The sequence below is a fragment of the Dunckerocampus dactyliophorus genome, chromosome 13 (assembly GCF_027744805.1).
Source record: "Dunckerocampus dactyliophorus isolate RoL2022-P2 chromosome 13, RoL_Ddac_1.1, whole genome shotgun sequence".
Lineage (NCBI taxonomy): Eukaryota > Metazoa > Chordata > Actinopteri > Syngnathiformes > Syngnathidae > Dunckerocampus > Dunckerocampus dactyliophorus.
The window spans coordinates 28524649-28813006 of record NC_072831.1 but is presented as its reverse complement, the minus strand read 5'-3'; the positions used below and the strand labels follow the sequence as shown (position 1 = coordinate 28813006).

Below are 288358 nucleotides of genomic sequence, written 5' to 3'. Positions count from 1 at the left end.
ACTTTCATAAATAATAGGATATTTTCATGGATTTGGCTTCACGTTTATTGAATTTAGGCACCACAAACCCCCACCCATGCACATAAGAGTGAGCCGAACTTGAAACTTGGAAATGAAAACTGAACGTTTTACTGTAAAATGATCCATTTTTAGTCGTGGCAGTACACAGTTGTCGTGTCTAGATGTAGCCTTTTATTTTGTCACAACAGGTTATGCCAGCTCTTTTATTTGGAAAGGATGGCACGCTCGTGGCGTTGAGTCTCTTCATACTTGACGTATTTCAATGATGCTGATGCATTATTTCAGCTGCTATTTACTTCTTTTTTGTGTGTTTCCATCCGGAACCAGAAAGAATCTAACAAATGAGAGTTCCTTTTTGTTTTTTTTTTTTGTTTTTTTTGCATTGATTGTATATAATTGTAATGATTTATGTTGTTGATATCATTTGTATCATATCAATGCCTTGTACAGTGCTTTTTTTCTTTTTTTGCTTGTCATTTTTTGCTTTTGTTTTGAAATTATTTTGTATTTTATTTTTATAAACTGGTTATAAATAAAAAAAATACTCATTCGGCATGCATACAGATATTTGTTGGGATATTTTCTTTTTTTTATTCTGTATTTCATATATAATGAATTCTAATTCAATTAAATATGACAGTCACATTTTAAAAAACAAAAATTGTATTTAATTGTAAAAATAACTCTAATCTGAGCTATTTTACTTTCCTACACATTAAATATTACTTACAATAAGCAAATTGGTCTGAAAGTACAGAAGAAAATTAAATCTTTTTTATTAAAAAATAATTCATTGATTTTTAGATCTTGTCTATATTTAATTGTTAAATATCAAGTATAATGCGTGACAAGGTGTATTATTTAGACTTTTTATATTCTAAAAATAACTAAACTCAGCTGTATTTGTTAACCAAAATAATCTGAAGTATATGTCAAATTTGAGTACATGTTACAAGCAAATTGGTCCAACATAGAAGAAAATCTTGTTAGGCCAATTTTATTGTTTTGCTTTACCCGTGATTTCACATATTCTATGTTTTATATGGAAGGCCTTTCCACCAATAAAAAAAGAAAAGAAATATCTTTTGAGATAAAAAGTGGAAATATGATAAAAAGTCAAAATGATGGGATACAAACTGCACATGCGGCGTTTGGAGATGTACCCCAGGAATGAGACGGGAGGGGTGCGAAATTCACATTTCTCGGCGTTGACATGTAGTCGATTGTCAAGAAGACGCTGGAGCATCCGTCGTACATGATGAACATGTTCCTGCAAATTACGAGAGAATATCAATACATCGTCTAGATACACAAAACAAAACTGATTGAGGGCATAGTTGATCAGGTTTTGGAAAAATATTTTGCATGTGTGGTGAAAACATTTATTGGAACACTTTTAGCACCCTGCCGTATCAGAATTCCAAAAAGTTATATTTGATGCACCCCACTACATGGGAAGTGATTGCCCTTGAAACCTAATAACTGGTTGGACCCCCCCTTAGCAGCAACAACTGCAATCACGCATTTATGATACCTTCTAAGGACCGAAGGTCAGGACTTTGACTAGACCACTCCAAAGTCTTCTTTTTGTTTTTCTTCATCCATTCAGAGGTGGACTTGCTGGTGTGTTGTGGATCATTGTCCTGCTGCAGAACCCAAGTTGCTTTCAGCTTGAGGTCACCGACAGATGGCCGGACATTCTCCTTCAGGATTTTTTGGAAGACAGCAGAATTCATGGTTCCATTTATCACAGCAAGTCCATTTATCATAGCGAAACAGCCCCAGACCATCACACTACCACCACCATATTTTACTCTTGGTATGATGTTCTTTTTCTGAAATGCGGCATTACTTTTACGTCAGATGTAATGGGACACACAAGCTCCAAAAACGTTTGCCTCGTCAGACCACAGAGTATTTTCCCAAAGGTCTTGGGGATCATCAAGATGTTTTCTGGCAAGATTAAGATCTGCCTTAATGTTCTTTTTTCTCAGCAGTGGTTTTGGTCTTGGAATTCTGGTCTTTTTGCCCAGTGTCTTTCTTATGGTGGAGTCATGAACTCTGACCTTAACTGAGGCAAGTGTATATTTCAAGACAAAACAGCATCTCAGCTTTGTGATAAACTGTGGGTGAAAAAGCCTGTTGTTAGTTTCAACTCTGCTGTTTGCTCTTCGCTCCCTTTATTGTTTTTTTTTTTACATTTTCCAAATTTTTTTTACTTATTCTACATATTTTTTTTTCTTAATATTCTGACTTTATTCTCACAATATTGTGACTTTATTTCCATACTATTCTAACTTGCCCAACCTAATTTTCCAAAAAATGACACCTTTATTTTGTTTTGTGTGTTTCTCATAATACTGTACTTAAAAGTCATAACAAATTATGAATAACAAAAGTGGAGGAGGAGCAGTGTACGTGGACAAACATCTGAACGACAAAGTGGTAAAGAACATGTCATGTGCAGTTAATAACATTTTACAATGTATACCGATGGAAATCTGTCTAAGTCAAAATGTATCAGCATATAGAACACCTAAGTCAAGTATTGAAATGTTTCAGGACTGGATCAAGGCAACCTTCACAGACGTCAGCCAAAAAATTATCTTTGTACGTGGGGACTTCAATATTGATCTTTGGAATCCAAATAAGCAGAAGATAATAGATAACTTCATAGACACAATGTACATTCAGCATGAGTCTGGGGGGGGGGGCACTCCAGACGTCACAACAACGTCTTTATTATGTATGGTCTAAATGTAAGGGTAAGGAAAGCCACCCCACACATTTTTTGATTTGACTGTTAACATTTGTTGCACTAGTAAATATGTACTTGAACCTACACACACATAACAACAAATGGGATATAATAGCACTATTTCGCCACAAGGGGGAGTGTCTCGCCAAATGTGCATCACCTCAGCCTCGAAGAAGACCATCCGTTGCCAACTGCCAATAGACAACAACGGTGTCACTGCGCAATACGTATCCGGAACGCAATCGCTCCCGCGCATGCGCCAGTTTTAGCTAATTTTTACGACAGCGCTTCTGCGACGTCATGTGCTGTGGTAGTTATGCGGTTATTTTTTAAATGTATGAACATAAATGGTCAATAACCATACTTCATACATGTAATATGTTGGGAGGGTATTTTATAAGTGACTCTTGTGAAAATTATTCGTTAGCATGGAGATATTTCTATCGTTTTATGACATCCTACTACTAAAAACTTACGTGCAATGCACGTAGCGCAGACGTAAACGTAATATCTGGTTACGTGTAACATACAAAAATAAATACAATAAAACACAAAAAAATGCAGTCATATTGCAATTTAAACAACCATAAGTAGAATACAATTATGGATCAAAGTAGAGGATTCATCTTTTCATGTTTTTTCTAAACGGGGAAATAGCATCCATCCAAACATATCTTCCTTACACATGCCTAACATGTGACTGCCGCAAAATAGGCCGACCGGATGTAGACGCGTTCTGCACATTCGTAGAACCTGGGTTGAACCGATTGCGTTCCGGGTACTTGGTGCGCAGTGACAAAAATAAAGAAGAAAAAAAGAAGAATAAAGACCACGCCCACGTTAATGTGCCTGCAAGACGTCAACACTCACTGAGTGCGCATGTGTGGAGTCACTGGCCCCGCCCCCTTTGCCCTCAACGCATCAGCCGCGCAGTGACTGCTCAGAATGGCGGCTCTTTTGGAATCTTTGCTGGCGAGGAAAGTGCATGTCAGCAAGGTGGTGGACTGGCTGAAAAACGCCCAGGTAGGTGGGGAACACTTTAAAGGCGCTTTGCTGACACACTCGGCACGGGTCTGCTTTCGTCGAGTTAGTCGAAGGCGGTGATACAGCGCGTTAGGCATTGTAAACAAAACTTTTAGCTCCATGCCTAGCATGGTAGCCACTGACGCCATGCAAGCTTGACAGTTTGGGACACAGGCGATGTTAATTTTATGGCCTTAAAATGACCCCAGCTTTCCGATTCCAAATAATATTATTGATATGCAGTAATCATCTCAGAGGTTTATGCGGCGACACAGATGATAGCCAGTCAAAACGGCCATTCTCTCCTGATGTGTCGCTAAGATGATTAAATATGGCGGCTGTCATAAATATGAATGCAGTTAAAGTCAATGTGATGTTGTTATGTGGTCTTCTGGCCCTAAAATGATCATTCTTATCAGAAGTGAATGCCGTAAATTAACCAAAACTATCACTACGCACTCACTACTGTTCTTCTGATGTAACAGTATTTTAATTAGTGTGTGGCGATATGGTGAAATAACAACAAAAGTGCAGTTCGTTCATGAACTGTATGACAAAAAAGTAGCAGATCCTGCAACAGAGTAATACTGCAAACACACCACAATCACAACGCCTCACTAGCAAAAACAAATGCAAGAGAAAAATGCTTTGTTAAACATTTGTCTGTACAAATTGATTGTTCTATAATATTCTAAAATATTATGGCTGAGTGTTTAAAAGTCTTATATTGGGGCCAATGGGGGTGTATCTTTATTACAGGATGGTGACAGGCTAGCCTGCAGTGATCCCAAAGTAACGGCCCATAAGCAAGAATTCATCCCGTTTCTTTTAAACTTCCTACGAGAGCAGAGCAGCCAAGCCCTCACCCATGGCCCTGCCACGCCTGCCAAGACCCCCAATCGGCCGAGACCTGCCTCTCAGATGCAGGGCTTCTCAGAGAGGAGGTCCTGCAGGTCTGCTGGTGCCGGTTCTCGCAGCGGAAGCCGTGTTCAGCTGTTTTCCCCAGCGCCGTCAGTGTCCCCCGGGATGGAGTTGGACGATCAGTCGGGCTCCCAGTGCACAAGTGGTCTCGCTCATTTCAGCAGCCCGTCCTTTTCTAACACTTGGAGCCCAGCGTCCAGGACCTCGGGTTCAGAGAGGCGGCCCAGCCAGAAGATCAGTCTCGGGGACTACATGCTGTCTTCCCCCGAGCTGCAGAAGGGACGCCGGAGGAGCGGGGCTGGTGTGGCCACCGCAGGTCAGGGAAGACATGCAGGGGGGCGAGGAGCATATCACAGTGATGAAAGCGGGAGGAGGACAAGCAGAGGAGGCGGAACAAGCGAGCAGGTTTCACCTCCATCTGTAGGCCAGCTCAATTTCAACAATCTGGACGACTTTCCACCTGTTGGCATGTCACCCGTTACCCCCACGTGAGTTCTTTGTTTTAAATTTTTACCCAAAGCCATCTCTGGGTTAATCGTCTCTTCTCATATTTGTCATATCTTCTCGTAAAGAGGAGGCAAACCTTCCAGAAGAATCAACCCAACGCCAGTGAGCGCAGAGCGGTCACACTCCAAACCAAAAACCTGCTTCACCTCCACACCCTTCACCCGAGCTCCCAGTCCACCGCTGGGAGCAGCAGAGGGTCCTGACTGGTCCTCGACAAGCAGCCCTCTGACCCTGATGGAGGAGAGAGTGCTGCTCAAGAAAGAAAAGTAAGCAAATGTAAACACTGATGGTTTAGAGGAACAAGGAACAAGCCTAACAAAGTGGCCACAGCATTTGGTGCACCTGCAGATCATAGTGCTCAGATATGATTCTAAATAAGTTACACCACTAGAGCTCTGTATTATTTTACATTTTTATTTAGTCTTCAAATGTTTGTATATTATAAATACTATTATATTTGATATTATTGCTCATTTTTTTGTAATTGACAACAAATTAACAGAGGGATAGTGTTCTAATTAATTTGTTCGTACCCATTTGTATAAATACAAGAAAATGTGAAAAGCAGGGCCCTCCAAATTACTTTGATATTTTTTCCTTAAACATAAAAAATAATTTTCATCCTATATTGACTAAAAAGTAAAACGGTAATACATTCTTTTCATTGAACAGCACCATTATATTTATCGTAATCATTATATTGTTATATATAAATGTTTTGGTTATTTTTGTTATTTAAGGGTTTCCTCTACAATAATTCCTCTCCTTTGAGTGAATAAATTCCCCAGTTTTGTCTTGTATTGGGTGTCATTAGATGGTGTGTGTGTGTACCTGATGCCGTGTCCAGTGACATCATCGACATCATCATCATCATCATCCCTTATTTCCTGTTTCCAGGTCAAAGCGCGCCCAGCAGGCCTGCTCTCCTCTGCCCTACTCGGAGGAGCCGTGCACCCCAACCAAGTCGGGCGTGAGAGTCGGGTCCAAGTTGACACCGGACCAGCCGACGGCTTGTCCCGAGCTGTCCAAAGTTACCTCAGCATTGGATCTGGACCTCCTGGCCGAGCTGTACTGCACCTGCATTTCTGGTAAGTGGCCACAAGGCGTGTGTGAGACATGGAGTCTTATTTTTGCAGAACATTAATTGTTTTATTTTTGGTTTGTTTTGCAGAGAACTTGGTGCCAAATATTTTTCTGGAGCTTTTCTTTGTGATGCAGCTGCTAACGTCTCGTTTTCCTCTCACTCATGAGGGTGATGATGAGCAGGAGCGCGCATGTGCGCTCAACTCAGGTTAGCTCTTTTCCCCAAACACCATCATTCTCAATAGATTTAGAATAAAACAGATAAAAGAACCTGTTTATTGGACATCTTTTAGACGTGCTGGAGAGACATTACCTGAGACAAGTACACAACTGTGTCTACTTCGCAGTGAAGGTTCTGGAGAATCAGTATCAGTGAGTGTTCATGTCCATGCCAACGCACGCTTCCAGCAATCATCCTGTACTACTTATTGTTGTTTTTGTATGTGAGGTTGTTGGCTCATATGGACAAGTGCACCTTGCGTCTTCTGGCGGAGAACGAGAGGGTGGCGTCCTTCTGTCCGAATCTGAGGGATCGTTTGTCTCAGGCGCAGGACAGAAGTACAGCCAAGGTAACAAACAAGCACAGTCATGAACTGCTTTTTGTTAAAGATACGTATGTCGAGATTTCATTTTGCACGCTTGATGTCTTCCAGCTGTCTCCATCCGTCTCCACCTTCATCCACTCGGTTCCTTTCCAGCCTGCCACGGACAACCGCTCCAACTTCAGCAGCGACAAGGCCTTCCATACCTTTAAAAAGCAAAGGTATAAACTAGGGGTGCACAATAATTATCGGGCCGATATGAGGGAATTATAACGTCATACAGATAAATCGGATAACCTTAAAAATAGCTCAAATAAGCAATAATTTAAAAAAACGCTCCAATGAGGTGACATTACCTGTACTGTGCAGGTGAGCAAATGAAGTGGTCCTTCTTTCTCCTGCCCGTGGCGTTTGAAAAGTGCAAAAGTTTTGCCAGAGACCTCCGTGGCGTCACACCGGCTGCTTGGAGCATGTGTCCGAATATAGTGCACTTTGCTGGGGCACAGCACGTGACTCCCTCCACTCTACACTCTGGTTCTCCTGATAGTAGTGATGTGGTAATGTCATGATATTTGATTAGGACAAATCAACAGGTACAGTTGGTCAAATCCTAATTTGTTTGATTCCTTCTTACCTCCAGGTGTGCACAAACTACAGTTATATCTTAATTAAAAAGTAGATATAAAAAAGTTATCAATATCGGTCTGGAGACGCAAAAAGTAATTGGTATCGGTATTTTGCACTGTTGGATGTTCTAAGGTTCTAAGGAGGTTGGAGGTTCTAAGTAAAGCTTCAGAATGAAAAAAAAAATGGGAGTGAGATAAAAAAAAAAACAGAGTCAGAAATTGATTGCAAACAAGCGTTGAAATGATATCAGCTGATCAAAAGTGTAAGACCATAGCTAAAACCCTCTGCCCCCAAAAAACGAACCCCCCCTAAAATAGAAATAACATGTTGAAAAAAGGAGTCTGAATAGCTGCGGCATTCTTGTTAATCAGCTGAAAAATGTGTTTGGGCATGCTTGACGGCTAGTGGGAATGTTCTCCAGGTGGTGAAGATGGCTTCACGGAGGGCAACCACTGTCTGGAACTGATGTTCATTGTTGTTCACTTCCCTTGCCATCCATCCCCAAATGTTTTCAATTGGATTTAGATCAGAGGAACACACAGGATGGTCCAAAAGAGTGAGCTTATTCCTCTTATATATTCCTCACTTTTTGGAAGAAGTCCTTTGTCAGGCAGGCATTGTGAAGTGCTGCATTGTCCTGTTGAAAAAGCCCGTCATTGCCACACAGACGAAGGCCTTCAGTTATGAGGGATGCCCCCTGCAACATCTCCACATAGCCAGCTGCCGTTGGACGCCCCTACACAACCTGAAGCTCCATTCTTCCATTGAAGGATGATGATGGCGCCCCCTCCACTGTGCCGTGTGGAAAACATCTCAGGTTGTCATGCCAGTAATGTTGGAATCCATCAGGACCGTCAACGTTACATTATTTCTCATCAGAGAATAAAACTTTCTTCCACCTTTCAATGTCCCATGTTTGGTGCTCTCCTGCAAATTCCAAATGTTGAAGGAGACGAGGCCTTTGAAGACCTTTCTTCTTAAAATCCTTCATGGCAGATGGCATCTGATAGTTATTGGATTGCACTCGGCACTAATAACAACCTTCATATGGGTCGAGGATTGCCCTGTGTCTTGACGGACAGCAAATGGGATTTTTGGGTCTACCACTTTAGCTGCAGCTCGGTTCCCATCGTTCAAAAGAACCGGTTTGCTCGTGAACGACACAACACTACTTCTGAGGCAGTATAAGCAATTTCCGCTGGTATTGTAACCCTATACCGGTACTGGATGGGATCGGTCCCACATGTTTGAATTCACTTCAGCTTCACTGATTCATCACCAAATCACAACAAAACTAGATCACAAAATCATGACCAGTGGAACCCCTCTATGTCAACACACCTGCCTGATTCACGTCAACATAAGCGATTGTCGACTTAATCGAAACGGAAAGTAGCCGTTGCTCGCACATGTACTTGTGACAGAAGGAGAATGGAAAACAATAAAGGATTTTTATTTGCATTGTCTTCCTCCATTTGTGCATATTTTTTACTTAGACTCTTCTGTTTTTATTTATTGTATTCTCTTGTCTAACAGCGCTGCCGTGCTAATTTACGCTTGTCGATGTGAACGGGTTCCACTGTATACAGTGTCTCACAAAAGTTAGTACAGTAATCCCTCGCCACTTTGTGCTTTGAATTTAGCGGCTGCACTTTATTACGGTTTTTCAAAAACATTTAAATTAATAAATCACGGCTGTGGTTGAATATGACCTCTTGTTAGTAAAACAAATATGGATATTTAAGCAAATTGTAAGGATATTTGGCCTAAATTAAGCATATTGAAGCATAAAAATGACTAAATAAGGTAAAATACAAATACAGTATAAGGCATTCAGAAGAGCCATTCAAAGAGGCTGTGATGATACATGGTATTGTACACTGATCAGTAGGTGTCAGTAATGCTACTGTAATATTGGGCGAGGAACACAAGCATCAGACTTGATTGGCGGAACAACGGGCTTTTATTGCAGGTTTGCATGATATCACAACAGGCACAATAATCCCTAACAGTAGCTACTGTTGCGGCTGTAACCAATGCCAAGCTAAAACGCAACTCTGAACCCACAACATCACTTTTTGTCGGCCTTCCACTGAGCTCCCCTAGCACCGGAACACATTTATGGCAACGCACATGTCTTATTGTAAGTGTCTTATTTTCTGCTGTTATGTCTACTACAGGTGAAGGTAAAGGTGACTAAAGGGGTGTTATTTCATGTCTAAAGGGCTCTAGTAATGTTAAAAACCCGTATTTAGAAAACTGTAAACAGGTTTTCTATGCTCTACATAAGAAACACACCCCAAGTCTTACTATCCACTGAAAATGAGTCAACACACAGCCATTATTTTTAAATAGCTGGCAACACGAGTGAGTAGCAAGCTAATTGTGTCTTGGGATTCCAACATGTACATGTCCTTGTTCATTATTTTCCTTTTTCCTTACAGAGACATTTTCTATGAGGTGCTGCGAGAATGGGAGGACTTCCACACGGAACCAGGCTGGAGCTTTGATGCTGCTCTCGGGAGTCGGATTAGGCAAGTCTCATCTAGTTTCCACCAAGAAATGTGTACAAGTCCTATTAATTGTTGTTCTTTGCCGTCTTAGAGGAATGATGAGTCAACTGACCGCCGCAGGAAACCATTCGCATTTTGCCCGTCTTTTCCTGAAGCAGCTCGTTCAGGTGGGCTCGTACATTTGTGCCTATGGTGGACCCAGATCTGCCAACGTGTACACATTTTTTTGTCTTCTGCATGCATTTTGCTTGTACACTGCGCTGCTCTCCACATATGCGTTTTGTTCCGTTTGGCAGCTCGGATTAGTTTGTTTAGAGGCGTCAGCGTATGCTACGTCGACTCGGCCCTCCCTCTGCAAAACCCTCTCGCGTTGTGAGGCGTAGCGATGCAAAAACTTTGCATCCCGGCGACGTGTGATTGGTCTGCTTTTTTCCATTATTTTCTGTGTGTATATGACTTGTTCAGAGGGCGTACCGCCTACCCTTGCAAATGGCTTATCCAATTTTGGATTAACATTTGCAATAAAATAAACTGTTGCAACACAAGGATTGGTACCAACTCAAGGTTGGCAGGTCCGTGGACCCCTCGGAACGTTTTGGCACTCGGTTCAAGTTAAATTTGTTGGAAAATATGGTCCAAAAACACCCCCCCATACCTCTCCTTGCAGATGTGCAAAGGCCCTCGAGTTACCGGGTCCCCCGGCGATACCCCCGATGCCGACCTGCTGGGCATGCTAGGGGCTGACGGCCTGGGCCGCCTGAAGCGCCTGGAGGAGCGTCTCATTCAGCCTCACGGAGTCGTCGGCCCATGTCCGCCTCCATCTTTTCCAGGCCACCAGGAGTTCTTCCGGGAGTTCTTGCAAACAGCCAGTTGGTAAGTTGCATGGAAATTAATTATTAATTTGGCGAAACTTTTTTTTTGTTGCGTCTTTTACCAGCTGTCAGCTGAACCAGCACCTGCAGGACAGCTTGTGTCAGCAGGTCCTTCAGCTGGATGATGTCTCCATCCTCAGTCCTCCTGCTTCCGTCGGAGGAGAGCAAGAGCAGGAGGGCGATGGTGACCTGGAGCAGCAGGTATGCGTCAACTTGTCAGTACAGATATCCCAGAAAAGAGTCCGCCGTGCTGACACCACCTTGTCTCCTTAATCAGGACGAGAAGCAGCGCTTTACCTCGGTGCTTCTCCTCGCTCGTCTTCTGGCAAAGTTTTTGGGTTTCATTTCATTTCTGCCGTACCAAACGTCTGAGAAACCCAGTAGGGAGATCCAGGAGGCTGCTGTCGCTTTACGGAGCAAAGTAAGAAGGACGGAAGGACATTCTTTCTTTCTTTCTTTTTTTGGGAGAATGAACAGAATAAGAATTTAATTGCATAGTATAACTACCTGTTTTACTGGTCATATGACAATAAAACTCTTGAATCTTGAATTAAGACGCCTATTTGAATTCGTACATGCACAGAAGGTAGCGAACATTTTTGTTTTATGGGCTGGACGCAGAGTGTTCCTGTGCTGGACGTCTGTGCCTTGCTGAGGAGCAGCATGAGGAGGAAGCGCACCATCCTGACTGTACCCTGGCTGGTGGAGTTCCTCTCCATGCTGGACTTCACTGGTCCACTGCTGCTCAGCTATAGGGTGGTTTTGGGCACACTATGTCTCCTCTACAGGTACTTGTACACATTTAGTCCATTCACATACACATAAACTCACCAGGCGCTTCACTACGTACATCGGCACGAGCGGAATACATTTTAGCATCACATTACAGCATTTATTTTAGCGCAACTTTTTTGTGTGCATCAAGGAGAATGACACTGGGTCGGTGCGGAGACACCTTTTACCTGAACAAGCTGCTCCTCGTGTCTGTACTGGGATGGCTCTTCCAGGTAGGCCGGTCGTGGTCGGCTCTTATTGGTGCTTGGAAGTCGACACATGACTACTTTTTGTTGTTTTTTCACACTTGCACAGATCCCCGTGATCCCCGAGGAGGTTTTCTTCACTAGTGACTTCACTGAGGTGGCCGAACTGGTCGAGGGAGACGCCAGTAATGCTGCAGGTCTTGTAAGTGGAGACGACATAATAAGGTGTAACTCAAGCCACAGTCAATTCAGTTAACCACACTCCTTTAGTCGCCGGGTGTGAGCTCTACAAAAACTAATTGGCACCAGTTCAAAAAACATGGCATGAGCAGCTGCGGCTGTAGCCAACCTAGTGATGTTGTTGTTGTTTTTAATAAATACCACAAGATGGCAGTAGCTGCATTTGAGCTATCATGAGTGGACACCATTCTCTGGGATGACCTTTTTGCAGGCACACGCACCACACGATGTTCAGGGTTGTGGTTGTGTTTTAAAGAAATGACTTGTATAATAATGATAACTTCTATTATTATTATCATGATTATTTGACTATCGTAATGTTCTGCTTAAAAGAAAGTTGCACACTTCATGCAAGGTCATGGAAAGACAGTTGACGGGGGACTTTTTTAAAGGAAAAATCCACTTAAAAAAAAATCTTGCCCATCATCCACAACCCTTACGTGACACATGAACACATATGTCTTTCTCTTTCCTGTGCGTTCTAAAGATATAAAAACAGACAGCTCAGTACTGCACATGATGGGATCCACTTATGCTGCCTACAAAGATTGTTGTTAGAACACCTCCCAAAAACCTCCAACAAGGTTTTATATACATGCTGTGACCATGTAGTAACAGGTACATTCATGATAACATTTATTACTTACAGTATTTTGACCTATTTTGGTCATTCTAAGCATTACCGGAACTTCAAAATACTCTGCGCACTGATATCACATCGCAACATCGAAACAAACACTTAGCATTAACTTTTCCAAACTCAGAAATAGAAACACAGTGCAAATATGTAGCCTTACCTTTTTTGTAGTCCTCCGAGGCGTTGTGAGAGCGATGCTGACACACTGTGGCCGAGTCTGGTGAAGCTAGTCGCGAGCCAGCTAGTAGCTAGCCAGTGTGTTATGGCTAAGTGTCAGTACGGCAGTAACGTAGTTTGATTGACGTACAGTAACAATGTTAATAATAATAATAACAATGCCGCTGTAGATTGGTTAATGTGCATGTCACATTATATGTAAATGGAGCATTGTTGGCACTTTTTGGAGTATTTTTCAGAAAGCTTAATAGGCGGAATAAGTGTTTCCTATTACGTGAAGTAATGAGCTGTCTGTTTTCATCTGTTTTTATATCTTTAGTACACACAAAAGAGGAAGACGTGTTCATGTCTCACATAAAGATTGTGGATGATGAAACGACCGGGTTGTTTTTCCCAAGAAGAGATCACGCAGACACACTTTTCTGTCTTTTCAATCTTTTAGTGAAAAAAATACTGCCGTATTGAATACTGCTCACATCAGCAGGTAGTGTTGAAAATAGGAAGTGGCTAAGCTAAATGCTGTGCTTGAGACACGCCCACGCATGGGTGTGTACTCCTTCCTGAGTGGATCAGTATGTAATTTATGTGTTAGCATTTAACTGGTTTGAGCTTCAATCATACAGTGTAATTTGTACATATATGTTTATATATAAGATATATATATATATATATATATATATATATATATATATATATATATATATATATATATATAATGTGTATATATAAAATCTAACCGGTAAATTGTGAAACTAGTACACTAAATACTAATAATTAGTATTTCACATTCATAGTTTCAAAGTTTACAGGTAACCAAAGTAGTTGATATCATTCAATAATTCACAATTCAATGTTCAATTCAGTATGGCAATAAAGAGTTCAGATATTATGTCCAGTTAGCATTTGCTATCAAACATTACAGATATACAAGAAATGAAAATGATTATGCAAAAGACAATGCAGCCGTTGTCAAGGCAGCATATTAAAAAGGCTTCAGCAATGGGCACATTTTCCAATTCATCATGAAATAAAAGTGTAACAAACAGAATTTCTATAGTGGCGTTCAGGACGCGAAGCTAAGCCATCAAACAGTTCACTTTTTTCTACAAAACTATCCGCTACAAGTGAACAGATAGTGTTTTTGAAAGATATAGGCATCTTACCGCTGAGTTAGATTATTAGTAATCATAGTAATAAAGATGAAAGTGACATTATCCGTGTCTGGCTGCCGACATCTGTTCTCTGCTTTTTTTATGCTGCAGCGGTGGTACCAGAGCGAATCAAGAGGGGGCTTAATGTCATCAGACTGATGTCATGACATTTCCAAAGTAATGTTTATGAGATTGCCTCACACTACCCTCGCGATCGACCGGTAGCTTGCAATCGATGATTTACAATATGTTTTTATTCATGTTTATACATGTTTTTTTCAGGACTGCATCCCCTTGGTGGATCAGCAGCTTCTCTACACATGCTGTCCATTTCTTGGTGAGTGGACATCTGTTCATTTTTCATCTTCTGGCATCTCACGGTTTGTGTGAGCGCTTCCGGTTTTGCTCCCTAGGCGAGTTCCGTAAGCTCCTCGCCGCCTTTGTGTCGGGAAGCAGCGCCAAGAGCGGAGGCATCATTCGCAAGATCACCCCGACATCCGCTGAGCCCCGAGATGCCTCCGGCACCAAACGCTTGCAGCAGAAGCTGCAGGCTGACCTGGAGCAAGCGTTCTTTCACAACCAGCCGCCTTCCTTGAAACGCACGGTGGAGTTTGTCGCCGAGCGAGTCGGATCCAACGCCGTCAAGCATATGAAGTTGGTATCGCCGCGCAGCTTTATGTGTGTTTACGTGACTTTATGTGGGTTTTAGTTATACAGAGGTTCTTCACAGAGCGACATTAGTGAGTGAGTTGGTGGAGAGAGGGGAGAAGATGCTCAAAGATGGACTGGAGTCGCCCAAAGCCAACCCGTCCAAACTGAATGAGTCCATCTGTGCCCAGTTGTGTGAGGCAGGACTAGAGGCCCTGACCAGAGCTACCAGGTGCTACAAACCAGTTATGGTCGCATATGATGCTCTCTGTCTCTGTGTGGAGTTTGCATGTTCTCCCCGTGTGTGCGTGGGTTTTCTCTGGGTACTCCGGTTTCCTCCCACATTCCAAAAACATGCACGTTAGGTTAATCGGCGACTCTAAATTGTCCATAGGTATGAATGTGAGTGTGAATGCTTGTTTGTCTATACTGTATGTTCCCTGCCATTGGCGGGCGACCAGTCCAGGGTGTACCCCACCTCTCGCCTGAAGTCAGCTGGGATAGGCTCCAGAATAACCCCGCGAACCTAATGAGGATAAGCGGCATAGAAAATGGATGGATGGATGGATGGATGATGCTCTCTGTTTCTTCTTCATATTAAGCTCAAGTTGAAATAATCTGCAGGTTTTGCTGTGAGAAGAGTCCAGAAGCCATCAGGATTTTGCTCCCTGATGAGATCTCCCCTGCTGTAAGTCTTTTAAAAAAACATTCATATTCAGAAAGAGAAGAAAAACATGAAATATTGTATCATACATTGTTCGGCTTTTGCAGCAGTCTCTTATGTGCCTAGTAGAATGTGTGAAAAGTAGCGCGTTCTCATACTGGGCCAAACGTATCATGGCGGCGCCCACTTAACACCTTAAGCACGGTATGTTTGACCAGTGTGAACGCACCCAATTACGCCCAAACACACCCCGCTTCCCCTATTTTGGCACGACTCCATGCATATGCATGCGCGCAACCTAGTTCAAAGCACATTGTTAATGATCACAGACACTATTTATCAAATAAATAAACTACAAAGACCCCAGAATGATCCAAAAGTCAAACCCACAGCATGCTCGCGCACACAAAACTGCACTCGTGTGCTGTAATAAAATTGTCATTTAATTAATGTGCTATTCTCGCAAAAATTAATGACAGCGCTCTCTAAACTTTGTACAAAATTAGTCATCAGAACCATTTCAAATGAGAATAGAAATAGAAATAATAATAGCAGAACATGTCGTTTGATAAGTACAAATGCCCTGATGCAAGTAATTAATGACAATGTCAGCGTTGTGCATAAGAAATAATCAGAACGACACCCTATAAGACTGTAAATATTCCACAAAGTCATAGAATTTGCTGTAAAACTGAAGAATAGATTGTGTTGTTTAATTAGTGCCATCGCCCCTCTCGCAGGTAATTAATGACACTGGCAACCTTGTATGACATAATCAGAACGACTGCAAATAAGACTAGAAATAGCCCACAAAATAAACAACATTGCGGTGAAACAGCAGAATAGAACACGTCGTTTGATTATCGCGATTGCCCCATTGCAAGTGATTCTTGACAGCGGCTACCTTGTACAAAACAGATCATCAGAACGACTGCAGGTAAGACAGGAAATAGCCCACAAAGTCAACGAAAATCGCAGTAAAACAGCAGAATAGAACACATTGCTTGATTAGCGCGATCGCCCCCTTGCAAGTAATCAATAACAAAGGCAACCTTGTATGATATAATCAGAATGACTCCAAATAGGACTGGAAACAGTAGCGGGGGCCAGGAGTGGGAGGGGGATCACGGTATGAAGGCCATCGCGGTGCGAATGACCGAGTGTGAGCACGTGTTGTCCTGTTGATCGGGACGAGACATCACTGAGGGAGTGCTTGTTTCACTCCCCCTAACTGGTTAAATGCTGCCACAGGGGGATTTATTTATTCAACTGCAGTGGTTAATTGGGGCATGGTGTCTATTAGAGTGGAGAAACAGCTCCATAGCTACGAGGAAACTTACAACATAGCTTCTTACATTATTTTTTGTTGAAAACGTTTTGTCTTTAGGTCCTGGCCACATCTGAAAACATAACCAAGCACCTTGCCACAGAAAAAGCTTGCAGCTGGCTCTCGGCTAACATCACAGGTAGCTTTTCCTGATATTCAGTGTCTTATTGTGTACACATCTTCTATTTTTGTTGTGTCATCTCTCTTCAGCGCTAATCCGGCGAGAGTGGAAGTGCAGGTACGAGCGCATCATGAAGACTGCGGGGAGCTCCGTGCCGTCAGACTCGGCAGAGGCGGGGGCTGCCGTGGACGAGCTGGTCGCTCAAGGGCCATCCGTTACCCCTAAAAGAAAGCAAGGCGGCGCCAGGGTGACGTCCTGCTCCCCTTGTTGCACTCACAGTGCCTTACTGCCCTCTGACGTCCTCATCACCATCAAAGTATGATGACCCAAGCTCAGATTTGCGATTCTATTTGTGAAATCTCACCAAACTGTAAATCATCTTAAGGACTTGTTGAGCATCGCGGTGGGCCCCAGGACTGATGAGGAGCTGCCATGTGGCTCTCAGCTTCAAACACTTTTCCAGCAAGTGGGGGACACGCTGGACTGCAAAAAGGTACGACCACACTAGATTCATTGTGTCTGTGCTACTTTCATCATTGCACCTCCTTTTTTTCATATCTTTGTAGTTCTTAACTGCTGTGTCAGAGCAGATGCTGCTCAACTCCACCGTCCTTCTGGCTTCCAAGCTGGGTGAGGCTGACAGTGACACATTTAATGCCACCTTTACCTTTACTGTGAGGTCCAATGCGATCTGTCTGGATGTGCTGACTTGTGCCGGCCGTGCGCTCAAGTGTCTGCAGAGCTTCCCCTGGCACCTCCATCAGGACACGCTGAAGGGACCGAAGAGTTTAGCACGGGTCCCGCTTCAGGGTCCGAGCCTTCGATCAGAGCCTTGCTGGAGCAACTCGGCGACCTGTGGGAGAAAAACTGCTCTCCCCCCGCCCCCTTCCGTCTGCTGTTTTCGCCACTTGCCGTCACTGCAGTGCTGACGGCTGGTGACACCGAGGTACAATTATCAGAGGAGTTATGTGATGTCGTGGTCTTAGGCTGTGTCTAAAATCCAGTATTTCCATCAGTACACTTCAATAGTTACAGTAGACGCAGGCTATTGCTGGGGGTTACGTTTCTGGACCCCAAGCCAAAAAAACAAGAATAAGGCACCCATAACAAACACTAAAAATGATACTCTAAACTAGAGACGCAGAATTTTTTTTCTCAAGCTGATAGAGATAACTTGCTGCTTCTCCAGCCCAATCTCGATAACCGACCTTTATTATATCTTTTTTTTTCAATTTAGATTTAACTTTATTTTGTGCACACCTGGAGGTAAGAAGGACTCCCAACAAAGAAGGATTTGACCAACTGTACCTGTTGATCTGTCTTTATCAGAGGATGTACTGCATGAACGAGCACTTCTCTGGTTAGACTGAGGCCGTGTCCACACAGGGATGTTTGCGACTTTTTTTTTTTTTTGGCGGGTTGAAAAAAAATTGCGTCCACACTGTGCCATATTTGTATATTGTTGCATCCAGACGGAACAGATCACTGGCTGAAAACGATGTAATACACAAGGCGCACACACACCAAACTATAGAAGAAGAAAGAAGGCAAGTCCGTCGTCTTCCGGTTTCCAAGGCTCATCTAGACTTGCAATAAAGTGGGATTACTTCTACGAGTCATTTTGGGGAATAAGACAACAAACTATCAGGAAAATGTCGACTGGGGTGAGTCACGTCCGTCGAAATATTCTGATATGCTGGCTTGTCATCAAAGCTTACTTCTGGTCACGTGACAGCGACACGTCAAACTGTGGATCGGCCATAATTATACGTCACGGTTTGATGTGTGTTGTAACCGAAATATGCAAATGTGCATATTGGCACTCATTGTCATCAAAGCTTACCTTTACTCATTCCCACATAATATCAGTATTTGTGAGCAAATACGAAGGGAAAGAAAAACGCGAAAAATATAGTTAATAGTCGTCCCTCTTTGAATATTGCTTCCTCGATATTTTGCTGTTTTTCAGAAATTAATTGTGAGTGAAAAACTTCTCCCATCCAGTGTTGTACTGGTAAATTTTTGGCTTCTTTAGATTCCATCCATTAATTTTCAATGCCGCTTATCCAGCCTAGGGTCGCGGGTATGCTGGAGCCTATCCCAGCTGACTTCGGGCGAGAGGCGGGGTACATCCTGGACTGGTCGGCAGCCAATCGCAGGGCACATATAGACAAATAACCATTCACGCTCACATTCATACCTATGGACAATTTCGCTTCTTAAGATTAGAAGACATAAATTCAAGGCTGACTGATTAGCTCACTAGCTGGCTAGCTTGTAAGCTGGCTTGCTAGCAAGGTCTGTCTCGAGTCCCTGCAGCGCCATCAAACCATGGTTACCTTCTACTATTTTTTTAAAAAGCACATTTAATGCCTTTCATTACTGAATAGATTAAATAATGTACCTATTAATTCACTTAATTGTCAAAAATGTAAAAAAAAGATTAGATTTTAGCTCTGAGCCTCAGGTTATTATAGTTGCTTTAAAAAAAATCCCCACAAACAATGCACAAAATGTTTATTTGTTAAGAGCACTGTTAAAATGTCATGTCTTGATAGGATCGTTTTTTGTATTTTATATTATTTGAAAATACTCTACAAAAATAATCATGAATTTATGTTTTGTTTAATTTTATTTGTACTGAGCATTTTTTGTTGAAAGGCATGATTTTTCTTTTTCTTTCGTATTTATTAATTTAGAAAAATGTTTTTTCTGTAATTTTTTATTCACTTAGAAAAATGATTGTCTTGCATGTTTATCCCTTATTCCCAGCCAATTCAAACACATTTCTCTTGTCTCTTTAGTGGAACAACTACCTGTTTTTAGTGCAGAGGCTTGTTGCCAGAGGACTCTTATCTGAGGAGGACGTCCTATCTCATTGGACGAAACTCACCAAGCAGGTTCTTCCAGGCGTGAGTGTTCCTTATCTTCGTCAATACTCCAAATGTCTTCATCATTGACCTCTACTGCTTTTCTTCCTGGTGCTTTTCAGGGACTAATGGAGAAGTTCCAGTCTCAGACTGACAAACCTTTGCTGCCTTCAGCAGAGCTGCAAAGTCAAATGGACATGCTGCAGCTTTCTAAGCAGACGGTAGAGGGCGCTACATGACAAGCACGCCATATTTTATAGTTTGAGGGCCAAGAAAAGGGGCAAAAAACCCAGCTCAGGTAAGGCTTTGAGGGTATGCCATGGTTGAAGACAGTGCCTTAGACAGTTACCATAAAAACAGGGTTAATACGTGCTTTTTAACGTCGCACTTTCACACGCTGCCTTTTTAGCCGTTCAGTCATTGCTAGCATTTGCATGAATGCACGAATGCATTTGTGACTGTCTGTTCAGTTGAACAAGCACTGTGCTCCTTTTTGCTGCAAGAAAAAAAGCATATTTTTAAAGTTTGTCACAAAAATGTACATGAGAATGTTAATAAAGATAAAGTAGCTTATGTTGAATCATTTGTTGACATTTTTTCACACCCATGATTGATCTGTTTTAAGTCAATATTACCTTCCAAATAAATAAGGCTGGAGATGACCATAATGCATCCCTTAGGACATCGCATGTACGCTTTACAGATGAAAATGATTACAGTGCTTTACAGCTCAACGAAAAGGTATTGCTTGCAAACAAAGAAATGGTAAGACAAAATAAAAAAATAAATTTGTCATCAAAAATAAATACAAAATGTAAAACATTCACTTAAAGTAAATATACTCTAATTATGAGCATCTGGTGAGGTGTTCTGGGCATGCTCAGCAGGTAGAAGGTCCTGGGGCAGACCTAGGACAAGCTGGAGGGATTATGTCTCACAGCCGGTGGAACGGGAAGAGGTGGCTGGAGACCGGGAAGTCTGGACTTCCCTGCTGAAACGGCTTCCTCAACGACGATAAGCGGAAGATGGATGGATGGATGGTAAATAAAAATGAGCACCTATCTATCGAGCTCTCTCTCTCCCCCTCTCTCTCTCCCTCGACCTCTCCCTCTCCCACACCCCCTCCCACCCTCAAAACAGAAAAGAAAATGCAGTGGGGGGAGTCTCCACACAGCATCCTCCCGGCCCTCCCCTCGCTTTCTGAGCCCAGCAGGAAGTTTCACTGCTCGGTTGTGACTTTTGTTTGGAGCCGCTCGGCGGGAGGTGCAACCCTCAGCTAGCCGGGCGACATGGCTTGAACGGCGGACGCCCCTGGGCTCTCACGTTTCGGAAAGGTGGTGGAAGGTCATGGTAACGCCGGTTCTTTTGGAGTCCTTCAACGGGTTCTTTTATGAGATCCTTGCTCGAGGAGGAGAACGGGGATCAGCATGGCAAACGTCAAAGTGGCTGTTCGAGTTCGTCCACTTAATGCACGGTAAAATGTCAACTAGCTTATTACGCATCTTATTAACTCAGTTGCTCGGTGGTTAATTGGGGAAAAAAACAACAACACTCGTTATCTTTTAAATGGCCTAAAACCTTCGTTACTGACCTCTTGCCATTTTAGTACTTCCATAAAGTTCTTCACGTACCAAACTGTACTTTTTTGTTGTTTATCATGAAACACTAATGAATTATACTAAATCTTACTAGCATACATACAGAGTTTATTATTTTCAAGCCATTTTTACTGCGCTGAATGAGTATATGTGAAATTTGCCAGAAGCATTTTAGAATTGTACAAATATGTTGAGAACTACAAAGGAACTTTCTTCTGTAGCGTTTTTTTTTTTTTAAATTTCACAAACAAGACGGAACCACCTGTGAGTGCTTTCAGTTGGGGGGGTAGGCTGCATGTTGAGAAGAGTAATACCTGCCTTCATGCCGGTCAACAAAAACACCAGAAAAAGTTGCTAGATTTGCCACTAGTCACTTTTCAGGGTCCGAGTACTCGCTAAATATAAGTTGGCAACACTGATCCCTCCTGCTACATCTTCTTACTCTCTGGCAGACCAGGTGCGTATAAGGTGAGGCGTGTTAAAAAGCAGAGCTGTACGGAGTTGGAACAATAAGCTCCATTCACAGACAGTCCCATTATAATGTGTTTATTAGCCAAGGCCAGCAGGTAGCGTCAAATGTTCAAAAAATAAAAATAAAAAAATTAATGAATGAATGAACAGGAAAAACTAAAATATAGTTCCCTCCCCCAAAAAAAACTTTTAAAAACATTTTAAAATAGATTTTTACATGAATTATTACAAATGCATAATAGATTTAATGGGAAATGTAAAAGCTATAATAACGTGTGAATAGCGAAACATTGGCATCTCTAAAATGTCCATAGGTGTGAATGGTTGTTTGTCTTTACTGTATGTGCCCTGCGATTGGCTGGCGACCAGTCCAGGGTGGTCCCCGCCTCTCGCCCCAAGTCAGCTGGGATAGGCTCCAGCATACCTGCGACCCTAGGCAGGATAAGCAGCAAAGAAGATGGATGGATAAAAATAAATTAATAATTTTTAAACGTCGATACTTTTTTTCCACATTGCCAACAGGTAGCGTCATCATTTTGCGCTGGGCCGCCCCCAATACTGTAAATGAATGTATAGGATAACAAAGTATTGTATATTTTTTACTGTCTCTTTAAAATGTTTTGTTTATTAATTAAATCATAAAAATATGATATTTAATGGAAATATATAAGATATGACATATAAATAATAAATATTAATATAAATATAAAAATAAATTAATACTTTGTATATAATAGATATTTAATATTTAATAGTAGGTGTTTTCAGTGCCAGTACTTCAGTACTTGAGTGTCAATACTTTTTTCCACATTGCCAACAGGTAGCATCACATTTTTTTGTACGTCAATAAATAAATTAATGTACGGCAAAAGCTGAAAATGTTGTTGTTTTTTTTTAATCTAAAATGTTTTTCAAATAAATTATAAAAAATATTTCATGAAAAGTAAATAAGATATAATGACATGTAAATAATATATAGGAATAAAATAAATATAAATAAAATAACAAAATATATACGATATAATAAAAAATAAATTAAGAATTTGTATATATTAATTTATATTTTCACTGAAGTCTTTTCCAGTGCCAGTACTTCTTTCAGTGTCAATACTTTTTTTTCCATAATGCCAACAGGTAGCGCTAAATCTTTGTGTGTCAATAAATAAAATAAATAAATGTACAGGATGAAATGAAAATATTGTTGTTTTTTTTACTGTCTTGTGAAAATGTTTTTTAACTTAATAAAAAATATATTTTATATATATTTTATATTTATATGACATTTTATAATAAAATAAGAACAAAAAAATATATAATAAAATAAATTGATAATTTGTATATTGTATATATTTTTTAACTGGAGTCTTTTTCAGTGCCAGTACGTCTTGTCAATACTATTTTCCACAATGCCAGAAATGTATTTTCAATGCAAAAACTTTTTCCTGCTATTATCGGGCAACACAAATGCACTTCTATCATGCAAATGGCTGTCCTGAGTGTCCTCTCTTTTTTTATTGCTAAATTGGAGGATGTAGTACATGTCATTTGCTTGCATGTGTGTTGCCTTATAAGGTCTGCACCGACCCCTTGTTCGAATTTGTTAGATAGTTAGCAGACTTGTGTAACTGCAACAGGCTGTGCGTCCAACACAGAGACTGCTGGAGATCTCGGCTTTAAAATTGCCTTCAGTGCCGCTGGTGTTGCATCAGATGTTCTCGGCCCAGGGGCAGGAACCCCACACATGCGGAGTTGACCTCGATTTTGAAGTCAATGGTTGTGATTGCATTACTCACGAGCAGCGCACATGCTCCCCTGGAAGGAGTCCAGTCCGCCTGGTCTCGTGATGTCCATCTTCTCTTTTTATTTGGGTCTTTTACAGCCCTCTGACAATATCACTTGGCTGCCATGTAGCATCAATATGCTAACGCGTCTTCTCACCCTAATAGGGAAAGTACAGATGGAGGACGGCTGGCGGTTCAGGTGGATGACAAGTTTGTGAGGATCCAAAATGTCAAGGTCGGTATTTTTTAGTATTGACCTCAAATAGTGTCTGACAAAAAGCATTTTATCAGCGTAGATTAGAGTAGACACCGTACAGCTTGTGTAGCAGTATAGATTTACTATGCACTGAAAAAGAGCCATCATTGTCTAAATAGCTGCCAACACAAGTGAGTAGCAAGCATACTACAGTCAAGCAGGGTGCATGAGTGCTGCCTACATTGTCCCTTAAACATGCTTGCTGTGAGGGGTGTACTCACTTTTGTGTACTGCTACTACTTGTTCAGTGGCGTGAAGCATGCTTTGGTGCGGAATGAAGTTCTTAAAGATGGAGGCTTATTCTTAGCTGTTAGCGGTTTGTTTTCACTGACTTCTCACTCAGCATGTGGGAGTAATTACCATGTCAGCGACTTCGTCTTGCAAGATGATGCTTACTAACCTGCAGAGACGCTTGATTGGTTCATCTCATCTGCAGAAAAGTACCAATGGGAAAAGTGTAGCGTGCTGATGATAGGGAGGAGAGACTGTGTTGTGGCAGGGGTAAACCACATTAGGACCCAACATCAAGACTCTCTGTGGGTCTCCTGGGAAGAATTATTTCTGGAAAGTGGGACAACTTCTGGAGGGTCTGTGGAAGAGCAGAGAGACAACTTATCTCGACACAATGTAAAACAACACTTGAGCGTGACTTAGTGCGTGCACCCCTGCACTGCAAAAAACAAATATAAGCAAGAAGCAATATCTAAAACCCGGGTACAAAATACTTATTTTTGACGAAGAAGATAACATTTTCGTACCATGTTAGAACAAGATGCTAATTTTCAGCCATACTGTATGTACTAAAATCTGAGATTAGATTACTTGAAAGAGGCAAAATGTGCTTCCTGAAATGCTCATCTGTTTTGCCTCTTGTTAATGTGTTTCCTGAAATGCAAATATTTTTCCATGTTCGTTAATGTGTTTCTCGAAATGCTAATTCGTTTCGCCTTTTGCCAATGTGTTTCCCGAAATGCTAATTTGTTTCGAGTTTTGTTAACGTGTTTCTCAAAATGCTAATTTGGTTTGCCTTTTTGTTAATGTGTTTCCCGAAATGCTAATTTGGTTTGCCTTTCGTTGTGTTTTCTGTAATGTAAAAATGATCCTTCAAGTCAAAAACATGGCACGCTTGCTCACTTGATTGTGAGCAAGGCAAAAGAAAAGTCAATGAATTCATGAGATCGCTCCTCCTGCACGCTGATGAGTGATAGCCAGCGCGCGTTGGGGGCGGGGACGGCGAGGAGGACGTGTGGGCCATCATGCCAACAGCAGTCGCAGCGTGAGCCCCTGTGTGATGCAGCTTGTTCAGGAGCATTTTGAAAAAAAATGGTCATTTGGAAATGAGACGGCATGTTAGTATGATTCGAGATGAGAATTTTTTTTGTGCAGCCCTATTAAAGAATGACTTCCCATTGTATACTGCTCAGTTGCTGTGCTGTCTTTCCATAATGCTCCACTATTCCTTGGCAGTAAGCAGAAAGGTGTTAAGTGTACTGAGGCGGGGAGGCTGCTAATGAATGGAAACAGCATGCCAGCATTTCCACACAGCAGACGCCCTCACGCAAACAAAACCTATGCTTTCTGTTTTGTTGTTGTTGTTGCACAGTAAAATCCACGTCTTCTCCCTTTCCTGTGTCTCTCAATTTGCTTTGCTGCTGTTCTCCAGCTTGATGGACGAACAGACCACGCTGTTGACTCCAGGGAGAAACTTCTGGAGTTTTGTTTCGATTACTGCTACTGGTCGGTGCACCCCAAAGACCCCAACTATGCGTCTCAGGAAGAGGTAACGCCCGCACAACTCCTAGCATCAGCCATGGAAAAGAGTGCACACAAACACACCATGATAAGATGATATCTATGACCAAGAAGGCCTGGTGTTGACACTGTAATTGGATAATTACGCCTCTTTGTGATTGGAGGGTGTTGCTGCCACTTAAAGGAAGTGGCAACAGTACAGGAAATCTCTCTTGATGTGTATATTCAAGGTAAAAATAACCTTGCGTCCCCCCATTATTGTTGAATAGTGTAAGCAGTCTGACATCTCTTCAGCGCTGCCTCTAGTCAGAGCTGTCTTTGTTTGAAAAAGACGTCCTACACACAGTATGGTGGTCCTTCTCTCTGTGCTTCTGCAGAATCACAAGTGTTTTGTCTGCAACACGACATTCTTCTGTTGACCCATGGTGGGCGAAAGGACACCAGAGAATACGCAGATATTTTTTTTTTCAGTGCTATAATCCACACTATTGTGTCTATTTGCAAAAGATCTGCTTGATGACCACGTCAGATCATTTTTAAACTGGCATTTGACGCAAAAAAGTGTTGGAATGCAGACATCTGCAAAGGTTTGGATGTAAAAAAAAAAAAAAAAATGGATATGTTTGTTTGGTTCATACAGGCTAATGTAAGACAACTGGACTATTCCATAATTTACTCTACGGCAGGGGGAAATAGTTGAATTGTGACGTTCAACTTGAGAAAAATGAAAATTTGTGGCAATGCCGACCACTTTTTTGACGCAATAGTCCAAGTCATGGATGGTAGCAGGCCAATTCTCGGGGAAGAGATCCCGCCCCAATTGGAGGAGTTTAAGTACCTCGGAGTCTTATTCACGAGTGAGGGATGGATGTAATGTGAGATTGACAGGCAGATTGGCGCAATGATGCGGACTCTGCATCGGTACGTTGTGGTGAAGAGCAAGCTGAGCCGAAACGCAAAGCTTAATTTACCAGTGGATCTACGTTCCTACCCTCACCTATGGTCATGAGCTTTGGGTAGTGATCGAAAGGACAAGATGGCGGGTACAAGCGGCCGAAATGAGATTTCTCCGTTGGGTGGCTGGACTCTCCCTTAGAGATAAGGTGAGAAGCACTGTCATCCGGGAGAAACTCTGAGTAGAACCACTGCTCCTTTGCATTGAGGGGAGCCAGATGAGGAGGCTCGGGCATCTGGTTAGGATGCCTCCCGGACATGTCGACACTGGAGAGGTGTTGAGGGCATGTCTGACTGGTAAGAGGCCTAGGAAAAGACCCATGACAGGTTGGAGAGACTATGTCTCTCATCTGGCCTGGGAATGCCTTGGGATCCACCGGGAGGAGCTGGACAAAGTAGCCATGGAGGGGGAAGTCTGGGCTTCACTGCTTAGCCTGCTGCCCACACGACCTGACCTCAGATAAGCGGAAGAAGATGGATGGGATGGATAATAGAAGTGTAAAGGTGACTATAGGGTGTCATGTCTAGAGGGCTTTAATAATCTTATCGTATGTAATGTATTTTGAAAGTCATCAACAGGTTTTTTTATGCTGTAACAATGAAAATATTCAGTTTATTAATATTGGATCCACTGAGTGGAAATTTGCTTATAGCAGTCGGGTCTGGAACCAATTAACCGTGATAAACGAGGGACGACTGTATCTGACAACAGGAAGAACAATCCCTAACAAGGGCTCCTTTTGCGGCCTTAACCCACGCCAAATCACAGCAGCTGCAAACATGAGTTCCACTCTTTTGTATTATTTCCTTCATCTTCTTTGTGACACTTACAGTATGTACGTTACAAAATGGCAATGCGCAAACGGGCTGAAATTTACACCAGATTGTGTTTTATACACAATAGACCCAAAGAAAGTATTTAACAGTTTCCCTTGTTTATACAAAGTGTTTGCAGTATCCTTTTATATGCTTATAGCAGCAAATCACTGTTGCCGCACCGCTACGCCACCTTTGGAGTTGGTGTACGCACTTTTTGGAGACATGTCAAAAAGGCAACGCACATTTAAAATGGTGAAGCGAAATCATATGTTAGAAATAAACATGCAGTGGAAGCCAGTAAAGATTTAGCAATCTTTGCAAGAAAACATCACACTGTTATTGACTTAAAACATTTGTGGAAAGTGTTGTTATTCGGCAGGACACTGATGGATATCATTTGTCATTTATCATAAACACCAATACGCACGAATATGTCGTATCCTGACTAAAAGATAAATAACACGCACAACACAGCGCTTGAATACCTCATTATTTTATTTTATAATCATGATAACATTATGTGTTTGATTAATATTAATTATAACAAGCATCAAGTTGTCTATTAAAAAATTCCAGGGATTAAGTTTACAAAAGACAGAGCTAATATGTTCTTAGTGCTCAGTTTTTCGCTTTTCTTTGGACAATTTCTAAAGTTTTTTTTGTTGCGTACGTCATCAATAGAAACATTTATTTACCATGCACGGCCTTTATTTGTTTGGATTGTGTCAGGGCCGTGTGCGTAAACTTTCTCCGTCCTTTTCCACAAACGATGGGCTTTTCTTTTGTTGTGCTTTGAAATAACACACCACAGTAGCTCCTCATAAAATAATTAGAATATACCTAATAATAATAATAATAATAATAATAGCTTAATGTCATCATTAGGTTAAATATTTTTAAACTATCCGTCTGGAATTACAGCAATTCATTTTTGACATACTGTAACCTCCCCATTTTAAATTACATCGCTCATCTTCATCTTGTTCATAATTCCACTGCTGTGCCCTCCAAATATTACGATTTCACGGGCCTCCAGCTCTCCAACTAAGATTTCCACCTCAGTTTCGGTGACTTTCCACTTCTTCGGCTTCTCAGCAGCCACGATTCACAAGAACCAAGTGAAATGCAATCAAGGGTCATTAAATATGGACTCCACATTCATGGGCCACTTTACATTGACCATTTCTGGCCAGTTGAAGGCGTGGCGAGGGCGTGACGTGGGGTGGAGTTGCATACGCACATTTGGACAGCAGGTGAAGCACATATTGCGTGAATGTGGGCGTATGCCACTTTTTTTTAGGTCTGAACACTTTTGTCCATTCGCACATTTTGGGTTTCTGGCGGACGCAGACTTTTAGTCAGATTTTCAGGTTTATAAATGAGGGCCCAGGTGCCTTAGAATATTTTTAGGAACTTTATTTTGCCTGAGAAATGGCCGTTGAAGGTCCATATTTGCAACGGTGTTGTATATGTTCCAGTTACATTTCCAGTAACATTGTCAACACAATCCTGGCTTCATGTACGCATGCCCTTTTTGTCTATTTTCTCATAGTCTCAAAAATAGTCCCAAGCATGTTTTACTTGTGTGACACCCCCCAAAAAAGAAAGAAATCTCATTCTGGACTCCTTGCCTTCCCCATGGGATTAGATCATCTCAGCCTGAGTGAGTGAAAAACTGGATCTTAACTCCTGCTTTTCCAGTCCAACTGTATCCCACCACACCCAGCGACCCTTGCAGAGCAGAGCGTGGCCTTACAGCGCCTCCCCACTCGCGCTCTGGTTTACACTAGAAACATGTGGGCGTTGCCATAAAAAAAATAAAAATCTGGCATGTTAAACTGCATTTAGTGGTGCAGATGTGGTTTGCAAGGGCTCCCCGCATGTATCTTTGTGTCTATTGTAGAAGGAAGTTTAGTAGAAGAGCAAGGAGAGCTGCTTTCTGCTTTAAGAAAAAAAAAAGTACAACCTTTCATGAGAGCCATCTGAGGAGTTAATGCAAGGCAAGAATAAATGAATGTCTCGTTGTAGTAAGCACAATAAGGGGAAGCTAAAGAGTTTGGACAGCAAGAAAGGGAACAGTCAGTGAGACACATGGGAATGGGAATTCCATGGATAGAAGAGGCAGAGGGGTAATGGGGGTTGGCGTCTGCCAATGGCCATAGCATACAGTCTCACAGCTGCCTTGCAAAGTCAATTATCATTTTAATTATCCCCTGTTTTGCAAAAGTGACTGTTTAATGATGCTGTTACAGTAATGTGTCCCTAGAGTTTATGAGCACCAAACGTGATCTTGCTCACTTGTTTGCTGCACTTTTTAGAGAAGAGGCGCTCCAACGCTTTTTATGTCATCATGAAGGAAAAACTTCCTTCCTCATGTACTCGAGATGTATGCATCCACCATTCCACAAAGGACGGTTTTGTTAAACCAAAATGCAGGCATTGCTACACATGTTAAAACTAGAGAAGCACTCGGAGAGTGCAGACCTCCGCCAAGCGCCATAGTTCCCCCCATATTGTCATTCACACCAAAATAATTATCCTACATTTTTTGGATCAGCCTTTAATATTTTGTAGAACCTGATAGAAACTTGTCCTGCATTTTTTTCCCCAAGTACTCTGACCATTTTTTGTGGAGTTATACAGTATGCACAAATGAGGGCAGCACGGTGGCCTAGGGGTTAGCATGTTTGCTACACAGTCAGGAGATCGAGAAGGCCTGGGTTCAATCTTCGTTGGGCAACTCTGGGTGGAGTTTGCAAGTTCTCCCCATGTGTGCGTGGGTTTTCTCCGGGTGCTCTGGGTTCCTGCCACATTCCAAAGACATGCATGTTAGGTTCATTGGTAAATTGTCCATAGGTATGAATGTGGGAGTGAATGATTGTTTGTCTATATGTGCTCTGTGATTGGCTGGTGACTAGTCCAGGGTGTACCCCACCTCTCACCAGTCAGCTGGGATAGGCTCCATATACCTGCGACCCCAGTGAGGATAAGTGGCATAGAAGATGGATATGCAGAAATGATGAAAATGGTCCTTTAAAGAATCCTTTAAAAAATGTTGGACTTCATTTGTGCTGATAGACTTTAGTGGTGCGTGTTTTTCGAAAATTTTGTCAGAATTCCAAATTGTATGACCTCAGCAGTATTCGACATTTGGGGCTACCAGCTGTGTTTATTTAAAGGGATAGTTTGGATTTTTTGACATGAAGATGTCTGACGTACCCATCAGCAGTGTAGTGCATCAACAGTGACTTTTCCCCACTTCGTCCCGTGAGCCGAGTTCTGGTCGGTTTTTGCTGTGGAGGAAAGTAGCTCGGACTAGTTGCTGGGGTCTCTGAAATTAAGCATTTTGCTTCTCAGAATGTTATGCGTTCAAAAGAATAATACATTTGGCCAAAAAAAAGTCAGACCTCTCAATCGCTCAGCGTTATTTTCTGTCCATTCGTATCACTGTGTGCTGCCACTTTTCCATTCTTGTGTATGTATTCCAGTGTTTACATGCGCGAATGAAGACCGCTGCGACGCAAGAGAGTTAGCATCAATGGACTAGCGGCAGTGATACGGATACGATTAAGCTTCAGTCAGATTCAGACGTGGGAGCTGTAGGTGTGATCATCCAGTTGTTTTTTCAGCAAATAGGCTAACCGAGCATGATGTCCATCCATCCATTTTCTATGCTGCTTGTCCTCTTTAGGGTCACGGGCGTATGCTGGAGAATATCCCAGCTGACTTTGGGTGAGAGGCAGTCCCACTCCTCAACGTTACGTTGTTGTATGTGATACATACAATCTGATACTACAATACTACAACTGGGGACCTTTAAAATTATTTGCAAATGCGTCACTCCTGTTGGGGATTTGGCTCGAAGCACAATGCTGTTATGTTTTTTTTTTTTTGTGGCCTAAGAGAGCCCCCCTCCTCTACTTCAGTTTGATTCTCACAGTTTCTAGGTCTGTGTGTCAGCGGCCTCGCGGACGAGAGGAAGAATAGTTGCTCTGTTTATAGGAAGAATCTCCCACACACACACACACACACACACACACACACACGTGAGCTCTTCCTCCCACCCTCAACTCGGTCCGAGCCAAAATCCCAGTTGAGCCTGCTTCAAGTTGACCACAGACAGCACTCCAAATAAGCTGCACTGTGCTAACAATGACATGAGATATGTAGGCCTTGTTGACTCGGAGAAGACTCTTGTATTTTTGTAGTGGATGAACATACTAGATAGTAAACAAGTGCTTTGTCTAATAACGTGGCGGTTTCACTAAACAACGATAAACGACCGTTTTTACAGAACATACATTCGGTTTAGCATGTCTGCAGTTAGTGTGTTGTCGTCCTGATTATCATGTCGACAAAGTGTCCCCTTTCAGCGTATTCAGCTATTTGTTGTCCAACGAACGGAGGTTGTGACACATTTTGGTTTGCTCACATGGAACAGAAACCAAATCGATCAAACGTGCAAAGCAAATTTACAAACCCATCAACCAAATCAGACCAAAAATGGACAAGAAACCATTTGGAACAAACAAAGTATCCCATCACTCAATTCAGACCTTACACGGAAAAAAAATCCAATTGAATGAATAATAGAACCAACCAAGTTTACAAACCCTTCAACTGATTCAGACTGCTCTGTATATATAGAAAAGAAACTGAATTGTACCAGTAAACAAACTTTATAAACCCAACAACTGATTCAGAGCTTTTAGCGAAAACAAATCCAACTGAATGAAGGGGACTAGCTAATTGGCAAATTCTGGCTTTTTAACTCGTGTATTAGAATGTGTTTTATGAAATTGCACTGTCCCCTACAAACAAAGTAATCTGAATGATTAATGAAACCAACCACGTTCACAAACCTATCGAGTGATTGAGACCATATGGAGAAGAAACCGAATCGAACAAACAAACAGAGTTAACAAACCCATCAACTGAGTCAGACCTTACACGGAAACAAATCCAACTGAACGAATAAAGGAACCAACCAAGTTCACAAACCCATCAACTGATTCAGATCATACACGGAAATGAAACCGAATCGTACAAACCAAAACCAACCAAGTGATTTAGACCGGAGGAAGTGAAGTATACTTTTCAAGTTGTGGATAGTTTTATGCATATTACCATAATAGCAAATGAATGTGGATGTGTCGAATCCTCAAAATGACATCATGCTAATATTGCAGCTCATGTAGCAAAGCGTTTTTTAATGCATTGAAAGCCTTTTATCCCCATTGAGGGTAATCTACACTGCACTACGATATCCCATTTATATCTCTCAAGGCTCCCATCAGTCTGAAGCCTGGAGAAGTCATTTCCAGCTGCCACACAGCGTACCGTACCATGCTGCTTGTTGGCCTTCACTCAAATGGGAGGCGGAGTTGAGGTTTTTAATCTACTGGCTTTTTAAATCGACTTTCTGCTCAGTGATGGCTAAAAATGGAATTCCCCCCCTTTTTTCTCGTGCCTGACTGTCCTCTGCACTTCTTCATTCCCACACAGAAATGAAAAGCAGGCTGTACACTGTGCCCCCCCTCCTTCCTCCGGGCCCCCATGCTAATTTGACCTACAAATTCGGTCCAAGTGTGACAGACGAGAGCATTGTTGAAGTGGAGCCAAGCGGCTTCCTCCGTCCTCCGTGTCCTCCTTTACACATTTCTGCCTCTTTGAGTGCAAAATCTCACATACACACATTGAGGACATGCAACTCTGGCGACTCGTATCCCAACAAAAGCATTTTGATTTTCACTCTGTGGCCAGCTGTTGCGTTCAGGGAACCGAGGGAGGGTTTTTTTTCCGCCTGCAGCTGTCAGCTTGTTTGTGAGAAAGTGTGCGCCTCTCTTTTTGTGCACTTCTGTCTTCTTTAACAGTCTTGTTTCTTTACTTTGCACAGAGCTCAGAGGCAGCAGTTGCAAAGGGACTGAAAAATAACGGTCCTGCCGGTGGCGAAAGCAAATAAATGGTTCTTAATTGTGGCAAAATGTGGCCATTTTCCCGCACAGCAAATATTGGTAATTAAATTAGTCAGTTCCAGGATCAAACCGTTGCCATTATTAAACTTTTAATTGTACAGTCATCCCTCGTTTGTTGTGGCTAATTGGTTCCAGACCCAACAGTGATAAGTGAATTTCTTTGATCTAGGATTCACTATTAATACATGGAACATTTTTGTAGTTATGGCATAGAAAATCTGTTTACGATCTAAACACAGTTTCTAACATTATTAGAGGCCTGTGGACATGAAACACCCATATAGTCACCTTGACATTGGTATTACCCAATATAGTAGATGTAATCAGAGAAAATATGACACATTAGACGGAAATAAGATGACACAGACTCACACGTTTGCACTTCCTTGTCTTTTTTTAACTGGACAGCGTACTTCCTGTGGTGGCTATTGTCTCATCAGCATATTGTAATGGTGGCTTTAAATGGCTTTACACACGTATTACCCAATATAGTAGACATAATAAGAGTAAATAAGCCATTTAAGACGTAAATCGGGGGTGTCCAAACCTTTTCCACCTCGGGCCACATTCAGAAATATCAAAGGACACGGCAGACATTTTTTAAACCAACCCATATAGATATACTGGGGCGTTTTTTTTTTAAGAGAAAATAGCCTGCATCTCAGCTTTGTCTTTTCGGTAACATACACATAAGTATCATTAGTATGAACTTTTACTCCTTAATCCACAGGACACTTTTTGCTTGTTTTCCTTTTTATTTTTACAAATTATTCATATTTTCTCTAATACATTTATTCTTGTACTGCTATGTCTTCATTCTCTTAATATTTTCACTTTATTATCATAAAATTAGAAGTATTACCCAACTTAATTTTCCTAAAATTGCGACTGGATTTTTTTTTTGTTTGTGTCTTGTAATATTACAATTATAATATAATAATTCAAAAATTATTATTATAATTATAATAATATATACTTTTTATTCCAACCTTCAGTTTTGAATATTTCAACTTTATGGTATTTTTTTTAATCTTGATATTATGACTTTATTCTCCTAATACCTTGACTTTATTCTTGTAAGATTACTGCTGTTTTTTTTTATTTTATTTTTTTTATTTTTGCTGTTTTCTTTTTTAATTGTATTTTTAGAATGTGCCTGGGGCCAATAAAAAAACAGCCACCAGACCGTTACTTCTTTCGCAACATTAGCTCACTTGTTATTCTTCAGGATGATATTTGTTTCCAGTGCGTCCTGGAGCAGTGGTCACCAACCTTTTTGAGACCAAGATCCCTGGTCTCGGCCATGTATCTGCACAAAATCTAAACCCCCAAACAAGTGCTACAACAGTCTGCCCTTAATGAGTGGCATTGTAGCGGCTCAAAGTTTTTTTTCTACGTATATGGTTATATTTGTGCCTTAACTTTGAGGTAGCAGAGGCAGATTTTAAGCCCTATTAACATGCATTAATTACTGCTGTGTGTGCAGACACATCGCTGCAGCGCTCCGTCACTCCTGTCCTGACCTTTTTGCTAGTGCGAGGGGGGGCCTCGTCGGTGTATAAGGCGAGTCGATGTACTAGTGTACCTCCGGCCAGTTTTGGGAACTGGGCTCCTTGCTGGGGCTTGTGGGTTGTTGCCTGGATAGCGGTGAGGCGTATAGGGGCGTGTTCAGGGGACAAAATGTGTGCCTGTTGATCGCTCTCCGGGAGGTGAGGGCGCTGATGTGATAATATATTTTTTCAAAATGTTGTCAAGATCGACCGGCAAGGTCCCAAAGTTTGACTAGTAGCTCACAATTGACGGGTTGGTGACCCCTGTCCTGGAGAGATCAGCAACTTGGATGCCATCTTTGAACTTTGCAATGACTTCTTTCTTGAATTCAGTAGTGGTCTTCACCCTCTTTGGAATGTTGCTGTCACTCGCAACCTTCTTTGGACTTATAGCAGCTTATTTAGAGTCCATCGCACTCAATGAAAATTTGCATGGACAGGAGTCATCGCCAGGGGTCTGTTGTTTGGCCACTGGATTCCGGATGCCTTACGTGTATGTGCCTCACAGGCTGCCATAGCAAAGTGTGAACTAAGTATCGTGTGATCCAAGATGGCTGCGTAAACAAAACAAAAACAAATACAACAGTTTGTTACGCGCCATATTACACGCTAACCAGGCAGGCAAAATTTTAGCATAAATCTTGGATGTTAACCGAAAACCGCTCTTAACCGGGGAGGGCGTAAACCGAGGTACCACTGTATTTCCCAATTTTTTATAGATTCAAGGTTCTACTATATTGTACGCACATTAATAGATGTTCCATGGGCTTAAAAGTCATTACAAGTGGAACCCTTTTTTGGGGTCTGAAGTGTCCAGATTAGGGGTACAGCTCTTGGCCCTCAATTGGCTGGTCTTTAACTGGATATTGGTCCCCCCTAATATAGTCAAAGTCTGCACCACCGGTATAATACCACTTGGTATTACGGAAACATTTTCATAGACATTACATTACAAGGCTGTCAACTAGGAAAAGGGGGTAAAATTTTAAAAAGTGGTCCTGAACAAACCCAGCTGGGTTCCTGATTTTTCTTTAAAGAGGTCCGGTGCCTGAGAATGACAAGTTGTTTATCTAACTAGGTTATTCTTCCTAATTGACCCAAAGAACCCAACTTCCTGCCCAAGGCTGGTTGCTATATTCTGCTTTTCCTCCTCCATTGTTTCCTCCAGGACCAAAACAAACTTTTTGTTTTTGGAAAAACACATGTACAGCTGTACACTGGTGACAACTGCCTTCCGTGCTGAGGTTTAGTCTCTCCCGTAGAAAGACAAGCAAGCGGTCTACATGCTCTGACCCCGTCGTCACTTTCACTAATTGTCATCCTTGCTTTGATTTTTGAGGGCACAATACAAACTTTTGTCCAAAAAAGTTGTGCACATTTAATGTCGACCTGCAACACAAACACGTGTACTTGGTAAGGGAAGGAGGCCTTCTTCCTATCCTTTGTCCCGGGACCCTCAGGCCTGTCATAGTCCCCATGGAGGGATTTTAAGAGGGTCCGCTTTAACAATGTATTAACTCTTGGTGTTTGAGGGAGGAGAGTGTGTCTGGGTGGGGACACACTTCTTTGTTCTTGTGTTTAAGCTTCCTTTGAGGGTCAACCCTTGGTGGTCTGCACACTTTGACGTTTGAAAGGCTTTTTTTAAGAGTTGCGCAGCAAGATCACTCCTTAATCCAATCCTTTGCCTCCAATCAAATCAGTTTCTTGTTGGAGTCACAAAGAGTCCCGTTAGAAACCATTTTCTGGTACAGTCAGTTAAACTTTGATGGTTTTGATGGTCATGTAAGAAACTGCTTAAGGCAGGGGTGTCTAAAAGTTTTCCAGTGAGGACCGCATAGTGACAAATGAATGGATGCAAGGGCCACTGTGATATTTTGTGTATGCTAAGAAGTTGCATCTCGGCGTTGATATAGGTTTAAAAAAAGAAGTAGTATATTTAGTTTTGTTTTTTCATAAAACTACGACTTAAAAAGAAACAATTTTTTTCTGTAATATTTAAACTCTATGCCACTAAAAATTCTCTTAAAATTCTTGTTAGAATGACTTTTTTCTCTTTATTTTTACTTTTCTGACTTGATTCTCATAACATTAGTCATCCCTCATTTATAACAATTTATTGGTTCCAGACCCGACCGCAATAAATTAATTTCCGCGGTATAAGATCCAATGTTAATAAATTTAATACTTTTGTAGCTAGAGCATAGAAAACCTGTTTATGACGTTCTAAATACAGTTTTTAGCATTATTAGAGCCTTGTAAACATGAAATAACACGCCTATAGTCACCTTTACACTCCTTTTATTCATTGTTTACAACACATTGCGCAACTCTTATGCTGAAGGGACTTGAGACGGCCACCAGCTAACAAGCTAGCGAGCGAACCAGTTAGCCTTGAATTTATTTCTTCTAAACTTAAGAAGCCAAAAACTTACCACTTCCACATGGAATGGGAGGAGAACTTTTTTTCATTCTATCATGTCAGACATGCTATGGCTGACTTCATGACTTCATGCAGTGTTAGGTAATGTAATGTAAGGTAATGTCATTACTTCTGCCTAGTGGCCAGAATACTACGTATCACATGTATTTCAATATGTTTTGACTAATAATAGACCATAGTCTACCAAGAAACAACGATCAGCGTCACACCGTAGTCTGCTTTTCATTTCAATACATACTGTATGTAGATCAGTGTTAGAAAGCAAGTGATGGCGATGAAAATGCTTTCAAAAGTATGTTAAACCTTGAAGAACATTTAAAAAAAAAAAAAGCATCAACAGTAAGAAGCAGTAACGGCATTCTAAGCATCATGGGAAACATAGGTTTTTTTTGTGCCATAAATTAGCCACGTCATTGTTTAAGCCGCAGGTTGCATTCTGAATTGTTTTGATGCAAGCAGTTGTCATGCTCCTCCTCATTTGCTCAATTAAATGCCCAAATAAATTCCTCTAAAGTGCACTTTGGACTTGTATTCATGTGTATTAATGTTTAAAAAGATGGCAGTTGATTTTGACTTAAATAAAAGTGCGTTGGGACTTGCCCATCATCCACAATCCTTATGTGAGACGTGAACACATGTCTTTCTGTTTTCTGTGCGTTGTAAAGATATAAAAACAGCTAAGGAGAGGCAGGTAATTAATGCGCATAATGGGACACACCTTTTCTGCCTAGAAAGCCCGCTATTAAAACACCTCCAAGAAGGTACAGTACTTTGCCGTACTTTGGTCATTTTAAGCATTACCGAAACTTCCGTCATGGTTGCATTGATTTCACATAGCAACATAGAAAGGAACGCGCTACTCCTAGCGTTAACTTTTCCAAACTCAAAAACAGCAGCAGTGGCAGCAGCTCCACTATGTACTGTAGCGTTACCTTTCAGCAGTGGCCTGAACATTGTGAGTGAGCGTGTGTTGAAGCTAGTCGCTAGCCAGCTAGTAGCTAGCCGGTGTGGTGTGGTGTGGTGAGGTGTCACTACGCTGGGAAAGTAGTTCTTCAGTGTAACAATGTTGATAACGAGATGACGCAATGTCAGTAGACATTGCGTGTGAATGCTGGAAAGCTGAAGCACAACTGCAGTGCTTTGAAAAGGTATGAAAATCTAAATATAGAATGAATGTCGGAGCTGTTTGGAAGCTGAAGCTGGACAGAAGTGGTGTAGAAATATGCTAAAACGGAGGATGAAAGTATGAGTAGCTTGGAAGCTGAGGTCGACACTGGACTTGAATGGACGATCTCACGGTTAGCAACCAAGTGCTATACCAACTGAGCCATGCAACTTCTCTAGGCTTAGCAGAATTGGGTTTATTGCACATGAATGGGCATTTAAATAGCCCATTTAGTTTCAATGGGCAAATTTTCATCGAAAATGAAATTACACTAAATGTGGGAATATTTAGAAATGTCTAGTAGCAACCATGTTCGGAGTGAGCAAAACTGAAATAAGAAGAAGTAGGAAGAAGAAACGGAAGAATAAATAGATGGAAAATGGTGCTTTCAGCGTTCACACAATAATAATAGCAATGTCGCTGTCACTTGGTTAATAAGCTGGTCACATTATGTACATTTTACTCTCTTTACAAAACTAAAAACATCAAAATGTCATCCTTTTGAATTTTCAGGATGTGTATCTTGCTAGAAAAAGTTTGGACATCCCTTTTGTACACATTTCATTGAGTAGAAATGTCCAAACATAACTTTTGCTGCAGTCCAACATATCAGTAGTCGGCCGTTGCTGCCTTTTGTGTGTTCCTTCACAACTCAAATGCCGCATGAGAAAAAACATTTAACTTGTGTGTGTGAGAGTGTGTTGGCTGATTTATAAGGTCACTGAGTGAGACAAGAGCGTCGTGGCAGCGCTTTTACTGGTCGCACGTGGCTACCGCATGCACACGGTTGGCAAGGAAGAAAGCAGCTCTCAGGGAGCTATCAGTAAATGACATTTGTGGCGGCCCCTCTCGGTTGTGGCCAAAATGATTTTGAAATACAATGCTAGTATCCGTGTAATACAGATATCCTCAAAGTTTTTTAATCATTAGACAAACGCTCAATGACTTATGGACGATTTGTTGCTGAATTGCTGAACATCACCTTGACTTTGGTCGTTTTGCTTGATGCGTGTGTGTAGACATCGGGTATTTGGTTCACACGCTCCTAAAACCACCAGTGGACTCTCAGGGGGCTTTCTCAGGGTCTTTCACAAGCGCTTTACAGCAAGTCCAAACTAAACTCATCCCCGTTGTTTTGTAAACCCAGAGTATGAACGAGCTCCAGGTTCTGGACTCGTACTCGTGCATGGGCGGTATGTTGAAAGTATGCCTGTGTTTGATCTGTGGGGATTGTAGCAACTTTGAGAGCATTCCTCCCCATCTCCAATGTGTACTTACCCACCATGGCCAAACCCCAAGGCTTGGGGGCGGCCCTCGTCTGATCCCAGACTTGTGTTATGGTTGTGAGGTCTCAGGTCTGCTTCGAGATCAGGTTGCTCGTCCCCTCTACCCCTTATTCCAGGCATGTGTTACCTTTGGATGGAGTGTTTGCCAGTTTGTCCACATCAGGAAATGATTCTCACCTTTTTTTATCGTTTATCGAGGATTAAAAAACAAAAGATACGACAATCTTTTGGGGTGCAGACCTCCGCCAAGGTGTTTTTTTGTTTTTTTTTTGGCCTATCAGTTTAAAAAGTACCTGTCAAAAGAACAGTTTAAAAGTCCTTTCAGTATCCAATAGGAAAATAACAAAATAATACAAGGACTATATTGAATATTGACACCAGTGGATGTTGCATGTCTGTTTTTGTTCCGGCTTCACGGCATTCGCTTTAGGAACAACACACCGCAAAAGTCTGTAGTTGTGAACATTTAAGGTTTCTTTTGCCTTCACTAAAGATGTGACTGTTCCCAAAGACAAGATGTGGCAGCGAGATCAACCGCCACCACCTTCCTCTTTTCAAAAGAATAGAATGAAGTCAAAATATTAAGAGAAAAAGTGGTATTGTAATGAGAAAAAAACTTGTAATATCTACTGTACATGTGTTGCTTTACAAAATATCAAAGTGGCCAATTTGCATCCTTTCATTTTTCTTGATGTGGCCCTCGCTGGAAAAAGCTTTGGACACCCCTGCTTTAAAATACTTAAAAATAGCATAAATCAAATGATAACGAAGTAATAAATTCACCAATATGAAGTAAAATCCACAACAAATTGTTGTAATTATCACATCAAAGCCAGCCAGCAGCGATGCAGAATGTAAGTTGAAATGTTGATGTTCCCAGAAGTCCCTTTGTGAATGTACCTCGAGTGAGTGTGATTGGTGGATAATGAGGACATGTTGGGTTGCTGCCATGGAGAGTGACGGAGAAACGTGTGCGCGGTGTTGGAATGGAGCACTGCTGCTGGTGTGTTAAGGTTGGCATGAGAGTTTAAAAACGTTACTTGCACATTATCACCTTCAAGCACTTGTTGACAGGTTACTGTTGCTACTGTTTACATCTGCACCGGTGCCGTCATGATACCGACCTGCCTACAAATTGGTAACAGACCACCTGGTACGTCTTTACCTTTGAGGCACTTTGACACAATTAAAAGTAAGTCGGCTTGCTTTCATCTTCTTTGGCGAATCTGGCGTGTAAAAACATGAGTGAACACTAAGAGAGCGAAGTGAAAACAAAGAGGCCTTAATTGATTATTTGGAGTCGGATTCTCCCACATCACCCACTCCTTCACCTCACCGCTATGCTTTTCGTCCATGTTTATTTTAGTACCCCACACTTTGGAGCTCACAGTGCATGCTTGTTTACGCAGAATATTAGCTGACCTCGCTGCTCCTTTGCCACACTTTTGTTCCTCAGGTGTTCCAGGACTTGGGTGTGTCGGTGCTGGCCGGAGCTTCCGAGGGATACAACGTGTGTCTGTTTGCTTATGGCCAGACGGGATCGGGAAAGACTTACACCATGATGGGAACACCGGTGAGCAGAAAGGGGGCGGAGACATTTGTCTGTCATTTGTGAAATTTTAAAAGTGCTAACTCAAAAGTTATTGTTCAGGACTCCACTGGTTTGACTCCTCGCATCTGTCAGGTATGGAAATATGACACGAATACAGTGGTGTGAAAAAGTGTTTGCTCCTTTCCTGATTTCTTATTTTTTTGCATGTTTGTCACACTTAAATGTTTCAGATCAAAATATTAGTCAATGACACCAGAACTGAACACAACATGCAGTTTTTAAATGATAGTTTTTATTATTAAGGGAGATAAAAAATCCAAACCTACATGGCCCGCTGTGAAAAAGTGATTGCCCCCTCTGTTAAAACATACAACTTAACTGAAATGAAGTCTGGAAAAGGTTATCCACAAATGGCGAAAACATGGAACAGTGGTGAACCTTCCCAGGAGTGGACGGCCAACCAAAATGACTTCAAGAGCGCAGCGACGACTCATCGAAGAGGTCACAAAAGACCCCACAACAACATCCAAAGAACTGCAGGCCTCACTTGCCTCAGTTAAGGTCAGAGTTCATGACTCCACGATAAGAAAGACACTGGGCAGAGTTCCAAGACCAAAACACTGCTGAACAAAAAGAACATTAAAGGCTTGTCTCAATTTTGCCAGAAAACATCTTGATGATCCCCAAGACCTTTGGAAAATACTCTATGGTCTGACGAGACAAAAGTTGAACTTTTGGAAGGTTTGTGTCCCATTACATCTGACATAAAAGTAACGCCGCATTTCAGAAAAAGAACATCATACCAACAGTAAAATATGGTGGTGGTAGTGTGATGGTCTGGGGCTGTTTCGCTGCTTCAGGACCTGGAAGACATGCTGTGATAAATGGAACCATGAATTCTGCTGTCTACCAAAAAATCCTGAAGTAGAATGTCCGGGGAGTGGGCCAAAATTCCTCCACAGCGCTTTAAGAGACTCATTGCAAGTTGAGACTCGTTGAGACTCATTGCAAACGCTCAATTGCAGTTGTGCTGCGAAGCATGGCCCATCCATCCGTCCGTCCGTTCGTCCGTCCGTCTGTCTCAGTAGGGAAGTCCAGACTTCCCGGTCCCCGGCCAACTCTTCCAGTTCCACCAGGAGGACACCAAAGCGTTCCTCAGCCAGCTGTGAGACATAATCCCTCCAGCGTATCCTAGGTCTGCGTCGGGGCCTTCTCCCTGCTGGGCATGCCCGGAACGCCTCGCCAGGGCCTAACCAGACCCAACCAGTTGTTAGGTTTAGGGGGCAATCACTTTTTCACACAGGTCCATGTAGGTTTGGATTTTTTTTTCTCCCTTAATAGTAAAGTTTAATTTATAGACTGCATTTTGTGTTCATTTGTGTTGTCATAGACTAATATTGAAATTTGTTTGATGATCTGAAACATTTAAGTGTGACAAACATGCAAAAAACATAAGAAATTGGGAAGAGGGCAAACATTTTTTCACACCACTGTAATGTATATGGCATAGCAATCCTTATTGACACTAAATTCCATCTCCCTTGTCCTTCAAGGGCCTGTTCAGGTCTCAGGATACACTTCCCGACGGGCAGAACTCGAGCAGAGTAGAGATCAGGTAATACCTCCTGATGCGTTTTTGCCTCTTCTCATTTTACTGGTGATGAAATCCAAACAGCCTGCAAAGCTTCAGGCAATGAAATGCGCATTACAAACTTGTTTTTCTCGTTCTGGTTGAAGGTGTTTTTTACACCTTGTCAGTCAACAACCTACTCACTGATTAAAATGCAATTTATTTTCCCTCTGACCATGTTTTTTTTGTTGTTGCAAAAGCACGATTACCACGGGTCTTGGGTCTCCGCCGCTCTCAGCAGCCAAGTCAAATAAGCTCTGCTTCTTCCTCCTCCTTTTCGGACATAGAAATATGCAAACGTAACATGCAGTGTTCCGTCATGTAACTTGTGAAGCACGTTTGGAAAAAATCCAAAATACCAATAAATAAAATAAATGCGCAGCAGATGTGGCATCTGTAAAGCTGACATACACAGTTGAGTTGAAAGAAAAATGGCTGCTGTATGCATTGTGGAGCAGTACGGAAGAAAAGCTGCTATAAAAAATTGTTGAATATTGACAAAAAATTAGGTATTGGAAAAACCATATATATATATTCTACGTATTATATCTATATCTATATTATATTATATTCTACGTTAAATCTACGTTAAATAATTCAATATATACAGTATTTGTGAAATAGTTATTTTAATCCCCGAAGGCCATTTTAAAAATATATAATTTGATTATGTACAGTATTTTATGGTAATATTATTATTTTAATTAAATGGTGTTATTTATTAGTAAAAAATATAGCAATTTATTTTTTAAATAATATATATTTTTATTGAAAATATAAATAAATTAATTAAATTAAATCAAATATAATTAATGTAATTTATAATAATAATAATGATAGTAATAAATTATATATATATATATAATTTATAATTATATATATTACATTACAAATAATGACATTCACTTAAAATAATAATAAAAATAAATATTATTCCATACATCAATTTTCTGTACTGCTTGTCCTCTTAGGTAAGCTGGAGCCTACCCCAGCTGACTTGGAGAGGGAGGCGACCCCTGGACTGGTCATCAGCAATGATTATTATCCATCCATCCATTTTCTATACCGCTTCTCTTCATTAGGGTCGCGAGGGCATGCTGGAGCCTTATTATTAGTGTTATTATTATGTTTTTATTATTATTTTAATTAATTAATTTATTTATCATTTTATTATTTGAATTAACAAATGTATTATTATTTTTTTTAAATCCCATCTCTTATTATTGTTAATGAAAAATATCCCAGATGTTATTATTATAATTCATTAACAATATCCCGACCATTATTATTATTAAATAAAATATATACCAGGCGTTATTATTTATATTAAAACAATAAAAACAAACATTATTACATGCGTTTGCACAAATAAAGCCCCTCCCCCAAGCTTTACCCTTTGGTACTCTCTGCAGTTGAGTAAATAAATGGCCAAGGCCAATATATAATAAGGAAAATAACAGTATAATATAGACTTAGTCAAGGTGCTTTTTCAGTTGACTCCGTGCTGTTTAGTTTTGTGAAATATGTGCAAAGGAAGCAGGTTAACTGATGCTGTCTGGACTTTCTTTTGTGTCTCTCATCTGTAGCTTTTTGGAGATCTACAACGAGCGAGTCCGAGATCTGCTAGGAGGTGGTGAGCAGAAGAAGAGAGCCTCGCTGAGAGTCCGAGAGCATCCCGAGAAAGGTCCCTATGTGCAAGGTGATTAGTTATATTTATACATGCTCACTAAAAGAATGTAGTCCTGGCTCCTTTCTTTCTCCTTCTTCCCCACCCCCAGTCTGTTTAAAGGCCCACATCCACTCATTGTCTGCCCATGTGACCACAGGAAGTGAGGTGATTTCCTGGTGGCTCACAGTACAAGCACCATTACACACACACACACACACACACAAAGCGGCCATGTTCAGGAATCACAGCTATGGCTGCTTCAATGCAACACAAGCGATGACAGGATCTTTGTTCCCAAAGATTAACCTCGTGATTCATCACAAAGCATTGTTGTGGTGAAAAGTGTGAATCAACGAGTAATGAGACACTGATCCATTTCTATCCCGGATTTTCCATTCCTATTCTACCTTTGGTTCATGGATATACTAGGTACACCGATATCATCAACTAACTGTTTGTCTTTGATATCAGACCTGTCACAGCATGTGGTGTCAGACAGTAAGCAGGCCATGGACCTCCTGGAGGCAGGCATCGCCAACCGCATCACGGCGGCGACCCACAACCATGACGCCAGCAGCCGCTCCCACGCCATCTTCACCATCCAGTACACTCAGGTTCCTATTTTTTTGTTGATTTATTTTTTCTCTCAGGTTCCCCACCTTGTTTGTATACAGTATGTGCATGGCTCAGATCAAGGGTACCCAAGTGTTACATTTTGGGTAAAATGTCAAACTGGTGGATAGACCTTGGTAATGTTATAAACACAAACTTCAAACATTGCAAAACACACACCCAACATACCAGAGCTCGAGACATCTTCCATTTCCCATAGCAACCCTCCCAAGTTCACTCTTTCTTAAATGTAAAGTACATAACTCAGTGTCGACTTTATGCTGTTATCTCTGCATAGATTTGACTTTTGTTAGAAAAGTAACTTATATTTGAGAGAGTATCATAAAGTAAATAAAAACAAGTGACAAATCTAGATCTTGAGTTAAAGCTCTGAAAATATGGCAAAGAAAAATTTACCTTCAGTCCTTACCATGCCATTGTGGTATCACTACAAAGACTACAAAGCCCATCAGCCGTTCTTAAGACTGTAATGACATCAACTTTGACCTATCAACTCCACAATATAAGCTAATCATTGCAGCACTGTGGCAACATGAGCCAGGATTCAGTGAAATGCACTGAGTGAGTGGTTTTGAAATATCATGCTAAATACAAAATTACAATGCGATCTTTGACCTCCCATGAGGGACACGCCGATCGCTTCCGAGTTAAATACGGAGCAATTTATCAATGAACACGCTAGAATTTATTTGTTTCGGATAAATGTCAACAACATATAATATGACGGATAAAAGTAAGTCAAATCCGTCTAGTAATGATGAATAATTTTGCCCACTTCGCGTGTTTTTCGTGCACACGACACGAACGGCGACCTACGAGAGGTTAAAAAAACGGCTGTCAAAACAAGTTACACTGCTCGATAAACACAAAATTTGTAACTCCCCCGACAAAAAATATAATTTCAAACTGCATAAAGATCTTCTCCAATATATATAAAAATGAAAAAAATCTTACCTTAGACTTGACAATGGTTGTTAAACCGCCGATTGCTCGTAGAATTGAATGATGCAGCTTGATGCTGCCGAGGTCGTGACTGTACATTACGCTAACACAAAATGGCGAAACATTCCAATGAAACATTCCCCTGCTGAACGCGTATTTGGTGAATAACCGGCGGAAGGACACAAGTTTTGTTTGGCCCAAGAAGGCACTTTTTATTTTCTAATTCAATATTTACTAACAATACGCAATTTACGCTGTGAGCTCAAAGTGTACGTACATTTAGGTGTGTTAGACTTTTGTTCAAATAATCATATTCTACTCTTTTATACACAAAAAATCACTTTAGTTGCAGAGTTGAGTAATTATTCCATGAATATATACCATTGTAATCATCATGGGGTTTGTTTTTCCATGGAATTATGTTCTTCAAAATTTTCATCGGCAGGCGGACACAAAGGTCATGTACTTTTCACTAATGATTACACGACAGTTATTAGAATATTTGAATAAAACACATTAGAAACCAATTTCAGACATCATTCTTTAATTCTAAGTAGAAATCATGACAAAATTATCAGAGAAAATATTGTTAATTTCACAACAAAAGTAGACATGCTTTACATGTAACATTTCAGTGTCCAAATATAGACACTTCTTTACAACATAGCCGTGCTAGCGCAAAATAAAAACATGAACAGGCTTAATTTATGGTTTGGTAAGCTTCCTCACTCTATAAACGTCAGAGTGATAGGGATAGTACACATTGTTAGAACAACAGTTTCAAATACTACTCAAGTCAAGTTGAAGACAGCAAAGGGTACCCTTGATCTGAGCCATGCACATATACAGTAGAGCCTCTAAAGTCAAATGAGCTCACACAATATGGAATTTGACCAACATTTTAGCATAAAAACACGCTTGTAAATCAGACAAAACTCCTACATTTAGACCAGTGCTTCTGAAATAGTTGGGGTGTAGGAGTAGTGGGGAAAATGTTTAAAAATTTTTAAAAAATATCAATAAAATATATACAAATAATATAGAGATATGTATAATATACATATGTGTATATTATATATGTATGTGTGTGTGCGTGTGTGTATATATATATATATATATATATATATATATATATATATATATATATATATATATATATATATATATATATGAGATTAATCACCACTAGCAACTATGTCTGAAATATGCCCATTTTTACTGTATTTAATGAAGAGAAAGATAAGTGACAGGGCAGGATTATATATATTTGTATGTATTAACAGCTCCAAATGAATTGAATATGTCAATTAAGCTAAAAGATACCACACAAGTCTAAAAATCTATTTGTCTAACACTAGTCTCTTTAATAGTAGCAGAACATTTGAATCCCACTTTAAACCGTGTTATTATGAGCAATGAGGGGTTGCGTTCAAAGACATCACGTAATTTAAGGTACATTTAATTGTTTTCAGTGTATTTTCAGCATATTTAAATGTAGCAAATTGTACATCCGAAATAAGAGTTAAGAAGTGGGTGATGAGAATGTCCACTTCATGTTCATGGTGTTCGGAGTGTCCCTGAATGCATCTTGTGGTCTTGTAATGAGAATGTGGAAGTGTGGTTCCCAGGATGAATGGACTGGAGGCGTTTGTGACTAGAGATACGTACAGCATAGTGTGTTGGAATTGTACTGCTGTTGATGTGTTCAGGTTAGAATGAAGTCAGAAAAGAGCAGCAGACTCTATGTGACTGTGTGGGGACGCTCCACTGTGCTTCCGTCTGCCGTCATAACAGAGAGGCGTGCTTACTCCGTTGCACATGCCTTAATTACACAAAAAAATTTAACATGTTACTTTTGACAGCCCAACAACACTTAGGCTGGTGCCAGCAAGTCATACAGTGGTCTGTACAGATTAAAAAAACATATAAATATAAATAAAATAAAACATGTACAGTATAAATAAAATGAACCAAGTAAATTAAATTATAAATATGTTTTTATATTTACATCATATATAATAAATTATATATATATAATAATATATACTATATAAAAATAATATATACAAATAATATAATAAAAAAATATACATATAAATTAAATAAAACCAAAATAAAAGGAAATAAATAAATACAATTATAAATATATGATATATATCTATAGTCATATAAATAAGTCATATATAATACATAGTCATATTAATTAAGTCACATAAATAGTTATTCAAGAAACATTTCGGTACCTTGGGGCGGCCATGACAGAAAAGAATTGAGAACCACTGATTTAGACCCGTTTATTGCAGGAGCATTCTCAGAATCTCAAGATGATCAATATCATGATTCACAGGCGATACTTGAGAGTAACCGTCCCTCAGAAACTGTCAGCAAGATCAACCTGGTGGACCTGGCTGGAAGGTGAGCGAGTGCGTCACCTGCTGCCCCCTTGTGCCCTTGAATGAGTGAAAGTGTGATGTGATTGTTTTTTGTAGTGAGAGAGCAGATCCCAACTACTGCAGAGACAGACTAACAGAGGGCTCCAACATCAACAAGTCGCTCGTCACGCTGGGCATCGTCATTTCTGCACTCGGTTAGCGATATCGCTTTCTCATCCCGCATGCTCATTCTTCCTCGTGTGAACGTCCCCTCCGTCCGCCCTCACACAGCCCAGAACTCCCACATGTCCAGCAGCTGCCAGAGCATCAACAGCACGGCGTCCGAGGGTGACTGCAGCACGGTGGGCAGCCACAGCAGCTCCTTGTCTGGAGGAGGAGGGAGGAGACACTGCTTCATCCCCTACAGAGACTCCATCCTCACCTGGCTGCTGAAGGACAGCCTGGGGGGAAACTCCAAGACCATCATGATCGCAAGTATGTGTTGCCTTTGTGGCAAGGAAAGCATTAGAGAAGGCCGTATCCAGCCAATCAATGACAGTTCTCAAAAACAGCAGAGCACTCTTGTCATACAGAAGATCTTTGATGAGTGCTTTTCTCAGGACGTCCTTAAATAGAAGATCTTTGACTTTCTCCAGTAGGACTTTAAAACAGCAGAGCACTCCTGCGTTAAAGAGGATCTTTGGCTAGTGTTTTTGCAGAATTTCCTTAAAAACAGCAGATCACTCCTGTTGTTTAGAGGATCTTTGACTGGCATTTTTGCAGTAGGTCCTTAAAAACAGCAGAACACTCCTGTCTTAAAGAAAGACTAGCGTTTTTACCGAAGGTCTTTAAAAACAGCAGAGCACTCCTGTTATATCGACAATCTTTGGCAAGTGATTTTTTTTTTTTTAAGGAGGCCCTTAAAAACAACACAACACTTCTGTCGTATAGAGGATCTTTGACTTGCATTTTTGCAAGAGGTTCTTAAATATAGAGGATCAGTGAGTGACGAGTGCTTTTTTTTGTGCATGATGTCCGAAAAAACAGCAGAGCCTTCCTGTCCTGTAGACTACAGGATCTTTGACTTGAATTTTTGCAGTAGCTTCTTAAAAACAGCAAAGCACTCCTATCATATACAGGATTTTTGTATAGTGTTTTTTTTAGGAGGTCCTTAAGAATAGCGGAGGACAGCCATTTCTCATTGTGCCTTTTGCAGTCTATTTAGTTAGATCCTTGCATTGACGTCATACACAAAATAAGAAAAATGTGACAGTTTGGTAGAATTGTCCTGCATTCGAGTAAAATAAGTGATTCATGCCAAAAGAGATGATGAAAATCTGCATCGTAGCTTAGTGAATACCTTGTACGTGTGTGTTCCAGCCGTCTCGCCCTCTGCTAACTGCTACAACGAGACCCTCAGCACCCTGCGCTACGCCGCCCACGCCAGGAACATCGTCAACAAGCCTCGGGTGAACGAGGTCGGCGGCCGACAAGAGCATCAACGCAGCCGACGTGTTTAATGTTCTTTGTGTCAACGTGTGCTTTACATGTCCGTGCAGGATGCCAACGTGCGCCTCATCAGGGAGCTGAGGGAGGAGATCGACAGGCTGAAGAGTATGCTGCTCAGCTTCGAAATGGTACGACAAGCTTATAAGTCCGAAACGTCCAGCACACTTGGCCACGAATGCTCGACTTATTCTTTTTATTCCCTCGCGCGGGCAACACCAGCGAGACCCCAGTCCATCCCTGAGCGATGAGAGGGAGGGAACGCTGTCTGACATCGTGCTGCAGAACGAACTGAAGGTAAAACGCCGTCCCTAAGAGACATGGACCTCCAAATATTAGGGCTTTTTCGGTTCTTTTTGTCTTGAGAAATTTTGTTGTTGCTTTTTTCTGATTAAAACAAACAACTTACAACATTTAGAGATGCATGCTTTTCATTGGACAGCAATATTGACTACAAGCAACCATTTCATTGGATGAGTAGTGATCAATTAGTCAATGGATTGTTGAATTTGATGGCGGAAAAATGGAGTGCAGTAATTGGCTGCCACCAGCAGAGGTGCTGTTGTTTAAGTCTTGAGAAATATTTATCCTATTTTCTATATACCATTCAATCTTTACATGTTTCCAAAAAATCCAATTGAATTTTTTTTAAATGTTATTGCAATGTTTAGTTTTATTTAATATTTTATGTAAAAAAAAGTGTGCATAAACACATTTTGTCAAGTATTTTATGCCATTTAAAATTAAAATACATACAAGGATGAATTGCTTGCTTGTTTTTCATATAATTTATTTACAGTCTAAAAGCATGTATCTCCAAATATGAGTTGGTTTTTTTTTGCATTATTTTTTTTGTCAGTTAAAATATTTTTGTTCTTTTTCTGATTTAAAACAAACAACTCACAACATTTGAAGATGCACGCTTTTCATTGGACAGCAATAATTGGCAGTTTTGATGACAAGCAACACCATTTAATTTGATGAGTCTTGTTCAATTAGTCCATGCATTGATGGTTGAGAATTCTGTGGATTGTGTGGAATTGCTCATTTAATGGCAGAAAAATGGAGTGCAGTACCTGGCTGCAGCCAGCAGAGGTGCTGTTGATTCAGTCTCAACTAGTTTGTACAGTAGGTTCAAGAAATATCTATCCCATTTTTGGTTTTTTGTTATAAAACTTTTAATGTGTACATGTTTAAAAAAAAATAGTTCAATTGTATTTTTATTTTAATTCATGTTCAATTTTATTTTTAATTTGAATGATTTCACTACAGTGTTTGATTTTTATTTAATTAATATTTTATATAAAGAATAAATATAAAAAACATATATGTAATTAGAAGTCTAATATATAATAATCATAATAAATACAATTATACATATAATTATAAATCTATAAATAAACACACTTTGTTGTTTCTTTAGCATTTTATGCTATCTAAAATTAAAATAGTTCAACAAATATACGTAGTGATTCATTGATTGTTAATTTTTTTTGTAACCAATGTTGTGTGAAATGCCTCCCAGGTGGAGCAGCTGACCAAGGACTGGTCTGAGAGCTGGGGGGACAAGAAGGAGCTGCTGGAGCAGTACAGCGTCGATATCAACGGAGACCGAGCCGGCTTCCTTATCAACTCGCTCCAGCCTCACCTGGTGGCCCTCGACAGAGATGTCCTCAGCACCGGCGTCGTCTTCTACCACCTCACGGTGCGACTGGGAATGACTGGACTCATGGGCATCCATACTAGTAACATATATGATACCAGTGCTTGTATCTCTTTACAGCAGGGGTGTCCAAAACTCCACATACTCAAAGATTCAAAGATGCAACTTTGCCACTTTGATATTTTGTAAAGCAACACATGTAGATATGCTAACAAGTTAGATATATTTCAAGAAAAAAAATGCATCTCAGATTTGTCTTCGGTAAAAAAAATTATTACCAATATCAACTTTGTTCTTTGCTCTTTTTTTCTCCCATTTATGCTGTTGTTTTTTTTTTTTTGTTCTTTGCTCTTTTTTTCTCCCATTTATGCTGTTGTTTTTTTATTATTATTTCCAAACATTCTTCTTAAATAATCTTTCTACATTTTCTTTGCATAAAATTATGAATTTATTCCCATATAACATTTGCCCAACCTCATTTTTCAAAAATTACAACTTTATTTTTTATTGGTTTGTTTCTCATTATATTACAACATAAATCATAGTGTATTTTTTCTTTAATATTTCAGCTCCATGCTACTAAAATGACATTATTTTTTTGCGTAATATTACGAGTTTAGTCTCATAAAATCGAAACTTTTTTCTTATTAGTATACCAATTTTTTGTCTTAATATTTTTACTTTATTTTTGTAAAATTACAGCTGTTTTTTCCATTCCTGCTGTGTTTTTTATTTTTTTATTTTCCAAGTATTTCAACTTTTTTTTTCATCTTTTTCAATTTTCTTCTCATATTATAAATTTATTGTCATACTATTTTTTACTTTATTCCCATAAAATTATAACTTTTCCCCCAAATGAATTTTCGAAACTACAACTTTATTTTCTTTTGTTTGTCATAATATTATGACTTTAAAAAAAATATGTAATTTTTCTTTAATATTTCAACTCTATGGTACTAAAATGACATTATTTTTCTGCATAATATTCAGTGTTTATTCTCATAAAATTGCTTTTTTGGCTTAATATTTGGACTTTATTTTTGTAAAATTACAGCTGTTTTTTCCCATTCTTGATGTTTTTTTTTTTTTTTAAACATTTAAAGTATTATTCATTATATTCATTAAAAGTATTTCAACTTCCTTCGTAAATAATCTTTATACATTTTCTTCTCGTAATATTATGAATTTACTCTCATAATATTTTGGACTTTATTCCCGTAGTATTAACTTTTTTCCCCAACCTAATTTTTTGTTTTGTTTTTTCTCATAATATTACGGCATTTAAAAAATAATTTATTTTTTCTTTAATATTTCAACTCTATGCTACTCTATGCTACTTTTAATTTTTTTTTTTTTTTATTGATGAAAAATTGCAACTTTTTTTCTCCTTAGAATACGACTTTCTTCTCTTAATATTTTCACTTCATTCTCGTAAAATTACAGCTGTTTTTTCCATTCCTGCTGTTGTTGTTGGTTTTTTTAATTTTCCAAATATTTCAACTTCCTTCTTAAATAACCTTGTCATTTTTTTTCTTGTCTTGTATTGTTATGAATTTATTCTCATAATATTTTGTACTTTATTCCCATAATATTACAACTTTTCCCCAACCTAATTTTTGAAAAAGTACAACTTTATTTTGTTTTGTTTGTTTCCCATAATATAAACTTAAAAAAAAAATTAATATTTCAACTTAATGCTACAAAATTGACATAATTTATTCCTCATAATATTGTGAGTTTATTCTTGAAAAAAAAGTTACGTTATTCTTGTAAAATGCCAACTTTTTCTCGTTAGTTTATGACTTTTTTCTCAATACTTTGACTTTATTCTAGTAAAATCACTCCTAACTTTTCCTTTTTTTTCCCGTTTTCTTGTTAAATGATTTGTTTAGAATGTACCGCAGGCCGATTAAAAAAAAAAAACAAAAAAAAACAGAGGAGGGCCGCAATTGGACCAAAGGCAGCAATTTGGACACCCCTTGCACTACAGTAAATGTTTCTTTTCCATCTTTTCTTTGTACATGTGCTCTTCTTTTCCCACATGATGCTGACTCAATTCATCTCTTTTGTTGACTAGATTCTTCCTATTTTTCTCTTCTGCTAGAAATACTCTAGAGAACAAAAAGGTGCGTTTGTCATTGACCTGTCTTTCCTCTCTTCCTTCAAACTACTACTTATGAGAGGCTCTCCATTGTGAGGCTCGGACTTTGGGGCTTAAGCTTAACCTGATTCTGACAATGACAAGCACGCCCTCGAGGCCTGACACTTGCACTGTTTGCTGCATGTGAAAGAGCGGCAGCCACCTGGGAACACATGTGGTCCTGACACCGCCTTTAGATCACACGTCACGCGAAACGGTGAAGATCAGAAGGAGCGAAGTGCAACTTGTAGCGCCGAATCTTTTGTATCACAAGTAGAAATGCACTTATTGACTAGCAATATTTCAATTTGTCTTACAGGAAGGAGTTACCCGCATTGGGCCAATGGACCAGTTTGAAGAACCACAAATAGGTACAAAACTTAAATGACGGATTAATACAGTCGTCACTCGCCACTTGCGGCTTCACTCTATTATGGTTTTTCAAAAGTATATTAATAAATCAAGCTGTTTCATGGTTGACTATGGCTTATTGTTAGTCAAAACAATGGCATATTTAAGCAAACTGTATGTATTTTTTTGTCTAAATTAAGCATTTTCAAGCATAAAAATTGTTAAATGAAGTAAAATACAAATATAAAGCAGCGTTTACACTTGCACGCATTTTGCCGTGGCAGTGTGGGTCATTTATTTATAGCACACCTGAAAAGCGTGAAGACTAGTTTGCGCACTGTTTGCGTCCCGTTTACACATAAATTACCTACTGGGCATGCAATTTGTGACTGAAAGTGGTGTGCATTGGCACCAAATGACCACGCTTCCGCATGACTTATTTACACCTTGTCAAGTAGTGTTGACGTCTAGTGCACGACTATAGTACGCGTGACGCGCATTGTTCCCACATGGGTAACTCCTCGCATCCGTGAAGCAGTCGTGGCATTATTTGGTCCCACCACGCTACAGCAGGCATCACCCCAGCTTCATTAATTCCTCTATTTGCAAGGGACCTACAAGATATTGAACTCCAGAGAAGAAGCTCATGCAAAAAAGAAAGGTAAGTCTATATTTTCTTGTAGCTGCCAATAGAGAATATGCAAAGAGCAGGAAGGAGGCAATAACCTAGAAAAAAAGAGGCAGCTGACAGTGTGGGAGAGGGGATTGCTGACTGGAAGGCTCTTTATTTGACAGGACCCAATTATCAGCTATGAATAAACTCAGGACGAGCTTGTCGGCCCACTGGAAATTGATGAAGCATGCAAAAATGCGTACCACTGCGGGGACAAAATGCTTGCAAGTGTGAACGCTGCTGAAGGCATTCAGAAGACTCATTCAAAGACTGATATGTAGTATTCTACACTGGTCACAGGTGTTAGTAATGTTACATTGATGAGAAAATAGCCACTGCAGGAAGTGCTGTACTGAACAGGCAGTAAAAACAAAAAAAGAACAACAAGAAGGAACTCTCCCAATGGTAACGTGTGTCTATATTATGTCTTATTTATGTTTTAAGGGTCCTATTTTCTTTTATTATACGGTATAGGATTTTGAAATAAAGCTTTGCAATTTTGCTTGTAGTTTTGCAGGGCACAGCCAGCTGTGACGTCGAAAATGACGGCGGCGTGGTTACGCTCAGACCGCTGCCGGGTTGCGTCTGCCTGATTAACGACAGGGAAGTCACCGAGCCCTGCAGGCTGGCGCAAGGTCAGCCCTCCAATGTACCTAATGTACTTCTTTTTTCTTGTGCACTTCAGCATGTAGAAGCCCTTTTTTCTGTTGTTGTGCATGTTGTATTCTAATAAAGGTTAAAACAGACGGTCACACTTTACAATAAGGTACACAAAATTACAGTAGTTACTGAGGAACTAATGAGTAACTAATGACTAAGGCACATAAATTTAGACTAGTTACTAGGAACTAATGAACAACTAATGAGGAACTAATGAGTAGAGTAGTTACTGAGGAACTAATGAGTAGTGGTTAGGGTTAGAAAAAGGTTCGTTCCTCATTAACTACTGTAATTTTGTGTATCTTATTGTAAAGTTTTGCCAAACAGACTTGTGCACAACACCCAATGGATAAACACGTGACGCCCAAGCAGCACACCGTGTACTCTGTTTTCATCACCACACTACACCATAGTGTGTAAAAAACACGTTTCATCTCCCTGTCTCCAGGAATGGTCATCACCTTGGGAGGGGTTCAGAAATTTCGCTTCAACCACCCAGAGGAAGCGGCCGTCCTTCGGGAGCGCAGGCGGGTATGTGCGGCTCACACTGCCATGTCTAACGGTTTTCTGGTCAGTGAATGTTGCTTTATATGTATTTAGTAGGGCTGTCAATTGATTCAAATATTTTATTGCCATAGTTAACTCATAATTAATCACAATCACAGAGAGACGTTTTTATCTATAATAAGTAGGGATGTAAATCTCTTTGTGGTAAACGATTCCATACGCATCTACACACATGGTTAAAGATACAATTTAAAAAAACAGTAGATTTTATGATTTGATACAGTGTACAAACGATACGCTTCGGCGGTTACATTTGTCAATAAAGACATGAATTGTACATTATAAAATAAAGAAGGCAATTCTATAAAAGTGGCATTCTTAGTATCTTCAAATGTGTAAGAGCACGTCATATCCCCAAGCATGCTGTAAGGCAGGGGTCCCCAACCACCAGGTGTGTTTACAAATAGTGCGTTTACTTTGACAGCCCTAATATTTACTGAAAATATCTGTTCTCAGGGAAGTGAAGGTGGCATGACCTGCAGCTACATTGACCTCTGCCATCTAACCCCTGACCTAAGGTGATGACTGACTTCAGAGTGGTCACTAACTAATCACCGCATCAGTGAGTTTGATTGTGTGGCTCTTTTTATAGCAAAGAGGGTGACCAAGCAAAGCTCCTAGGGCAGCCGGCAGCATGTTTGTTCCCTGGCGAGGGGTCCTCTTCCAGGCAGCGCTTGGAGGAGCAGCAGCGCTACGTGGAGAGTTTGCGCCAGGAGATTTGTTCTGAGCAGAGGCGGGCTGAGAGGGAGCTGGAGAGGGAGCAGGCTCACATTCGGCAGCAGCACAGTGAGAGTAAGCAAAACATTTCTAGATTGTTAGCGCTAAAATGTCTCAAGCAAGTCCTGACTCTTTGTTGTGACTTTTAAGTCCACCAGTGGATACTGCAGGAGAAACATCATCTCTTGGACGTGGAGCAGAAAGTCACCCAGGAACTCGGAGTTCAAACAGACCCCCTTCTGGAGCAGCTGGCAAGAATTATGTCCGACTCGCAGACTTCGAATTGTCCATCCATGGTTGTCGGGGCCAGGAAGAAAGCCGTCCAGGAGGAGTTACTGAAGCATCACGCCCTGTGTCGCGCCGAGAGACGCCTCCACCGGAAAAAGCTGCAGTTCCAGCTGGAGCGAATCGCCCGGAAGCGCCATCTGTTGGAAGCAAAGCGGGAACTGCAGCGTCTGGAAAAGGCCTTGCCCCCTGGACCAGACAGCCCAGAGTGCCCCCCAGTGAAGCTCAAGGAATTTGTTTCTCGGAGATATTCCTTCTCAGCTGACCTTGTGTCCCGCCTCTACCCACAGTACACCCCAGTATTCAGGTAAGCACACCTTCTTTATAAACGTGACGAACTAAATGTTATGCATGACTTATACCTGTTTCGCTTCTCAACAGACATTTCCTCAAGAGGAATAAATCCACAGAGCTGACTTCAAACTCATCCCCTGAATGTGTAAGCAGCAGGAAGTGGGTTTCGGACGAGTGCCTCCCTCGGGAAAGGACCAAGAGTTGTTCTGGGGCTCTCCCCTCCGGCCTAAATCAAGGAAGAGGGAGATCTTCTGAAAACTTAGCACTGACAAGCAAGGAGGAGACACCTGATTACGTACGCAAAGCACTGTTACCGCAGAGAGACTTGTCTTTTAAGAGCAGATCAGACACAAACCCATCCGTTATGCCAAAGTTACCTCTGCGACTCCCTGTGCAGCCTCTTGGCAAAGAAAATGTAGCATCCAAAACAAACATACCAAGCTTTTCAAGCCGATCCCACTCAGGTGACAAAACACAAGGGCTCACTAGTTCTGTGACGCCCAGCTTAAAAGCAGCTATGTCCAAAATTTTTGGAAAACAACCCACAGATGAAGGGAGTCAGTTTCACGAGAGGCAGCTGAGAGATACAAGCCACGAAGATATTGGCATGATGAGCGGAAGTAGCATTAAGACCGCCGTTTCGTGCGAGGAGCTTGACCAGAAGAGTCCCATTGAGGGTAACGGGCAGCGGCGGTGGCACAGCACTGAGGCCCTCATGATTAAGACCAGCAAATGTGTGAAGAGACAGCAGGGATTTGTCAAATGTGAGGAAGGCGAATTTGAAGCAGAGGAAGGAGTTTCAGACTCTGAGAGTCTTTTCTCTCTTGATTCTTTATCCTCAGCCTATGCAACTGCTCTTGCAGAGCAGCTGAGATGCAGAGAGGCGGCTCACAGTGAGGCTGAGAGCGAAGACAGTGAAATGTCCAAAGACTCTCTGGCTGTGGAGAGCAGACGGGAGAAGTACTTTGCCGGGATGAACTTTTGCCAAAGAGTAGTTCCAACGTACTCGCTGGTGACTGATGCCCCTCACTCCTCCGTGGGACAGTATGGCAGCTGTCAAAAACCAAAGATCATCACTGCAGAGATGCACTGGAACCAGCAAGCCTCCCCTAACACAAGACCTGAAACCTCTGTAGTAGAACATTTGAGAGGCAGAGATGTTGTGCAAAAGTCGACTGAAGGTAACGAGTCTGAAAACCTGTTGCCGCTTACAGATGCTCAGTTTGTCAGTGCTACAGTGGACAGTCCCGGGATCTGCAAACATTCATCAGATTCATGCCGAGGGAAAGAAAACAGTGACAGCTCCAGCCCTGTCAGGGTGAGCCTCTCATATGCTCTATGCACATCTCAAAGTTGTAGCACAGAATCTTCCAGCGCTGGAGGTTTGAATCTGCTTGAAGCTTCAGGAGGAAGTTTGATGTCACAGAATGTGAAAAAACAGCCAGACACAAGTCAGTCTTTGGCGAAGTTGAAAGGTTATGTTGCGATGTCAAGTGACACTGACATGAGTACCTCAGATAAATTGCATCCCTCAACAAACCCTACTGAGCAAAGAAAAGTGTATGCGACCTTCACGGCATCCCCTGATGATGAAGAACCAGTCAATTTAGACGGTGTAGGACAGTCACTGCAGTCAGAGTTTGGGAATACCAATGAAGGCACCTTCACAAGGGCTGAATCATCGGATGAGAAAGAAACCAAAGAGGCTAAGGCAAGCTTTTCACTTCAGCGGGAATCATCTTCTAGGAAGAGGAGCAAGGAGCAGCAGGAAGGTTTCACGGGTGGCCTGAAAATCCCCAAAAGAAGCCCTCTACCAGTTAGCAACCAGGAAGCCACTTGGTCTGACACTAACAACAACAACAATAACACCAAAGTCCTTTGCAACCCTAGCACAGATGGTATTACATCACCGGTTGAGGAAGGGCAGGAAGTCTCAATAAAACAAGAGGGGGGGTCTCAAATCAACAATCCCAGAAGAAAACATGTTTGCCAGTCTGAGGCCATTTGCAGCGCCATTGACCTGAGAATCTCAGAAGTGGTGAAAGAACACTTAAAGCTGTTGTTGACTAGCAGTGACAGAAGCAACTGGAGTCAGAGCCTGGGAGCTGGAATCGCACAAAACCCGCAACAAGGAGTGGTCAGCAACATGCTGAGGCCGACTGAGGCCAATCAAAAGGCCGACCATGCTAGGAGATGTTCCGGTGCTACATCAACCAATCTTGATAAAGAATCAACTGGTCATGAAATCTCCGGCAGCCGCATCTTCCGAACAACAAAGAATGATGCAGAGACCAATGACGCAAGTCAACGAAACGAAATAAATCAGCTCTATACTGAGGTGACTTATTGTCCAAAAGGAGTAGGCTGCGCTGAGACTGTGTATTCCAGGGCCACAAAATTATTTTCTGATGACTTCCCTTTCACACCACACAGAGAAACCACTATAGGTATGGAACCGTATGTCAGAGAGCGGGATCAGCGCAGCGGTCCACACTCGAATAGTAATGCTGAGACTGTTGTGGTCAATATGAATTCCAACAACAAATGTGAAGAAGTCTCAGGGTGCAAGCTTGAAGACCGCAAAGGTGCTTGTGTTGCGAAAAGTGATAACAAGGCGTCGACCAACCGATCTGAAGAGCACGTCCCAGAGAGCTTTGCAGTGTTAGGAGATAAAAAGATTATCAAAACTTCAAGTAGTTGTGGATCTGAATGTCATTCACCAGGTATGCTTAAAAAGGGCAAGTCCAAAAGGTTCAGGAGGTCCAAGATACAACCTCATTCATCCTGTGAGTCTTCGAGTACATCATCAGATGAAAACCATGACCAAACCGCTACACAGCTAAATCTCCAACCTAAGAGGCATTTAAATGCAAATAATTCCCTGGTGAAATCTCAAATGGAGATAGTAAAGGGTGCTGCATTTGTCCGAAAAAGACTCTCATTACCTCCACAAGCAATGCCACGAAGAACGAATGTAGAAAAAGCAACAAATGACGCCCTCATGCATTTCGCATCGAGTGACATCAACCCATTCACCCGTCAGTGGCAAGATGGTGTGCAAAGCCAACAGTGCTGCAAGAACCCCGCCTTTGGGAGTGCCGCCGACCTATCCCGTAAATCCCCGCTTTTAACCAGCAGCGAAAAACGCATAACGAGGTGCTGTAGCGTTGATAATGGTTTAAACGGGCAGAACTCTCCCTTCATTTCCCATTTGAGCACCTATGCCACCAACAAGGGGCTCTCCAGTACATTGAGCAGCATTGAGGACTACAAAAACCAAACCAACAAAACCTTGCACTTGACGGCCTGTCCTCGAACATCTCAAATAACAGCCAACGCCACTTCGTCCAGTGACCATGTACTAAGTCGTTTTGCTACCAACTCCGCATCTGATCCAGAATCAAACCAAAGAATGGCCAAGGAGCAAGCCACTCAGACTGGGCTGGTCCTACCACTCACTCTGTCGGATCGAGCTCCACGAAGGAAGGGCCGTCACAAAAGAAGCCACACAGATGTACCGAAAACCAAAGTGGGAATGAACGAGTCCCCAACATGGACGAGTATGGAAAGCATGTCAGTCCACCTCTCTAAACTGATCCACAGCACTTCCGACCTGCTTGGGAACATCCAGGGTATGAGAACAGGTCGCATCAGTAGGTTGAATCCACAAAGAAGAGCAGACCTCTCAAATACCAGCCACAGTGGGACTGAAGACCATGCCAAAAGAGACTGCTCCACTCAAACGGTTGTGGATGTTGGGATACAGACAGAAATACCTTTGACACCAACAAACATGGAGAGTCAGCAGAGGTCCAAAAGTCATGAGTTAAACGTGACGTTGAGAGTGATAGGAGCTGAGGTGATGAAAACTGAGACTGATGATAAGAAGCTAACTGCGCCAGACCCTTGGCCACAAAGGTCTATCTTCCAATCTGGGAACACTTCACCGAAAACACCTGTTGGATGTCGGAACCTGGTAAGATCTGCTCCTTCTAGAGGTACAAAGAAATGCATGCGTGCCGAGACGCCAGTCCACCATATTGAAAACAGATGTAGACCCAACGGATCCCATGAAATCCCCAAGAACTCTAATTCGCATAAAGAAACTACCTTCACAGATCGGGCATCATCCCCAATTCTCACCGTGGTGGTATGCCAGCAGGTCAAGCAAAGAGAAAAGAATGGTCATAAGAATCAGGTCTCAGATGAGCTGTCGTCTGATTCAGTAGAGCCAAAACTCGACTGTGCCCTTTGCTCCGGAATATCAGAATCATTGGAGAAGGTCAGCGAAATGAATAGTGCAAGCCTTAAAGACTCTGAAGAATGCTCTCCAAGCCTTTGCTCATCACTGGAGAGGAGGAAAATTCATCATGAAGACGAAGGGAACTCCCATCCTCAAGTGAAATGGTACTCGGAGGGTCCTCACTGCATCACATCTGTGTTTTCTTTGCCGAACGACCTCTCTGTCAGCGCTCATGTCAGCCAGTGTAATAGCAAAGCCAGTAAAACCCGGCAAAGATCTGAAGTTTTGCCCTTTTTCGATGGCGCTAGTGCTCGTTCTCCAATCGGTGAAAGAACGGATGACGTGGCATCACTGACGCCGAGTGAGTCCAGCACCGACATTCTGCTGAATACCAAACCTGTCACGTGCGTCTCTGTCTGTCAGGAGAAAGTGCCGGAGGACCTTCCCATGCACAACAAGTTCAACAACTGGTCAGGCATCAGCCATCAGCGATCAAGGTGCTCTAGTTACACCTCTAACGCTGTAGCACAGGCTGACTTGCGGTGGAGGGAGATTGAGAGACTGCGGCAGGAAAGAGAGCAGGTGATGGCGTCTGTCAACCTCAGCACCAGCGGCACGCCTCTGACAGTGGAGCTCGCCGAGGCCAAGCTGCATTACAGCCTCGGAGAGACGGATACGCTGCTCAAGATGCTGTCAGCGCGGTCCACGGACGAGCCGGAACATGTGATGTTCACCCCCAGCAAACAACAACACCGCAGCAATCTCAGACATCGTTTAAGCGCTGAAGGGTTGTGGGAAAGGAAGGAAGATCGCCTTCTGGTGAACCGTCGAGCTCGCAGTCTGAGCCCCGGCAAACATCACCACTCGTCACCTCAAGAAGAAGTCCAGCAGAAGGACTGTCTGCAACAGCTGAAGCCAGAGGTCACCAGGTACGACACAAAACGAGGCCCAGCGAGAGGCGAGGGCCCATACCCGTCGGACATCGAGCAGCTGCTGCGCGATTACGGCCGTGCCCGAGAGGAAGCCATGACGGAGATTGCAAAGGCGCGGGAACGACTACGCGAGAGGACCGAGCAGGAGAAGAGGAGGCTTCAGCAGCAGGCTTTATCACCTGAGATGAAGGTACAGGATGTCTAACCTCTGCACTCTGATGCGGCATTTGCATGAGCGTGACACACGCATGTGTTGGCAGGAGGACCCCAGGCATCGGACCAGGATCAGCAACAGCACCTTGTGCACCGGATCAAGTCTCAGCTTGTCGTCTGGACCCACATCAGGCTACAGCAGCGGCAACACTCTGCAGCTGCAGCATGGCCACGCATTGGGTCCTTCTGGGCAGGTTAGAGGACATTTCATAGTGTCGTACCAGTCGAGTTTACTCATGACCGTTAAATTGTGTTTATGAATCTAAGCCACGTTTCCACCAAGCAGTTGGTTAAGTTCAGTTCACCACAGGTGCGTCGATCAGTAAGTCCTGATCTCATTGTTCATTTTATAATCCTTTTACTGATGTTTTAGGGAGACAATTTTTAACATCTGTCCAGGGACAACAGATGAAAAATAGCCTTTTTGGCAAATTCTGGTGCATTTTCAGCAATGCTATTTAATGTACCCTCTCACTGTTTGCGTTTCCTTTCTCTGTATTTTTCAATTAATTAGCAGACAGTATTTTAGCTCTGAACCACTCTGGCTGGTGTTCAAACTGAACCGGGTAGCATATTTTGGCCGAGGGTTGGGCGATATGGCCTGAAATCCATACTGCAACCTCTTGCAATAACGATATATATCACAATATGTTCTTTGGCATATTAATGATAATAGAACCATTTCACAACAGGTGACGGGTTAGGCTTCTTTGGCTGCTGATGGAGGCGGTACCGTATTGCGTCATTTCTGGGTGTCGGATGTGTGCACTCACAGTGTAGTTGCTCTGTATAGCTGTTGTATTATTCTCTCTCTCTCTCGACTCTTATTAATTAACTTGCTAATTTTCTGTTCATAGCTGGCTGCTCTCCGCTGTAACAGCTAGACTTCTGTTAAAGCGGGGGTGTCTAAAATGAGACCCGGTCGCATTCCTCGCAGCTGTTTTTTTATTGGTTCGCGCCACATTCTAAAAATATTATTTGACAAGAAAACTAAAAAAAAAAGGCAGCAGCAGCAAAAAAAATTAAAACTCTGCAGCAAACGTTAAAATATGAAGACAAAAAAGTTGTAACGTAACAAGAGTCGTAATTTTACGAGAACAATATCATAATATTATGAGGTAACACAATGTAATTTTAGTAGCATAAAGTTGAAATATTAAAGACAAAAGGAAGTTATTGTTTTAAAGCCGTAATATTACGAGAAACAAACAAAACAAAAAATAAAGTCGTCATTTTTTTGAAAAGGTGTTTGCGGAAAAAGTTATGTTATGAGAATAAAGTCCAAATATTCTGAGGATTAAGTCATAATTACGAGAAGAAAAATTTACAAGAAGAAAGTTGAAATAGTTGGAAATAAAAGAAAAGAATGTGTCCTTTCATGTGGCCCTCGCTGGAAATAGTTTGGACACCCCTGCATTATCGTTTCTATTGTATTTTGTTAATATCCATCCATCCATCTTCTATGCCGCTTATCCTCATTTGGGTTGCGGTGGTATGCTGGAGCCTATCCCAGCTGACTTGGCGAGAGGCTGGTCACCAGCCAATGGCAGGGCACATAGAGACAAACAACCATTCACACTCACAGTCATACCTATTCACAAGGGGCCAATTAACCTAACTTTTGTTTATATCGTGCAAGCCTAATGTGAACCCCTTGGAATGGAAATGCTGACCAAACTGAACCAAACCGTATTGTTCGGTGGAAACAAGGCTTCTAAGCTCTTTTGGCAGTTTATACAATATTGTTTTTTGCTGCATAACAACAAAAGTCTGATTTATCATGTTAATAGAGGACTCCAGCCTAGCACCTCAATGGATGTAAGAGTCCTACTTTAAACCATTTAGTTTGTGATTGTGATTTGTGGAGTAGTTGGGGCACTGACTATGAGACCCTCATGATTTTTCAACGCATTGGCAAGATCCTTGTTCTGTTTTAGTGCACCGGGTTCCTGGGGGAAGGTCCGAAGGTGGGTGCACGGCCTCCAACGTGTGATCCTCAGCGCTTCATGATACAGCGGACCTCCATTTCTGCTCAGGGTGAGTCAGCACTGCACTTTGACGAAATGTCGGTTGACACCCGTTGGACGGGCTGACTCACATTGACATAAGCGTTGTCGACATAAACCGAAACTAGCCATTGCTTGCGCATTTTGTGTGTGAACTTTGGTCAGCGACATAAGGAGAATATGTAATATGTCGATATAAACGGACCCATAAGATTTCATTTAAATGACCCCTTCGGCTCTCACATTTTATGTTGACAAAAGCGTTCGACCATGTTTGTCAATGTCGACTTCAGCGGCCACTGGACCAGGACTTAATGAGTTGGTTCACATACAGTAGTCCCTCGTTTATGGTGGTTAATTGCTTCTAGACCCGACCGTGATAAGTGAATTTCCATGAATATTTTTGTAGTTATGGCATAGGAAACCTGTTTACGATCTTATTTTTTAACATCATTAGAGCTTTCTAGACATGAAATAACACCCCTATAGTCACCTTTACATTCACATTACACAATATAGTAGATATAATCAGAGAAACAAGACATTTAAGACAGTTTACCTTGTAGAGGAGCAGAATGGATGGCGGACAGGAAGTGACATCGGGGGTTCCGGGTTGAGTTTTAGATTGTTGTGGGCTATGTTATTATTATGACGATGATTATGATTATTATTATGTTATTGTTGTGCCTGTTTTGAACCTGCACGAAAAAAGCCTGTTGTTCCAGTGATCAAGTCTATCACCGAACAATTACTGGCACCTTGTGGCCAATGTAGAATACCACATTCACAAGCTGAACTGCGGTCTTAATGGCTTGTATTTCTATTTTACTTCATTGAACTAAAATATGTAAAATATCGGGCATAAAATATGTATAATTTCCTTAAATATTCATATATATATGTGAACCATCTTAAGCTGGTTCCACACTATTTATCAGGTATACTGTATATCTTTGATGTTGTTTTTAGATGTCCACCTTGAGCTTCCAGCCTCCACGCTGGAGCCCCTGATGATGCCTCCATCTTGCACTCGACGACCGGCCGCCTCCTTTGGCTCCTCCTCCCCATCCACGGCCTATCAGGACATCACATCCAGCTTGCTTGGCCGTGCTCTGGCTGAGGTAACATGCGTAAAGTCATCGGTGGCGTGTGCACACAGTACCGAATACTTCCTAATTATTTATTAGAGGTATTTTTGTTGAATCCACAGGTGCGACTCGCGGCTTCGGGTGATTTGAGCAACCTTGCCAAGGGGAAGGCTTCCGCAGGCTGGAGGTGAGGGTCCTCCAATTTCAAATGTAGAGCTACAGAGGTGTCCTGCCAGTCTTGGCACTGACATTTACATGCTTGCTTCCTGCAGACACCAGGGAGAGGAGCGAGGCATCCAGGCCTACTACAGACCCTCCTCCAGGCCCTCAGTCCACGCATTCTTGGCTGCCGGTGAGCTGGACGCACCCCTGGAGCGGCTGTGGAATGTGGTCTGCCAGCCATCCAAGAGTCAGGCATACCACCCGTCTGTGCGCGCCGCATGGACTCGGCCACTAGATGACAGCACTCAACTGGGTGAGCGTCACTGTTACGTTTTTATGTTTTCATGTGAAAAAGTACTGAAAAGTACTCCTTCAAAGTCGCACAAAAGTCTGTAGTTCAGACGGCCGTCATTTGTGGCGTCAGTGTATCCCACGAGAGCTCGGTTTAGCGAGCATCTTTAGATGAAATTTACTTTTTTTTGCAGGCACTTATTCCAAAAAAAGGAGCAGTCTCAACAAGGGCCGTTACAAGGGTTTTTTTTTAATTTTCAGAGGTTAGCTTCATTTTACACTTGTGTTGCAGTTACAAATCACTTTTTGTCAAGTAAAGACAATGTTTTGTTGTTTTTACAATGTATTAACAGTGCTTAGCTTTTTTTGTTATGCTTGTGTGTGACAGCTACGGGCCACACGGTGGCCTAGTGGTTAGCATGTTGGCAACACAGTCAGGAGATCGGGAAGATCTGAGTTTGAATCTCCGTTGGGCATCTCGGTGTGGAGTTTGCATGTTCTGCCCGTGCGTGCGTGGGTTTTCTCCGGGTACTCCGGTTTCCTCCCACATTCCAAAGACATGCATGTTAGCTTCATTGGAGACTTTAAATTGTCCATAGGTATGAATATGAGTGTGAATGGTGCCTTGCGATTGGCTGGTGACCAGTCCAGGGTGTACCCTGCCTCTTGCTCGAAGGCAGCTGGGATAGGCTCCAGCATACCCCCCTGACCCTAATTAAGATAAGCGGCATAGAAAATTAATGGATGGGTGTGACAGTTACATATCATGTGTCAAGTTTTTACGTTTTAACAGTGGTTACGCTTGTGTGACAGTTACAAATCAATCTTTGTCAAGTTAAGACAGTGTTTTGTTGTTTTTTTATGTCTCACCAATAGTACTTAGCTTCTTTTTACACTTGTGTTACAAATCACCCTTTGTCAATTTAAGGCAGTCTTTTAATGTTTTTATGACATCTTAACAGTGGTTGGCTTCTTTTTACGCTTGTGTGAGAGTTAAGAGAGTTAAAATGTGAAATAAAATATTCCATGTTCAGCAGGGGTGTCTAAGGTGCGGCCTGGGGGCCATTTTCGGCCCATAGCATGTCTGCATATTGTAAAATTAAAATGAATTGATTATTAGTGAGATATATTACACTAATGTGTGTGTGTGTTTGCGTGTGTTCAGTCTACATTCTAACAGACCCGTCCAGCTACCACCTCAACCAGCCACGAGATTTCTGCTGCATCAGCACCGAGTGCAAACAGGTAACAGGTCCGCAAAGATGACGCAACGAGACGAAAGTTACCCAACAAGACGTTTGTCCCCACCTCAGGGCGACATGCACGTGCTGGCCGTGCAGTCCGTGTTTGACGAGTCCCTGCCGCGTCCCGGCGTGGAGGCCATCCGGGGCGAGATGATGCCCAGCTGCTGGCTGCTGCAGCCAATCAGACGCAGTGGCCGTGAGGTCACGCGGGCGGTCTGCCTCCTGCACGTACGTTTTCATTCGCACCCCCAGCAGTGTGTTACGCTAATTGTTAAACCAAACGGGGGGGGTCCTGTCCTGTCCTCCTCCAGGTTGACCTGGGAACGCCGTCGTTCCCGCCACAGCTCCTGAGCGCGGTTGCTAGGAGGCAAGCGGCCGTCATCGCCGCCCTCGTCGGCTTTGCGGACACGTGAAGAGACGTCAGCAGTGAGCACTTAAGACCATGGAGACACTTTTTTTATTTACTTGACTTTTTTTTTTTAACAAGGTGAAAGCAGCTTCTTCTTTTTTTTTTTTACATATGAAGGTTGACAACGATTGTATTCAACAATCTTAATGCTAGTTTACCAAAGGACTTGTTTGTAGCCAGGCAGAAAAGCTGTAAGATAACTTTATTATCATTATTAACGACAATAATGTCACTTTGTATCTGTCATTTGAGTAATAGTACAAATAGTTTTCATGACATGGACGTTAAAATACAGTGGAGCCTCTGGATCTGCTCTGGAAATAGAAATAATCTGTTCCAGGGTCAAACTGTCCCCATAGCAAAACCTTTATTAACTGTACATGTGGTGTTTTTAGTGCAAGGGTGTCTAAAGTGCGGCATGGCGGTCATAAGGGGCTAAAAAAAAACCAACAGCAAAAATTGGAAAAAATAGCAGCAATTTTACAAGAATAAAGTCAAAATATTATGTGAAAAAGTCGTAGTTTTATGAGAATGTCACAGTATAATGAGGAAAAATATAACATTGAAATATTAAAATATTAAAGAAAAAAGATGTTATTTTTTAAGTTATGAGGAACAAGCAACAATAAATATATCTAAGTGGCCCTTTCATTTTTCAGTATTTGGCCCTCGCTGGAAAACGTTGGCACGCCCCGTTGTAGTGACTTTTAAACATTCCTAACTGTCAGACCGCCTAAACGTAACCCTTACCTAAAAAGACATATTTTGCCCGAAATTCCAGGGTTCCACTGTATGTCACAGCAAAGCTAATTTGCTAATTTGACCGCACACAAACACAACTGTAAGTGTATTCCTACGGTTTGTAAGTAGCAAGAAGTAGCTGTGTAGTAGCGTAGCCGCAAGGACATGTTTGTCTGTATGATACTGAAAACAGAAAGTACCGTAAATCCCCACTGATGTTGTGCCTTAACCCTAAATACAACCTTTACATATCCTCACATACACCAAACCTCAATAATAAAAAGGAAAAACAAAACAACACAAAGCTGTTAAGGTGCTAAGATGCAATAAAGAATTAACTTCCACTTACTGTCAAAACTTTGGAGACACTTGCCTATGCTGTGTAATGAGAAGGCGTGTCTAAACTTTTGACTGGTAGTGTATATTGTGAAATATTAGTGACTACTGAAATGTTAGCAGCCCAGGCACTGCACAGCTCTACGCTATGATGATCATGTTTGCTAAGAAAATGCCTTCAACGACAAGCAACAGAAGAAAAACGCCTTCCAGTTCCAATTCCCGTGTTTTGTGCCTCACACACTTACTGTACTGTACTGCAAAGTGTCTTATTAGTATTTTTGTGCCTACTTTAGGTGTGATGTTTGCTGTCGCCCTCACAACCACTTGCACCAAGGCATTCAAAATGATTTTTAAAAATATTTTAACCTAACTATGCAAAAATGGGTCCACTCAACCTGACATGAAGTTCTCATTGGAAAGCCAAAGAAAATATAATGAAAAAAATCACTATTTTGTACCATTTTCATTATTGTTGTATAGCTATATATTTTTTTATTGTGTTGTGTTCAAGCCTTATTTATGTTTTTTTTTTCTTTTTACATATAAATACAATACAGGTGCATCTCAATAAATGGGTACGTGCATAAGTTATTTGGTTTCAGGGGTTCAATTCAGACTAAGAGACCAAAAGCAAGTTATTCCAATGCGTTTCCTCTCAAATTTCACAGATTCACTCCATCAGTTCACAAACATCCGTTATGTATTTAAAAAATCATCACTGTTTTGTGGTTGACGACAGCCAATTATTAGTTAAAATGGGTATATTTAAGCACATTTTACATATTTTTGGCCTAAATTTAGGATTTTCAATTTAAATGAAGTAAAATCCAAATATAGACGCATTCACTGTTAATATGTCGTGTTCTACTTTTAATATGTCGTATTCTACTTGTTCACTAGGTGTCAGTAATGTTACATTGATGAGATAATTGCCACCGCAGGAAGTGCTCCGTCACAAATCAGAACCTGTTTTTTTAGGAACCTTGAGGGTTGGTAGATTAATCCAGTCCAGATTAGAGAAGTCTAGGTACAGTGGTTTTCAAACTGGACTAGGTCTAATGTGATCTACATGCTGAAAAACAGAGAAATGTGTCTTTGTTACATTTTCACAAATAGAATAAATAATCCACAAATAAGAAACTGTATTATAATTAATGTTTAGCCTTTGTGGCATAATCTAACCCAAATTTGAGAAGTTTAGTCACAGTGGTTTTTGATCAGCACCCTGTCTAATGTGGTCAAGATGCTGAAAAAACAGTGAAATGCGCCTTTATTGCATTTTCACAAGTACAATAAAGGTTTCACAAATACAGCCAGGCAAAGGTAATGTCTTAGCTAAATGTTTTCACATCAAGTGTCACAAAAACAGACCATCAGTGGACAAATAGTTGCAGTGCATATTATTATTGGAGGCTGACAAATCGGAAGCTAACTTGAGCGTCGCGTGTTAATGTCACTCTCCCAATTCTAACACGTATGAGTCTATATTATGTCTTATTTCTGTCTTACATGTCTTTTTTTCTCTTATGTCTACTATATCAGGTCGTAGGAGTGTAAAAGTGATTTATAGGGGTGTTATTTCATGCCTAGAGGGCTCTAATAATGTTAAAAAATATATATATTTGCAAGGTGGTAAATAGGTTTTCTATGACCAACTACAAAAATATTCAATTTATAAATAAGGAATCCTATTTGTTGAAAAGGACTAATCACAGTCGACTGGAACCGATTACCATCAGAACTATTGAGAACTCCATCCTTGACATGCAGTAAGTCACTGTGTGTGCAGTGACTTTTTTTTGTTGAACTGCTGACATAAATGAACTTTTCAAAGGTATTCTATTTTATTGAGACGCACCTGCATGTACTCTTTAAACATCAAGCTTTGCTGTTTTCTACTAAGTTGTGGCCATGTTTGTGACTGATTAAAAAAATACATTTTGAAATTGTCTGTTTTTTTGTGTGTTGGTGTGAATTTCCTTTTTTTAAAGTTTTTTTTTGTTTTGTAAATGTTTGGTATTTGTGTATCTAATGAAGCCCCTGTGTTATGTGACATTATGTGATGTATTTTATAATGATGTGTATTGGTGCAGACTTTATGAAGTGTTCTTGTGTTGAAATGTCTTCGTTCCAGTGTGGGTGCTTCCCTGAAGGTGACATTCTCCCGAAGCCCAAGTGCTGCTGTCGGGTGGGTGGATGGGTGTCGACCACCAATACTAGAGGGGTGGAGTCCACGCATGCAGCACTTGACGTGCCGTTTTTGTACAGCCGCCAGCTTGCATCGGGAATGTACACCAACGTGTCCATGCACCCCCCTCATCCACTGAATGCGCCCTCTTTTTATTTTTAACCCCACAGGGCGGGTCGGTGGGCCGGCTGCCTGTCGGGAATGAGCGCGAAGTCCACATACACAGTCGCCCTCCCACCCACCCTCTCTCCGTGCAGGAGTGGGACCCCGCTGCGTCCATGGGACCTTAAAGTGACCGCTGGCTGGGACGAGAGACTCCACTTGGACGGACTGAATCCAAAAAAGTGAGTGGCAACTTAAAAATCGCATTTTGTTAATGGAAGTTCTTTAAGGGCAGGGTGAGCCATCTTAAAAAAAAAATTTAAAAAAGCATATTGATGTCATAACGCTTGACAGTCGTTGAGTTCACCTTTTGTGGGTGACTTTTAAGTGACGTTTTTTTTTTGGGCTGAGTGCGCCCGCGTACGCGCAATGACGCGCTTTGAAACGAGACAGTAAACGTCACAGAAGAGCCCTCTAGTGCAAGATGCTATCGCTGATTTAAAATAAAAAAATATGTCGTTTTAATCCATCCCAAGAGCGTCAAATGTGAGTATCGTGCGTCTATAACAGACACACAGGAGCATCTCAATTAATTATAGTCGCTTTGAAAAGTTAATTTCGGTACTGTAGTTCGACTCAAAAACATGCCGACATATTTACAGAATGTATTTATCTTCGTAATTTTGGTGATTAAAAATCACAAATATTGTGATGATTACTAAATTACAAAAAACAATTACGAAAGTAAAAAACACGAATTTGGATGACTAAAAACATGCACCAAAAAATAATTTGATGAAAGCCAATAACTGACCGAGCCTTTAATTGCGCTCCAATCCGAATTAACTCCTGAATTCCAGTAACTCTTCCACCATATTTGAATTTATTTGCCTGTACTTTTTTATGTGGTGGTCCTTGCAGAGAATGACCTCCTTGCAGCAACAACAAAAGCAGAGCTGAAAAGTTCCCTGCTATTCCCCTTAAAAGGACACACGTGTCCAACAGAGATATTTGGAAGGTAAACACACTCCAGGAATAGTTTGTACGCCGTTCCTCAAAGTGTCTCCTTGCAAGGTCGCTGAAAAACAAGCAACATGGTTTGGTATCTTCATGGAATCAATGCTGTGTCATTTTAAAGTCAGGAGAAGTGGAGAGAGTGCTGCTGCTTTGTGTTTATGTCTGGAATTGTAGGCCTCCCTCCTCCTCTTCAGTGCAGTTGTTGCAGCTTGAGTTGCATGCAGAATGCAGCTGGTCACACATGCTGGCCTCACCCGTCTCTCGTTTCATCCTCCGCATCACACCACAACGTTCAATACACACCGTGGAACCTTCAAGTCCAGGCCCGACGCAATCTTTATTCGGCTCGACGATCAACAACCTGTCTGTGTAGACCAAGTCTTCAAGTCCCGGTCCACCGGGGTCTTCTATTTACTAAAAAGTTCCCCGCTTAAGTCGACGCACATGGGCGGCCGCTTATGTTGACATAGAAAGCAACTGACAAAATGCACCCATTTTATTAGATTTTTTTTTAGGTTGATAGATACCAAATATCAAACAGAGGATCTTTGACTCTTGTTTTTGTAGTAGGTCCTTAAGAACAGCAGAGTATTGCTGTCATACAGAGGATCTTTGACTCGTGTTTTTGTAGTAGGTCCTTAAGAACAGCAGAGTATTGCTGTCATACAGAGGATCTTTGACTCGTGTTTTTGTAGTAGGTCCTTAAGAACAGCAGAGTATTCCTGTCATACAGAGGATCTTTGACTCGTGTTTTTGTCATCAGTTCTTAAAAATAGTACAGTGCGCTGGTCTTAGAGGATCTTTGGCTAGCATGTTTACAGTAGGTGCTTAAAAACAGCAGAGCGCTCTTGTCTTACAGAGGGTCTTTGACTGTTTTTAGCTGGTCCTTGCAGAGCAGAGCAGAGCTCTCCTATTATATTGAGGCTCTTTGACAGTAGAGTGCTCCTGTCATGTGGAGGATCTTAGACTGGTGTGTTTGTTAAAGGTTTTTAAAAACAGCAGAAGGCTCTAGACATATTGAGGATCTTTAACTGGCTTTTTTGTAGTAGATCTGTAAAACCAGCAGAGCGCTCCTGTCACAAAGTGGAGGATCTTGGACTCCTGTTCTTAGGTCCTTGAAAACAGCAGAGTGCTCCTGTCACATCGAGGATCTTATCTTCTGCCCGTCGTATTTATGACTTTGCAGATTCAGATTAGGACTCTTTGGCCTTGGTGGAGGTCTGCCCTGCAGTGGATAATGTATTGGTTGTGGAAGTTTGTCCACTCGTTCTGCTGTTATTGGTCGTCTTTGAGAACATTGACAGTTCCACAGTTAGTCCAGTCCAGGTTGTGTGTGTGTGTGTGTGTGTGTGAAGGTGATAAGGACATCCCCCGTGGTGGGTGGTGCTTCCATGGACCCCCCCTCCCCCTCTAGAGGGTTGATAAGGTCCCTCTGTGAACATGTGATAGCGAGCAGGAGGAGGGAAACCTGAAGGAAGTGTCATTCTACATCACTGAGGGCCTCTTCTCTACTACTCTATAGACCCCCCCCCAGACACACATTAAATAATAATGATAAATAATATGCTGGGACCCCCCAGAGAACTGCGCTAGTATCAGTACTTGTATTTACTCTATCCTGCTGTTTTGGGGTATTTCCACCTCCCACCACTGCTGTCAAAGTGTGGCATTCAATCCAGGATGTTGTCACTTGTTGCTGTATAGGTGGTCACCACGGCCAAACACCCCCCCCTCCCAAACACACACACACATATACATACGTGATAAGAGAGCTATGCCGTAGTCAGATAGAGCTATCGGCGCCGTTTGTCCTCAACCCACCATTCCACGCTAAGACAGAACACACGTGGGGGGTTCGGGGGGGTGGGGGCAGAGTGACAAAATGGAGGCACAGGACACGGTGTGGATGTACACCACTGTTGTCATGCTAACTCTTTTAAAGCAGCTTTGTTTATTGTCAATGTAAACGCACATCAACTTGCGCCGCTGACGTCACAGCGCCGGAAATTCAGACGTCATTTTTGTGCTTCACTTCAATGGAAATTGGGAATATTAATAAGTAAAATACTTTTGTTACAGTGTTTTTTTTTAAGTTGTAATATAATGAAACAAAAATAAAACAAAATAGTTGTCATTGGTTGGGGAAAAAGTTCTAGCATTATAGGAATAAAGTCATAGTATAATATCATGAAAAGACAATTTACACAGATTATTGAAGAAGAAAGTTGAAATATTTGGGAAAAAACAGGCAAAAATGAGGGAAACAAGAGTGAAGACTGAAGTTGATACTGAGAATAGGCTTTTTCACCTACATGACAAAGCTGAGGTGCAGTTTTTTCTTGAAATATAATTTCTTAGCATATTTTTACACAATATGAAAGTGTCTAAGTTCATCATTTCATTTACAGTGTCACTACGTGGCCCTCGCTGGAAAAACGTTTGGGCACCCCTGCCCTAACACCCTGGGGATTAAAGTTAAACTGAGTGATAACTTATTTTTCACGACAGTGTCTTATTTTCTGTGCTTCAATGCTAAAAAGCATTTCAGGCGCCACCTTTTGTTTATGAAATGTTAACCAAAATCCGCCCTGAGAATCCCTCATGACGTTTCTGCTTCCCCTCTCTTCCAGACCACAACCAGGACAGGAATCTTCTATTCATCTTAAGACGACCTGAGGACGCCTGCCAACGTCCCACCACCACCGCTGCGCCCCCCTGCCCCCGGAACCAGCGTGGCCAGCGCCATGACTTCCACCACAGACTTTGACAATGTGGAGATCACACAGCAGTACAGCCACAACAACACTCGCGTCGAGCTGCCCGACGAGGAGCTGGACAACGACAACAGCTCAGCCCGACTCTTTGAGCGCTCTCGGATCAAGGCCCTCGCAGGTGGGTGCACCGCCTTCATGGATGTGTGTGGAGGACTTGTGTGTGTGAACAGCTGAGTCGTGACACCACTATCCGGCTAGGATCGCTCGCGCATTTCTGGAATGATTTCTGCCCGTCTGACGGACGCAGACAGCTGCCGCTCGTGGCTCACACAGGCAGATCTTTGTGGAATTTTTTGCCTTAAGCCCGCAAACACCTGTGCTGCATGCAGGCTTTTAAAACAGTCCTGCTGATAAGGAAGAGCGGGGAATGGGGTGGTGGTCACCAGGTGGGGGACATGAACTCTTTGTTATGCACACTTCCTTTTAATGAGATCAAATGCAAGACTTCTGTCTTTGCAGAGATAATAATGCCCTGTTTTCTGCTATGAACTGAACTATGGCATATGTTTGTTATTTTTGTTTGAATTTTTAAGCTCGATGAAGAATCAATGATCGCCAAACCCTATGGAATCATACCTCACATTAGAGGCCCTAATGCAGGTAGTCCAAATCTGTCCATATGTCTTCAAATGATGACAAATGTAGGGATTGTGTGGAACCAATCAACCGCAATAACAAGGGATTACTGTATTTCCAACAAGGTCTCCAATTGGATACGGTCAAAAATCAACTTAGAACAAACCCCATGGAGTCATACCTCATATTCGAGGCCTTGATGAGGGCTTCCCAGATGTGTGATTATTTGACCAATATGACCTAATGTGATCATTTTTTTCACTGTCAAATGGTAATTGGACCTACTCGTTGTCTTGGATCAAAGAGAACCAAAGCAGAACAGCTCAACTTTAAGTGGGCCAAGTTACAAAATGAAAGCTGTCACCTTGCATCCTTCTTCCAGGCAACTGATCTTCTTCCCAGTGGCTCCTAAAGTGACGCAGTGTCTTTGTCAGGGTTGATATTTGGGGTATAAGCGCTGCTGTAATGTAATCAGCCTTTCAACATTGAAGGAGGCATGCAGGGAGAGAGGGATGATGATCTGCTTCATTTCCTTAAAAAGAACCTTAAAAAAAACTGTTTTCCAGGACATATCGCCTGGCCACTTGTTGCTAGGCAGAATTCAAAGGACTATCATACTCACCCCATTGGTCAATTAGAATATTAGCAAGGAAACAGCATCTGGCATTTGAAGCAGAAGGAATCGTTTAGAAATGTGCTGTAGACGGGTGAAGCCCTCGTGCCGCCTGAGAGTGGCGGCATCATCACAGAAGAAGAGGAAGAAGAGGAGGGGCTGGGGGTGGGCGGTTGCCAGGAGTAGGCACCAGACGGGAGGTGGAAAGGAGGACAGAGCGGCAGGAGACGGAGGAGAGAAGAGACGTGGAGTGCTGAGCTCACCTCTACAGCAGTGGTGGTTTTTAGGGGGTTGGTGGTTGAAGATGAGCAGCCCGTGCCTGCTTCGGGCCGCCCCCATCAGCCAACCCCGACTCAGGGAGGTCAGGATCGGCCTGAAGTCCGGTGGTAGGGAGAACACGTCCAGAATCCAGGATGCCACCAGTCGGGACTACCCAACGACGCACCACGAGACACCTCTGCGGGTCGGGGTGAGCGCCGCCCGGAGCAGGAGCACCCCGCCGGTGCACCGTACCCCCAAATATGACACCAAGAGGGCCCCGAGGGGCGGCAGCAAGCAGCAGGAGCATCACCTGGAAAAAAATGGCACCCTCCTCCTGCATGTGCCGCTCTCTCTACCGGGAATCTCCCCCATCTCATCACTGTCATCATCCACCTGCACCCCTGGCCGTCGGCGCCCTTCTCCGGGTTCCCGCGCCACAGTTCACCCATCCCCCTCCTCATCCTCTTCCTCCTCGTCCGCCCGGAGCATGAAACGGGCGCGCTGGCTGAGCACCAGCGCCTCCAACATCTACTTCAACTCCATCCTGGATGGACGCTTCAGGCAGCTGCAAGGTACACCAACGGGGGAAGGGGAGGGTCCTGGGGGCAGCCACATATCAAGCCCTCCCACCCTCCAGATTCAAACTGGCTTTTTCTCTTGCATGTATTAGGTAGTCATGTATTTATCTGGAGGACGTTGTGGCATTGCCCCAGTTGTTCACTGACTTGGCCTTCAATTATTCACAACCTCAACGCCTTACAAAAAAAAAAAAAGGGTCGGCGTGTTTTTTCCAAAGCCATTCATGGCAAGCAAATGTGCTTCTTTTCATGCTGCATTTATTCTTCCTGCCGGAGTTTTAATAACCCCTCACTGGCAAGTTTGCTGACACTGTGCATCTTCGTTAGCTTGCAGGATGCTACCCAGTGCCGCCAGTGACAGCAGTGCATTAGTGGGGGGGACAACACAGAGCAAACCCATGCTTTCGGGCGTCGGCTCTTTCTGTCTGTCAAAAGTTAGACATGACTTAATAACAGCGGTGGACTGGGACAAAATGTGGCCCTGGACTTTATGCTCAGACCATTTTCCAGGCAGTCAAGCCCCCATGAAGAAAATAAGCCTTTTTGGGAAAATTAGGTTGGGGAAAATCATGTCAAAATATTATGGGAATAAACTCATAATATTCTGAAAAGAAAATTTACAAATTTATATTTAAGAAGAAAGTTGAACTATTTGGAAAATTTAAAACAACAAAAAGGGAAAAAAAAGATCAAAGTTGATACTAACAAGTCTTTTTCAGACGCATCACAAAGCTCAGAGGCAGTTTTTTTTCTTAAAATATACGTGACTTCTGAGCATTGCTTTACAAAATATCAAAGTGGCAAAGTTGCATCCTTTCATTTTTCACTGTGGCCCTATTGTCTCATCAATGTAACAATACTGACACCTAGTGACCAGTGTACACTACTGCATATCAACCACACGTGTTTGAAAGTGTCTTCTGAATGCCTTCTTTTCATATCTTACTTAATTTGGCCGTTTTATGCTTAATTTAGGTGTGAAGTAGGTACAAATCTGCTTAAATATGCACATTTTTGGAGGAATACTGAACCATAGTCAACCAGCAAACAGCGCTGATGTTTTTTTGAAAATCCGTGATAGAGTGAAGCCTTCCTGTAAATTGCCTTCTCATAATTAGGAATTTATTTTCATACAACATTATAACGCAAAATGGCATTTGGACTCAATATTTCGACTTTATTCTTGTAAAAAATCACTGCTGATTTTTGTCATCTTTATTGTCGGGTGAAAACTGACTTTTTATTTTTATGGAATTTAAAAATAAAATCCTCAACAAATTGTGTGGAAAATGTGCGAAAAAAAAGTAGAGAAGTGCGTCCACTCGACACAAATGGAGCAGAAATTGTTCACTGATACACAAACGTAGCGATGTTAGCCTGCCGCTAGTTATCATATGAATCATACATTATTATATTGAATTCATTCCATGTAAGAGTCGTGCCATGTGCATGGAGGGCTAAAGCAGGGGTGTCCAAACTTTTTCCACCAAGGGCCACATACTGAAACATCCAAGACTGCGGGGGCCGCTTTTACATTTTTAAAGCAGCCCATGTAGATGTGCAGCGACGTTCTTTCATTCAGTGAAGACCGCTTGCATCTCAGCTTTGTGTTATCAGCGACTAAGCGTGTTGTAGGTATGAAATTGTTCTCCTTGTTCCCTTTTCCCTGTTTTTCCCAAATATCTGCACTTGCTGCTTGTACATTTTTTTCGCGTAGTATTATGACTTTATTCTCATAATATTTGGACTTTATTGTTGTAATATTCTGACTTTTTCCACACTTCATTTTCCAAAATTTCAACTTTTTCTTTGCTTTGTTTCTCACATTACCATTTTTTTCCTTTAATTTTTCAACTCCATACTGTTTTTTCTTTTAATATTAGAACTTCAATGTCTTAACAATTGTCTTATTCTTGCAAAATTACTGCTCTTTCATTTTTGCTGTTGTTTTTTTTTAGTTTTCTTCTTCAATTGTACTTTTGGAAGTGGCCGAGGGCCATTTAAAAAACAGCTGCGGGCCATATATGGTCCCCGGGTTGCAGTTTGGACACTCCCGGGCAAAAGGGTGACGTGTACATGTTTCAATTCAACATTTCCAGCCGATGAACCGGCAGCACTCGTGCGGCCCCTCACCAACGACCACCATCGCTACCAGCACCCTGCTTGACGGTATCAGATGCGTTATCTCACGACTCGTACGGGTGCTTCTACAACGGAGGTGGTCATAGGGAGGTGCTTGTCATGTGACGCAGGCGTGCAAGTCGTGTTTGGCGTTGAGTCCAGCATGAGCTAACACTGATAAAAAAAAAAAAATTAAGTAGGCAATGTGGCGGCATTCATACGCAAGAGTACATAAAAGAACAAGGAAAATCCATCACCATGAATAAATCATGGGCGCTTTTCGCTGGAGTCAAAGAGTGAATAAGTCAACGAAACAGACGAGTGTTTAGTCACTCTTGGACTGATAGCAGAAAAAAACCCAGCAGGGGGTCAAGCATCAGGAGATGATGCTGCAGTCCAGACAGTAAAAATACCAGCAAAAAATCATCAACTTACATTTTTATGATATCACGATAGCAATGAAAAACGTGTACCGTCCGCTAGCTAGCTAGCTGAGCTGTCGAGAACATAGCAACTGGAATTCAAACAAGCCAAATATGCAATAACAAACATTGGATCAATATCGCCATATTTTGGACCACCCTAAATTTAAATTGCTCAAGCAAGGCTTGTGTACAAAAAACTAATTTCCTCCTCCTCCGTTAGTCTCCTTTCCCTGCAATACTTTTACAACTTTTACTCTTTTTGACGACACAGCCCTTGTATTGGCTCATGCTGGTAAGCTAATGTTGTGTTTGCTAATGGAGAATTAGACGTCCAGTAGCTGACTGTGGCGTTTTTTTAAAGAGCAGACATGATGTAACGCGGTAATGAAATCACAGACAAAATTGAATCCTTGTTATTGATTTAAGAGGCTCGGCTGCAGGCGACTATCACGGTACAGATTGTACACGCGCACTTTAATGCTGCTGATGAGGCGCTTGTTTCAACTGACATGACTTTTTCATGACCTGCTTGCTGTTGTTAGGCAGAGACGAGCAAGAATCATCATTTATTTACTCCGCACGGCGTTGCTTTATTACACCACTTATGTCCACGCCCCTCGGACTGGCTCACTGGCGTCCTCATAAGTAAGGGGTGTCCAAAGTGCGGGCCGGGGTCCATTTGAAGCCCGCTGCATTTTTTTCACGGGTTTCACCCTGAATTCCTCAAGGCTGTGGATGTTGAGGGACTGTCTTGGCTGACACGTCTCTTCAACATTGCTTGTAAGTCGGGAACAGTACCTCTGGATTGGCAGACCAGGGTGGTGGTCCCCCTTTTCAAGAAGGGTGACAGGAGGTCGTGTTCCAAATATAGAGGCATCACACTCCTCAGCTTCCCTGGGAAAGTCTATTCCGGGGGGGGGGGGGGGGGGGGGGGGACCAGCTCTACACCCTTGCAGGGTACTGGAGGGCACTTGGGAGTTTTCCCAACCGGTCTACATGTGCTTTGTGGACTTGGCAAAGGCATTCGACCGTGTCCCTCGCGGTGTCCTGTGGGTGCTGCTCTGGGAGTACGGGATTGGTGGCGCTACTACGTGCCATTCGGTTCTTGTAGAACCAGAGCAGGAGCCTGGTTGGCATTGCCAGCAGTCAGTCCTGCTAAGCTGTACCGGGCCGTCGTGGTGAAGACTCAATTTACCGTTCGAACTACAGTATGTTCCCACCATCACCTGTGGTCATGAGCTTTGGGTCGTGGCTAAAAGAACGAGATGGCGGATACAAGCGGCTGAAATGAGTTTCCTCTGTAAGGTGGCTGGACTCACCCTAAGAGATGGGGGGAGGAGCACATCAGGAGGGGCTCAGAGTAGAGCCGCTGCTCCTTCACATGGAGAGGAGCCAGTTGAGGTGGCTCGGGCATCGCCACGCTGGGAGAAGGCCCCGGGGCAGACCGAGGACATGCTGGAGGGATCATGTCTCACAGGTGGCCAGGAAACGTCTTGGTGTCCTCCCGGTGGAAGTGGAAGAGGTGGCTGGAGACCAGGAAGTCTGGACTTCCCTACTGAGACTGCTTCCCCCACGACCCGGACCCGGATAAGCTGAAGAAGATGGATGGATTGTTGTCATTTTGGGAAAATTTGGTTGGGGAAAACGTTAATATTCAGGAGATAAAGTCATAATATTACAAAAATAAAATTTGCAAAGATTATTTAAGAAGAAAGTTGAAATATTTGGAAAATTAAAACACAACAGCAAAAATGGGAACATATGCTTTTCCACCTATATGACAAATGCAAATACTGTGAAACACAGTAAATGTAAGTTGTTAGCATATGCAAATACAGGGAAATACAGTACAGTCAAACCTGTCTTAGCGGCCACCTTTATAGAACGGCCACCTGCCTATAGCAGCCACTGAAAAATCCCCCGCAGCAAATTTACATGTTATAGACCCTGTGTATAGCAGTCACCTGTCCAACGCGGCCAGCGGCCACCCATTTTGTCTCCCTTGGTCAATATCTGACCGCATATAGCGGCCAAATTACCAACTCAAGTAGAAGCTTCATGCACGAAAAAGTTTTGTTTTCCAATCAATGAAGCCGTCGTGTGTAGACTTTAATTACTGAGTCCTAGCTCAGTCACAATCATTCACAAGATCCACACAAACTGTCAGTTGTTCCACATAAAAAAGCCGTCTTCTTTTGAGCTTGCTGTTTCCTGGTCAAACATGTAACTTTAAGAGCATTTGCATCAAAACATTACTGCAAAGTAGGCTGGGAACAGGACGTGCTCCCAGCGACGCTACAATAAAAAAAAACATACGCTAGCATGCATGCGACAGCGGGAGCAAAACTGAGTTAGGTTGTACTTAATTGAAGTATTTTAGAATGTACTCACGTTATTTTTCATCAATCCTCATCCACAAATCCATCAAAGTCCTCATCTTCTGTATTCGACACAAACAAAGCCGTCTTCTTTTCCGTTCGCTACTAGTCTGTTAACTTGTCAGTGTTATTCAGCTCCGAAGCAAAGAAGGAAACTTCTCCTGTTGCTTCTGCCAACTTTATTTATTGAACGCGGCCACCAGACAGCAGCTCAGAACACACACACATCTCTCAGCATCGTCTCTCCTTCCTGCTTGCCCACAAGGCAAAGGTTAAACAAGCCCCACTACATAGCTGTCCAGCCAATGCCTGTAAGAAATGACACCGTTTATTTCCTGGTGTGCACTGGTCAATACTGTAATGCCGCTTGTTGTGGGGAAGGAGAGACTCACGTCGCCGATGCACTTTAATGGCTTTATTAACAGCGGAGAACACTGCAGGACTTTACATCCACGCCAACATAAACACACTTCCCAACTCCCTCCAAACTCACAGCTAGCACTGAGCCTAGCTCTCCTGCTCGGGACGCCCACCGTCACTTCCCGTCACTTCCCGATGAACTAAAGCTGTAATGACACTCTGCCGTATAAAAAGTAAAATATTAAAAACAAGCGTAAGACATTACTAGCACAGCTTTGTTCTGTGGGTGGTGGATATATTCTATCAGTTATTATTAAGCCTCTAGCTTCCTTTTAGTAAGTAAAAACCTTGGCTATGATTGCACTACATTGTCATGTAGACCTACAAAGTACACTTGGAAGAACAAGAGGTGAATAAATGTATTGCAACTGATGTGAAACTGATGAGGGGTAGGATTAAATAAGCTTTGCTTCTTCCTACTCCTTTTTGGACATGCAGAATTGTGAATTGTTCAGGACTAATGCATGTTCAGGATTAAAAACCATGAACCATGATAATAACAAGCCTAGTAGTGCTGTACAACTTTTATCCGCAGTCCACAGTGCCATCTACTGGTCAACATTATTTATCTTATTTTTTCCTCCTTTTTTTTTTTTTTTTTTTTCCCCTCTACTGGTCAACATTCAAACTGGACGCCAACCTGTCTATAGAGGCCACCTGTCTATAACAGCCACTTTTGCAGACTCCCTCTAGTGGCCGCTATAGACAAGTTTGGCTGTACATGTAAGTTGTTAGCATATGCAAATACAGTGAAATACAGTGTATGTAAGTTGTTAGCATATCCACATGTGTCAAAGTTGCATCCTTTCATTTTTCACTATGTGGCCCTCGCTGGATAAACTTTCGACGCCCCCGTCAACTCAGTTCCACAATTTCACTCAATCAAGTGTCGTTTTGTTTCTTTCAGACGAGCGAGAGGCGGTCCAGATGAAGACGTTCACCAAATGGGTCAACTCCATCCTGTCTCGGGTCACTTGTCGCATCTCCAACCTCTACTTGGACCTGTGTGACGGACGCATGCTCATCAAACTGTTGGAGGTGCTGTCTGGAGAAGACCTGGTGAGCACCGCCAACAATGAAACACTTATACACTATATATGTATACATATGTATATATATGTGTGTGTGTGTGTGTGTGTGTGTGTGTATATATATATATATATATATATATATATATATATATATATATAGAAATATACACACACATTATATATGAGAAATATACACACACAGTGTATATGAGAAATATACACACACAGTGTATATGTATGTATATGTATCTATCTCATTTAGAATTTTATATTGTTAGAACGGGAAATAAATCATCATTTAGGAAAGTTGTAATCTCATGAGGCAAAAGTCCTAATATTACAAGAAAAAGTCTACTTAAAAAAAAAAAAAAAAAACAAGAAAAAAATCAGAAAAGGCCGAAAAAAAAGATGTTAGATTCTTACACAGAGAAAATAGTAAATCTTCATTTTAGGAGAGTAAAGTTGTAATTTCATGGGGCAAAAGTCGTGATGTTCCAGAACTTGCACATGAAAACACGAAAGGAAATACCGCAGGTCGAAAAAGTCCTAGCAAATCACCGTTTTAGGAGAGAACAGTTGTAATCTCAGGAGGAACAAGTTCTATTACCAAAAAAGGTTGTTGTTGTTTTTTTTAAAATTAGGAGAGAAAAAACATTCAGTAAAAGAAAAATTTAAATTTTACACGCGTAACAATCTCATGAGGCAAACATCGTCATATTGCCAGAAAAGGTTTTTAAGAATGATATGCCTTTTTTCTCATTTTACAATTTTATTTTATTAACTGACAACTGCACTTTTGCAACAATTGCATGTTTTTTCCTGACTTTTATTTTTGTAAAATTCTTTTTTCTTCAACTATTTTTGAGAAATATGACCTTTAATTATAGCTTAATTTTATCCTGTAAATTCTGAATGACTTCTGACTTAAAAAAAAAAATCATCTTAACATTACGACTTCTAAAATTCTGACCTTTTTTCCTTATTTTACAATTTTGATTTTTGTAAAACGACAACTTGATTCTCCTAAAACTGTGAATTTTTCTTGGCTGTTGTGAAGTACAAAGTTTTTCCTGACTTTATTTCTGTAAATGACGTATTACCTTTTAGTCAGAGCATTCCTTCTTTTTCTTCCATTTTATTCTCGTAAAATTCCAATTTCATTTTCTTACAATTAGGAATTTTTATTTTTCTTAATTGTTGTTATGGCTTTTTCTTTATTCTTATAAATTACGACTTTTGAAAGAAAAATCTATGAATTTATTCTCATAACATTCCCACTTTATTCTTTTAAAATAACAACTTTTTGTCTGAATTGATGCCTTTTTTAATTTCGAGATTACATTTTTTATTCTTGTAAAATTACAACTTGATTCTCCTACAATTAAGAATTCTTTTCTTGGCTTTATTGTTGTAAAGTGCAACGTTTTTCCTGACTTTATTTCTGTAAATGACTTTTTTTCTCATTCCTTTACTGCTTTATTTTCTTTATTTTATTTTCTTTATCGACCTTATTTCTCCTGAAAACTGCAACTTTTATCTTGGATTTTTTTTCTTGTAAAATGAAATCATTTTCCAACAATTGTGACTTTTTTTTTTTAAACTTTATTTTACAACTTTTTATTGACTGAAACATGACTTTTTGCCCCCCCCCCATAACAGTCTGACTTTATTTTCCTAAAATGACAACTTAATTCTGAAAGCTGTGCCTTTTTTTTCTTCATTTAGCCATTTTGTCTTCTAAAATGACAACTTCATTCTCCTGCAAATCGAAATGTATTCTTGACTTTATTGTTGTCGGATAGCACACTTATTTTGTAAAATTCGGAGTAAAATTCCTACACATTATAACTTTTGTAAGAAAAATACGATTTCATTTTTAAAAAACGTATGACTTTTATTTTTGCACGTCATTCCTGTAAATGGCGTCTTTTTTTTTAAAGAAAAATGTGACATTTTTCCCTCAAAATGACAACTTCCTTCTCCTACACTTACAATTTCTTTCTTCATTTTAATATTTTCTTTTTAGAATTGCAACCTTTTTTTTTTTTTGGAGAATGTGAGCTTTCCGCAGGTAACGTTGCAACTGTCCCACCTGCTATGCTAATGTTTTTGCCGCGTGGACGTGCTGGAACATTTTGTGTGTGTTTTGTGGTCAGCCCAAGCCCACCAAGGGCAGGATGCGTATCCACTGCCTGGAGAACGTGGACAAGGCCCTGCAGTTCCTCAAGGAGCAGCGGGTTCACTTGGAGAATATGGGCTCTCATGACATCGTGGACGGCAACCACCGCCTCATTTTGGGCCTCATCTGGACCATCATCCTCCGCTTCCAGGTTAGCTCTCATTCCCACTGGAATGTTTTTTTTTTTTTAACTTCTGCAACATCAGAACGCATCTTCACTCTTTGACTTTCTTGACGGGGGCGAGTATTTATTTTTAATTTGGCAGCTAGACTGTTATTTTTAGTTCAAACAATGTGGCTTTCTGCATTATTTACTCGTGAAACTGAGGAGGAAAAAAAACAGAAAGGAATTGACTTGTGAGTCTTGAGTTTTCCGGTGCTAAATTTAGTCGCCCCTGAGGACTGGTGGAGTGACTGCTCTAATTACTCACCTCCACCTTGTTCTTCTTTTGTGGCTCTACTGTACACACCATAATCCTGAAGTGCTTTATGTGATAAATACAAACATGAATTTTCTCCTCCTCCTCATCAGATCCAGGACATCATCATGGAGACGGGCCAGGCAGACAAGAAGCAGACCCGCTCGGCCAAAGATGCTCTTCTTCTGTGGTGTCAGATGAAAACTGCGGGGTCAATCTGCTTGTTTTCAACTTTCAGTGTCGCCTCAGCTTAGCATTCACATCGAAAGCTAATACCGGGGCTGCACAAAGTGTAGTCATTTTGCAAGAAATACTGTGAAGAAAAATAACATCATTTTGTTAGCATAAAGTTGAAATATAAAAAAAAACAACAACAAATGAAGGAAAGGCATTTGTACTTCTGTGAAGACACCTTCTTCACAGAAGTACAAATGACGTCTCAAGAAGCCTTTCCCTCGTTGGACAACTCCTGTACGACAGAGAGCCTACACAGACGAACAACAAATGAAGTTGTATTTTTTGGGGAAATACAGGAGCCAAGCTGTTTTGTTGTCTTGACTACAAATCTACCGAGCTAGCTAGCATAGAGACTGCAAACATTAGAAACTATCAGCCTTATCCCCCTTGTTGTTTCCAGTTTCCTCTATGCAAGGCTATGCTAGCTGGTTATAGAGTCATATTTATCATGTAGCTAACAGTCATAGAATAAAACCTAGCTTTCCTCTTGTTGATCATTTTCAGCGCTTAAAAATAAATTTTTCTTCCACATTTAGCTAGCTTAACTTTCTAGCTAATTAGCAAATGCCTATCAAGAAACAGCTTGGAGAGAAAGCTATGCAAGCAGGCTCTCTGAAAATGTTGTGCTTTCAGGTGGACGGTATCAGCTAGCATCAAAGCTAAACACATTTACTTGTCTTTGGTTTTTGTTTTTGCAGCTATCCCAATGTCAACATCACAGACTTCACCACCTGCTGGAAAGACGGCATGGCCTTCAACGCTCTCATACACAAACACCGGTAAGCTAACAAGCTAAATATTCAAACCAGAACCATGCTTATCCCTTTGTCTCACTCTCCCAGACCAGATCTGGTGGACTTTAACAATCTGAAGCGGTCTAATCCAACACACAACCTCCACAATGCCTTCAGCGTGGCAGAGAAACAACTAGGCGTGGCCCAACTTTTAGACCCAGAAGGTAACGTGGACTTAAAACAAAAATGAAACGTTCTGAGCACTGTAAGCCCGCACTGAACGTGCACTTGCTGTGTTTGGTAGATGTGTTCACAGAGAACCCAGACGAGAAGTCTATCATCACGTATGTGGTGGCCTTCTACCATTACTTCTCCAAGATGAAGCAGCTGGCCGTCGAGGGCAAGAGAGTTGGAAAAGTAAGCTGGGAAGATGATTCAGTTTCTCCCGAGCTTCTCTACTAATTCTGCATACATCAGGTCCTGGACCACGCCATCGAGACGGAGAAGATGATTGACAAGTACGAGACGTTAGCGTCGGACCTGCTGGCGTGGATCGAGCAGACTGTCGTTGTGCTCAGCAACCGCAAACTGGCCAACTCGCTGTCTGGGGTTCAGCAGCAGCTTCAGGCCTTCAACACCTACAGAACTGCAGAGAAGCCGCCCAAGTAAAACTTTGTTGTCACATTGGTGTCTTTTTGTTATGGAGATAGAAGCCGTGGATCGGTTTATTGCACATCTGCTGCTGTCCAACAGGTTTCAGGAGAAAGGGAATCTGGAGGTTCTGCTTTTCACCATCCAGAGTCGTATGAGGGCCAACAACCAGAGGGTCTACACACCCAAAGAGGGAGCGCTGGTTGCTGATATCAACAGGGTGAGGGGGCCTGAACACATTAGGAAGATTGAGGCTAACAACGACGCCTCTGGTTCTTTGGCTGATCCCTGCCCCCCCGTCCTCTGTGCAGGCATGGGAGCGACTGGAGCGGGCTGAGCATGAGCGAGAACAAGTCCTGAGGGATGAGTTGATTCGTCAAGAGAAGCTGGAGCAGATGGCGAGACGGTTCGATCGGAAGGCGGCCATGAGGGAGACGTGGCTCCTGGAGAACCAGCGATTAGTAGCTCAGGTATGTGAGAGAAGTCCATCCATTCATCTTCTTCCGCATATCCGGGGTCGGATCGCGGGGGCAGTAGTCTAAGCAGGGAAGCCCAGACTTTCCTCTCCCCAGCCACTTTGTCCAGCTCCTCCCGGCGGATCTCAAAGCGTTCCCATGCCAGTTGAGAGACAGTCTCTCCAACGTGTAATGGGTTTTTCACTGGTCGGACGTGCCCTAAACATCTCCCCAGGGAGGTGTCCGGGGGGGAATCCTGACGTGATGCCCGAGCTACCTCATCTGGCTCCTTTCAGTGTGGAAGAGCAGCAGTTCTACTCTTTAGTTTCTCCCGGATGACAGTGCTTCTCACCTTACCTGTAAGGGAGAGCCCAGCCACCCTACGGAGAAAAATAATTTCGCCCGCTTGCATCCTCAATCTTCTCCTTTCGGTCACTACCCATAGTTCATGACCATAGGTGAGGGTAGGAACACAGATCGACCGGTAAATTGAGAGCTTTGCCTTTTAGCTCAGCTCCCTCTTGACCACAGCGGACCCATGCAGACGCCGCACCAATCCGCAGCCATTCGTCTCACCTTGTTCCCTCCAGGATAACTTCGGCTACGACCTGCCAGCAGTGGAAGCGGCGAAGAACAAGCACGACGCCATCGAGACGGACATTGCCGCCTACGAGGAGCGCGTTCAGGCCCTGGTGGCCATCTCCAAGGAGCTGGAGGCTGAGCGCTACCACGACGCCAAGCGGATTGACGTGAGGAAAGACAAAGTCCTGCGCCTGTGGGACTACCTACAGGAGCTGATCAAGGCCCGTCGGGGCCGCCTGGACAAGAACCTGACGCTGCAGAGGCTCTTCCAGGAGATGCTCTACATCATCAGCTGGATGGACGACATGAAGGTAGCAAACAGACTACAGTGAATGTTCCCTGGTGACATTATCTAACCTCTTGGGTCCTCTAAGGCTCGTCTGATTTCGCCTGACTTGGGGAAGCACTTAGTGGAAGTGGAGGACTTGCTAGAGAAGCATGCTCTGGTGGAGAACGACATCGCCCTCCAGGCAGAAAGAGTCCAGAACGCCAGTGCTGCTGCCCTCAAGTTCGCTAACGGAGACAGTAAGAATGCCGAGCACTATGAAAGGCTTGCCAGCGTATAGATCAGAAAGGGAAGTCACTGTCCACCTGTGCTTCCCCCAGGTTACAAGCCATGCGATCCCCAGGTGATACGAGACAGGGTGGAGCACCTGGAGCACTGCTTCCAGGTGCTGCGTTCCCTGGCGGCTCAGCGCAGGGCCCAGCTTGAGCAGTCCCGCTGCTTCTGGAACTTCCTGGGGGAGGTGGCAGAGCTGGAGAGCTGGATCAAGGAGAAGGAGCACATTTTCTCCTCCCTGGACTATGGCAAGGACCTGACAAGCGTGCTGGTTCTCCAGAGCAAGCACAGCGCCTTCGAGGATGAGCTGGGAGCACGCCGTGCCAACCTCCAGCAGGCGTTGAGCGAGGGAGGGAGGATGATCCAGGACAAACACTTTGGCTCACCCAAAATCCAAGAACGCATGAACAGCATCAAGAGGCAGTGGCAGCAGCTGGAGGAGCTGGCAGCATTCCGGAAGCAGAACCTCCAGGACACCCAGAAGTTCTTCCAGTTTCAAGGGGACGCTGACGAGCTCAAGGCCTTGCTGCTGGACGCCAAGAGGCAGATGAGCAGCGACGATGTGGGCCATGACGAGTACACCACCCAGCGGCTCCTCAGGCAGCACAATGACCTGAGGAACAAAGCCATGAAGTATGGAGCCACCGTCGATGCTCTGTCCAAACAGGCCAACGCTTTACCAGAAGAGCTTCTGAACACTCCAGACATACAGAGACGCCTGAAAGACATCAAGGACCTCTTCATGGACCTCATGTCTCTGGCGGACGTCAGGCAGAAGAAGCTGGACGACACCATGGTGCTGTACACTATCTTCAGTGAGACCGATGCCTGCGAGCTCTGGATGGGCCAGAAGCAGACGTGGCTGGTGGACTTGGAGGTGCCTGACAAGCTGGATGACCTGGAAGTGGTCCAGAATAGGTACACAACTAATGTCATGGTGATGCCTTTTTGAGTTACGCTTTTTTAAAACACATTCCTTGCCTCCAGGTTGAGCATTCTGGCTCAAGATATGGCCAACGTTCAGTCCAGGGTGGACGACGTCAACAAGGCGGTGAAACAGTTGGAGGAGAGCAGACACTCTCGAACCAAGGAGGTCAAAGAATGTCAGACCAGACTGAATAAAAGGTGGGTTTTTTTAAGGGAAAGTGCTCCCAGGAAAAAGTCCACACCTGTGAGCATTTTGGCTAACCAACGTCTCAACATTCTTTCAGGTGGGACGCCTTCAAGGCCATGGTGGAGGACAAGAAGAAGAAGGTGGATTCTGCAGGAAGGCTACACAATTACGGGCTGGAATGTGACGAGACAGAAGCGTGGATCCGAGACAAGACGTGTGTCATCGAGTCCACGCAGGACTTGGGTAACGACCTGGCCGCTGTCATGACCATCCAGCGGAAGCTTTACGGCATGGAGCGCGACCTGGCCGCCATCGACTCCAAGCTCAACCTCCTGAGGGACGACGCAGACCGGCTGTCCAAGGATCACCCGGAGAATGCAGAGGACATCTTGGCCCGCAGAGCTGAGCTAGATGCTGCCTGGGACGCGCTTAAGAAGACCCTGAAGGACCGAGAGGATTCATTGGGCGAGGTCAGCAAGTTGCAGACCTTCCTCCAAGATCTGGACGACTTCCAGTCCTGGCTTTTTAAGACGCAGAAGGCGGTGGCCTCTGAGGAGATGCCCGCCTCGCTGCCGGAGGCCGAGGAGCAGCTGAGTCTTCACAACGCCATGCGGGACGACATCAACAGCCACGAGGAGGACTACCACCGCGTGAGGGACGCCGGTGCTCAGGTCACCCGCGGACAGGAGGACGACCCTCAGTACCAGCAGCTTGAGCAGACGTTGGCCGGCCTGGATCGCGGATGGTACGAGCTACAGAAGATGTGGGACAGCCGCAAGAACTTCCTGGACCAGGGCCTGGGCTTCCAGCAGTTCCTGAGGGACAGCAAGGCGGTGGAGGCCATCCTCAACAACCAGGTACTCTAGCAGACTCCTTTGTCACCAGAATAGCCAAGTGGTTTTGGGTTTTTGACTTTTGAGGGTCATGCTAGCTCCAAAATCACTCTTCAAAGAATGCGGCACAGTCACTTTTTACGTGGCGGCGTAAGACTGAGTTAGTCCTTGTGTCCTCTTGTCTCACCTTCTTTTGAGTCCCCCATATGGTCCTTGTTGTTTAGGAGTACACTCTGGCCCACGTGGACAAGCCTGACACCCTGGCCGGAGCAGAGAAGGCCCTGAAAAAGCACGAGAACTTTGTGAGCACCATGGAGGCCAACCAGGACAAGATCGATGGAGCCCTCCAGGCGGGGAAGAGGCTGGTGGACGGCAACTTATACTCCGGGAAAGTCCAGGACAAAATGGACTCCATCGGTGACAGGTTTGTGCTTTCTGGTGACTTGAGTACCAGCAACCCCGTTATTAGGTTCTCCTGCAAACGCTTCCAAGGTTTCCTTTTGGATAACATTGTGTTTATTCTTGGGGTTGCACTGTACCCACTTCCTAATATTGTGGACACTTTATTTAGCGACATGCTTGTAAAATGATGAATCTATGCTAAAATAAAACACTTAAAATACGATAAAAAATGGTTGAAATGAATAATATATGTACCCAATCAATAGCAATATACAGTTAATATATGTAACCAATCAATAGCAATATACAGTTAATATATGTACCCAATCAATAGGAATATACAGTTAATATATGTAACCAATCAATAGCAATATACAGTTAATATATGTACCCAATCAATAGGAATATACAGTTAATATATGTACCCAATCAATAGGAATATACAGTTAATATATGTACCCAATCAATAGGAATATACAGTTGATATATGTACCCAATCAATAGGAATATACAGTTGATATATGTACCCAATCAATAGGAATATACAGTTGATATATGTACCCAATCAATAGGAATATACAGTTAATATATGTACCCAATCAATAGGAATATATCGCATGTATGGATGAAGCCTCACATATTGAAGTATTTTATGTACTGCAGTATGTATGGAAATAATGGACAGACGAGGTTAGACAGGAATCTCCATGGACTATGATGTTTGCAGATGACATTGTGATCTGCAGTGAGAGCAGGGAACAGGTGGAGGAGAAGCTAGAGAGGTGGAGGTTTGTCCTTGAAAGGAGAGGAATGAAGGTTAGCTGCAGTAAGACAGAGTACATGTGTGTGAATGAGAGGGACCCAAGTGGAAGAGTGAGGTTGCAGGGAGACGAGCTCAAGAAGGTGGAGGATTTGAAGTACTTAGGGTCAACAGTCCAGAGCAATGGAGAGTGTGGAAAAGAGGTGAAGAAGCGTGTACAGGCATGATGGTACGGGTGGAGAAAGGTGTCAGGTGTGATGCGTGATAGAAGAGTTTCAGCTGAAATGAAAGGAAAGGTGTACAAAACTGTGGTGAGACCAGCAATGTTGTTTGGTCTAGAGACAGTGTCCATGAGGAAAAGACAGAAGAAAGAGCTGGAGGTAGCAGAGATGAAGATGCTGAGGTTCTCTCTGGGAGTGACCAGGAAGGATAGGATCAGGAATGAGTACATCAGAGGGACAGCACATGTTAGAGGTTTTGGAGATAAAGCCAGAGAGGCCAGACTGAGATGGTTTGGACATGTCCAGAGGAGAGATAGGGAATATATAGGTAGAAGGATGCTGAGTTTGGAACTGCCAGGCAGGAGGCCTAGAGGAAGACCAAAGAGAAGGTTCATGGATGTAGTGAAAGAGGACATGAAGGTAGTTGGTGTGAGAGAAGAGGATGCAGAAGACAGGGTTAGATGGAGGCAATTGATTCGCTGTGGTGACCCCTGAAGGGAAAAGCCCAAAGGAGAAGAGGAGGAGAATATGTATGGAAATAATGCTACTAATATGGAATTATTCATTTCCAAATAATAATGAGAAATATAGTACGTAGTCTATTAAATACAAATAAATATACATGATTTAATTCAATAAACTGTATTTTGTCTCAATAATGTTAAAATGTATATATTTTTAATTGCTGTATTAAACATAATTATGTAAACATAATATGTGGAAAAAACTAACATTTGTAATTATAAATACTACATATGATATAATATTATTAAAATGAACAAATCACAAGATAAAATAATGTATTTAGATGTCAAAAACAGCATGTTTACGGTGGTTGCTAATTTATTTCATTGATTGGCTCCATTTTTTTGGTGTAATTAACGCATACGCATCACAGCAAGACACGCCTCTCTGTTATGACGACAGACGGCAGCGCAGTGTGGCTCCCCACTGAGTGACGCTCTTTCGTAACTTTATTGTGACCCGAACACACAACAGCAGTGCAATTCCAACACCGTCTACAGAATGTACCTCCAACTCCAAACAAACACATCTCTAGTCCATTCGTCATTGCAACGACACTTCCTCATTGTCACTAGACAGACCGCGAGATGCGTTCACGGACACGCCGAACATCACAGCAATGTCTGTTAGGCGCGTATGTGAGAGAAAATCAATAAGTGGATACTCTTATCTTGATGCAGAAGTATAATTTGCTGCATTGAAGTGTGCTGGGAAAACCCAGACAATTCACTCAAAACATGTGAATTCAACTTAAATGACGTGGCGTCTTTGAACGCAACCCTCACTGCTCATAAGAAGGCAGTTACATTCTGACTCAAAGAAGAGAAAGCAGTGTTAGTTCTTCCATTTTCACACGTGTGCCATCTCTTAACTTGATTTAAACTTCAGTTCATGTGGGACAAATATACACTATATAATCCTGCCTTGTTGTTTATCTTCTTTCAATAAAATACAGTAAAAATGGGCATTTTTCAGACATAGTGCGACATGATGATTAATTATTTGAAAACCGCGATGAATCTGATTAGAAATGGTAATCATTTGACAGCGCTAATTTAAATACAGTCGCTATATTTTATATATAAATATTTTGTGATGAATTAGTATTATACATAATATATTTCAATACAGGCAACTTCTTTTGCTCTTATTGGTATGTTTTTTTTTGTTATCTTTTTTTTTGTCATTGACTTTCAGCTCAAAATCACTTCTTCTATTATTGTTGATTTGTACTGAGCAACCAGGACAGATGCCATTGTTTCCATTCATCAGTGCCTGCGTATTCTGCGCTAGTTTCCTCTGGGAGGTTTTCAGGTGCATGTTTTTTTTTCAGTCTGAATGTCAAGATCCTTTTGTGCCACTCACACACAGGATGCTTTTTGCCATTAACTCCCATAATGCACCTGAGCAGGCAGCGCTAATGGAGGTCTATTGATCTTAAAGTGATAGTGCACGCTCTTAATGGCGGTTTTAGGTGACTGTATCAGGTATTTCTGTGTGTAAAGTACATTCAGCAGCTTCTCTCTGCTGCTTGTTTTGCTTGAAAGTTTTTGTTTTCGTCCTCCAGGCAGAAGAAAAACCGAGCCAGGGCCCAGGAGGTGTCTGAGACGCTGCGAGATAACCGCGACCTGCAGCACTTCCTGCAGAACACTCAAGATGTGAGTTGCGCCTTTCATTGTTTGTTTGGTGCTTCACTGTCCGCACTTCTTCAACTTCCAATTTCCGTTCCAGCTTACTCTGTGGATCAACGAGAAGATGCTAACAGCTCAGGACACGTCGTACGACGAGGCCCGGAACCTGCACAGCAAGTGGCTCAAGCACCAGGCCTTCATGGCGGAGCTGGCCTCCAACAAGGGCTGGCTGGACAAAGTGGACCAGGTCACTCGAGTTAACCCTTCCTGTATGAGAGCCACAACAGTGTTTATTATCGTGCTTGCAGTTTGCTCTTGTGTGGTATTGCACCGCATCAGACCGAGAATTGTTCCGAATAATTGGAATTAATAATTGGAATTTATCTACGTGAGCTGGACTTTGTTTAAACGCGTCTACAGCCGTTTGTTGGTTAGTGAGTTAGCTAACAAGGCGACGCCAGGAAGTGCTTTCACAAAACTTTGTAGAGGGCCGACGTGCGGGCGAAAGAAGAAGTTGTTCAATTTCAGTGCAAATGTTGCACTTTTCCGCCTCCCACAGATTATTTAAACGAGCCATAGTGCGATTTTTAGGATTCATTATTGTGTTGGGAGTTTGCTGTGGTGCAGCCTACTGTTAGCTTACTTACCTGCGTGACAGGTGTGTTGGTGTATATGTCCTGATAGCCGTTTGCTAGCAGGATGACGCCAGACAACGCTTTCCACAAAAATTTTGTTGACGGGTTGGCGCATGGGCAAAGGAAGAAATTGTTAACTTTTTGGTTCCGATCCGGTCCGCTGTTGATACCCACTCACATTAGAAGCCGGCAGTTGACTCCCTCTTTGTTTATGTGCACATTACCGCCACCTACAGGCCACGAGTGGAACAGCATCACCTGCGCCATATCTCATTTGTGCAAGTGTACCTAATTTTGGGGCTATTTATCCTAAATGTGTCGAATTAAATCGGTTGTCCTACCGACAGGAGGGCCAGGAGCTGATGGAGTCCAAGCCCGAGTTCGAGCCCATCGTGAGGGAGCGTCTGGCTGCTCTCCACGCCCTGTGGGAGATGCTGGAGTCCACCACACAGGAGAAGGCGCGGCTGCTGTTTGACGCCAACCGCTCTGAGCTTTTCGACCAGAGCCTGGCTGACATGAAGAAGTGGCTGGGCGATCTGCAGCAGCAGCTGCAGAGCGGCGACGACGTCAGTGACGTCAAAGACCTGACCAACGCCAACATCCTCCTGAAGAAACACCAGGTGGGACCTCTCTCCTCACTGCAGGAGAGCTCCAAACGTGTCAGATTATGGGGGCATCTCTTGTGCATGGCCCCCTTTGGGTCGCCCGGATGATTTTTAAATTGGAAAAAATGATACCCGTATTCACGTGTCCCCCTGTGCCAGATGACGGAGAACCAGGTCCGAGACCGTGCACGGGAGCTGGAGGAGCTCCAGGAAGCGGTCAGGAAGCACGGTGGCGCCCGTGAGGACCAGCCCGAGCTGGAGGCGGAGCAGCAGTCCCTCCAGATGGAGTTCCAGCAGCTCATTGCGCCTCTGGCCCAGCGCAAGGGCAAGCTGGAGGCCGCCAAGGCCGTCCACCAGTTCTACAGGGACCTGGCTGATGAACTTGTGAGGCAAAGTTACCATGTGAAGCTTTTTTTCACAAGACAAAATGGTCCTAACGTGATGTTTATTTTTACAATCCCTGCCACTCAGCTGTGGATCGAAGAGAGAATGCCGCTGGCGCTGTCGCAAGATCACGGCAACGAGCTGCAAACGGTGCAGATGCTGCAGAAGAGGAACCAGGTGAGCACAGTCTGCATGTGCACACGGCATTACTGTAGGTGCACCTGCAGCGTAGTACGAGATCCACAATAAGAACGGATCACAAAGTCAGTAATGATGGTGAACTCTGATTGACACTTTCACTTTCCTGGGAACCATTTGTGGTTTGGCAGAAGAACGGTATGAATTTCCTAAAAAAATAATACAAAGAAAATAAGAAATACAAATAGAGATTTTTTGTTGTTGTTTTTATTCAAAATAAAAAAGATTTTCTACATCTTTTGGACCAAAAAAAAACATGACATGACAAAATGTTTTTTAAATTGGACAGCAACACTACAAGGCATAATAAATATATCGATTTGAAAAATATTGTCTTATCAATTAGAACATTAAACACGCTAAATACCATGAAAGAACGGCACAACAACATTGAAAAAATTGTAGAGAAAAATCCAAAATACATTTTGAAAAAGTTGTAAAAAGAAATAAAAGTGATTGTGATCGTGTCTAATGTATCAGGGAAATAATAAAATACCAAATTCAAATGTACTATTTTTATTTTTGTTGTCCTTATGAAAAATGATTTTCCACATCTTTTGAAAAAGTTTGGGGATATGTGCTGTTTTAATTGGACAGCATCTTAACAATATAACACATGAATATGTATCGAACAGTATAATATACTCTAAATAAATGTACTAAATATTGACATTATCTCAGTTAAAATACTAAAAAAAACTCAATAACGGCACAACATAATACAAAAATGAAAAACAAAATGAAATAAATGTCGTAAAAAGAAATACAATTGTGATATTCTCTAACCTTTTAGAAAAATAATTACAATAAAATAACAAATAGAAATGTTGATTTTTTTTTTTTGTCCTAAAGAGCTGTTATCATGAAGAAAAATTATTTTATACATGTTTTGGATTATCCCCCCCCCCCCCCCCCACACACACACACATATTTTAAATAGCTATATATACAGTATATTATATATATTTTTTTTAGAAATTGAGCAGGTTATCATCCCTGCTTTATCAAAATATTCTTTCCGTTGGCTGAGGTTCACCGAATGCAGGTGTACCTAATGAACTGACCGTCCATAAGTTGACAGTACGTTGAAGAAGGTGTGTCGTTATTCCATGCAGACGTTGCAGAGGGAGATCGAGGGCCACCAGCCTCGCGTCAACGACGTGCTGGAGCGAGGGCGGCGGATGGCGTCGGCCGCCGGCGAGGAGGGTGGAGCGGAGGCCGAGCGCATCACAGAGCAGCTGCGTGACCTGGAGGACGCGTGGGCGAGGCTGCGGGAAGAGATGGCCAAACGCAAGGACCGGCTGAACGGTTGCCGACTGGCGCAGCAGTACTACAACGACGCCGACGAGGCCGAGGCATGGATTGGAGAGCAGGAGCTCTACATGATCGCTGAAGAGAAGCCCAGGGTATTCTTCCAAGGCCGTCCGGTCACACGTCATGACATCACTTGCACCACAAGGGGGCATATCTCAATTTGACATGCAGTATATATCCCAACTTTAGATGTGTATTTATTGTATTGTATTGTATTGTACTTTATTTATCCCACAGCAGGGAAATTCCGTTGGCTGAGGTTCACCCTCACAAACTAAAGTAACCATACTGTTAGAATGCAGGTGTACCTAATGAACTGACCGTCCGTAAGTTGACAGTACGTTGAAGAAGGTGTGTTGTTATTCCACTTCAACATTGCTTTTATTTTGGTCCGTTTTTTTAATTTTACAAGATTGTGCTCAATTTGGAAAATTTTGATCAAAATCGGACTTTTATGAAGTGCTTTTGGAATTTGTCTGACTTTCGAGGCGTCTTTGTTCCTGCAAAGTTTGCTCAAACTGAAATCGGTGACTTGGTTTCAAACTGGGATTTTGTGCAACGTTTATTTTTCCAGAAACTTTTGGTGAAATTCCAAATAACACGACAGCAGTTGACGTTGTCATTAATTGGAGATGTATTTTTCCCCAAAATATCGGGTCAAAATGTGAATTTCACAAATCTGGTTCAACCACCAGGATTTTGAGCTCTTAGATGATTTTTTCCCCCCAAATTTTGGATAAATTCAGAATTATATGACTGTTTATGCTTTCATTTTTTTTTTAACTTTAGAAATGTGTTTTTGTTTTTTTGGTCTGACTTTTGAGATGTATTTTTTTGGTCAAACTCTGAATTCTATGAAGCGGTTTCACACTGGGGGATTAATCGGAAACTGTACGACTGCGGTTGGCGTTCAGATGTTTTTGTCCGACTTTAGAGGTGTATTTCTCCATGAGACTCGAACCGAAGGACGCTGGTTTTGTACGAGATGTATTTTTTCCCAAAATATCGGTCAAAGTCTGAACTTTGTTTGAACTATGAATTGCGTGACAGTAGTTTAATTGTGGGTTTTGTGTGACTTTAGGGGGTTTATTGTTCCAAATTGCGACAGTAGTTTCGGTTGAACGGTGGTTTTACCTTTTTTTTTCTACACCTTTCATTTTCGCACAAATCATTTTCTTGAAAATTTTATTTGAACTCTGAAATGTAGGGTTAGCAGGGTTGCTGTACATTTCGATATAAAAGACCAGATGGCGTACGTCGTGGTGGTCTACAGCTATGCATTCTCGTTGGTTGATTGCTCACACTTGACTTCCTGCTTCCTGTTGCTGCAGGACGAGCAGAGCGCCATGTTGGGTCTGAAGCGTCACACCATCCTCAAGCAGGCCGTGGACGATTACGCCGACTCCATCCGGAATCTGGCGGACCGGGCCCAGAAGATGTTCGCTGAGGACCATCCTGACGGGTCTGCGCTCCGAGAAGTTGACGTAAGAGTGTGGAGAAATGAAAGATGTCTTATTTTGGTAACTGCGCGTGCAGCGAGAAGATCATGAGGCGTCAGGGCCAGGTGGACAAGCAGTACGCGGGGCTGAGGGAGCTGGCCCAGGACCGCAGCAGGAAGCTGGAGCACACATACCAGCACTTCCTGCTCAGCCGCGAGGTGGACGACCTGGAGCAGTGGATCTCGGAGCGGGACGTGGTGGCGTCCTCTCAGGAGATGGGCCAGGACCTGGACCACGTCACGGTATGATGTTCCTTCTTCATTGTCACCCTGTCTGGAACAATTTTGGAAAAAAATCCTTTAAAACCCCCCAAAAATTGCAATAATAAACTTGTGTTTTTTGTTTTATTTATATATATATATATATATATATATATATATATATATATATATATATATATATATATATATATATATATATATATATATACTGTATATATATATATATATATATATATATATATATATATATATATAAAAGTGTGTATATATACTGCTCAAAAAAATTAAAGGAACACTTCAAAAACACATCAGATCTAAACTGGGGGGAAAATGATCTTGAATATCTTTCCTGATAAGTGGGTGATGTATTAGTAACAAAATGATGCCACATCATTTGATAGAAATGAAAATGATCACCCTATAGAGGGGGGAAATCAAAGACACCCCAAAAATGAAAGTGAAAAAATGATGCAGCAGACTGGTCCATTTTGCTAAAATGTCATTGTAGCAACTCAAAATGATTCTCAGTAGTTTGTGTGGCCCCCACGTGCTTGTACGCATGCCTGACAACGTGGGGGCATGCTCCTAATGAGACTACGGATGGTGTCCTGGGGGATCTCAGAGACAGGTAGTTACTCCAGGAGAGCTGGACAGGGCCGTAGAAGGTCCTTCAACCCTCAGCAGGATTGGTATCTGCTCCTTTGTGCAAAGAGGAACAGGATGAGCACTGCCAGAGCCCTACAAAATGACCTCCAGCAGGCCACTGGTGTGAATGTTTCTGACCAAACAATCAGAACCAGGCTCCATGAGGGTGGCCTGAGGGCCCGACGTCCTGTAGTGGGCCCTGTGCTCACTGCCCAGCACCGTAGAGCTCGATTGGCATTTGCCATAGACCACCAGAATTGGCAACTACACCACTGGTGCCCTGTGCTCTTCCCTGATGAGAGCAAGTTCAACCTGAGCACATGCGACAGACGTGAAAGGGTCTGGAGATGCCGTGGAGAACGTTATGCTGCCTGCAACATCATTCAGCATGACTGGTTTGGTGGTGGGTCAGTGATGGTCTGGGGAGGCATATCCCTGGAAGGACGCACAGACCTCTACAGGTTAGATAACGGCACCCTGACTGCTATTAGGTTCCGGGATGAAATCCTTGGACCCATTGTCAGAACCTACGCTGGTGCAGTGGGACCTGGGTTCCTCCTGGTCCACGACAATGCCCGACCTCATGTGGCTAGTGTATGCAGGTAGTTCCTGGAGGATGAAGGAATTGATACCATTGACTGGCCCCCACGTTCACCTGACCTAAACCCAATAGAACACCTCTGGGACATTATGTTTAGGTCCATCCGGCGCCGCCAGGTTGCTCCTCAGACTGTCCAGGAGCTCATTGTTCCAGATCAGAGCCCTGTTCCAGATCTGGGAGGAGATCCCCCAGGACACCATCCATAGTGTCATTAGGAGCATGCCCCCACGTTGTCAGGCATGCGTGCAAACAACTACTGAGAATCATTTTGAGTTGCTACAATGACATTTTAGCAAAATGGATATTTTTTTGAGCAGTATATATATATAATAATTTAAAATACATATATATTTTTAGTATAAATAAAAAAATCTATATAATTAAAAATAATTTAAAATATATATTTTTAGTATAAATAAAAATATATATAATTCGTAATCATTTAAAATACATATATTTTTAGTATAAATAAAAAATATAATTCATAATAATGTAAAATACATAATTTTTAAAATACAATTTTTTAAAAATAAAAAATACATATATATTTTTAGTGTAAATAAAAAAATATATAATTCATTCAACAATTCATGATAATAATTTGAAATGGTTTTTCCACTTGACAGTAATGGTAAAATAAATATATTGAAAAAATGTTACAAAAATTATTTTTAAAATGGGAGGAAAAAAAAGTTACAAATTTCTTTTATAGTCTTGAAGTGTTAAAAAAAATATTTTTAATATATTACATATTCCTATATTGTTGGCAATAGTGCATACCTACACTGAATCACAGTGCTGTTCCTAATATTTGGTAAAGCTACAGAAAAGTATTGATATGATTTGTTTTGATAGCCTTTGCAAGATGAAAATAAAGAATATTTTCTACAAAATTTTGTCAAGGGTTGACATATGGGCAAAAGAGAAACATGTCATTTTTGTGGTGTGGATCCGTATTTTTCCCATTTGATTATGAACCGTGCTGCAGCTGCTGAGGGATAAATTCCGAGAGTTTGCCCGGGAGACGGGCATGCTGGGTCAAGAGCGGGTGGACCTGGTCAACCAGACCATCGACGAGCTGATTGAGGCGGGCCACAGCGAGGCGGCCACCATGGCGGAGTGGAAGGACGGCATCAACGAGAGTTGGGCCGACCTCCTGGAGCTCATCGACACGCGCTCGCAGCTCCTCACGGCGTCCTACGAGCTGCTCAAGTAAAGACAGTAACAGCAGAAGACAAAGAGGATGAGAACAAAAGTCCAAAGTCTTATTTCTATGCTTGAAGGTACTTTGACGACGGCAAAGAGCTGGTGCTTCAGATCCACGACAAGCAGAAGGAGCTTCCTGATGACGTAGGAGAAGACTTCAGCAAAGCCGAGTCCTTCCACAGGATGCACGCCGCCTTCGAAAGAGACATCGGCGCTCTGGGCAAGCAGGTAGAGCAGCCATCCCGTTAAATGCCGCCCCCTAGCGGCCACAGGTACATGGTCCAACTTGGTCGTCCTTGTCCTCCCAAGGTTCAACAGTTCCAGGAGACAGCAGCCAGGCTCCGTGCTCAGTACGCAGGAGACCGAGTGGAGGCCATCCAGTCCACAGAGAGCGAGGTTCTGGAAGTCTGGAAAGGCCTCCTGGATGCCTGCGAAGGCCGCAGGGCGCGGCTGCTGGACACGGCCGAGAAGTTCCGCTTCTTCACCATGGTCAGAGACCTGATGGCTTGGATGGAGAGCATCATCCAGCAGATAGAGACCCAGGAGAAGCCCAGGTGAGAACATTTGATGGATTTATTATTAGGACACGGATCCAACTCACTGGAATAATGACACATAGCTAAATGTCATTTTATATTAGATCTTTTTATTTATTTTGGACTTACTGAATACCTTCTCTTGCAATAAAATGAAGCAAACACTAATCTAAAATCACAAAAACAATGGATTGAATAAATAATTAAAAGATAAGGATCAATCGTAGTTAGATTAGGCCGATTTTTAAATATAGTCTAGTATTTTATATTCACAAGCAGCTTACAAATGCTTCAAAATTACATACAACGTAAATAAATTAAAAATACGTATTCAATTAAATCATTAAAAAAAATAATTCCAGAAATACGGAAGAGAAATATGTCAAAAACTGTCAGATTTGATTATATTAATTTCATATTTACTTTTTTAAAATTTATTATCATCAAGTGATAATGTTTAACTGACATTTCTTAAAAATGAGAGCAAAATAAGTTTAAAAACAGTTCATTAGATTAAATAAGTCAAAACCTGAACATCTTATATTTTCTTTTTGAGTAAAACTGTCACATTTAATAATTGTGTCACACACACAACCGCAATGGAAGCAAGTGCTGTTACAGCTATGGGTTGCAGTACCACTGTTGACCACTAGAGGTAGACAAAGCTCACACGTCTCCAATCGCAGGGACGTGTCCTCTGTGGAGCTCCTGCAGAAATACCATCAGGGAATCCGCTCTGAGATCGAGGCCAGGGGGGCCAAATTCACCGACTGCACTGACTTAGGCACGGCCCTGCTGGCCCGCAAACACAGAGACTCTGCTGAGGTGAGCCTGGAATGACCGCTTTCATTACTGTACTTAAAAAAAAACAACCTGTGTGTGATGCGTTGCTGTTCAGATCAGGGAAAAGATGACCCAGCTGGTGGACAAGCGCAAGGAGATGATGTTCAAGTGGGACGACCGCTGGGACTGGCTAAGACTCTGTGAGTGGGCGTCTTTCCGTCACAAATGATGTTTGTAAAATCAGAATCTAACCTCTGACGTGCCCGTCGTCTGCGTTGCAGTGTTGGAGGTGTGTCAGTTTGCACGTGACGCCTCAGTGGCCGAGGCCTGGCTCATAGCGCAGGAGCCCTACGTGAGCAGCAAAGACCTGGGACACTCTGTGGATGACGTGGAGAAGCTGCTCAAGAGGCACGAGGCCTTCGAGAAGTCCACGGCCGCCTGGGAGGAGCGTTTCTCGGCACTCGAGCGCCTCACCACGGTACCGTGCTGCCACCTCGTGTAGCTTTGGTGACACTTCCCGGGGACGCACGCACATGGGAAGAAACTGTGATTTTACAGGAGACGTAGAGTCGTAGAGCCAAAGTAAAGTCGCAATATTAAGATTGAAAACCATATTTGTTTTTTAATTGAAGTGGGAATTTTACGAGAATTAAGATGCAACGTTAAGATTACGACAAAAAGTGTTATTTTGAGAATGAAGTCGTTATATAAGGAACCTTTAGTTGCACCAGGGCTCAGAATGGATCAATAAACTGAAGAAACAAGGGTGGTCTAGTTTTCCCATGACTGTAGGTCAGAAAAGAGGCAAGCATACGCTAATGGGTCCCCTTTAAGTCCATATGGAAGGACCAGGAAGCTTGCAAGAATTAAGTCACAATACTAGGGAAAACATTTTTTTTAAGATTTATTTTACCTGAAAAAGGCCTACCGCTATAGTTTTAAGAAAATTAAGATGCAATGAAAAAAATGTGGAATATCACAACAAAAAATTTGATTCAGGAATTTGGCCGTTGCAGAAGAAATCTGAATCTTGGAAGAATGAAGTCATAATATGAGAGAAAAAGTGTTTTTAAGTTGTAATACTTTTACAAAGAGGCATATTTTTGAGAAAAGAAGTCATAACCTCACAAGAATGTTAAAATAAAAAAATTAAAAAACTCAGAATTATCATGAAAGGATCATGGATGAACGTTTTTTAAGTCGATATGGAATCTTGCAAGAATGAAGTGCTAATATTAGGGATAAGGTTTTTTTAAGCTCTAATATTATTAAAAAGAGGCCTATATTTTGGGAAGATAAGTCGTAATTTTACAAGAATAACACGAGAATGCTGCGATTGGCTGGCGACCAGCCCAGGGTGTACCCCGCCTGTTGCCCGAAGTCCGCTGGGATAGGCTCCAGCATGCCCCTGCTACCCTCAAGAAGAGAAGCGGTATAGAAAATGGATGGATGGATGGATCATGAGAATGTCATACTTTTTTTTTTTTTGCAACATGTCATTGAATATTGCAATAAAGTAAAACTAAAGAAAATTGCAGAGGCTGAAATCTCACAGGAAATTTTCAAAAAATAACATTTTTAAGAAAAAAATCCAAATGTTCCAGTCGAAGTCTTAGGAGAAACAAGTCATTAGGACACAAGTGTTAACGGGACAACACCGTGGGAGGAGAATCAGGTTTTAGAAAGTGTGTGTTGTGTTGCAGTTGGAGTTGTTGGAGCTGAGAAAGCAGCAGCAGGAAATGGAGCAGTTTATTAAAGACGAGCGACGCCCGGACCAAGACCGCAGGTACAAGCTTGTCGGTGTGCTAGCTTGTTTTTCCTTGGGGGTGGAGGCACAGCAGCTTGAGAAAAACAAGGAATAAAAAGTACTCTGCGCTTCACGTGTGACACTGTCTTCCTTCCGTGCAGGAGCGAAGACACGGGCTTTGCAGGATCTTCGCAGCTTTTCACCGTGGAAGAAGAAACTCTGGTGAGTCCTAACGCCCTCTGGCCTTTGACCCTTGCTTACCTTGTGTCCTGTCAACATGTGAGTATCTCTCACGTCTCCAGTCCACGTTGCCGGGTGACGCCACGGCGCCCGTTGAGTCCAAGATGAAAGAGAGCGGCTCTCTGGAGCTGGAGGCGTCCGTGCCGGAAGCCCATCGCGCCGCCACCATGCCCGGGGAAACAACACAAGGTCAGGCGATTCTGCAGGAGGGAATGCTGGGACGCAAGCACGACTTGGTGGGCTCCGGGAAGAAGGCCTCCAATAGGTAGAGCTTAGCAGTTCCTGGAGAATTGTTATTTTTCTCAAGCTGCTGCGCGCATCTCCTCCCACGTGGACAAACACTGCACATAAAACGCTTTCCACTGAACGCGTTACTAGTGATGCGTTTTACGAGAACAAAGTCATCATTTTAAACAAATAAAAATGCAATGTTTGGAGAAATAAAAAAAGCTAAATCCGATGAGAAAGCCGGAATATCACAACAAACAAAATCAGCGTTCTTTTTTTCAAGAAAACTTATTTTTTTTGGAACTTCTGTCCTCGTCAACAAAATCTTTAAATCTTTCAGAAAAATGAGTCTAATGAGGCTCTGAAAGTTCAGCCACAGATCGTCCGATTTCTGTGAAAAAGCACGGTATTGGCATATGCCAATACTTACTTTAAACGCCGAGCTCGTTCGCCGATCAGCCCACGCCCACTTTCCCTTCACACAGCCAAAACAAGCAATGACCGCCATGTGGGACTTCCTGTCCTTGTGTGAGTGGTTTAAGTTTTGCACCCTGCAAAACACGCCTTAAAAAGCGTGCGTGCGGCGTTTGGGGGGCAGGCACTTGGCATGGTGTGTTGAGTTTTCGCAGCTCACGATGTGATCGTCGGTCGGGTGGCAGCTAATTAGCAAAACGCGGGACACGCATGATAGTCTGAACAGCGGTTGAATTATGGCCGGACGTTGTTAGCGGTGGAGGAAACGGGGTTTACCGACTGCCTGGGGTCCTGCTGGATGCTCTTGCATCCAAAGTCTCCTTACAGAAGGCGCCTGATCCTTAAGTTTGACCAGTGATTTTGAAAAAGTAAGTCAAATATTCCCCTTTCATATCATAAAGCCCAGAGGTCACCAACGTGGTACCAGCGAGCCCCCCCACGACCACGAGGCGCCTGCTTTTGATTCAGGTTTTCAGTCAACATGAGAACACTAGAAAGAAATGCATTGTGAAATACAAAATGGGAGTTGTGGATACCAGCATTTTGTTAATATTCTGGTAAAACCTTTGCTTTCTTTGGGTTGAACTAAGATATGAAATTACATGTTTTAATGTTTTTTAGTGAAAAATGTACACTTAATCTATGTGATCGCTAACGGTATCGGCCAATTTTACTGGTGGATGATCGGAGCATCCCTAATGACTGATGCATTTTCCGAGAAGAACGTCATACAAATAATCATTAAATTATGTTATCGTTAAAATAATGTAATTATGCATTCTCATTAAATTACAACTTTGTTATATTACTTTAAAAAAAAAGAACAAAAAGTTGAAAATTATGAAAAATTTGTCATGCTTGGACAAAAGTACCAAAATATCTATTTTTTTCCAAGATGAAAATCATTTTACGATGAAAAATAGTCTTTTTATTAGAAAAGTCTTAAGACAGTGAGGATGTTTTTCTTGAAAAAAAGAAAAAAATACTTACATTGTAGGAGAATAAATGTATTTTTACATGAAACTTAAACCCCCCCAAAGTTGCATTTTATAAGAAAAACCCCCACCCTTCTCCCCCAAAAAGTTAAAACTATGAGAATAAATGTTACAAGAAAAAAAGTCACAAAAAATGAAGTGAAATTGTATGAGAATAAATGTTATCATTTTCAAAGTAAAAAAAAAAGTGATACTATTACAAGGATGTTTTAATCAAATCTCCCCTGACTATGTTTTTGTTGTTGACGTAGCTAAAGTATTTTTTATTTTTGTCAGGCTGCAGCCGCTGGTGTGTATGATGATGATGATGATGATGATATGTCATTGACATGCGTTTAGGTCGTGGAACAACTTGTACTGCGTCCTGAAGCTCGGTCAGCTCTCGGTCTACAAGGACGGCAAAAGCGTTGGCCAGGGCGCCACTTTCCACGGCGAGGAGCCGCTGCTGCTGTCCAACGGCAGCTGGGAGCTGCTGACCAACTACAAGAAGAAGAAGCACGTGGCCAAACTACGGTGAGACAGACGTTTGGAGTATCGGCCGCCACCATTTCACGCACGTTCACGTCCATTTTTCTCTTTCGTCCGACAGCCTCGCCGACGGCAATGAATATTTGTTCCAGTGTAAAGACGAGGTACTGCACATTCAAGTCCTTTCTTTTTTTAAACAAAGAGAAGATTCCAAGTGTTCTGTTTGCGTTCCTTTCAGGAGGAGCTCCAGCGTTGGAGCCAGGCGATGGGGAGGGCCGTCCAGCCCCTGGCCGAGGAAGAGGCGGCAGCGAGCGGGTCCTACGAGGCCACCAAAGCCCTCAGTCTGCCCCCGCTGGCCTCCTCCCCCGCCAAGAAAGACAAGAAGTTCAGTCGCTTTGCCAAGAAGAAATAAAAGCACCATTTGGAGGGGTCGCTGGCACGCCGTATTTGTGTACAATAAATTTCAGCACGCAAATCTATGCAGGCTTTTTTTTGTAATATTTTGCCACACGTAACATGGCTTCTATTTAAGACAACACGTCGTCTTTGCTATTTTTCTTTAAAGCTCCTTTTACACAACCAAAGAATGGTGGCGTTTTTTTTAAACTGTGGCCGCATGTACAATTCGTGACCTTTTACATCTGACACACACACACACACACACACACACCTTGTCAACTGTAATCATACCGTGGTGCATTTGGAACACAAACTCACAAGGGGGATTTGAAATAAGAAGTTATTTAAAAATGCATTCAGGCTCAGTAGTATTCTAGTAGTACTTGTTCACATCAGCACCGGGGAATGTTAGAGCCACACTAGTAGGAACAAAAAATACAGTAAATACTATGAAAAGGATGTTACACAACGGGGGTGTACAAGTGCTGCCCAGGGGCTATTTTCACCCGGGAAAAGTTTAGTTTTTATTTCTCTATCCTTCAAAGATGACTACTTGTTACCAAAGCACTCCTCAAGTGTAAGTTGCCTTTTTTTTTTTTGTCATTTTTGCTCTGTCAGTTTATCCAACCTTCTGCACGCCACGCTCTCCCACTTCCTCTTCCTGGTATGTGTGTCTCCTTTCCCTCATGAGTCCTGCCGAGCTTTAAACATGCACTTCTGCCACCTTGTGGACGTTTTTATAACATTACAATTGCTTTCAAGCCTGATCCACCTGTGAGGAGTTGCATCAGCACCTCCTGATTGGGCATCCGGGTTTATAAAAAAACGTATAACTACGTTTTTGGTATTGAAAAAAAGTAGTCTGAATTTTTTTTAAATCAAAATGTCAAGTCATTTTAAAAGGAGTAATGTAATCGAATATTTCAAATATCACAAAAAAGGGTTTTATCTGAGAAAAAACATCTTTAAATATTTCTACAAGTTTCGAAGTTATAGGAATAAATAAGTGACGAGAAATCGGGTAAAAGTATTTTATTTTGAAAGGTAACTTTCTGACAATTGAGACAAAGTTTGTAATTTTGAGATTTTTGAAAAGTGTGGTACAAGAAATCAGAATATTGTCATTTAAATGAGTGTTATGAAAAATAGGTTCAAATATTTGATTTTTTTTATTTTGAGATTTTTGAAAAGTGACATGTCAGAATTTTTTGTAACAAAGAAATTTAACAAGTTTTAAGAATAAATGAGTTATGAGAAATAAAAAAAAAAGAGTGATTTTGTTTTAAAAAGGCATTTGATGAGAATTAAGTTGAGACAAAAAGTCCTACACTAACTTATTTTTGGAAAAAGGTATGAGAAGTCAATGTTTTTTTTGTAACCAAGAAAAGTTATGAGAATAAAAGATGAGGTATTATGAGAAATGGGTTACAATAGTGTTTCTTCAACCTATTATTTTTAATTTATGATGGATGGTGCTAATGTTCGCTATTTTACTCTGAAGGGGTGTAAAGAACATGATGTTGGTGAAGCACACGAGTACACTTTTCAAAATGCACACGTTTTGTTTTTATTCCTCAAGCTTTCATTTGCATCGCCTTCCAACTTGGTACTAATCTGCCTTTTGCACTTTTGTGTGAAAACAGGAAATAGCTAATATTATGACCTTTTTTCCCCTGGTGGGAGGGCAGGGGCGGAGGGCGGGCTTTTGGAAGGACACAAGCAACAAGTATTATTCAACATGGATGTACATTTGCAAGGTTCCTGTCATTGTTGATCAATTAAAGAACGAGCAATGATCATCCTGTCATAGCTTTATTGACTAACCATTCAACAAAAAGGCCAGCATGAAACAAAACACAAAGGAAAAGTCTTTTTGTGCAGCTGATTTGATGCATGTCAGCTTATTTACACGGAAATGCTAACACGCTAATGCTAATTGTATTTACAATCTCCATTCCCTTCCACGCAGCGTTAGCACAAGGGGGTGTGGGGGTGTTGGGCACTTCATGATTGAAGCACGCTTTTCAATGATATATTTAGAAAAAGGGAAAGTTTATTCACAGCTCTGCTTGAAAGAAAAGAATTAAATAGTAAATTATACACATGAATAATTACACACTTGGACACTTGTACTGCAAGTACATGTACTACAAGTACTACATGTACTGTAGTTGTTCACAACAATTTTTGGTATGGAGGAGCAGCAAACGGCAGTGTGACATTTTGACATTTTGACGTGAATGCTGCTTGTGCAAGTCGAAGGGCGTCCCAATTCATTAAAAAAACAAACACGCACAGAAAAGTTTGGAGACACTTTGTCATGCTAGTCAATGAGAAGGCGTGTCAATACCTTTGACTTGTCCCGTATCTTCTTTTCTACTCGTCTTGCAGCTCTGCTAGCGAGATCAATGCGTGTTCTTGCGTGGTGTGGCGCTGTGTGTGTGTGTGTGTGTGTGTGTGTGTGTGTGTGTACTAGCTGCTCCCTAGTTGATGAGCTTGGTGGCTCTCGTGTTGGCCTCGTCGATGCGCAGTTTGTTCATGTCCGCCTGGAAAGAAGCAAACCAACATGTTAGAAAGTAAACCCGCAACACCACACTTCGTCATGCTCGTCCCTAACAATGAAACTGTAGCGGCCTCTTTTTCACAAGGCGCAATACTATAACAAAAAGGTAGTTTTTTTCTATAAAAAAAGTTGTTAAAAAAAGCATTTTTAAAGAGGAAAAATGTTGCAATTTAAAAACAAAAAGCCATAATCTTAATTTGAGACGAGTTTTGTAAATTGCTAAAGATTACAAGTATTTGTTAAAAAAGTAGTACAGTAATCCCTTGCAATATCTTGTTCAAAAATGAATAAACGATCACAGTTCCTCGTTTTTTTTTGTCAATATTACAGACAAAAAAGTTTTTAAAAATGTAAAAATTTGTATATTTCCAGACATTACAAAAACATTTAAAAAAAAAAAAAAGGTAATACTACAGAAAAGTAAAAAAAATGAAAACGTTTTTTTCCTAAAAAAAAATTACAACTTTTAAAACTGAAAAAAAGTTGTAAAAAAAAAAGTTGTTTTTTTTTTAGCTAATATTATGAAAAAAAAAATATATTTTTTTAGGTAATATGAAAAAAGAAGTTGAGATACTACAAAAACAATGTTGATTTTTTTTAAGGTAATATTACCAAAAAGTAGAGGTTGAATTTTTGAGGTAATATCACAGAAAAAAGTTTTAAAAAGTTGTATTTTTTGAGGTAATATTATGGAAAGTTGTATTTTTTGAGGAAAAAGGCTGGTAGTATTCCAAGAAATGTAACGCTGCTACAATAAGAGGAAGTGACCTTGTCGGTGATGCGGTCGATCTGTTTGCTTTGCTTGTCGATCTCAGTGCCCATGTCCACCGCCATGGTCCTCAGGTTTCCGATGATGCCGCCGACGGCGTTCAGGTTGTCCTCCATCTCGTCCTCACGGGCGTCGTTGGTTATCCTGCGGCGGCCATGTTGTAGTTAGAGAGCGCGCCATACACGTGATTTTAACAATACAGTCGTTAAAAAAAACAAAAAATAACGAACCTCTTGATGTACGGGCCGGACGGCGGCGGGGCGTTGACATGACCCGCCTGGCCGTTACGCACAGCCGACGGCTGCCTCGACACCACCTTGGAACCGGGGTCAGCGTTGCTTTCGGCGTCGCCTCCTCCGATGCCCCACGTGCGCTTGTATCGAGAGTCGTTCTCGATAGATGTCACCCTGGAGAGAGCGGACCATCAGAACCAGCGAATGGGGTTGGGGGGAGGGCAGGTTCAAGCACAACAAGAGCATGAAAAAGGGCGAGTACGCGTTCCTACCTCATCTTTTGGTAGTCATCAAAGAATCCGCTCCTTCAACGCGACAGCATTGTGGGAACGTTCATTGTCATTACTTGCCCACACAACACACACTTCTGAAGCCACCACATATGCAGTAGGCACATAAAAGCATGCTCCAGGCAAGAACCCCATTGATTTTAAAGAACATCCATCACAAGATAGCCGCGCTAAATCTACAGTTACAAAAATAAATACACAGTACAGAGGGGTTTCCCCCAACAATATATTATGTGACGAATGACACGTCATCAAACAAGCAAGAAGCTAGGAATATAATGATATGAAAATTTCATATCAAAATTGTGACCAAAATGATCACGGTTATTATTTTCACGGTACTGTTGAATGTGCTCAAAATGAGTACTGATACACACACAACTTGGAAGTCTAACAAAAGTGTATATATTTAAAACAACAACAACAACACACAAACACAAATATACTTTCCTTGGCCAAGCCAAACATTACAAACCTCTTCTGAATGCTTGCTGCTTATAGGGCTGGAAAGAGCATGTGATTGCGCAATGCATTGTGGGCCGTGGCGCCATTTTTGAGAGCAAGAGCTTTTGTTTACATCAGACTTGGTGCTTTGAGAGAGAAATATACAACGTAACTAACGGCTGCTTCTTCCAGAAATGAGCAGTGTGACTGGTCCGTGAGTTCATCGACGTACGGTTCGTCAATCATAGTTTTATGGTCATTTTGTATATTGGAGCAAGAACCCTACTGTTTTGAAAGAACATCCAACACAATATAGCTGTGCCAGACCTACACAGTTACAAAAACAAATACAGTATAGAGGGGTTCCTCCCCCCACTATGTTATGTAACAAGTGACAAGTCAAACGTGTTTGAACCTTCTGTATATTGAAGCAAGAACCTTGTCTATGCCGTGGCAAAGATAAAAACAGTATAGAGTTTGACTTTGAACGATTCAGGTTCTGATTCCTTGTTTCGATTCCTGTTCCTGACATTTCTTGATTCCAGTGCTTTTTAGAGGCAGGGTCATAAAAGTCTGCCTGGTTGAAATGACGGCGCTAACCAGAGCTCTCTTTGGAAAAACTCCTAACCCGATATATTAAACAGTACAATATATATCCCGATATTTTTAAGCAAAGTGTGTTTAGACAAAATCAAAGCCAAAAACGCATGTTATTAAAAATAAATACTTAACATGAGGATGTTTGACATTTTAAGGCTTCATGCAAGATGCACAAGAAAAAAAATAAGTAGGCCGTTTCTTTTTGAAATAAATATAGAAAAGTCAAATATAATCTTTCTTTATAACAACCATTTAGCTATGCTCAAATCCTCAACTAATAGCAAAAGAACAAAATATGAAGGAGTGCCCGGTTTAAGAGGAAATTTTAAAATGTCAGCTACTCAAAAATACTTAGTATTATTACTGTAGTATTTTTGGGTAAACATTTTTAGAAGATACAAGCATGTCCTTATTTTGTGCCAGGAACACCAACCTGTCAAGTGCGTCAGGCTAACTTCCTTTTACATTTGTGGTAGAGCTCATCGTGCTAAATAATTGTGACTGCGGAGCTCGCTGGACATCGCAAGTCCATCGTTGTCAGCAGGTTTTTAACTGAGCTACCGCTTATTCCTTGCTGACTCATTCGTCCACCGCAGACGCCGTCGCTTCAACTGGAGCCGCTGGGCTTCTGCTCCGCTCCTCCTCCTGCATGCAGGGATGAGGGAGATACAGTGCAAACCCAGTCTATATCGATATCAACGATGTGGTTGGTTTTGATATCGTGCTTAAAGTAAATATCGATATTTTTAAAAATATCGATATGTCGCCGAGCCCTACTTCACACAGAGAAAAAAAAAAAGTGACACATCCACACACAAAATGGTGGCAGTAGCCAAAGCGTTGAGAGCGTACCTGTTGCACGGGCAGATGCAGAGTCCGCAGCACTTTGAGAGGTCCGATAGGTTCTTCTCAGCCAGCCTCATGTCCTGGTTGATCTGATCCATGCCGTCCTCAACGCGCTTCAGCTGCTCTGAAACACGCCGCAGCCGCGTCACAACACAAAGCGTCTTTTACGTTTCACGCGCGGGAAAATGAGAAGTAGCTGCACCTCCTTGCTGGTCCAGCATCACCATGGTCTTCACGCCCGTCTCTTTGCTCTGCAAACAGCAGGAATACACGTGTCACACATCCACACGCCCATTCAGGACGACACTATGGAAAGATATTTGTGTGTTTCACCTCCTCCGCCATCTGCAGCATCCTGCGTGTGCTTTCCAATGACTGTGGACAACAAAATGGAAGCCTTTAAGACACATTTGGATTTATTCATCTTCCAGGCATGACTGAATAAGACAGGAAGACAAACAAACAAACAAACAATCGTGCAGGAAGTGACCCAAATCATATTCATAAAATTGTGCACAAGTCATGCCCCGCCCACTTATCAAGCAAGGCAGGAGCATGCAAGGACCCGACATGGAATGTTGTCGGTCCAGGCGGGCTACGCCCTCCTGTTTCTATTTCTAGCCAGCTATCGACGACAACCACAATAATAAAAACACACTGATACGTTAATACCTTTCGGGCAGCGTCAATCAAAACTCACTATTATTATTTATTGCCAGTATCTTTTTATCATTATTAATATAATTGTGTCTTTTTGTAAAAGGCAGTGCATTTTTAAGAGATGAAAATGTGAGAAGGGAAAATGTAATATACTGTAAATAACCATACACAACAATAGATGCACGCACAAAGAAAGAAAAAGAAAACCCTCACTTTTGCTTAATACTCAGTTTAAGCTTCAACATTTTGGATTAAGTGAGAGTGTTGCAGTTGTTGTAGGGCTAGGCGATATATCAATATTTTGAAACTATATTTCTTTAGATGGCCTCCAGCATACCCCTGCGACCCTCATGAGGAGTAGCGGCATAGAAAATAGACGGATGGACGATATTTCTTTAAAGAATGACATCAAAAGCAAACATATCGCTCATATGGATATGGACTGGATTCGCTCTGTTGTCTTGTAACACGGAGGTCTGGCTCATCTTTGCTGTGTGTGTCAGCGCAAAATAATACTGTTCAAAGTCAAGCATTAAGTTGCTGCTGACATTTAAAATGTCTTCATAAACGGGGCACCTTATTACATATTTTGCTCTTTTGGTATTAGCTTAGGATTTCAGTATAGCTAAAGGTTTGTTATAAAGAAGACTGATGATTACATTTGACTTTTTCTATATTTATTTCAAAAAGAGAATGAACTATTTTATTTTAGCTATTTTATATTTTTCAGTAACATTTTTTTAATTTTAATGAAACAACTTCACACGCATATTTGATTTTGACTAAACTCGCTTTGTGGCAAAGACATCGGGATATATATGGTATATTGAGATTCAACATAAATATATCAGGATATGAGTTTTGGTCTGTATCACCCAGCCCTAAGTTGTTGTTATAGTTATTTTTAGAACTATATATGTAAAATGTATACTCAAACACCTGCCTAATCATTGTGCATTCATACCCTGGCTGAATTTTGACATTTAACAATTTGAACATTTATTTGATGAATGTGTATCTTTTTGCTAGAAATGACACCAGAAAGTGTCCAAGAGTTGGCTAGCTATATTTATTATTTTTCTATAAAAATGTTTTTTACATTATAGATTTAAATGTAAAACAATTATCAAAACATTGAAATAGATTTTAGCTATATTTTCAAATACAGCTCTATATGCATTGTTTTCTAATTTGTTATATATAAAAAATTATAGATTAAAGATATAGCTACATTTTTATATTCAAAAAGTGTACATATAAAAAACTGCATACATGTGTACAGTATATTAGTGATTTCTTTAACTTATTTTCTTTAAAAAATGTATATACAAACAAGTATTTTTTAAACTATTTTTTAACTACTTTTCTAAGACAGTATTTTAATCTTTATTTTGCTTTCCTGCCAGAAGAGACCTATTCTACAAATGTTTTTAAAAAAAATGTTTTCACTAAAATATTCATAAAATATTGCACAGACACATATTTGTTTATGAAATGATTCTGCAGTTACCCAAAGCGAGGCTGCAGAGACACCTTTGTGCCCTCCGCTGGGCAGGCGTGGCAGAGGGAAGGAAGGAAGAGAGAAAGAAATATTTGCAGATGACATCATAAACCAACCACACACACGTGCACGAAAAGAGAAGTGACGGCCATGATAACAAGTGGAGGTACTGGAGCTAATGGGCTTACAAGTAGATCAAGACAAAGCATTGGAGGTCATGTATCGGATATCACAAATATCTGACCACACAAATGATGACTTGTGTTGTTTCAAAGTGTACAGACATGGTTTATTATTGATCTGAGGTTCTTATCAGTGAAGGTTGTGTGCTAAATTCAGTTTTGTTTTAAAACAATCAGGGGTTTTGCAGAACTGCATGACATAGCATGACAACACAGACTGGTGGAAAGCGAATGGACTAATGTTCTGCAAGCTGACAAAATGAGCTCAACAGCGCATTGGAAGTGGTGCTTATTGCACTAATTAACATCCAGAGTCGGACTACTCTACCAAACAGATGCTAAGGAAACGCTTAACTTATTTTTACACTTGCATGACCCCTGAATATGATGTCTCTGGAACAAAAGATTCCACTGTACCATTATTTCCTATTCTTATGGGACATTTGGTGAGGAAATTACAACTTGGAAGTCAGCCGCCAGCACTGAACGCATTGTGTCGGCTTTTGGAAGTTAAATGAAACGTAATTACGGGTTAGTTATTGGGTTACTTAAGTAAGGAGTTTGGCTTCTCCAAACAATATGCATTCAAAAGAGTAATGCATTTGCATGACCTCACAAATCGCTTGGCTTTACTTTCTCTGACGTCATATTAATGCATGCCACCGGCTGTCCATTGCTGCGTATGTGATGAAAATGGCTGCGCCCCTCACATCTTCATCTGCTGTGGAACACATACGTAAACAAGATGGCTGCGACGTCGCGGCGGATGCATCTTCAGCGGGGTAAGCCACCGTTGATGGACTACACTGGTGATGGGTATTTCATACAACTTCATGTCAAAAAATCCAAACTATCCCTTGAACTATTCCAGCCTCTTGGAGCAAGTCAGGGGGGAATTCTCAAGTAATTTCTGTAGCCTCTTGGATCTTCCCTGGGAAGTTCTGTTAATAACTGAACATAGTGCAAAGTGATGTCTTCTCGTCAGCAGTTCCCTGTCCCACACTGTCCGTGCTTTCTTTTTTGTAGTTTATGCCTTCTTCCTGCTCTTTCCGCATTCGCTTTCTGCAGCTATGACATAATACACATACACCTGTATCTTTCTGCAATGACTGATTCTTCTCTGCAGTTGAACATCTTGTAGATGCCCTTGTAAATGGAGGAATTAATGAAGCGAGGGTGGTGCTGCCTGCTTCACGGATGCAGGAAGTGGTGGTGACAATGCATTCCCACGCAGGAACAACACGCGTCGCGAGTTCTAGGTTGTGTACTAGACGTAAACAGTACTTGAGTTAGGTGCACATAAGTCGTGCTGCTTTCAGAGACAAGGAGTGCTAAACAACAGTTCAATAAATAAATAGAAGTCGGTGTTGACACAAGAGAGACAACCCAGCCTAGCAGGATGTTGCTAATACTGAATTAATGCAGAATATTAATTATTAGTAACTGTAAACACTAGATAAAAAAAGAAGTGTTTTGAGACTCAGTAAAGTGTATGAAGTGGACTTTGGGCACCTCATCGGTCACTTGGTTGGCCCTGGCGGCGATCTGCTCCACAGTCATGTTGTCCATGTTGCTGCTGTCCTGTTTGGATGCTCCTCCCGTGGCACCGAGCTCGATATTCTGCGGCCTGAGAGGCAACAGCACAATTTTTCAAAAGTGGTTATTAGGTAGACTAATCACATACACCATCAAACAGAACAAACAGTGAGCAGAAGAAGGTTGAGTACAGTCATATGAGATAGAAACGCTATAGTAGGATGTAAACAGAAGAAAACAGGTCGTTTCCGCGAGGGCTTGTTCAAGATGATAACAAATGACAAGGACAAACACACAAAGTTTTGGCTAACAATGAGTGATGAGCAGGCGTGGATTGCAGTCATGAGACTGAAGCCTGGCAGGGGAAAGTACATGAACATTTTTACAAGACACACGTCAGCATGTATGCACAAAGAGTGCAAAGAGCTGCGTGGCAGTCAGAAGACTGAGCTTACACATGCTACTCTAGTTATGTTAAAGACGCCCGCCCCCAACCTGCATTAGGGCCAAACGTTTTGCACTTGAAGAAATACAATTTGAATACTTAAGTCTTGTTATTGAATTTGGAAAACCACATCTGCGTATTCAAATTAAAAATAAGTGCACAAAAAAATGTTCAGGTTAAATATAATTATGATTCACTCTGGTGATATTTTTTAATAAATTATTTTCATCTTTCACTTTCATATCGGAGATTCTCACATCTTATTTTTTTTACACTTTCAGATCTTTCATTTTCAGGTTCAATTCTTTTCTAATCACTTGCCGACAACAATTCAACTCAACACTTGTATGTAGGCTACCTGTCGATGAAATGGTTTCTAAATGTGTGAGTGTGCATGGTGTGTTGAATGAAGACATGAAAACAAGGCGAATACTAACATTACATACATCACACCTGCGGACTCCAATGTGTGTTGTGCACCCCACATGCGGAATTAGTGCAGCCAACGCACGTTGAGATATTTCACACTTCTTCATAGTCACCACAGCTATGTTCTCCATGTACAAACAAACAAACAAACAAAAACATTTGCGGAACTCCAAAAATCTAGAGGGCTCTAATAATGTTTAAAAAAAACCTATTTAGATGGTTGCAAACAAGTTTTCTATGCTCCAACTACAAAAATATTGCATTTATAAATTACTTTGTTAGAGGGGGGGGGGCTGGAACCAATTAATTGCCATAAACGAGGGTACACAATAGCCCTTCTTGGAGAGACACACTCATTACCATTAATACAGATGCACAAAACGCCGTGTTTGCAAGTAGGGCTTCCTAAAATCATTTTTAAACTGTCAAAATTCCAGCATCGAGGCTAACACACCTCTAATGCACTATTGTAGAACTCCTGAGACTTCTTTAAAAGTGTTGAAACATACAATAATATGGAACGTCTACTTCAAGCTTACTTTTACTATGAAATAGTAATGTTGATTTTTTTTCCCCCTTCATTTTATGGCTTTAAAGTAAAAAGTTTTGCATCCGGAGGACAAAATAGGCTGCAAGTCCCAACACGCTATCCTGTGAGGACGTTCATGCTCATGTAAGCATCACCGGTTCAATAGGTTTGTTTCTGAAAGCTTCAACTCAATGACGGGCAAGATATTTATAAGCACTGCAGCAGAGTTAATTGTAAAAACTAACAACAATCATCTCCAGTTTCCCAGTGCACACCTTGTGGGAACTGTGCTTACTGTAAAGTTCCTGCTGCTTCCTTTGCACTCAAATCTGCAGCGATGGCACTTTTGAGCGGAAAAGGCAAAAGGAAAGATGGTCAACTCGTTAGGAGATTTACCACTGTTGCTTTTAGATTGCCACCCTTCCCCCTCCATATAGACCTGTCACGATAACAAATTTTGCTGGACGATAACTGTCCTACAAATGATTGCTGATAAACAATATTATTATCAACAATATTTTCAGACTATTTTTTCATGAATGTAATGATAATATATGGCATAATACGAGTACGCAGTATCAAAAGCAATAAACTTTAATTCATCAAGAGTATTTCATGTTGTAATTGGAATGTCAAGAGCTTTTAAAGAAATTAATGAACATAATAAAAGACGAAGACAAAAACACCTTGATGAAAATAAGTGTCTCTTTTCAGCAAAAATGGCACTTAAATAAAAATCATATTAAATAAAAATCATAATCAATCACAAACATTCTAATTTTGAATCAGTGTTACTCTCGTTATTGTCTGAATATCGCAGAAAAAGAGAATTTAATTTTTTTTTTTTGATCGGCCCCCAGCACATTCTAAAATACAATTAAAGAATCATTAAAAAAAAGAAAAGCAAAAATGGAAAAAAGTAGTACTTTTTATAAAAAAATACTAAATATTAGGAGAATAAAGTCGTCATATTATGAGAAAATATTAAAGACTTAAATATGGTTTCTTTTTTTAAGCTGTTATATTACGAGAAACAAAAGAATAAGTTGCAATTTGATGAAAATGTGTTGGGTAAAAACTATAATATTACGATAATAAAGTCAGAATATTATGTGAATAAAGATATAATATTACGTGATAAAACATGAGAAGAAAGTTGAAATATGTTTAAAAAATGTTTTAAAGTAATGTAAAAAAAAAAGTTTATACTAATATGTTTTGTCTGCGATAAAACAAAGCTGCTGAGCCTGCATGCTGTTTTTTTCTTTAATATAAAAAAAACCGTCTCAGCATAGGGTTGGTTTAATTTTTTTTTTTTTTAAAGTGACGCCCGCATCCCTTGTATTACAGGAATTTGATGACTTTATTTGAAGAACTGCATTTTAATTTGCATATATTGGAGACAACTGGAGAATGTCAGGATAGGTACGCTGTGCTCATCTACTCGATTATGTCCATGTATTGCATTTTTTCCATCACATATCAGGTGAAAATGAACTCATGAGGTCTTTTTTTAAAAGAGTTCTGGTTTTTCTACCCAAACCGGTTTCTCCAGATCTTAGCGGTGGAGCACACAATGACGTCCTGGCTTCTTCCCTGCTGCGGGCATTCACACTGACTGATTCGGATTCAAGTCTACTTCCTACACTGCACTTATTGAATGTTCTAAAAAAAATATAAGGGGCTTTAAGCTCTATTGTGCACAAAATCAAACAACCACAAACAAATGGAGCCAAAAATATGCTTAGAACACCCCCCCCCCCATAAAAACAGGTTTGTTGTCTTTACAACACAGTAGCCAAATTAAGAACGTTGATAAAACAGAATCACTTCCGGTGTGTTCGAGGTAGGAAGTGATGAGCTCGCGAGAAACGAACAACTTTGAGGGTCACTTGACAAACAGGTGACGTTGGCGTGAAAGACAAAAAGTGATCAAATGAAAAGGAAAAGGCACAAAAATTAGGCCGGTTTATATGTAAAATCAACCCATGTACGTATCAAAAGCATAACAAATGACTTACATTGTGGGGAAAGCTGTCAACAACCGGCAGGGTCCAAGGAAGTCGCCTGACTAGCCAACAAGCTAGCTAGTCAAGTTAGCTAAGCTAGTTCCGCTTTTCCGGACACAACCACCTCACGCCACCACCCAAACAACAATGCCGACAGACGCGGCGAGGAAGATAAAGGCTGGGTTAAGTCACTCGGGGAAGGTCGGTACTTACCGTTAACCCTCCCTGCGGCGAGACTTGATCTCCTCCTTGAGTCAGGTATGCGAACTCGGTGGTGGACAACTTCTGGATTCCTTCACTTCTTCCTCGACAGTCGGACAGAATGGTGCTTTTAGGGACTGTCAGAAATTACGCTTTTCCCAAATTGTGCGAGTGTAAAAAATTAAATTAAGAATACAAACATTTTTGTAAAAGTAATAAGCATGAATATATAACAAATTATCTGTTTAAATGAGTCAAAACTGAATTTATTCATAAAATCGCAAATATACCAGGATCGCATGTGCTTTTGAACGCCGCACATGATTGGTAGGCGTGTTACTCCGGAAGTGAAGCGACGTTGCTGCTTTTCCCCACACGAGTGCAGCATTTCCCTCTTTTGTGTGTGTGTGTGTTTATTCACTTGTCTTGTATTTTATTGCTAGCCTGTGTGTAATCATAGCCTCTTGCATACTAATTCACTATCTTCTGCTTTAAACTATTAAAGGGCCGACCATGCATTCATTTGCTTGTTGCTCGTTGTCATTGGCAGGACACACATACCACATGTAGACAAACCATTCAGACGTTCAGTCTCAAATTAATAAAACGTGCAGGCCTTTTTTAAGGATGTGGGAGAAAGCTAGAGTACCCTGAACATGCAAACTCCACACATATGTGCTAACCATGAGGCGACCAGGGGGAAAAAAATCCATCACAATTTGCACTATTCTGTCCACCGGTGTGTTAAAAAGGTGCTCAACTCTGCCTTCCCATGTATCTTTTATAGAGTCTACACAACATGCATTATTCAGCGATAACACATGGCCCATCTGGACTCCTGAGTGTGTGTGTGTGTCACATAGTTAACTTTCCCTGACTTATCATTTCACGCCACATCCAACAGTGCTTGAAGAGCAAATAATTTTCTTGTGCTCTGTAAGGTATATATGTGTGTGTGTGTGTGTGTGTGTGTGTGTAATAGTGAGTGCAGATGGCACATTCAAGTCAAGATCAAGCTCTTTCATCATGCTCTTGCTCATTAATAGAGACGGGGAGCGATGCCCTAATTCCATAATTCCGGAAACCATGCCAGTGAGAGACAAAAAAGAAAGAAAGAAATAAAGTACGAGAGAAAAGAAGAAGAAGATGGGATTAGCCTATTGTCTGCAAATACGCGTTGGAAGCGAGGAAGCAAACAGAGGAGTACTAGGGAAAAAAAGAACAGAGGATGCATTGCCATCTGTATTTCCTGGCTTTACTTCCTGGCTTGCAGCCCAAATGCCGTCTTAAAGACCACAAAAAAAGTCACTCCTGCCAATTATTGTTCCACATTGCAAGCCAATTAGAAAAAAGAAGCAAAAATAAATGATGAATAAGACGAGCAAGCAGGATGCTTCACGGTAAAGCCCAGTGTGTTTAGCTTACGTGTGGCGAATGATGTCTTTCCAGAACATCTGTTCGCTTGTGGCCCACTTCAGGTTGTAACACTTTCACGAAAAAAAACAACAACGGCGAAGGGCCTTTAATAAAAGCCAGTACTAATAAAGCTTTTACAAAAATAATAACGTTCACGTTCAAGATGTATTAATTTAAGAGCGGCAGTTTAAAAGTTAATGTTTGATTATGTGTTGTGACTGAGTGCGCATCCCAACCTTTCTGGGGATTTGCTGCCCCCTTGTGTTTAGGAGTGGACTTGTTCAAAAGGAGACATCAAGGGAGTGTCACCCAGCCAATAAACTAAGAAAGGAAACGTAGTAACACTGACAAATATGCAGTATGACCAAAAGAAACCATTACATTATAATGCATATTATATTGCATATCAGGGGTGTCCAAACTTTTTCCAGCGAGTGTCACATGGTGAAAAATGAAAGAATGCAACTTTGCCACCCTGATATTTTGTAAAGCAACACATGTAGAAATGCTAAGAAGTTATTTATATTTCAGGAAAAAACTACATCGCAGCTTTGTGATAAAGATGAAAAATTTATTTTGTTTTGTTTCTCATGTTATTACAGCATAAAAGTAATTATTTAATTTTTGAACTCTATGCTACTAAAATGACATTATTTTTCCTCATAATATTATGAGTTTATACTTGGAGAATTGTGCCTTTTTTATCATTACAGTATAACTTTTTTCCTCATAATTATGACTTCATTCCCATAATATTTTGACTTTATTTATGTAACATTCTAACTTTTTCCTCAACCCAGTATTCCAAAATTTACAACTTAATTTGTTGTTTTGTTTTTCAATATATTACAACTTTTTAAAAAAGTTATTTTTGAATATTTCAACTCTATGCTACTAAAGTAAAAATTACGCCTTTTTCTCGTTAGATGACAACTTTTCGGTCTTAATATTTTGACTTAATTCTTGTAAAATTATTGCAGATTTTTCAATTTTTGCTGTGGTTCTCTTGCAAAGTTATATTTTTAGAATGTGCTGCGGGCTAATAAAAAACAGCCACGGGCCGCAAATGTCCCCCGGGCTGCTCTTTGGAAACCCCTTCTGTATATCAATAAGAAAGCCAAACAAATGCAAATACGTCTTACTACATACAGTCGTCCCTTGTTCCTAGCGGTTAATTGGTTCCAGACCAGACTGCGATAAATGAATTTCCGTGAAATAGGATTCAAGGTTAATAATAAATGGAATATTTTTGTAGTTAGAGCATAGAAAACCTGTTTATGACTTTCTACATACACACTTTGACATGATCAGAACCCTGTAGACATGAAATAACACTGCTCCTTCACATCGAGAGGAGCCAGTTGAGGTGGCTCCGGCATCTAGTCCGGATGCCACCCGGTCACCTCCCTGGTGAGGTGTTCCAGGCATGCCCAGCCGGGAAAAGGAGGACTTCTCCTAGGACACGCTGGAGGGATTATGTCTCGCAGCTGGCCTGGGAACGCCTTGGTATCCTCCCGGTGGAACTGGAGGAGGTGGCCGGGGACCTGGAAGTCTGGGCTTCCCAACTGAGACTGCTTCCCCCGCGACCACCAAAAAAACTAAGAGTCATAAAGTCTAAACTGAACACTTGTAAAAAACGACTAAAAGTTGAAGCAAATATTCTTTGACCCTTTGTGAACTATTCAGAATCATGTGGCGAGCCATTTTTACAGTGGTTAACTTCCTTTTACACTTGTGCAGCAATTAGTGTTGTCAATAAGTCAAATGTGTGAGGCGCATCTGCAACATAAATCGACTTTGTTGTTAAAACAAATTATTTTCATGTTTTGCGGCTTCAGATTAACAGTGGCTAACTTCTTTTTAGGTCTGATTTCCGACAACTTGAACCTGGAACAGGTTTCGGCACTTATTGCTTCAAAACCTGAACAGATCAAAAGGGTCCATCTGAGCGAACAAAGGGGGTGGGCAAACGTTTTGAACAACATACGTACTCACGGTGCAACGGAAGGAAACAGAACATCCCGAGCAAGTTACAGTAACACATCACATAAATCAACTGCTACTACGTGAGTGATAAACAACACCTAAGCGCTAAACGTAACTTGTGCCGCAAGGCATGCTGGGTAGTCCTCCTTGCTTACTTCCCTGGCGACCTCAACATATTTCGCAATCAAGCAAAAATGTGACATTCATTCATTTTCTATGCCGCTTGTCCTCACTAGGGTTGCGGGAGCCTACCCCAGCTGACCGCAGGCCGCAGCTTGGCCACCCCTGAGACGGAAGATCCTGTAGATGATACAAGGTAGCCATGGCAACCCAAGCCTGGAAGGTTGCGATTGGTCCACAAGTAGAAATGATGCCGTTGAAGTCAACGTAGCGCAGCAAAGAGTGAAGTGAAGTCAAATGAGCAGACATGCACCTCCAGCGTGATTTCAAGTACCTGATGCAAGCCAGAGGGTGCAGCATGCTTGTGAGCGTGTCTTCAGCCAGATGAGCTGTCACATCGCCGTGGGAGGAAGACACGAGGGTTGGACAGGCTTGATTTCATCGGAATAATTTCACGCTTTTTGACTGCCAGCGCTCTCTGTCCCAAAACGCTGACGTCACAGGTCGATGCAAAAATAAAGACATCACACTGAAAGAGGGGGGGGATCCATTCTAATCAACACGTGCACCCACACTGCAATAAATCCCACTGGATTCCATTTCCAAGTAGACAAAAAGACAATCTTTATTTGTGTGTTTCTCCTTTCTGTGTTTACTCTCAATCGGCCACAAAAAAACCCAAAAAAGAACAGCACAAACAAACAACCAAAAGAGTAGACAAAGTCGTACATGTTGGCGCGCAGGCTCGGAGGCATCCTACCTACACCACTAGCGATCATCATAAACCAAAGAAGAACGACGGGAATCAGTGGAATAGAAGAAGACACGGCTTTTTTTTGTTTGTTTTAATCTTCCACAGGCTACACCGCCCCCGCCCCCACCCATCACTGCATCCCACACGACAGTGATTTTTAAATGCTACAAAAATACGAGGAAACAGGGAAGGAGGTGCTTCCCCTTGTTTGTGTGTGTGTGTGTGTGTGTGTGTGTGTGTGTGTGTGTGTGTATGTGCATGCCATGTATTGCTGGGTGTTTTTCTTTACATGTCACAAGAATTTAGTAGTAAATTGTACAAAAGTAGAAGAAGCGAGTGTGGCCGCACCCGCGTGAAACTCCAGTTATTTTTTTCCCACAAAAATACAATATTTTGCTAACATTTCAAAGCAGTTAGGTCAGGGGTGTCCAAAGTGTGGCCCGTGGGCCATTTGCGGTTCGTGGCACATTTTTCTTATAATTTAACACGATACCTAAAAAAACCCCCAAACAGCACAAATGGAAAAAATAGCTGTAATTTTACAAAAATAAATTAAAATATTGCATGAAAAACATTTTAATCTAACAAGAAAAAATGTCACGAGGATAACGTTGTAATATTATGAGAAAAAATAACAACATTTTAGAAGCATGAAGTTGAAATATTAAAGAAGAAAAAAATCTTTAAAGTTGTAAAATTATGAGAAACAAAAAGTTGTAATAGTATGGAAATAAAGTCAAAATATTATGGAAATAAAGGCATAATATTACAGAAGAAGAAAGTTTCAATATTTGGAAAAAAAACAACGGGAAAAATGGGTAAAAAAAGGGCAAAGAGTGAAGTTGATATTAATAATAGACTTTTTCACCTATATGACAAAGCTGAGATGCATTTTTTTCTTGAAATATATCTAACTTGTTAGCATAGCTACATGCGTTGCTTTGCAAAATATGGATGTGGCAAAGTTGCATCCTTTCATTTTTTACCTCGCTGGAAAATGTTTGGACACCCCTGAGTTACTACTATTTGAATGACATTAATTCATTAAGTTTTACAAGGCAAAAGGCTAAAATGTACATTTTTCTACAAATTTAAGTCTCCTTTTTGTATGAATCCTACTAAAGTTTGGGGATAACAAGTCAATGTTTTTTTCCATAATTTAATCTGTATGAAAAAAAATATAATTTACAAGAAAACGCCCAAAATGTCACAGTTTACACTAATTTAAGCATACTTTTTGAATGGAATACTACTAAATACTTGTGAAAACAGGCCAGTTTTCATAATTTTCAGGAAGTCTATTCATTTAAAAATGTTACAATGACATTATAATTTTACAACAACCCAAAAATGTACACTTTTTTTTTTATTTCAGTAGCTATTATATGAAATCCTATTAAATTATTGTGAAAACAAGCCTTCATAAATTAATTAATTAGAAAAAACTACAGCTTTACCAAATTTTAAATGTTCTACTAATTTAAGTGTAGTTTTTAAATATGTTTTCATTCATAAATGTGTTAGAAAAAAACAATAATTTAATGTAAATTAAATATTTTGACTAATTTAAGTATACTTTTGGTCTTCTGAAAATGTGTCTGGTATGTCTGTCTCCACATGTAAAGTCATTAAAAAAGGTTTTACTAGTAACCCCCCAAAATGTCAATTTTTCCAGTAATTAAAGTGTACTTTTTGCATGAAATCCTACTAAATCCTTGTGAAAGCAAGTCCATTTTTAATCTTTTTTTTTTTATATAGATGAATAGATGTCATAAAAGCAATAGTTTTACTAGTAAACTCCAAAATGTTTTTTTTTTTTTTTTTAAGTACCGGTAATTCATTAGAAAAAAAAAAGATTTACGTTTTACTAGTAAACTCCAAAAAAACTCCAAAAAAAAAGATTTATAAAAAATGCCACATTTTGCATTGTACTGTTCTGTGTACTTTTCGTACTGAATTCTAAATTCTACTAACCTCTGGTGGAAACAGGCTAATGCTTGTTTTCATAAGTGAATCCATAAAAAAAGCACTATTTTTAAAAGTAATCCAAAAAAAGTAATATTTCTCTACTAACATACAGTAAGTGTAGTCTTTGTACGAGATCCTACTAAATCCTTGTGAAAACAGGCCGATGTCAGTTTATCTGCATGTGTGTGTCTTATGTGTTCACAGTGCTCGCTCACTTTGTTTGCTTCCCAGCAAAATTCCGTCAGTGACACGTTCTGTCTTCAGTCCAGTCCATTGATGTGTGTGTGTGTGTGTGTGTGTATGTTTGTGTGTGTGCATGTGTTTGTGGTGATACCACACACGCCACAGTCCATGCGCTTCCCTGTAGACTGGTTGAATGCCCCCAAAAGACCAGTTCCAGTCAGCGTTAACGTTCCTTGTGGTCCACTTCAGTCTCTGGGGGACATTTTCCTAGTCAAATCCACCCAGCGTGTCCAATGTGTCCACAATGTTCTTGAATAAGTGGGACTAGGAGAGAGCAGGAATCCTCCCTTCCGCTGTCTGAATAGTCTCCGGGAAGAGCGAGAGTGGCAGCAGGGTGGTTCTGGTTCTCCCCATGAAAAAATAGATCATCAATACAAACACGGCTGTTCTGAGGGTTTCACAGTGGTCATGCAACTTGGAGTGTCGCCACCTCGTCTTCTCCTCGCCTTTACCGTAGTTGAACCTCCATAAACCGCCCCCCGTCCCCAACCCCACATTACCCAGAAACCGCTCCCCAGAACCCCAGTCCGAGAGAAGTGACCACAGTTGTAACAAGGACACAAAGACAAAAGAGGTGGGTGACCAGTGGTACATTCATACAGGAGTAAAGTCATGGTTCCAGAAGTCACCCAACCCGTCGGGACTAATAAGACAAGTGCAGACGGCGCCTGTCCTGAGAGCAGGCGGTGATAAATGCTTTGTTTAGAAACACAAACGAGACAAGAACACATCCCACCTGAAAATATACACCTTGCCAGGCCCACCCGGAACCCACCCTGACCTCCAAGGGGGCTATAGTTAAAGTTGTCATCATGTGATCGTGTGGTCTGGGATTTGACTAGATTGTATTCAACATTTCAGGCTTTGAGAGTAGAAAATCACCCAGATTGGCCTCCGAATGCTCTGATCATATGATGACAAGTGTAATCATACCCTTGGATACATGTACCCCATCCCTGGCCAAGAGTCTATAGTCACGTCAAAAAAGGGGATCCTGATACCAGTGAAAGGACGTTTCCCAGAGTGCAACATATCCGGTCCACCCTGTAGACTTGGGGAGGCCAGGCTCGGGAAGGGTGTCCGTGGTTGGGCCATGGAGGGTGGGCCGGGCGGCTGGCAGTGGTGGTGGCTGGTGGTCGCGTTGTAAATAGTGGGGGAGTGGTAAGGAAGGGGGAAGGAGAGTCAAAAAGGGCTTCCCTGAGGGGGGTGGTGAAGTTAGAGGGACAGCCAGCCTGGCCCAGCCCAGCCCAGACCCAGCTCACCCCAGCCCAGCATCCCGGGGCAGTAACTCCAAGGAAGACAGTGGGGGGTCACAGCCAGGAGAAGAGTCCCAGCAGCAGCCAGGCCAGAGCGGCTACCAGGACCAGGGAATCCGGCCTCCAGCTCGAACATCCGTCGGTCAAGAAGGGCTCTGGGGAATCGTATCCTGAGCCATCTGGAACACAAGAGAGGAGAGGCGACAAAAAAATCTGATCTGACAACGAAAAAACACCAAGTGGTTGGTCAGCGGTCAACCTTGATCTGGCTTGTGTTTCTACCACAGGAAAGTGAAAGCCATGGTCGCTGAGTGACATAGTCCCCCCATAGTTATACCAAAATCAAGGATCCGTACGAGACAGCTTTTTGAAAACCCTACCCTTTGGAATGCCAAGCACAGTGGCAAGTACCGAAAGCCAGATTCCACCAAGTGATCAGTTAGGTTCACCGTAGTACATTTGGTAACAGTCAACCTTGATCGGCCTCGTGTTTCTCCCCCAGGATAGCGCTAGCCGGGATAGCTATACTGTGCTACACAGCAGCATAGTGTGCCTGTGAATATTCGCATTCACCCTGGTCATTGTGTTCTCAGGGCATTGAATCAATCACAACTGGACTGTTCAGGTTGTCTCTGAGTAGGCTTCATCACTTCATGCTCAATGACTAGGTAGCTCTAGTCAAACAGCTCTAGTCAAACTAGACAGGACAGCTCCAGTCTGAAAGGTTGGTGCAGAATCCAAAGTATTCATCCTCTAAAAGGTCGAGGCATGCCCAGACAAGAAAGGGTTCACTCTTTTGTGGTACAAAACGATAGTCGTCAGACACAATGAGTTGGGGCCACTGCCGGACAACGACAGTCGTCACGCCGTGCGCTGCACTCCGCAGGAGAAACACAAACTGGATCAGGCTTGAATCATTCCGCCGGGTGGAAACGTGGCCTGTGCACAACTTTTTGCCTCCATCAAGCGAGGAAAAGCTGGAGCGAGAAGATGACAGAGGCTGACGAAGGAAGGTGGGAGGATGCGACAGCAGCGCAGCTCTGCGGGGGGTTTAACCAACCTAATTACAGTTTAATCACAGAGATTCGCAGAATCTGGAGCAGCTGACACACACAGACACACACAGACACACACGCACACGCACACGCACACACACCATGACAGGATTTCACACATGAGAAGAGTTGTCAATGACGGACAGATTTCATTAATTGCACGCTCACATCATCTAAAAAGACAAACGGCAGTGTAAAAGAATGAAAAACATTGCAGGAAGTGTATCACGTGTGTATCGCCGATCCCCGGGATGCTTACGATGCCAGCCTGGAAAGCTGGCACCCGTCCATTTTTTCCACTGACAACTTCAAAGAGCGCGTCTATCAAGGGAGATGAGTTACTAGGCAGGTTTGATGCTGCGCGTCGGGCTCGCCTTCCAAATCTGCCTCACTCGCTCGACTTTCAAAACGAGAGTTGCGTAATGGCTTCCTGCAATTTGACCTACATTCACAGCATTCTTCTATCTGGGTGTTTGTATTTTTTTTATCCACCGAATACAATCAAAGACGACACCAGTTTTCTACAGTACATGATAATAATGATAATTAGCTTGCACTTTGGCCTATTCTTCTTCTTCTTCTTCTTCTTCTTCTTCTTCTTCTTATTGCATAATGCACAAGCGTAGTAGAAACATCCTTGTTTAGTGTGTGTGTGTGTGTGTGTGTGTATGTGTGGGTGGAGTGGTGGGGGTCCATACACTTTTTCCACCATGAAATTCAAGCACTTTTCCAGCACTGATTACATTAAATTGGAATTTACTCTCAATTACTTGTTTTTTAAACTTGTATAATGATCCACTGCAGTATTATAATCTATCTGTGGCGTTGTGGCGGGGGTGAGATGACACCATCATCTAATTTGCATAAATGTCCGTTAAAAAAACTCCAGCCAGAGTGGACATTTTCAAAAACTGCAACTGAGTGTTTGTGTGTGGACGGGTAAAACAGAGCTTTTTGGTTGGCGTAATAAAAAAATGTGCGACATTATCTCATATTTTTAAACTTTATTTAACAACAGAACCTGAAGTTGTTACTTATTGAGTAAGCAAGTTATTGCAAACAAGCAATAAAGTGAAATAGGCGGCTGATTAGCTGATCAAAAAGTTTAAGACCATAGCTTAAAAAACCCTGAAACCCCCCTAAAATAGAAATAAAATGAAGAAGAAAAGAACTTAATGAGGTGAAAAATGGGTTTGGGTATGCTTGATGCCAGTGTTTCCAGGAGGCTAGTGGGAATGTTGCTCCAGGTGGTGAAGATGGCTTCACGGAGGGCATCCACTGTCTGGAACTGATGTCCATTTTTGTAAACGTCCCTTGACATCCATCCCCAAATGTTCTTACTTGGATTTAGATACTGTAGGGGGAACACGCAGGATGGTCCAAAAGAGTGAGCTTATTCCATTTTCAGGCGAGCATTGTGAAGTGCAGCGTTGTCCTGTTGAAAAGCCAGTCATTACCACACAGACGAGGGCCTTCGGTCATGAGGGATGCCCACCCTGCAACATCTCCGCATAGCCAGCTGCCGTCTGATGCCCCTGCACAACCTGAAGCTTCATTGTTCCATTGAAGGATCATGATGGCGCCCACTCCACTGTGCCGTGTGGAAAACATCTCCGGTGGGAACTCCTTGTCATGCCAGTAACGTTGGAAGCTTTCAGGACTGTCAAGGTTCCAGTTTTTCTCATCAGAGAATAAAACCTTCTTCCACCTTTCAATGTCCCGTGTTCTCCTGCAAATTCCAAACGGCAATTTTGTGGCGTTGAAGGAGACGAGACCTTTGAAGATGTTCTTTCTTCTTAAAAGCCTTCTCTCGCAGATGGCGTCTGATAGTTATTGGACTGCACTCGGCACCGGTAACAACCTTGATTTGGGCTGAGGATGGTCCCATGTCTTGATGGACAGTCAATGGGATTTTTTGGGTCTACCAATTTACTTTTTTGTTCTGCAACCGTCAGAATCTTTGAAGTAGTTTCAAATGACTGTCTTGTTTCCTCCAACCTCAGCAGCAATGCGAGAGGCCCTGCTTATGCAACTCAACAATCCCACCGCGTTCAAAGAGAGAAAGCTCTTTTGCCTTTGCCATCAAGAGGTGTGAACACCTGACACTAAATCACATTCAGTCCACGTTTTTGCCAACATTTTGGCTTTTAAAGGCTGTGCTCTTCAACTTTTGATCAGCTGATGAACAGCCCATTTCACGTCAACGCTTGTTTGACCAAAAAACCCCAAATACGCACACACACTACTGGTAGCAGTGCAGCTAAGCGACATGCTACGGAATGAAGATCATAGACCGTTGGGAACAAATCAATACAATTTCATGGAACAAACTGTTTATTCAAAACACCGTTTGCTCAGAACATTTTTTGTCTCACTCCCATGTCTCCTTTTTTCATTTTGAAGATCTACTTAGACCCTCCTTAAAATCCAACAATGCAAAATGGTCTAAATGGTCTGAAAAATGGTCTTATATGTGTAACTGTAATTTTACTTGAGTTTATCTTACAAGGAAATGATGCTTGCCAGACATTTTGTGCAAGAACACAAGGTCTCAGTGTGATATATTCAAGTGGAAGGTGTATACACACGTACACACACACACACACACACACACACACACACACAAGCACACGCACACCTGCCTGTTCGTTCACACTTGTGCACACTGGGGTGCGAGGGCCATTCTATCAGACCTCTTATTCCTCTCTAATTTTACTCTGATAGCCAATCAGGACGTGTAATGTGCATGTGTGTGTGTGTGTGTGTGTGTGTGCGGGACTTACCGGGAGGTCTGACATACACCTTCAGCTTTAGACATGCCCGCCCCACATGGTTTGGATGAGGAGACGCTACAAAAAGATGAAAAGGAGTGATCACTAAAGAGATGAGCCAATTTGCTCGGCTGATGGCGCTTAGATATTTTGATGTATTTATTTTTTTATGCTCTTAAGATGGACTTATTATGGTACGCAGGGGTGTCCAAACGTTTGTCCAGCGAGGGCCACATAGTGAAAAAGGATGCAACTTTGCCACTTTGATATTTTGTAAAGCAACACATGTAGATATGCTAACAAGTTGTATATCATTCAAGAAAAACTGCATCTCAGCTTTGTCATGTAGGTGAAAAAGACTCGCTCTTTTTTTCAGCCATTTTTGCTGGCTTGAGGAAGGAACTCCAGCAATGTACTAAAATGAGTGAGTTCAAGAAACAGTACAAGAAGAGACTTGAACCACTGTGTACAAGTACATCCAATGCTTTGTCTAGCCAACACTACAATTACTACAAACTTTTCATTTTTGTGTGTGTCGGAAATGGGGTATGGAAGAACTGATTACATTTTGGGGGTGATTCGGATCACCGTCTGGATCCAGGAATTTTTTTAAGGCATTCTTTCACATTGTGAGATAAAAAACAAAAAATGGTCAGAGCACAAAAAATACATGATAAGTTTCCAACAGGTCCTACAAAATATCAAAATGTAGGATTATTATTTTGGAGTGAATCCCAATATGGGGGGTACTATGGCGCTTGGCAGAGGTCTGCACTCTCCGAGTGCTTGTCTAGTTATTATACTGTATGTTTATTATTATTGTTTATTATGACTGTCATATAATCTATTTACAGTGATTACAACCATGACTCCTACCACATTGTTATATTACCTCATTATTTTTCTACGCATTTAAAACTGGGATAGAGTATACAGTCAAACCTGTCTATAGCGGCCACCAAAGGGAAACGGCAAAAGTGGCCGCTATAGGCAGGTGGCGGTTATAGACAGGTTGGCGGCCATTTTGAATTTGTGTGCACATATTAACATGTCTATGATTAGAAGCTTGTTGTGTTTGCAGATACATACAGTATAATTATACTGTTACATGTTGACCAGTAGAAGGCACTGTGGGACAGCGGATAAAAGTAGTAAAGAACAACTAGGCTTGTTATTCTACACCACCCACAGAACAAAGCTGTGCTACTACAGTATATATACTACTACAGTGGATGTAAAGTCCTGCAGTGTTCTCCGCTGTTAATAAAGCCATTAAAGTGCATCGGCGACGTGAGTCTCTCCTTCCCCACAACAAGCGGCATTACAGTATTGACACACATTGTGCACATCGTCTCACACCAGGAAATAAACGGTGTCACTGTCTGCAACAAGCTCCAAAGAAGATGGCTTTTTTATGTGAAACAACTGACAGTTTGTGTGGATCTTGTGAATGATTGTGACTGAGCTAGGACTCAGTAATTAAAGTCTACACACGACGGCTTCATTGATTGGAAAACAAAACTTTTTCGTGCATGAAGCTTCTACTTGAGTCGGTAATTTGGCCGCTATATGCGGTCAGATATTGACCAAGGGAGACAAAATGGGTGGCCGCTGGCTGCATTAGACAGGTGACTGCTATACACAGGGTCTATAACATGTACATTTTCTGCGGGGGATTTTTCAGTGGCCGCTATAGGCAGGTGGCCGTTCTATAAAGGTGGCCGCTAAGACAGGTTTGACTGTATTTGGAATACAGGAAGTGAACAAATGTATTGCAATAGATGTGAAACGGATGGGGGGTAGGATTAAATAAGCTTTGATTCTTCCTTATTTCAATGTAACTTGTATGCATGTTGAAAATAATTAAACCATTACCATTACCAAACATTTTCCAAATATTTCAACTTTCTTCTCGTAATTATGACTTTATTCCCATAATATTTTGACTTTATTCCTGTAATAATATAACTTTTTCCTCAACCTAAATTTCCAAAAATTACAACTTTATTTTGTTTTGCTTGTTTCTCATGATATAATTTGATTTTTTTTAAGCCATAAGGCTTAAAAAAAAATCCAATATTCTCATTAGAATTGAACTTATTTGTCTCAATAGTTTGACTTGATTCTCTTAAAATTACAGCTGTTTTTTTTTTTTATTTCTGCAGTTAGGTTTTGTACATTTTCTTCTTGTAATATCATGACTTTATTTCCATAATATTATAACTCTTTCCCTAAACTAATTTTCCAAAATTACAACTTGATTTTGCTTGTTTTGTAATTATTTTTTTAAATATTTGTTTGTTTGTTTTTCACCCCCACACACACCCCTCTCAAAATTCGGCGATACATGCTTTTCACTGAATAGCAACAACCGCTATTTTAAAATAGTTCAAATTTAATATGAATATTTAATATTATGTATCCATCCATCCATCCATTTTCTATACCGCTTCTTCCTCATTAGGGTCGCGGGGGCATGCTGGAGCCTATCCCAGCTGACTTCGGGCGACAGGCGGGGTACACCCTGGACTGGTCGCCAGCCAATCGCAGGGCACATATAGACAAACAACCATTCACACTCACATTCATACCTATGGACAATTTAGAGTCGCCAATGAACCTCACCTGCATGTTTTTGGGAATGTGGGAGGAAGCCGGAGTACCCGGAGAAAACCCACGCGCACACGGGGAGAACATGCAAACTCCACACAGAAATGCCCAGGGGAGAATCGAACCCAGGTCTTCCCGATCTCCAAGCTGTTACTGTGTTGGCCAACGTGCTAACCACTAGACCACCGTGCGGCCCTTAATATTATGTATATGCGATAATATTATGTTGTGACATTATATTATAATATTATTAATTGATGAGAAAAGTAAAGATCACCATACTTAGGAGATCCGACAACTAATTGTAACATATATCAACAGAAAAAATTGCATAAAAATAATAAGAAAAATGTTAAAATACTCTCATGAGAACAATTTGTTTGTGAAAAGCTAACGCTTCTACTCTTGCAGCGCTGCACACAAGGAGCTGAAAACTTGTCAAAATGTGCACCCCCACTGTGTTGCATGTGCTATTACTTTTTGGACAAATACAACACATGGTGGCACTGTTATTAAACGACAAGGTTGTACTTGAAATTTCTCACACAGCTCTACAAAACACCCACCAAATTTGGTACACACCTTAAGGCAGGGGCGTCAAACTTGTTTTCACCGTGGGCCACATCGCAGTTATGGTTATCTTCAGTGGGCCGCTTGTATAATTCTATTTTATAATTTTGTTAATAATAAATAATAATGAATTACTACATTAATTTGTCATTAGTAATTAATAGAAAAATTGTCATTTCAATTTGGATTTGACAACAAAAAAATATAAGGTTTTCTGTCAATATTGACAACAAATACAATTAGCAAGAAAGACTGTCTTTTTGATTTAAAAAAATATTTTTAAAGTTGTTTTTCTTAGTAATATTAATTTGGTTTTTACTTTAATACATTTATTATTTATTATTTATTGTAAATGTAATTGTTTATTATATTATTGTAAAAATATGTTTTAAATATTACATTTTTTATATTAAAAACATTTGCAGTTATTTAAATATATTTATATTAAGTAAAAAAATATTAAATTACAGGATACAACTATTCAAATAAAACTTAACATATACAGTATTTTTACAATAATATAAATAATCTAATTTTACAACAGTATAAAAGTAAAATAATGAAAAATAAAGTTTAAAAAGGGAATACAAAATTAATATTAATAACACATTTGCAATACATATGTTTTGAAATGATAGTAAATAAGCCTGCAGGTCATTAACCGTAAGTCACTGAGCATTTGTCTCATGATGTTGAAACTTTGATGCGTTGTGTATTACATGTATGCTAGCACGTATGCTAGCATGTCTTTCAAAGCATTGTCACCACAACCTGTGGGGGGCGTCACAGAGACGTCCCCTAATTTTGCATGCAGCCAAAGTCATCAACAAAGTCACAAATGAGTTGTTTTTTTTCTTTACTGTTGCGCCATTTGACACATGGCTTCATGAACTTAGTTAGACAAGACGTGCTCCTAAGTCATCACTCAGCTATTTGTCTCCATGGAACATTTATGCAGCTGCTAATTGTTGACGATCGTGAAGATGAAAGGCGTCTTTGTACCCAGACGTCACTCAGCCACAATCGCGCCGCCGCAGTCTCTCTCCATCCCGTTCTCTTTCGTGAATGGGGAATCCGTGCAGATCCGAGGGGAACAGCACCGTCCGGCACCCCGCTGCTGCGACTCGATGCCCCCCCAAATGAGGAGGAATGTTCAAAAGTAACGGGTCATCACCACTTCAAAGGAGAAGTCAAATTGAATTTCCGCCATTAGTCCCACCTGACGATCATGCGAAATGTGTTGTCGCCAGCACTTTTAAGGGCAAAATTACATTAGAATTGGACGTTTTTTGGGGGGGAAAGTCAGTCGTCTTTTTGTTTCAAATGATGCTAAATTTAACTCTGCTCAGGCTGGAGATGGTGAAACAGTCGATGAATTAACTGCTAAAAACTGGGGGGGAATTGTTTGACAGCTGCTAAGACATTTCGCTTGATGGCGGCCATGTTCTTCAACCAATCTGGCTCTAATTTTACACACACATGCTTGTCAGTCCTCTAAAGGTGTGTACCAAATTTTGTGGTGATTCGACTAAACACCCTAAACTCACAGCGGGAGTTTTGTAGTGTGTGAGAAATTTCAACCTATGAGGGTTAAACTTCTGGTTTTAATGACAGCGCCACCATGTGGTGTAATTGTCAGGAAAATAATAGCACAGGTAACACAGGAGGCATGCGTGTATTGACACATTTTCATCGTTTTGTGTGTGTCTCTTCATGAGTAGAACAGTTACGAATTAGAAAGAGTCACAAAAGAATACACACATAATGTGAAAAAAGTAGGGATGGCGGCCATGTTCTTCAACCAATCTTACTCAAATTCCACACACACTTGCTTTTGAGTTCCCAAAAGATGTGTACCAAATTTTGTGGTGATTCGGCTAAACACTCTAAAATTACAGTGGGTGTTTTGTAGTGTGTGTGAGAAATTTAGACTGAATTTGACTCATGAGGGTCAAACTTTGGGGTTTAATAACCGTGCCACCATGTAGAGGATAAATAATAGCACAGGCAGCACAGCAGGGGTGCATGTTAAGACAAATTTTCAGCCTTTTGTGTGCAGCAGTTCAGGAGTAGAAAGGTTACCTGACACAAATGAATACATACATAATGTGAATGAGGTAGGAATGACAGCCATGTTCTTCAATTAATCTTGCTCAAATTTTACACTCGTGTGCTTGTCAGTCCCTTAAAGGTGTGCACCAAATTTCATGGTGATTCAACGAAACCCGCCTAAGTTACGGAGGGTGTTTTGTTGATTTGTGTGAGACATTAAAGTCAACTCCACTTCTCAGGGTTTAATAACAGTGTCATCGTCAGAAAAATAACAGCACAGGCAGCACAGCAGGGGTGCATGTTAAGACAAACGTTCAGCCTCTTGTGAGCAGCGGTTCAGGAGTAGAAGAGTTAGCTCATACAAACAAATACAGGCAAAATGAGGACACCCCATGGGTTTCTATTCTAAGACGTGTTGACCTTCTTCCTTGTGGACCTGACTGGACCATTATCCCCGGGGGCGGTGCACAGGAAATAAATGTGACCTCTCATCCTTTCATTCATGTTGCTGCCCTTCACCTCCGTGCTCCTTTCCCCCCGTCGTCTTAGCTAAAAAAAAAAAAAAGGTCCTGAGAAGACCGCTACCAAGCTCTTGGTCTTACCATTGGGAAAGTTATACATCCACCACCACCACACCCCAAGCTTGCTTTTATCCCTTTTCTTTGCACCCTCTGACAAATTCCACTTTTGTTATTGTCTTTCAAAAAAGAAAAGTCTTATCAGCTTTGGTTTCCCAGCACATCCACCATCGGACGTGCCCTGAAAGCCCATTGAAAAGCACTCAGCCTCATCAGAGGGCAGCTGGGAGAAGTTGGGCTGGGGGGAGGTCATGGGGGGCGGAGCTGACCTGTCAACATGTCAGGCACATGACACACACACACACACACGCAAACACACACACACACACACACACAAACACCTGGTCATGAATCACCATGAGAAATCAATGTGTTTCTACTTAGACACACGCATACACGTACACGAGTGCTGCTGTTGCACATCAATACAAACCTGTGTGTGTGTGCGTGTGTGCGTGTGTGTGCGTGTGTTCATCTGCATGTATAAGACACCAAAGTGCATGTCGGCCTGTCAAGATGATGGACATGGCCTTTCACGCACTCACAATCACTTGACAACTGACCCCCACCACCAGCACTCATGCACACACTCCTGCTGTCTTTTTGGAATACACTCCTTAGGGATCGGAGTAACACAATACCAAAGCAGGAGACTCCTGAAGGGGGGGCCCTGCCCATCCGTGACAAAAGAGTGTGTGTGTCGACTGGGAAAAGTGCAACAGGACATTGGGTGCTCGTTATCGTTATTGCATGTTTTGCCTAAACGACTCACTTTTCATTCATCTTCTATGTGGCGGGTATGCTGGAGCCTATCCCAGCTGACTTCGGGCAAGGAGCGGGGTGCACCCTGGACTGGTGGCCAGCCAATGGCAGGGCACATATAGACAAACAAGCATTCACACTCACATTCATACCTATGGACAATTAGAGTCTCCAATGAAGCTAACATGCATGTTTTTGGGATGTGGGGGGAAACCCACTCACGCACGGGGACAACATGCAAACCCCACACACCAACGGAGATTCGAGCCCCGATCTTTTCCAATGTCAATTTGTTGTTTTACAACATTATTCCAAAATGGAATAAATTCATTTTTTCCCAGAAAATTCTGCTCACAACACCCCATAATGACAACATGGAAAATGTTATTTTGAAATGTTTGCAAATTTGTAAAAAAGAAAAAAAAAGAAAAAAAAAAGAAATCACACGTGCATAAGCATTCACAGCCTTTCTCCGTACTTTGGTGATGCACCTTTGGCAGCAATCGCAGGATGTAAATTTACTGCTGCTTTATCGATTTTTGATGTTTTTTTTCCATTTTCTAAATATTTCAACTTTTTTCTTAAATAAACTTCGTAAATGTTCTTCTCGTAATATGATGACTTTATTCCCATAATATATTTCACCCTAACCTAATTTTCCCAAAAATACAACTTTCTTGTTTTGTTTGTTTGTCATAATATTACAACTTAAAAAATGGTTTAATATTTCAACTGAAATTATTATTATTATTATTATTATTATTATTATTATTATTATATTTTATTATTTTCCCTCATAATATTGCAAGTGTATTCCTGTAAAATTTTTTCTCGTTACAATCTGACCTTTTTTTCTAAATATTTCCTTTTGTTTTTTTTTTAAATGTTCCAACTGTTTTAACTTTCTTCTTGTACTTTTTCAGAATATTGTGACATTATTCCCACATTTTGATTTCACTTTTTTCCCAAGCTAATTTCCAAAAATCACAACTTTGTTTCTCATCATATTATGACTTAAAAAAAGTATTTTTTCTTTAATATTTCAACTTAATGCTATGAAAATTATGTTATTTTTCCTCATAGTATTATGATATTCTCATAAAATGACAACTTTTTTCTCTTAATATTTTGATTTCATTTTTGTAAAATTATAGTAGGGCTGTCAAATGATTAAAAATGTAGATTTATTACAGTTTTTATATGAATTAATCATGATTAATCACCATTAGCAGCTATGTCTGCAATGTGCCCATTTTCAAGGTATATTTACTGTACTGACAGGACAGGATTATATACATTTGTGTATAATGTGTATACAATGCGGGGTTGCGCTCAAAGACATCACGTAATTGAAGGTAAATGTATTTGTTTTTAGTGTATTTTCCAGCACACTGAAATGTAGCAAATTGTACATCCGAATTAAGAGTTAAGAAGTGACTGATAAGAATATGCACATCATTCCTGTTTATTTACACACACACACACGCATGAAAAAGCTGTTTTGGTGATGTTCAGAGCGTCCCTGAATGCATCTTGGGTTCTTGTAATGAGAATGAGTAAGTGTTGTGGAAAGAAATGATTCAAATGAAGTTATTTTTGACAGCCCTAAAAATTACAGCTGATTTGTCCATTTAAAACATTTTTTTTTTGTTTTCTTGTTTAATTCTATTTTTAGAATGTGCAAGGGGCCAATAAAGAAACAGCCGCGCGTCACACTTGGGGCACCCTGTATTCTAGTGTTTTTCAGATGACAAAAGCGGCCCCTTGGATTGAAGTCACTCTATGAACAAGTCATTTACACCCCATCACTTGACTGCGTGTGTTTCTATGGAAGCATATTCGTAATTGACAGTGCGAGTGACAGGGGGCACCTCATGGGGGGGCGGGACCCCCATCTGTGACACTAAGACATCTCTTGTTAACGTGCGGCGGAACATCAGCAGGGATAATATAAAAATGATTATATATTTTTTTTTTTAAAAAGCTATTTTTGCGGGATTCACTGTGAAAAGAAATGACGGAGAAAGAGAAAGATGGCTGCCGTGTTTCTGTCTTGTGGGTGCAGGGTTGCTCTCCATCAGCGTGCCTTGATTGCATATTTACATAATGTTTACAAATGCATGCGTAGTAAACACACACACACACACACACACACACACACACACACACACTGGAATGGGGTGAAAGGAGCGCTCGTCCCGGCGTTTTTCTGGTGTGCATCGGCAAAATACGCACATACCCCCAACAATAAAGGCGGGATGTCAAGTTTGGTTGACACACACTTCATGAGCATGAATGTCATACACATTTTAGGGCCTTAAAGAGTTATCACTTTAACAAACGACGTACAGGCCCAAATATGTAAATACTAGGGTTGTAACCATTCATTCACTACATGGATTTATATTCCCACGTTAAACGTCACAGTCTGCCTGTCTGTGACGTCGTGCTCTTCCGGGTATGTGGCGGTCATGGGAGCTGATTCACTTCTTCTTCTTTAGGTCAGTTCGTTCACTTTATTCAGTATTCATGTTGAACTCATCCGGCCTTATTTGACACTCCTTTTAAGTGACATTTACGGCCCAGTAGCAAGATTCAAGATTCAAGATTCAAGAGAGTTTTATTGTCATGTGCATGGTAAAACAGCAGTTATACCATGCAATGAAAATCTTATTCTGTTCATTCTCCCAAGAAAAGAAAGAAAACAAATGAAAGAATAAGAACATAAGAAACATAAACACATAAACATATATACCAATAAATTAAGCAACAACAACAGACGAGACATTAATACAAGTAAATAATACAAATAAATAAATAAATAAAGTGCTATGAGTGTGTGCGTGTGTTGCGTGCGGCGTGTGCGAGTGCTTCGTTGAGGAGCCTGATGGCCTGTGGGTAAAAACTGTTTGCCAGCCTTGTGGTCCTGGACTTCAAACTCCTGTAGCGTCTGCCTGACGGTAGGAGTGTGAATAGTGAGTGTTGTGGATGTGTGCTGTCCTTGATGAGGTTGTGTGTTCTTCGTAGGACTCTAGATTTATAAATGTCTTGCAGTGTGGGGAGGGCTGCCCCAACAATGTTCTGTGAGGTCTTGATCACCCGCTGGAGTGCCTTCCTATCACGTGTTGTACAGTTACCGTACCAAACAGTGATGGAGGCGGTAAGGACACTTTCGATAGTGCATCTGTAGAAGCAACTCAGGATTGTGGTGGACATGCCAAATTTCCTCAGTCTTCTCAGGAAGTACAGTCTCCTTTGGGACTTCTTCAGAATTTGTTGGGTGTTGTGAGACCAGGTGAGGTCCTCGCTGATGTGTGTGCCAAGGAACTTGAAGGTTTTCACCCTCTCCACCTCAGTCTCATCAATAAACAGGGGTCTATGCGGCTCCTTTTCCCTTGTTCTTGGGTCGATGATCATCTCTTTAGTCTTATCTGTATTGAGAAGGAGATTGTTATCACGACACCAAGCTATGAGGTCCGCCACCTCTCTTCTGTATGACGATTGTGGACTCTGACTGACTGGGGCCTGCCTGTTAGAAAGTTAAACACCCAGTTACAGAGGGAGGGTGACAGGCCAAGTGTGAGGAGCTTATTTGTGAGTTTGTGGGGGCTGACTGTATTAAAAGCAGAGCTATAGTCTATAAATAGCATTCTGACATATCTGTTCTGGCCCTGTAGGTGAGAAAGGGCTGTGTGGATGACAGTGTTGACTGCATCATCCGTGGACCGGTTCTGGCGATATGCAAACTGTAGAGGGTCCACAGTTGCCGGGATGCTCTTTTTGATGTGGGTCATGACTAATCTTTCAAAGCACTTCATAACAATAGGAGTGAGTGCTATAGGGCGATAGTCATTCAAGCAGGTCACGTTGCTCTTCTTGGGTACGGGCACTATGGTGGTGGACTTAAAGCAGGTCGGTACAGATGCTTGTGCAAGCGACAGGTTAAATATGTCAGCAAGCACATCAGCTAGCTCTGATGAGCAAACCCGAAGTGCACGTCCTGAGATGTTGTCTGGCCCTGCTGCTTTTCGTGGGTTTGTTTTGTTTAGAACCCTGCGCACATCAGCTGATGTCACCATGAGAGGTGAGTCCTGTGTGCTCCCCAGGTTCAGCCACCCTCTCTGCTCATCAGGAGTTTGGGTATCAAAGCGGGCATAGAACTCATTCAACTCATCAGGAAGTGTGGTTTGGCTGGACGTGGCTACGCTACTCTGCTGTCGATAGTCTGTGATGTGCTGGAGCCCCGCCCACATGCGCCGAGGGTCTGAGGTGGAATAGTAGCCCTCCAGCTTCTGTCTGTACTGCCTCTTGGCCTCCCGTATGGACCTCCTCAGGTCATATCTGGCCTTTTTGTAGTCATCAGCGGTGCCCATGACAAATGCAGTCGAACGAGCACGTAGCTTAGCCCTTACATCACAGTTCATCCACTGTTTTTGGTTAGGGTATTTTCTGTAATACTTGGTGGTGGTAACAGTCTCTATGCATGTGCTAATGTAGCCAGTAACAGCAGAAGCATATTCATCCAAATCAACAGTACAATCTTCCCTCCCCGCTGCAGTTTTAAACACATCCCAGTTTGTGCAGCCAAAGCAGTCCTGAAGTACTTGATCAGTTTCTTCATTCCATACTTTAACTGCTGTACGTACAGGGTACAGCAGTGACGCTTAGTGACGTCGTCATCCAGCGCGGCGTGTCCGGGTCAAAACACATATGCAGGAATGTTACGCTGATTGGGAGAGTCCGCTGGGACGTCCTTAAAGATGCCATTTTTTTCATACGATATCGGGTGTATTTTCATTCGTATACAGAAAAGTTTAGTCCAACTTTAAGCCTTTCAAACTCATGGATCGGAGCTTCAGGACAGGATAAGAAGTATTTAGGATATAAATTCACATTTATATCTATCTGCAGATGAAACGTCATTAAAATCTGGAATTACTGTGTACATGCAATTAGTAGCGTGGCGTGGAAACCAATAGAGCGTGCTGCTGCAGCATTTATGACACTTGACTTTCTTCCCTGGACTTTTTCATGATCAAGAAAATGTAAATGGCCACTCTGTTGACTTTAAAAACAAATGTCACAGCCTAAGTTCTGATATATTTTGTAGTACGGTTGTACTTGCCAAGGTCCGTGGGGCGATCACAGCTTTTGTTGTGACTCAATATTAAAGCAACAGGAACCGAAAGTACTATTTGCCGGTATGAAATTTGCTCTAACTTCTTTAATACTCCGGGTACAGTAGAGAAGTGAATGAGGTATCAAATTAAAGTTCAAGTCATGTTTTATCACAGATTTCATCACAGACTTGATTTTACATATTTCAAAATTTGGGAACATCCCTAACATGTGCACTGCAAAACAAGAGCATCCCTAGAAAAAAGTCACAAGGTTATGGAAAGAACATTTAGGAAGATTATTTAAGAAGAAAGTTGAAAAAAATAGCAAAAATGGGAAAAAAAGAGTGAAGTTGACACTAATAATAGGCTTTTTCACCTATATGACAAAGCTGAGATGCCGTTTTTTCTTGAAACATACTCTATAGAACCAGTTAGCATACTGTATCTATGTGTGTTGCTGTACAAAATATCAAAGTGGCAAAGTTGCATCCTTTGGTTTTCCAGTCTTCGTTCACCTGGCCTGTGCGAACTGATTGGCGGCGACTTACAGATGTAGTAGTACTCGTGTCCGGGCCTGAACTCGAAGCCCAGCGAGAATGGCGTGAAGAGCTGGAACTTCTCGGAGAAGCGCAGGGGCCCGTCGGCGCCGCTGGGGCGGTTGCACTCCCAGCGCTTGAAGCCCCGCAGGCGGTGCTGGCAGGAAGTGTAGCCCTCGTGGTTGACCATGAAGAGGATGTAGCGCTCCATGCGGCCGTGGTTGGGAGGCCCCTCGTAGTAGGGGCAGTAGATGTCCAGGTAGTCGTTGATGTTCACTGCCACCCGGTACTCCCCGTGCCAGAACCTGAAGATGGGACATTGACATGTCATTATCAGGTCGGCAGCCTATGCGAATGGTTTTTGGCTGGAAAATGAGATTGCCAGACAAAAGTAAACATATAAATATTTATGATGCGGACTGCATTTCAGGAAGCAGCGTCTACGTGGCTCAGTCATTCCGCCTTGCATTATTTTGCAAAAGTAATCATGTTTACTGTAATAGACAATTCGAGCTACGCTCTGCTAGCGTGCATGGCTCCCAAAACTTTATTGAAAAACAACAGTCAAGTTTTGTTCCATTATCAATCAAAATACATCAAACTTGTCAATTTTACAATGTTGAAAATCAACACCTAAGTGACGGGGGATACCACAAATCCATACGATACCAAGTAAGACAGAGCTTGGTATCACCGATACCAACAGCGATACTTTGCCAAAGCACCAATTTGTTAAATAAATAATACACTACTGATATCAGCTCTCAAATCAGCTGCCCGAGGCACGTTGTAAAAATAGAATTAAACAAGAACACTTAAAAAAAACAAAAACAGCAAAAGGAAAAGGCTTCTTGAGACGTCATCTGTACTTCTGTGTAGAAGGTGTCGGACGTTTCGCTCCTCATCCGAAGAGCTTCGTCAGCAAACTAATAAGTGCTGGTAGCTTAGGCCTTAAATACAGTAAGAGTGGGTGGAATTGGTGTGCCAACACCCTCCTCCTATTGGTTCGTTACACTAAGCCTGGGCGGAGCAGTGGTATAATCCTAACCTGTTATTCACACCTACGATAAAAGGGAAGTGTCGCTCCCTGAATTGGGTATGAACGACTCTGATACTGGCTTGTTAGCATCTATTGTTCTGGCTCGGCCCTGCCTTCACCTCATTTGCAAGACTAAGAGCTGTGGGTTTTGGTCTCAGTAACCTGCTGAACACAGGGTCCAAATTAAACCTCAAACCACCATTCCGATTCAATGATGGGTTCTGTTGTTTGACAAAAATAGCTTCCTTTACTCCTCTTTCAAACCATCTGTTTTCTTTGGCCAAAATCTTTACCTCGCTGTCCTGAAAAGAGTGATTGGTAGCTTTCAGGTGTAGATGTACTGCTGATTGAGGACCACTAGCATTGTCCCTGCGATGTTGATAAAGCCTTTTTTGGAGCATTTGCTTAGTTTCCCCAATGTAGTGCTCTTTGCATTCCTCATCTTTACAGTGGATGGAATAGACCACATTGCTCTGTTTCTGGTTTGGAGCCTTGTCTTTAGGATGGAAATTTTCCAAAAACAAAATCAAAATGTTAAGAGAAAAAAGTTGTAATCTAACGAGAAAAAGTAGAGTAACGTCATAATAGTATGAGGAAAAATGACATCATTTTAGCAGTATAAAGTTGAAATATTAAAGAAAAAACACATCTTTTTTTAAAAAAAAGTTGCAATATTAGGAGAAAACCCCCCCCAAATAAAATAAAGTTGTAATTTTTTGGAAAATTAGATTGAGGAAAAAGTTACAATATTATGGGAATAAAGTCAAAATATTATGACAAGAAAATTTACAAGAAGAAAGTTGAAATATGTGGAAAATAAAAAAAAACAGCAGCAAAAATGTAAAAAAACAGCTGTAAATTTACGAGAATAAAGTCAAAATATAAAGACCAAAAAAGACGTACAAATTAAATGGTGCCCCCTACTGGTAAAACATCACTTTCCATTTTCCATTACAGGAACGTTCCGCCCACTCTACAGGGTGACATGGCGCGAGTGGTCGCTGGTTCGATCCGCACTCCTCGTGTAATTCTTCAACGTATTTATACATTTCAGTCATCATTCTTCATTTTTACATTCCATCATTTGAAATTCCAGTTTTTCATTCGGGCCATGTAGGCTATCTATCAGGACGTGTTTAAAAATTCCCACATTTTCCATAATTCTATATTTTGCCATTGAAAATGAATGCTATTCCCCTATTGGTGGGAATTCATTTTTACATTTAACATTAACGTAACATTCTGCGTCTGTGGAATGGCTCAGGTGGTTGGGTGGTTGCTGGTTCCATCCTCTGTTGCAGTGTAGGGAAGACTGTGCTGCATTAAAGCCTGAGTCTATTGGAAATGCTGGATTAAACTTCCTAATAGACAAATACAATTTTTTCCGACACTTTTCTGGATAAATTGCCATCACGTTGCATCATTCTTCACTAGGAACCCAGTGGCCCCCTCAGCTCTCATTCACGGGGAACACCAGGTCAATAAGCATCTACTTTTTCAATAAATACGTAGCAGTTTGCAGCAAAAACACTCCTGAAGGCTTTTGATTAGAAGAAGAAAAGACCTTAAAAAGAAAATCAATGAGGATCCCTTGCGGCAAAAGTTTGCACGGCGGCTATTTCAGTTTTAATAAAGCCACGCTTCATTGGAGTTTATTAGCACATTGCATGGAAGTGGGCTAACGCACGTTACGAGCGGTCACTGAGGCTGACGTGATGAATAGAAGCGGGTCAAAGGGTTATCGGAGAGGAAATATAAGAGCGGCGTGTACGTGGAGGAGATGTTCCTGCTTGTGGGGAGAGCTGGTGAAGAAAGTGCAGGTAACATAATGCAAGACGCCTGTCATCCCCGTCCAACATCTTCTTCAGATGAACAAAAACATCAACATATGGCTGGACTTGTCTCCGTCAACATCGTAGAAAGCCTTCGTGAATGTGTCGGTGCCAGTGTTGATTTATGCCAACTCTGCTGTTCTTGCTGCCATTTAAAAAACAACAACAAAAAAAACCAAATCCCATGCCTGATCGCTGCTCCTGATAAGGATGTCAAACATGGAGACGGTGGTTTGGAACACAAACAAGGTCTGTTTCCTCATTTTTTAAAAATTGAGCGGCGTTAACTGGAAGTAGGCAATAACTACAAACGGAAAAGCCATTACAGATCTCCGCGTTCCGTAAATAAAGTCTGTTACCGAAGAAAATGACATATGGTAAATAAGTGCGCTAGTTGTTTCCGTAAAACGCAAAGAGGTGCGTTAATCGGAAGCACTAGAAACTGTAAACACATGGCAGTAGATCCCCATTTTTCACAAACAAGGTCTCTTTCCTGATTTTCTTAATGTAAAAAAATATTAAAATGACACATGGTAAATAAATGCAGTGATTTTTGTTGTAAAGGGCAGACGTGGACGCCCTCCGTGAAGCCATCTTCACCCCCTGGAGCCTCCTGGAAACACTGGCATCAAGCATGCCCAAACGCACTTTCAGCTGATTAACAAGAATGGTGCAGCTAGCTACTCATTACTCACTTCCTTTTTCAACATTTTCTTTCTATTTTACGGTTGTTGAGGTTTTTTTGAGCGACGTGCTTAAACTTTTGATCAGCTGCTTGAGGGAGTTACATGACTTGAGGAAGTGCAGTATTTTTACATTCATATGATAGTTAATGATGGTGAAATGTTTGTACAGTTAATAAAGGTTTTACAATGGTGACAGTTTGACCTTGAAAGAGATTATTTCTTCTATCAAGTACCGCTGTATTTTGCATGTGCCATTAAATACAAAATATGGGTGCCTAAGGTTTAAAAACATACAGTATGCATGCTAAAAGAAGGACATGCTAATGACACACACGCGCGAGAGCTAGCTAAAGTGCATTATTGTGTCACTTTCAGCCACAGGCAGCGCGTGCGATTAATTCCAAACGACACACCTAAGAAGTAGGAACCGCACGCTCACTTGAAAGCGTGCACACACCTGAGCGCTCGCACTTTGGCATATCGGGAATTCAAGTCAGAGAAAAGCGGGGCGGCGAGCGCCAAGCGGCTAATGCGTCTTGGCACGTTGACCGGGAGCCGCTTCACGGCAGCGTGCGGCACCTGAATCCACTCCATTGCGAGGCTAAGTGGCCGCGAGGCCCAATCGGAGGGGAAAAGTCACTCCGACAAATTGAAAGAAAGGAGAAGAACTAGAGATGATCGATGTTGGCTTTCTTGAGCAATGTCCAAAATATTCCAGCACTTCATTACCAATACTGTCGTGTGATGAACACATGATGCTTCTTTTACTGCAATGCTGCTGGATGCATTTCACAAGTAAACACTGTTTGTGCAAAACAAACACGTTGTCTCAACAAAATAGTCACTAAAAAAGTCATGACTGATAGTTAGAGCCGGCTGGCCCATTAGGCAATACAGTAATCCCTTGTTTATTGCTGTTAGTTGCTTCCAGACCCCATCGTCAGGTAGGATTCCTTCTTTATCAATGGAATATTTTCGTTTACCACCTTGTAAATGTTTTTTTAACAGTATTAGAGCCCTCTAGACATGAAATAACACCCCTATAGTCACCTTTATGCTTCTATTACCCAATATAGTGGAAATAATAACAGAAAATAAGACACATACAGTATAAGACATAAATAAGGCTCGTGTGTGTTGCTGTAAATGTGTTCCGAGGCGAGGACAGGAAGTGACGTCGGGGGTTAAGAGTCGAGTTTTAGCTTGGCATGGGTTAAGGGCAGCAACAGTAGCCCTTGTTAGGGATTATTGTGCCTGTTGTGAGATCATTCAAACCTGCAATAAAAGCCTAACTCTGAACCCCCGACGCCACTTCCTGTCTACATGCCCGGAGAGCATTTATAGAAACGCACACAAGCTTATTTATGTTTTAAATGTCTTATATATTTTCTCTTATTATGTCGACTATAGACCGCACGGTGGTCTAGTGGTTAGCATGTTGGCCACACAGTCACAGGCAGGAGATGGGGAAGACGTGGGTTCGAATCTCCGTTGGGCATCTCTGTGTGGAGTTTGCATGTTCTCCCCGTGCGTGCGTGGGTTTTCTCCGGGTACTCCGGTTTCCTCCCACATTCCAAAAACATGTTAGGTTAGTTGGCGACTCTAAGTTGTCCATAGGTATGAATGTGAGTGCGATTGGCTGGCAACCAGTCCAGGGTGTACCCCGCCCGAAGTCAGCTGGGATAGGCTGCAGGAAACCCCTGCGACCCTAATAAGGAGAAGCGGCATAGAAAATGGATGTCTACTATATTGGGCAATAGGAGTGTAGAGGTGACTATAGGGGTGTTATTTCATGTCCAGAGGGCTCTAATAATGTTAAAAAGTGTATTTAGAAGGTCAGGTTTTCTATGCTCTAACTACCAAAATTTATAAAGGGGGTGGCATGGCTCAGGTGGTAGAGTGGTTGTCACCCAACTTGAAGGTTGCGGGTTCAATCCTCAGACCTCCTGTGATCATGTCGAAGTGCCCTTGGGCAAGACACTGAACCCCCAGGTCAATGTGCTAACACTGTCGTCAGTAGGTCAATGTGCTAACACTGTCGTCAGTAGGTCAATGTGCAAACAGTGTTGTCAGTAGGTCAATGTGCTAACAGTATCAACAGTCGGTCAATGTGCTAACACTGTCGTCAGTAGGTCAATGTGCTAACAGTATCAACAGTAGGTCAATGTGCTAACACTGTCGTCAGTAGGTCAATGTGCAAACAGTGTCGTCAGTAGGTCAATGTGCTAACAGTATCAACAGTAGGTCAATGTGCTAACAGTGTCAACAGTAGGTCAATGTGCTAACAGTGTCGTCAGTAGGTCAATGTGCTAACACTGTCAACAGTAGGTCAATGTGCTAACACTGTCGTCAGTAGGTCAATGTGCTAACACTGTCAACAGTAGGTCAATGTGCTAACAGTGTCGTCAGTAGGTCAATGTGCTAACAGTGTCGTCAGTAGGTCAATGTGCTAACACTGTCAACAGTAGGTCAATGTGCTAACAGTGTCGTCAGTAGGTCAATGTGCTAACACTGTCGTCAGTAGGTCAATGTGCAAACAGTGTCGTCAGTAGGTCAATGTGCTAACACTGTCGTCAGTAGGTCAATGTGCTAACACTGTCGTCAGTAGGTCAATGTGCTAACACTGTCAACAGTAGGTCAATGTGCTAACAGTGTCGTCAGTAGGTCAATGTGCTAACACTGTCGTCAGTAGGTCAATGTGCTAGCACTGTCAACAGTAGGTCAATGTGCTAACAGTGTCGTCAGTAGGTCAATGTGCTAACACTGTCGTCAGTAGGTCAATGTGCAAACAGTGTCGTCAGTAGGTCAGTGTGCTAACAGTATCAACAGTAGGTCAATGTGCTAACAGTGTCAACAGTAGGTCAATGTGCTAACACTGTCGTCAGTAGGTCAATGTGCTAACACTGTCAACAGTAGGTCAATGTGCTAACACTGTCGTCAGTAGGTCAATGTGCTAACAGTGTCAAAGCGCTTTGAGCACCTCGGAGGTGGAAAAGCGCTACACAAGTGAAAGACCTTTTACAAAGAAGGAATCCTACTTTGTGACTTCACCTGTCACGGTCGGGTCTGGACCCAATAAACGAGGGATTACTGTTCTTATTTATTCGCTTATTAACGGGATTTAGATTTCATATTGTGTTTTATATTTGTTTGTAATTTGTTACCCATGTAAATTGGGCGACACATTAGCTTACAAATTAAAGGTGAACAACGCAAACAATTTGTTTCGTAAGCGTACGTAAATTGCCGATGAAGGGGGGTGCCATATAAAAACCCCTGCCTAGGGTGCCCTTTCGGGTAGGTCCGGCTCTGCCAATCGTCAAATGTCAAAACATGTCCTGCAAAAATCAATAGCAACAATACGATTTGGAAAGCAAAGCACAAACATGCGGATCAGAACAAAGTCAAGTACACACAATGAAACGCTGGACTTAGTATTTCGGAGCACAACATCAATATCGACAGAAACATCCAAACCGATATGATCCGATATCTCATTTTTATGATGATATCACAATAATAAAAACCACGCCAGCCTTTATCCCAGGGGTGTCCAAAGTGCAGCCCGGGGGCCATTTGAGGCCAGGGCTGTTTTTTTATTGGCCTGCCGCACATTTTAAAAATATAATTTAGCAAGAAAATAAAAAATAAAAAGAAAACAGTACAAACTGAAAACGTGGCAATAATCTTTGAAGAATAAATTCAAAATATTCAGAGAAAAAAAAGTTGTTATGTAATGAGAAAAAGTCACATTCTAACAAGAAAAAAAAATCAGAATTTTACAAGCACAAACTTGTAAAAAATTATGTCAATTTACTTTCACAGAGTTGAAATATTAAAAACATTTTTTTCCAGGTTGTAATATTATGCAAAAAACAACAGAGTTGTAATTTTTCAAAAAAAGTTGTAATATTATTATGGGAATACAGTCAAAATATTCTGGGAATAAAGTCATAACATTACGAAATGAAAATGTACATTGTAGCGATCAAATTTATCTTATTTATGATGTATTGTGTAAAACTAAGACATGAATAACATCAAATTAAAAGCACAAAATGAATGCTGACCCACCATCCACCAGTTCAAGTTCCAGCCAAGTGTTTCCAGAGAGATGATGACATGGCTGTTTGACGTGTGTGGTAAAAGGCAGTGTGCTAGCATGAATTCACTTGAGACAAATGTGCACATTAGCACTCAATAAGTCATCCAAACTTACCTTTATGCATTCCCACATAGTATCAGCATTTACACCAAATATGAGGTGAAAGAAAAATGGTAAAAATACAGTAGTAGTCTATCTGTGCAGCATGAGATCAAGTTAGCACACGCACAATGGACATGCGTCAAGTGAGACGGATGTAACAGAGAGAATCCGGCCACTTTTCAAAATAAAACATTAAAAAAAATGAAATAATGGACATTTTTTTTTTTTTCTGTGCGGCCCGGTGCCAAATGACCCACGGCCCGGTACCAGGCTGTGGCCCGGGGGTTGGGGACCACTGACCTATATGACAAAGCTGAGATATCGTTTTTTCTTGTAATATATAGAACTCCTTAGCATATTTTCACAAAATATCAAAGTAGCAAAGTTGCATCCTTTCATTTTTCACTGCGGCCCTCGCTGGAAAAGGTTTGGACACCCCTGCTGTCCCATCTGCTCTTCCTCCAGCTGGCCTCCATCATCTCTTCCCTCCTCACATTCCATGCAATGTGATTATCACCCTCTTACTCCATTGTCCTACTTCTCCTTCCACCCCCAGCATCAACGAATTCCCCCCCATTAAGTGTTTAATCGCACTTGATTGGCAGCAGGGAGGACTGAGCCCGGCTCCCCCCGGCCGGATCAATGCCTCCAAATGATCTGTTCGCGCGTCCCGTTAGGCCTCGGCAGAACTTGCCCCCCCCACACCCCCGGCCGCGTCCAGCGAGGCATGAAGGCGCTCATTTCACATCCAACTCACTTCCTGATTTGCCCTCCGGGAAAGCCACGACCGCCTTTTGAGAAGGATAATTTGTCCCAAAGCCGAATATCCAGCCAGCGATCAGACCCCAAATGTCTCCATTGCAGCCAATCAATGCCTGCCAAGGTGAAGGACTGAATTTATTTAAGGAGAGCCTTCACTGAAGTGCTTGTTACGTTGCAGATGTTGCTGTAGATGATGGCGGAGCATGCTTCAATTGGAATTGAAGTCAGGGAGTGATTCATAATAATGGCTAACAGATGCGGACGCATGCGCTCACGTTGCATTTAATGCAAGATGTTTGTCTCATTTTCTGTGACATCGCGTTTGCTCCCCTGAATTCATAAATGTTTATTTGCAAATTAATCCCATAATTCAATGACTTTTTTTTTGTTTTTTACCACAGTGCACAGAATCGGCAGGAACTTTGTCGCTTGCGTTCGTTTATTCCATCAATTGTGAGTGCACTACTTGGCTGAACCAGCAGAGGCACTATTGGCCCGATTTTACTCACACGAGGCCAAGGGCGTCCAGAGTGCGGTCCAAGGGTGTTATTTTATTGGCCCGCGGCACATTCTAAAAACATCATTCAAAAAGCAGACTGGAAAAAAAGCATCAGCAGCAAAAATGGAAAAACCAGCCGTGATTTACAACAATACAACAATAATGTCAAAATATTAAAAGAAAAAAGTAATAAAGTCATCATTTTACAAGAAGAATGTAATTTCTGAGGAAAAATAAGGTTATTTTAGTAGCATAACATTGAAATATAAAAAAAAAAAAGCCCTTTAAAAAAAAAAAAATCTGAATATTATGAGAAACAAACAAAAAAACAAAAAAAGTAGTAATTTTTAGTTGCGGAAAAAGTTATAATGTTGCTAGCATAAAGTCAAACTATTATGGGAATAAAGTCATGATAACAAGAGGACAATTTACACAAAAATAGTTAAAATGTTTGGAAAACGTTTTGGAAAAAAACAGCTGTAATTTGATCAGAATAAAGTCAAAATATTAAGAGAAAAAGTCGCATTCAAATGAGATATCAAAGTCTCAATTTTATGAGAATAAACTTGTAATATTATGAGGAAAAATAATGTTTTTTTAGTAGCATAGAGTTGAAATATTAAAGAAAAAATTTTTATATTTGTGTAAAGTAACATCAATTGTAAAATAAAATATGGGCCATTATTATATTTTAAAAATATATATATATACAGTTACAAATCCCACAGTCTTTGCATGTTTAATGCGAGCGGCAACATGTCCTACTTTGTTTCACGGTCCTTGAACGCACCATCTAACTTTCTCTCACGCTGCACATAGATAGACTATTATACTGCATTATTACCCTTTTTCTTTCACCTCATATTTGGTTCCAAATGCTGATACGATGTACGATGTTGTTCCTGTCTTAGTTTTACACGATACATAATAAATAAGATCAATTAGCTCGCTACAATGTACGTACCTTTCACTGATGTGTTGAAAATCTGGCTAGCTAGCACGCTGCTAATGCTAGCACTGCTAATGCTATTCACTGTACATTCATTCTCGTCTTCAGCCATGCTAAGTATTTATAGATGTGTGGACCGATACTAAAATATCCATACTTCCGATACCAGCTCTTCATGCACTGAAAACGATACTCAAATCCAAATATCTACACTTTTGATACTTTAGTCATTTAAGGTAAAGGTGATGTTTGTCTGAAAAGTTTTGAATGTTGAAACGATGACCGACGTAAATGGAGCCATGCGTGAATTGTGAATAAAGTGTTCATTCTTTAAGTAGTTCTTAATGGCTCGTCATTGATTTGAAAGGTTTTAATATTGGACTTATTTTCTTTGTTATTGTTTACGATACCATTACCACATATTTGACATGATTCTGTCCTGTTTTTTCTGTTGTTGTGTATTAGTTTGTCTATATTTGAATCACCCCGCTGCCTCAGCATACATCAGGGTTTAAAATGCATTCAAACATTATTCCAATGAATTATTCAATTATGAGTTTATTTAAATCATTCATTTATTTCAATGAATAATTTATTTAAATATCTTGTATTTTTTTATGCTACGATACACAACTTTTTAAAATTGATCAGACACATTAGGTGAATTTGCACAAAGTATCGGTATCGGATGTGTCACGTTCTGTGCCGGTCGATTTACTGCCACCTTTCTGCCATGTCTTGCAGTGCACCATTGATCCGGCGGAGGCGGAGCTACCTGTGCACACCTGCCTTCTATTACCGGCTTCTCCCATTTAAGCATGGCACCAGGACTTGTTCGGTGCCAGATCGTACCTTGTTGCTCCCTTCCTCGCCTTTAGTGTTTTCCCGGCTGGTCACCACTGGTAATTCTAGTCCTGTGAGTATTTTCCCTGCTGGGCTATTCCGGCGGTGGCGGTATCTTTCTTGTGCTAAGGCTATTTCTGCTTCGGGTTTTTCAAGCAGCATTTTCCGTTCTACGTTGTCTTTTTCCTGCTCACCTTTTTGCAGCAGTGTTTTTGTTATCCTTGTTGTGACATCGCCCGTGGTTTATTTTGGACTGTATTTTTATTCTTTTGTATTTTAGCCCTTATCCACTACGGTGGACGTCCTTTCTATTAAACTTTTGTTTTTTTCACCACCGAGTGTCGCTCTCTGCGTGGGAAGCCTAACTCCGGCCTTGCTGATCCTGACAGGATGGGTACCAGCTTTAATTTTACTCAGTATCGGATCGGAAACTAAATCAGTGGTATCGCACATCACTAATGCTGAGCTACGACGAATGCGGGACAATCGTTTTGCCGGCAACCCAAGCTCTCGTTTTGCAAGACTGTTGCTCGTCTTGCGATACCTGGTGCATGTCTCTACAATCAATTCATCTTAAGGATTTATGGCTGATTCTTATGGATCCAGGGGGCTGCTACCGATGCTCGCTTGTCAAACGGGATACCCGGTGGCATCTTTTTATCGCTCACAACCCTGCTGTGCACCAAACCTTAGCAGAACATGACAGAAAAGACTCAAAGTAATCCACCCGCAACTGTGCTCGTGAAAAGACGTGTTGATTAATGAATGCGATGGCTCAGTAATCAATGACGGCCGTCACCACAGAAGTAGAAACACGAGCGAGCTGGCTGAAGCACGAATGCTCCCGTGGGAAACACAGCGGTCGTCTGTAGAAACATTTCCTGCCCTTGCTATCTATGACAACATTGGGCTGCGACAAAGGCACCGGGTCTTCATTAGGCCATGGCTGTAGGCAACCTCCTGATGTCGTTTAACCTCCACGTGCTACGTATAGTTGCTCTTTAGCACTCACGTTGCCTGTGTTTTTGCCTATGTTATGATCCAGGTGGTTATTCACTTTTGTAGACCACACACCCACCGACGACAGGAGACTCAGCAGTTAACCCAATAGAACAATATCCCGATAGACCGATAGACCACTAGATCAATAGACCAATAGACCACTAGACCGATAGACTAATAGACCACTAAACCAATAGACCGATAGACCAATAGACCAATAGACCAATAGACCGATAGATCGATAGACCGATAGACCAATAGACCACTAGACCGATAGACCAATAGACCAATAGACCAATAGATCGATAGACCAATAGACCAATAGACCGCTAGACCGATAGACCGATAGACCAATAGACCGATAGACCAATAGACCACTAGACCGATAAACCAATAGATCGATAGACCGATAGACCAATAGACCGCTAGACCGATAGACCAATAGACCGATAGACCGATAGACCAATAGACCACTAGACCGATAGACTGATAGGCCGATAGACCGATAGACCAATAGACCAATAGACCACTAGACCGATAGACTGATAGACCGATAGACCGATAGACCACTAGACCACTAGATCGATAGACCGATAGACCGATAGACCACTAGACCAATAGACCAATAGACCACTAGACCGATAGACCAATAGACCAATAGACCGATAGACCAATAGACCACTAGACCACTAGACCGATAGACCGATAGACCAATAGGCCGATAGACCAATAGACCACTAGACCAATAGAACAATAGATCGATAAACCGATAGACCGCTAGACCGATAGACCGATAAACCAATAGACCAATAGACCACTAGACCGATAGACTGATAGACCGATAGACCGATAGACCACTAGACCGCTAGACCGATAGACCACTAGACCAATAGACCAATAGACCACTAGACCGATAGACCAATAGACCGATAGACCACTAGACCGATAGACTGATAGACCGATAGACCGATAGACCACTAGACCGCTAGACCGATAGACCACTAGACCAATAGACCAATAGACCACTAGACCGATAGACCAATAGACCGATAGACCGATAGACCACTAGACCACTAGACCGATAGACCGATAGACCAATAGACCACTAGACCGATAGACCGATAGACCGATAGACTGATAGACCAATAGACCACTAGACCGATAGACCGTTAGACCGATAGACCGATAGACTGATAGACCACTAGACCGATAGACCGATAGGCCGATAGACCACTAGACCAATAGACCACTAGACCGATAGACCGATAGACCGATAGACCACTAGACCACTAGACCGATAGACCGATAGACTGATAGACCGATAGACTGATAGACCAATAGACCACTAGACCGATAGACCAATAGACCGATAGACTGATAGACCAATAGACCACTAGACCGATAGACCGATAGACCGATAGACCGATAGACTGATAGACCACTAGACCACTAGACCGATAGACCGATAGACCGATAGACCACTAGACCAATAGACCAATAGACCACTAGACCGATAGACCGATAGACCAATAGACCGATAGACTGATAGACCAATAGACAACTAGACCGATAGACCGATAGACCGATAGACTGATAGACTGATAGACCAATAGACAATTCTCATAACTGGAGATTAACGGACACGTAAGGGGGAGGTGAAATTGTCTTAATTTTCTAAAGTGGTGCTTTGACCTTTAGTAGGTTGTGGAGAATCTCATCTCCGACAGGTTAAATGTTCTGTTGGGCGGTTTTTGGTCCACAATCAAACGCTTCAGCGTGACAATTGATCTGCAAATGCGCACACACACAAAGTCGCACCTACTGTAATCACTAGCGGGTGCATTGAGTGTAAAAGGAGGAGAGGAGGAAAAGCATCCTTATTTGTGCCGAAGGTGTGTATCTCTACATGCAATAGTTAGCGCGTGCGCGTGCATGCGCGTGTGTGTCATCATCATCATCATCATCATCATCATCATGGGCTCTCAGCATAGCATGGTGATCAAAGCCTAGCTTGGAGAAAAAATGGGTGTTTAACACACCTGCCTGCCTGCACCACATTCATACACACGCACACACACACACGCACACACATCAAAAAGATGCTGCCGTTCTCTTGCCGCGTCACCCCCCCCACCCGCACCCAGTTACTTGATCTCCCGTTGTCACTCATACTAATGCAGCAATCACGCTGTGGCCTGGAAAATTAAAAAAATAATACTGCGTGTGTGCGTGTGCGCGTGTGTGTGCGTGTGCGCGTGTGTGTGAGAGGTTAAAGTGAACGAGCAAAACAAGCGCTTAAATCATGATTTTTATTTTTGGATGTTCTGGGGGGGGGGGGGGGGGGTTGCGTGAAACCTTGAATTTTAACAACAAAAAAAAGCCTGGTGTTGATTTTGATGTAACCGTGACAACCAGGTCATGTGATGATGCGTGCCAACGACATCCAATGAAAGAATCCCATAAAAAATTCACAAATATCACCTTGACGAAGAGAAAGCCTTGTTTATAAACTTTCAGGAAATAATTCCAATGGTGGTTTAATTGATTTAATATTAGAAAACGGTCGCTGTTGCTTTTAAAATATATATTAAAAAAATATATTATATATATATGTAGAAAATATTTATGATAATATTTTTGTGTTACATCCATTGTTTCAACCTTTTTATTCACTATTTATTTTATATAATGATTACATATATTATACTAGTTATGTTATTATTTAGATTATTGTATATATATTCATATTCTCAGTCTCATTTTCATTCTTCTTTTTATTCTTATTTATTATTTTTTATTCTTATTTTTACTATCATTAGCGTCATACCTATTACTATTATTATTATCATTGTTGTTGTTGAATAATATATTATATTAACATAATATAATATAATATAATAATAATATAATATATATATATATATATATATATATATATATGCCCATGACAATGATAATGAGAATATTAATATAATATAATATAATACAATACAAAACAATACAATACAATACCATATCATAGCATATCATATCATATCATACATTTATGATCAACAATTACTAATTATAATATATATTATTATTATTATTATTGATTATTTCGAATATATTGTATATTTATAAATTGTATTCTAATAAATTATATGAATATTACTTGAACATAAAATCTATAAATATATTTCTTACTGAAATAATAATAATTGGATCATTCTTATTTCTAATAAATATAATATGAACATAATAAACGGAAGAATGATAATATTCATGTTAACATTAACATACAGTACTAATACTGTAGAGTATTCATATTAATAGTAAGAGTCAAAGCAATATGAATCAAACAATCCCATACCAATACCAACTACCCTGGTATCAATAATATCATATTTGGATGGAATGAAGATTGCCAACATTGGACCAATAGGAAGAAAGTTGCAGAGGAAACAAAACTTTTGAGTGAAAATATTAAAATGTCAGCACAGGAAGTTTAACTTTTTCGGCAAAACTCGTTGAAACTCTTGCAATGACAAGTGATTTTTTTGGAGGGGGAGTTGTTGGGGACATCTCATGTCTCTTTTCCGGCTGACAGCACAAGTTTGGGAATGTTGGACATTTGCGTTGTACCTGCAGGCGGCAGCGCGCGGGGGGAATATTTCTGCCAGAAGGGTTCCCGTTCTGACAGTAATGAGCACGGCTCGGCTCCCTGCCACCATGCATGTTGGCAGTGCCACCATGGCTACATTCAAACTGCACAGATTTGGGATTTTGGAAAAATGCAAATGCCGTTCTTGTTAGGTTTTTTTGTGGGGGTTGGGGGGGGCAGGCTGTTTTGACAATGTGTGTTAGTGTTACACGGCTTGCAGCTCCTTTCTCCAGCATCTTCATCCCTCACTCACATCAGCATCATTTACTCGCTCTTTCTTACGTTGCCTTCACCGCTTCCTCTTCTCATTTCTCCTCCTCCTCCTCCTCCTCCTCCTCAGCATCATCTTTGCTGTCTTAACTTCTGCTTGTAAAAAACCGAACACCTACACATTCACAAAATCATCCTCAGCTCCCTTCAGGGTTTTTTTTTCTTTTTCCTTGACGTGATGTTCTCCTTCCCTCGTAGCGTTGCCGATTAGCACACGTCGACGTCAGACGTGTCAGCTGCCTCCCACCCGAACGCGTGTACATGCAAATACGTACACGAAAGAGGCCGACAAACAGCAATGATTTGGGGATTTTTCGTCGTAGGAAAGTTGCACAGCTGTCACTTACAATGACGGCGCTCTCAGATAACGAGATAATGATAACGAGTCGCACTGTAAGGGGGACAAATGATGCTGTAACACAAAACTGCCAGCTTATGTCAACGACTGCCAAAACGTGAGAGCCAAAGGGGTCATTTGTATGAAAAATGGGTCTTTTGCTATCGACGTGTGTTGGAGTTTTGTAGTGCAGCAACTTAACTTGCATTAAAACATGAACACGGTCACTTCCTGTTCAGTGCAAAATAAGGCGCAGCAATATAAATCTGGATTCTACCACAACACAAAACAAAACGCACCCGCTTCATTTTAAAAAATAAAAAAAAGATTACAGAGTTCTAATTTTGTACACAGGCTAAAAACAATCCAAGGTTAAATACCGTCTACGCTGATGTCCAAACTGCAGTCCAGCCATTTGTGGCCCGTGGCTGTTTTTTATTTTGGCCCGCATGTTTAAAAAAATCTAATAATAAAAAAACCCAATACCAACAAAAGCAGCAAAGATGGAAAAATCAGCAGTAATTTTACAAGAATAAAGTCGTAACGGTATGAAGAAAAGTAATGTCATTTTGGGAGCAGAAAATATTGTTTTACTTAAACATCTGTAAATTAGCGAGAATAAAGTCAGAATATTAAGAGACAAAAGTTGTATTCTAACAAGAAAATAACTTATGAAAATAAAGTGGGAACATTAACATTTGAGGAAAAATAATGTTATTTTAGTAGCACTGAGTTGAAATATTAAAGAAAAAATTATTTTCTCTTCAATTTTCTTTTCGGAATATTATGACTTAATTCCCAAAATATTATACATTTTTCTCCAACCTAATTTTACAAACTTTTTTTTGTTTGTTTCTCATAATATTACAATGTTTTTTTTTTTTTTTTTTAATATTTCAACTCTATGCTACTAAACTGACATTATTTTTACTCATAATATTACGAGTTTATTCTCGTAAAATTGCAATGAATTTTCTCATCAAATACGACTTTCTCCTTGAACATTATCTTCTAGTAGTTATGACTTTATTCCCACAATATTTGGACTTTATTCTTCGAACATGACAACTTTTTCCCACAACCTAATGTTTCAAAAACTATAACTATGAGTTGTTTTCTTTTTCACAACATTACGCCTTAAAAAAAAACATCTTTCTTTAATATTTCAACTTTATGCTTCTAAAATGATGTTATTTTTCCTCATAATATAATAAAGTTATTCTCATAAAATTAGGACTTTTTTCTCATCATATTTTGACTTTATTCTTGTAAAGTCAATGCTGATTTTTCAATTTTTTTTTTAAGATTTCTTGTTAAATTACAGTTACATTACGCCTTTTGGCACAAAACACATCTGCGGGCCGCAATTGGCCCCCAGATTGTACTTTGTAAAGCGGCCTTGGTGGAGGTCTACAGTCTGCTGGGTGCCATCCGAGCTCTTAGCACCGTTTATTTCTCTGTTTGTGAGCAGGATGAGAAAAAAGCCGCTTAAACAAGTTGCACTAAACTTTGAGAGGATTGGTGCAGAGCAGGGATTTTGTTTTTCCACATTTTTTTCTTCATGTTCCGTTATGTTTTTCCCAGTGAATAATGCATGCGTCTTATGGTCTGTGCTCTGCTGAGTTATACGGGAGTCATGCATTTCCTCAAGAGCAAAGCAGCACAATGCCCACCGACCCCCCCGTGGTTCGGTGGCCGCCAGTCTATCTGTAACATGCCCCCCCCACCCAATCACACATCAGACACTCAACACATGCGACACCCTAGGGTGGAATTATCATAACAAACCACGTCAAAGACAATCTGGACACCCTACAAGGAGAGTTGTCACCAAGGGGGGGATATGGTGGCCAAAAGGCCCCCCAGCAGGTAAACACTTCAAGCCAAAGCAGACAGTACATGATACGTCTGTGGAAGTCTTCATCGTAGACAAATATTGGCGGGAGCAGATCGTTATCGACAAGATGGGCCCCGAGCGAGGCGAGAAGGAGCCAACTGATGGCGGCTTTCCAAGCACGCCGAGAGGAAATTGAGCGCCGGGGTGAAAGCGCACGTCAGCGCCCTGCAGATATGTCATGTTTCGATGAGTCGATGTTAAAGAGTAGTGCACAGCCACGTTCACACAGCTTCATCCTAAAACCTTCTTAACATTTTACATTCACAAAGTATGACTACAGTATTGTGACTGTCAATCACCAAAATGACAGGAGTGCTCTGCTGCTTTTATGGACCAAGAGAAAAAAAAACACTAGACAAAGATCCTCTATATGACAGGAGTGCTCTGCTGCTTTTATGGACCAAGAGAAAAAAAAAAACACTAGACAAAGATCCTCTATATGACAGGAGTGCTCTGCTGCTTTAATGGACCAAGAGAAAAAAATACACTGACAAAGATCCTCTATATGACAGGAGTGCTCTGCTGCTTTTATGGCCCAAGAGAAAAAAAAACACTAGATAAAGATCCTCTATATGACAGGAGTGCTCTGCTGTTGTTAAGGACCAACTGCAAAAACACTAGCCAAAGTCTTGAATCAAAGATCTTTTATATGACAGATGCCCTCTGCTGTTTTTAAGTCCCCTATATGACGCGAGCACTGTGCCGTTCTTAAGGCGAAGCTCCCCGATATGCCAGGAGCGTTTTGCTGTTTTTATGGCCCTACCACAAAAAACATGAGTCAAAGATCCTCTTGTGGCGTTTTAACGTACCAAGTGCAAAACACGAGTCAAAGATCCTCTATATGAAAGGAATGCTCTGAAATTTGTAAGGAACTACTACAAAAACACTAGTCAGAGATCCCATACATGCCATGAACGCTTTGCTGTTTTTAAGAACCTGCTACAAAAACACAAGTCAAAGATCCTGAAAAGACATGTCGTTTTTAAGTATCAACAGCAAAACACTAGTCAAAGATCCACTATATGACACAAGCGCTCTGTCATTTTTAAGGACCTACTACAAAAACACCAGTCATAGAGCCTCTATATGCCAGGAGCGCTCTGCTGTTTTTAAGGACTAAATGCAAGAACTCCAGTCAAAGATTCTCTAAATGACACGAGCGCTGTGCCGTTTTTAAGCACCAACGGCAAAACACGGGTCAAAGATCCCCTATATGCCAGGAGCACTCTGCTGTTTTTAAGAACCTGCTACAAAAACACAAGTCAAAAATCCTTTATATATGACGGGAGCACCGTGTCGCTTTTTTTACAGCAAAGCACTGGTCAAAGATCCTCTATATGACAGGAGCGCTCTGTTGCTTTTATGGACCTAGAGAAAAAAAAAACACTAGACAAAGATCCTCTATATGACAAGAGTGCTGTGCCGTTTTTAAGTACCAACTGCAAAACACGGGTCAAAGATCCTCTATATGCCAGGAGCAGAGCGCTGCTGTTTTTAAGGACCTCCTACTAAAACCACTGGACAAACATCTTCTGTAGGACAAAAGTGCTCTGTTTTTTCTGTTTTTTTAGGAGACGCAGCAGTAAAACACTCGTCAAAGATCCTCTATAAGACAAAAACACTTGAATGGCATATGTTGACCTCTGGGAACGGTCAACAGCATTTGACCCAAACTTGGCATCTTTGACTTTTTCACCCCCAAACTTTCCTTCCCGCCTCTGCTCCAAATCCCAATCAGTCGGAAGATTCTGAAGCGGGACTCTGCTGTAAACAAGCGTCTTGTGGCCAGCAGGTAAAAGCCAAGAAGAAACCCCAAGTGTTGTCACAGCATGTTTAACGGAAATGAGATTAGGAGAGTCACGCCTGAAGATGCGAGACGTGTTTTCAAGCCTCACATTTATTTTGTTTTCACTGGGAAAACTTGCAACATATCTAAAGAACCCTTTCACACAGACACATCAGAGCCGTGACCCGCGTCCTTCACACAGATAGATATGCAGAGATAGATACAGTGAGGGAAATTAAGGACGGCTTGCAGGATATCGCCATAACCGTGTGCACTTTCACACAGTCGGGTAATTAAATGTGTGATGACGGCAGTGCCGGCGCTAGTGTGGTGTGACAACACACCAAGATGGGAAAGTAGTAAGTGTTAAACTTTGCATCCCTGTCCCGTCTTTCTGCGACTCCCTTTCACACAGGCGCCATCCCGCCTCCATTAGGCCCCCATTCACACAGAACAGTGACGCGGGAATAAAGCAGGCCTTTTGCCGGTCACACGGAACCCAGCAAAGGAGGATATTACGTTAACGGTGTGCATTTTCACCCAGCAACACTTGATTTATTTATTTTATTTACATATGGAGACCGGGTAATCCATACAACGATAAAGTTTACACTATTCCCTTTCACACAAATGTTGTCCCAACTTGTCTCAATTTCGCTCACCGCATTCCAGGAATAAATCAAGGGGCTTACGCTACAGTGTTTCTTTCACACAGAACCCGGTGAAAGGGGCTATTTTGCCCTAACGAGGTGTGCTGTCAGACAGAAACACAGAATACGGCAACCAAGATAATTCATGCAGTTTTAAAATATTCCTTTCACACAGATGTTGTCCCGACTCTGTTACTACCACAGAAGCCGGACAATTTTGCTGACGGCGTTCTGGTAATAACTGAGCCTTTTACAGACAAAAGGGTGTGTTCAAGGGGCTTATGCTATGTTTTTCCATTCACACAGAACCCAGTGAAGGGGGATATTTTGCCGTAACTGCGTGCACTGTCACACAGCAGCCAGATAATTAGTTACATTTTACGCCGTGATTCCCTTTCACACAGATATTGTTCCAACTCTGTTCCATCTCTGATTCTACCTTAGACTTATGCTGAGTTTTTCCTTTCACACAGAACCCACCAATGAAGTGTCGCTGTGGCCGCTTGTCTGAATTTGAAGAGTGGGGCTCTCCTACTTTCTTTGCAATTTGCCAGTCGGCAGTGGAACTCCAAGAAAAAAAAAAGCTGTCACAGAAGCAGAAGTTATTTAAAAATAACACAAAAATAAGCACTTCCTGCTTCTGCTGTATAAAATGGGGCCACGGCAGAAGTTGTTGCTGTGGTTCTCTGAGTGCATTTCTATTTTTCTACACTTTCCCCATTTGTTATTAAAGCCTTGATGGAAGCAGGAGGTCTCACAGCGTCATGCTAACATCAATGTGACATGACAAGAGAGCTTTTGGGCCAGGTATTTATAGACTCCGCCCCCTCGCTCACACACACACACACACACACACACACACACAAAGATGATCAAGAACAACGTAAAAGTGAACGTGTGCACGTGGTCGCCCGCGAACAGAACAATGGCTTCTGAATTTTTCACCAGCACTAAAGCCAGCTTTTAAAAAGTTCCACTTTGGTGTCGTCACAGCCTCTCACGGCTATTAGCTTCCATTTGGGACGCGCCCGGCTATTTATAAACCCCCGCGTGCTGATTGGACGCCGTGGAAGTTGCGCTTGTCTTTTTATTGGATGAGAACACATGAAAGAGACGTGCACACGCTCACACACACAATTAACATCCATCCCTCTAGCTGCATCGTACAGTGGCGCCTCCGACAATACTTCCAGCATTGTCACACACACATACACGCACACACCTCCACTAATCCACTGTGTGTGTTTGCTCAGAGGCACGCCCCCCCAGCCCCCCAACCCCCACCCACATCATCATCTTCCAAAATGCCTTAAAATAAGACTTTTAAGACCCGAGAATCGTAACACTTCTTTTCTGGTTTGGCTTTAGGGTGTTTGTGCGTTCTTGTTTTTCTACTGTGCTGTGGCACCAACCTTGACATTGTGGGGGACATTTTGGCTAAGAGGAGCTCCTTGTGGAGACATTTTGGCTAGGATGCTAGGATGCTAGGATGCTAGGATGAACGCCTTGCACTATATTATACTGTGTGTGAATGTTCTTGTCTTTCTATCTTTGTGTGCCGCGAACATCTTTTGCTATGTGGGGACATTTTTACTTTGTGGGGACATTTTGCTGCCTAGGACGGGCTCCTTTTAAACTATTAGACTGTGTGTGTGTGTGTGTGTGTTTGTGTGTGTGTGTGTGTGTGTTGTTGTCTTTCTACCTTTGTGTGGCACCAACCCTGACATCCCGCCCTGATTGTGGGGACATATTTTGCTTTGTGGGGACATATTGCCTGGAATGAACTCTTTTAACCCTATTAGACTGTGTGTATGTGTGCATCTTCTTGTCTAACTTTCGTTGTGTGGCACCATCTTGGACACCCCACCTTTGCATTTTTGGTTATGGGGACATTTTGGCTGGTTCTCAAGTAAAATGCTACAATGAGCCCCTTTCGCCTATCATGTGTGTGCTTGTGTCTTTCTAACTTTATGTTGCACCACCTTGGACACCCCACTTTATTGTGGGGACATTTCTCATTTTTGATTATGGGAGATTTGGGTTGATCCAGGAATAAAATGCTAGAATGAGACCCTTTCAACTACAATGTGAATGTCAGTGTGTGTGTGTTCTTGTCTTTCTGTTCTTGCGTTACACTATCATGGACACCCCACCTTCATTGTGGGGTCTTTTCTATTTGGGCTGGTCCAAACAAGAAAAAAATGCTACGATGCGCTCCTTTCACCCTTTTAGACAGTGTGTGTGTGTGTGTGTGTGTGTGTGTCTGTGTATCTCTTTGTCTTTCTATTTTTGTGTGACACCACCTTTGACAACCCAGCTTTATTGTGGGGACTTTTTACATTTTTTGGTAATGGGGACATTTTGGCTGGTGCTCAAGCAAAATATTAGAATCAGCCCCTTTTACCTACAATGTGTGCGTGTTCTTGTCTTTCTGTTTCTGTCCTTCCACCTTTTTGTGGAGATATTTCTCTTTTTTTTTGTTATAGGGACATTTTGACTGGTCCACACAAGAAAAAAATGCTAGAAGGACAGTGTGTGTGTGTGTGTGTGTGTGTGTGTGTATATCTGCATGTCTTTCTATCGTTGTGTGACACCACCTTGGACACCACAGATTTGTTGTGGGGACATTTGTCATTTTAGGGGACATTTTTTGGTTTGACTACACTAGAAAAAGACTAAAATAAGCCCACTACAAAGCCCCCCACCAACAATGTTATATGTGTTTTTTTGTCATTCAATCTTGTGGCACCCCCTTCGACAACCCACCTTTGTTGTGGGGACATTGCTCATTTTTGGGAAAGTTTTTGGTTTGACTGGTCCACATAGGAAAAATTCTAAAACAAGCCCCTTACACCTACAATGTGTGTGTGTGTGTGTGTTTTCTTGTTATTGTATTTTTATGTGGCCCCACCCTGGACAATCCTCCTTATTTGTGGGGACATTTCTTTTTTATTTATATTTTGCGCATGGTTCACAAGTAAAAATATATAATAGACTGTTTCACCTAAAATTGATGTGTGTTCTTTGTGTGTCACTGTATCGTTTGTGTGGCACCACCTTGAACACCCCACCTTAATTGTGGGGACATTTCTTTTTTATTTGGGGACATTTTGGCTGGTCCACGCAAGAAAAAATGTTAGGATGATCCCCTTTCAACTACAATGTGTGTGTGTGTCTCCTTGTCTGCTATCTTTGTGTGACAGCATCTTGGGCACCCCACCTTTTTTGTGGCGGCAATTTTCATTTTTGGGGACTTTTTTGGGAAAAAATACTCGGATGAGCTCCACGCACCCTCTTGGACAGCACGTGTGTCTGAGTGTGTGTTCTTGCCTGCATATCCAACTTTTATTGTGGGGACATTTTTGCGTTAGGGGGATGAGCTCCTTGCACCTTGTTAGTGTGTGTGTGAGACAGTAAGTGTTGCACGTGTTACCAAGCCTTGTTTGCATGCATGTGCATGTGTGTACGTGCACAAGAGTGTGAGGATTCAGCGAAGGCTTTAGGGTTTAGAAGGATAGTGGCGAGGAAGTGTGTGTGTGTGTGTGTGTGTGTGTGTGTGTAAGCGAAACAGCAAAGCAAGCAGTGCTTAATTAATCAACATCAAAAGACGCCATTAAAAATGAATGAAACCCCAAGCAACAGTTTGGCTGGAGTGAATAATTCAGGCAGTTGCGCGCCCTGATGCCCACTAATCTATTACACACCATCATCTTGATTTCTTCCTCTATCGCTCTTTCCTCTCGTGCCCCCGTTTAGTCTCCGCACCAGGCCCGCAAACTTTGCAGCGTGACGCCCCCGCCGAGGGATTTTTAGGCAAACAACTCTCAGCACCGCTTCTCAGGCTCTCCTGGCTTTGAGCGGAACGCCATTAGTCTCAGCGCTGACCACAGTTACGGCGCCCTGCTTCCAAATTAAGGCGCCATGCCTTTTCCAATTAATTGCATTCAAGGAGGTGGTTTTCAATTTAATTGGAAAAAAAAGTGGCTGAGATGAGAAGATCTTGAACTTTACGTGTAAATCCACTCTGTCCTCCATCATTTGGACGACATTCTCGACCAGTTAAACTAATTTTAAAACTATTTACCAAGCAAAGTATCTCACACTAGTGAGCACACAAATGCTGCAGGCAGTCAGCGTCCAGCTTGTGCAGCCGTACAGATTTACTATCATCGGAATATATATCTGGCAACACAAGTGAGCAGCAAGAAAACTGTGTCTTGCCCATACAGTCAAGCATGGTTGGTTGTAGCGTCACAGCCTGGGGCGGCACGAGTGCTGCTGGTGTGCCGACTGTGGTTGGTTGAGGGGAGAACATGAAGTCCGACATGTATTGTGACCTTGCGATGCAGAGTATGATCGCCCCTACACCTAAACTAGGTCGCACGACGGTATATCTTCCCTCAACGAACCACAGCTCGCCAGTGGCCGCAGCACTCATGCAGCTCCAGACCCTCACGCTATACCACTCTAGTTACTCACTTGTGTTTCCAGATATTTAGCCAATAATGGCTGTGTTCATTTTCAATGGATAGTAAATATTTAGCATTATACAAGCTGCACACCGATTACTCTAAAATATACCCATGAAATACTGCTCTACTGCTCATTGAACCGCGGCTCGCTCTCTGTGTCGGCAGCACTCGTGCAACCCCCAGACCACGACACTACCACCGCCATGCTTGACTGCAGTTTGCTTGCTGCTCACATATGTTGCCAGCTATACAAGCTGTACACTGACTACTCTAAAGTATATTTATTCTTTTGTATTGTCCCTCGACAGGATACAATAAGTAAATATAATAGGGGTGTACATATTTGCATTTTGGACACATACACTCGCGAGTACACACACACACGTCACACAACATATCCCCGCCACACACTTGTTCACACAGACACACAACACTGTTTTATGTATACACAACACAAGTGCAGTTAGAAGTGCCCCCAATGAACCAACATCCAGGGACACGTTTGATAGGGAAAAAAATAACTTCCAAGGTCTGCATGTGGAAAAGTGGAAAACCATGTGCGAGTGTGTTTGTGTGCACAATGAAAGGAAAGGCTAGAGGCTCTATATGTGTGTGTGTGTGTGTGTGTGTGTGTGTGTGTGTGTGTGTGTGTGTTTGTTTCTTTCTTCTGCCGCCCGAGTGGAGGCCTATTTCTAGACGAGCTGGAGGGTCAAGGTTTGTCCACCGGTGGTGAAAAGCGGTGTTCCCTTTTAAAAGGAGCAAAGGGGAGGGGAGAAAAAAAAGCCTCATGATGAGAGAACAAGAACAGGTCGCCATCTTTACGCTTTTAAACCAGCATCGCTCTGCCATGCTGATGCGAACGGCTTATCTCGTATTGGCCATTTTATATGGAAAAAAAGAACAGACATTGTTCAAATTTCAGCTTTTTCCTGTCGGGAATGATGGAAAATTGAATGAATCCGTTCCAGGGTCAAGCTGTCGCCATCATAAGACCTTTAGTACGCCGTCGAACCTTGGTTTTTGTATGATTCGGTTTTTGGCAGAAATCTTAACCGGTAAATCTTAACTTATCTGGTAAAATGTTTTGCCTCGGTTTTCGTACACTCTTGTGGTTTACGTACAATATTGCACTATAATTATGCTCTTTAAAAATGGATTCATTGATGCGTTGCTGACTCAGCGTCTGTGCATTTTTTATTGAGTGTGACAAATAAATATAAATGAATAGAATAAATCAATAAATAGTCCTTTATAATTATTTTCTGCATGTAAAACTATAAGTATTCTCTATAAAAATGGATTAATTAATGATTTCCTATCTCACCGTCCATGCCTTTTTTTTTCTTGAGAGTGACGGATAAATATATTTTTAAAAAATAGTCCTTTATAATTATTTTGCATTGTTTTTTGCATGTAAAGCTATAATTCTTCTCTGTACAAATAGATTAACACTTTGCTGACTCACTGTCCATGCATTTTTATTAAGTGTGACTGCTCAATATAAATAAAAGAAAATATATATATATATATATATATATATATATACTGTATATATATGTATATATATCCAATAAATAGCCGTTTATTATTATTTTGCATTATTTTTTGCGTGTAAAACTATAATTATTCTTCATAAAATGGATTCATTAATGCGCTGCTGACCCACCGTCTGTACATGTTTTATTCAGCGTGACTGATAAATATAAAAGACTATAATAAATAAATAAATAGTCATTTATAATTATTTTGCATTGTTGTCTGCATGTAAATCTCTGATCATACTGTATAAAACAGATTCATTAGGTTTACATTATATCCAATGAGGAAAAAGACCGTTTTTTGTACATTTCGGTTTTTGCCGAACCCTTTGGACGAATGAATAATGAAAACTGAGGTACCACTGTACTGCACAGGCAATACTGGAAGTCACATTGGCTTATAATCATTCAATCATTCTTCACACAACCGTTTCCTCACATCATACAAGTGTAAAAATAAGCAAACCACCGGATAAAATGGATGAAGTTGTGCTTTTTAACATTTGTGACAAAGTGAGTTCACCGCCACACAACACAACGGCAAAAGAAAACAAAGTGACGACAAAAACGTTTTTATGCATCATATTAAATTTGCTGAATCTCGACTCTGCATTATATATAAAACACAAGCTGTCACGAGAAACAAAAACAGCAGCAAATGGGGTCTCTAAGGTCATAGATAAATATTTCTAGTTGATGTTATCAAATATTAAACTTTTATGTCATGTTTTTCCTTTCCAAGACTGAGGATATTGGACATAAATTATTTCCAGTCCTTCAAACGTGTGAATTATGAGATGTTTTAATATGAAAAAGCTCCATCCAAAGTCATCCTGACACCTCGGGATTAGCATTTGGGCGCTGACTCACAGGCGAACACAGGCCTTAAATGCATTAAAGATACAGTACCTGTTTGTCCACACAGGAAGTCCGCAGTCTGTCAAAAACGACTCACTCCGCTCAGCCGTTTTAGTCGGAGATCAAACTCAAACCTGTCATTATGCCGTCTGTGTGGAAAGTATCATGTGACAGGCTGACATGGCTCCCCGCTAAGCTCACACGTCTCTGACTTAGACATCATGAGGAGAACGCAAATCTCCGCTAAGGCCACCGAGGGATGTTGGCTACCCAGTAAATTCCAGCATTGGCTTTACTTCTACACTCTCTTTACTGCACAGCAAACCGAGCCTGAAATGTAAACAACGCACTAGCCGGTGAGCATGCCTCTAGCATGTTCACGTACAACTAGTTTTTCCACCTCTAGTGTCCCCTTTTATTCAGGTTGTGTCCCTAGAACCTGTTAATGAGCACCAAATGGGAGAAAAATCTCCACTTTTGAGAGAAGAGGCTCTCAAACGCTACTTTTTCAACTTCCCAAGTTAAAAACCTCCTTCGTCACCAACATAAAACCACCTCTGACCCCACCCCTAGCTAGATGAGCCCACCTTGTGCATATGCCAACCACTTCACAGAGGAAACAAACCAAAAAAGCAGGCTTTGCTACACATCTTAAAATAAAGCTTGGTGATGAGGTTTCAATAGCAGATGTGGCTGGGGGCATGGTGGTGAGGGGATAGTGGATAGGGTAAGGTTTGCAAAGGTGGACGCTTGGACGGCTGTGTGGCAGGGGAAGTGGCGGCCGGCGGTGCCAGACCTTGCGGCTGGTACAGCAGTGGATGCGGAGTGACGTGCAGAGGCGGACACAGCATGGGTTGCGGCGGTGGCGGATGGGCGAGGAGCGCCGGAGGTGGACGGTGTGGTGTGTGGCAGGGGAAGTGGCGGCCTGCGGTGCCAGACATTGCAGCTGACGCAGCAATGGATGCAGAGGGGGTGTATTGGGGCGGACGCAGCAGGGTGCGCGGATGTGGTGGGTGGTGTGGCGGCAATGCGGAAGGCCGTGCGCAGGTGGACCCGATGGAGTGGTGTGTGGTAGGGGAAGACATGGCGGCTTGCGCGGAAGTCGATGTGGAGGGGCGTGCAGAGGCGGACGTGCCGGAGGGCGTGCAGGTGGATGTGGAAGGGTGTGAAAAAGTGTACCCGGTGGCGTGGTGCGCGGCAGGGGAAGTGGTGCCAGACCTTGTGACTGGCGCAGCAGTGGACGGGGCAGGGGCGGACCAGACAACGGACACGGCGGCAGAGTGGGTGGAGGGGGCTGAAGCACTGCTACAAAGTCATCGTCTGCCACGAATATCTACCAAACACATGTTCAAACTCTTTGTCTTACGTTTAGACTGATGAAGGAGATCCATCACATCACCATGATTGAGGGATGTTTACGCTACGCTAGAGTGTCTAGTAGGCGGGGACAATGTGTGTGTGTTGTGTGTGTGTGTGTTGTGTGTGTGTGTGTGTGTGTGTGTGTGTGTGTGAGAGAGCGGCGGGCCTCTGTAGACTTGTTTTGGTCACGGTGCTTGAACACGCTGATTAATGCTCAGAGAGAGAAAGAGAGACAGCAGATGGAGAGAGAGACAATGAGAGGCAGGAAGAAGACGATGATGAGAGAAAAACGCTGGATGGAGACAAGAAAACATCAATTAGCCTGAAAGTACGGCCGACGATTGTTGCACTCCTGCCATGACGAAAGACGCGGCGCATGACGTGAAACGCCTAAAACCCTTTGTCCTTTTAGCAGAACAAAATAGGGAAAGAGGGTGAGAGTTTAGGGTGTGATTTGGTAAAGTATAATGTATGCAGAGGCGAGGGTGCTGGGAGGATTTGGGGAGGAATGCTGGTGCGGGGTGCGGGGGTGCGGGAATTTAGGCAGATCCATGGCAGGAAGCAAAGAAGAAAAAAAAAGATGAGAGAAGAGGATTTGGGTGCAGTTGGATTACTTCAAGATGTGGCGAGCCGGGAGAGGAGGCGGCACTTTGTTTCATTTTGCTTTTTGGGAGACGTCTTTTACTCGTGGTTCACAGGAAAATTGCTGGAATCCGTTACTGTAACGTTTGATACAATTTGCTCATTTCGTACCAACTATTAGTTCCTTAATGCAACGATAGCAACAATGGACAAAAGCTGTCGTCTTGGCGCTACTCACTATGGGGGTGGTTCCACTGGCAAAAGCAGGTACTGGCAGGTACTACCAAGTACTACCTCTTCAGGGGCGGTAGTCGCTCATTGGTCGAAGATTTTACAGCATTTGAGGAGACGCGGCTAGGAATGACAACAATAAACACACATGCTAACATTAGCTTAGCCTGTTTCTGCAGTATTATGGTCGACAGTCTCTTTCTCGCATAAATGCATCACGTCGGGGTACCTAAAACTTCGGACCACACTCAAATGCTTTACACGGGGGAGCGGAGCATGCCGGCTTCCCTTTGGTACTCTGTGCACCACTTTTGGACCTGGAGTAGCATCACAAGTATCTGTGAGGGTCCTTCATGCTGAGGCTTCACGGGGACACAGCGAATCAGAGGGGAGCCAACACAGAGACGAGAGGGACCGTGTTAGCTAGGCAGGGATAACATCTGGCATGCTGGGAGCGCAGACAAGCTGCAGAGTGATGATTATGTAAACACTCTCTCAAACAGTTCAACTACCTCATCCTAGCATTTTTAATGTGTGGATCAGGAAAAATGTCCCCACAAAAACATGTCCTCGCTACAGAGGTGGGATGTGAAGGGTTGTGCCGCACAAAGATAGAAAGACAACTGCAATGCAATGCCATGAAAACAAGCTCATCCTAGCATATTTCTTATTCGGACAGACCAAATTGTCCTCATAAGTTAGAATCTTCTCATGTGGACCAGTCAAATGTCCCCATGAAGACATGTCCCCACAATGTCCTTACTATAAAGCTGGGACAACACTTGTGACCCCCCAAAACACACATACAGTCTAATGGCGAGCTTATCTTCACATATTTCTTGTGTGAACTACAATGTCCTCACTACAAAGCTTGGACATCAGACATTGAGCCACACAAGGATACAAAGACAAAACACACACATGCACACACATTTGTCCCCACAAGGTGTCCACTATAAAGCTGGGACCTCAAATGTGACCTCAGCAACACACAGGCAGTCCCATGGAGGGATTATCCTGGCATATTTCTTGTGTGGACCATCTAAAATGTCCCCATAAAGATAACTGTCCCCACAGATGTCCCCCAAATGTTTTCACTATAAAGCTAGGATGTCAAACACTGGGCTGCACAAACATACAAAAACAAAATCACTCAGCTGCTCGTCACATTTTTCTTATGCGGACAACCCAAAATATCTCAATAAAGACAACTGTCCCCACAATGTCCACACTATAACGTTGGGAACTTAAATGTGACCTCAAGAACACACATAAACAGTCTAATGGCGCGCGGTTATCCCGGCATATTTTTTGAGTGGACCAGCCAAAATGTCCCTATTAAGACAACTGTCCCCACAACTTTCCCCAAAATGTCTTCGCTAGAAAAGTGGGACCAAAAATGTGACCTCAGGAACACATATCCACAGGCTAATAGCGAGTTTGTCTTAGCATATTTCTTGTGTGAACCAGCCAAAGCCAAATGTCCCCACAATGTCCTCACTATAAAGCTGGATGTCATTGGGCGGGACAAACATACAATGAAAAACCACTCAGGTCCTCCTCGCACTGGGACACCCCAAAACGTCCCCACAAAGTCAACTGTCCCCACAAGATCCTTACTATCCTGGCATATTTCTTGCGTGGATCAGCCAAAATGTCCCCACAAAGACAAGTGTCCTCACTGCCGCAATGTCCCCCAGAAAGACACAAATGTGTCCACTACGAAGCTGGATGTCAAAGGTGGTGCCGCGCGAAGACAGAAATACAAGAAACCGCGGCACCTTGCAAAACGCTGTGACAAGCACTCAAACGTGCGGAACTAATTATGAATATGCGTAAAAATGATTATGCATAATGACAATAACCCGCTTGCACCCGTAAAAGGAAAAGCTTGGAGAGCGCAGTGTGTTCTTCCAGACACTGTGCACATGCAGAATGTGTGTGTGTGTGTGTGTGTGTGTGTGTGTGTGTTAATCTGCATATCGGGGCAGCGGTGGGAATCTTGCACACCATGCTAAATCGATGCACTCCCGCTTGCATTAGTATGCGTGTGTGTGTGTGCGTGTGTGTGTGTGTGTGTGTGTGTGTGTGTGTGTGTGTGTGCGTGTGTGTGTGTGTGTGTGTGCGTGTGTGTGTGTGTGCGTGCGTGTGTGTGTGCGTGCGTGTGTGTGTGCGTGCGTGTGTGTGCAGTTTGGATACAAAAAGAGAGGGCATGGAGAGAGGTTACATAAGAAGAAAAAGGGACATTCTTAAGTGACCTTGGATCATCCTCTACCCCTCCCCCCTAACTAAGTTAGACAAATAGAGCGTAGCGTGTGTTGATATAGATTACACATAGAGTATGTTCATATAGATTAGGATCCTCAAAGAGAGCCAATTGGGATTATTTCCCTCCTCCTACTGTGTTCACGTTATTTCCATCTTTTTTCTATTTTCTTACCCCCCACCCCCTTGCCAATCTCCCCCGCTCCTCCCCTCCTAACCTCCTTTGTTCCTCTAGGACGGCTAAGTGTGGCCACCCCCCATGCAACACCCCCCACCCCGCCCCCTCCGAATCCAGTCCATCTCGGCCTTCATCTTGCATTCCCTTTCCGCATCCCTCCCTCACTCACCCACTCCGTCCGTTCTCATCTCTGATTCCGAGTGACCGCCGCACCCCCAGGCGGCTCCATCAGACTTCCATCGGACCACCACCTACCCCCAACCACCCCTCCCTCACCCCCACCCCATCTCCTTTCATGGCTCTCTCTGACAGAGCTTTCCCAGGGCAAGGCCTTATGTAAACAGCAAATGTGTTACATTGTGGAGCACATGCGCGAGGACGATTGTGTCGATGCTTTTGACGCTCGGCGCCTTCCACGTTTCTACAAGCCATTCATATAAAATGTTCAACTCATTCAGAACAACCGACTTTTGGCGCATTTCGAAAAGCCAGAGTTTTCCGTGACAAAATTCCCTTTGAAAATAATTGGACACCTTTCTCACAGAACTTGATCCAATGTTTAGATCGTGGCTATCTATCGTTCACCAAATTCCAGGTTATCCCAAAATTCCACAATGCCAACTGACATAAGTGGAGTTTTTCCAAATGACGCATTTCTCAACTGATTTGAACCATTCCAGCGTCAAAGTGTTCAGTTCGTTCATGACCTTCGGGACTTTCCGCCCACTAATTTTCCACATTCCAAAACATCTACATTTTCCACAACCAAACACAGTGGTACCTCGGTTAACATCCGCCCTGGTTAGTGCGTTTTTCAGTTAACAACCAAAATGTTTCCTAAAATTTTGCCCTGGCTTGCGTTTGGCCGCTTGTTTAGCGTCCAAAATACTTGGATCACGCGGCCAAGACAAAATCTTGAGATACTTGCACGTGATTGTGCAATGCATTGTGGCCCGCCGACGCCATTTTTGGTTGTTTATATCAGAGTTGTAGAGAGATACGTGACGTAGCAAACACCTCGACCGTACAAAAGAGAGAGGCGATGGACAAGGGTGCAAGACCTCCAAATTTTGGACCGTCATCTTTTCAGAGGTATGTACTGTACTGTAAATGTGTACATTATGAGTGTCTCTGTTTTCCACTGAGATGCATACTAGCCCGGTCCCCGGTCCCCGGTCCCCGGAACTAATGTTGTGTGTTATTTCAAAGCACAACAATAGAAAAGCCCACCTTTTGTGGAAAAGGAAAGCGTAAGTTGATGCAACGGCCCTGACTCTAGCCACACAAATAAAGGCCGTGCACGGTAAATAAATGTTGCTACTGTCTTATTTTTTTGATAAATTGTCCAAAGAAAAGTGAGAAAGGGAGCACTAAGGACAAATATAGATATATGCTGTTATCATGATTATACAAAAAAATAATGAGGTATTCAAGCGCTGCGTTGTGCGTGTTATTTATCTTTTAGTCGGGATACGACACACTCGTGTTTATTGGCGTTTATGATAAATGACAAATGATATCCGTCAGTGTCATGCCAAATAACTACACTTTCCACAGATGTTTTAAGTCGATAACAGTGTGATGTTTTCATGCAATGATGGATAAATCTTGGCTGGCTTCCGCTGCATGTTTATTTCTATGATTTCACTTCACCATTTTAAACGCGCGCCGCCTTTCTGCCATGTCTCCAAAAAGTGCGTACGCCAACTCCAAAGCGCACATTCTCACGTCGACTTGCGTTTTCATACTGGTGGTACTAGTGGTCGACTGATCAACGGCCGGGCCGATTATCAGGGCCGATATTTGGAGTTTTTTTGGAGTTCTCGCTCTCTCCTGGCACTTCTGTCTCCAGTCTGCTTACTATGTTCACATTTCTCAACCAATTCAAAGCATTCCAAAGTCAAAAAGTCCCGATCATTCAGGACATGGATGCCGTTCACTTTTCACATTGCAAAAGTTCCAGCTTTTTCCAAAATTCTACATTTTCTGTACAAAATATTCCCATTCAAATTCCCATTCAACTCCTTGGCAATTTTCAGGACATTGGGCCAACTCCCCACTTTTCCTGTAATTCCACATTTTTCGAAACACAATTTCCCCCAATTTTCCCTTGAACGGCAGACTTCTTACTCCTTCCACATTTCTGCCAACAGATTGTAACCGTTCCCAAGCAGAACCAGGACTCGTTCATTTGGGGCAACGTTTTTCCACATTCCAAAAAGTCACACATTTTCCATAATTCCACTTTTCCCATCCTGCCTTTCAGCCCAGCTTCAGCTCTTCAGCATTCGTGGAGAATGTCTCCATGAATTGCGTGGCCTTGTTATTAACATTATGATGACTAACATCACCAGAGGTCAAATCTGACAGAGAAAAATAAAGAAAAAAAGGTCAGGATCATCTGTAGCCTTACAGGAGAGCAAAGCTTCCTTTCTTCCTCTATTCCGTCCACTGAAGATGACACACTTCCTGCCGTTTGATTGGTCGACAAAGCGGCCCCTTTGATCGGCCCTCGCTCCCCCCGCCCCCGGGGGCCCGTCCCCGCCACGCTCTAGGACGACCTTCAGGAAAAGTTTACCAAACTTGTCTTTGATTTGGCTTTCCCCTGGTCTCCGACAGCCTCTCCATGATAATGACTGCGGCAGGAGGAAATCATAGGCCGGCCATTGCCCTTTTTATTGCAATTCGGTCTCAATCAGGAGCAATCAAAACCAAGGCGAGGTTGCGGCGGGGGGACAGGAATTGACGTCAGGGGCTCAGCGTTTTCAGAGTTTTAGCTCGGCCGCAACAGTAGTCGTGAAAGGGATTGTGGTGTCTTTTGTGAGATCAGTCAAAACTAAAATAAAAGCCTGTTGAGCCAACAATCAGGTCTGGTGCTTGTGTGTCTCACATTACAGAAACTAGCGACCAGTGTAGAATACTACATATCATCACAACATCTTTGAATGCGTCTTTTGAATGCCTGAAATTTGTGTTTACGTTCATTTATTCATTTTTTATGCTTGAAAATGCTACATTTAGGCAAAAATAAGCTTAAATATGCATTTTTTTTCACTCCTCAGTCACACACCGGTGATCTGCAGTCACAGCTGCTCTGGGGTAGACTGAAGGAAACGTGGCCACCAATTCGTGCCTACGGCCTCTCCGACCACCATTCTTTCACATTCGTACACGTACACGTACACACACACGTACACGTACACACACACGTACACGTACACATACACATACACGTACACATACACATCCACTAGTGTGGGAAGTGTCTTGTCCAGACACACAACCACAGTGACTCGGTGTTGGAAGCGAGGATGGAATCAGCAACATTCTGGTTTCTGGTTGACCTGCTCTACCTCCTGAGCCACTACCACCCTATTTTCTTTTTTGTATTGTTCTAAATGGACTCCAAAACTCTTACTTTGAAGTGCAAATGGAAGCTATGGTCGCTGCAATCAGAGAAAGAAAAAAACCTCAGCTGCTACCAATTTGTTGTTTTCCAGGAGTCGCCGTTACGAAGGAACACTTTCATCCGCCTGAACTTTGGGCTTCTGTGTTTTTTTTTCCCCACCGTGTTCCCAACACAAGCAGGCGAGTGAGCTCCCAGCGCTCATTAACCTCGGCGTTATTTACCCCGACTGCTTATTAGTTGGCTTTATGGATGCTAATAGGTGACTTCCTCTCCGCCGTGTTCAATGTCAAAATTCTCTGCGTCCCCTAACCTCTGGGAAATTGGAGCAGGCCGCCATGCATGCGTGTGTGTGTGTGTGTGTGTGTGTGTGTGTGTGTGTGTGTGTGTGTGCTTTTATGTGTTCCCGTGTGCATCAATTACCCATCTGTGAGCTATTTTGTGTGCATGCAGGTGTGCCTTCCTTGCCTCAATTATCTATTAGAGCGTGAGGCCGTGTGTGTGTGTGTGTGTGTGTGTGTGTGTGTGTGTGGATGCGAGTACCTGTGTGCATGAATAAACAAGTGTGGCTAACTGTTAGCATCTGTGTGTTGGTGCGCGAGAGTGACTGGCAGATATTCACGGATCATGGCGGACGTACAAGCACGGAGACAGACGCTGACGTCCCAGCCGGTACAGACAGACGTCACCCTGAATGGGGCGATACCCACATTTGAGTGAGATTGAGCTTGGTATCGACGATCCCAATACCAATAGCTTTACATCATCAGAGCAAGAAAATGCAATATTACTTGATTCATTACTTGATGAAATAGTTTGGCAAGTCAAATATTATATATATTTATACAAGATATGATATATATACATATATATATATATACAGTATATATATTTAAATGTATATGTATCTCCAGAGTGTACATTGTTTGTCACCCGAAGACTGCTTTGATCTCCGTGACCCCAGTGAGGCCAACCAGTAGATTCCAGATTCAAGATTCAAGATTGAAGAGTTTTATTGTCATATGCATAGTAAAACTGGTGGTTCTGCTATGCAATGAAATTCTTGTTCTGTTCATTCTCCCAGAAAAAGAAAGAAAGAAAATCACAAGAAAGAATAAGAACATAAGAAACATAAACACATAAACATAAATACCAATAAATTAAGCAACAACAACAGAAGAGACATTAATACAAATAAATAAATCAATAAATAAAGTGCTATGAGTGTGTGCGTGTGTTGCGTGCGGCGTGTGTGAGTGCTTCGTTGAGAAGCCTGATGGCCTGTGGGTACAAGCTGTTTGCCAGCCTTGTGGTCCTGGACTTCAAACTCCTGTAGCGTCTGCCTGACGGTAGGAGTGTGAATAATGAGTGTTGTGGATGTGTGCTGTCCTTGATGAGGTTGTACAGAAAATGGATGGATTTTAAATCATATAAAACACGGTGGCGAAATAAATAACACATTACCAGTACCGCTGATCAACTCAAACACCATCTTTGTTTATTTCACGCTGAAATAGATGCCATTAGTCCATTATTACTGATGGTTAGCTAAAATAAGACGTGACCACCAGAGGGAGCTATTCCATTGCTGGTTCGATTGTAGAGAAGTCCTTTAAGCTCCTTTAAGCTCCACCCACTCATCTGAATATGGAGTAGCATGTGGATCGGCTCAAACGGAGAAACAATTATTGATTTAAGAATAGCTTTGAAGTTTGATGAAAATATCGGAGCATGAAAAACAGGATCTCTTTTTGGGTAAAATAAGCACAGTCAAACCTTGGTTTTCATACGCCCGAGTTTTTGTATGATCCGGTTTTTGGTGATGGCAAAATCCGGATCGTCGATCTGGCTGTGACCTTCAGCGTTTACTGAGGAGGTTTGCAGCTCAGTGTGAAACTTCTGGGATGAGACTCAGAACATCCAAATCTGAGGCCATGGGACTCAGTCAGAAAAGGTTGGGAGACAGTCCGGATTGGGTGGGAGGTCCTGCCCCAGGTGGAGGAATTCAAGTATCTCGGGGTCTTGTTCAAGAGTGAGGGAAGGTCGGACTGTGAGATCGACAGGCGGCTCGGCGCAGCGTCTGCATTAATGCGGTCGTTGTACGGGACCATCGTGGTGAAGAGGGGCCTAAGCCGGAAGGCAGAGATGTCCATTTACCGGTCGATCTATGTTCCCACCCTCACCTATGGTCATGAGCTTTCGGTTGAGACCTAAAGAACAAGATTGCTGATACCAGCGGCCGAAATGGGTTTCCTCCGTAGGGTGGCTGGACTCACCCGAGCTCGCTCATCCGGGAGGAGCTTAGAGTAGAGTCACCGCTCTTCACATCAAGAGGAGCCAGTTGAGGCGGATCCTGAGGCGTTCCCAGGCCAGCTGAGGGACAGTCTCTCCAACGTGTCCTGGGTCTTCCTCCGAGGCATCCTACTGGTCGGATGTGCCCTGAACACCTCCCTCGGGAGGCGTCCGGGAAGCATCCCGACCAGATACCCGAGCCACCTCATCTGGACTCCTCTCAATGCGGAGGAGCAGCGGCAGTTTCTCCCGGATGACGGTGCTTCTCACCTTCTCTTTAAGGGAAAGCTCAGCCACCCTGCGGAGGAAACTGATTTCGGACGCTTCTACACTCGATCTTGTCCTTTCGGTCACTACCCAAAGCTCATGACCATAAGTGAGGGTAAGAACGTAGATCGACCAATAAACTGAGAGCTTTACTTGACTCAGCTCCCTCTTCACCACAACGGACCGATGCAGAGTCCACCAAGATCCCCACTTTGCCACCCGACTCACTCTGCATGTGACCCCTTTGGCCCCTACAGTTACGCTCTATAAAATGTATTTTTTGTTCATATTTTAGGGATTAATTGGATTTACATTGACCTTGGTGGTAGCGCAGTTTTCGTATTTAATTTGTTCCAAAAGTCTAAAACCGAAATGGCAAAACAACGAGGTGCCGCTGTCACTATGGTGTGACGAGAGAGGCAACAATTGATGCAATTTGGAACTAAGATTTGATTTGATTTTTTTAGAAACAAACGATAGTCAGTCAACAAACATGGCGACCTGTTCATATAAGACTTCAATCCAGGAGACAAGAACGTTTTCATGGGAACCAGGCTGTTCTTATTGTTTACTCTTGTACTTTCCAACCCGAGCCCCCGACTGACGACCCCAGGAGCCCCTTGACACTCCCGCTAGATGCAAGCGATACGCTCTTTCTTTCCCTAAATACTTCCAGCACCAGCCATGCTTCTCCACCTCTTGTCTCCATGCCAGCTCCTGTGAATGGAAGGGACGAGGCCAAAAGGGGAGCAGGGGGAGGCCGGGAGGAGGGGGGATGGGGGGTAAGAAAATGACACACACATACAAAGGATTGACAGCTGGAATATTCCCTCTCAGATATCCACCATCTCCTCATCTGCAGGCTTGTTTTCTTTCTCCACCAGGCAAAGTCAAGAAGGGCTGACCTACATTGGCTCCAAGATGAGAGGCGACAGGCCATTTGCAAGCGCCACAACAGGACGGATAGTTAAAAGGACACCGGTGACGAGGACGAAGAGGACGAGGACAAAGAGGAGGAGGAGGAGGAGACGCTGATGATGCAAAAACAACCGAAAGCGCAGAGAGGCTTGCAAACGTTTGGACGAGCCGCATTTGTCCAAAGGAGCAATGATGTCATGTCAGCAAGGAGGCAAAGATTGTTCACGAAAGTCACGAAAGAAGCATCTTTCAAGCGGTCTGACTGATATTTCTGACAACAAAAGTTGTATAGTTTCCAGAATTTCTTGGGGGATTTTGGAGGAAAAAAGAAACAATCATACAAGAATAAAAAAGTTATTTTTTTGGAGGAAAAAAAGTTGTGGATTTGGAACCTTCCAAGAATGAAGTTGTACATTTTAGAGAGAAAAAATCTACTCAATGGGTTCGTTTTTCAGAAGACAGTCGTAATTGCACATGAATAAAACATGTTTTTGAGAAGAAAGCTTGTATGTTTTAAAAGTCCTGTGAGAATAAAGAAAAAGTACTCTTCCGTCAATGGAGTCAGTATTCAGGGGAAAAATAATTCATTTTTCCCAGAGAAATCTTTTAAAAAACTTCTAATTGTAAAATCTAAAGTTATGTACATTTTTGAGACCAAAAAAAGTGTACATTTTTATTTTGAAGGTGCAAGAATGAAGTCATACATGGTTTAATAAAATGTGTAACAATTGAGGGGAAAAAAGTCATAACATTTTATATTCCTGAGAACTAACATTGCATGTGTTTGAGAATTTAGTTGGAAAAAAAACATGAAAATCAGATGAGAATGAAATTACATTTTTAGAATTAAAAAATTTAATTTTGGGGAAAAAAAACATCAAACTTTTTTTAGGAAAAAAAAATTGCACATTTCAGAGAAAAAAATATATATTTGGAGTGTAAGGTCCAAAAAGTATTATGGAACAGCGGTTCTCAACTGGTGGGTCGGGAGCCATAAGTTGGTTGCGGAGGCATTCTGGGCGGGTTTCAGACAGCAAGTCAAAATTGAGGTTAAAATATGGAACATACAACTGATGTCTGAATCGTTTTAGTACATTTGAGCAATATTTTGTTCATCTTCCTCCTTGGCATCCTGTATGTTCGCTGCAAAGTTACAATATATCACATTTTGGGGTCTTTTTGATATTTAATTTGACTTTATGCATTATTTGTATGCATGCACTTATCATGCTTCCTCATTTCCTTGATACAATGCCTCAATACAGTTTTCTAAAATGCACTTTACATTTCAACAGATGAGCTGATTTAAAAAAAAGACTTTTGCTTGGTTTGACATAAATTAAAATGTATTATATATATACAATATATAAATAAAAATGACTTAAATAAAATGTAAACTAATAAAAATTAAAAAAATAAAAATTACTTCAATAAAAGTGTAAAAAAAAACTATCAAATAAAAATGGCCTAAATAAAAGTGTAAAAATAAAAATAAATATATATAAACATGACTTAAATAAACATAAAATTTACAATGATGTGAATAAAAGTGGGTCACGACTTAATGACCTTTTGAAAAAGTGGGTCCCAGGTGGAGACCAATTTGGAACCCCTGTTCTAGAATGTCCTCTGTAGGATTTTTCCTGTTACAAGGTGTCAGCATGGGACTTTTTTTTCATTCATTTTTAGTATCTGGACTCTGTAGAGAGAAAACAATAATTTCTCCGTTTCAGTGCGTGGATTGTTTTTGGGCTTGCCTTCTTCTAGAAAAAGACTGTTCAAAAAACAAAGTAGGAAATGCAGAAAAAGTGTGTTTGATGTAGAGTTGTTCACCTGGGGATGTTGCCGAGGAAGCCATGTTTGGAAAGCCTGAGAGAGACACTCTTGTGTGTGTGTGTGTGTGTGTGTGTGTGTGTGTGTTTCTATTCTGGTACTTTCTTTGTGTGGCTGTGCACAAGAGATAAATAAAACATGTGAGACGTGAGAGAGCGATGCAGTGGACAGATAAGTGAAAAGTGATGGAGAAGAGATGATGTTGGATGATTGAGAAGGTGAAGAGGGACGGGGGGGGCGCAGGACTGAGGACGGGCCTGTGGGATCCACTAATCCAAAGAGCAGCTAATGCACACGTCCATGAAGACCCTCAGCTTCCTCTTCAAGCACAAAGCAGTGTGCTGTGTTTGTCCTCTGAGGATGCCCAACAAGCACTCCTCATTCTGTGAGGTCCTTTGTCTCCCCAATTTACTCACCATCACCCGCACCCCTCCCCCGATTAGAGGACCTTAATCCTTACGCCGTTCTTCCGCCGCATTAGTCAGCGTGTCTGCTGTTTATCATCCACTCTTCAACTCGTCCCGTTTATTCCCTCAACCCTTCTGACATTTTATCAACTAATCGCTGTTTTTGTGTTGTGTTGTACTTTATTAATCCCACAGCAGGGAAATTCACTTGTTACAGCTTTGTTTGTTTGTTTGTTGTTTGTTACAGTTTTGAGGACCTACTGCAAAAACACAAGTCAAAGATCCTCTATATGATCCTCGATCCTACAGTATATACATATACATATGAGGCACCTCTGTTTTTGAGGACGTACTTTAACAAATTCAAGTCAAAGACCCTCGATATAACAGGAGCGCTCTGGTGTTTTAAGAATGTACTGCAAATACGCTAGCCAAAGATCTTCTATATACCAGGAGAGCTCTGCTGTTTTAAGAATCTACTGCAAAAAAACTAGTCAAAGATCCTCTGTACCACAGCAGCAATCTGCTGTTTTTGAGGACCTACTGCAAAAACACTATTCAAGGTCATCTATAGCACAGGGGTGATCTGCTGTTTTTGAGGACCTACTGCAAAAATACTATTCAAGGTCATCTATAGCACAGGGGTGATCTGCTGTTTTTGAAGACCTACTTCAAAAACTGAAGTCAAAAATCCTCTATATGACAGAAGTGCTCTGCTGTTTTTGAGGACCTACTGCAAAAACACTATTCAAGGTCATCTATAGCACAGGGGTGATCTGCTGTTTTTAAGGACCTACTGCAAAAACACTATTCAAGGTCATCTATAGAACCGGGGTGAACTGCTGTTTTTGAAGACCTACTGCAAAAACTGAAGTCAAAAATCCTCTATATGACAGAAGGGCTCTGCTGTTTTTGAGGACCTACTGCAAAAACACTATTCAAAGATCCTCTATATCACGGGTCCCCAACCACCGGGCCGGGGCCCAGTACCGGTCCGTGGGCGGGACCGAATTGGGCCGAGGAGACCTTTCAGGCGCAATGATAGAAAAAATACACACAAAAAGAAATACATTTGTAAATAACTAAATCAAATTTTAAGTAAATGCATATCAATTTTGGAAATATGGGCAATTATTTTATATAATAAAGTTTGAAGTTTTTGCATGTTTATGTTTGTTTGTTGTGAGTGTCCCACTTTGTTTGACAGTCCTTGAACGCACCATTGTATGTGCGCTAGCCTTCTCCCTCTCTGCAGATTGTCAACTATACTGTATTTTTAATGGAGGGGGGGGTTCACTTCATATTTGCTCTCAAATGCTGATACTCTGTGGGAATGCATGAAGGTAAAGTTTGATGACGTTGACAAACTGCCTGTTAGCACACACGCCAAGCAGCGGCGCTATCATCTTCTCTCTGAAAAACAAAGTCCAAGCTTGTAGTGGTGGATGGTGGGTCTGTATTCACTTGTTCCTGTCTTAGTTTTGCACAATACATACACATCAGATCAATTACATCGCGATACGACCCCCACCACCACAACCTGGTCCGCGGAGATTTGTGGGAACACGAGCCGGGCCGTGGGTCCAAAAAGGTTGTCGACCACTACTCTATATCAAAGGAGTGATCTGCTGTTTTTTTTTTTTACTACAAAAAAAGTCAAAGATCCTCTATACGACAAGAGTGATCTGCTGTTTTTAAAGACATACTACAAAAAAGCAAGTCAAAGATCCTCTATATGACAGGAGTGCTCTGCTGTTTTTAAGGATGTACTACAAAAACATGCAAGTCAAAGATCCTCAATATGACGGGGGTGATCTGCTCTTTTTGAAGATATACGGCAAAAACGGCAGTCAAAGATCCACCGTACGACAGGAGCGCTCGGCTGCTTGCAAGGATCTTCTGCAAAAAAAATTTCAAGACAAAGATCCTCTACATACCAGTCATGCTCGGCTGTTTTGAGGACCTACACAAGTCAAAGATCCTCTCTTTGACTTCGGGTGTTGTGCAGTTTTTGAACTGAAGTCGGGGCGGCCAGTGGCGAGGCCCTACTGTACACTGACTACTCTACAGTAAAGTACATCCAAGTTATCGCTTGTATATTTTTGTCCAAGATATGCTAACATTAATACTCAATGACATGTGAGGCGTGAGATATCATCCCACTCATTCCCACGCCTGACAAGAAACTTCGCTTTCATTGTTCCCGCATTCTTTTCTCTCACTTTTCTGCCAGCGACAACTCCTGTTCTTTGTGTGAATCGTAAAATCGGTGCTTCCACGGACACTAAAAAGCGCATCCATGTACACGCAGGCCACCGAAGCCCCTGTGTGCTTCCACAAACGTGTTCTATAGGTGCCCAAATTCCTGCCTCATCTCCCCCGTCCCACCAACAAGCCCGGCCCTTTTCCTCCCGAGTCCTGCAAATCCTCCAATCCGGCGCTCCTTTCACCGTCGATGCGCGCCGATGAGGGCCAATCAGATTAGGCGTGGAGAGGAAATTGGAGAAGCTCTGGCAGGCGAGGCGTCGGACCTTCTTTACCTCTTTCATGTTCCTCACAACACAAACGCACACACACAACACAAACACACACACAGGCGACAAGAAAGAGTTGCCGTGGGAGACGGAGTCCCGAGTGAAAGAAGGATGCTGGCAAGGAACGACCCTGACCCATCTTTTGGCAACCGAGGGGCCCTCTCTCGCCCCCCCCCAGCCTTTATTGCCATGAAAGGAGCAGCAGGGCAAAGCATTCTGGGTGATCCCTGGACCCCTGCACGTGCCCCCATTGGGGGAGTGGGGGCGCATGTGACATCGCCGGTCTCTCCGCCCTCAAAGTCGCCGCTTCCAATCAGTATGCAAACGCCGCACTCAATCACCAGTTGGTGCGGCAGACGTGCGGTGAAAGACGGTAAACGTTGGCGACAGGCCCGCAAGTCGGGGGAGTTTGCCGACGCCCTCCCCGAGCCCCTGGATAGCGTCTCCGCCGGGGAGACGTCACTGAGACGCTGACACCTGTCCGGTCCAGTTAGCGGTCGACAGCGCCGTCGGACTGGAGGATTTGGAGGGCGGATCGATGGAGTGTCTTCAAGTGTAAAGCGACCAATCAATGAGTGTTTCCATGTGCGACTGATCATTTGTCTTCGTTAAGCTAATAACTCAAAACGTCTGTCGTTAATCAGCACAGCGCTTTCACTGGATTACGCGCCAACGTCGTCACGATTTATTGGCTTGTTAGCTTTCTTCGTTGCATGCGAACAATGGCAATTAAAGAGAGCGACGGAGACGGATCAACGTCTTAAAACTAGGGCCTGACCAATGTGGATTGTGTTGGGGCTGATGCCTATTCCGATGTTAGGCGACATTGGCCGAATTAATGTTTACATTTTACATTTACGATTATTCTCCAATCGCTATAATAGGTTGATTAAATTGGCCGGTCAATTAATCAGTCAGCCGATTAATCGGTTGGACCCTATCATTCATTTCTAAGAAAAAGAAAACCCTATTACCTGCATTTTATGAGAGACGCAGTGTTAACATCCGCATCAATTCGTTACTCGTGATTCTCTAGACCATAATCGACCGATTAAATCAAACAACCAATGAATTGGCCAGTTGATTAATCGGTCGGACCCTATCATTAATTTATAAGAAAAACACTGTATTACCTGCATTTCATTTTTTTAAAATACAGCAGGTGTTAATATTCGTTACAGATTATTCTGTAATGGCTATAATCAACCAATTAAATTGTCCGACCAATTAATTGGTCAGTCTATTAATCAGTCGGACCCTATAATTCATTTCTAAGAAAAACACCATATGACCTGCATTTTATTCGTGCAAAATAAGTGTTGATATCGGTGTAAATTAATTCCAGACGATTCTGCACTGGCTATAACTGGCCGATTAAAATGGACAACTAATTAACCAGTCCACCAATTAATCGGTTGTACTGTAGCATTCATTTAGAGGAAAAACACTGTACTACCTGCATTTTATGAAAGAAAAAAAGGTGTTACCATCTGCCTCAATTTGTTCGCGATTATTCTCTAATGGCTATAATTGCCAGATTAATTCGAGCAACCAATTAATCAATTAGCCAATTAATCAGTCAAATCCTATCATTCATTCCTAAGAAAAACGGCATATTACCTGCATTTTATTTGAGAAAAATAAGTCTTAACATCGGCGTCAATATGTTATCGATAATGCTCTAATGGCCACAATCGGCTGATTAAAACGGACAACCAATTAATTTGTTCACCGATTAATCGGTCGGACCCTCTCGTTCATTTCTGAGGAAACACTACATTACCTGCATGTCAGTAGTGAAAAATAAGCGTCAGTTGTTACCGATTATTCTCTAAATCGTCCGGGCCTTGGTGACAACAGTACTACAGGACTACTTGTTGCACTTGTGTGACAGTTAAGAATGTAAAAAAAAAATAAGGTACGTGCCTTCATTGTTCCTCATTTAAGACTGAGGTTCTGTTTTTTTTACCTGACTATTATGAGTGGTAAACTTATTTTTACACTTGTAAAAATTCAAAATTGTTCAAATATCTAAAAATACGGTACAGTTGATAATTATCGGAACAATTATACAATTTACACTATAATAGGATGAATCTGAGGTTCGGGTGTAAAAGGAACCAGATGCAAATTTAATTTGGGTTTTACATGAGAACTTGATTCTGTACATACAACACAAAAAACAGAGCATTAAAAAAAGTGCAACCATCACAAATTGAAAGTACTTAGTTTTCTAAAGAGGAAGCAGGAGCCTCAATAATTATTTTGCTTGGCTGCAGGCAAGTTTTTTTTTTTGAAAAATGCATTATTTTTGGACCTCAGCTGGAGCAGTTTTGTCTTTCAACCCCCTCGCCCCGGGAGACGCTGTTTTCCTTACAAGTCCGCATCATAATGGACATACACTTTCTAAATGTCCCTGCACTAGGGGATCATTTGGGGAAAAGTGATCCGCCATTAGCGCTTTGGACGCAGATGGCACTTCAGCAATGTTTGTCACGTCCACACGCAGAAAATGCTGGAATGAACTCCTTACACTCCATCGTGTTTGCTTGTTATTGTCTTTTTATCTTTGTGCGGCACAACCTTTGGCACCCCAGTTTATTGTGGGGACATTTTGCCTGGTCCACACACAATAACAGCTAGGATGAGCTCCTTTGCCCCTAATAAACTTTTTATATACACACCAGTCAAAGGTTTGTCTTTCTCACACAATAACATAAAGTGTCTCCAAAGTTTTGACTCGTAGTGTATGTGTGTGTGTCCTTCTATCTATCCTTTGACACCCACAGTTTGTCTGGTCCACACACAAACTAAGCCAAGATGAGCTCCTTTGCCCCCAATTAACATTGTTTTACTATGTACAAAATACCAGTCAAATGTTTGGAGACACAAAAAATGTCTTCAAACTCTTGCCAGTCAAAGGTTTGGAGATACTTACTGTCTCCGAACTTTTGACTGACAAAAGTTTTAAGACACTTTATCATGTTATTGTATGACAAAGTGTCTCCAAACTTTTGACTGACAAAAGTTTTAAGACAGTTTTTCTTGTTATTGTATGAGAAAGTGTCTCCAAACTTTTGACTGACAAAAGTTTTTAGACACTTTTTCATGTTATTGTATGAGAAAGTGTCTCCAAACTTTTGAATGACAAAAGTTTTAAGACAATCATATTGTGTGAGAATGTGTCTCTAAATTTTTTACTAACAAAAGTTTGAAGACACCTTCTCATACAATAATATCACAAAGTGTCTCCAAACTTTTGACTGGTCATCTGTGTGTGTGCACTCTTGTCTCTTCATCTTTACGTGGCACCACCTTTGGCATCCCGCGTTTGTTGTGGGGAAATTTGTCTTTTGTGGGCATTTTGGCTTGTCCACAAACACACAAAGAAAATTATGATGTACTTATGAATCTTACAAGATTTTAATTCGAATTGACAAATTTCTCTTGGATCGTAGAAGTGTATAAATAAGTTAACGACTCATAATAGTGAAGCAAAACCAATAAAAAAAACGTCTTAAATGATGACCAATGAAGACACACGTCTTAATTTCTAACATTCTGTCACTGTGAGTGAAACGTTAGCAACGCTAGCATAGCATGGTGAGCTACAGTGCTATCCTCGAAGGTCCAACATTTCACCCATTTGCTCAGATTTCACAACCTTTTGACTTTCCCTCATGATTATTAACTGTCCACAATGTATTTAGTGGTATTTTAGAGATTTTTACCTATCAGCGCCCGTGCTGATCCGCCGCTGATGCGATATCGACAACAACGGCGGACGTGCTCTTGACTCTGATGGATCATGCACGAGTGCAATTAGAAGTCATCGATTTCCATGCAGCGCAGGAATAATTGCCGCCGGCTGTGGAAGCGATGTTAAATTAAAGCGTAAAGTGAATAGAACGCTTCAAAGCTACTTTTTTTTAGGCCATGTTGGAGTCTCGCTGTCTTGACATTGAGGTTGAGGAGAACATGAGACGTCTCCCTTTCTGGAAGAAGTGTTTTACAGAAGTGTGGATATTCAATTTTTAAAAAGGAAGAGGAGGCTGCTGGGTTTGCCAAAACCTGACAGAATTGTGAAAAAAGTGGTGGAAAAGCAGGAGGGGAAGAAAAAGGGGAAGAGAAAGTGAAAAAACGGGGGTGAGAGCTTTTCCATCCCCGCTCTAAGACTCTCATTAGCAGTATTGATTTAAGGCTTTTCAGCTCTTTAGCAGTCAAACGCTGGTGGCACACACATGCTTTGCTGCATTGCTGCACACGGCATTCACACGCAAACACTCCAGGGTTTACCAGGGCCAAAGGAGCTCTCATTCCTGCCTTTCTATTGGCTGGACAGACAGAATGTCCTATACTGTAATAGGCTTTGTGTCACACAGATATTTTAAAAGGTATAATAGGGTAAAAGGAGCTCATCCTAGCATTTTTCTTGACTGGACAAGTCATGAAATGTCCGCATCAAACACAAAAGTCCCTACTTTAAAGGTGGGACATCCAAGGGGGGTGCCACACATACTGTATATAAAAAGACAAGAGGCCACACATTCTAAGAGGGCGAAAGGAGCTTGTGAAATATATACTTTGTCTTCTAAGATGTAGGGAGCTCATATGCTAGGATATGAAAAATGTCCCCACAAAATAGAAATGTCCCCACAGTCAAGGTGGGATGTCTAGGGTGGTCCCACAGAAATATCAACAAACATACTCACACATTCTAATAGGGTGACAAGGGGCTCATCTGAGCATTTTTCTTGAGTGGACACATCCCCACAAAATAGAAATGTCCCCACAGTCAAGGTGGGGTATCAAGGGGGGTGACACAATTTAAAAAAAAAAAAAAGAATACAAACATACACACACATTGTAATAGGGTGACAGTGGCCCGTCCGCACATTTTTCTTGAGTGGACAAGTCCCCACAAAAGACAAATATCCCCACGATAACAGTAGGATGTCACAGGGGGTGCCTCACAAATATATAAAGACAAGAATTCAAACATACAAACATGTTCTAATATGGTGAAATGACCTCATCTTATCATTTTTTCTTGAGTGGACCAGCCAAAAGGTCCCCACATCAAAAAAAAAAAACACAGTAAAAATGGGATGCCAAGGGTGGCGACATGCAATGATGGAAAAACAAGAATACAAACATACACACACATACCGATAGGCTGACAGGGGAGCAGTCATAAAATGTCCCCACAAAAGACTAATGTCCCCATCATGATGGAGCGATATCAAGGGGGGTGCCACACAAATGTGTAAAAACAACAATCCAAACATACAAACATTTTCTAATGGGGTGAAATGAGTTCATCTTAGCATAATTCTTGAGCGGACAAAACATAAAATGTCTCCATAAAAGGCAAATGTCCCACAATAAAGGTGGGATGTCAAGTGGGGTGCCACTCAAAGTCAGAAAGACCAGAACACACACACACACACACACACACACACACATTCTGGAAGGGTGGAAGGAGCTCCTCATAACATTTTTCTTGTGTGGACCAGCCGAAATGTCCCCATAATAAAGGTGGTGCCACACAAAGGTGGCAAAACAGGCACACACACACACACACACACACACACACACACACACACACACACGTTCATGTTGTTGGCCCTTGCGTAACGCTGACACCATAAATAGCGGTGGGTGCGTATGCATTTTTCATGGCTCATGCATGAGCGTAAGCTGTGGACGCGGGTCAGTTGGCCTCAGATCTTTTACATACGACGTAGTCACTCGTTACTGCGCGATGCAATATGAATGAGATGCTCTGTATGCTATACGCACGCTGTGCAGGGCGCAGCGTTTCCCACACGGCCGTGGCGCTGGCGGATTGTTAAATTCGCATAATTGGCGTAAATGTCACGTGTGCAAAAGGGGAGCAAAAAACGCAAAAAGCACAACGAATATGTTTAGAAATACAAATGAACTGTCTTCTGTTGCTTCCTTCTGTCGTTTTTTATTTTTTATTTTGAATGTCACACACAAGACGGAGCCGTCGGTGTGTGCTTGTAGCTGGGGGAGGGGCCCACGGCAGCACCCGCTGCTTGTCGAGAATAGCGAAACATAGATTTAATGTGTTTGTGAGCGAGGGCGAACAGGTAGCGCTAAATCTATTTGTGGCGGTCCAGATGTATCTGTGGCGGCAAATAGATGAACGTATGGGAATAACACAAGCACATGCATCACAAAAGAGGGAGCACAGGGAAAATGAATGTTTTGTGGATAAATATTCTTGGAAAATCACGTCAAAACTTCATTTGGGCTGTTTTTCACCGTTAAGGTTGGTGGTTTGCTTCTTTTTACACTTGGGAGTGACGGTTAAGAACGCTCAAAAATAGAATGCCACTCTCGTTCAGAATGACAAGTGTAAGTTGGGGTGTTTTATTTCATGTTGCTATCATCAACAGCGGTTGACTTCTTTTTACACTTGCATGACAGTCACGGCGACACTTTGACCCCGGAACGGATCGTTTCCATTTCCCATGCATGGATTGCGTCGGGAGTTTTGACTCGCGCTCCACACAGCAGCAGCTCGCGTAAAAGGTTATTGACGTACGAGCTGCAGCATTGCTTAGCTGCAACACCTCATTATATTCTCTCTCACACACGCACGCACGCACACGCACACACACACACACACACACACACACACTAGTTCTAAACAGCTCCATCTTCTAAAAAGAATTGGACACTGCCGATGACTGATTCCTCGGGCTGCCTGGCTGTGGTGTGTACGTGCGCCGCAACGGCGCAGCCATTGTGTATTGATTCCGTTTAAAGCGTGTCTAATGAGGCTCAAAGTGACAGCAAAGCACAGCAACACACACACACACACACACACACACACACACACACACACATTCCATTGAGCTTTTCCTTAAAAAGAAAATGTAAAAAACAAACGACCTCTTTTTAATTTTTTTTTTAATACCGGCATGCCCTGAAGCATTTTAACAGCTTTGGGGAAAAATCTGGGTCATTTGGGATATTTAACAAGAAGAAGAAGAAGAAGAAACACAGGGTACGCAATCAACTTTAAACACACAACCACCGTACCTCAAGAAAAGGATAAATTAGCTTCACGGCAGGATGGATGCTGACTACTCGTGACATTTCAAATGCAGCAATCGATCTAGAGTATATCTCATCTCTATTTCATATAAGGTAGGGGTGCCTGAACTTTGACTTTTTTTGGACACCCCTGTGGTATGGTATTTAATATGATTACAAAAATCTATTTATCTGACAAATACTACAAATAAAGACTTTCCCAGTAATGATTGCTATAGCGCTAATGGATGCCTGGTACTCTCTGCAGTTGAGGAAATCAACGTTCCCAAGCAACATATGAGAAAATCATAAAGAGTCTATTTCACAGCTACACTTGCACTCCTGGGGGGGTCCTGAGGTAGCTGACAGCTGTTCTGGGTGTTGGGAGATGGAGGTGGGGGGGTGGGGGTGCTTCTGTTCTTTCCTTCCGAACTCCGACTTGAAGGTCTACAGGAATGCAAGGATATCTCCCAGCGGAGCGAGGCATGGATTGTTCCTCTGTCACCCCCCCCAGACCCCACCCCACCACCAACCCAAGCCCTCCCCCCATCATCTCTGAGCACATCACTCCCCAAATCGACACTCCCCCCCCCCTCCAGTCTGGGAGGGTTTGATGGAGAGGCACCGACAGGAGAGCTGGATGTCGACTGACAAGATCAGGCGCAGGGGTTTTCGAGCTCGCTAACCTCGTTGCAGTGCGGATAAGCTTCAGTGCTTTGGAAAATATAAATAATAACAACAAAAATAAAAAATAGATAGAGTATATACAGAGAGAGGGTGCGTGCTCTAGTTTTGCTTGCCTTTTTTAATTCCTTGCTGAGACCATCCAGCAGTAGATGGTAAAAGTCAGGGGGTGTCCAAAGTGCGGCCCTGAGGCCATTTGTGGCCTGCTATTTTTTTTATTGGCCCACTGCAAATTCTGAAAATATAATTTAACAAGAAAATTAAAAAAATAAAAAATAAAAAAATTGTAAAATTAGAAGAATAAAGCCAAAATATTAAGACAAAAAAGTTGTAATCTAACAAGAAAAGCTTTAATATTTGAAGAAAATAACGCATTAATAATATCATCAGGAAAAGTAACGTCATTTTACTCAGGAAGTCATAATGTTACAAAAAAACAAAATAAAGTTGTAAATGTGGTAAATTAGGTTAGGGACCAAGTTAGAATATTATGGGAATAAAGTGCAAATATTGTGTATGTATGTATTGTATTTGTACTTTATTTATCCCACAGCGGGGAAATTCACTTGTTACTTGTTACTTTTGGGAATAAAGCCTGAATTAGGAGAAGAAATTGACAAGAAGAAAGTTGAAGTAGTTGAAAAATTGAAAAGAAAACAACCTGAAACAGCAGAAATGAAAACAGCTGTCTTTTTATGAAAAAAAAGTAAAAGTCACATTCCAACATGAAAAAAGTGGCAATTTTACAAGCTAAACTTGAAAAATAATATCATTCTAGAAGCACAGAGTTGAAATCTTGAAGAAAAAATATGTTGTTTTTAAAAGACAAAATATTATGAGACAAATCAAAACAAAATAAAGTGGTAATTTTTGAAAAAATTGGTTAAAGAAAAACTATGATATTGATTCCATGCTGAGACAACGCAGCAGTAGATGGTAAAAGTCAGGGGTGTCCAAAGTGCGGCCCCGAGGCCATTTGCGGCCTGTTGGTTTTTTCATTGGCCCACTGAAAATATAATTTAACAAGAAAACTAAAAAAAAAATGCAAACATTTTAAAATTTGTCGTAATTTTCCAAGAATAAAGTCACAATATTAACACAAAACAAGTTATAATTGAACAAGAAAAACTTTAATATTTTAAGAAAATAACACCTTAATATTATCAGAAAAAAATAACCTAATTTTAGTTGTATAAGATTGAAATATTAAAGAAAAAAGCCGTGAAGTCATAATGTTACAAAAAAACAAAATAAAGTGGTAACTTTTGGTAAATTAGGTGAGGGACCAAGTTAGAATATTATGGGAATAACGTGCAAATATTGTGGGAATAAAGCCTGAATTATGAGAAGAAATTGACAAGAAGAAAGTTGAAGTAGTTGGAAAATGTAAAACAACCTGGCACAGCAGAAATGAAAACAGCTGTCATTTTATGACAAAAAAGTAAAAAATTAGGAGCAAAAGTCATATTCCAACAAGAAAAAAGTGGCAATTTTATGGGGTTAAAAAAATATATATCATTTTAGAGGCATAGATTTTGAAATATTGAAGAAAAAATATTCCGAGACAAATCAAAACAAAATAAGTGGTAATTGGTGAAAATGAAACTGAAGAACAAATCCGATATTACGGGTATAAAGTCATAGTATCACAAGAAGAAAATGAATTAAGAAGATTCTTTAAGAAGAAAGCTGAACTGTTTGGGGGGGAAAGCGCAAAAACGTTTGGACACCCTCGCTAAACGTAATGACGCACCTTACAATTTAGCCTCAAATGATGATCTTAGTATTTATTATGAATATTGTGCATTTGCCTGTTGTGGCGTTCTTGTAGAGGGTGGAGCTAGAAACGCTGCTCCTTGCTGATTGGTTGACAGGACAGCCTGTAGCCAAGTAGGAATAGTTTGCAGTTATTTACATCCTTGATGCCGCTCGCTGAGAAACAGCTTGTGTCATCGGACATGGACCTTTCTGGAGCTCCGAGGACAGAGAGGGAGGGAAGGAACAACAACAACAACAACAACAACAACAAATTGTGTTTCTTTGAACTTCCAAAGAGGACAGCGTGCTCTATGTAATGCATTTCTATCACCAACACGGCTTTGATGCAAAACCCCCGCTGCTCGCTTGCTTCTTTAAAAAAAAACACCAGCAAACTACTCTTTGAAACTTTTCAAATTAAAACATCTCCCCCGTGCGTCCTCCTTTACTGCTTCCACCCGATCACATGATGAAGTCAGCTGACTCATGGTCTTCCAGCAGCATGTTGAGTAAGTGGATAAAGAGTACGCGGAGCTTCTTCCTCCTGACATGAACTCACTTGACTGCTCTTGATGTTCACTCAGCCATTAGAAGGAACAGAGATGACCCCCCCACCCCATCCTTTTGTCTCCTCGTGTTCTCCTCTCAGCTTGTGCCCTCCGCCTCTCAGAGACCAGCGCTGCTTTTAGTACTCACATTTTGGCATTTTTAAGTGTTTTTCTTTTTTTTAAAAAAAAAGCTGTACATGTCCTCTCTGTTAAACCGCTCCCTTTTAAACGGCGTTCAAACGTACGCAACACGTAAATAATGTGATCGCTCCTCCCGCCGGCTAGGAATGACAACAGCCGCCTTGCGTAACAGAAACAACAGGAAAATAATCCACAACGTCTAATAAACGTTTGCTTGCTCACACGACGAACGGAGCTTCCAGTTACTGATGACATCCACCACCTTGTTTGATAAGAAATAAACACAACCAATCAAAATGATCCACAAAAGTGTGCTCTGTCAGGGTGTATGTGCGTGTGCAACTTTAAAATACGCCATCTCATGAATGCGATTGCTCCTCCCGCCAGTTATTTATATCCACCGCCTCGCATGAGAGGAATAAGCAGAAGGAATAAAAATGATCCACAAAGTGTGGTCTGTCGCAGTACATGAGCGTGTGCAACTTAAAACATGTCATATCACGGATGCGATTGCTCCTCCCGCCAGTTACCTATGATATACACCACCTTGCATGAAAGAAACAAACAGAAGGACTCAAAATGATCCACGAAGTGTGCTCTGTCGTAATATATGCACGCACTGACAACTTAGGCACACATTATTGCGATCGCTCCTCCTAACAGTTATTGATGGTATCCGCCACAAAATGACTCAAAAGACGCGCATGATATGCTCGCTCATGCACGGAGGGTACACGAACGCATGCAACGCAGTCGTGTCATGTAATCAATGCAATTGCTCCTCTCACCAGTTCTTGCTGACATGCGGCACTTTGTACAATAGAAATGAAAGCACCAATTTCAAATTATCCACAAAATGTAAGCGCGCGGTGCGCCCTGTCGCCACACGTGCGCGCAGCCTTGACATGTCATGGAACTGATGAAACCGCTCCTCCCAGTAGTGATGATAACTGCCACCTTGTGCAACAGAAACAGAATGACTCGAAAGGAATTGGAAAATAAAGTCCAAATACAAGGAGCCACAAAGTCAAAGCACACGATATGCTGGCTCGTGCTTGAGCGCATGTGCACACCATACTCGTGTCTTGTAATTTATGCATTTTTTCCTCTCGCCAGTTATTAATGATTACTGCCACCTTCCACAATAGAAACGGAGCAACTCGAAATAACCCCCAGTCAAAGAAAGCCAACGATACATGCATGCACACAACGTAAGTGTGATATTGTTATCGCGACCGCTCCTCTCGCCAGTTATTAATGATAACCGCCACCTTGCACAACAGAAACGGAGCAACTCGAAAGAAGACACAGAGTCAAAGCCCAGGATATGCTCGCTCACGCACCAGGGCATGAATGCACGCAGAGCAAACGTGACGTCATGAATGCAATCACTCCTCTCGCCGGTTATGAATGATAACCGCCACCGTGCGCGTTGGAAACCGACAGACCACAACTAAGCCACAGAGTCAGGAATGTTGCAGGAACACAGCGCTGTGTTGTGAAGCGATGGCGCACGGTATTTTCTGTTGCATCGCGTTCGGCGGCTGCCGTGTGAATTCAAAGGTCAAACAGCCACTTGGAGTGAATTGTGTCGGACGTCGGAGGATCTCCGCTCTGTTAATTCACTTCCATGTCCTCCTCTTTTTGTTTTTGCACTTGATGGCCCTCCTTCGTCTCCTCTCCCTCCCTCTCCTCTCCAATCGTCTACCTTGTCCCCCCCCACACACACTGGGACTTACTAAGTGAATACTTGAGTGTCGAGGAGAGGAGAGAGGTGGGTCTCGCCCTCCCTGAACTCCATTCCCGTGAAACTGGGACTGAGAGAAGAAGAAGCAAAACAAAACAAAAACTCTGGCTGGCCTGCTTTTTTTTTTTTTACACTTTCATAAGCACGCACACACACGCGCACACACACACACGTACGCACACGGGATAAACACACGCCAGGCATTTGCCCACGCTTGGTCCGTTTAAGCCACGTCATCATCAGATGCATACGTGGAGCATTCCCACGCCTATACATGATTCATGGAAATGTAAACACACACACACACAAAGACGACCTGTTCTTTCCGCTTTGCTACTCTTGTGGTGAGCTTTCTGGCCTGACGACACACACACACACACACAGCAGAGGGGGGGCTATGAATTATACATCCTCTGTGTCTCTCTGCATTAGGCGAGGAGAAGAGGCGATGGGCGAGAAGGAGCTCCGAGGACAGAGAGGGAGGAAAGGAAAGGGAGGCGGCATCAGATAACACAATCCTGACACATCACATGTTAGTGCGACCAGGAGAAGGAGTGCCAGTCATGGCGGCGCGCTACATGTGTGTGTGTGTGTGTGTGTGTGTGTGTGTGTGTCCTCAGCTGGATGCTCAAATAGCTCCTAGCAACATCTTTGCTGCTGCTGGGATGCTCATTGGTTCACAGTTCAAAGAGTTCTCTCCTCCTTACCGCTGTGTGTGTGTGTGTGTGTGTGAGTGTGTGTGTGTGTGTGTGTGTGTGTGTGTGTGTGTGCATGTGCAGACACACACTAGATGTGATTTTTTTTCCCCAACCTTGATTCAGATTTGAGAGCGAGCGGAGAGCGGAGGGGGGAGAAAGTAAAAGAAAAGTAGCACAAAAAAAAGCTTTTGTTTATTCTGCAGCAGACAGGAGGACTTCCTGTCCGTCACTGCACATGAGGGGCACACGTCGGGAATCTGCAAGCATCTGCAGCTGCGGTGGAATCTCTAAGGTGGAAGGCAATCTACTTCACATCCCTTTTTTTTGGGGGGGGGGACATTTCCCCCCATGAGAAACAATGGGAATAGCCCTTTGCTAACTGTTTCCATCACATTTGAACATTCTTAAGGGTCACACAGGTGTAAAAAGAAGCCAAGCTCTGGAAACATGAAGGTGTAACGGGCTCATTGTGAAAGTGTAGTGTTAGCTTAGATTTTTTTAAAGTGGGGGGGGTGTATGGTGACGCTGGAGTTGAAGCGCATACACAAGTTAGCCACTGTATCACACAAGTAAAATAAATGCTTCTTTTTTTTTTAAGTACTCGTGCGAAACGCACTTTTTGACATTATTAAGAGTTACACAAGTGTAAGAAGAAGTGCTGTTTGCAATAAAACTAAAAACAAAACCACCCGCAAAGTGTTGAGAGAAATGGAAAAGGAGGGTTGTGGAAGGCAACTCTGTGACGTTCTCAAATGTCTTACAAGCGGAAAAAGAAGCTAAGCGCTGTTTAATAAAACTAAACACAAACAACTATTCGGGAAGTGTTTAAAGAAAGGGAGGACGGCTGAAGGCAAGACGAGCTCGTGCATCACACGTTTTCAAATGAGCAGTCACACAAGTGTAAGATAACTCTGGATAATAAAACTTCAATACATACCACAATCAAAACGTTTAAAGAAACGGAAAAGAGGCTGGTTGAAGGCACCTTTGTGACATTATTAATTGTCTTACAAGTGTAAAACTAAGCTAGGCGCTGTTTAATGAAAGTAAAATAGAACAAAACTACCCGCTAAGTGCTGAAAGTAATGGAAAGCGTCGTACTTGAACATTCTTAACGAGTGTAAAAGGGAAGCCAACCGCTTTTAATCAAACTAAAATTAAACCAAATTAATCGCAAAGTGTTTAACGGAATGGAAAATTACCTCATGCATGGCACTGTAACATTCTGAAGTGTCGGACAAGTGTAAAAAAAAAAAAGTTAACCTCTGCTTCATAAAACTAAAATAAGACAAAAGTACTCTCGAAGTGTTGAAGGGGATGGAAAGGCGACTTCACGCGTCGCACTTTGACGTTCTCAACTGTCACGCAAATGTAAAAAGAAGCTGAGTGCTGGATAATAAAGCAGAAATGTTAAAAGAAATGGAAAGGGATGGTTGTTGAACGCTCTTTTTGACACCCCAAACTGTCTTTCAAGTGTAAAAATAAGTTAAGCGATGTTTTTATAAGGCTAAAATAAAAAAAAACGACTTGCAAAGTGTTAAAAGGAATGGAAAGGCGACTTCAAGCATTGTACTTTGACATTCTTAAGTGTCACGCAAGTGTAAAAAGAAGCTACGTCTTGCGTAATGAAGCCAAAATAAAACTAAATGACCTGCGAAATGTTGTAAGAAATGGAAAAGGAGGGTTGCCGATGGCTCTTTGTGACGTGCTTAACTGTCCTTCAAGTGTCAAAAGAAACGAAAAGAAGACTACTCTCAAAGCGTTGAAGGGAACGGAAAGCCGGCTTCATGCATCAAACGTCAACATTCTCAACCGTCACACGTGCATAAAAGAGACGCTAAGTGCTGTAAAATAAAACTAAAAGAAAACAATAAGTGTTTCAAGAAATAGAAAAGGAGGGTTGCTGAACGCTCTCTGTGACACTCTCAGCTGTCTTTCAAGTGTGAAAAGAAGTTAACCGCTGTTTAATAAAGCTAAAATACGAAAAACAACTACTCTCAGTGTTAAAAGGAACAGAAAGGCGGCTTCACGCATGGCACTTTACATTCTTAACTGTCACACAAGTGTAAAAAGAAGTGAACCGTTGTACAATTCAACTAAAATAAAGCAAAACTACTTGCAAGATGTTGAGAGGAATGGAAAGGCGACAGTAAACCGAAAATGAAACAAGCATTAGGGTGAGTCAACTTCCTTAACAGTCGTCCAAGTGTAAAAAGAAGTTGGCCTCTTCAAAATAGTTGCGCGTGATCCTCCAATATACCTGGGAGGCGAGTCTCTTCACATCGAGGCTACATCACAGCCCGCTTTGCCGTGCAAATCATGTTCTGCTGTCATCATGGCGGCTTTCGCCAGATTTGTACGGGGCTGCCGGGACACAGCTTCCTGTTCTATGGTTATCATCTCAATTTTTCCTACACCTTTGCTGTCATTGGCACCCTTCTGTGGCGGCATCACAGAAAAACAACAACAGCCAAAGAAAAAGCCCAATCTCTTCGACGCGGACTGGGCTGAAGCCTCGCGAGATCTGCGGGCGTCTTCACAAATACGCTTGCCTTTTTAGAGCCGAGAGAGACTTCTATCAGTTTTGAGCATCTCTGGCTGACAAAATGTTGTCTCCTTTTGCATGAGTGTTTCATCAGGCGCTTTTGAAATTCACCACCGGCCGCCACAACAAAACAAAACCCTAACTTGGAGGACAAAGCAGGCGTTTAAAAAGAAACAACAACGCGTGCATAAACGACATCAGCGGCCATTCCTGCATTCCGACGTATGGCATCAAAGACGTTATTAGTATTATTTTCATGGGAAAGCACTGCAGGCGTCTTTGCAGCTCAGTAACCCGCCCACGCTCAATTTGAATAAACAACATCACGTCAATGCATGCTAATCCTTTCTGCTTACATCCAAACGTTTCTGTCATCAGCGGGGATGCGTTCACAGAAGAGAACTACACACGCACTCTAGACATTCATCTTGAAGAGCATTAAAGTCAATTAATCTGCCCACGTATTACAGGAATTACGGTAGTGCCACTGAAAAGGCCACAGATCAGCGCCTGAGTTGAGCTCGCTGTTCCAGAGAGGATCTTTGACGAGTGTTTTTGCAGCCGGAGAGGAAAATCGCCAGAGAATAAAAATGGAGTTTGAATTTTGGGGCTATAAAATAAGAAACCTTCTGAAGGCAGCTTAGCCAGCAGTGCGGCCGAGGGGGCGAGGCGGGCAGGCCCCGATCCCGTGACGGATTTGATCCGCGGCGCTTGGAATTGGATTATTCCACAACTTTTCCTGGTGTGAGATTCCGTCTCTCAGCGGGCAAATAATTTGGATGGATGCGGGGCGGTGCGCGCGCGAATACCGCCTTCCCTCATTAGCGGCCGCCAGTTGTCGGCTAAGTCGCTCCCCAGGTGCTTTATTAGGACTGTTTATGGTCATGTGACGAAGAGGATACAATGGCCGTGGCTGTGGTGTTTCCTTATTTAGGTTCTTTGATGGCCGTGTTGGGAGCACGAGTGCTGCATAACGCTGCACTTTCATGCCTTTTCGGAAGGTCATACGCCAGGGGTGTCCACACTTTGCCACTCTGATACTTTGTTGTAAAGCAACACATGCACATTTTGGTTTGTGTTAAACTGCATCTCAGCTTCGTCATGAACGTACTGCAGGTGAAAAAGCACATTATGAGTGTGAACTCTGGTAGTTGCTCTTTTTTCCCACATTTTTGCTGATGTTTTTGAAATTGATTTCAAAAATATCCATACTCTTTGTAAATTTTCTTCTTGTGAATCTTTGACTTTATTCTTGTAATTTTATGACTTTTTTCTTTATTTTGTTTGGTTTGTTTGTCATAATATTTCGACTTTAAGAAAAAATGGATTAATCTTTAATATTTCAGCTCTATACAACTAAAATGATTTGAATTTGTTAAAATAATGTTAAAATATATAATAAAAATAAAATAATTCTAAAAAAATGTTCCCCTCATAATACTACAACTTTATTTTGGTAAAATGGTGCCTTTTTTTCTCACGACAATACAACATTTTTCTTTTAATATTTTGACTTTATTCTCGTAAAAATTCTGCTGTTTTTTTCCATTTCTGCTGCTGTAGTTGTTTTTTTCCCAATTATTTCAACTTTCTTGTAAATTTTCTTCTCGTTCTCATGCCTTTATTCTTGTAATATATGATCTTTTTCCCCAACATAATTTTCCAAAATCACTTTATTTTGTTTGATTTGTTTCTCATAATATTTCAACTTTAAGAACATTTTTATGTTTTAAAGTTTATGTTTAATGTTTTTATGTTGTAATGTTACAAGTAATTGCTGTCATTTTCCAACTATTTCAACTTTCCTCTTGCAATGAAATGAGGCGGATGTAACAGAGAGAATCCGGCCACTTTTCAAAATAAAACATAAAAAAATGAAATAATGGAAGTTATTTTTTCTTTCTGTGCGGCCCGGTGCCAAATGATCCACGGCCCGGGGGTCGGGGACCACTGTTATAGGGTACGCTAACATTAGCACGGGTGCTTACCAGCCGCGTAGGTTGCGATATCACGACGTCACAACCACGCAGCGGAAAAGGAGGCCATCCGCCACATCCGTCTCGCAGTATTCGCAGCAATTTCACCAACTACAGCACGGCTACATTCCCGCGCACACGTAGCGCTCTTTGATCAGACCGGGTGTCAAACACGCTTGCTGCACATTCCACCTTGCTGATCAATAATTCACCTTCAAACCGTCAAACTTGGCAGTGACAGCACGAGGGAAACGAGGATGGAACGCGCGTGACGAGGCCGGCTGGAGGCGCTGCAGGGTGAGTTGGATCTTTTTTTTTTTTTTTTCATAATTCTGTGCGGCGAAGCTGTTGCAGAGACTCCCAACTACACCATCATCATCATCATCATCTCGTCTCCGTTGGTGGAATTAATGAGCTCTCTGGAGCCGCAGAGGAGATGAAAAAAGGCAAGAAGAGAATGAAGAACGTGAGATGATACGCTGAGACATTAGTCACATACTTGTATACTTTATGGACGCTACTGTACTCTTAAACAAGCACTTGAGTACGACGGTAGACGGCCACCACGTAGCCCAGCAGCCACCCTCACATTCTTGTCATGTATAACATACAGGATGCGGTATGCTGTATACCCTTCAGGCACAAAAAATAGTAAATGGTATCGACCGAGAATGTCATGCAAATGTAAAACATTCATTTATGATGTATTTATTTATTTATTTACTTTACATGATGGACTCCATTTCCACAGGAGACGGTGTCTTTGTTTATTTTACTTTTGGTTTTATTTTCATTTTGGCCCAACTTGTAATGTGCGGCGGCGCCACCTACGGCTCAGCAGCGTAACATTCTTTTTAAAGTGATTTGTTATTTGAAGTTAATCGTTTTACGATGAACGAGCAAACAAATTAAAGACATTGTAAGTCATTTTTAATGTTAAGTTAATCATTTTATCAAGAATGTGCAAAAAAATGTAAGACGATCATGAATAAAAACCATTAAAATATGAAATAAAAATATGAAAAAAATAAAAGGTTGAAATTGTTAAGTATTTTAAATTTTACAATAAAATAAAAAATAAATAAATAAAGAATAAAGTCAAAACTTCACAAAATTCACGAAGAGTATAGATATTTTTGAAATCAATTTCAAAAACATCAGCAAAAAATAAAATAAAATAAAATAATAATAATAATAATAATAATTATGGCCACTCAAATATTTTTGATGAAATGTTTGAATTACTAAGACAATAATGTCCAAAGACATTTAACTAAAAATTGCAAATATAAAAAAATAAAAAGCAATTTAAACTATAATAATAATAAAATAAATATGGGCACTAAAATATAATGTATGAAACATAAAATAAACACGTAATTATTTTTAAAAAGCACAATCACTAAGATGAACATGAATAAAAACAGTTCAAATATAACATTTTCTCCGGGTACTCCGGTTTCCTCCCACATTCCAAAAACATGCATGTTAGCTTCATTGGCGACTCTAAGTTGTCCGTAGGTATGAATGGGAGTGTGAATGCTTGTTTGTCTATAAAAAAACAAAACAAAAAAAACACACAATAAATATAATTTTAAAAATAGTTATGGCCACTAAAATGATATATGAAAGGTTTAAGTATATAAAAAATCATAATAAAATGTCATGATTAAAAACAACAGTGTAATTAGTGAGACGATAATGTATAAAAAAATAACATGTAAAATACAAATATGAAAAAATGTTTACTTATAAAATTAAAATAAAATCAATTGTATCTAAAAATGGTTAATTATAAAATCATTTTATAATAAAATTACACGGTATCATCCATCCATCCATTTTCTATACCGCGTCATCCTCATTAGGGTCGCGGGGGCATGCTGGAGCCTATCCCAGCTGACTTCGGGCGACAGGCGGGGTACACCCTGGACTGGGCGCACTGTATCATTATTTAAAAAATATTTATTGTAAACAATTTTATTCTCTGAGACGTATGATTTTTATGAAAAAATCAAGGCAAAATGTATACTTCAAAAAGACATCTAATTATTAAATGTAATAATAATCATCATCAAAGAAGGAAATAGCAATTAGGACACCAATTAGTAGTCAGACCTGAAGTCTCAAGCACCATGACATGAGATGTTTGGATGAGTCTGGTGTGGAAGAAGACCATCAACGCCACGGGAGTGACCAAGAACAGAGCTGGTGGTCCAGCAGTGGGCCTCCCACCCTCATAAATGACACGGCAACAATAACAAGAAGAAGAAGAAGAAGAAGAAGAAGAAGAAGAAGAAGAAGAAGACATGAGTATTCATTGACTGGAATCAAGCGTGCGCTGTGAGCGCGTCTGCTTGTTTGTGTTTGACCCATTTTACGTCAACAAAAGCAAGCGTAATGCTGTTGTCAGCAAACAAACACACGTGCACGCCCCCACGCGCAGGAACCACTCGCGCTCGCTCACAACTCGGAGAAGGTAGGAAGGGAGAAAGGAGGCGCGGCTGTTTGAAGCGCACTTGATCAAACAGAGCGTATGCAGCAGCAGCTCTCGCCAACGACACCTCCCGTCGATTCCATCCAGACCGGTTTGATCCAAACGGAGACTGAGGGCAACAGGGTACACTAACAAAAGCATGTGTGTATTTTCTGTAACTTATATGTGGAAGACGACCAGTTTTATCCAAACAAAGACTGAGGGCAGAAAGACATCGGCACACAGCAGCAAAGTGGAGACTGTGGAGCATAATACTGTAGAAGTAGGGTACGCTAACATTAGCGTGTGTGTTTATTTTTTTACCTTACCTATGTAAAGAGACCAGTTTTATCTAAAACGAGACTTAGGGCATAAGAAAATGGAGTGTTGCAGCAAAATGGAGACTGTGGAGCATACTTCTGCCACAGCAGGGTATGCTAAGATTAGCATATGTGTGTGTGTGTGTGTGTATATATATATATATTTTTTTTTTAAGCTCAGACCAGTTTTATCCGAACGGAGACTGAGGGCAGCAAGGGATAACTAATTTTCGGTGCATATGGTGCTGACTCCGCGGCGCAAGATGATGATAGCTTTGATCTCCAATGTAATATGACAATGAAGACGATGTGATTGCACATTTCAGATGTCCCCCCCCCTCCATGGAGGACTCCATTAAGATTCCCCCCACCTCACCTCCCCGTGGCGAGAGAAGATGTGAGGACGTTATTAGTTTTTTTGGCAGCGTGGAATGGAAATGGAAAATGAGCTTCTTTGCTGATGAGATTGCTCCAGTCTTTGAGACCACCCTTGCACCCCACCGTCCGAGCCCCCGGCCCCCACCCACCCGCCCATCCTAACACGCTCACACAGCCTTGAAGACGGAGCACACAAGAGAAGATGACGCTACATGCACGTTACTGTTTATGTTGCGTGGTAGCACAGTAGCAGTTTGTGTGCTGCACATGCTGGCATCAGCTGACGCCTAATCAAAGAAGTGGCAAATGGTCCTCGTCCTCGTTCTTTGGTCCCAGGTTCCCCCCTCTCATCACTGATTACTGAGTGGGCCCAGCAGGAAGCCTTTCTTCCCCGCTGGCTCTTTGTGTTGCAACATGTATGCCGTCTACTGTATCCACTCCATGGACGCTGTGGGCGGACCAGATAGAACAAGTAGAAGATAGGGATGGACTATTGTGTCAATACCACAGTATCTGATATCATTTACCCGGAATTTATTCACTATACACTGCCGTGCCTGATATCAGTTACCCGGAATTCATGCGTTATTATTTTATGAATATTGCAGTGTCTGATATCGTTGATCCTAAATCCATTATTTCACAAATACCACTGATATCATTTACCCTGATCAATTCAATATTATTTCATGAATACCGGAGTGTGTGATATCATTCATCCTGAATTCATTCAATATTATTCATGACTACTGATATCATTTATCCTGAATGAATTCAATATTGTTTTCATGACTACCGCAGAGTCTGATATCAATTCATTATTATTTCATAAATACCGCAGTGTGTGATATCATTTTACCGGAAGTCCTGCATTATTATTTCATGGCTATCGCAGTGTCTGATATCATTTATCCTGAACTCATTCATCATTATTTCATGAATACCGCAGTGTCTGATATCATTTGTCCTGAATTCATTCATTATTATTTAATAACTACCACAGTGTCGGATATCGCTTATCCTAAATCCATTATTTCACGATTGCCACTGATATCATTTACCCTGATCAATTCATTGTTATTTAATGAATACTGCAGTATCTACTAACATTGATCCTAAATCCATTATTTCACGATTACCACTGATATCATTTACCTTGAATTAATTCAATATTATTTCATGACTACCGCAATGTCTGATATCATTTATCCCCACTTCATTCATTATTATTTCATAAATACTGCAGTGTCTGATATCATTTACCCGGAATACCTGCATTATTATTTCATGGCTATCACAATGTCTGATATCATTTATCCTCAATGCATTCATTATTATTTCATGACTATCAGAGTGCTACGATTGGCTGGCGACCAGTCCAGGGTGTACGCCGCCTCTCGCCCAAAGTCAGCTGGGATAGGCTCCAGCATATCCCCGCGACCCTAATGAGGATAAGCAGCATCGAAAATGGATGGATGGATGTATGGACCGCCAGTGTCTGAAATAATGAAATAAATGAACAATTATTTATGAAAAATGGTCCGCATGGATACTTAGCATGAAGCTCCGCCCCCAGCGGTTGAGTCCAAACGTGATGAGACGCGTCACACAAACAAAGCGTTGCATGCATCAGCATCATGGCCATCTCTCTGCGCGTCACGCTGCTCCCTCATCAACATTTTAATCAGCGCCATTAAGCCGCTCTCTGTTTTCATGATGCTTATCGGCGTCGTCTCCGTAAACATCGCAGAGCGTCGTTGTGAGGCGGCGAGTGTTTCGCCGGAGAGAGAGAGGATTATTCAATGAGAGAATAAGAGTGGGAAACTTAACCTCCATACTCATCAAAGGGAATTGGTGATGCATCTGGGGAAATACGACACGGGGGAATACTGTTGAGGTACGAAGAGTGTTTGGCCCGACGCGAGCTTTAAACATCACACGCTTCTGTTTTTAAAAATGTCCCGCCCGCCCCGCAATAACACCTCATCTATTATTCACGTCATTTCCAGCTCTGTTTATATAACGCCAAAGCAAGACACCAGTCGTCTCAAGACACTTTTCAGGGTGAACACGAACGAGAACCAGCAGAACTTTACAAGAATAAAGTCAAAATATCAAAGGGGAAAAAAACAAGAACAAGTGGTAATTATACGAGAATAACATCGTAATATTATGAAGAAAAATTGTGGAGCACAGTAGGTCATTTTTATTGTCATTTGTACAGTGCTACCGTCACACTGCACGGCGCTGAAGTGGCCAGACTAGGAAAAGTGTGCTAAAGAAGTGAGGCGTAAGCTACAGCCTGACTGCACTGCGGTGTTCCGTATGTGGCCGCAGTTCTGCTTGGGTAAACTACTGACTGTTCTCGAGCAAACCTTTTTTTTGCAAACCTTTATGTGTAATGTTAGTTATATTTCGTGAGATTATTTGCTAGAAGAGAATCATATTTGAGTGATGGACAGTTGACCTTACCAACGTCTACCTGCTGTACATTCAGTTTGTTTCGTATACATTGAGGTCCATATTGTGTTGAGCTGTTTAAAAAAAAACAAAAAAGAATTTTTAATGAACAAAAATTTGCATGAAGCAAACATATTATCCCGTCTCATGTTGATAGCCATATTAAAAACTTTAAAATGATCTTTCAAAGGTGCACTTAAAAACTTATTTCTATCTGCGATTAACTATGAGTTAACTGTGGACAAAAATGCGATTAAATATTTCCCTAATTTTAATAGCATAAAGATGGAATATTACAGAAAAAAAGAATTTTAAAGTCAAATTATTGTGAGAAACAAACAACAACAAATAAAGTTGTAATTTTTGGGAAAGTCGTTTGCACAACAAGTAATACAAGTGGGCTTTCAGTGAATGCTACTACAGTAGTGACGTGCATGGTGACTGTCTCCGTGGTCCATATGCTCATCATGGCTGCACAAGCAGCGGCCTGGAGGCGCCTCAGCTTATCATAACCAGACTTGTGATGTGAAAAAGCCTGGCAGTCATGTTTAGCATTTCGTATGAGCTCAGGATTAAACCCGAGGTGAAGATTAATGTGAGGGCCAGGGGTGTGGGGGGGGCATAATTACACAAGCAGTGAAGCGGAAGGTTGCGTGCTGTACATATGGACACCTCAGGAGAGTGGAGCCGGCAGCGATAAGAACATACGTTGATCCCGCCTCATTATCCTCATTAGCATGATATCAATGAGTCATTCCGTAGCGGCCCTGTTCCGGTTCTGTAGCGGTTGCTGCGCCTCGGTGCGGAGTCACCTCCATCCTGCGCGACGTGGATGCAAAGGGCTCGCTCCACTCTTTTGTTTGGCTCCCGCCGTTTGAAAAACCCGCTGGGGATCTTTTGGATGCAGATGAGAAGCGGATGCTTATTATTATTACTGCTACACTCCGGCACATTCGGGGGGTGGGGGGGGTGGGGGGGATGTCTCGGTGGCTGTAGTGCTGGGAAATAACAATTTTCAGGGCTGGCTCGGTTGCCAAGTAGCATGCCAGCGCGTTCAAATGCTAATTAGATGTACGTAAATGTGAGGTTTGAGCTGGTTTTAGTTAGCATCTGTTAGTATTTGAACAATCCCGCGCCAACGTTTTCAGTCTTGCTCACTGGAAGGGGCAGAGACCACCGTACTGCTTATGTTGTCGCTGTCCATCTCACAGGAGCACATCCTTTCACATGTTCAAGGATGCCATCTTTATCCTTCATGACGGTCGAAGCGGCTAAGATCAAGCACGCGGCCGGCGCTGGTCGGCATTTCTCCGCTTTCTGAGCATTCCTGCGACGTCCGGTTTCACTTGCGTGGTGACGGCTTTCCTTTTCCTTGACGCTGTCAAATCAGAAGAGTCCGTCTGCGTCACGTTGGGGAGACACGATGAGTTTCAGGTTGAAAAGTTAACGAAAAAGAACAACTATTCAGACCAGGGTGTCCAAACTTTGTCCAGCGAGGCCCACACGGTGAAACAGGAATGCATTCAACTTTGCCACTTTGATATTTCGTAACGCAACAACTGTACACATGCTAACAAGTTTGATATATTTCATCTCAGCTTTGTCACATCGAGTTTTATCCCAAATATTTCAACTTTCTTCTTAAATCATTTTGGTATATTTTCTTTTTGTAATATTAAGACTTTATTCCTGTAATAATATAACTTTCTTTCCATAATATTCTTTTTTTTTTATTTTCCCCAACCTGATTTTCCAAAAATTACAACTTTGCTTTGTTTTGTTTCTCATAACAACACAACTTAAAAAAAAATAACTTAATGAAATGATTTTTCCTCATAATGCCATAATATTCCTGTAAAATTGCACCTTTTTTGTTCAGAATATGTTTTTCTTTTCATATTTTGACTTTATTCTCGTGAAATTACGGCAATTTCTTTCAATTTTTTTCCCCAACAATTTCAACTTTCTTCTTGTATCTTTTCTTCTTTTAATTGACTTCATTTCCATAATAGCATCACTTTTCCCCCCAACGTAATTCATTAAAAATTACAGCTTTATTTTGTTTAGTTACTCCCGTTACGAATAGAAAAAGCAACACTTTTTTTTCTTTAATATTTCAACTCCGTGGAAATAAAATGAATTTTTTTCCTCATAACATGATAAGTTTATTCTCGTAAAATTCTCATCATTTTTTTCTTTTTATGACTTCTTATGAGTTACTTCACTTAATATTTTGACTTTATTCTTTTTTTTTTTATTGTCCAACTATTGCAACTTCCTTCTGGTACGTTTTCTTTCTAATTGGAAGACTTTATTCCCATCATATTAGAACTTTTTTTTTTAACATGTTTCTCATCATAGCACAACTTTTTAAAAAAATGAATTTTTTCTTTAATATTTCAGCTCCATGTGACTAAAATGACATTTTTTTCCTCATAAAATTACCAATTTATTCTGGTGAAATTGAAACTTTTTTTCTGGTAAGACTTTTTCTTGATATTTTGACTTTTTTCTCATCAAATCAACTTTCTTCTTGTAATTTTTCTTCTCATAATATTTGGACTTTATTCTCATAATATCATAACTTCTTCTCCGACCTAATTCTCGAAAAATGACAACTTGATTTTGTTTTGTTTCTCATGGTGTTGCAACTTATAGAACCTCATTTCTCTCCTTTAACATCTCAACTCTGTGCAACTAAAATTGTTATTTTTCCTCAGTTTATTCTTGTAAAATTGCAACTTTTTTCTTGTCTTGTTGACCTTTTTCTCTTAACATTTGGACTTTTTCCCCTCATAAAATCAACTTTCTTCCAGTAAATTTTCTTCTCTTAATATTTTAACTTTATTCCCGTAAGATGACAATTTTCTCCCCAACGTAATTTCCCCAAAATTACAACTTCAGTTTCTTCCTCATCATGTTAAGACTTTGTAAAAATAACGTAATTTTTGTCTTTAATATTTCAACTTTGCGCTGCTAAAATGAGTTTTCCTCATAATCACATCGCATCATTGTAGACTTTTTCTCGTTGGATTACAACATTTTTGTCTTAATATTTGGACTTTATTCTTGCTGATTTTTCTGTTGGATTTTTTATTTTATTTTTGTATTTTTCTTGTTCACTTATTATTTTAGAAGGCGCCACAGGCCGCACTTTGGACGCCCCAGATTGAGTGAACAAAGGCCGTGTGTTGACTCATTTCCACCGCTGTACAAGCTGTACAAGGACTACTCTAAAGTATATATTTCTGTATTATTGTTCTCACGATTTGATAACTCATGCGTCTTCCGTCTCTTCTGCTTTAAATGCCTTTTCGTAATTTCCCAGGTTGGAGCTAAAAGAGCGCCAGGGGGCATCTCGATGATCCGGTTTTGGTCCTAATACCCAGCCTTTGGGGTGCCCATGGCGTGCTTTTCAGGCGCTTTCTCACAAATCGCCAAAACCCCTTCCCTTGACTTCTCTCCACCCAAATTTCCACTTGAGTCCGCTCCCTCCCCAGCACGACCCCCAAGTCCACGTCCTTCGGGGGAAGTGGATCCAGACAGCAGCGGGTGTGTTATCATGCATGTTGAAGACTGAGGAGCTGCGGTCCCGCTAGAGTACCAACAAGCAGACTGACTTCTTTCTTCATTCTTTCTTCACTGGGCAAACACAATCAGCACAACGGGGACTTGTAGAAGAAGAAGTATTAAAAAGAGGACGCCGAGGCACGTATGGGGCAGGAATGTCAATGCGTCTGTAATAGATGCTCGCATTCTGACTGGAATGCAGTCCGTGCCCGCTTTCCGCGGGGGATGGGATTGGCGAAAAACCCAGAGTAATCAACACGGCCATAAAAATGTCTATTTTTGCCTCCATTTTCGTACACTGTCTCCGTTTTCATACAGTATCGCACGTACCAAACTCCAGTAATCCCTTCTTTATTGTGGTTCATTGGTTCCAGACCCGCTTTTAGCACGACTAGAGCCCTCTAGACATGAAATAACACCCCTATAGTCACTCCCATTACCCAATATAGTGGACATAATCAGAGGAAATGAGACATAAATAACATTTGTGTTGCTATAAATGTGTTCCCTGGGGGAGCATAGTGAGTGGCGAACAGGAAGTGATGTCAGAGTTGAGTTTCAGCAGTAGCACGTGTTTTTATTCGAGCTTTTTATTCGGGATTATTCTGCCCGTTTTGAGATGATTCAAACCTGCAACAACCAGTCTGGTGCTTGTGTGTCTCACCGAACATTACGGACCACTGACACTTGGTGACTGCCTTATATTCCTATTTTCCTTCATTTAGACGTTTTTATGCTTGAAAATGCTTCATTTGGGAAAAACAAAAACAAACGTAACATTAGCTTAAATGTTTTTATTTTTATTTTTATAAACAATAGACCGTATTAAGCATGAAACAGTCTGATTTATTGATTATCATATTTTGGTCAAATCTGCGTGAAATCTGAACCGCAAAGTGGCGAGGGACGACTGTCCGGTTTCGTTCCGCAGAACGGAGCGCCCAAACAAAGCAACCCACGCATTGCTGACTCACCGTGCAATGCGAAATAACCTGCCACGGGGCCAAAGAAAGTTGCCAGTGGCAGCGCTTTGATGAAGAAGGTGAGAAACACCAGGAAGTCCTCATCAACAATCATTATTTTGCATTGTTTTATGTATGTAAAGTTATAATATATATATATTTAAATGGGTGACTGGAATGTATTAATTACAACAAGAACCAAACAAAACCACCCTTTATAAATTATTATTGACGTGCGGTGAATGACAAGTGTTTTCTGTGACACGAATAAATATAGCTAAGTATTCGTTTGGATCAGAAAGGGGGTCCTCGGCATTCAGGTTAGCGCGTGTCATTATTGACAGGAGGTGTCATGAGAATACAGCAGCACTGCAGCATCTTTCACCACCTGCCCCCCCCGCCCCCCTCCACATCAATAAGCACATTTAGGCGGGGGAGGTGTGTGTGTGTGTGTGTGTGTGTGTGTGTGTTGTTTAAATCAACGTTTCACATCACTCCTGTGGGCGCATTTCATGATGATGGTGCTTTTTGCCGCGTGCCTCACTCAGCAGGGGACACAATCTGATAAACGTAGTACTCAGTGTACAATTACTATCATAAATGTAGTACTCAGTGTACAATTACTATCATGAACGTAGCACTCAGTGTACAATTACTATCATAAACGTAGCACTCAGTGTACAATTACTATCATAAACGTAGCACTCAGTGTACAATTACTATCATAAATGTAGTACTCAGTGTACAATTACTATCATAAGTGTAGTACTCAGTGTACAATTACTATCATAAACGTAGCACTCAGTGTACAACAAGTGCAATGGAAGGTAGTCTGACTGCGTGGCAAGCTAGCAGAGGCTGGGCTATCTATTTGTAACACAATGTTTTTATTGGTTTATTTTAGGAAAAAAGTACATTTAACAGGGAATAAAGGCAAAATTTCATGAGGGGGAAAAAGGTGTTTTTTTATTTTAAAAAAATGTAAATTTGACTAAAAAAAAAAGTTGGTCACTTGAAAAAAAATTTGAATAAAAGTACATTTTACAAGATTTCAGAATTTCCCGAGGGGAAAAAAAAGGTCATTTTTTATTTTGAATATTTTTAATTATACAAAAAAAAATTAGGTACAGTTGCAATAACAAAACTGCGATAGGGAATATTTTAATGATGTTTTAAAAATATATATATATATATTTATATATTTTTGTATTTTTTTAAGTACATTTAACAGGAATAAAAGCAAAGGAATTTTTTTTTTTTTTACAAAAAATACGTCTGTGTAGGCTCTCAGTCGTACAGGAGTTGTCCATCGAGGAAAAGGCTTCTTGAGACGTCATCTGTACTTCTGTGTAGAAGGTGTCGGACGTTTCGCTCCTCATCCGAAGAGCTTCGTCAGCAAACTAATAAGTGCTGGTAGCTTAGGCCTTAAATACAGTAAGAGTGGGCGGAATTGGTGTGCCAACACCCTCCTCCTATTGGTTCGTTACACTAAGCCTGGGCGGAGCAGTGGTATAATCCTATCCTGTTATTCACACCTACGATAAAAGGGAAGTGTCGCTCCCTGAATTGGGTATGAACGACTCTGATACTGGCTTGTTAGCATCTATTGTTCTGGCTCGGCCCTGCGGCCCAAATGAGGTGAAGGCAGGGCCGAGCCAGAACAATAGATGCTAACAAGCCAGTATCAGAGTCGTTCATACCCAATTCAGGGAGCGACACTTCCCTTTTATCGGAGGTGTTAATAACAGGATAGGATTATACCACTACTCCGCCCAGGCTTAGTGTAACGAACCAATAGGAGGAGGGTGTTGGCACACCAATTCCGCCCACTCTTACTGTATTTAAGGCCTAAGCTACCAGCACTTATTAGTTTGCTGACGAAGCTCTTCGGATGAGGAGCGAAACGTCCGACACCTTCTACACAGAAGTACAGATGACGTCTCAAGAAGCCTTTTCCTCGATTTACAAAAAATAGTCTTGCAAAAACTTTCAATGAAAGTAAATTTTATGAAAAAAACTTGTCTTCATTTTTTTTTTTTACAAAAAAAGGTGTAGTCGTCTTGCAATAATTAAAATTGTGATGAGATCGTTTTAATGATGATTTTTAAAAATATTTTTCATTTATTTGATTTTCAAAACAAAGTACATTTGACGAGAATAAAGGCAGCATTTACTGAGAAAGAACGGTCTTGCAAAAAAGCTTTTTAAAAAGTAAATTTGAAGAGAATAAAGTCATAATTTCTTGATAGGGATTATTTAAATAATGATGTTTAAAATATTTTTTTAATTTAACTTAGGAAAAAAAAGAAATTTTACAGAAGTAAGGGCAGAATTTCCTACAAAAAAGACATTTTTTTATTTTGTTAAATGTACATTTTACAAAAAGTCAGTCAGACTTTTTTAAAAAATATTTTTTTTATTTGTAACATTTTTAATTTGACAAAAAAAGGTGTAATCTTGCAAGAATAAAACTACAATATGGATTATTTTAATGATGATTTTTTAAATATTTTTTATTTATTTAATTAATTTTTAAAACACAATTAACAGGAATAAAAGCAGAATTTCCTGAGGAAAAAATTTTTTTTACAAAAAAATAGTCCTTCAAAAACATTTTAATGAAAGTACATTTTATGAGAAAAAAGACATTTTTTTACATTTTTTATTTGACACAAGACACAATTTGTCGTCTTGCAATAATAAAATTGTGGCGGAATTATTTTAATGAGGATTTTGTAAATATTTTGTATTTATTTGATTTATGAAAACAAAGTAAATTTTACAAGAATAAACGCAGAATTTCAAAAGACATTTTTATTATAAAAAATTAAATTGAGCAAAAAATTGTCTTGCAAAAAAGCTTTTTAAAAAGTACAGAGAATAAAGTCAGAATTTCTTTGTGATAGGGATGATTTAAATTAGGATGTTTAAAATATTTTTTTATTTAATCTAGGGAAAAAAAGGACAGTTTACAGAAGTAAAGGCAGAATTTCATACAAAAAGAGACGTTGTTATTTTTTTAAATGTAAATTAAAATAAAATCAGTCAGACTTTCATGAAAAAAAAAATATATTTTTTATTTGTAACATTTTAATTTAACAAAAAAAAAGTCGTAATCGTGCAAGAATAAAACTACAGTATGGATTATTTCAATGATGAAAAGTCCTAATCGAATGAAGAACAAAATAAACTGGTGTTATTATGGAAGAAACATCATTTTTAGCAGCATTTCACCAACAGCAGACAGTATTACAAAGGTGGAATGCAGGTTCTTGCTGAGCTACATACAGTAAGTACGCCGTAGCTTGTTAGCATACACGTACATTAGCATACATGTTAGCTGTATCTACACGTGTTGCTTCACAAAACATCAAAGCGGCAAAGTTGCATCCTTTCATTTTTCACTATGTGGCCCTCGCTGGAAAAAGTTAGGACGCCCCTGCTCGTCTTCTGCGGGTAACGTAAATCTCTGACAGGAGTCGTCCGGACGAGCCGAATCAAAAAAAAGACACTCTGGTTTAGTTTGACGTCGGGTAGCAAACGGCTGGCTTGCATATTAGCTGATCAGCTGGCGGTGCAGGCGCTTATGAAACCTGCTGATGAACGAGTGTCATCGCGCTAAGTGAGTGAAAAAGCAACGTGAGGGAGGATGATGCAAAGATAGTGTGTGTGTGTGTGTGTGCTTATTGTGGGGGAACTCCTTTCCTCAAATGGCTGAGATTGTACGTGTACGTGTGTGTGTGCGTGTGTCTCCAAGGAGATGGAGGCCATCCCGTAGCACGAGGCAGGCAGTTCCTCAAAGACGGCCAGATGAAGCGGGAACAAAGACGGGAAGGGGGGAAAAAGTCTTTTGAAGGATAAACCGCGGGATTAGACGAGGTGCTCCTTCTGGACCACTGAGTCAATGCGTGTGTGTGTGTGTGTGATCTTGTCTTCCTATCTTTGTGGGGGCTCCCCATGTTTGTCATGGGGACATTTTGGCTAGTCTACACAAAAGACAAAAAGTCACACTTTACAATAAGGTACACAATAAGGTACACAATAAGTCACACTTTACAATAAGGTAAACAAAAATACAGTAGGTACTGGGGAACTAATGCAGAACTAATGAAGAACTAACAAGTAACTAATGACTAAGGCACATAAATTTAGAATAGTTACTGAGGAACTAATGAAGAACTAATGACTAAGGCACATAGAATTAGACTAGTTACTGAGGAACTAATGAAGAACTAAAGAGGAACAAGTGAGTAGAGTAGTTAGTGAGGAACTAATGAAGACCTAATGAGGAACTTATGACTAAGCCACATAAATGTATACTAGTTACTGAGGACCTAATGAAGAACTAATGAGGAACTAATGACTAAGGCACATAAATTTAGACTAGTTACTGAGGAACTAATGAAGAACTAATTAGGAACTAATGAGTAATGGTTAGGGTTAGGTAGGTCCGTTCCTCATTAAGTACTTCAATTTTGTGTACCTTATTGCAAAGTGTTACCAAAAAAAAATGCAAAGATACCCATTTGTCTTGTGGACTAAAGTACTTTCTTATTAGTTCACTTGAAAAAGTCACAAAACCTGTTTTAGCCTTGAAACCTATTTCAGCTTTCTTCCTGTAAATATTTTACTCTAATTTATTCACATAATATTTTGACTTTATTCTCGCAATGTTCTCATTTTTTCTGCAATCTAATTATTCATGAATCGCAACTTTATTTGTTGTTTTGTTTCTCATAATATCACAACTTTTCTTTAATATTTCAAATTTATGCCACTAAAATGACATCTTTTTTCTCAAAATATTACGACGTTATTCTTGGAAAATTACAACTTTTTTCTCTTAATATTTTGACTTTATTCTTTTAAAATTACTGCTCATTTTTCCATTTTTGGTGAGGTTTTTTTTAGTTTTCCAACTATTTAAACTTTCTAAATTTTCTTCTCGTCCCATAATAATTTTGCTTTATTCCCATAATATTATAACTTTTTCCCCAACCTAATTTTCCAATTTTGTTTCTCATATATAATATAAAAAATGTATAAGATAAAAATAGGATATTTTGTCTTTAATATTTCAACTCTGTGCTATTAAAATGACATTATTTCTCCTCATAATACAAGTTTGTTGTCAAGTTGCACGGCTGTGCACGTGACTCGGGCAGGGTGAGTATATTTTCACCGGGTTGTGTTTTACCGTTTTAATGTAAGGAGTTTTTCTCTTCAAATTCATGTTCTTGGGCAATTACTGCTGATTTGTCCATTTTTGTCGTTGTTCGTTTTCTTTTTTAGTTTTCTTGTTAAGTGATATTTTTAGAATGTGCCGCGGGCCAATAAAAAACAGTCGTGGGCTGCAAATGGGCCGCACTTTGGACACCCCTGCATTATGGGCTGCTGCTGGGTCCCGCAGACAAACGCGGCTCAAGCACACACTTGTCGTGGGGACGCGTCTCCCATTGGAGGGACATTTTGGCTGGTGCACATGAGAACAGAAATGTTCGGATGATCTTCTTTCAACCACCGCTAGCTTGTGTCCAAAAGAAGCTATTAGCTGCACAGGCTGAACAAAGCACCGTAACCTGCAAGCCTTTTATATGGGCCAGTGTGTGTGTGAGTGTGTGTGTGTGTGAGTGTGTGTGTGTGTGTGTGTGTGTGTGCGCACTAGCGGGAAAATGGAACCTGAATGATGGTTGCGTGACCTACATCTCTCTGCCGCTGCTGTGTCTAAGCGCCACATGTGTGTATTTTCCTGCTTTACAGTGCAACGCTGCCCCCCTCCACGTATGACATCACAACAGCAGCAACGTGCACGGACAAATAGTGCAAACGCCGCTACTCGCCGTGACCACAAGCTTTCTTTGAGTGCTTTGGATTGAATTAGCGGCAGCATTTTCTATTGTCAGAGCAGACCTTGAAATGGAGACGACCCCCGCCACCCCTCCAGTTCCCCCTCCCCCGTCCGCTATCCATTATACTGCCTGTAATGGACTGGAACAATTAGGAGCATGCATCATTCTAAACAGGGATATTTATTGTGTTTAAGCTAACAAATTAGGACACAATTGCATAAGATAACTCTTCTGCTCCTGAACCGCTGCACACAAAAGGATGAAAATTGGGCAAAACATGCACCCCCGCTGTAGTGCCTGTGCTATTATTTTCTGACAAATACACCACATGGTGGCGCTGTTATCCAACCCCATAAATTGGATTGACTTTAATTTCTTACGCGCTACAAAACACCCGCTTTAACTTTAAAGTCTTGTGTTGAATCACCACCAAACTTGGTAGACGCCTTTACGGGACGGACAAGCACATGTGGGTCAAATTTGAGCAAGATTGGTTGAGGAACATGGCCGCCATTCCTACTTTATTGACATTATGTGTGCACTTATTTCTGGAAGCAAACTCTTCTGCTCCTGACCCGCTGCACACAAGGGGGGGGGGAAATGTGTTAAAACATGACACCCCCATTTTTAAAAAAGATATTTTACAAAAAAAATGTCATGAAAACTGGGACGTACAAAAAACACCGCAATGTGTTGGCAAAAATGTTCCACGAAAACTGGGGCGGACAAAAACCGATGTGAATTTTTGGTGAAAAAAATCCGACAGAAACTGGGCCATAAAAAAAGATTCCAAATTTTGGCAATGTTTTAAATGACAACTGAGGCATACAAAAACTGAGACAAAATTTTGGAAAAAAAACTGGGGCAGACAAAAATCAAGGGAGAATTTTTGCTACAATTTTCAACAAAAAGTGGGGCACTGAAAAACCCAGGATACATTTTTGTACAAAATGTACAAAAAACAATGCAAAATTTTGGCACATTTTTAAAATGAAAACTGGGGCGTATGAAAACAACCGCAATATTTTGGCAAAAATTTACCACAAAAACTGGGATGGACAAAAACCGATGATAATTTGGACGAAAACAATCTGACAAAAACTGGAACATACAAAAATCAAGATAAAATTTTGCTAAACGAATCTGACAAAAACTGGGGCATACAAAAAACGATGCAAAATTTTGGCAAAAAAAACTCACAAAAACTGCGATATGCAAAAACCAAGATAAAGTTTTGCCAAACAAATTAAACAAAAACTGGGGCGTACCAAAAAAACGAGGGGAAATTCTGGCTAAAATTTTCAACAAAATCTGGGGCGTATGAAAACCGAGGCTAAATTTTGGTGAAAATTTCCCACGAAAACTGCAGCGTACCAAATTCGAGGTTTGACTGTACTTTCTTGCAACATGTGCACCCAGACAATATGGAACAATTGCATTTGTTCGCCGTTAGTGCTCCCCCTACTGTAGAAGTCTAGTATGTACTTTTACCACATTTCTTTCTAGCGCCACAATCCATTCTGGGAAAAAAATGGACAAAATGGCTTCAGCACGATCTCTCATATCTATGACTTTCTAAATAGCATTGTATGTCTAACGTATGGGCGTGGACGCCCCCAGTGTGGGACCGAACAAGGGGAACCAAGTTCACCAGCGTCACAGTCCTCATTCACTGCAATGCATTTTTGATACACCCCCCCACCCTTCCTCGCCGCAACTTCCCCCAGCACCATTCCCTGATGGAATAGCATCGCCCGCGGCAACCATCCATATAGCTTTAACATAGCCGCTGATGTTTGCAATGTTACGTGCACGTGTGCGTGCGTGCGTGAGAGAGAGGAAGAGTAGAAAGTGAAGAGAGGAAAAGAAAAGGAGTGAGACGGAGAGCGAGAAAGGGAGAAAATGTTCCCCCTTGCCTGTTAAATATTTGAGATGGCTTCAGTGGAGAAGTGATGTAGTCAGAGACGCAACTGCTAGCCCAGTGTGTGTGTGTGTGTGTGTGTGTGTGTGTGTGTGTGTGTGTGTGTGCGCGCGTGTGCGTGTGTGTGTGTGTGTGTGTGTGTGCGCGTGTGTGTGTGTGTGCGTGTGTTGGGAAAGAGCGAGAGAGCGCATCAGTGTTACTTACGGGTGTTTTTCTACGGGGGAAAAATAGTGGAGCACCAGAAAGAGGAAAACAGTATCATTCTGCAAATCAAAACTACAAATCATTCGCCATAAAACTTAACAGTTGAAATAAAACTTCAGCGATAAATCAAGCAGGCGCAGGAACGTAAGTTTCTGGTTTCCCACTTGCTGCTAGGCAGAATTCATAGCGCACAACCATAACAGCAAAAGTCCTGGTCACACTTTACAATAAGGTACACTAAAATATAGTAGTTACTGAGGAACTAATGAAGAACTAATGAGGAACTAATGACTAAGGCACATCAATTTTGACTGGTTACTGAGGAACTAATGAAGAACTAATGAGGAACTAATGACTCAGGAACATACATTTAGAGTGGTTACTGAGGAACTAATGAGGAACTAATGACTAAGGCACATAAATTTAGACTGGTTACTGAGGAACTAATGAAGAACTAATGAGGAATTAATGACAAAGGCACATACATTTGGACTAGTTACTGAGGAACTAATGAAGAACAAATGAGGAACTAATGAGTAGTGGTTAGGGTTACATAGGTTGGTTCCTCATTAACTACAGTAATTTTGTGTATCTTATTGTAAAGGTGTGACCCAAATGGTCACATGTCCGCTGCTGTTTGATTGACAAATGACAGAGAGGCAACAGGAACAGGAAGTCCAAAGTATTTTGGCTTACTGTCCGATACGTACGTAGATCAAAAGAATGAATGTTTTGCCCCAGAACAGGAACAGCCAAACAAGAGTAGCGTCTCCTAGTGTCCGAAAAATGTCAATTACTCTTCCAACATCCAGTACAGCAGTTCGATAAAATTGCTGACTATTTGCCACTTGCCATTTGTTGCTAGGCAGAATCCGCGGGGCTGGATAATAACCGCCCCTTCGGACGATGAAAAGAAGCTTGCATTTGCCAAAAAGCAAAACATGTCGACAGAGAGGCAACAGGAACAGAAATTCAGGCAAACACATATGAAGGAAAGTACGGAGAAAACAACTCTTTAAGTGAACGACAGTGGAATAGACCATTTTTAAAAAATTCTTTTCTTTTCTTTTTTTGCATGAGCAATATAGTGATAGAAACAGAGCACCATAAATTCGGAGTAATAAAAAACAACTTAAACGGCACCACACTGAAGTCAGCCGTAGCGTGCAGGTGCATCTCAATTCATGAAAAGTTCATTAATTCCAGTGGTTCAGTTCAACAGTGAATCCTTTGTGTTCCATAGATTCACCCTTTCAATGCCGTTTCTTCATCATTTTGATAACAATCAGCAAATGAACTGCAAAATATCAACTGCAATGTATTGCGATGCACCTGCACTTCTTTGCACTAAATGTGTGGAAGGGGGAAACAGCGCCCTCTGGTGGGGGTCCTGCCCAACTCTATTTATCTATCATGCAAGAGCGGTGCACACGTCTTTATGTTTATGAATATAGTTTGTTTAGATTGCTAATTAGGCATTGTGTGTTTACTGGCCAGTGCGCATGCGTGCGCGGGAGAAAAGCATCACTTTTGTCGACACGCGCACAAAAACACAACTAGACAAAAATAAAGTGTCGACGCAGAACGTCAACATTCAATCGATCCATCAATCAATCAATCAATCCTACACGCATTCACGCATGCGCACACTCACTTGGGATTGGAGCTGTTCCAGTAGACGGAGTGTCTGTCAAATATGATCTTCTCCTCGGCCCACACGCACACCCAGGACAGCACGGTCAGAACCAGCACCTCCGTGGCACACTTCCTCCCCTTCATCGTAATTTCCACAACCGGGCTGCTTCGGCGGAGGTTCGGTCTCTGCGGTTCTGTCTGGTCCAGATCCTTCAGGGATGAGTATGTTCTCGCTGTGGTCCACAAGGCAGCCGCTGCTTTGCCTCAAGTCATCCTGGTGGAAAGTTGAGATGCGCTCACTAAAAACCGGCTCGGTTTCTGGAAGTGCGGGGTGTTCATGGTACTCACACGGGGATGGGGCGGTGGTGGGGGGTTCTGCGTCTCCTCTGCGAGAGTCCAAACTTTTCTCCCATCACTTGTTTAAAAAAAAAAAAAAAAAAGCTTGCAGGTGTCCCAGTTCTAGATTGGACTCAAGCTCCGGAACAAAAGCGGTGATGCGTTCACGTGCATGCTTTGCTGCACTTCATTACAAAAAAAGCAAAATACACACAAAAAAACAAGAAATGTACGCTCCTAGTCCAAACTCCTCTGGTAAAATCCACGCAATCCGAACACGTTCCCCGCCCCACGCAGCGTGCACATGAATGTGCGCGGCAGCGGCAAAAGCATCCCCAGCAGCACACGGCGTCCACTCCACGCCCACCCACCACCACCCCTCCACGCGCGTCCCCGCTCTTTATTCGTCTGCGAGGGCGGGGTCTGCGCCACGCCCCCTTATGGCTGACTGACTCATTGCACTCGCTGCCATTACATTAGGTAGGACAGGGGAGCGGGTCGAGCCCAGCGTCGACATTACCGATACCGGTGTGATAGCGGAGCGATATAAGCGTGATGAGGTAGCTATTTTGAAGTTTTATTTTGGTAAATATGTGGGGGTTTTGCCTTGTTGCCCTAATATATTGTAATATTGATTATTTGCATGGGGGCCTAAACGAAAGAGGGGTGCCCAAAATCTTTTCCATCACAAGCCGTATACTGAAAAGTAAAGAATGGATGGGCCACTTTGGGGGGGGGGGGTTACCAGCCTGCATCTCAGCTTGGTGATACAGGTGATACATTTGCGTCGTTTTTTCCCAAATATTTCAACATTTACATAATTTCTTGCAATGTTATGGCTTTAGTCACGTGATGTAACTTTTTCACAACCTAATTTTCCCCTTCATTCCTTTTCTTTTGTCGCTCATAACATTGCAACTTTAGAAAACATCTTTAATATTTCAACTTTATTCTTCTGAAAATTACATTTTTCCTAATATTATGACTTTATTCTCGTAAAATTGTGACATTTTTTTCTCACAATATTATGACTTTATTCTCATAAAATGACTGCTGTTTTTTTCTTGTTTAGTAAAATTATTATCCACAGGCCAATAAAAAAATCAGCTGCGGGCCGTACTTTGGACATCCCTGCTTTAAATGATCACACATCAATAGATAGTGATTTTGCACTATTGACTTAATTTTTCTCAAATTATATGTGATAAATATAAAATTTGTAAAATATTAACATTATGTATAATTACAATAATATAATAAAAAAATATTTATCATTTTATTTGTTATCTTGTTTTTTGATTAAAAAGGTTAAAAAAGTAAACAAAAACAAAAAAACACAAAAATCATTTAATGATCTTGAAAAATGTCCAAGTAAAAACATACCGGTATCGGCAATGCTGGTTTTGTATATACTTGGTATCGGATTGATACCAACATTTGTAATATCGCCCACGTCTTGTTTTGGGTACAGCTGCCAATGAAGAAGCGGGTTGAGAGCAGTTTCTAATATTTTGACTCAATGGAGGTAACCTAAATATTAGGAACGGAGCAGTGCACCACCAATTATCACAAACATTACGCAACTTTTGCATGAGATCTCATTGATAATAGCAATAATACCACATAGATCAGGCGTGTCCAAAGTGCAGACTTGGTGCCTTTTTTTTTTTTATTGGCCCCCAGCACATTCTAAAATATAATTTAACAAAAAAAAAAAAAATGAAAAAATAAAAATAAACAGCAAAAATAAAAAAAAATGAATAAAGTCAAAATATTCCGAGAAAAAGTTGGAATATTATGAGCAAAAGTCATAATTTTATCAGAATAATGTAATATTTTGAGGAAAAAGTAACATCATTTTAGTAGCATAAAGTTAAAATTTTAAAAAAAACTTTTAAGTTGTACAATTTTAAGAAGCAAAATTAAGTTGTAATTTTTGAAAAAAAAAAAAAAACAATAGGTTGGGGGGGAAAGTTATAATATTACAAGAATAAAGTCAAAATATTATGGGAATAAAGTCATAATATTACTAAAAGAAAATTTACAAGAAGAAACTAGAAATAATTGGAACAAAAAACAACAAAATAAATAGAAAAAACAGCTGTAATTTTATAAGAATGAAGCCAAAACAGTCAAAAATTCATATTCTTCAGAGAAAAAGTTGCAATTTTACGAGAATAAACCCGTAATATTACGAGGAAAAATCATGTCGTTGTAATACCATAGAGTTGAAATATTAAAAGGAAAAAAATGTTTTGGGGTTTTTTTTTTTTTAGGTTTAATACTATGAGAAACAAAGCAAAGTTGTAACTTTGAGAAAATTAGGTTGGAGGAAAAGTTGTAATATTATGGGAATAAAGTCAAAATATTACAAGAAAAAATTTTCTGAAGATTATTTACGAAGAAAGTTGAAATATTTGGAAAATTGAACAAAAAAATCCAGCATTAATGGAAAAAACAGCTGTAATTATACGAGAATAAAGTCAAAATATGAAGAGCAAAAAGTCGTGTTCTAACGAGGGAAAAAAAGTCGCAATTTTTTACAAAAAGAAAATTTGGGAAGATTATTTAATAAGAAATTTTAAATATTTGGAAAATAAAAAAACAGCAGTAAAAATGGGGGGGAGGGGTGGCAGAGTAAAGTAGACCTTTTCACCTAGATCACAAAACTGAGATGCAGTTTTTTTTCTTCAAATATATATAACTTACAAAATATCAAAGTGGCAAAGTTGCATCCTTTCATTTTTTCACTATGTGGCCCTGGCTGGAAAAAGTTTGGACACCCCTGCTGGAAGCTATCCTTAGGTCTCCTACCTAATTTTATGGCAAGCTCCTGCGGGTTGTACTGGGGAGCGTACGGGTACCCAATGTTGTGTCCACAAGCGGGGTGAGATTGAAGCCGTCTTGCGCTCCGGCGCCACTCCCCACCACTGAAGGCGTTTTAAGACGCACTTAAAGCACCCATAAAGTCCAGCCCGTTTGAAAGCTCAACTTAAGATGGATGGCGACCGAGAGAGGAGAAGTGGCGCCTGACGCATGGATGGACCGCGTCCCCACACTTCCCCCCTCAAAAAAGGGTGAGGAGGGGGTGGTCAGCCGAGTGTAAAAAGTGGGCGCCATAAAGCACCGAATAGCAACCTGACAGTCTGCCTCAGTTGTCCTGCGAGAGCGGGGCACAGAAGCATCTTTTGGCATTGGACGGCGTCGCCAGTGCGGTGAAATACCGCCGCCCTTAAAGCTCTCCATCACTTTTATATCTTAGCGATATGGAGAATGTGCGCCACTTCAGTCTACACAAAAAACTCGTCCGTGCTATTGTACCTCCTCTACTCAAAAAGTGCCCTACTTTTCCAGCATTTTTTTCATACGCAGCACCGTAACCCAAATACAGCTGCCCCCCATCCGATGAATTATTCAACATCTGTCTGAGGCCTGCATATGTAAACAGGTGGACAAGTCTCCTGATTGGCTCTCCTTTTAGTTTTAAGGGTGGGGTGCAGTCATGCAGCCTCCATGAAGTAAAGCCTCCAAGAGTTTCCTCCTCCACTGTCACTCTGACTTTGGAGTCTTAAATCGCATAAGCTGTGCAGCCTAAACGCTATTTGGGAGGATTCAGATGTGGAGGATCACCCGTCTCAAGTGTAGGCCATAAGCAAGTGCCTCCCTTGAAGGCCCCCCAGGAATACAAAGTACAGCGGAAGCCCGGTTTTCATCATTTGCTCTAAATGCACAAAAAATCTGCTCAAATTTTCCATCCATCCATTTTTTTATGCCACTTGTCCTCGCTTGGGTCGCGGGGGTGTGCTGGAGCCTATCCCAGATGACTTTAAGCGAGAGGCGGGGTAAACCCTGGACTGGTCGCCAGCCAATGGCAGGGCTCACATTCATACCTACGGGCACTTGAGAGCAGGGGTGTCCTAACTGAAAAACCAAAAGATGCGGGGGGCTTTTTACTTTTTTTAAACAAACCCAAACAAAATATTTAATATAATATACAATATATATTTGCACATAAGATATATTTATAAATTTTATCACTGAGAGAGTATTATGATTATTAATGTATTATTACTTTTCTATTTTGGCTTTGTTATAAAATTACTGATTTTTCCATTTTTTCCGGTAGCTGTATTTAAGTTTTCTTGTTAAATTCTATTTTTAGAATGTGCCAAATGCCAATAAAATAGCCGCGGGCCGCAAATAGCCCTACGGCTGCATTTTGGACACCCATTTTTAAAAATCTGATTTTAAGGACAAAGACCTACATTTGCGCATGGACGAGAGGCCAAAACATATTTAAAAAATATGCTTCAAAAAAATAAAAAGTTTTGGGTAGTACTGTTAAGTTAGGTTAGCCTGTGTGGACCAAATATTAGCAACGCCAAGTGAGCCAACTTCCACACAAATTGACAAAGCCTCCATTCATGGCATGCTTGCAAAGTCCCTCCTCCGCCCCCTCCAAGTCCAAAACGTTTCTTCTTGGGTTTCATCAAGTTCCAAACTATGAGTTGGGGCAGTCTCTGAAAAAGAAAAAGTGGAGTGCATGTGTGGCTGCTTGTTTTTGCCCGTATTTGCTTGATTAGAAACCACAGCACTGATGTCAATAAGTGGTGCCAGATGTGGCGGATCGCTAGCTGCCACATGCTTTTCATTTTAAAGTCCAGTCTGCCCCACCCACTTTCTAAAATTTTGTACTTTATGGATGAAAAGTCTCTTTGAAAGTAAATGTTTGCTCAAGTCATCCTCTTGTACAAGCCAGGTCTACTTTTCATAAGCGCCTGTGAAGATGAAATCATACGCAGCAGCAGGGAACTTGGAGAATATGTTGGTATCTTTCCGCTTTGAATTTCCACCCAAACTACTCTGCCAAATTATGCAATCTCTTTGCATTTCAACTTATCCCGCAGAGGATTCTTTTGCTTCGACATCCTGGTACAAAAGCGCAGTGCTGCAAAGACGCAAGTAAACAAGAAACGGAGGAGGAGGATAAGGTCTTGTATGGGTCCAAACATGGAAGTAACATGTTAGAAGTTGGTGGTGGTGGTGGTGGTGGGGTGTGTGTGTGTGTGTGTGTGTGTGTGGTGGTGGTGGTGGTGGGGGGGCCTTGGGGCAACAACATCAGTCTCTAGCAGTTGATGCATTCTGACAAAACTAACAAGTGTCCACCTTGTTTTGATAAAGTGCTGCTCTTGACAAACAACTGAGACAAAGTCTTTGCTCATGCTTGGAGTTCAGCTCAGTGGTATTTAAAAAATAAAAATAAAATTTGAGTAAGTCCTCTCCGGCCAACCAAAATGACCCCAAGAGCGCAGCGATGACTCATCCCAGAGGTCACGAAAGACCCCACAACATCCAAAGAACTTCAGGTCTCACTTGCTCCACTTAAGGTCAGTTCATGATGCCACCATAAAAGAAAAGAAAAAAAAACAACAAGGATACCGGGCAAAAACGGCTTGCATGGCAGAGTTCCAAGATGAAAACCACTGATGAACAAAAACATTAAGGATCGTCTGAATTTTGCCAGAAAACATCTTGATCCACAAGACCTTTGGGAAAATACTCTGGTGTGACGAGAAAAACGTTGCACTTTTTGGAAAGGGTGTGTCCCGTTACATCGGGTGTAAAAGTAATGGCGCATTTCAGAAAAAGATCATACAAACAGTAAAATATGGCGGTGGTAGTGATGGTCTGGGGCTGTTTCGGGACCTGGAGTTTTTGCAGTCATGTAGTGTTCGTTGAGCTCAAGCGAACCAAACTGCATTAAGGTTTCATTTTTCAAGTAGACCGGGACCGTCATTTGGCACACGCCAAGATTCAAACTATCTTCACTTAGGAAACCGTACCAGCAGAGAAAACGCACCAGAGTTCCTTTGAACTAAACAGAACTTGACAATTGGGACACTTTCTTTAGTGACCTTCAAAGCAAGCATTCTCATGCAAGTTAAGCAGTGGGGAAAAAAAAAAAAAGTCTGAAGCAGACACTTCATTTTTTTTAAGACCACACTCCAGAAACACACAATCTGCACACTCTCATTCTCCATTTCACATTTGTCCTCGTCTCCAAAGACAGCGAAGATCCGAGGTTAATCCTTTCTGCCGCTCTGTAAGGGAGTCGGACAAAAAGGGAAAGGTAAAGGCCTAATGCCACAAAGCCTGAGGAGCCACTTGAGATTAAAGTGTCGGGACTATTGACATCGTATGAGTTGGCAGGTAAAGTCACCTCTGTGTGTGTATCACTATAGGAACGTCACCAGAGAGCAACACCTCCCCCTACTGGCCAATGGGGGGATGCCTATGGTTAGTCCATGCTCAAAAGATGATTGAAGTTGGAAATGTAGCAAGATATATATATAAAAAAGAAAAAAGTAATGAACGGGATGGGAAACGTTAATGTTAAGATGTTAACCAGCGTCAGATCCACAGGAAAAGAAGGGACAGAGAAACCAAACAAGTCCAGATGAAAGAAGGAACAAAAGTAAAGATTTATTGAAGGCAGCACAAGATGTAAAGAGACAAGAACAAGATGGCGGGGGTCAACGGGGCCATACAGACACTTGTGTTCATATCAGTTTGTGTCTTTGCTTTAGAAAAAAAAAAAAGTCGTTTTCACAGCTCTGGGGGAGCTTTTTTTAATATTGTATTGCCTTATCAAAATATACATGTTTTGAACGTAAAGTCTTTATAATCCAAATGATCGTGTGGTACAAAAACATGAATATATACAACCAGCAGCCCCCTCCCCCGTATAAAAAGGAGAAACATAAAAGCTAACAAACAAAAACAACATCAAGGTGTAATTATTGTCTACACGGTATCAGGAATGGTGAATGGATACAGTATCTGTTGGGGTCAGGTGATGGAATGTGTGCCCGGGGGGGGGGGGGGCAAGGGGGACGAAGGAGCACACTTAAGAAATCACAACACTACAAAACCGCAGAGGGTACTTTGGTCCTCGACAACAACAATAACCGTCTGAAGCTACATGAAGCTCTTTGTTAAACCATGCATAATCATCTTTAGAAAAATACACATCTGTATCTTCTCCAGGACTACACAGAACCGCTGCTGGAGGCACTGACGAGGAATGTGACCGCGTTTAAGACTCGAGTCAAACTCTTGAGGGATCATGTGAGGAAGGGTTAGGGTAAGTATAGTGGGCAAAGTGCACTAAAAAAGAAAAAAGTTTTATTAGAACTGACAGATGCCCTCTCACAGGTGCGATTTACCTGAGCTTGGTGGTAAAACTGAATCTTAGCAGTCAGGTGGTGGTGGTGGGTTTTTTTTGGGGGGGGGGTTAGACAACATGAAAAAGCCTCAGTGGGTGAAGGCACTGTGTTATATAAGCATCCAACCAGGCCACTACTAACAGTTAAGTTCAGAAGAAAAGATAAATGCTAACATTAAAAAAGGATAAATGAATAGAATATATAGGGTGTCCACATATAGATGAACATAAGGTGGTCGCCTGATGGCGCTACATCGCCTAGCAAGCATGTCGCGCATCTACATTCATAGGTTTCTACATACGTATAGGGATATATGCACACAAACCTTTACAACTTGTGTTTTACCATCCATTTGAACCACTTTCGCCGCCAAATTTCAACTTCATCGTATTTTTATTTTTTCCTCCCAGAAGCCAGAGCGATTGCTTAAGGCAGGTGGCTCAGCGGGGAGAGAAGTAAGGCACGAGACTAGAGTAGATACAGAGATAGGTTTTGCTTTTGGAACAGAGACGACTACAGTATAGTGGTAAACATCCCTTGAAGCAAATTGGTGAGCACTTAATGAGAAGAATATATTTTAAAAAAATAATTGGTGGTCTTTGGAGTAAAAAAAAAAAAAAAAAAAAAAATTGCCTCCGAAGGCACACAATGTCACGGAGTTGGAAAGGAATGCTGAAGTGTGTCTTTAAGCAATTTTGGTCTTTTTAAGTGACAGTTCATCAGCTGCCTCATTTGGGTGCCAAATAGCTGGTCTGGGTCAGGTCTTTATGCTTCTCGTTCATGGTTGTGCTTACATCGGCGCCCATGCAGGTGTGCCGCAGGATGGGCACAAGACGTTTTCTAAACATAAAAGCAGTTAAAAACATTTGTGTGTAAAGAAGCTCGTCCCTGAATGGCTAAACTAAGCAGGTTTGTACGCAAACACAATAGTTGTCTGCCCATCGTTTTAACACCCAAGCACCGTTTTACCTGACTTGAACACCAAAAGAAAGATCTGGTTTTGTTTTTACATATATTAAAAAAAAAAAAAAATTCAAATGTGAAAAAAAAAAAAGATCGATACCCAAAGCTACTAGAGACGAAGAAAAACTTTAAAGTCAAAAGGGAGCAACTCTCTGCAAGGAAACAGCCGTGAACCTGGAATTTGCACTGAATGCAATTGGGAGAATGGTCGCAATCAGGCAGTAAATCGCCTTGGGAGGGAGACGCACACAAAAGAGAGGCACTCAGATGGTGGACTTTGAGAAGGACACTCGAAGGTGGTGGTTCTCTCCCAGGTCGTGGTTGTGGAACTCGATCAGGCACTCAATGGCTTCCTCGACTGAGGCCATCTGGATCAGGGCCATCTTGCGATCGTTTCTGTATGGTGAAGAGAAACGGGCTGGTGCTTAATACCTAACCTCATTGAAGAAAAAAAATCAAGAGAGCAAAAAAAATAAAATAAAATAAATAAAAAAAAAAACTTACTGAAAGAACTTGAAGGCTTTGACTGTGGCTCCTGAGCTGGCAAAAAGCCTCTTGAGGTCTTCCTCCACCACAGAAGGCCTTATCAAGTAATTCATGTCATTATCTACACGCTCAAAAGGAAGCATTATTCCATTTATTTGTTTAAAAAGAAAAAAACTCACGGTATGTTGGAGAGATGGAGAGTCGCAGAGGGTGGGAAGATATTGGAGTAATTTTTGGAGCCGGGCTTCTTGAAGCGATGCAGTGGCGAGTTGCTGAAGTCCTTTGTCAGGCCCTGGTCCTCTTGGCCCTCCCGCGGCAGCTGGACCGTGGTGTGCTTGGACACAGTCACGCGGATGGCCCTGCCGTGAAGCCGCTGCCCGTTCAGGTGACTTATGGCTAAGAAAACGACACCGGCAACCAAATCTTTGAAATGTCACACTGTTGAGATTTCATGTGCAACTTAACACATGCACAAAAAAAAAAAATTACACTTTCAAAGCAAAACCAGAAATGCATATTTGTAGACTACCACAATGCCACCCAATATGCATTCCCTGGACTTGGATGGAAGTTAATCAAAGCACAATAGTAAGTGAGGCAGCACTACCTAGTGGGAAGTTGGTGAATTGCAGGTTTATCAACTTTAAAATCTTTGCAGTTACACATACTAAATTCGGAGGTTTAGGAGGTTTACAGTAGACCCCTGCTATTCACCACTGCTACGTTCCAAGACCCCCCCCACTCTCCTTTCATAAGTCAGAAAAAGATGTTGCAGCTGAGTGCAACACTTGTCATGCCTAAGTTTTCTGTGCTGTCACAGAACCGGGGAAGTTGAATATGACAGAACTCGTCGCATTTGAAACAGTGTTACACAGGAAACTCTCACGGGACGACAAGTCATTAGCTATGAAAGAAAAGATGGCGCCCAGTTGCCGTCTGTGTTGCGTAATGACTGGTTTAAACGTTTAATTCAGCGCTTCCAACCTCGCTATGTTATGCCTAGCCGCTGCCGCTACATTGTGGATGAAACCATACCCCACATGTAAATTGGTCCATTTTTCTTATACCTATTATTGCTGATTGTTGTTCTGAGCAGTATCACTTTATCAAGCCTTTTCTAACATTCAACACTACAAAATTAGTCAAAAGTATATGACTCGAATTAATCTGTATTGGCCAATATTCAAGGCTGTAATAGGTTTACTGGATTGGAAGTGATAAAGTTATATTGGGACACCCTTAATTAAAAAGCCTCCCAAAATGCCTTTTGATACTCTAAATCCTACACATTTTAAAATTAGTTTTACACATTAAGAAGTACTATTGTCGTTAGGCTACGCCCTCTGCTGAACTCACAGCTGCAGCACATTTCCCCCTGCAGATAGCGCCACCAAACCAATTTCTATTTAAAAAAAAAAAAAAGTACCATAAACAACCATTTACAATTTAATGTAGGAGTATCCCGATACAACTTCTTCGCTTCTGATCTGATTTTGAAGTTATGTCATCAATCCGATAACAAGAATCATACATACTTCTACTTATTTTGTAGTTTGGAATGTTTAGATAAGGCTTGATCAAGTGATATTACTCGAGAGAATAATCAGTAACAGTAGGTATGAGGAAAAATGGACCATTTACTTCTTTAAAGCATGTGGGGTATAGTCTTCCCTCGCAATTTAGTGGCGGCTACGCATAATATCGTGAGGTTGAAGGTGCTCAATTGAGCATTTTAAAACTGGCTTTCCTCACCACCGACAGGTTGGTTTTTCCGGCCTCTGTATATTGTCACGTGCACGCGTGAATTTTCCTCATCTCTGAGACCTCTTGTCAGTCATAACAGTCACTTTGTCTGTGGGGGTAGGCAGGGCCGCTAGCATACACACAAAGCAAAAAAGTGGAGCTTCGTGAGGAGCAATACAAGAGAACGAAGAAGTCAGGAGGGGAAAAAAGATGATTGCAAAGCCAAATGCTACAGCAAGGTGAGCCCATCAACACGATCGAGCCAGTATGCTGTTATTCAAAAAGTGGTTGCAACGTAAAAAGGCAACAAAACAAACTCGCCCACCCCAAACTTATGCACCAGACTTTCCCATCTGGGAAAAAACTACACAAAGATGGAGAGCCTTCGTTCTGACGGTAAACACTCACCGAGACGTTTGTTCGGAAAAATTAAATACCAACTAAACAGCACAAAAATTGTGTGCGTTCACTGTAGGTCACCGCCAATGAAATGCTGCTCGTTAATAATAGAGTTGAAAAGCCAGCATTTCCAGAAATGCTGCAAATGTTTAACAGTACGAATTACCTGAGAAAATACATGTCACTAATGGCAATTCCACAACTTCAAAGAGTGAAAGATGACATATTAAAAAGGAAATACTGCATTATTATATTATATATTATCTTATATATTAGTTTATTTGGCCTCAAAAATGTTATTTTAGCATCTATTTGTGGGACAAACATTTCAAAACACACCTGTTAAAAAAAATGTCTGCACAGTCATTTTTTTTCCATTATACTTTTTCGTACCATTTCATGAGTTGTCTTGTGAGTACGGTGTCTCGTGACACCCCTAGCTGAAACTATGTAGTGACATTTCCAACTATGGACATTAAATGTTGCACAAGCAGATTGGCCTAAATACACATTGTGCACAAAATCAATGGTGGTTTGTCGTGACGATACAAAATGCACTCAATTCAGAATTTACTTTTCGCTATGGTTGTTTCTGCTACAAAACACTGGAATCTTCGTAGGGATCAATAAAAGTATGATAAATGAAGGAAAGCCAACGGTGCTGTGGCTACCTAGCTGAGCCTGGGTGCCATCCGACATCTGGATCAGAGCATTCTCCTTTTTATTGAACAGGATCTTTACTCTCATCACGTCGCCGTACACACCTGGAAGGAAAGGAGCACAGTGTCAGACATGGGAGGTGGGGGTGGGGGAGGAGGACAGGGTTTAGTTTTCAGCAAATAGTTTCACACATAACCAATCACAGCAGCAAACACAATTTGGAAGAATCTCAGGATGTTACTATCCAATCTGCTCCCAAATTAACCCTGGCCTGATTGAGGCTAATCTAAATTGGAGCTGGTGTGCAATCTCAGACTAACCCTAAATAAGAAAGGACAGTTGTAAATATATATATAAAAGTAAAAAAGTTATGCTTTGAAAAGGTCAGATTAAAATGGAAAAAGGGGTAGTTTAATTGGTTTGCTAGCATAAAGTCAATTTGTGTACAATGGAGTAAATCATGCAGGAATAAAACTACACATGCATAAACCAACACTAAAAGAAACTACAAAAAAGGAAGGCATCACACCAGGGGAATGTCACTGCACAAAAAATAGAAAGCTGCAGCATTTGATTTTGTCTGTGTTGTTGCTATGCCACTGGGGAAAATTCCACAAAGAAGGCATCGCACATTTTTCTAAATCAAAATGTGGGAAAGCCAATAATCGTTTTAAAAAAAGCATCAGCTTGACTACCAGAGCGTGATGCTGTAAAATTTGTGTGTGGGGGGGTGGGGGAGGTTTTCCCACTGAGGGGCTGCTCTTTTGAAGATAAAACTAAAACATGTTTTACGGCGAATGCTGAACATTTTAATGAAATGCTGCTGCTCTGTGTGGCGCTCTCAGCCTCCATTTCCTCACTCCCGTCGTCCAAAACACACATATAGTATGTCTCCACCCCTCCAACAAAACTAACAACCCAAAACCCCCTTTATGCCCACCTAGTCTGATGATAAGGCATCAGTGGTTCAAATAAGTAAAACAAAGCCAACAACATGAGACAAGACATGCCCACCTTGCCAGGTAACAGTAGTAATAAAAAAAAGGAGATGAAAGGATGATAACGTACCGAAAAGAATAAAGAGGCAGTGTGGCGTAACGCTCTTTAGAGACAGCAGGGGGAGCAGCGGGCCAAAAGGGGGAGGGAACAGGGGACAGGGGAAAAGAGGCGGAGTGGAGGAGAGTGGAGTGGAGTCGGGACATGTCCGCAGGCCACAGGCAGCGAGGTCCACAGGAAGGCCACAGTACCATGGTGGAAGGAGAGGCATGAGGGACGGAGAGAATAATGGAGAGAGGACAAAGAGGAGGAGGGAGTTGATGAGGTGGTGGTGATGAGTTGTGAATGTGGAACATTTGGGCAAAAATCAGTCAGGGGGAGGTGCCAATTTTTGTTTTTTATTTTGTGGGTGTGGGTGGAGTCCAAATTGGGGGGGAGCAATGGCCAGGGGAGACAGAGGGGCGGGTGGTTGTAGCAGAAAAAACAGGGGAGGACAGAGGGAACAATTGGTCATGGGGCGTGCGGTCAGTTGGCAAGAGTACAGGTGGGGCGGGGTGGGGGTTTAAAAAAAAAAAAAAAAGGAGTGGGGGAAGGAGGGAGAGAGAGAGAGAAAAAGGAAGTAAAAAAAAAACAAGGTCAGTATACACAAAGAAATGTAGTGCTTCAGACAGTAGAATTGGCTAAATTAAAATGCACTGTCACTATGGGAACACTAGGAGAAACAGAAGAGAAAAAAAAGATTAACAATGAAATACAGAAAAAGGCAGAGACAATATGTACTTTTCAATTACACACTACCATAAGAGTTAAAATTACATGTATTACACTAAACAGTTATGTCCCAACCCCCTTAAAGTAACTGCTAAACATGAGTGATACACGACTGACTAGTACATGCTACAAACTAGAAAGACCTAAATGTGTATTTTTAAGTATAACCGGGGAGGAAGTAATATTGTCTCTCCAAACAACTCAAGAATGATTTCAAACTTATGGACAAAAAAAATGAAGATATGGAATGGTAAGTGTTTACAAAAAAAAGAAGTTAGTGTATTGAATAAACTTAAAACTTCACAGTGAGCAAAGTGGCAGGTCAGAAAATGCAGCAGGTTTGGTCAAACAGAAGTCCTGAAAGAGAAGTGCTTTTGACTGGATGGCGTTTATTTAAAAAAGTGATGGTGAATCTTCAGCTAATCTTGCATCCATGTGGGGGCGACACTGGACCTGGATGAGGGCCCGTGGCATACTTAATGATCTGCAGACAGAGGGGTGGCGCTGTGCCGTGCATCTTTTGAGAGAGCCTAGCCAGTGTTACTGACCTCAGGGTTCAGATTGCTGACCAACAGGACGTTGTGTCCCCCTGCAGCAGCAAGGCCGGCCAGGCTGAGGCGACTGGCGGCCGCCGCTGCTGCCGCCATGCCGCCGTGCCCGACGCCCAGAGACGCCAAGGCACTGGGAATACCAGGCACTGCAAGACCTACAAAGGATTTATTAATTAGAATAATTTTAATACTTGCAGTACACCACTGTTCCATTGTATACAAAACTGAACCACTACATGTCCTATAATGAAATGCACTGACCTGCTGCCTGCTGGATGGCAAAGGCTGGGGGGAAAGCGTGAGCGCCACCATATGGAGATGCAGATATTATACCCGGTGCTGCTGTTAAAGGAAATAAGCGTGTATTTGCAAGACATGACGTGTGATTGATTGGGGGGGCGGGGTGTTACCAAATGCAGCAGCTGCCATGGTCTGGTGGTCAAGGGTGGGCTGGGAATCTGCGTTGGGGAGGTCGGGGCGAGTGTAGTCCCTGCTCTTGTCGTTGTTGTACTTCACATTGAGGCTAGTGAGCTTGGAGTAGCTGATTCTCAGGGTGCAGCAGGCGTTGTAGATGTTCTGCCCATCCAGAGACTGACAGAAAAGTGGGGACGCATGAGGGTTTTATTTGAGTTAAATAGGTGCCGTCTGTCATGTCATGCGGTGCTAATGTTGGAAAGTGCTAAATCCCTCCCTGCCTCTTACTTGGCCATGGCTGCTAATTTTTGATAACTTCTCTTGAGACTGCGTGCACTGTGTACGTGCGCTCACACTACGGGCATGAGTGAGTGACAGCTATTAACGTCATTCAGTTTAACTTGCAATTGTGAAAAATATAGTTGTGAATGTTAAAAAAACAAAAAGAATCACTGTTCTATGAAACCACAGTGACAAATGCTAACGCAGGGCTGCATACCTTTGTGTTATAGGTAACTAAGTGAATTAATATGAAGTTTTTCTCCTTATACTGGACTTTTTTTTTTGCTAATTTTTACATTTTAATTTTTGTAAAAAAAAAATATTAATATATATTAATAAATATTAAATATATTTACTCCCCCCCCCAAAAAACAATCTGTCTCAGACTGCCAATGTTTGCCCGCGAGGAAGGAAGCCAACAAGCTGAACAGTGAACGAGCGTGGCTGGAAGGCATCACACCTTGCGTTTCAGAGAGAATAGAGCCTACACAGAAGATTAGCCAAGCTTTAACTGTACCAGCCTTACCATTTTAGCGTGATATGCCGTCATGGCGTCAGCATACTGGATGAGAGCCTGAAACTGGTTGTTCTTTGTGAAAGTGATGATCTTCAGCACTGTGCCTATCTTGGAAAATATCTGAGGAAATTCAAAGTAAGATGTCATAGGTCAGTCGAATACCAATACTACCATAAAAAAGCAGGCTTGTTTAAAAATGTATCCAGGTGGGTAGCTCAGATGGTACCTGGTGCAATACATCCAGGGTGACCGGGTAGAAAAGGTTCTCCACAATGACTCTGAGAACGGGGCTCTGAGCTGTAGCGCCCGCGAGGCCGCCTGTGTCTGCAGAAATGGCCATGCCACCGATCCCGCCTCCGTGCAGAGTGTTGACCGCCTGCAGAGCTGCCTGGGCACGCTGAGGGGGGAGAATGCAAAGAAACGTCTTAGCACCGTGCATGAGAACAGGTGTAACATTTTCAGGCTAAAGCGAGTTCTAAAATAAAACACTTGAAATGCAAAAACATGAAAAGCAAGGAATGGTGCCAAGGTCTCACCACTTGGTTGGGGGAGTTGTCCGTCTTGAGTTCTTTGTGGGTGGAGTACTGCATGTAAATGGGATGGTTTCTGATGACAGGGGTGACAGACGAGTAGTAGCTCACCATGGTCTGAGCACACTCCTCACTGTTCAGCTCCAAGAAAGCCTGCGTAGTGCAACAGGAAAAACAGTCTTGCACTAAACTCGACTGCTGTGGCATTGTTTAAGACAGTAAGCCAGTAACAATCATTGGATTTAACAAAGACAAAAAGTTATGATAACACACGGTTGTGCCCCATACTTTAAATAGCGAACCCTGACAGAACAGGGGATCTATCCATCACGCCGTACCTGGTTTTTCCCTTTCAGCATCAGCAGATTGGTGACTTTTCCAAAGGGCAAACCCAGCCCGATAACCTCGGCCTCGTTTATGTCACTGGGCAGCTTGCGTACGTGCACCACACGTGATGGAACACCGGGACTGCGGACGTCACCCTTGAATTTTTTGCTGTCGTTGCCATTGGCTGCGAGGGCAAACAAGAGGCAGATACTATCAGGGGGAGTGAAAAGGCGTTGCTTGCCCGTGCCTGAATAATGGATTGATCGCCATGGCAACACATACAACACAGACAAGACAAGCGCTTAAATGAGGCAGTGGGGGAGGGGGGGAAGGGGAAGGAACCATCCTTTCATGGCAACCCCCTACCTGAGTTCATGATATAGGGCCCGTTGGATATGCAGGAAGAAAAGAGTTCGTCAGATCCCCTCTGCAGAGAAACAAAACAAAAGGCTTACTTTAAGCATGACCAATGAACGCACAGAAGGGCAGGTGGGGAGCACGGCTCTCGTGTTACGGAAACCTTTGTGCGGTAAAACAGGACGTAACACGACTCTTGAAAACATGCTTCAGAAGGAAACACAACCCCTCCACTCCCCACCCCGGCCGGTAACAATGAGAAGACTTGAGCTTGTCATCAGATACTGGGTTACCACAGTTCATATGTTCATGTGGCGCATTCTCACAGGGAGCCACAACAGCCACAGGAGACAAGGGAATGCCAATGAAAACTACAGTACAGATGACAATCTTCTACACCACGAAAGCCAAGAATGTTGTTTGTCCAGCACATATTTACCTACATTACATCTACTGTTGTGTATATACACACACACTGTACAAGTCAGTTACACCTTAGCAAAACACAACCAGCCACTCAAAAGCTCTTATCCAGGTAGATGACATAAAAAAAACAGTGAGACCATCTGGACTGGAAGGATAGTGGAAACCACCACCCCCATGCCATACAATCCACATGGCGGGGCTATAATGAAGTACAGCAGTCACAAGAAGTGGCTCAGTGGACTAAGCTCTACATCGGGTGGGGAACCACAATGAAGGTCTTGTTCCGGATGAAACTAGGGCCATTGTTACACGGCAGAGCGCAAACATATGGAACCCTTTAGGACACTCTGAGATTTGAAGAGCCATGCGAGAGGGGAAGAAAAAAAGAAAAGCTTTGAGAGCATTCTTCTGCAAACTTCTGGAGCCGACCTGTAGGCCAGAAGGGAGATTTCACAGTAATATCTCGTTTATGGTGGTTAATTGGGCCCAGACAATCGCCATGGCATTATCCTCCCATTCCATGTGGAAGTGGTACGCTTTTGGCTTGCTTCAGATAAGAAATAAATTTGATGGTAACGGGTTAGCTCATTAGCTAGCGGCCGTCTGGAGTCCCTGCAGCGTAAGAGTTACTCAATGTGGTGTATACAATGAATAATAGGAGTGTAAAGGTGACTATAGGGGTGTTAAAGCCCTGTAGACATGAAGTATGTTAAAAACCGTATTTAGAAAGTCCAACAGATTTTCTGTGCTCCAACTCTGACAATATTAAATGAACTAACATTGAATCCTATACCGCGGAAATTCATTTATCGTGGTCGGGTCTGGAACCAATTAACCGCTATAAACAAGGGGCGACTGTGTTTGAGTTCATTGAGCAATTTTTAGGCTTGAATGCTTAATTTGGGCAAGAATTACATACAATTTGCTTAAATATGCTTATTTCTTGACAAATAATAGGCTGTAGTCAACCACAAAAGAGCCATCATTTATTGTTTTTTTAAAACCGCGATAAGAATGAGGAAGCGATGGACCAAGTGACTATTGACATGATCAAGACAACAAAAATGCACTCTAAAAGTGGATAAACAAACTAAACGGCATGGGTGTGGCCCACCACTGCTCATTGGAACGAATGAAGGAGACGTTAACCGAGGCGTTGTCTCCAGTAGTATTGGTCAAAACACTAGTGTGGTTATGCCTTTCTGATCTGGCAGTCACATAATCGCTAAAAAGGAGGAGGAAAAGACAGCACGACTGGGCCTACTTCCTGGGTTCTGTTAACTCCCTCCTTGAGACTTGAAGATTACTGCTTTATGGTTAGTTTCCCCTCCTCCTCCTCCTCCTCCTCCTCCACTTCCTCATTCCAATAGTAGGCACAAAGCTGAGAAGATAATGTGTCATCAAACGGAAAGGATGATGTGTCAAAACTTGCACACTTTCAACTCACAGTAAATGCATAGTGGAGGGGAAGATTTCAGACACAAGATGGTGTGTTACATGGGAATGTACGAGTCGCCATTGTTCTTCAAGCTCACAGCACTGACAGCATAATAACCACCTTCAGTAAACCATGATGCATGACCGGCTCACATCCTGAACATGTTGTGCAGCTTCCTCTCACGCAAAAAAGCAGCTTAGGCTCAAAATGGGATATAGGAAAGATATTTTTTTTTTTTACTGCTTCATAAAACATCACAACTGGCTTTGTTAAAGACACCATCTGAATCTGATTAGGCAACAATTGCTTGTATGGAGCTGGGGAGTAAAATGAGGAAGGGGTGGGGGAGGAGTCACAGGTATGGGCATGTCCCCCCCCCCCCCCGATCTGCCAATGCGGTGAATGGGGGAGGGGGACAGGGTGTTTCACCGGGGGTGGGAGGGGAGATTGGAATGTGACCGCGGAATGCTAGACGCTCTGCCCAGACAAATAATTACAAGATTCCAGCAAAGCAGAGAGCTGTAACTGAGCAATGCTCCAATCAAGGTTTTATGCTCCAGACACCATACAGGACCGCAATCGGCCATATAAAATGGGAAAAGTCTGGACAATTCCAAGGTCCCTTGACTGCCGGGGGGGCTCAAACATACATAATTACTAATTAAATTAGTAATTAATGGTGGTGGTGGTGGGGGGCCTGATTCCCCCCCCCCCCCGGGATCTACAATTCCTGGCTGCACCCCTGCTACTGGCTATAGGACATGAAAAAAGGAACCAACAAAACCATTGATTTTTTCCTTTTTCAAGAGAACATGTACCACTCTTGAAACTTGAAGAGGATGAGACGCCTTTAACTCACTGCCTGCCAGCCAGCCACGTTCAGAGCAGAGCTCCCCATACTGCCAGAGTTTTTGGGCATTTTTGCTGAACTTACAAGACCCACATAATTTGAGTTGTATGACTGCATAAACGTTGAATCTACCTAAAGAAACTTTAGAGTATTTTTTTCATCAGAAAAAAAAGTTAGTTTCTAGCCTTTTGGGGTCTTTAGATATTGGCGGTAGAACATAAGGTAGTTTCAGCAAAAACACCTGATTTTCACCAAAGAACAGAGAAAACGAACTTTTTCTGCAGAGAAGCAAATTCAAGCAGGGTGACGGGGGGGTCTGCTGGATGTGGGGATGAATCCCTGCTGCTGACCCATCCAGACGGCAGCCACACGTGAGAAGAATCAGGGTCGGGTATTGAGTCACCCGACTCTGAACCGCTTCCGGTGTCACACCCATGTCACCTCCATCTTTCGCGGTCATGTCACTACTAAAGACAGACCCACTGCCAGACAAGCTCTGTGCCAGCGTTAGCTGCTTGTATTTTTTGTCTCCGCTCAATTTCTGCATGTGTTTTGCCATTTTCCCTCTCTCAACCCACAATCCGTCTTCTTCATAGACAATCTGCCGCTGCCGGTTGGAGGAAAAGACACCTGTTGCCCCCTACTGAGGCACAAATACATTGCCTACAAGTCAGAAATTCACAGACAAGATGAATAAGACTTTGATCTGTAGCTCCCGCAAAAAAAAGCAAGACGTCAATAGACGTCTTTGGCAGTCAACGTTACTTTTTTTGGCAGTGAGAGTTAAGGAGACTTTGGGTTCGAATACATTGGTGAAGCTCTCGCAGCACTTAGAGGTAAGTGATGTTTTGGCAACTTTTTTTTTAATACAGATTGTCCACAAAACCAGTTGTCTTTTATCTATTTTACCAAAGCTTTGGGAAGGCGCTTGTCAAGCAGAGAGAACATTCAATGTTGCCGTCTGCCGGAGAGCGCCCCGAGACAAAGAGGACACACACAGGCTTATGTCAAGAGAACGTAAACACATACACCGAGGCTTTTCATACAAAACAGACACTTCTCCCCTGATAAGAAACAATAAATCAGAACAACCTTCCAGACACCGCTAGGATACCTCCGACTGGCCGAGGTCGCTGTGTGCCCCTGTCTGTCTCACAGTAGAGACACTGGAGGAAATATATAAGAGCTGTTACTGTTTATACTAAATACCAATATTACTATAGTATTATTTTTGCTATCACAGAGAGAACACTCAGCGAACCCGGTGTCTTCTGGCACTGAGAAAGGCTGAATGAATTAAATTATTTTTCGGATTATTTGCTAAGCCTTCTGACTGCCACGCACATATGGGCGGGTGTTGTCCACATGGCTGCATTAGCTGACATTTGACAGATCACTCCGCAAGCCTTACCATACTTCATCATGTGTTTGTTCTTCAAATGCCGTATTTAAGCTTTTTAACGTGCTACCCCCGCAAGATCGTTGTTGTGGCATGTGTTGGCAGTTAAGCTCCACACGGCAGACATGACTGTTTTGCACACTGAAGGAAAGTGGGAGGATGACGCTGATCAAGACGTTAGGACAAGACACTACACTGCAGGCTGCAACAGTACTAGCCACAGGTGATTGGCTTTTGTGATTGGCGTCGAAAGGCATTATTGGCGTATGCCGATATCTTTTTCAAGGAAATCGGCTGATCAATGTGCGCATCGCTAATAGAAAAGGTGTTTTCAAAACAACAATGACAATGCGACCCATGGGCTAAACCCGGAGCATCAATCTATGTTGAAAAACAGGCTTGGCTGAAGGAAAGTGTGTGTGGCTTCTGCCTGTGGAGGGTGTGTGTGTACCTGAGTGCTTGTTTAAACAGACATGCAGACCTTTGGCCAAGGGATGGCTGCGGAACAATAGTCACAGGCTTCAAATTGCCTCAAGCAAGAACACGTACGCAAGTCGAGCAGTGACAATGTTGGCCCTTTGAAATGTCAGTATGTAATGATACAAGTCAATTCTTTTACACTGCAAATTCAACGATGCAAGGGACACTGATATTTTGTAAAGTACATTTCAAGAAATAACTGCATCTCAGCTTTGACAAGTAGGTGATAAAGCACATTTGTTTTTCAAATATTACAACTTTCTGTATAAGTAATCTGTGTAATTTCTCTTTTCGTAATATGACATTCCCATAATCTAACTTATTCCTCAACCTAATCTTCCAAAAATGACCTGAAATGTATCTTGTTTCTCATAATATTACAACTTTTTAAAAAAAGTTATTACAGCTCAGTGCTACTAAAATGACATTTTTCCTTGTATTGAGTTTATTCTTGCAAAATTGCAATTTTTTCCCTCATTAGAATTTGACTCTTAATATTTTGACTTTATTCTTGTAAAATTACGTTTGTTTTTTTTTTTATATTTTCTATTTCAACTTTCTTCTCGTACATTTTTTTGGCGTAATTGCGACTTAACGGCCATAATATTTTGGCTTTATTCTCTTTACCCGTCTTTACCATTTCTTTGTTATGCTACTACGACGACGTTATATTTCCGCATATGACACTCAGACGTTTTCTTGTTAGATTACAAGTTTTGTCTCTTAATATTTTGACTTTATTCTTGTAAAATTACTGCTAATATATATATATATATATATATATATATATATATATATATAATTTTTTTCCCCTTTGGGAGGGGTGTCTTACCGTTATCTATTATGTATTATCCTGACTATTACAGAAAACATGACATGGAATGCAGGAAGTGAACTACATGTACTGTACTAGATGTAGAAAGGATGGGGGGTAGGATTAAATAAGCTTTGCTTCTTCCTACTCCTTTTGGACATGTGGAACTATGAAAAATGATTCATGAGATGTATTCCATTGTAACCTTCATGTTAAAATAAACTAAACCAAACCAATTTCTTGTGTTATTTAAAAGTTTTCTTGTTTAATTATATTTTTAAATATGTGCCCTGCCCCGCCCTCAAAAAACTGTTGCGGGCCACACTATGGACACACCCCGCTTTACAGTATTCCGCTTAATTGCTGGACAATCCAATGAGTTGCTCAGGAACAGGCAAGATAAACAGGAAGCTTCCAAACAGTCACACCTCCACAGCGATGAGATATACTTAATACTTAGGGGACACGAGACCAAGCACTTCCTTTCTGCAGAGGAGGGGGAACCCGCCACGCACTGACCAGAGTTCATAGATCCTTAAAATGAAGACCAGCCTTATGCTAGAAACTGCTAACTCGTGGGAAATAAAAGGCTTGAGGCAGCAGTTCTGAAATTGCAGGGATGATCAAGCAAACGGACAAGCATTTCACATTTCCAACTCTTGACTCTCCAGCTACACTTGGCAAAACTTTAGTATAAACTACGAGACGCGTTGTTGCTACATTGAGCATCATAATCCATGCCTCCGGGATTTCAAACATCTACTTTAAACCCCTTTTGCCTGATAAAAGATCAATTTTACAAAAGATTTATTTAGTAAATTACAGAATTTTCCAAGCCAAAGTCTTTACTTAAATGACCCAGCAACTAAGCAGAACTGCGTTCCTCGTCACGGAAATCCGACCAGAACCGGACTCGCACAACCAATTTGGGGGGAGGGGGTCACTGATGATATAGTCCACTGCTGATGGGGATGTCATAAAAGTTCCTGTCAAAAAATCCAAACTCTCTTTAAGAAAAACAGCTGTCGAAAAAAACACATTGTTCCACGTATCATATCATTATGGTTGCAAATTACTTAGACATAGGCTACATTCACAGTGCAGGGCAATTTTTTTTTTTTTTTGCTCACATGTGACCTACATCTGTTTTTCCATGACAGTACAATTCCAGGCCTCCTTCGTATGTAGATATAAATCCGATATGTATCCGACCGACTGAACGGTCATGTTGTATTTGTCAGCAAGAGGAGAGTTTTGGTGTGAGAGACTGATAAAAAAGGAACTGACGGATGGAGACATAACTACGAAGTTAGTGCTCACGTCAAGTTCTCCATGAACCGCAAAAGCCAACATTTTTGCCCTCTTTCTTTTTGCCCTCTTTCTTCTTAATCTCCTAAGCGGAATCAATTGGTTAGGAAAATGTTGACACTCCAGCTATACAATATCCTTGAAAATGCCACAAATGCACCAAGAGAAGCTCAAACCGCGGCAACGTTTACTTATGTAAAAACAGCAGTGTGTGTCACGTCATGTTTTGCGCTTGCATGTCACTTCCCGGACGTGTCGCATTCACATTTACAAGTGGCATTTTTTTGGTAACGTGAAGATCTGATTCTAACAAAATATCTGAATTGGGTGTCATACCCTACAGCACATGTGTCAAACTCGTGCCCTGGAGGGCCGAGACGGTTTTCTCTCCAACCAGTTTCTTCAGCAGGTGATTTAATTGATGAGCTCCTTCCCTCAAACTGAAGGTGTTGATCATTAAAATCACCTGCTTTAGTGACTGGCTGGAAAGAAAACCTGCAGTGTCTTGGCCCCCCATGGCACGAGTTTGACACCCCTGCTCTACAGTGTGACCGCAGCTTAGCTATTAGCCACCAAAAGCATTCCGTAACAAAAAGCGGCAATTATGTGCTGTATCAGGGGTGTCCAAAGTGTGCCCCGGGGGCTAGTTGCAGCCCGCAGCACATGAAAAATGTAAAAATTTGCAGTGATTCTACAAGAATAAACAAACTAGACAAAAATTAATGTAATTTTAGTAGCATAAAGTCCAAATATTAAATAAACAAATACTATAAAAAGTTGTAAATGATAAACAAAACAAAGTAATTTTAGAAAAAGTAAGTTGCAGAAATGTTATGAGAATAAAGTCAGAATTACGAGAGGAAAATTTACAAGAACTTGAAAGAAACAAAGTTGTCATTTTTGGGAGGGGGGGATCATAATACAACATGAATACAGTCAAAATATCAAAATAAAGTAATAGAAGAAAATTTCCAGAGATGAAAGTTTAAATATAAAAAAATTAAATAAAAAAAAACATGGAATAAGTCAGAAGAAAATTTCAGAGAAGAAAGTTACAACATCTGACAAAAAAGGGGGAAAAAAGCAAAGTCGATAATATATAATAGGCTTTTTCAACTATATTATAAAACTGAAATCAATTTTTTCTTGAAACGTTTAACTTCTTAGCATAACTTCACAAAATAACAAAGCGGCAAAGTTGCATCCTTTCATTTTTCCACTATGTGGCCCTCACTGGAAAAGGTATGGACACCTCCCGTTCTGTATCATGCAATTTGTGTGCCTGATTGCGTCACATGCTCAACTCAATGAATAATTGCGACCACTAGATGTCGCCCAAAATACAACACTCACCCCAGTTTAACTTAAAAGGCAGCACATTACATTATACACTGTATTTTGCTATCCAAATCAGGACCAGCCAAACTATAAAAAAAGTCTTATAATCTGGAAAATGCACGCAACCTTTCCTCCTTGAGTTACATAGGTTTAGTTCATTTTTTAACCCGCTTCACAAAGAAGCAATCTTCAAACAATAGTTGACTGTGTTTTAGTGGTACATAGAAAGACCAAGGGCTACAGTTTGAGAGGGTACGAGAGAAAAGCCACTCAAAGGGTGGTGCTTACCTTCGTGCCAACTGATATGTCATGGACACTGCTGTGGGGGAAAAAAAAAAAAAAAAACAGTTGTCAGTTCAACTGCAAATTCATAGCCTTTTCAACTTCTTGGCAGGAGACAACATGCCGCATTAAACGGCACCGACTCTTCCTCATTCCAACATGCATGCTTAAAAGTTTTAATAAACCCAACGGAGTCTTTATTATTACATATTTCCCAATGAATGAAAGTCCTTACTCGATTTCAGGGACGTAGCCGGATCCCAGAGGGTACAGGTCAGCGTCTAGGCGGCTGTGGGGTTTGAGGATAAAAAAAGCAAAATTTAAGGAAGGGAAGGATATTAAAAACTTTAACATCAAAGTGAAATTTTTCTGCAAGGAAGTGAAACGAAATTGTCTCCAGCAACGGAAAGCCTGTTGCCCAAAGAGGACGGGGTCGGAGAGAAGAGGAAAAACAACCACAAAAAAGCAACATCTTTGAAGGGGGCTTCGACGAAGACGCCACGCCATAAAGTCACCTTACTGTGCTTACTTATCATCGGCGAGTAATGTAAAAAAAAAAAAAAATAGTCAATCAGGGCGACATGTTGGAAGTGAAGACGAGTCGTTCAACATGGCCCTCCATGAAAAACATGAATGCGGAAATGGGACACGTTGCTTTAGCTCCACTTACTACTCCCTCCCCAAGAACACTTCTTTTTCCATCTCTACATCTCTTCTCTGACCGCCCACGTTCGCTCAGTTCGGAGAGTCTTCTTTTTTAAAATGTTCTTCACAAAAGCGTCCATTGGCGGAACTTGACGACGGATGCTAAGAAGCTAGCTAGCCGTGCTAACTGTTGCATGTTTGAGTGACCAACACACACATACACACGCGCGCGCGCCCAACAACAAAAAAAGTCATGTAAGTCCAACTTTCGCGATAAAACAAGCGAACGCAACGGAAAAGGCGACGGGTTACAAACATAAAAGTGAGCCCACGTTGGACTTATGTGTGAAAAGGAGTTCGAAGAGTGGCTCTTTTCCGACTTACCCGTCCATTGCACAAGAAAAAAACTGCAGGTCTGAGGCGAAGGTAGGGCGGCAGACTTGCTTGATTTTCTTACAAAATGGCTGAACGCGCGGAGGCAAGTCCTGATTCGTCCAGTCACCTCCGAGAGCCCGGAGTAGGCAGGGCTTGCGGGATAGTCGGGATGCCATTGGTCAAGACGGACATCATTTTTGGAGGGGGAGGCGGGTTAATAAAAAATAAATTACAAGGCCACTCACCAGTCAAAATATTAGGCACACCTGGATAATCTGTGGACAATAGCGCCATGGAAAAAGTCTGCCTTTGCATCGATAATGAAGCTATGTTTTGATCGACACTATCATAGCATTTAAAAATGTAACACACCAGACAATACCATACAACTTTATTTAGAAAGTTAACATTTAAAAAAATGTAAAACACCAGACGATACCATACAACTTTATTTATAAAGTACTTTAACGACAACCACAGCTCAAAACAAAGTGCTGTACGTGCATAAGACTTAAATAAAAAATAGAATATATATTTGTTATATTCTTATTTGTTATAAGAATGAAATATATCTTTAAAAAGTGACATCAAAGTAAAACACTTAAAAGATAGGGCATTTTGTTCCATTAAGTAAAAAAAAAAATTTTACCCAAAAAGTCAACTCAAATATGTTCTCTAAAATAGACATTTTAGTCCCAAATTTATCTGAACAAACTAATATAACTCTTTATGTTACAAATTAAATTTAGACTACTGTCCTTCAGCTTTAAATTTGTATATTAGTCCACCAGATGGCGCCGCCTTTTCGCATTCAAAGCATGCAGCAAAATTAATCACCTTTTATAGTTTTATAGTTTTCAGCGAGGGCGCATTGCGTCTGAAATGATACCTGTGTGTCAACAAATTGACCTTTAGAGGGTTGGAATCCCTGGAAATATAATTAATGTATATTTCAAGAAGAAGTAGTTCTTAAAGAATGACTCATTTAAAATGGAAAATATGAATATAGTTTTTACAGCAGTTTTTAAGATGAGTTGCTCAGGAACAGGCAAGATAAACAGGAAGCGTCCAAACAGTCACACCTCCACAGTGATGAGATATACTTAATACTTAGAGGACACGAGACCAAGCTGGCTTTTATTTCAATATAGAGCCAAACCTGTGGGTACATTTTAAGGACGGCAACATTTTAAGACTATGGTTGCTATATTTGGTAATATTTTTCAGTGATGTGGAAATGCACTGCATCCGGCTGCAATAGTTGTAATATTTTCCGCTTCCATGATGAATTATTCATAAGAGACACACCTCCCGCTATATTGGACAGCTGTCGCTTCCTGATAAAAGTCTACAAAGTGGAAAGCATGCAAATAAGACTGCGGGTAGGCGGAAGTGTGTTTACATCTTTGACAAAACTGCATGTTGAAAGTTTCAAAGCGGTTTACGTTTGCCCTCCAGTGGCATATTTCTGCAACTGCAACTCTAACTTGCCTGTAGTGCAGGGGTGTCGAAACTTTCTCCAGCGAGGGCCTCATAGTGAAAAATGAAATATGATGTAAAGCACATGTAGATATGCTAATTAATTATACATATATATATTTCAAGAAAAACTGCATCACAGCTTTGTGATATACGTAAAAAAAATGCCTATTATTAGTGTCAACTTTGCTCTTTTCCCCCATTTTTGCTGTTATTTTTTTTATTTCCCTAATATTTCAACTTAAATAATATCAGTAAATTTTATATTCATAATATTATGACATTATTCCTTTAATTTTACAACTTTTTCCCCAACCAAACTGTCCAAAAGTTATTTTATTTTGTTTTGTTTGTTTGCCATAATATTACAAATAAAAAAAACATATTTTAAAATTTAATTTTTCAACTCTGTGCTACTAAATTACATTATTTTCCCTTGGCATATTACATGTTTATTCTTGTAAAATTGTGCCTTTTTTCTCGTTACAATAGGATTTTTTTTGTCTTAATTATTTGACTATATTCTCGTAAAATTACAGCTGTTTTTTTTCCCCCATTTCTGATGTCGTTTTTAATTTTCCAACTGTTTATTCTTTTCCTCTCTTAATAACGACTTTATTCCCATGGTGTTTTGATTTTATTCTAGTAGCATTATTTTCTCATATTACAATAAAAAACCAACATATTTTTAATTTAATATTTCAACTCCTGAAACGCATGATTTTTCCTCATGTCACAAGTTTATTATCCTAAAATTTAAATTCCCATTTCTGGTGTTGTTTTTTTTTAATTTTACAACTGTTTATTCCTGTACATTTTCTTCTCACAATGATTACTTCATTTCCATAATATTTGGACTTTATTCTAGTAACATTATAACGTTTTCTGGATGCAAATTGTCCAAAAATTACAACTCTACTTGTTGTTTTGTTTCTTTCTCATATACATTACAATATTAGAAAGTGAAAACAAATTCTTTAATATTTCAACTTTATGGTACTAAAAATGACATTATTTTTCCTCATAAAAATATTGACATTATTCTCGTAAAATGAAAACTTTTTCCTCTTAATATATTGACTTTATTTTTCTTTATTTTTTTGTCCTGTCCAGCCATTAGGGCTGATAGTATTGTTGCTCTAAATGCCCTAACAAGCTAAACAGATTTTCTCTACCAGGGAAAACTGTTGTATAGATTTTATTTGACTTTATTTAATGTTTTGTTGTTATCCAAATTGGGAGAGGAGGGGATAGAAAAGAAGAGAAAAGAAAACAGAGGGGTGAGTGCAGGGACAAGAGGGGGACAACACAGAGAGAGACAAGAACACTAGCAAGAACAACTGCTTATTTTTCTATTTTTGCTGTTTTTCTTATGTTAGTTTTCTTGTTAATGTGCCGCGGGCCCCCAGGCTGCACCCCTGCCATAGTGGTTCCCTCTGAAGAGGCTAAAGCTAACATGAGACATGTTTATATTCATTTTTAAATTCTGGAACACATGCGTGCATGTGCAATTGATTCCACACACCTGGCTTGAGTTAAACAAATTTTATTCAAGATTTAACATTTAGACGACCACAGAATAGATGCATTGCTTTGATGCTGCTGCTGCACAAAGCCTTCACCTCCACAAGTGTTTCTATAAAGTCTTCCTATATGCACACGTGTGTATATACTGCATCCTGCAAACAATTACAGTAAGATCTCCTTATGGCAGACATAAGTTGTGTTGAGTAAAAGAGGTCAAAAATAGAAGGGATGCAGATCACTGAGGACGATATGCACCCTCTAGATCAGAGGCATTCCACAGTGGGTCGCCATGACTGGCTGCAGATCGAGAGAAGAAACAAACGGACAAAGGCACAGACAACACAGAGATGCAGTCATCTTAGTACATATGGAAATCATTGGTGATATTCCCTTGGAATGTTAGAACAAAGCGTTTCTCCCGTGATAAATGTAGGCAGGATGCGAGGCAACAAATGGTCGGTCGACGGCAAATGGGGAGATTAGCACCAGATTTCAGAGATAGAGCTACCTTGAAGATGACGTGACGTGATAATGAGGTGGCGGTGAGGTGTCGGGTGATGGATGGATGGATCACCGGCTGTCAATCAAACAAGGAGACTGGGGGTGTTAGTACAGTTTGACATTGTGTTCTTAGACTTTCACTTTCTCTGGTCAGAAACACATCCCCCCCCCTCATTTTGGTTCCTTTTAAAGTTTTCGAAATGAATATCCTATCGTGCGCTGCCTGTTCAAGCCAGGATCTGTTCGCCGTTCTTCAAAGTCGGGGTTCTGTACAAACAACCCATGTTTTGCCTGGGGCTCTAACCAGGGTCCACAGAATGAGAGTCAAGAGCACTAGCCATTGAGCTAAAAGCCCCAACTGTCAACTTGATGTCCAGCGTGACTCTTAAGGTGTCAGGGAGTGAGGTTTACCAACGTACATCCGCACACTGGCTGGCAATCGTTACACTCGCCTCCCTAAACCTGACTCTCATTTGGGTCACGGCACTACTGTCACCACCCGGGCCTTAGCCAGGGTCGGCAGAGTGACAGTCGAGAGCACTAGCCATTGAGCTAAAATCCCCGACTGTCAAGTCGATGACCAGCTTGACTCTTAAGGTGTCAGGGAGCGATACACAGACAGTGTCCCGCCGCTGATACTACCTCCAAAGCCAGACAATTGTAGAGTCGCCCCCATTCCGTGTTGGTGCCATTTGTACAGATCAGCGACTTTGGGGGGTTCGGTGAATGGGGGAAGGTGGCGTTTACAGACAGTGTGAAAGGGGCTATGCTGAAAGCCGTTGTGGTGCAATGTCGTCATCTGGCAAGTATAACACACTCTTTCGCACAGAAATCCGGTAAAATTGGAGCTTCAGAGACGGAGAAATAGATTTCCCAACTTTTCACACAGAACCCAAGGGACATTGTCTCCTCTGTGCGCACTTTTGAGAAAATTCAATGAAATGCTATTCACTGTTTCCTTTCCTACAGCTGCCATTCCGCCTCTGGTACTACCTTCAAAGCCGGGAACTTTTGTGGCTCTGTTCACACAGAACAATAATGTGTGGGAAAATAGGTCAAAAACATTCCCAGCTTTAATAGGCAGTGTGAAAGAGGCTTAAGTGTCAGGCAGTTTCAGTAAAATCCCGTCTGTGCTGGGTTCTGTTACGGCTCTGTTGCAGATACTTTGCGGGATTCCTTTGTGAAAGAAGCGTGTACTTTACGGTCTCACGCATTTACACGGTATGTAGTTTAGGGAGAAACTGGATTGTGTTTTTTGGATAGCTTTCACGGTTGTCTGTTAGTTGGTCTCAGGCCGGTGGATGCAGTCCACAACCGAGTTCTACGACAGTGTTCACACGCACCCAGAAGGGGAAACAAACCAGTTTGATTAAAACCAATTAAAAGGTGCGAGTGTGAAAGCACAAGTGAGAATCGAGTCAACCGCCTTCGGAGTATCGGTCTAAAGAATATCAGGGGTTAAACTGGAAACCAGGTTGTCGGTCATTTTGGTACAGAAGTCAATTTCAATGATTGGACCCCACGGTGACTGTTTGAACCCGTTTCGAAAAAGTTCAGAAGTGGTTCCAAGCTTTCAGTGGCGTTGTACTGCTTTGTTCCGGAGCGCATCAGCCAATCAACACAGGCAAATTACAGTAGCAACAGATTTTATTTGGTTCATAAAGACACACAAAAAGCGTTTATGAGCTGCGCAAGCCGGACTCGTTGCGGCGGACCAAATCCCGATTGAAGCCCCTTGGATTTACATTCATGTGAAAGGTGAGAGCGCATATCGAAGAGACTTAACAGTGACAAGACAGTCCAAACAGTTACAATGCTTCATGCAGTGCTACCTCATTAAAGAGTTACATGGAGTCAAAAAAAAGCCCAAAGCCACCTCCTTTCCCGGCAGGAGTACAACTCACGCCTTCTTAACCGCTGAAATGATCCAAAAAGCTGTGCTCTTCATGTACAAATACCACATACAGTACTGATGGGAAGCGGATAATATTCAAACTTTCAACAATTACATTAGTAATCCAACCGTGTCGGCGCGGTGGCGTGATTCTGAGGGTGCGTTCACACTTGTCACGTTTGGTTCGGCCCAAAGGAACCCTGGCGCGTTTGCTCCGCTGGTGCGGTTGTGCACCAAACAAGTGGACCAAGAGATGCGGACAAAAGACACAGACTGGTGCTAAAGTGGCCGCAAAAAGCATGCATAAAATGACAAACATGTAAGAGGAAATACGTCGGAAGTGGTGTCCCTTTCCTCTGTTCTGCTCGTGTTTGACAATGATGCGCATTAAAACAGTATTTTTAGAAGCTTTTGTTGAAATTTAAGATGGTAAAATTAGCAGAATATAACAAATACCTGTGTATTCAACCCAGAAGACGGCATTTTGCTTTGGAATATTTCAGCTACGTTATATTAAAGGTCAGGAAAGCTTTTTAAAAGCATATTTTAGAAGCTTTTGTTGAAAACAGAGCTGGTAAACGTAGCCCAATATAAAAATAACCTGCATATTCAACACAGCAGATGGCTTTTGGTTTGGAATATGAGTTACGTCACAAAAGCGCTTTAAAAGTATATTTTAGAAGCTTTTGGTAGAATCTAAGATAGCAAATGTGGCAGAATATAAAAGTAACCTATGCAATCAACCCAGCAGAGGGTGTTTTGGTTTGGAATATTTAATTTATGTCATGTAATATGTCAAGAAAGCTCTTTAAAAGTATATTTGAAAAGCCTTTGTTGAAATATAAGCTGGTAAATATAGCCAAATCTAAAAATAACCCACGTATTCAGCCCAGCCAACGGCATGTTATTTTGGAATATTTGATTTACATCGCTTAAATATGTCAGGAAAGCTCTTTAAAATATATTTTGGAAGCTTTTGGTGAACTTTAAGATGGTAAAACTTGCAGAATACAAAAATTACCTACCTATTCAACCTGGTAGACGGCATTTTGGTTTGGAATATTTGAGTTCCGTCACTTCACCTGTCATAAAAAGTATATTTTCGAAGCCATTGGTGAAATTAAAAATGGCAAAATTAGCAGAAGGCAAAAAAAACCTACGTATTCAACACAGCAGACTGCGTTTTGGTTTGGAATATTTGACTTACGTCACAAAAGCTGTTTAATCAAGTCTTTATTTCATGCACATGTTCTTTACTGCGCAGCCTGTGGTCCCGTGGTAAAAAATAGCAGGGTGAACACTAAGCAAACCGCACCAAAGTGCATACGAGCGTCCTTTTAAACTTTTTAAGCGTCTTTTTCTGCAGACCAGACAACGGAAGCGCAAGTGTGGACGCAGCCTCGGTGTGGAAGTGGCGGTTAGTCAAAGAAAGCGCTCATTAATGAGTGAGCTTACATGCAGCTAATGTTGCAGGTGATGGTATACACACACAGAACTGCAAAAACAATAAATACACAGTATAAAACATAATTTCATATTAATATATTAAAATACTATTTCAAATAATATCTCGGACAATATTGCAATATGAAATCGGCTGATAAATAGCTGCTAGGCCTACACAGAGATATAATATTATACTGTATATATATATATATTTATTTTTTTGAAGCATCTGTGTCTTTTGTGTGAATGACTTTTAGGTTTCCAGGTTCCCCCCCCCTTTAGAGTGGGTAGCAGTACAATCCAGAGAGCCTTTTCTTTTGCTTTTTTTTGTATCATCTCCCTCCCAACAATAACAACAAGCTGACAGTACACAGTCCCGTAATCATAATCATAATAAAGATACTGAATACAATATAAATGTCAAGACAATAAAAATAGAAAAATATCAATAGAAATGAAAAGTCAAATACATATCAGAGAAAGTATGCTGACTAAAGTGTACTTGTGAGTCTTTGTGGGGTTTTTTGTTGTTGTTGGCTCTCATTGTTGGTAAATTGTACAGTCCTGACAGACACACACGCACGCACGCACACACGCACGCACGCACGCACATACAAAGCTAGGGTACACACATCTGCAAATACAGACACATGCAATGGCACACACACACTCACACGCACACACGCACACACGCACACACACAGCTCACATGACAGTGCAGCACTTGCAGGTCTGTTTCTTCTCCTGTTCTTTCTCGCCTTCCTCCCCGCCGCCGTTGGCTTTTTCCTTCTCCGCCATGCTCCCGTTGGGCGGGGCCTGGTCCTGGGTGGCCGCCGCCCCTGCCGGCTTGGCCTCCCCGTCCTCGATCACCACAAACTCGGCCTTGACGTTGCCGTCCACCCCTTCCACCCCCAGCGCCGTGCGGCTCTCCTGCTCCTCCTCCACTGTCTTGTAGCCCATGAAGACCAAGGTGACGGGGTTGTCGGCGCTGGCCTGCTCGGGGCTGGGGCCCAGCAGCTTGGCCTCCATGCCGGCCACCTCCCTCTTGGGGGTCTGCACTACACCGTTCTCTCCTTCGGGGGGCAGCAGAGACAGCGTGAGGAAGAGAAGGAATATTGTTTTCATGAGCAGAGAGGCCCTTAATGGCTTGCTGTGTCTGGGGGAGCCACACGTGCAGGGGAAGTTGCTATGGTTTCCTCTCTTAATTGCATGTCGCCATGGCAACTGGACTTACCTCCATTTTCTTTGGCCACACCCTTGTTGGCTGGCACGCCTGTCTCCAGTTCTTCAATCTCTTGCTCCAGCCTAACTCACACACACACACACGCACACACACACACACGCACACACACACACACACACACTGTAATGTCAATATAGTCCTCTAAATCAGGAGTTCTCAAATAAAAAATAATACTTAACTGTATATACAGTGGGAAGATAAATATTTGATCCCCTGCTGATTTTGTAAGGTCCCTCCCTTAAAGATATTAACAGTACAGAACTTTGGAAGTATTGGATCAGAAGCACACAGAATGTAAATTAAATCCAGAAAAAAACAATATTAATATTTCAATATTATATTTCAATATTATATTTCAAACTTTTTAGTCTTTTTAATTTTATTATTATTATTATTATATTTGATTTCATCTTTTTTAAACAGTCAGTTGACAGTGTTTTTTTTCACTTAATTTAATTTTATATTATCCTTATCATTAGGAGTATTTTATTTCATTTTCATCATTTTACAGCTAAACGATAGGCAGCTAAATGAAATGCATATGAAAATGAACACATTTTAAAATTTGATATCTCTTAACAACTACAGACTACAGTCTCTTTTATTCAATTTTATATTATTATTATTATTTCTTGTATTGAGTTGTATTGTATCTTATTTACTTTTATCTTTTCTTTAACCATCATTGATAAGCAGCAAAGTGAAAAGCATAAGAACATGAAAACCTTTTGTATTTTATATCTCTCAACACAACGTTTTACAGTATTTCAAAAATTAAATTAAATTAAATTAAATTAAATGTAAGTTTAGTTTACTTTAGTTTGTTTGGTTTAGTTTAGTTTTTTTATTTTGTCTTTTTTACCGTCATTTTACAGTTGAATATGATAATCAGCTAAATGAAAAGCATATGAAAATGAAAAAAAATTTAATTTAATATCTCTTAACATAACTTTTAACAGTATTTTAAAATAAAATAAAATAAAAATAAATGTAATTAAATTAAATTAATAAAATATATATATAGTGATTTTATTTAGTCTTATTTACAGTTATTTTACAGCCAGGATGGATGGGTGATCATTTTACAGATAAAAACATAACATTTGGTCAGAGTATGAATCATTTTAGGTGCTGCTTGTGTTCCTGGCCCTTGCTGTTTCAAGTGGATCATTTCAGGCCTAATCAGATGTAAATAAATTCCACCCTAGAATAAAAGACTATTCCTCCCAAGTCTAAATTTCCTTCCCAAATATACACACACTTGGCAAAAATTCAAGAATATTCCCAACAGCCGCACGGCCTCAAACTGAAAGAAGGCTTTTCCGGTGCTGACCTCAGGATGACCTGCTCCAGGATTTTGGTCTTCACCTCGTCCTCCTGCAAACGCTTTTGAGTCTCCTCCTCGGCTGGAGCTCCGTCTAACAACCAGCGCTCCCTCAGCGCCTTGGACTGTGTGGTTAAAAAAAAAAGCGTGGAATAAAATTCAGTGGGGTTTCTATCTTTGATACGTCTTTAAAAATGCATTTCCAACAAAAGACGTGACATTGGGGGTTAAATACTTAACAAGGAAGGAAAAAAAGGCCCTTTTTCGACCCTGTGATGCTTGTTTGATCAGGCTTCGGTCCATGCTCTGAGCAAAGGAGCGCATGCGGTAACACTAACATTGATTCTGGATTCTCAAAACGAGGAAGAAAAAGCCAAGCTTTACATCTTGTATTGACCTTGGATTATTTCACACAGGCGCAGATAAAACCTCACACTTTCCCTTTCTGTCTCGCTTGATACCAGAGGAGATCAATGGCACATCGGTCCAGACACTGATCGTACTGATACCAAGGGTGGTATCGCAACTATCTTTGCGTTTTTGTTGTATGTAAGTATATTTATGTATTGTTTACAAACAAAAACTCACCTCAAAAACTCACAAAAAAAGCCAAAGGAAATGAATGGGAGCCGTGTTTGCGTTTGTTTACTTATTTTGCACTATTGACGGTATCTTGCTCAAGCATTTGTATGCAATAAAAGGGAATCATTGTATAATTTTGTTGATGTTACAATTTATATTGTTAAATTGCCCACAAATACATTTCTTGATTACAAAAATATTTTTTTTGTTCAGTGTTTTAATCTGATTATAATCCTGGTCAACAAATAAAAGGCAACATCACAAAATCATTCAATGAGTAAAAAGTATCGACCTGGGCAAAGCTGGCCCTGTATTTACAATAAATACTTGATCAAATAAGAATAACGGGAAAAAAAGTTCGTAAGCGAAATAATAATTGGCAAAAAAAATTGTACGTGGAAGAATACGTAAGTAGAAGAATACATAGGCGGGACAGCAGAAGAATGCGTAACTGGAAGAATAAGTAAGCGGAAGAATACGTAAGTGGAAATATGCAGGCTGTAGAATACATAAGCAGAACAATCATAGGCGGAAGAATACGTAAGCAGAAGAATACGTAAGCGGAAAATATGTAAGTGAAATTTGAAAGTGACAAGCGCAGTGAAATGAGATCGAAGAAAAGGAAAGTGAAAAGCCAAGTGAAAGTAGATACGTCACTTTCGTTCTATTGGTTAACTTTTCCCCTTCATTATGACTCCCAAGCGTGAACTGGACTCTTCCGATGGATGTGTCGTCGAAGAAAAAGAAAGGGAAAGTGAAAAGCAAAGCGAAATTAGATACAATGTTGCTTTCATTCTTTTTAGTTAACTTCATTATGTCTCCCAAGCACAAGGTGGACTCTTCCGATGGCCGTGCCTCAAAGAAAAAAAGTGAAAGTAAAATGAAAGTGGAGAAATGCCAGCCAACGCTGGCCGCATGCTTGGTCTAAGCCGTTCGACTGTCGCGATCCTCGTCAAAGACAAAGATGTCATCCTTGAACGTGTAAAAGGATCTGCTCCTCTGAAATGGACAGCGATAACTAACAAAAGAAAATGTGTGAGCCTCATTCATTTATTTTCTGCCCTTGTGCAGATGCCAAAACAAATGCTTGGCATCGCTTTAAAGATATAAATACAAGTCTTATTCCACAGCTGTTCCACCAGGACACGCGACCCCTAGGGGCCATGTTAGGGGGGAAAAGCAGATGGAAGAGTAGTCTCATTGGGACTCAAAATCTGGACCTTCTCTCACTGCGAATTCTTCAGCTGTGAGGCAATAAGAATTTCAACACAAGCCGCCCCCCTTTCCTCTTTCTCCCGTCCATTATGAACTGCTTGGTGCCGTGCATTAAGCTGTAAATGTCGGCGTGCGTTTCTTATCGGGAGTTTTTTAATCTGTGGAAGTGCTCTCTTGCAACTTCTCCAGTGCGCGCGCACACACACACACACACACACACACACACACACAAGCACACATCGTAATTCAACACCCCTCATATTCCAGACCCGCACCCTCTCCTGCTTCCCGTCTCAATCCCTCTCCCGCCACACCCTGCTCCGCCAGCCGATGACATCACTCGCGCACACTGGTCTGCACGGGCGCTAGTAAAGCTGCCGCTAAACTTACGTGTGTATCTCCATTGTTCTGTGGGGCAAAACGCAGCACACAAAGGGCGGAACAATACACACACACACACTCACACACACACACGTCTCAAGGGACATTACATAGCTTGACTGTCATTTCAGGAGGGAGAGTTACCAGAAACAAGGCATTAGTGCGCCACAAAGTCAGACTATGGGATGACGTTGGAGGTTTTGGTATAGTCCTACTTTGGTGTACAGCTTGTATAGCAGTATAGATGTACACACGGCCATTATTGTGTTATGTCTGGCGAAACAACTGAGTACACCTCTCGCTGAGCATGTTCAAATTGTGTCGGTGGTGTGAATATTTAGTTTAGCACCACTGTTATCTACCACTGCCTTGATGCTCTTGTAGACCGAAAGCATATACGAGCAATGTCATGAGCAGAGCTGCGCAGCTTGTTCCTGGAATCCTCTTCCAATCCTCCGTGATGACATCACTGGGGGAGCTGGTGGATGTTAGACACCTTGCACATCTCCACCACCCTTCTGGGATGTCCCACATGTGCTCAGTTGGGTTCTAAATATTTTTGGGCTGTATCACGATATGACGGCATACTTAAATTCAGCAGGGTCTTGTATAAAAAGCTACAAACCTTAATGCATATCATTAAAAAGCCTTTCATGAAAAGTAAGCTTACTTGTGGCGGAGAGAGGCATGTGAAGTTTGCTGCCATTGGAGGCGCCATCTTGCTCACAATACCGGTATAAGTCATTTTCTTATCATTGGAAGAATTTATACTGGAATATAAAAATGATCGGCCAACCCTAATCATCATCAGTCTATTTGCCAAATAGGATCAAAGGTAATTGTTAAGTCTTACCTGTCAAATGTTATTCTCTGGGATTTGGTTTGCGGCACATGAATCAGGCATCTTCTCCGCTCCAATTCTCGCCACATGGCGGTGACGTTGACGTACGGCCCAGCGCTTGATGCGGCCTCTGCATACTGTACAGTATGTCTATGAGCTACCCCGCTCCTGCCACGTCCTGCCACCCCGAACACGGTTGAGCAAAACATGGGCTGAAGTATATGCTGCGTGTTGACTGTTATGGCGACAGCAATGTTGCTTGTGGCGCTTAAGGGGCCATATCTGCTTTCGTTATAGGGAAAAAAAACCATAACGATATTGACCGATATTAGATTTTTGCACCAATATCGGGCCGATATTATCGGACATCTCTAATAACAAGTATTACAGATGATGTTCTTTGAAGGTAGTGCATGAACACTTTCAATGCATATAGTGTGTGTGCTTGTGTGTGTGTGTGATGTCAGTGGGGTGCGCTTCCTGTCATTGGGAGTCGGACAATGCTGTGTTTCCTGTGTCAAAGCCGCCTGCATTGTCTGAGGTCTGTGTGTGTCCCTTCACTGACAAACACGACGGCCAACATGAACACACACACACACACACACAAGCATGATAGAGATGCTCGGACAAAAGTTTGGCTCTGAAAATAGACAATGGGGCGACGCGAACGTCACACGGCACGCCGCATACTCGCCGCAGCCTCTGCTCTTATCTGACCTCCCAAACGGTCCGGGTACTGAAATACATTTGATAGCGCTGACACACACACACACACACACACACACAGACGGACAAAAACCTTTGCCTGTGATACCACAAGTGTGTGAAGAATCCAGTGTGTGTGTGTATAAACAGCATGTGGGGGAGCTCCTGGTGTTATCTTCCGCCGTCCGTTCGGAACATTCCGTGACAGTAGGGGAGGCCGGTACACATGCGAGTCCGAGGGGTTTAAGGAACTGCTGAGTTTATTGTGTTGCCGGGTGGGAGTTTTCAAGCTGGGGGGGGCGGAGGGTCGCCATCGCTGAGAAAGCATGTTGGCAGCATTTATTTATCAAGGTGGATTTAGTGTTTTAAAGGTTAAAGCGCGGTAGCTCAGGTTACCTTTATTACTTTTACTGCAAGAGTTGATTCAACGCCACATTTGATACATGATTCATGCCTCAGGACACTGATGAACACAAGGGTGTTACGTTTCAGCAAGATCGGCCGAGAAAACGTTATTTTATGGACGAGGCTGACCAGTAATTGGTGTGTGAAACACACACACAAAAATGATAAAATTCTAATGAAATGTACTGTAATTATTAAACTAGATTTAAAAAAATGAATGTAATGACTGTGGGAAAAATTAACAAGAAATGTATCAAAAATATTTGTATACACATCTCAAATGGCAAAAGATACTCATGTTGCTCTTCCTTTAATGCCAACATAATTGTAGGATGGTGAACGATAAATGTGACCGGATATCCGGTTTGACAAGAAAGCGACACGGCTGCATCGGTAGCAGCCTCCTGGATCGATAAGAATCAACCGTAAATCCTTGGATTAATCGATTTTAAAGCCACGCGCTGAGTATCGCAGGATTAGCAATCGGTTCACGGTGCGTCTCTTAAACAATACGAGGGCCTGGGCTGCCGGTGAAACGATTGTCGCGCACGTTCTGTAGCTTAGCATGACTGAAGGAGAGAATGAATCCAAATAGCATAAGCAGCGCGCTAGCTCGTCACCGCGAAAGACTTTCAACACATCAGCAAAACATACGTACATTAGAGTGATCGAATTGATCTTATTTATTATGTGTTGTGTAAAACTAAGACAGGAACAACATCAAATTAAAAGCACTAAATGAATACAAACTCACCATCCACCAGTACAATAAATATTTCCATATATATCTATATTCAGTCTATATATGTATCTTTAATATAAATATAAAAAATAATATTTTTATATATTTATGATAAATATTTCTATATATCTATACTTTAAATGGTGAAAAATGCTCATGTTGCTCTTCTTTTAATGCCAAGATAATTGCGGGTGACTCATTAGCGACGCTGATGGTGGCATCCAAGTACTGCAGTGTATTTTTTTTGCCCCAAGAAGTCATCCGTTGCACACACTTGGCAGAAGGCCGCCCCCCCAAAAATGTTACGCTAGAGTTGAGCTACTAATTTACTTGTTTTTAAAAAGATCACTGCATCACTGCAGATCTGAGAAATGTATACATTGCCATTACAAAAACTTGACACACTTGCATACTGGTATGCAGTTAAAAATGGTTCAAAAAAAGGCAGCTACTAATGAAGGAAGGGAAAACATCACATAAATGATATATTCATTGTTCAACAAATAGGTCATAGAGAGTTACTCCAGACTCAAGTAGTCACTCGGTGCAGTCTTGCAGCTAATGTTTAAGAAAATGAATGAATCCTGGATATTATTTCTTACGGAGGTACGGGAATAACCTGTTTGTGTGCGTGCTTTCTTTTAAACAAAGCGCATAGAGCCAGCACGGTGTACCTTGAGATGCTGGAGTTGTCGTCGGTCATCATCCAGCTGCCTCCGCTTGTTTTCAATCTCTGTTTGCTTCTTCCGTTTCTCCTGCAACCACAAAGATGCAAACATATCTTCCATAAGTACTCCGTCAGAACCATTCAAAAGCCTAACCCACCACTGTAGAATATTGTAAACGCTCTGATTAATTCCGGGTTTGGGTCGCAGGGGCAGCAGTCTCAGTAGGGAAGCTCAGACTTCCCGGTCCCCGGCCACCTCCTCCAGCTCCACCGGGAGGACACCAAGGCGCTCCCAGGCCAGCTGTGAGACATAATCCCATCAGCGTGTCCTAGGTCTGCCCCGGGGCCTTCTCCCAGCTGGGCATGCCCGGAACACCTCACCAGGGAGGGATCCGGGTAGAATCCGGACTAGATGCCCGAGCCACCTCAACTGGCTCCTCTCCATGTGAAGGAGCAGCGGCTCTACTCTGAGCTCCTCCCGGATGGCCAAGCTCCTAGGGTGAGTCCAGCTACCCTACGGAGGAAACTCATTTCAGACGCTTGTATCGGTCACGACCCAAAGCTCATTACCGCAGGTGAGGGTGGGAACATACTGTAGATCGACCGGTAAATTGAGAGCTTTGCTATCCGGCTCAGCTCTCTCTTCACCACAACGGTCCAGTACAGCGACCGCATTACTGCAGACGCTGCGCCGATCCGCCTATCGACCTCACGCTCCAACCTTCCCTCACTCGTGAACAAGACCCCGAGATACTTGAACTCCTGCACCCGGGGCAGGACCTCATTCCCAACCCTTTATTCCCACGACATTTAGACTTGGTTACCATAATATTATAACTTTCCCCCAACCTACTTTTTCAATGTTACAACTTTACAACATTTTGTTTTGTTTCTCATAACATTACGACTTTTAAAAAATAGCATCATATTTCAACTCTATGCTACTAAACTCTATGCTACTAAAATGACATTATTTTTCGTCAAGTTTATTCTCAGAAAATTGCGACTTTTTTTCCTCGTTAGAATAATTTTTTTTTCTATTAATATTTTGACTTTATTCTCATAAAATGACAGCTGTTTTTTTCCATTTATGTGTTTTTTTTCTTTCTTCTTGTAATTATGACTTTATTCACATATTTTCTTCATTCCCGCAACATTGTAACTTTTTCCACAACCTAATTTCACAAAAACTCTATTTGTTGTTTTGTTTGTTTCTCACAATATTAAATATTTTTTAAAACTCGTTTTTCCTTCAATACTTCAACTTTACGCTACTAAAATGGCGTTATTTTTCAACATTATTCTTGTTAGATTTTATCCTAACATCTTGACCTTATTCTTGTAAAATTACGGTGGATTTTTTCAATTTTGCTGCTGTTTGTTTAACATTTTTTGTAGCTTTCTGGTTAACTTGTATTTTTAGAATGTGCCCTTGTTTAATTTAATCATATATTTATTCCCCTTATTTTATTTTAAATTACCCTTTTTTAATATTATTATACACATCAGTGCAATTTTTTATTTTCTGTCTTTCTCTCTGCAATATAGCACAACAACTTGACTACTGTGTGTCGTTATCTTGCTTTTTTTCCCCTCTCATACTTGATTCATATTCTTTGGTGTAAAGCCCACTTTGCATTCTGTCAAATCTCTCGCCATCACACAAACCTCCCTTCCGCCTGTCCTGTCTTGTGTATTGTGTTTTATAAGCTCCTCTCCTACTGTATGTTGTAAATATGCACTCTATATGTCACTGTTGTAAATACACACTCAGTGTTTGCAAATAAAAATGTAAATAAAAAAGTGTGCAACTTTATCCTATTATTAAATATTTGTGCACATGTCAGGGAGCAGGACGGATGAGGGTAATTACAGAATAAGCAAGCGAGAGAGCGAGTGAGAACATGCTCGCTAGTGCGTTTTGCCTTTGATGTCGTCCTAATGTTTGAAGGAGATCAGATGTAAAAGGTTTCGGACGTTCATTAGGACACGCAAGCCAGCAGCGGCTCGCCTTGATGTGTGTTCTTGACTCTATGAGGATCTATTTTCCATCCAGGGCTATCGCGTCAGCGACGTGTGCGCACAGCGAGGACGCCCTGCCGAACCACTTGAAAGAAACAGGCCAGCGCAGCACAAGCGCATGTTTGAGAGAGAAGCGTTGTACTCACAGCAATGACCTGGAGTCTCTCCTCTTGCGACACCTCAGCCATCCTGATGGGGGAGAAGAAGCGTTAGAAGCAAACAGCGACATTCTCTGACCTAAGCATTCCCTCCTTTGCCTCCCAACAGATTCCTAGTGACCCAAGTGAAATATTTGTTGCTCTGCAGTAAATCTTCGAAGTCGAGAGAGCCTGCGGAGGCATGCTAAATGTGCCAGCAGGCCGCCGCCGTTCGAAGATTCCTGCTCTAATGTGTTCCAGACAACAGCTCCAGGATGGATGAGTGAGACCTGAAAGAAGGACTATTGCACAACCGCCATGGGACGGAAGAAAATTGGAAAAGTGCTGCAGTGGTAGTAAGAGAGGACCTTCTCATGAGAAAAGACTCTACAAATCTCTGAAATACAGGTTGGAATTCATGTTTTCCCTCAATGAACCGCAGCTCCCCCAAGTGCACTCGTGCAGCCTCAGTCCATGTCATCACCACCATACTTGACTGCGGGCTCACTTGAGTGAATCAGGCTCTGCTTCACGACGTCAAGATGCATCTCACAATTCATTTTCCCCCCTCAGTGAACCGCAGCTCCCGGGATTACGGCAGGACACGAAGTCCCCTACTAACGAACATCCAACGTGCGAACACTCGTAGATACGAACACAAGCCGACTGGTCTATTTTTTTCATGATTTTTTTTTTAAATTGCCATATTTTGTCATTTACATTTTTTCAAAATACAAAGGCGCTATTTTTGTATGCGCGCCATTCCGCCGCTACGAATGGTGGGTAGCAGCATCCCTCTTGCGCGATCTTTCTCAGTTCGTCTGCACTTGGCGCTGATAACATCTCGGAGCACGCCGTTTGTACCCCATTCGATACTTTCCAGAGACGTTTGTTATCCGTTATCACGGCTGATAAATGGAGTCCAAGTGCTAGCAGTAGTGGCAGGAAACGTCAAGCAATTTCTATGGAAACAAAGGTGGCCATCATCAGGAAGTTGGACGGTGGCGAGAAAATGGCTAATGTAGCGCGTGCCTATGGAGTGAATCGCTCAACCATAGGAACAATTTACAAAGGCAAGGTTGGAATGATGGAACATGTGAAGACTTCTGTCCCAATGGCATCCACTAGCAGTACAAAGAGGAGTCTAACCACGACCAAGATTTGTCCTTTCTTCAATAATTCCTCCTCCTCCTCCTCCACCAACGACGTATGCTCGACCACTCCTCTTCAAAGGTAAATAACATTTATCATTACGTATTATTATATCACTTTTATTATTGTTTTTTTCATTCATTATCCTGGTTTAATATTACTACTGCATCCAAACTCATATTTACATACATACACATATACTGTATATGTATACACGTACATGTAGTACCTATATCATTGCTAATATTACCTTTTACCTACTTAAGAACGATTCAACTTAAGAACGGTCGTCTGGAACCAATTGTGTTCGTTAGTTGGGGACTTAGTGTACTTGAGTATCCCCAGACCGCACCGTGCTTGACCGGAGACGAGACACAATTATCTTGCTGCTCACTTGTGTTGCCAGATATTTAGACAAGAATTTGCTGTGTGTTGACTCATTTTCAGTGGATCTGTACAAGCTGTACACGGGCTACTCTAAAGTACAGCATAGTTTGTTGATGGAATACATTGTCCTTTGAGAAGATGTACTCGAATAAAAACTGTCACAGTGCACGTTGGAATTCATCTTTCCCCTCGGTGAACTGCAGCTCCCCGAATTATCTGCATCTGGGTCTGTAACACACACACATTACACACATTTGTGTGTAAGAAATATGTCAAAACGTGTAACAAAGATACTACAGCACCTAGCGCTTTAGCACTGAGGCACTTTAGCACTCAAGCACTCCATGTCCCCCAAATTCATGGGGTTAGGGTTACGGTATTCTTTCTTTTCTTCTTTTATGTCAGATGTTGTTGCTACTGTACCGAACATGAACCCACCCTCAGAGACTAAAGATAGAAATTATAAACTCGCTTATTTGCATTTTTAAAAGAAATAAACCCACAAATGTTTAATTTCTACAGTATTGTCCCTTGACAAGCTATACTACATTCAAAATGCTTGCTGAAATGCGTACACTGGGTGTACACTCATACTCTATGCTGTACTCACTATGTAATAGTCAAACAGCCAATTGTCGGACAGCAGAAGTTGTGTCGGGGTGCGTCCTGTGCAGGAACAGCCTGCTCTTGTGTCTCAGTGAGTCACATCAGCGTCACATGGACAAAAAACACAATCATCTGATCACCCGCCCAACTGCATGCATGCACGCTACACCCACAGTGCCTCCGTGCATGCATGCTGGCTTGAGTGTGACGTGCCTTGAAAGCAAAATGCACAATTAAGTCAATCTTGGCTCACATTTGTCATTTGTTCCTGAATACACAGCCTTGCGCTTGCATGGCTGGATCCGGGTGAGCTCATCAAGGCCTGGAAGCCCTTGCAGGGTACCTTTTTTGTATGAAATGACTGTCCCGATCTGACCCGGGACAGGTCTCTGGCTGCATCAGCAAAAAAGAGGCATGACGGACGGATCAAATCAGGTTATTTCATTAGAGTCGGGATGATATTGCAGGACGATGCGTCCAACAGCAGGCAAAGAAAAAGCAACACAATTCCCATCTTTTGGCTCCCAAGTGGGCCATTTCGGATATGCAGCTTAAAGAGCATGGAATTGGATATCCAATGTGGTTAAAAATGTAAAAAGGGCGTACACAGATAGATCAGATGCACCCAGTCAGTGCATCAGAAGAAACCAAGAAGAAACACAACCTCGTGGAGAATAAAACCACCCACGGTGAATCAAAACCATAGGAACTCATTTAAACAGACTTAAATGTACGTTTTCTTCCTTATGTAAGTGGAAGTGGAGTTTGTTCTTGTTATTATAGTTTATTATCTGTTACCGTTGTTGCTGTGATTGTTATTAGCATTAGCATTGTTGTTGTTGTTGTTGTTATATGTTTGGTAGTGTATTTGTGTGGCTTCACTTTTTGGTTGTTTTGTGTGGTTTTCTGTCTTTTCGGATGCTGTGGAGCTGGACTGGGGTGAAGCTGAGTTGTTTTTGTTTTATATTTGTGTTCTTTATTAATGAAATAAATAAATAAAAACTGCCACTGCCATAAATAAATGCTGCCATTCTAGCCAGGGTGTGTATTCCCCTAATCCCCCAAAAGACAAGGCATTAACTGGAAGCATAATAAAACTCATTAATGCTTTAACTTTAATCATGATTTGGAGTGCATGAGACAGCGGGAAGGAAAACGTTGCTCGCTTTGACCACATGGTCATGTATATTAGGGCTGCAACTAACGATTATTTTCGTTGTCCATTCATCAAAATGATGAGTTCATTGTAAACAAGATTACGGCAAGTGTAGCTTGCATGGGTTTTGCACCAACAGCTGGGTAGCGCATGCAGAGGTAGATATAACAGCCACACTCACACCACCTCAAATGCAGCAATCGTGTGGCGTTAATAAATACTATAAACATCAGGAGGCTGCCTACAGCCACAGCGGTGACTCGGTGGTTAATTAAATAGAGCTTTTGCAAGTATGGCAACGAGGCACTGGGACCTGCAGGGTAAATCCAGCTACAGACAGCAACATGTCAAGGGAAGCCCTGATGAATACGAAGCACCGACATGAGTCCCAGCTTGCTTGGAGAGAGAGGAAGTGGTCCTACAAGCAGCACATTAAAGCAACAAGACATATTTTGTCAATAAGTCAAGGCAGGTGGATTGCAGGAGAGCTGACTAATGATTTTGGGTTTATTCCCCTGATGAGTGCAGCGCTCTTGTAGCATTTCCAGGAACACATTAAGTGCCCTCATAGAGCCCCGGCAGCTCAGCGTCTAATAGCATAGCTCCTCCGGCACCAGCAGTCAACTTTGCACAGCCATCATCCAGCACGGGTCCAAACTGGTGATAATCCGGTTGATATCACGACCACACTGGCTGAACCGGGAATGTTAGGTCAAATTTTCCACAAAGGGGAATTTTTAGAGGAGGAAAGAAAGAAAAGCAAAAAGAAAAAAGAGAAAAAAATCATGTCAAAAAATTAAAAGATAAACAAAAGCACTGCACACTCTCCAGTGTTTCCTGCATGAGCAAAATCTATTTGTGAAAAAAAATAGGTTTAAAAATACACACTGACTTTTTAGTCGTCTTTTTTAATGTCACAAACGAGGACCTGCTGCTCGTGGAGAAGAGCGATACGTGCTTGCCAAAAAAGCGTCAAATCAGGACAGCAAGAGTTGTTGAGAGCATCTAGAGGGGTCTTAGTACTCACTAAATATTACTAGGAAAGAGGGGTTTTTATTTGGTACAACTGGCACGCTAAATGTCTCACGCCCTGTCCACACCATTAGTACATAGTTGCACCCAGACAGGATGACGAGGATGCACAGCAATACACAAGGCACCCGCAGTACGTGTGGCGCTGTGAACACACACACAGACGGAACCATGTGACACACCAAACCATAGAAGAAGAAAGAACGCTTGCGCATTAGCAAGCCTGTCACGATAACAAATTTTGCTGGTCGATAATTGGGCTATAAATTATCGACGATAATCGATAATTTCGACCTTTTTAGACCATATTATCATTAAGTTTATTATTCAGTGAACCCTGTGTCATGTCACATTTGAGCCACTAGATGGTACTCACAGAAGATGCCTACTATAGCGCTTATGAATCGCGAGACGACACCACTTTACATACCCTGGGTATCGCGGGCCTGCCCCGCCCGGCACTATACATTCACTTCGCCGATGAAACGCCCCAGCAAGCGCCAACCGCCGGGACGAATGAAAGACATAGACATGAAAGACATAATTTCAACAATATCACAGCCTGGCCCTCTGTGGAAAAAGTTTGGACACCCCCGGTCTAAACTGTCCTGAAGTCTGTGATGGACAGGGGTCATGTGCGGGCACTAGGACCTATCCGCAGTGGAAACATGATGGCTTCTTCAGCGAGCTGCCAGCCATTTGGTCAGAAAAGTCAGTCAAGAAACCCTGCGCTCATTATTGATGCTCCGCTGTCTGGACGCGCAAGAAAAGGTCAGCGAGGACAAGACAACAAAAGGGACGCCTGCTGCACTTGTGGCAGCGCTCATCACAATTTATGTCAGGGTATCTTTACCCGCAAGAACCAATATTGGACACGTTGCCAAACAGACTCGGAGCCTCCCACGCTCGCACTTGCACTCATTTGTTTCCAGCTTGTTTTGATAGCATCTGTGCAAGCATGGCTAGTAAACACTTCATGACGCCCGAGCTGGGAAATTGCAACCCACGTTGACGTTTCCATTAAAGCACAACATCACCATTAGCGGGGGGGGGAAAGAAAAAAACAATGAGAAACCAAAACACCACGCTATTTAAACCAGCCAAGTGGAACAATTATTTTCAGAACATTTACGCGGCTAACGAGAAACGCTGTACTTGACTTGTCGCCTAATTAGAGGCGTAGCATCTCTCAGTGTGGAGTGGCACGTCTGTGATCGAGCCAAGCTATTTGAGGAGACGCTAGAGAGGTTCATTTGGCTCCCAATAAAGTGGATCAAAACAAAGAGGTTGCCTACATTTTGTGTACAAACGCCCAATCATAAGACAGCTGGCTAATATTGTGTATTACCTCATTATGAATTTGTTTGTGGAAGCCACGGGTGTCCAGACTTTTTCCAGCGGGGGCCACGTCCTGAAAAACGAAAGGCTGAAACTTTGCCACTTTGATGTTTTGTAAATCAACACATGTAGACATGCTAACGACTTAAATATATTTCATCTCAGCTTTGTTGTATATGTGAAAAAGAATATTAATATGAATTAATATCAACTTCACTCTTTGCTCTTTTTCCCCCATTTTTGCTTTTGCTTTTTTTTTTTTAAGAAATAATCTTCGTTAATGTTCTTCTTGTAGTATTATGACTTTATTCTCTTAGTGTTTTGACTTTATTTCCATAACCTTAAAACTTTCCCCCAACCTAATTTTGAAAAAATGTTTTTTTTGTTTCTCATAATATTCCGACTTTAAAAAATAACACATTTTTTCTTCAATAGTTCAACGTTTTTCTTATGACTTGAACATTTTGACTTCATTCTCGTAAAATGACATCTGTTTTTTCTGTCTCTGCTGTTCTGCTTTTTTAAATTTTTTTATTTTACAACTCTTTCAACTTTCTTCTTGTAAATGTTCCTCTCACAATATTAGGACTTAATTCCCATTATATTTTTACTTTGTTCCTGTAATATTATAACTTTTTCTGCAACCTAATTTTCCAAAAATTACAAATGTATTTTGTTTTGTTTCTCATAATATTATGACTTAAAAACAATAAAAACATTTTCTTTATGTTGAAACTTTATGCTATTTTTCCTCACAATGTTACGTTATTCTTATAAAATTCAGACTTTTTTCAGTTTTTTTCTCCAAATATTTTAATTTTATTCTTGTAAAATGAAGGCTGCTTTTCAGACGTTTTCTTGTTAAATGATATTTTTGGTACGTGTGACCAGTGTGCTTGTCGGACTCGCTGGCTTCTTGCGTTACTTGAGCCTGTTCAGCCTCCCGAGTATGCTCTTCATGCTATTATGTGGTAGAATAACGTGCCTTTCTATTAGTCCATTGCAACTTATTTATGTTTTTTTCCTCTTCATGGCGCATTTTTTGACTGATGCAACTTATAGTCCGGAAAGTACGGACGTAGTACGTCACTGCTCAGCGGATTCAGATGACATCAGGCTCGTATGGACAGGGAAGGCCCTACCTGCCATTTACGGTGCGGTCGCGTTGGCAAATACCACATTCAAATCTGATTTTTGAAATCCGCATTTATCCGACAGCACGACGGCACTTGCAGCACGTGGTGTGAATTCAGCCTTAAGGCAAGATAGCAAAAGTTGGCAACGAATGAATGGATGATCCTGCGCATACGCAAGTCGTAGAAGTGTCTGGCACGCCAAAGTTTCCACTACAGCGAAAGAATGATGACTGTGAAATGACTCTTGAGCTTAATGACCCTCACGCCGCATTAGACCAAAGAGTCTGGAAGAGGAAGGTAATCTCGCTCAGGCACTTTAAATCTGCATTTCTCTGCTCCACACTTCCACGTCTTCCTTCCTTCCTCTGAGCCCAAGAAGCACAAAGACAACAATAGCCAGTCACACACACACACACACGCACACACACTTACAGTACATGTTTGTATGCAGGTCACCACATCCGAGTGTCCGAGGATAAAAACAATATCCTGCCAATGAAAACTCAAGGAAGTCCGCTGAGGTTGCATGTTAGCATTTCCAAGGGGTGAAAGGGTGCGACCTCGGTCCTCCCTCGGAGGCTTTTATAAAGAAGGCGAGTCAAGTAGCGAGCAACGTCCGTGTCAGGACAACCAATGAGAGACACGACAATCTGGACGGACAAATCAGTGGTGCAAGCTTGTTTTGTCCATACTAGGCTGGACCCCTATTATGCATGTGACATGTGCGGCCCTAGAGTCTGTTTATGAGCACCGAAGGTGACAAAAGTCCATCATCTCCCTCACTTGTTTGCTCATTTTGTCAAGTTGCAGATGCGCTCAAGGAAAAACCGTCTTCCTCAGGCTTCACTACACATCTTAAAACAAACTCTGCCAACTTATTAGCTACGGATGTGGGAGTTGGCAGTTTTTCTTTAGAAAACAGGCTAACCTAGCATGATGTCGCTGGTAAAATGTGAGTGTAATCTTAGCACCGTAGCTCAATTGGCTATGCTTGTGTTGCTAACCTTGTTGTGTGTGATACACGGCATCTGTTACGTTGTATGTGTCAAAAGTGGGTCAAGTACACTCTTTCGGAGACAGGCACACACAGCTAGTTAGCATTAAAGCTAAAGCTAAAACGGTGCGTTCCCAGCAGGGCTTACCAAAAGCACTTTTAAACTGTATAAACCCCAACATCGACGTTGACAAAAGTCCATCACTGTATTGCGGCACCGCTGGCATGTCTTTAAAATAGTGGGGCGTTTAAGTAACCATGTATTCCTTCCTGTGCCGCTTTTACAGCACACAAGTAGTCTTTGTGTTTATGATATTTTTTAGCTCCAGCAGCAGCCTGACGACCGTTTCCCCCATAAAACACTTGATTGTTATTTTTGGCATTTGACCATACACAGTCAAATTTGATGATCCTTTTCCCCCATAGTGAGTAGAACAACTCTGGTAACAAAATCCATCTGTGTTTTTAGATATATATATATATATATATATATATATATATATGTATATAAAAATGTAAATATACAGGGTCGCCTTTACCTACTCAAAGCTGTTAGTACGAAAGGATGGTTACCCTGCTGACTTTAAAGTGCAGCATGCTTTGTTTAGGTAAAAGCATTAATTGGAAGCAGGTGGCAATTTGAGGGGGGCTCTTCACTTACACTTTCACACCAACAGTTGAGTAGCGCCAACCAATGCTTTATAGCGCATGCAGAGGTGCCCCGGTTTTTGGATGGTTGGGTTATTGGCGAAAATGTTCGCCAAACTTTTTGCCTGGGTTTTCATACAATGTTGCATGTAGCAAACTCGTCCATTTGCGCTCCTGTGCTGATATCATTCAGCGGAATCATGTGCCCAAGCAAAGCTGACGCGCCGTCAGTGAACAACCCGGCATGCTGAAAAAGAAAGTTGACAAAGAAGGTGAGAAACTCTATTGAATTGCGTCTCGCCAGGATGTACGAGACGTCGGCATCAACGATAGCAGCGGTTCTCAACTGGCGTGGCTGCGGGACCAAAAACGGAGAAATGTTTCAGCGTAAGCTTCTCAAATATCTTTATCTGTCAACATTTTAAATGTAAAAAGGCCGTTTGCGGTGGTTAGGGGGCTGCCTAACTTTGGAAGGTGTTGCAAGCATTATATCCGCCCTCTTTTGTTGCACTTTTGTTTAACCATTTCTTCTGGTAGTCTTCTGCGCTCTTATCCAGGGTATGTCTAGCGATCCAGCTGTGTGTCGGACGGACGCCACCGCGGTTCCACAATCGATGTCCTTCCCCTTCCTGCTCAAGCTTGACCAAGTCGCCTATAAACATGGCACGCACCTCTTGGTGGCGTAGTGAACAGCACAGACACAAGGTGCGTTCAAGGACATCGGGTTACAGTATGTTTGACAAAGAGCCCGCTGGCCACTTCTGTGATAATACTGGGACATGGGACAGGCTGTCGCTACTGACAACAATATCGTATCTCCTTGCATGCGCCATACACGCAGCATTGCACGAGAACCTTGTTAGCTTAGCATCTTAACCCTCATCAAGGTTACCCCGTTACGCAAAAGTCACTTTTAAATGGTTTTAACGGTAATACACGCCTCCAGAGCAGGGGTTGTCCAAAGTGCGGCTCGAGGGCCCACGTAATATTCAGAGAAACAAACAAAACAAAATAAAGATGTAATTTTTAGAAAATTAGGTTGCGGAAAAAGTTATAATATGATGGGAACAAGTCAAAATATTATAGGAACAATAAGTTCCATCCATTCCTTTGCACTATTTTAAAATGTATGTTTTGTTCATGTTTTCGGGTGCCTGGAATGGATTTATTGGATTAGCTTTGTTCTTCGAACCTCTTGGAATCAATTAACGATGAAAACCGAGGAACAGTAATCCCTTGCGCTTCCAATTTGCGTCCAACTGACTTGGCTTCACTCTATCACGGTTTTATCACGATATATTTATTAATAAACCATGCTGCTTCCTGCTTGAATATGGGCTCTTATTGGTCAAAACAGATGCCTAATCAAGCAAATTTGCTGTATTTTTGGCCTGAATGAAGCACTTTCAAGCATAAAAATGTCTAAATGAACTCAAGTACAAACATCAATGATTGAGAAGACGCATGCAAGGGCGTTGTGATGATATGTGGTACTCTGCTCTGGTCACTAGGGGTCAGTAATGCTACTCTAATGTGCAGTGAGGACCACCAGGCTTTAATTGCAGGTTTGAATGACCTCACAACAGGCACAATAATCCCAAGCACGGGCTGCTGTTGCAGCCGTAAGCCACGCCCAGCTACAACTCAACTCTGAAGCTCCAACGTCAACTCCCCAAACCCTGGAACACATCTTATTTATGTCTTAAAGGCCTTATTTTCTCCTATTGTGTCGACTATATTGCGTAAAGGACGTGTAAAGGTGACTATAGGGGTGTTATTTCATGTCTAGAGGGCTCTAATAATGTTAAAAAACGTATTTAGAAGGTGGTAAACAGGTTTTCTATGCTTTAAGTACAAGAACATTCTCTTTATAAATAAGGAATCCTACGTTGTGGAAGGGCGGGTCTGGAACCAATTAACTGCGCTAAACGAGCGATGACCGTACCACCGTACTTAAAATGCAGCACGCTTGTGGCGTTCAGAAAAAGGACATCAGGAGGTTTCCTACAGCCACTGTTGTTAATGCCTAACATAAGAACGTGGTGGTTATTTGCTTTTGTCGACCACACACCTGGCAACTTTGATACCATGAATGTTATCAATCCCAAAGTGAATTCCCAAAGGACATCTGAATCCTGCGGGGGCTTTTTTTTTTTTAGCCAGTCAGCAGCGTCTCATACAGGAGAGGCTATGCTCCGTGCATTAACAAACAAGATGCTAACACAGGAAGCATTAGGTGCCTTCCTTGGCAAAAATCCCCACTTAAGGCTCTCAAGTGGCTCGGGAATCGTTTACTACCCGTGGTGGCGAGAAGCACAAGCGGACGCGTGTTTGTGTTTAAGCTCGGGTTACGCACAGTTCAAAATCCCTCTCGGCCTGGTATCAATGGGGCTTTTGATGGCCACAGCGCACCAGCACTGATGATCATCATATGAGTGTTCCGTGTGTGTGTGTGTGTGTGTGTGTGTGTGTGTGTATGACAGCACACATTTTCCTGTGAGAGCCAAACGACTCGAACAGATAAAACGACCCAAAGCAGGGAGGTAGAGCGTGACTCTCCAGGAGGAAAAGAGGAGGCTGAGATGAGTAGAAGCACTGACGTAGGAAAGGGCAAGGTGGCTTGCATTGCATCATCTCCACTACGCTACGCTTCCAGATGTTCCTTCTCCACATTCCACACACTCACGTCCTCCTACACCTTCCAGCACCACAGAAATAGCCTCCTTTCACTCTCCCCTTCTGGGACTAATAAAATACTCTTTTTTTTTGCACAGATCCAAACGACAGCGAGAACGACTGTCGTTAAGAAAATCGTTCTTTAAGCCAGGCTAAAAATATCTCACCAGGTCAACATGACAGCGGCGTGCCGGACTTATCAGAAACGGCGATATGGAGTCCATTTCTGTCCTTCAAGGTACAATCTGCACTGAAGTACTCCTACGTACTGGACTCCATGACCAAAAAACCCGTCTAGCGTCCAGCACACTCCAGCAAAAGTCGGCCATGTTTGCAAACAAAAATAAGTCAGCCATTTTGGGCCAAAACCAAGAGTCATATTTGGATGAACTCCTCCGAGGGACTTTGACAAAATGAGCCTAAATCTAAATCGCAGATGCTAGACAGACGAACAGCGACAAACTGCGAGGCATTTTAGCGTGCGTCAAAGGCTGCGGACGGAGCGTGGCGACCGACTTTGGCGGTTGTAAACGTCGATAACTCGACTCCACAAGGTTGGATTTTCATCAGAGTTTGTACGTGTGAAGAAGAGGACACCCCGAAGCTGTGCATTGGTCACTTCTGGAGACAAAACGCTAAAGTACCACAAAGACGGTGAGCTACATTTGTAGTCCTTTCTTTTGTTAGCAAAATATTTAATTTTGTCATTTTTTGCCCCATCCTGGAATGCAAATCGTAGAGTCCTATTGTCCTGCATCCTTCACGAACCAGGAAGTAGCCTGCTAACTAGCAAACAGGCGGGCAAACCAAGACAAATAAGGTGCGTTACATTTTATGTTCTTATTTGGGTTAGAGAGTATTTCTTTTTGTCATTCTTTGCGGGACCCACTGCTCCTTGAGCAGAGCGACACGTGTTAGAGTCTCCAAAAGTGTCCAATATGATAGCTTTGTCGCTAGTCGCAAAGTTAGGATGCCATCCACCCTCCCGAGTTTAACGACAAGCTCCATTCACAGACAGTCCCGTTATAATGTGTTTATGAGCGAGGGAGAACAGGTGGTGCCAAATCTATTTGGGACGCTTTCTTGGGCCATAAAGTGTGACAGCTTTCTAAACTTCTAGAAGCTTCCCCGAGTTGGACAAAGAAGCCGACTCTGCAATTTAAAAGTAATCAGGACTCCTCGTTCACACATCACCTAATTTTTCAGCCACCGTCCTACAATGAGAAGGCCATTTCCTCTGTCGGAACTGCTGAAAGCAGATCCACCCCAGAGCCCCCCGAGACAGCTTATTGTTTGACAAATGCACACAAAGGAGCCACAAGATGTTGATGGCCGCGTGCTGTCAGCTCCACTTTGCTGAGCAAACACAAAGCAGACACGAGCTGCCCGTTTCCGTCACTTGTTGACACGTACCGGCGCGTTCCATTAGGTACACCTGCACAATCTAAGCAGATATGATTGCCTAAACATCCATAGGGCGCCCAAAGTGGTACAATTTGGAACTGAATTAGAAGTCCAAAGCATCATCTTGCGTGACATCAGCAGCATTTTGCTTTTTCTAAAAGAAGAGTACCAGCAATGGCAAAAAAAGAGACGCCTGATGATAACCACACCACAGGAAATGTGACATCTTGGGACATAGGAAAGGCAGTGGCCCCCATAAAGGCACCCCGTTACGCAAAAGCCACTATATTATGTGCCGCATTCTAAAAATGTGCTGATGTGCGGATCGATACTGAAATATCGATACTTCCAATATCAGCTCGTCATGCTGGAAAATCAATACTCAAATCAAAATATCGATACTTCCGTCATTTGATGTTTGTTGAAACGATGGCCGGCTGTAAACGGAGCCACGCGTGAATCGAGAACAAAGTTTTCATCCTTATAGTAGTCCTTAATAATTCATCACTTATTTGAATGGTTTATTATTTGACTTATTTTCTTTTTTATTGTTTAAAATACCATTTGAACACATTTTATATGATTTTGTTTTGTTTTTTCTGTTGTAGTATATTAGCTTGGCTATCCTGCAAATCACCCCCGCTGCCTCGATATACTTCAGGGTTTCAAATAAATTCCTGATGAAATGATCCATTCATGTAAATGAATGATTGGTTGAATTCATAAACGTATTACATGTCTTGTATAAAAAATAAACAGCAGCAAAAATAGACAAATCAGCAGTAAATAAAGTCAAAATATGAAAAGAAAACAACCCCATTCAAATATTATGAGGAAAAATCATGTCATTTTAGTCGCATAGATTTGAAATATTAAATTAAAAAATCTTTATATTTTTAAAGTTGTAATATTATGAGAAACAAAACAAAACTGTCATCTTTGGTAAATTAGGTTGTGGCAAAAAGGTAAAATATTATGGGAATAAAGTCAATTGATAATTATGAGAGGAAATTTACAAGAAGAAGATTGGAAAACGTAAAAAAAAAAAAGTTAAAAAACAGCAAAAATGGAGAAAAACAGAGCAAAGAGCAAAGTTGATATTAATAATAGACTTGTTCAATGTTTGGACACCCTTGCGCTAGAGCCTGTTTATGAGCACCGAAAGTGATAAAAATGGATTCTCTCCCTCACTTGTTTGCTCCACTTTGGAGAGAAGAGGCGCTGAAAATGCTTGCTTTTCAAGTCGTGTCTTTTTGTGACGTTATGGAGGAAAAAACACCTTCCTCTGGCCTCGCCCCCGTGTAAATGCCCACCACTTCATGGGGGGGGGGCACAGATTTGTAGAAAAAAAGAAAAAAAGCAGGCTTCGCTACATGTCTTAAAATATAGCCCACAGCTCTGCTACAGATGTTGATTTTTTTTTCAGCGAATAGGCTAAGCACATGATGTTGCTGTTACAATGTGAGTGTAAGGTTAGCACGTTAGCATCACATAGCTATGCTAGTGTCGCTAACGTTTGTGTCTTCCTGTCCCGCTCCTTCATGCTACGTTGTTGTATGTCATCTGTGTCACTGGTTACAGTGTGTATGGAAAAGGTGGATGCAGCACACGATACACAATAGCACAGCTCATTAGCATTGAAGCTACAGACGTTTTCCCAGTCGGGCTTACCAACAAACACTTTTAATGCTCTAAATTCCAGCAGCAAGGCTAGCACACCTCCAACGCACAACACAATCCACAACGCTGGCGCTAAATAGGGCAACCAAAATACCACAAACAGCTCACTTGGGGGTGTACAGTGTGCTTTCCTGGCATGTCCAGGGGTGAGGCGCTGCATTGCAATGCTATGGGCGTGTGATGTTTACGGTGTGGCCGCCTCCTCGTCCGTCACGGTCAACAAAAGACGTCCTGTGCAGAAACAATGGCTTTGCGAGGGAAACCAAAACACGCTTGCTGTGCTCCAAACGACACACATTCACAGACGGCGGGAAATAGAAAGGAGCGGACTAACGGAGGTACTGGGAGCAATGGGACACACACACACACACACACACACACACACACACACACACACACACACACACACACACACACAGTGCGAATTCCAGACAGGAGTATGTCATGGGCCAACATTATGGCAGCTCAGGCGCGCCATATTGGAGCAGCAGACTGCTGCCATCACATCATAACAGTATGGAGGATGTGCACACCATGCAGCATCACTCGGCCTCCTCCTCAGCATCACTGCAATTCCACCACGCACACACACACACACACACACACACACACACACAATCTGAGCTAGGCTAACAGATGCATGCTGGTGGTGCTGATGCTGAGAGATACGCTCAAGGCAGCAACAACAGATCGATATGACATGATGGAGCCAACATGTCGTCCTGTTACACCTGTCGGCCTGCAGGATGCATGCATTCAAGCAACGTCCGTCCGTGCATCACTTCTGCAAGAAGTAGGAAAAGCGTAAAGACTGTAAATGAATGACTTACCCGACGGTGGGTCCCTTTCACGCGTGCAGACGTCTTCCTCACCCCCCAAAAAAGGTGTTTATTTCTGGGTTCCCTCTCCCTCCGCTCCTCACTAACCCCTCCGTTCCTTGCTCCTCTTCTGCTCGGAGGTAAAGCTGGAGCGCTGGTGCTGACTCCCCCGCGGCTTGGCGCCTCCTCGACGCACTCGGCGCTGCTCTGCGTCGGCGCGGCGGTGCTCTCATGGGCGGCGGGGCGGCGTCCGGTTTGTGGCAGGTTGTAATGTCGTTACTGGGGAGGGAGCGAGGGTGAAATGGAGACGCGGGAGGAGGTGGCGGGGAAGGGGGGGGATACGCCTCCCTCTCTTTAAAAGGCGACAGAGCAGAGGAGGGAGGGGGGGCTTGGAATGATAATAAGATACGCCCCTGCTTCCCTTGTGTTGTTTACTGACGTCGAAGAGGGGCTTGATCTGTCATCAAGCAAACAAAAATAGCCATGATTGCGTTGATATTACTCTCTTTCGCCCTCTAGCGGACAAAAGCCTGAAACACGTCTTTTCATTGGGACAAACAAAAAACAAAAACATTGTCTGCTGTGACCAGTTTGGGCTGGAAGGTCTGTTTTGGTTTTTTTTTTTGTAATCTAAAATGCCATTTTAACCATCTTATCATATTAGCTGCTTTTTTATTGGCCCACAGCGCATTTTACCAATACAACTTAGCAAAAAAACATTAAAAACGGCAAAAATTGAAAAAATCAGCAGTAATTTTACAAGATAAAGTCAGTAAATGAAGTATTAAGAGAAAAAAGTTGTAATCTAATGAGAAAAAGTCGTACTTTTACAAGAATAAGGTCGTAATATTATGTGGAAAAATAACATCATTTTAGTCGCATAACGATGAAATATTAAAGAAAGATGATGTTTTTTTTAAAGTCATAATATTATGAAAACCAAAGTTGTAATTTTTAGAGAATTAGGTTGAGGGAAAAACTGATAATATCCTGGGAATAAAGTCAAAATATAATGGGAATAAAGTCATCATATTTCGAGAAGGGAGTTTACGAGAATAAATTCAAAATAGAAAAATAGAGTATACAACATATATTATAAGGAAAAATAATGCCATTTTAGTAGCAAAGAGTTGAAATATTAAAGAAAAAAATGTTATTTTTAAAAGTTGTAATATTATGAGAAACAAAAAAAATTAAGTTGTCATTTTTACAAAATTGGGTTGGAGGGAAAGTTATAATCTAATGGGAATAAAGTCAAAATATTATGGCAATAAAGTCATAATTAAGAGAAGAACATTTACAGGAAGAAAGTTGAAATAGTTGGAAATTGAAGTTCAGAACATTCAGAGAAAAGTTATATTCCAATGAGAAAAAAGTTGCAATTTTACGAGGACGCAGAAAAATCATGTCATTTTTTTTTATTTGCATAGAGTTGAAATATTCAAGAAAAAATATGGTATTTTTTAAAAAGTAATAATATCATGAGAAAGAAATAAAACAAAATAAAGTTGTCAATTTTGGAAAATCAGGTTGGGGAAAAACTTCAAATATTATGGGAATAAAGTCATAATATGACAAGAAGAATATTTACCAAGATTATTTCAGAAGAAAGTTGAAATATGTGATAAAAACAGCAAAAATGGGGGAAAATAAGAGCAAAGTTGATAGGCTTTTTCACAAAGATGCAGTGTTTTCTAGAAATCAAAACAAATAACTTAGCTTAACTTCTTTCTGCTATGACGGTGGGCTCTCTCTGCTACGAGGCGTTCAGGTGGGCTCGTAATTGTGAGTGTTGGCCGCTAATTTTCTTTCATTTTTATTCGCTTACCCCCAATGACAATCGGCGTACCCCACCCACTTTGGGAACCTAGGCTCTACTGTACAGTATGTAAAGTGTAATGCACCTTCATCAAACATCCAGCAGAGGGTGCTCGTACTCAAGATAATGACGTGATGGAAGCCAAGCAGTGTTTATTTTCTATACAAGTTGACCTCATACGGGTCACGGGTGAGCTCGAGCCTGTTCCTATGGTGGCCGGCAGGGGCAAAGGCAAGTACTGTCACAAATGCAACGGCAAAACGCCGCAATCGCATAAATGCTGCAGGATCGAAAACAAATGGAAAAGAATGAAAATTTCTGAAAATGAAAAATTCTGCCAGTTCACGGGATGCCGGGAAGAAAAGGTGCATTTTAAAACTGTATTATTATTTTATATTTATTTTCAAAATACTGAATGTCACCTTTCATCATATCTTTCATCCATTTGTAGACTCCTCCATCCTGATCAGGTTTACAGAGGAATCTGGAGTCAATTCTGGGCTTTTTTATTAGGGAGAGGCGGGTTTACCACCTGTCAATCACAAGCATTCACCCGCACGCTCAAATCCACCAGCGATTTTTCAACAAAACTGTAAATATGAAGACAAGAGACTCTTTCAACGGGACAAATGTAACTTTTAACCACTAAGGAGCGAAGGTTTTAAAAAAATGGTCAATTAGCAGCCAAAAACCCTCCATGCGTGTTATGTAAATCATAATCAATAACGGGTTGTGGTCAGAATGCTAGCATGCATGTAATGCAGTTTTACAAATGCTCAAATTAGTTGCTAAGTTGCTAAAACGTTTTGCTTGGTGGCGGCTGTATTTTTTACCCGATCATGCTCAAGTTTTACACACGTGTGCTCGTCGGGCCCCTGAAGGTGTGTACCAAATTTGGTGCTGATTGGGCTAAATACCCTAAAGTTACAGTGGGTGTTTTGTAGCGCACGTTGAGCTGTGGGAAAAATGTCAAGCCGACTTTGGAGTTTCATAACAGCGCCACCTTGTGGTGTATTTATCAGAGAAATAATAGCACAGGAAGCACAGTAGGCGGACATGTTTTGACCAATTTTCACCCTTTTCGGTGCAACGGGTCAGGAGTGGAAGAGTTTTTTCTTAGCAGCTATTCCTTCGGTCGTTATATTCTCGTTAGAGTCCAGTTGCGCTCTCGCTGTGATTTGTGTGCACAAAATCCGACAGATCCCCGAAACCTGACGCTCGTCCTCCATTATTCATGTCTGGCTACTCTGCTGCTGTGGAAGTAAAAATACAAAGACAGGAAAGAAAATTGATAACGCACGCACACACATACACATACACGCACACACACGCACATACACACACACACGCACACACACACACGCACACACGCACCCCCCCCACACACACACACACACACGCACACCCCCCCCACACACACACAGGTTATGATAAGAGAAGAAGCTGACATTTGGAAACAAACAAGGAGACAGTTTGGCATTTTTGTGCCAGCCCTGCACACTGTTGTCAGGGTAGCACCAAGCCCGTCCTCCCCACCCCCACCCCCACCCCCACCCCCACCCATCCGTACATGCACACTTACACTCACGCCTTCACTTTTCTCTCAGCTATTTTTATTTCGGGTGGAACGGTGGGGGCGAATTTTCAATGTTTATTCATGACCGAGGTTCTGAGATAAGACGCCGAGTGCTGAGCCGGGCCCGAGGGCTCCCAGTCGGGCTGTAAAGCCCAGAACACCTTTGATGGATTACACGTTTCATTTGCCGTCACGTGCACGCAAAACAGCCAAACATGCCCGACCCTCATCTGTCAGCAAACATGATGTCACGACACGCACACGCTACCACACTGAACCATAAAGGCGTGGGCGTGCACGCCAGACAAAATGGCGGAAGGAGACATGTGACGTGCGCAGAGAGTGATGGCGTCTGAAACGCCCACCGGCGCCCCCCTAAATCAGTTTTCCCTAAATCGCTGGCACAATGCCTACCAGCCTTATCCTCCGCCTTGCTGGGCTCCGGACGCTCCACCCAGACGCCTTTTTGTGAAAAACAGGCAAACTCAAAGAGGCCAAGACTTGAATCGCCCGAGTTACCATCATAATCCGCTTTATTCATGATCGAGAACATCCACTTACTGGGCATTCAGGCCGAGTCGAGTTCTAGTTATCACTGTCCCTTTCGTAGGAGCAGATCCTTGACATGTTCAAAGACACCATCTTTAGCCTTCACGATGGTTGGTCGCTGCGTTTCCCCACTTTCTCACCATTTCATCTCTCGTTTCACTCAACTTTTCACTTTCACTTTCCCTTGGCACACTGCCATCACGCCTGGTCGACGTAACAAAGGGAAAAAATGTAAAGGAAAAGAACAAAAGTGACGCCGCCCTTCCTCGGTGTAGCAATGCAATACATACGGTATTGTTCCCCCGCACGCACCTTCCACTTCTCTTCTTCTTTTGTTAGGAATGGAATATTTTCCACCCTGTTTTGGATAAGTACTGCAACATATTAGTGCACCATTAGTTAGGATTTTATTCTTGTAAAATTGCGACTTCTCTTCCCATGAGACTTTTTTCTCTTAATAGTGTGACTTTATCCTCATAAAAGTACGGCTGGTTTTTTTCCATTTTCGCTGTTTTTATTCTTTTTACATTTTCCAACGATTAAAAATTCCTTCTTGTAATTTTTTTTCTCAGAATTATGACTTTTTTTTAAATAGTATTTCCGCAACCTAAATTTCCCCAAATTGCAGCTTTATTTCTTGTTTCTCATAATATCACGACTTAAAAAAATATGCCAACTTTTTTCCTTCCATATTTCGATTTGATGCGACTTAAATGACCTTATTTTTCCTCCTAATGTTGCGAGTTCAGGCGTGTAAAATTGCAACTTTTCTTCTCGTTAGAAAATGATGTTTTTTCTTTTGATATTTTGACTTTATTCTCTGTTTATTCAG

At 41.7% G+C, this 288358-nt stretch overlaps 8 protein-coding genes and 1 long non-coding RNA gene across 18 annotated transcripts in view; 5 read left to right on the top strand and 4 right to left on the bottom strand.

The window, feature by feature from the left end:
* ttbk2a (tau tubulin kinase 2a) overlaps positions 1-584 on the top strand; it is a 40224-nt gene extending 39640 nt beyond the window's left edge. For both annotated transcript variants that reach the window (XM_054795449.1, XM_054795450.1), the window contains one exon: positions 1-584. This exon is cut by the window's left edge and continues 8338 nt beyond it. The gene's annotated coding sequence lies outside the window, so the exon portion shown is untranslated.
* A 2919-nt stretch (positions 585-3503) lies between these two features.
* On the top strand, positions 3504-20262 carry cdan1 (codanin 1). 2 transcript variants are annotated; one of them, XM_054796397.1, is made up of 27 exons: positions 3504-3802; positions 4562-5211; positions 5296-5496; positions 6128-6318; positions 6402-6521; positions 6607-6685; positions 6762-6882; positions 6967-7076; positions 9927-10016; positions 10087-10162; positions 10663-10868; positions 10933-11068; positions 11145-11288; positions 11489-11655; positions 11793-11874; positions 11957-12049; positions 14335-14389; positions 14466-14706; positions 14783-14932; positions 15325-15388; positions 16752-16830; positions 16902-17128; positions 17198-17305; positions 17379-17442; positions 17553-17758; positions 19617-19724; positions 19805-20262. In XM_054796397.1, exons 1-27 carry the CDS (start codon positions 3725-3727, stop codon positions 19919-19921), a joined length of 3963 nt encoding a protein of 1320 aa, XP_054652372.1. In that variant the 5' UTR covers positions 3504-3724; the 3' UTR covers positions 19922-20262. The 2 variants fall into 2 exon arrangements, with proteins under 2 accessions (XP_054652372.1, XP_054652370.1); XM_054796395.1 differs by having other exon boundaries at positions 17544-17758.
* A 123-nt stretch (positions 20263-20385) lies between these two features.
* stard9 (StAR-related lipid transfer (START) domain containing 9) lies at positions 20386-70967 on the top strand. 2 transcript variants are annotated; one of them, XM_054796393.1, is made up of 31 exons: positions 20386-20423; positions 20823-21156; positions 23698-23767; positions 25452-25568; positions 41186-41302; positions 41381-41413; positions 42835-42896; positions 44498-44610; positions 45052-45194; positions 48503-48570; positions 48645-48742; positions 48819-49022; positions 49908-50005; positions 50087-50164; positions 50256-50330; positions 51559-51738; positions 54156-54207; positions 55370-55495; positions 55969-56051; positions 56544-56605; positions 56680-56879; positions 56955-57396; positions 57471-62748; positions 62819-62965; positions 64709-64808; positions 65747-65898; positions 65988-66052; positions 66138-66340; positions 67484-67563; positions 67632-67790; positions 67874-70967. In XM_054796393.1, the coding sequence occupies exons 2-31, from the start codon at positions 21110-21112 to the stop codon at positions 67973-67975; spliced, it is 8754 nt and encodes a 2917-aa protein (XP_054652368.1). In that variant the 5' UTR covers positions 20386-20423; positions 20823-21109; the 3' UTR covers positions 67976-70967. The 2 variants fall into 2 exon arrangements, with proteins under 2 accessions (XP_054652368.1, XP_054652369.1); XM_054796394.1 differs by lacking the exon at positions 25452-25568 and having other exon boundaries at positions 20399-21156.
* A 450-nt stretch (positions 70968-71417) lies between these two features.
* On the top strand, positions 71418-109805 carry sptb (spectrin, beta, erythrocytic). Of its 3 annotated transcripts, none has more exons than XM_054797216.1 (37): positions 71418-71583; positions 74989-75250; positions 83412-83563; positions 85692-85865; positions 86247-86344; positions 87069-87149; positions 87213-87328; positions 87409-87521; positions 87582-87769; positions 87858-87975; positions 88067-88225; positions 88801-89103; positions 89167-89317; positions 89399-90269; positions 90339-90476; positions 90563-91322; positions 91523-91722; positions 94774-94864; positions 94938-95084; positions 95820-96092; positions 96237-96461; positions 96549-96638; positions 97775-98065; positions 99305-99435; positions 99510-99714; positions 101928-102151; positions 102223-102373; positions 102455-102699; positions 103368-103506; positions 103580-103664; positions 103746-103942; positions 105168-105250; positions 105373-105433; positions 105514-105716; positions 107488-107661; positions 107738-107780; positions 107855-109804. In XM_054797216.1, the coding sequence occupies exons 2-37, from the start codon at positions 75103-75105 to the stop codon at positions 108026-108028; spliced, it is 7002 nt and encodes a 2333-aa protein (XP_054653191.1). In that variant the 5' UTR covers positions 71418-71583; positions 74989-75102; the 3' UTR covers positions 108029-109804. The 3 variants fall into 3 exon arrangements, with proteins under 3 accessions (XP_054653191.1, XP_054653193.1, XP_054653190.1); XM_054797218.1 differs by lacking the exon at positions 71418-71583 and adding an exon at positions 71798-71887; XM_054797215.1 differs by lacking the exons at positions 71418-71583; positions 74989-75250 and adding an exon at positions 76541-77154 and having other exon boundaries at positions 107855-109805.
* On the bottom strand, positions 109359-121433 carry LOC129192840 (synaptosomal-associated protein 23-like). 3 transcript variants are annotated; one of them, XM_054797221.1, is made up of 8 exons: positions 117616-117715; positions 115931-115967; positions 114094-114135; positions 113963-114011; positions 113767-113884; positions 111578-111754; positions 111347-111491; positions 109359-110561 (listed from the first exon to the last, which is right to left on the bottom strand). In XM_054797221.1, the coding sequence occupies exons 1-8, from the start codon at positions 117618-117620 to the stop codon at positions 110499-110501; spliced, it is 636 nt and encodes a 211-aa protein (XP_054653196.1). In that variant the 5' UTR covers positions 117621-117715; the 3' UTR covers positions 109359-110498. The 3 variants fall into 3 exon arrangements, with proteins under 3 accessions (XP_054653196.1, XP_054653195.1, XP_054653194.1); XM_054797220.1 differs by lacking the exon at positions 115931-115967 and adding an exon at positions 121265-121433 and having other exon boundaries at positions 109369-110561; positions 117616-117730; XM_054797219.1 differs by lacking the exon at positions 115931-115967 and adding an exon at positions 121064-121227 and having other exon boundaries at positions 109371-110561; positions 117616-117730.
* Positions 121434-123941: 2508 nt separating this feature from the next.
* Positions 123942-226264, bottom strand: efna2a (ephrin-A2a). The gene is made up of 5 exons (XM_054797223.1): positions 225880-226264; positions 225551-225805; positions 145062-145354; positions 132834-132899; positions 123942-129174 (listed from the first exon to the last, which is right to left on the bottom strand). Exons 2-5 carry the CDS (start codon positions 225673-225675, stop codon positions 129050-129052), a joined length of 609 nt encoding a protein of 202 aa, XP_054653198.1. The 5' UTR covers positions 225676-225805; positions 225880-226264; the 3' UTR covers positions 123942-129049.
* On the top strand, positions 205594-216651 carry LOC129192842 (uncharacterized). The gene is made up of 3 exons (XR_008573508.1): positions 205594-206053; positions 214526-214628; positions 214719-216651. It is a non-coding gene; the product is annotated as an uncharacterized LOC129192842 (long non-coding RNA).
* A 6216-nt stretch (positions 226265-232480) lies between the features above and the next one.
* LOC129192601 (polypyrimidine tract-binding protein 1-like) lies at positions 232481-251533 on the bottom strand. Of its 3 annotated transcripts, none has more exons than XM_054796780.1 (16): positions 251454-251533; positions 250660-250713; positions 250431-250461; positions 242099-242159; positions 241744-241916; positions 241412-241558; positions 241102-241272; positions 240885-240995; positions 240073-240253; positions 239924-240004; positions 239660-239817; positions 238413-238446; positions 237356-237448; positions 234722-234938; positions 234561-234638; positions 232481-234452 (listed from the first exon to the last, which is right to left on the bottom strand). In XM_054796780.1, exons 1-16 carry the CDS (start codon positions 251459-251461, stop codon positions 234320-234322), a joined length of 1731 nt encoding a protein of 576 aa, XP_054652755.1. In that variant the 5' UTR covers positions 251462-251533; the 3' UTR covers positions 232481-234319. The 3 variants fall into 3 exon arrangements, with proteins under 3 accessions (XP_054652755.1, XP_054652756.1, XP_054652757.1); XM_054796781.1 differs by having other exon boundaries at positions 239924-240001; XM_054796782.1 differs by lacking the exon at positions 251454-251533 and adding an exon at positions 250954-251375.
* A 2920-nt stretch (positions 251534-254453) lies between these two features.
* Positions 254454-283936, bottom strand: palm1b (paralemmin 1b). The gene is made up of 6 exons (XM_054796634.1): positions 283595-283936; positions 268565-268607; positions 266404-266484; positions 260868-260983; positions 259526-259596; positions 254454-259364 (listed from the first exon to the last, which is right to left on the bottom strand). The coding sequence occupies exons 2-6, from the start codon at positions 268604-268606 to the stop codon at positions 258997-258999; spliced, it is 678 nt and encodes a 225-aa protein (XP_054652609.1). The 5' UTR covers position 268607; positions 283595-283936; the 3' UTR covers positions 254454-258996.
* Positions 283937-288358: the final 4422 nt, after the last annotated feature.

Coding starts and splice junctions, on each gene's coding strand:
- cdan1 (XM_054796395.1), top strand. CDS start 3,725: ATGGCGGCTCTTTTGGAATCTTTGCTGGCGAGGAAAGTGCATGTCAGC. Junction 5,212..5,295: donor ATGTCACCCGTTACCCCCAC/GTGAGTTCTTTG, acceptor CTTCTCGTAAAG/AGGAGGCAAACCTTCCAGAA. Junction 7,077..9,926: donor CATACCTTTAAAAAGCAAAG/GTATAAACTAGG, acceptor TTTTCCTTACAG/AGACATTTTCTATGAGGTGC.
- LOC129192601 (XM_054796780.1), bottom strand. Junction 240,254..240,884: donor CGGCATATCACGCTAAAATG/GTAAGGCTGGTA, acceptor CTTTTCTGTCAG/TCTCTGGATGGGCAGAACAT. Junction 240,005..240,072: donor CATGGCAGCTGCTGCATTTG/GTAACACCCCGC, acceptor TTCCTTTAACAG/CAGCACCGGGTATAATATCT.
- stard9 (XM_054796393.1), top strand. CDS start 21,110: ATGGCAAACGTCAAAGTGGCTGTTCGAGTTCGTCCACTTAATGCACG. Junction 41,303..41,380: donor ACACCATGATGGGAACACCG/GTGAGCAGAAAG, acceptor GTTATTGTTCAG/GACTCCACTGGTTTGACTCC. Junction 67,791..67,873: donor GGGCGGTCTGCCTCCTGCAC/GTACGTTTTCAT, acceptor GTCCTCCTCCAG/GTTGACCTGGGAACGCCGTC.
- efna2a (XM_054797223.1), bottom strand. CDS start 225,675: ATGAAGGGGAGGAAGTGTGCCACGGAGGTGCTGGTTCTGACCGTGCTG. Junction 132,900..145,061: donor ACACGAGTACTACTACATCT/GTAAGTCGCCGC, acceptor ATCTTTTTGTAG/CGTCTCCTCATCCAAACCAT. Junction 129,175..132,833: donor GGTGTATGTCAGACCTCCCG/GTAAGTCCCGCA, acceptor CTTGTGTTCCAG/ATGGCTCAGGATACGATTCC.
- LOC129192840 (XM_054797219.1), bottom strand. Junction 111,492..111,577: donor TCCGGCCCGTACATCAAGAG/GTTCGTTATTTT, acceptor TGGCCGCCGCAG/GATAACCAACGACGCCCGTG. Junction 110,562..111,346: donor TCGACCGCATCACCGACAAG/GTCACTTCCTCT, acceptor GCTTCTTTCCAG/GCGGACATGAACAAACTGCG.
- palm1b (XM_054796634.1), bottom strand. CDS start 268,606: ATGGCTGAGGTGTCGCAAGAGGAGAGACTCCAGGTCATTGCT. Junction 260,984..266,403: donor GACAACTCCAGCATCTCAAG/GTACACCGTGCT, acceptor TTAACCACACAG/TCCAAGGCGCTGAGGGAGCG. Junction 259,365..259,525: donor TGTGGCCAAAGAAAATGGAG/GTAAGTCCAGTT, acceptor TGCCCCCCGAAG/GAGAGAACGGTGTAGTGCAG.
- sptb (XM_054797215.1), top strand. CDS start 76,626: ATGAGCAGCCCGTGCCTGCTTCGGGCCGCCCCCATCAGCCAACCCCGA. Junction 96,093..96,236: donor TCCTCCTGAAGAAACACCAG/GTGGGACCTCTC, acceptor CCCCTGTGCCAG/ATGACGGAGAACCAGGTCCG. Junction 96,639..97,774: donor TGCTGCAGAAGAGGAACCAG/GTGAGCACAGTC, acceptor TATTCCATGCAG/ACGTTGCAGAGGGAGATCGA.